The sequence below is a fragment of the Narcine bancroftii genome, chromosome 1 (genome assembly GCF_036971445.1).
Source record: "Narcine bancroftii isolate sNarBan1 chromosome 1, sNarBan1.hap1, whole genome shotgun sequence".
In the NCBI taxonomy this organism is placed as follows: domain Eukaryota; kingdom Metazoa; phylum Chordata; class Chondrichthyes; order Torpediniformes; family Narcinidae; genus Narcine; species Narcine bancroftii.
Genome location: NC_091469.1, coordinates 153088263 through 153371568, shown reverse-complemented (window position 1 = coordinate 153371568; position 283306 = coordinate 153088263). Strand labels below are relative to the sequence as shown.

Sequence of the window (283306 nt, the reverse complement as noted above, 5' to 3'; positions counted from 1 at the left end):
ATAAAATGTTTGTTCAAATTTTCTCATTGCATTTCAGAATTTGAAACTGTAAAATGTAAGTTTGTTACCTGGATCCCATTTATTTTCTCTATTCTCAATACTTTGACTTGTAAAATACTCCTTGCACGTTGCTCTTCATTCTGTTTAAGCATGCTTTCCTCTTTTGGTCATTCAAAGATGATCAATGGGCATATAATGCACCAAACTTTGTTTATGTGAATTGAGGTTATTAGTTGTCAGTTTGGGCTGCATGGATTGCGATTATGCAGAGTGATTGTTTCTTTACATCAGATACTAGATTCAAATAATCTTTGATTTTAGAGACTGAAATTCTCTGCTGGGCAAGTGAATCTTGCAGGTGCACACCAAATGCAGCATTTAAATTGGAACAGTAGATGACAAAGAAATAAACTGCAGGAAAAATTTTCATTCTCATGAGACTGTTATCACTTAATTTACCACAGGGATGTGTATAACCAGAAATTCTATTCAGTATGATGTGTATATGTGGTTGGTTATTTACAGTCGTTACTTCATGTTAATGGGGCAGATATGAATGATTAAATTCATGTGGGAATTGATTTTCTCCCTAAATTATGGATTCATTCAAATTTTTAAAGCTAACTTTCAAAGGTTAGTATCTGTAGTTTTGTGAAGTAAATTTGCATGGGTTGATGTATAAAAATTGTAATTTTCAGATAATTTTTCAAATATGTGTTTCCAAATTTTAAATGATACATATTGTGACCTATTTGCAAGGAAGAGGAGGTTTGAGAGATTGGAAGGTGCTCAAAAAGATGTCATTGGAATGTGTTACAATATATTTTGTGAATCACCACGGTTTTTTAAAAAAGCTCAACAATCTTGAATTTTATTATTGGCAACTTATTTTCAGACAGAAGCATTGTATTATCCCAACTCGGTTATTTTTTTTTTGGGAGAAGGCAATCGAACAATGTTTGTGTTTGACATGCATTGGTGCTAGTTGTGCATTTTGTTCCTTGTGGCACTTCAAATTTCTAATGTATCAGAAAGATGGCTCTATTTACCACAGTAGTGCCTGTGTCAGAATGCCATGCAGAACTGGAGCAGAAATCAATCAACTGGTGGAACTCATTTGGTCAAACAGCACCGGGGGGTTGGGGGGGGGGGGGGGGGGTGTTGAGAGGAACGATTTGTCGGGACTTGACCCGAAACATCGATTTCTTTCTGCAGTTACTTGCGTATTTGGGTTACCTCTGAACAGGTACCATGGTTAAAGATGCAACTTGATTCACCAGTGGGATATTAGAAAATACTGGAATGTATTCACTGAAGCTGAGGATATTAGGGTTAGTTAGTCAAAGCAGTGAAGCAAATACGTGCACTGAAAATGTAGAGAATTTGAGACCACAATAATTCAATAATGAGGACAAAACATTACAGATTACATGGATTGGGCCATGTGGGCCTGAATCTTCAGTAAGATCGTGGGTGATCTAATTCAGTTTCAACTAAATGCAGTTAACAACTGAACATTCTTCAATCAAAGATCCTCTGTGGTAGAATTCAGATTCAGAGCCCTCAGAAAGAGGACATTTCTCTTCATTACAGGATTGACCACGACACATCAAAATTAATTCATTGGTTAGAAAGTGCTTTGAGGTCATCAACAAAAGATGCAAGTCTGTTCCGTTATTGATCTTAGATGGATGGCTGACTGATCTAGCCATCCACATGAATGTATGTTAAGATGTGTAACCAAGAAGTAAACACATTGAATCTGGAGGAACGCAGCAGGCCAAGGAGCAGAAATGGTCAGTCAGTGTTTCAGTCAGTCAGTTTGTCTCGATAAAGGGACCCAATCCAAAATGTTGACTTATTTCTATCCATGGATACTGCCTGACCTGCTGAGTTCCTCCACGTTTTCATTTCTGCGGGCTGCTGGTGACGAGCAGTTGAAAGGATGCAGGCTTCTGGAGACAGGTGGCTGAAGGACTCGCACCAGGCTCATGCTATTAGAGACTGGTCCCCAAAAGACTTGTGGGAGCTCGAGAGGTGAATCCACGGACACTCAGTGTCTCTGAAAGAACTCTCCTTTGCTACTCTTTTTCTTATGGTTGCGGGCACTGGTCAATGCAAGTGGTGCCACTTTGTGTGTCTTTACAGCAAGCAAGAGTTGACAATTTTTTCAATTATATGACAACATTGGACTTTGAGTTGTGAACATCTTTAAGTGTCATGGAATCTTAATGGAGAAAACAAAATTTCCATTAGAGACACTGAATGTCTGTGGATTCACCCTTAGTGCTCCCTCAACCTCTGCAGCAGCACAGATCCTGTCTGATCCATTGGTGAACCCAAGCTCCCAGGTCCAAAACCCAAATACAATCTGGGTTTTCAGCACCCAAGACCCTTTGGATGCCCATCTTGCCATTGGCACCCTCACAAATCCTGGTCCCTAATCTTGTTCCCAAGAGCCAGTCTCCCACAGCCTCATAAAAATGTCTCCAGTAGCCTGCAGCCTGGTGCAAGTCCTTCAGCCGGCAGATGCTGGGAGTTTGGAGCAAGCAATGAGAAGCTGGAGGAGCTCAACAAGTCAGACAGGAAGAAATGGTCAGTTAAAATTTCAGTCTGTGTATCAGACAACAGTGAAAGTGTTCAGTTTGTAAAGGTAAAATTAGAAAATTTCCCTGCTTTGCAGGAAGCATCACAAGCAAGTCTTGGCTGAACCCAAAACTGGGCTCTTTATTAGAGTTGAAATCAGCTGGCAGCTCATTCCATACTCCTACCACTCTGAAGAAATTCCCCCCCAATGTTCTCCCTAAACTTATTCCCTAAACCTTGTCCTCTGGTTTGTTTCTCACCTCCCCTCAGTGGAAAAAGCCTATCTATATTTATTTTGTCTATCTCCCTCATTTTAAATACCTCTATCAAATCTCCCCTCATTCTTCTATGGTCCAGGGTATAAAGTCCTTACCTGCTTTACCTTTCCCTATAACTTATGAGATTCTTCAATTCTGCCATCTCTCATGCACTTGATTTTCTTAATTTTACAGTTATTAGTCTTCTGTCATTTGGATGCTAATTCCTCAAACTCCCTTGGTAAACCATTGGCTTTCTCAAAATTCTTAAACTTTCAGACCAAGTTTTGTCCACTTTTTACTGTTTCTAGAGTTCCAGTTTGTGGCTTCCACACTAAAACAAGATTTGGGAGTGAGGTCTGCTTATTGCTCCACATCTTAACAGAACAAAATAAATCCAATAAGAACAGCAGTTCTTTTCTTGAGAAGGTTGTATCGTTCTCAATTAATGATGCAATGGATCTTTTTGGAAGTCACTTATTTGTCTTGTACTTTTTCACCATTGTTGAAATGGAAGTATGGAGCAAGTCTAGGGATTAGTGATTTTGTGTGTTTTGGAAGAGTTTTGCTTTTAAATAAAAATTGGATGTGAATACCTGGTCCTATGATGTGATTAGTCTCAACATGAAAAAAAAAATTTGGTTAGGTAAATTGAAATATTAAAGTTGAACATGACCGCCTTGTACCTGACATAAGCCACGGTTTTTCGAGGTTTCCTTCGAGATTGTTCCCAGTAGTTCATAATCCAATGTGTTTAGAATTGAGGCTACAAGTGTGTTGATTGCTGACTGTGAGTGATCTTTTGGGCTAGTTGAATTCACTTAATTTCAGGGCTTTGTTTAAAAAAAAACCAGACTACCAAATGATTAGAAACTCATGGTGGTGAGAGATTAGAGGACTTAAAATTTGTGAATTAGAAGCAACCTACTTGGCCCGATTAACCTGGTCATTAAATAATAATTTCCTGGCTGATTTGCTTGTAATCTTCACACTGCCTTCCCATCTACCCAAGGTAGTCTTTAAACTCCCTTGCTCATCAAGTTTCTCTCCAATTCTGTCACAAGATATTCAAAGAATTTGTTTTCACCATATCTTGAGGAAAGAGTTCCAAATACTCATGATCTTCTGGCATAAGAAGTACTTTGTCTCCTGCCAAAATGGACATCCTCTTACTTTGTCGTGACCTCTGGGGAAGGTGAAGGTTGGGCCTGCAGGAAAGAGAATCTGATTGGGCAAAGCTATTGGACTGGCGCAGGACACCAGAAAATGGGGCGACCACCCCCAGTTTGAGGAGGAGAAGCAGAGGAGATGACCACGTGGCAGAAACAATGGTCGTGGACCAGTGAGAGGCTCTGCGACCAAAGCGTTAGCAAATCGAGACGAGGAACCCACAAAGGCTGTGGGCTGCTGTCGACTCTCACCAGGCTGCAGATTGCTGCAGACTGACCAGAGTCTGGCTGATGGGGTACAAGGTATTGGAACTGGGATTCAAGAGGGTGTAAAGTGTGCTGAAAGCTTCCTGATTGTGTCAGAGGTTTGAATCTGGAGCTCAGGTTGCCAATGGTTTGGATTGGAGTCTGTGTGGTTGCAGGAGCGCTGGAGGTGAATCCACACACCCTCAGTGATTCTGGGGAGGATTCTTTCTCTGACTGTTAGATGCGCTTGGCAATTTCTGCTTGTGGTGAATCTGACTGCTTTGTGGCAGACAAAAGCAAATTTTGTGTAATGTTAAATCTGTTTTTTGCATGGTAAAAGAATCTTGATCTCGGCTAAGGGTTGCTCACCCCAAACAGTGACTGTTTTCTCTTTCCATTGATGCTGCTTGATGGCTGAGTTCTTGCAGTATTTTGTTTCAGATTCTAACATTTGCAGATACATTTGTTCACTTGGTTCCAGACTTTTCCATCAAGAAGATACATCCTCTCCACATGCACTTTTTTAAAAGCCCAATGATCTTTTGAAGGAGGGAAAAGTGAGTGGTCCTCAACTGCCATTGGTCCTCTTTTCAGTACTAAGGCATCTGTATGGAGTTGGTCAGGAGGAACATTGATATCTGTAGATTCAAGTAGCAGAGGAGATGGAATGAAGGAACATCTATTTGTTTTCTTGGTATAGTTGGAATTGGACAGTTCAATGGAGGGTTGAGTACATCATCCTTTCATGTCAAGTGGCACAGCTAATTGAGCTATGGCCTTAGTTTGCTATGACCCTGGTTCAATTCCATTTTCAGGTGCTGTCTTATGTGGAGTTTGCTCATTTGTGGCTGTGGGTTTTTCTGGGTGTGTGCTTCCTTCCACTTCTAAGACATGGGTTGAATTGTCCAGTGTGAATTGCTCTTGGCATGGAGGTGAGTGGAAAAATGTTGGAGTAGTTGATGGGAATTACTGAGTGAATGGAGTTTTGTTGTGACCAGTGATAGACTCAAATGGCAAATCTTTGTGTTTATTAATGTATGTGTGTGTGTAACTGCTGGGTGTGAATGCAGTGCAGATTGAAATATTGGTTGTAAGAGTTGTAAATGAAGTAAATGTCTGATTTTCATTTAGATTGTGTCAGTTGCAATGGCTGGTAGCAGTATTGCTTCTGAAGATTATTGGTTCATGCTCTAATATATTGATCTGCGTGCACAACTGTCGAAGTTTTACCATGTTGGAGGTACTGTATTTCATTTGAGATGTTAAACCACATCTGCCCTCATGAATAAGCAATTTCCAAGCACTCCAAACATTTGGCATCACCGTTGATTTTTGTTCATTGAGACTTTTAAACAGACCACCACACAATGAGTTATATTGGACCTAACTAACCCATACTCTTTGCTTGTTGGCAGCTTTAGCTATGATATATTTATCAGGACTGTTTCATGTAGGCATGGTAATTGTGCTAATTAAGTGTGAAGTGATTAATTTTGGTATGCAGAATAAGGTGAGGTAATAGAAACTAAAAGGTCCAATTAAAAGGAGTGCAAGAATCCAGCTGCAAGAATATGTGCACACATCTTGGGAAGTGACCGTGTAAATTCAATAGGCTGTTGAACGGACACATGGTATTCATTGGTTTATAAATAGATCCTTGGATCATATAAATAGATACCCTGGCTGAAATATTGCATTAAATTCTGGACACACTTCACAAAGAATGTTGAGCTTTGTGGCGCAGAGGGTATACTCTAACACGGTAAGTGGGTATGTGGGTCTTGGGAGGGAGATTGGAGAAGCTGAAATTGTTCTTCCTGAAGATGAAAAGAGATTTGAGCTGAAGTAGTCAATCATGCAGGGTGTGTGAGGAGGAACCTATTACCAAAGTAGAAAGGACATTTATTTTGAGTGACAAGAGTTTGAGGTAACAGAAGAAAAAGTTACTGCACTTGCGCCCCAAGTTTGTCAAGTCTTTTATTCAGTGGACCAACTTCAGTGGACCAACTTCAGTGGACGTAATGATGCCACTTGCTGTTCTGAGTAAATATGCACAGTAAAGCAAACTTGATAGGCAAATGGAAGATGACAAATTACTGGAAAAATAATGACTAAACTCTTTCATTAATGATGTGTTAGTTACAATAATGGAACTTGATTGAATCATTGCTTCAGCACATTTCAGACAACACAGTAAGAAAGAAACCAATCTTGACTGTGCCACAATAAATAACTCATGTTTTGTATTCGTGGAATGTCTAAGTGTATTTTAGGGAGCCTAGAAGTCTATGTGTAACATTATTTCTCTCTCCTCGCTTTTGTGTCTTGTATAGCGGTTTCTTCGCCTTTTAACTTCTAATTAGGGCTTGTTCCTTCAAGCACCTGTGGTTAAACCAATGCTTTGCAAATATCTAAATGTACAAATATGCATGCCATGAAGCCCAAGAAATTTAAAAACTGTAGGATTGGCGTCTTGCCTTTAAGAATATGGGTGCCATCTGCCTTTGAGTCATTGGTTGAAAACGCTTGCTCTTAGGATTTTTAAGAATTGATCCACTTAGTTCTGCTAAACCATTTGAACAGTCACCATCAACTGACTGAAATTGTTAATTTAGGAACAAACTGGATGTGTGTGATAGTAAAGCTTCAGGTCAATTGCATCCAATTTACACAGTGTGGCAATAAATTTCATAGGATGGATGAAACATTTTATAACTAGACATACCAGCACAGTAGTAACAGGCTCTTTCAACCCATGAGCCCGTGCTGCACAATTACACCCAAATGACCTACAACTCTGGAACATTTTGAACAGTGAGAAAACTGGAGCACCCAGAGGAAACCCACACAGACATGGGGAGAACTTCCAGACAGGGCTGGATTTGATCTCCGGTCGCTGGCGCTGTAACAGTGTTGTGCTTAATCGCTCTGCTAACGATGATGTTTATGAAAAATTGCCAGGATTAATTGCTGAAAAGAAAATGAAGGGCATAAGTTGATTTATTCATTTGTAAATGATTTGAGTTTCAATGGGAAAGTGAACATTTATTATTTATTTGTTCTTGGCCTATGTAATATGCTGCCATCCCAAACTGCAGTGCCACTCTTGGATAGTGTTTCAGGATTTGTATCCAACAACATTGATGGATCAGTGATTCATTTCCCAGCTTGGATGGTGTGTGACTTGAAGGGGCACCAGCGGATCGTGTTCCCAAAAGCCTGGTGCTTTTCAGCATCTTGTAAATAGAGGTAGTTGGTTTGGTTGTTGCAATTTCACCATTTACAAAGATTAAAATATCAAAGAATAAGTGGCTACACAAGAGCGACTGATTTAAATCCTGAAGATCTTTGAATAAACTAGAGGTTGTAAAATTTCAGCTCTTGGATAAATCCCTGAGCTTTGGCTAGGTGTTTCATGGGATGTTAATTCCTAAGACGCCATGGGAAGCAAAGGAAGGAATTGCTGAGGCCCTGGCAGAGATTTTTGTGTCTTCCTTTGCCGCGTGTGAGGTACCAAAAGACTGGAGGGTTGATATGTTTTGCCTTTATTGTAAAAGGGGTGCAATGACAAGCCAGGAAACTACAGGCAATTAAACCCAACATCACTGGTTAGAAAGCTCAGGGTTTGGGGGGGGGAGGGGAGGAGGAGAAGAGAGCGATGGGTGGGAGGTATTCGGAGAAACAAGATCTATCTGCATCTGGAAAGGCAAGACAGATTAGTGATGGTCAGCCTAGCTTTGTCCTTGAGAAATAGTATTTCAAAGTTCCAATTTATTGTCAGAGTATGTACATGACAATTAACATTGTGTACAACCCTGTGGTATTTTTTTCTGCAGGTCAAACTTGTAGATATTTCTACTGGCTTTTGTAAAACATAAAGAACTGCAAATACTGACATAGGTTTAAATGTACAGTTATAAATAATGAGCCAATAGGTGCCCCTGTATGGCTCTATTGTCAAGAGTCTTGATAGTTGAGGGGTAGCAACTATTCCTGAACGTGGTGCCTGTACTTCTTTCCTGATGGCAGCAGCGAGAACAGAGAACGTGCTGGGTGGTGTGGATCCTTGATGATTGTTGCTGCTCTACGACGGTACCGTTCCATATAGATATTCTCGATAGTGGGGAAAGTTTTGCCTGTGATGTATTGGGCAGTGTCCAGTATATTTTTCAGGTTTTTTTTATTGGTGCCCCAGTACCAGGCCATGACGCAGCTGGCCAGCATACTCTCCAGTAAACATCTGTAGAAGTTTGGCAAGGTTTCTGATGACCTGCTCAGCCTCCACAGACACCTGAGGAAGTAGATGCACTGTCATGCTTTTTCTATGATGGCATTAATGCGATGGATCCAGATTCACAAATTCATTTGTTTTTTGATGAGGAATTCAGAAGGTCAGGTTCGTTGTTCCCCTCCAGAAATGCCCACAGACATTTGGAATAGATTTAGTGGGTTTATGATGCAATAATAAATGCTGCATTGTATTAAATGGCACATGGCTCTGTGAATTTTGAAAACTTTAAGTGGTGGGGATTATCTCATTATTGCAATTTGCTGACAAATAAGATGAGAGTAGTTCATAATTGTCTGGTTTTCCACATGTTATTTTCACAGCATTTTGCACTCTTTTGCTCTCCAGTTTTTCTTTTTGAGACTTGATTCCTGTTTTGACATTTGTAGAAAATCTGTTTTGCAGGATTGACATCAGTGAATGTAGAGGTGTCAGTGAACATTTTGGTGGTGTTCAGTGCCTCTGGTTTAGTGTTAGCCTGATAACGTATTTACACTTCAGTGGGTTCTGTGAGGTGCAGCCATTATTGAATATGAAATTGATTTGTCACAAGGCTACCATATCCTGTAATTTCTACACTTGGGTCAAGCCCCGCAACTTTGCAAAAAGGGTCTTGAAGAGTGATCATGCCATGATATTACGCAATGGGCAGTCAGTACAGGGCAGGCCGGGCAGGGCAGGCCGTGCAGGGCAGGGCAGGCCGTGCAGGGCAGGGCAGGCCGTGCAGGGCAGGGCAGGCCGTGCAGGGCAGGGCAGGCCGTGCAGGGCAGGGCAGGCCGTGCAGGGCAGGGCAGGCCGTGCAGGGCAGGGCAGGCCGTGCAGGGCAGGGCAGGCCGTGCAGGGCAGGGCAGGCCGTGCAGGGCAGGGCAGGCCGTGCAGGGCAGGGCAGGCCGTGCAGGGCAGGGCAGGCCGTGCAGGGCAGGGCAGGCCGTGCAGGGCAGGGCAGGCCGGGCAGGGCAGGGCAGGCCGGGCAGGGCAGGGCAGGCCGGGCAGGGCAGGGCAGGCCGGGCAGGGCAGGGCAGGCCGGGCAGGGCAGGGCAGGCCGGGCAGGCCGTGCAGGCCGGGCAGGCCGGGCAGGGCGGGCAGGCCGGGCAGGCCGGGCAGGCCGGGCAGGCCGGGCAGGCCGGGCAGGCCGGGCAGGCCGGGCAGGCCGGGCCGGAATAAGACTAGTGTTTTCTACTTGTTATTTCTCCAGAGAGCATATTTGCGCCAATGTGCAGTGTTAAAAATGACACATGCACCAAAACATTTTAATGTTGTAATAAATGTGTCTTTCTCTCAAGGCCACTGTATAATTGCAAACTCTTCTGTGATTCTGGTAGTTCATCACTTTAATTGATCCAGTTGTTACCACCAATGATAGTTCACCTGGGAGTGAACTGGGTCAAAGTATTCTCCATGTTAGTAAGGATTTGTAGTACAGAAACTTTACTGCAATGCTGAGATATTCATTTAAACTGGAAGAATAATGAGGAAATATTGAAGAATAACTTGTGAAATAATTGACACTAAATCAAAACCATGAAGCAAGCAGTTTGCAGGAATGATGTCTTTAAAAAAAACACAGAGCTTTAGTAGTTTGTTGAGACAGCTGAGTGATTTCCTGTTTGTCTGAATACATTTACTGACCAGCAAGACCAGTTATATCCTAGCAGCCACAGTTTCTGCTTGAATTAACCTTAGCCATTGCAGATTTTTGGCTTGAATTGGATTTGTCAAGTGCATTTCAGGCCTCATGTCAGGATCTTGAAGATGCATAAACTAATTAGTTTTGGTGTTGAGAAAATTGAATTTTGTACCTGTATAATGCATGTATGTTTTATTCCCCCACCAGTTGGATTGGTTGTTTATGCAGAAATTGCTTAAAAGCAATACGCCATATTTAGTAGGGTGGGTGACATTGTTTTTCAGTCTGATGCCCAACTCAGGTCTTTAAAGGATGTAAATAGGCTGCAGTTGCATGGTACTTCATTTGCATACAAAAAAAGATCACTTCCAGCACTGAATGTGTACTTGAAAGGAAGTTATTAGAAGGATGATGGGAGAAGCATTCTGACTACCAACTTCAGTTGACCAACTTCAGTTGACCAACTTCAGTTGACCAACTTCAGTGGACCAACTTCAGTGGACCAACTTCAGTGGACCAACTTCAGTGGACCAACTTCAGTGGACCAACTTCAGTGGACCAACTTCAGTGGACCAACTTCAGTGGACCAACTTCAGTGGACCAACTTCAGTGGACCAACTTCAGTGGACCAACTTCAGTGGACCAACTTCAGTGGACCAACTTCAGTGGACCAACTTCAGTGGACCAACTTCAGTGGACCAACTTCAGTGGACCAACTTCAGTGGACCAACTTCAGTGGACCAACTTCAGTGGACCAACTTCAGTGGACCAACTTCAGTGGACCAACTTCAGTGGACCAACTTCAGTGGACCAACTTCAGTGGACCAACTTCAGTGGACCAACTTCAGTGGACCAACTTCAGTGGACCAACTTCAGTGGACCAACTTCAGTGGACCAACTTCAGTGGACCAACTTCAGTGGACCAACTTCAGTGGACCAACTTCAGTGGACCAACTTCAGTGGACCAACTTCAGTGGACCAACTTCAGTGGACCAACTTCAGTGGACCAACTTCAGTGGACCAACTTCAGTGGACCAACTTCAGTGGACCAACTTCAGTGGACCAACTTCAGTGGACCAACTTCAGTGGACCAACTTCAGTGGACCAACTTCAGTGGACCAACTTCAGTGGACCAACTTCAGTGGACCAACTTCAGTGGACCAACTTCAGTGGACCAACTTCAGTGGACCAACTTCAGTGGACCAACTTCAGTGGACCAACTTCAGTGGACCAACTTCAGTGGACCAACTTCAGTGGACCAACTTCAGTGGACCAACTTCAGTGGACCAACTTCAGTGGACCAACTTCAGTGGACCAACTTCAGTGGACCAACTTCAGTGGACCAACTTCAGTGGACCAACTTCAGTGGACCAACTTCAGTGGACCAACTTCAGTGGACCAACTTCAGTGGACCAACTTCAGTGGACCAACTTCAGTGGACCAACTTCAGTGGACCAACTTCAGTGGACCAACTTCAGTGGACCAACTTCAGTGGACCAACTTCAGTGGACCAACTTCAGTGGACGAACTTCAGTGGACCAACTTCAGTGGACCAACTTCAGTGGACCAACTTCAGTGGACCAACTTCAGTGGACCAACTTCAGTGGACCAACTTCAGGTTTTTCATTAACCCTTGCTTGGAAAATTGGCTTCTCATCTCCTCAACAGACTGCCATATTCTAGATCAATCCATCAGAGGAGAGCTAGCTTACTTTTTTTGTCCCAGAAAAAGTATAGTGACTTTATATCGCTATTTCTAAGAGTTCATGACCAGTTTTTTGTGTGTGGGGTGATTGATGCTGATTGAAGAATGAAAATTGTCCACGTTATTGCAGGACCATGCTGATACCAATTTTTGTGTTCCAGTCTCTAAAATACAAATGAAGCAAAATATGGATAAAAATTAGAAAATGCTTTAAGCTCTCAGATCAGGCAGTCTCTACGGAAGGAGAAATGACCAGATTTCCTGCATTGCTCTACATCTGTAGATTTTGAGTTTTGTTGAACCGTGACCTTCTGCTTCATGAGCCAGAGCATGTTGTCTTTGTTAATTCTTCTGTGCATAAATATGCTACAGTTAAATAACCAGCAAATAAGGATTTTTGTGGAACAATTCACAGATGCTGGAGTAACTTAGCAGGTCATGCGACATCTATTTGAAATAAAAAGCAGTTGACATTTTGGGCCTGAATTCATCAGGTGTTTTGAAAATCAGGCAGATGCTTGAATTAAAAAGGTGGTGGGGGAGGGGCTAAGATGGTCGAGCACAGACTAATAGGTAAGAGGAAAGTGAGCACGTGGAATCTAGAAGAGAAAGAAGCAAAATGGAAAGGGGAGAGGGCGGAGGTCTGAGGGGAAGGGGAGAGGGCGGAGGTCTGAGGGGAAGGGGAGAGGGCGGAGGTCTGAGGGGAAGGGGAGAGGGCGGAGGTCTGAGGGGAAGGGGAGAGGGCGGAGGTCTGAGGGGAGGGGGAGAGGGCGGAGGTCTGAGGGGAGGGGGAGAGGGCGGAGGTCTGAGGGGAGGGGGAGAGGGCGGAGGTCTGAGGGGAGGGGGAGAGGGCGGAGGTCTGAGGGGAGGGGGAGAGGGCGGAGGTCTGAGGGGAGGGGGAGAGGGCGGAGGTCTGAGGGGAGGGGGAGAGGGCGGAGGTCTGAGGGGAGGGGGAGAGGGCGGAGGTCTGAGGGGAGGGGGAGAGGGCGGAGGTCTGAGGGGAGGGGGAGAGGGCGGAGGTCTGAGGGGAGGGGGAGAGGGCGGAGGTCTGAGGGGAGGGGGAGAGGGCGGAGGTCTGAGGGGAGGGGGAGAGGGCGGAGGTCTGAGGGGAGGGGGAGAGGGCGGAGGTCTGAGGGGAGGGGGAGAGGGCGGAGGTCTGAGGGGAGGGGGAGAGGGCGGAGGTCTGAGGGGAGGGGGAGAGGGCGGAGGTCTGAGGGGAGGGGGAGAGGGCGGAGGTCTGAGGGGAGGGGGAGAGGGCGGAGGTCTGAGGGGAGGGGGAGAGGGCGGAGGTCTGAGGGGAGGGGGAGAGGGCGGAGGTCTGAGGGGAGGGGGAGAGGGCGGAGGTCTGAGGGGAGGGGGAGAGGGCGGAGGTCTGAGGGGAGGGGGAGAGGGCGGAGGTCTGAGGGGAGGGGGAGAGGGAGGGGAATAAAGACTAGGGTAAGGAAATTAGAGGTCGATGTCCCATTGAAAGATGCCGAGATGGAATATAAGGTGATGTTTTTCCAATTTGTGGGTGGCCTCAATTTATCAGTACGTATCAGTGTGGAAATGGGGTGTAATTCATCCTTGCTATTGCAGCAGGTGCTCCACAAAATTATCTCCCAGTCTCACCGATGTAGATGAGGTTGTGTCAGGAATCCTTGCAAGTGAATGGACTCAATATAGAGCTTTGAATATGGGAGATTGTAAAACTCCAAACTTGAGAAAATAAGACTGCGTACATGAAATTGTAAAGGGGAATCTTAATATTGAGGTATAACCACACCAGGGATGTTGGATGAAGGGGTGGGGAAGAGAAGAAATCGTTACCATTGTTACTGTTCAGGCAATGGGTCAGTATGGACTTAATACAGAATAATGGTGAGTGGCTCTTTTTAATATAAGGAGAGGCTGAATACATGTAACCCCCCCCTGACATTTTTATTGAGTAACCAGATTTTTCCTCTGTACAGCAATTTTGATACGACCAAAGTGTGTCTAAAGCCACTTTCAGGTGGCCACAATACCCAACTGTAAAACCGCAAATTATACTCCTGTGTGGCTGTCGGGTGGCTACCTGAAACTGGAGTACCCGGCCAGGAAGTCTACTCACCTAATCCTTCTCCAGTTGTCTCCGCTCCATCCTCAACATCCATTGGAGCGCTTACATCCCTAACGTCGAAGTACTCGAGATGGCAGAGGTCGACAGCATCGAGTCCACGCTGCTGAAGATCCAGCTGCGCTGGATGGGTCACGTCTTCAGAATGGAGGACCATCGCCTTCCCAAGATCGTGTTATATGGCGAGCTCTCCACTGGCCACCGTGACAGAGGTGCACCAAAGAAAAGGTACAAGGACTGCCTAAAGAAATCTCTTGGTGCCTGCCACATTGACCACCGCCAGTGGGCTGATAACGCCTCAAACCGTGCATCTTGGCGCCTCACAGTTTGGCGGGCAGCAACCTCCTTTGAAGAAGACCGCAGAGCCCACCTCACTGACAAAAGGCAAAGGAGGAAAAACCCAACACCTAACCCCAACCAACCAATTTTCCCCTGCAACCGCTGCAATCGTGTCTGCCTGTCCCGCATCGGACTTGTCAGCCACAAACGAGCCTGCAGCTGACGTGGACTTTTTACCCCCTCCATAAATCTTCGTCCGCGAAGCCAAGCCAAAGAAAGAAGAGGTGTAATATCCTGCTCGGAGTATCCCCCGTTGCAACTGAAAGCAGCAGGGGCTGCCAGGAGGTGGGCTGATGACATCACAGTGACGTCGTCAGCTATCAACTCTGTCCTGTATACTGCAGTGATATTGCAAGACGAGAGAGCAGGGAATGAAGATTGCTCGTGTATAGTGGGAAATTCCACCATAAAGCATTGGGGTTAGGACTCAACGTACGTGCACTTCAGCTGTTCAAGTCATCACATCAACAGTTAATAGGATGGGAAAGTGCCCATGGTGCACCACATCTCCAACTGTTCCCCGACATAATACTCTTTATATTTTTGAGTGGTAGTATTTGGATTGCTGGTGGAAAAACAAATAGCAGTACTCCTCATTTCAGATGTTTGCAGAACAAACAAAATGCTGGAGAGATTCAGCAGGTCAGACAGCGCACTTCATACGGCAAAGATAAAGGTACATAACCAATGTGTTGGGCTTCAGCCCTTCATTTCAGAGTCTGTGATAAGCGTAGCATCAAGCGTTCAGATTCAACTTGTACGAATCACGGGGTCATCATGTTGAACTGTAAAGGGTCCAAGTGCAATGAGATCGGAAATCATTTGTCTTATAAAGCAGGTGCTTTGAACACACGAACATGCCACAGGGCGGCATATTCCTATCTGGAAGGAAAAAAAAGATTCTTAGTTTGGCCATTTGTTTATTCTATTTTCTCTGCCATCGACCTTGTTTACTAATTCATGCCATATAATGGTAGGCTTCCTCAATGGAGTTTGGCATCCAGCTGTGGGGCTCCTGCACCATCCTGTAATGAGGCACGATTCTGCCCCATTTTCTGTTCTCGACGGGTCATTTCAAAACACTTGTGCGCAAAAGTGCTGGAGAAACCCAGCAGGTCATGCAGCATCCATAGAAAGCGAAAGGCAACTGACGTTTCGAGCCTGAAAAGTCGATTTAAAAAAAAACTTTCGCTGAATTTTGTATTTCTCCAGTAATTTTGTGCACTGCTCAAGACCTCAACATCTGCAGGTTTTCTTGTTTTTGCTAATTCTAAACTGACCATTCCCAAAATTAAAACTTCAAAGCACTTTAGTTTTGAAAGTTAATACACACTTTTCCCCACACTTCCTTTCCCTGACCTTTAACTGAATGAGGTCGGGGGAGGATCCAAAGCGTGGGCGGTACGAGGCTACAGTCCCGAGGAGCCGGTGTTTGCTGGTAGACAGCTATCCATCAGCTGGCACGTTCAAGTGACAGAAAGGCGTCCTCTCCACGGCCACCTGAACGTGTCAGCTGTACTCCCCCCAACTGCGACTGCCGGCGCATGATCTCCGTTGGAACACCTGAAAGTACCTTAAATGTCAAGTCTGGCTTAATGCAACCATCCTTGTCTTCAACTCTTCTGGAATAACTAATCTTTTTAAAATTTGAATAAAAGTATGTGGACTTGCTTTACTTATCAATTTTTACCTCCAAATTTGAAATAAATGGGAAGTTTTGATAGTGCAATGTTACGAATTGCAAAATACTGGAGACATGTGAAAGTGGTTTCCTGTTCTGTCCATTGGCCTGCAGGTATTTTAACCATATATTCAACCAATTCATTTTGGAAAACTATAATTGAATCTCATCCCACCACCTTTTTGGGCATAATCATTCACTTGGATCAATTGGGCGTTTTTGGGAGGCATGGGGTCATAAGCCAGAAGGGCCTGTTACAGTGCGGTGTGTTGAAATTTATAAAGTACGCTTCAATTTAGTTCTGGGTTTGCCCGTTCGTGTTCTTGTTTGCTCTATTAAAACTCCATTTTTTTTTGCTTCTTGATAAATATCTGGCCTTAATTTGCAGTGTGTGGTACCTATGATTTCTGCCAGGAGGTGGTGCAGTAACAAAGTAAAAAAACTAACTTTTGTGGTCATGTTTAAGAACCTGGCAATACTCAGCTGAACTTGGAGTACTTCTTTAATCTATGCAGATATAACCAAGAGTAATTCGGCACTCTTCGATGGAATTAGGGGATATGGGTAGAAGGCAGGTAGTTCATAAATTAGATCAGCCATGATCGTATTGAATGGCGGAGCAGGCTCGATGGGCCATTTTTGGCCGACTCCTGTTCCTACTTCCTATGTTCCTATGTTCACTTTCAAAACAAAAGCTGAGTAACTATAAACCAGAAGATAAATGAGAGTAAAGCTATCAAAAAACAAAAGTAATGCAACATTACTGAGCCTATTCACTTTGTGCTATGAATGCAAAATTGGAGGACTGTTGTATTGATTCAATTTTTTTTTCATATATGTAATTTGCGAAAAATCTTAATTCTGCACATCAGTGCACATGATCATTAATATTTTGGTTAATGTTACTTCATCTTAAACTGTTGCCATGATGCATGCATCTTCTGGACAGTTGAGTGAGATACCGGACGGATGAGTTACTGAACTGCTAATTATTAGAGGTCGACAGCATCGAGTCCACGCTGCTGAAGATCCAGCTGCGCTGGGTGGGTCACGTCTCCAGAATGGAGGACCATCGCCTTCCCAAGATCGTGTTATATGGTGAGCTCTCCACTGGCCACTGTGACAGAGGTGCACCAAAGAAGAGGGACAAGGACTGCCTAAAGAAATCTCTTGGTGCCTGCCCCATTGACCACCACCAGTGGGCTGATATCGCCTCAAACCGTGCATCTTGGCGCCTCACAGTTTGGCGGGCAGCAACCTCCTTTGAAGAAGACCGCAGAGCCCACCTCACTGACAAAAGGCAAAGGAGGAAAAACCCAACACCCAACCCACCAATTTTCCCCTGCAACCATGTCTGCCTGTCCCGCATTGGACTTGTCAGCCACAAACGAGCCTGCAGCTGACGTGAACATTTACCCCCTCCATAAATCTTCGTCCGCGAAGCCAAGCCAAAGAAGAAAATGGAAGGATTTAAGTGTGCACCTATGATTGAAGAAAAATTGCTTTAATCCTCCATTTAAATGATCTTGTTGTAGCTTATTGTAGTTCTCTACATGCAAGGCACCCAATTTGCCCCAAAAAGGTTTTTACAATGCGACGCAGAACTCTGAATGAAAATTGTAGTTACTGTATATTGCCAGACCCTTTTTGAAGTGTGCCATAAATCAAAATTCATTGAAAATTGTAAGAGTACAGTGTTTACCTAAACATAATTCCTATCTAACTATACGGACAAAGTTCATTCCATATCCCTTTTCAGAAGATGGCCAAGAGTTTTATGAAGTACTTTTGAATTTTCGTTGTAATGTTGGACACTGCAATAGCCAATTTGCTATGGACAGCAAGGTGATAACGACCAGATTGTGATGTTGATAATATTATTGTCTTGGATACCAGGAATTACCACATTAGTTAAATCTCATGTTCACCTGAAATGAAGGTACCGCTCATTTTCAAGGCAAAACATCCATCGAATCCCTCATTTCTGCAGAGGAAGTGAACAAATTGTAGCAAGAACGGTGAAAAACTAGTGAAACTATAAAAAGTTAAAGAACAATGAGCTATTTTTTCCTGTGTGGGAGATTTTTGTCATGTGGGTGTATGATGTCAAATTTCTGGCAAACAAAGGTATTTGGAAGAGTTCCTTTTGATGCATGGTTGAGACAACATAAAAAATGTTATCACACCACTGATAAAAGGAACTGAATAAATATTTGGAAAAATAATATGAAAAAGTGTCAGATGTTCATCAGGATGATGCCTGGATTAGAGAATATCATTTTGGTAAGAAGAATCAGAATAGGACATACGTGGTAAATGGGAGAGCATTGAGGAATACAGAAGAGCAGAAAGATTTAGGAGTGACGGTACATCGTTCCCTGAAGGTAGAAACTCACGTGAATAGGGTGGTGAAGAAGGCTTTTAGTATGCTGGCCTTTATCAATCATTGCATGGAATATAGGAGTTGGGAGGTGATGTTGAGATTGTATAAGACGTTGGTGCGGCCTCATTTGGAGTTCTGTGTGCAGTTCTGGTCGCCTAATTATAGGAAGGATATAAACAGAGTGGAGAGAGTGCAGAGAAGATTGACCAGAATGTTACCTGGGTTTAAGCATCTAGAGTATAGGGAGAGATTGGACAGATTAGGTCTTTATTCTTTGGAGCGTAGAAGGTTGAGAGGGGATTTGATAGAAGTATTTAAGATTATGAAAGGGATAGACAGAGTGGATGTGGATAGACTATTTCCGTTAAGAGGAGGAAAGATTAAAACAAGAGGACATGAGTTAAGAATTAAGGGGCAGAGGTTTAGAGGTAACATGAGGGGGAACTTCTTTACTCAGAGAGTGGTAGCCGTGTGGAATGATCTTCTGGGAGAAATAGTGGCGGCGGAGTCAATTGTATTATTTAAGAAAAGGTTGTACAGGTATATGGATGAGAAGAAGATGCATTGTGCAGGGAGGTGGGACTAGAAAGGGGTGTTTGGTTCGGTGCGGACTAGAAGGGCCTAATGGCCTGTTTCCGTGCTGTAATTGTTATGTTATGTTAACTATAAAGGGAGGTTGGAAAAATTTGGATTGTTTTCTCTTGAGCAAGAAAGGTTGAGTTGAAACCTGGTGGAAGTGTATGAAAATATGAGAGGTCTTTTTCCCTGTCCCTTCTTCCTTCCTTCCCCTACCATTTTATTCAGGTGCCTGCCTGTTTTTTTTTTAGCTTCTACTAGACTTGACAAAGGGCTTGGTCCCCGAAACGTTGGTTATATATCTTTGCCTCCTCTGGATGCTGATGGGATTCTCCAGCACTTTTATATATTTAGTCTTTTTACCAGGTTTGAAATATCAAAAAATTGCAAGTTCAAAGTGAGAATGGGAAAGCTTAAAGGGAGTTTTTTTTTGAGTGGTAGGTGCCTGGAAGGAGCTGCCGGGGAAAGTGATGGAAGTGGATAGCAATGTTTGATGCAGATGGGATGTTTCCAAGGATGGGAAAATCCAGAACCCGGGGCCATGGTTTGAGGATAATAGGCAAACCATTTAGGACCGAGATGAGGAGGAATTTCTTTACCCAGAGGGTGGTGAATCTTTGGAATTCATTGCCACAGAGGGCAGTAGAGGCAGGTTCATTAAATCTATTTAAGAGGGAATTAGATCTATTTCTTCAGTATAAGGGTATTAAAGGTTACGGAGAGAAGGCGGGGACGGGGTACTGAACTTTAAAATCAGCCATGATCTCGTTGAATGGCGGAGCAGGCTCGAAGGATCGAATGATCTACTCCTGCTCCTATCTTCAATGTTTTGTAGAGGCACTTGGAAAAGAAATTAAGTAATGCTGGACTTGGTCCTGAAATGCTGACTGCCTTTTACTTCCTATGGGTGCTGTGTGACCTTCTGTTTCTCCAGTAATTTTGCGTACTGCACTAGCCCCAGCATTTGTAGAATTTCTTGTTTGCCTGCAGTCACAGGAAGCCGAAGTAGCGAGAGTTTTTTAAGTGAGGTTTGAATGTTGGTGCATACAAAGCAAAGTGATGACAAAAACTTGGAGTCGTGCTGAACTTTGGCGACAAGTATAGTAGGCTTTCAAGTGGGTGACAGATGGAATGACAGATAGGTGTCTGATTTAAAAAAAAATGCTGAGAAATGTGAACTTGTAGCGGGTCAGTGGAGGCTTAATCATACCGGCTTGGGAGGTTCTGTGTGACGTAATTTGGAACGCGAGGGGTTTTAAAAACAACATTTACTGAACTTAGACTTGACTATTTTTGATTATTTTCTCATTCCAATTGCCACATTGGTGAGGGGGATTTTGGACCCAACATGGACAATACAGCAGTTTCGCTCAGACTGTCTGTCTTTTGGATCACTTAACTTGAAGTTTGGTTCTGGCAGGCTGAGGTGCAGTTCCACGTTTGCAAGATGGAAGTGGACGCTATTACGTACTATCATGGCTGGTCGAGTAGTGGATTTCCTTTGAGACCCACCAGCTCTCAGCAAATACAAAGCCCTCCTCTGGATTTACGGTCTCTCATGACGCAAGTGAGCTGCACAGCTCCTCCATATCATTGGCCTGAGGTTAATGAACAAGATGTTGGCACTGGCAGATGGCGATAGGCCTTGCTTGTTCTTCGAGGAGTTTAGAGCATATGCCAGATTACATCCACCTCATGTTGGCTGACAAGGATTTTGATAACCCTGAACAGTGGCTGCCCACGCAGACATTCTGTGGCACGCAAAACAGCAAGGCCCACAGAAATTTGTGCTGCGTCACAACCAAAGGCCCAGGCTCCACGAGTATTGACGATGAGGGTGCATCATGCTCCCTCCCCCCCCCCCCCCCCCCCCCCGGACAAGCATGAGTCTGTGACAATGGCTACAGCAGCTGGCCACCATAAGAGTCTACACTACATCTGGGACGACCTTTCCCAGTGCGAATAGGGCAGGTTGAGCAGTTTTACATAAATGCATAAGATCCCGACTTGTAATTAGCAGAAAGGTTAAAAACTTAGGACAGAATGAAGGTGACTGTCCAAAAAGAAGTCAAAAGTGACATGAAAAACAGAGTTCAACAATAAGTGTCAATGGTCTGCCATAGTAGTGGAGTCATGTTCAGATCTTTAATTCAAAAGGATTGTGAGTAGTATGTGATCATTTTCTTGTATTATGTCATTAAACAGGTGTATTACACAAAATTAACTTTAGTCTGCTTAAGGCGGACAAAGACGCGCTATTAGCAAAAATGATCTAGTGCCCCTTACATTCATGGATTCACGTCCAGTGCTTCTGCAGCCATGCAGACTTTAGTCCAAACCATCCTAAAAGGCAATAGTGAGAGGGCAGGGAAATGTCGAGCTGAATTGCTGTTACTCGAGCTTGCACGCGCACGAGAGGGTGATTGGTTTCCTTCTGTGGTTGAGATGCTCTGTTCCTTTCCTCTCCAAATCTTGCTGCTCCTTGCAGTTGACCTGAAAACAGGTATCCTGACCCACACAAGTTAAATTGGAAGGAAAAAAAAGTAGGAGGGCAGCAAAGAAACAATTCTGCACAATATTTAGTGACTTCCTTTAACAATTCAAAATAGAACCAGTACAAAAAAATTTTGCAGCAGGTACATCTGACCAACATTGTTGAACTTTAAAAACAGGAAATCAAACTTTTTATTGGAATGTGAACATTAAACATTTGAGTGTCAAGTTCAGCATGTTTGGGGTTTTCCTTCCTCATCATACAAAAAGACAACTGCCTGAATGAGATTGAACTACAGCTTGTGATGAGATTTGCAGAATGAATGGAGTCGGTCCCAAATGGCCAAAGGCGAAATGTGTTATCAATTTCATCTGAGTCTTAATAGGCATGGACCAACCAGGATGCCAAAAGATGCATGAAATGTGGAACAACCAAGTTATATCCTTGAATTTTTTTTTTGAAAGCAAAAATTCATTATATGATTTGTTACTAGCAATGATTAATTAAGCACACCCTATTATGCAAGCTGTGGCCCAAGACTACAGTGGACCTTTTGTCTCGGGAGTTGTACGTGATATAGAAATGATGTAGACATGCTGATTATATTTTCAAATCATAATTGTCCGTGAACTACTCTTTGCAGATGATGCCGCTTTAGTTGCCCATTCAGAGCCAGCTCTTCAGCGCTTGACGTCCTGCTTTGCGGAAACTGCCAAAATGTTTGGCCTGGAAGTCAGCCTGAAGAAAACTGAGGTCCTCCATCAGCCAGCTCCCCACCATGACTACCAGCCCCCCCACATCTCCATCGGGCACACAAAACTCAAAACGGTCAACCAGTTTACCTATCTCGGCTGCACCATTTCATCAGATGCAAGGATCGACAATGAGATAGACAACAGACTCGCCAAGGCAAATAGCGCCTTTGGAAGACTACACAAAAGAGTCTGGAAAAACAACCAACTGAAAAACCTCACAAAGATAAGCGTATACAGAGCCGTTGTCATACCCACACTACTGTTCGGCTCCGAATCATGGGTCCTCTACCGGCACCACCTACGGCTCCTAGAACGCTTCCACCAGCGTTGTCTCCGCTCCATCCTCAACATCCATTGGAGCGCTCACACCCCTAACGTCGAGGTACTCGAGATGGCAGAGGTCGACAGCATCGAGTCCACGCTGCTGAAGATCCAGCTGCGCTGGATGGGTCACGTCTCCAGAATGGAGGACCATCGCCTTCCCAAGATCGTATTATATGGCGAATTCTCCACTGGCCACCGTGACAGAGGTGCACCAAAGAAAAGGTACAAGGACTGCCTAAAGAAATCTCTTGGTGCCTGCCACATTGACCACCGCCAGTGGGCTGATAACGCCTCAAACCGTGCATCTTGGCGCCTCACAGTTTGGCGGGCAGCAGCCTCCTTTGAAGAAGACCGCAGAGCCCACCTCACTGACAAAAGGCAAAGGAGGAAAAACCCAACACCCAACCCCAACCAACCAATTTTCCCTTGCAACCGCTGCAATCGTGTCTGCCTGTCCCGCATCGGACTGGTCAGCCACAAACGAGCCTGCAGCTGACGTGGACTTTTTACCCCCTCCATAAATCTTCGTCCGCGAAGCCAAGCCAAAGAAGAATTGTCTTATAATGTTGTTGATGGTAGAGGGTGCAGATTTAGGAAATGCCTGTCCATGTACTCCAGATGAATATGTGCAGTACATTTTGAAAACTGAGCCCACTGTGGTCCATCGGAAGTGGAAGGATTGTATGCTCACACTAGAAGCCAGGTGTTATTCGATGGACTGTGTTGTCTTGGTATCAATATTCTGTGTTATCCTAGACAAGTGGTAAATATTCTAAAGCTAGGCAGACTAGGGAATTGAGCTGTTTAGCTTGGTGTATTCAGCTTCTAATCCAATTCTGCAGCTGTGGTATCTATACCACAACTTGTATTTGATTAATTCAATATTTAACCGCCCCCCCCCCCCCCCACCTTAATTTCCTGAAAGTTGGTATATTTGTGCACTGAATATAAAGGGTAAGTGGTTTGCTGCCTCTGGTTGGATGCAACCACTTCCTGGCTTTGGTGGGTCAAGAATGCAGTGATGATCTTCCTGCTGACAGGTTCCCATGCCTTGCTGCCTGATGGCACTGGAGGGCAGGGATCACAGTTAACAGTGGACCATGAACTTTGTGCCAAATTTTTAACTACAGCTTTAAGAGGAGGGGCAAAGATAATATTTGCAGTTCTTTGGGGTCTTGCTATGGACATTTTGTTGTTTGGGATCAGTGTTGTGCAGTGGAGGCAGGTTAGTAGCGGCAGTTTTAATTTGATGTTATGCAGAAGGATAGCTCGCATATTTATTTGATTGAGTCAATGATCACTTGAAGCTTGGCTGCCAGATGTACACAAACACAACTGTTCACTGCATACTACAGCGAATGACTGAAGCAGGAGTAACCCAGGTTCTGGGGTGGAGCCAACTTTGGTTGAACAGTTTCCCATCTGTTATGGAGTTCGCTCTGCTCCAGCAGGAAGGTTGTTGGTGATTAAAACGCAATATTGCAGCAACAACGCTTGCGTGTTTGAGAAGTGACATCAGTCTGAACTGTAAATTTAAGAAAAAAACTACAGATGCTGGAAAAAGTCTTCTGCATTCTAACTCAATAACTGCCCCTCATTTCACATTCTTATCAACTGTCCCCACTAACTGGGTGACATCTGCAACGTATCCCAATGCATGTCTGGCCTCGCCCTATTAAAAATATTCCCTTACTCTGTGTCCCTCCACCCTTTCTGCAACTTGAAACTAACTTGTTTTTTTTTTGCTCTTTCTCAGTTCTGAGGAAGGATCTTTGACCTGAAAGCAACTCCATTTTGCTCTCCATTGAGGAAGTCTGACGTTGCTTTTAATTCGAGTGAATTGTTATGCAGCTTGCTGGAAGTTTGTAAAATTGAGAGGCATTGATAGGGGACACAAGATCACTCTTTTCCAAGGGAAAAATCTCAAGTACAAGAGGATGTGTATTTGATGCAAGAGTGGATAAAGTTTAGAGATGGGCTTGAAATGGGCCGCCAGGGTTAGTGGTGGAAGTAGATCCAATAGTAGCATTTAAGAGACATGAAGATAGACCCTTAAATATGCAGGGAATGGAGGGTATGGATCATGTACAGGCAGAAAAGAATTGGGTGTAATTTGGCATCTTGACCAGCACAGACATTGTGGACCTGTTCATCTACTGTACTATTCTGTAATTGAGCTTGTGAACCTGTTAGTCACAGGTTGGCTTCTGTCATAGCAGTTCAAGATTAACAAAATCAGAAATGCCTTGTATTATGGTTGATGCATTTTTTTGGCGAGTGTTATATCCATTGTGTGTCCCGATGGAATCCATCTGGTTAGTGTAGAGCTGCTGGGAGGAAATGGTTGAAGAGGACTCCAGTGATGACTTTTCCTGTGACCCCTCTCCATTTATTGCAGATGAATTACCCTCCTTATTTGGTACAAACAAATTAGGAACAGAAGCAACCGATTGGGTCTCTCAAGTCTGTTCACAATAAGATTGTGGTTGATCTAATTTGAAATCTCAACATCACATTCATGTTTACCTATAATAACTGGTGCATGATAGTAATAAAGTAATACTAACCATGTCAAAGGTAGTCATTATTTTCCCCTGCTTTAAAAACACTCCTTTACTACCACCACCTTTTATTTTGAACTGAACCAACAGAACTGTTTAATGCAATCTCTGCAGGAGTTTAAATAATTACAGTTGGTGCTATTATCACAATCACCCGACCTCTGAAGTCATGCGCCTCCGAGACTTCTTTGTGATCCCCAGCCCCCTGGGGGGGGGCCGCACCTCCAGACGCTGGTTTGATAATGGAGTGGCACAGTTCGCCACAATGCCATATTTTTTTAAATTTTTTTTTATTTTTCACACTATAAACCATATTGACCAAAATACATAGACATTTTTCTCTTGAATATATACAGTGTCATTTTCTCCCCCTTTTCCCCCCTCCCTTCACTCCCTCCTTCCCATTTATTCAAAGTTCAATCCTTTAAACAATGTCGTCTGTCAGAAATAAAACTTCTCACACATGAGTCTCTTTAAATCTGATGACACGACAAGCTTTATTTACAAGTCTGCAGAGTTGGACTCAACTGGCTTCTCACCAGTTAAGCCCCGATACATACAGTGCATTGATTTTTATACCCTTGTTGTTTGCCCTTCCCCTTCTTATTAATACTGTTTTAATTGGTTAGTATTGCAAAAGCATTCTAAGTACAACTGCATTTTTAATTATCACGTTCGTTACGTACGCTGCGAACTCTACATACACTAAATTTTGTTTCTCACCCTTCTTATCAATCTTTTGTCTCCTGCATGTCTCTCACTATGACCATGAAAAGATATGTTTAAAAAAAACATATCCAGCTGAACTTTTTGTCCTTGGCTGCTAGTAAGCTCCCTGTCCGTTCTGGCTTCCCTTTTTATGATTAATCATCACATTTTAACTTAAGCCATTTTAACCTAAATTCTCTATCTATAACAATCCACCCCTTTCTCTCTTTAAAATGTGTGTATTATATATATATGAATGGGGATTGGGTAACAGGTGTAACGGGATACACCTGTTTGGATAAAAAAAAACCTAACGTAATAGATCAGGTATAGAGCTTTTGTCGTGGCGTGAGGACCCTGTCGTGGGACTCTAGGATAGACCCCAGGGAAACCTCGGCGGTAACTGAAGGAGGGACAGCACCTCCGACGAAGTGCCGAGAAGAGAGGGGTCAACCCCAGGGAAACCTCAGCGGTAACCGAAGGAGGGACAGTACCTCCGACGAGGCGTCTGAGAAGAAGGGAGTAGGGTCCAGAATGAGAGGGTCCTCAGCAACGATAAACAGATCTAGGTGGGAAAATGGGAGGATCAAAATCTAAGGGCTCGTCTGAAAATTCAGGACAATTCCTGGGAGTTCCCCTTGACAGCCCTTTGGGGAGAATGTTTGAAAATTGGGATAGTAAAAGATATCGAGACAAAAACAAGAAAAAGATGGTCCAATATTGTCTCCTTTGGTCGAAACAACCTATTAAAGGTTCCTCGGTCTGGTGGCCGAAATTTGGATCTGATGAGGATTGGGTTAGACAAGCATTAAGCATATATGTAAATTCGAGACCAAAGGTGAATCAAGAAGAGTCAGCGTATGCATTTTGTTGGGTTCCCTGGCCAGGATCCTTAACAAAATGTTTTAAATTGAGGGTAGCGGGAGAAAAGAAGTGGGAACCTCTGGACAACCTTCCCCCTCCTTATATTCCCCCGGTGCCTACTGCGCCCGAGGAAAGCTCATTACCGGAGGGGAAAGGTGATGAATCTGATTGCCCCGAAAGAGGCCGGGAAAAAAAGAATGAATTAAGGGAGTCGGACCCTAAACTTCCACCGGTAAACCGACCCTGGACAAGATCCCAGACTGGTCCAGGACCATCAAAGTTTTCAATAAGCCTAAGTCCCCTGAGGGAAGTTCCTATGGGAGGACCGGGAGGGGGAACGGGATATGTGAATGTTCCCCTAACTAGTACAGAGGTGCGGGGATTTAAGAAAGAAATGAAAAAGTTATTGGAAGATCCTATAGGACTGGCTGAACAGCTCGACCAATTCCTGGGACCAAACACATATACGTGGGAAGAGATGCAGGCAATAATGGGAACATTATTCTCACCCCAGGAGAGGCAGATGATTCGACGGGCTGCCCTCCTCATGTGGGAATATGAACAACCTGGGGACCCCAGACCCCATGAACAAAAATATCCCTTAAATGAACCCAGGTGGGACAAACGAACACCCGAGGGATTGGCAAGTATGAGACAATATAGAGAGTGGACAATTAAAGGGATACGGGAGGCTGTGCCAAAGGGTCACAATTTCACCAAGGCATTTGGGAACCACCAAGGGAAAGACGAGTCCCCTACTGATTTTTTGGAGAGGGTGAGAAAGAATGTCCAACAGTATGCTGGCGTGGACCCTAGTACACCAATGGGTGAACAGCTTATTCGAATTGAATTTGTTTCCAAATCATGGCAGGACATTAGAAAGAAATTAGAAAAGGAGGAGGACTGGAGCGAAAAACCCCTAAGCGACCTGTTAAAAAAGACGCAAAAAGTATATGTGCAGAGAGAAGAAGAAGATCAAAAGAGGGCGACAAAGGTTATGGTACAGACTATCCGACAGATGAATGCCGAATCCAGAGGGGAAAGAAAACAAAACCTTCCTCTAAACAATCCAAGATATCCAAGAGAGGGAAGACCCCGGAGGTTCGTTAAGTGCTATTACTGCAATGAGGAAGGACACTTTAAGAGGGAATGCCCCCGATACAAGAGGGAATTGCGTGCCCTCGAACTTATGGAAGAAGATTAGGGGGGGTCAGGGGTTCCAAATGTTAGGGACCAAGTATAAGAGGGAACCCCTGGTAAAACTAAAAATTGGTCCCAAGGGAGAAGAGGTAGTGTTTATGGTGGACACAGGAGCGGAACGAAGTAGTGTAATAACTGTGCCAATTGGAACTGAGCCTGTAAAAAGTAATTTGACAATTTCTGGGATAGAAGGGGCTCCCAGAATGGTATCAATAATTCCCCAAGTAACAGTGAAACTGGAAGAAAGAGAAGGGGTACAAGACCTCTTGTTGTTACCGTCGGCTGGATTTAACCTCCTAGGAAGGGACTTACAGGCTCTCCTAGGTTTGGGTGCTCTCCCTGTGGACGGAGAAGTGCGAGTCCACCTCTGTGCTTTAAAGGAAGAGGATGAACGGCAGATTGACGAGAGAGTCTGGTATAAGGAGGGAAATCGAGGAGGTCTGGACATCCCACCTTTACATGTCACATTAATACCAGGTCATCAGCCGGTAAGGAAACGTCAGTATCCTATTTCTTTGGAAGGGAGAAAAGGGCTACAGCCGGTAATTGAAACTCTAATACGAGACGGACTATTAGAAGAATGCATGTCACCTTATAACACCCCTATACTCCCAGTGATAAAGTCAGATGGATCGTATCGCCTAGTTCAGGATCTAAGAAGTTTGAATGCTATTGTTCAGACCCGCCACCCAGTGGTGCCTAATCCCTATACTATTATGAGTCGGATTCCCCCAGACCATGAGTGGTTTAGTGTTATCGACTTGAAGGATGCCTTCTGGACGTGTCCATTAGAAGAGGAAAGTAGAGATATGTTTGCGTTTGAATGGGAAAATCCATGGACAGGTAGACGGAGACAGCTTCGGTGGACTGTATTGCCCCAAGGGTTCACTGAATCTCCGAACCTGTTTGGACGAATGCTAGAACAAATCCTGGCGGACTATCCACAATCTGATGATTCCCAACTAATACAGTATGTGGACGATTTACTATTATCAGGACCCAAGGAACAAGAAATCAGGGGAGATACAATTAGACTCTTGAATTATCTGGGGAAAAAGGGTCTACGGGTGTCCAGGAACAAGTTACAGTTCGTTGAGAGAACTGTGGTATATCTGGGACACCAGATAAGTAAAGGACAGAAACGGATTACCCCTGAACGGATTGCGGGAATCACTAGAATGCCGTTACCCCGTAATAAGAAGGAAATAAGACAATTCCTGGGACTCTTAGGTTACTGTAGGTTATGGATAGAGGACTACTCAGCGTTGGTGAAGTTTATGTATGAAAAGCTGACAAATGAAAATGAATATCCATTGAAATGGACCCAGGAGGAGGAGGGATGGTTTGAGGACTTGAAGCATCGCCTGACACGAGCCCCAGTACTCACTCTGCCCTCTTTAAAACAGCCCTTCCAGCTATTTGTCACTCATAACCAAGGAACAGCTGTGGGAGTTTTAACACAGGAAAAAGGCGGTCAGCGACACCCAGTGGCTTTCCTTTCCAAAATGATGGACCCAGTATCTCGCGGATGGCCGACGTGTATCCAGGGAGTAGCGGCTGCTGCTCTGTTGGTAGAGGAAGCACGTAAACTTACTTTTGGAGGAAAGATGACTGTGTACACCTCCCATTCTGTGAGTGTTTTATTAACACAAACTGCCCATCGATGGCTGACTGATTCTCGCATATTAAAGTATGAAACCATTTTAATGGTCGGAGAAGATCTACAGTTTGCAAAGATTAATAGCTGCAACCCAGCTCAGTTTTTATACGGCAGTGAAACAGAGAGAGAGGTGGAGCACGACTGTGTCGAGTTGACAGATCTTCAGACCAAGACCCGAGAAGACCTTTGCGATACTCCGCTGGGAGAAGGATATGAATTCTACATTGACGGCTCCGCCAGATGTGTTGACGGAATGAGAAGAAGTGGGTATGCTATAATAGAAGGAAATACTTGGAAAGTAGTAGAATCCCCGAGACTACCCGGAAGCTGGTCAGCACAGTCCTGTGAACTATATGCCTTGCAGAGAGCCCTCAGAATACTGGCAGAGAAAACTGGAACGATTTACACTGATTCCAAATACGCATACGGGGTAGTGCATACCTTTGGTAAGATCTGGAAGGAGCGTGGTCTAAATACATCAAGAGGAAAGGAATTGGTACACGAACAGATGATTACTCTGACTTTAGAAGCCTTGACATTACCCCAGGAAATAGCAGTGGTCTACATACCAGGCCATCAGACGGGAGATACCCCGACAGCAATTGGAAACAGACTGGCTGATGAAGAAGCCAAAAGGGCAGCCATGCAACAAGAAGTCCGTTTGCTGATCTTAATCCCAATAAGACAAGGCATAAAGAAGGCTCCCATTTTCACTGCTAAGGAAGAAAAGGACATGGCTCAGCTGGGCGCAAGCCAGCTGCCTGATGGAACATGGAAGACACCAGATGGAAGAATGGTTCTAAATAAAGAAATAACTCGCAATATTTTAAAACACCTGCATCATCAGAGCCACTGGGGCACCCAAGCCTTATGTGACACAGTGCTTCGAGAATATGTGTGTAAGGGAATCTACACCTTGGCCCAACAGGAGGTGCAGAACTGTCACCTATGCACAAAAATTAATAAGAAGATAATGAGGACAGGGACCATGGGAGGTCAACCATTAGCCATACGCCCTTTTCAAAGTATCCAGATCGACTTCACAGAGTTACCTCAAGTCCAAAGATGGAAGTATCTGTTGGTGGTAATAGATCACTTTACCCGATGGGTGGAAGCCTTCCCAACAGTAAATGCTACAGCCTCTACAGTAGCTCGCCTCCTCCTAGAGCAGATAATCCCCAGATATGGTATAATGGATTCTATAGATTCAGACAGGGGTCCACATTTTTGTTCAAAAATCCAGCAATTGATTTGTAATGCATTACAGGTCTCTTGGAAATTGCATACCCCTTGGCATCCACAAAGCTCAGGGAGGGTTGAACGTATGAATGGAACCCTAAAAATGCAATTGACAAAATTAATGGTGGAAACTAAAATGCCTTGGATAAAGTGCCTGCCCCTTTAAGACAGCCGGACTTAGTTCAAGTCCATCCAAATAACCATGAAAGTTTCGGTCACGCAGTTGGGGGAGATAACCTTTTTGTTGATCTTGCAACTAGAATTGCAGGAACTTTTAATGTAACCAATTGTTGGGTCTGCGGGGGTCCACGGATCTCAGAGCAATGGCCTTGGTGGGGGGAGTCCCTCAATTCATTGACCATGATTTCCCAAATTTGGACAACTAACCGAACAAGATCAAGAGAAACTTGGTCTCTCTCTAACGTCCCCTCTGGTTTTTATTGTCTCTCACGAACCGGCAAATACCCAGTAGGAAAAAGTCCCTGCAAGGCTGTATGGATTCGCATTTCGCCTGGTAATTTCACTTGGTTTCCTAAACCCCTGACTTGGTTCTTATCCACTGTTTTTAAAACTAATTGCCTACCCGTCTAATAGCAGTATTCAGCTTTGGAATTGTACCAGTTCCACCATCCCGGACGAGCCCCCATTTGTCAGAAATAAAACTTCTCACACATGAGTCTCTTTAAATCTGATGACACGACAAGCTTTATTTACAAGTCTGCAGAGTTGGACTCAACTGGCTTCTCACCAGTTAAGCCCCGATACATACAGTGCATTGATTTTTATACCCTTGTTGTTTGCCCTTCCCCTTCTTATTAATACTGTTTTAATTGGTTAGTATTGCAAAAGCATTCTAAGTACAACTGCATTTTTAATTATCACGTTCGTTACGTACGCTGCGAACTCTACATACACTAAATTTTGTTTCTCACCCTTCTTATCAATCTTTTGTCTCCTGCATGTCTCTCACTATGACCATGAAAAGATATGTTTAAAAAAAACATATCCAGCTGAACTTTTTGTCCTTGGCTGCTAGTAAGCTCCCTGTCCGTTCTGGCTTCCCTTTTTATGATTAATCATCACATTTTAACTTAAGCCATTTTAACCTAAATTCTCTATCTATAACATCGTCACTTAATAAAATAAACAAGACATTTTTGTCTTTTACTTTAACATACTGAGTCAGTTCATTTCGTTGTCTTCTCCTTCTGTCATTTTAGGTGGTGGAGGTCCATGGTAGGATTTCTCTATTGTATTTCATGTACGGTTCCAATATTTGTTCAAATATTGTAATGTTATTTCTTAAATTGTATGTTATTTTTTCTAATGGAATACATTTATTTATTTCTTTATACCATTATTGTATTCTCAAGTTGTCTTCTAATTTCCAGGTTGACATAATACATTTTTTTGCTACAGCTAAGGCTATCATAACAAATCTTTTTTGTGCTCCATCCAAATCGAGTCCAAATTCTTTGTTTCTTGTATTACTTAGGAGGAAGATCTCTGGTTTTTTTGGTATATTGCTTTTTGTGATTTTATTTAATACCTGATTTAGATCTTCCCAAAATTTTTCCACTTTCTCACATGTCCAAATTGCATGTACTGTTGTTCCCGTTTCCTTTTTACAGCGAAAACATCTGTCAGGTACTGTTGGGTCCCATTTATTTAACTTTTGGGGTTTGATGTGTAGCCTGTGTATCCAATTATATTGTATCATGCGTAACCTCGTGTTTATTGTATTTCTCATAGTTCCGGAGCATCGCTTTTCCCATGTTTCATTCTTTAACTTTATGTTTAGACCTTGTTCCCATTTTTGTTTAGGTTTACAGTTTGTTTCCTCATTCTCCTTTTCTTGCAGTTTGATATACATGTTTGTTACAAACTTTTTAATTATCATTGTGTCTAATCACATATTCAAAATTGCTTCCTTCTGGTAACCTCAGACTGTTTCCCAATTTGTCCTTCAGGTAGGTTTTCAGTTGGTGGTATGGAAACATTGTATCGTGAGTTATATTTGTCCTTCATTTGTTCAAAAGATAATAATTTATTTCCCAAAAAAACAATTTTCTATTCTTTTGATCCCTTTTCTTTCCCATTCTCTGAAGGAAAGGTTATTTATTGTGAAAGGGATTAGTTGATTTTGTGTCAATATTAATTTTGGTAGTTGATAATTTATTTTATTCCTTTCTACGTGAATCTTCTTCCAAATGTTGAGCAGATGGTGCAGTACTGGTGAATTCCTACGTTGCACCAATTTTTCATCCCACTTATAGAGTTTATGCTCAGGTATCTTCTCCCCTATTTTATCTTGCTCTAATCTGGTCCAGTCTGGTTTTTCCCTTTTTTGATAAAAATCTGATAGGTATCTTAATTGTGCAGCTCTATAATAATTCTTAAAGTTTGGTAGTTGTAAGCCTCCTTGTTTGTACAATTCTGTTAATTTATCTAGTGCTATCCTCGGTTTCCCCCCTTTCCATAAGAATTTCCTTATTATTTTCTTTAGCTCCTTGAAGAATTTCTCTGTTAGGTGAATTGATAATGATTGAAATAGGTATTGTATCCTTGGGAAGATGTTCATTTTAATACAGTTTATCCTTCCTATCAGTGTTAGTGGTAAGTCTTTCCAGTGCTCTAAGTCATCTTGTAATTTTTTCATTAATGGCTGATAATTTAGTTTATATAGATGGCTGAGATTATTATTTAGTTGTATACCTAGGTATCGAATTGCTTGTGTTTGCCACCTAAATGGTGATTCTTTCTTAAACTTTGTGAAATCCGCATTATTCATTGGCATTGCTTCACTTTTATTTGCTTTGATCTTGTACCCCGATACTTCTCCATATTCCTTCAATTTCTTATGTAATTCTTTTATTGATATTTCAGGTTCTGTTAAGTATAGGAACATTGGAACATAGGAAGTAGGAAAAGGAGCAGGCCAAAAATGGCCCATCAAGCCTGCTCCGCCATTCAATACGATCATGGCTGATCTAATTTATGACCTAACTCCACCTACCTGCCTTCTCCCCATATCCCCTATTTCCTCTATCATGTAAAAATTTATCTAACTAAATTTTAAATATGTTTAATGAGGCAGCCTCAACCACTTCCCTGGCTAGAGAATTCCAAACATTCACTTCTCTCTGGGAAAAACTATTTTTCCTCAACTCTGTCCTAAATCTACTCCCCCGAATCTTAAGACTGTGTCCTCTCGTTTTAGTTTCCCCGGCCAGCTCAAAAAACCTTCCTACATCTATCCTATCCATTCCCTTCATAATCCTATATGTTTCTATAAGATCTCCTCTCATTCTTCTGAACTTGAGCGAATACAATCCTAGATGATTTATTCTTTCATCATAAGTCAACCCCTTCATCCCAGGGATCAACCTAGTAAACCTCCTCTGGACCGTCTCCAAAGCCAGTATATCCTTCCTCAAATATGGAGACCAGAACTGGACACAGTACTCCAGGTGCGGTCTCACCAGTACCTTGTACAGTTGCAACATGACCTCCCTACTCCTGAATTCAATTCCTCTAGCGATGAAGGCCAACATTCCATTTGCCTTCTTAATAACCTGCTGCACCTGCAACCTAACTTTTTGCGATTCATGCACAAGCCCTCCCAAGTCCCTCTGCACAACAGCATGTTGTAGTTTTTCACCCTTTAAATCATATTCAGCTCTTTTATTTTTCTTGCCAAATTGTTTAACCTCACACTTACTAACATTGTACTCCATCTGCCAGACCTTTGCCCACTCATCCAGCTTAACTCTATCCCTCTGCAGACTCTCCGCATCCTCATTACAATTTGCTCTTCCACTCAATTTGGTGTCATCGGCAAACTTGGTGACACCACATTTCGTCCCCTCCTCCAAGTCATCAATGTAAATGATGAACAGTTGTGGGCCTAACACTGACCCCTGCGGCACCCCACTTACCACTCTCTGCCAACCTGAAAAACTCCCATTTATCCCGACTCTCTGCCTCCTGTCAGACAACCAATTTTCAATCCAGGCCAATAGACTTCCCCGGACTCCACTTTCCTGTAACTTACTGAGAAGTCTCTTGTGCGGCACCTTATCAAACGCTTTCTGGAAATCCAAATATACAACATCAACCTGTTCCCCTCTATCCACTGCACCCATTATATCCTCAAAGAATCCTAACAAGTTTGTCAAACAGATCTTCCCTTTCTAAAACCATGCTCCGTCTGCCTGATTGAACCCTTACGTTCCAAAAGTTTCACTATTTCATATTTAATGACAGCTTCAAGCATTTTTCCAACTACAGACGTCAAGCTAATTGGCCGATAATTTCCAGTCTTCTGCCTACATCCCTTCTTAAAAAATGGTGTGACATTTGCTGTCTTCCAGTGTGCCGGGACCTGCCCAGAATCCAAGGAATTTTGGTCTATGACCACCAATGCATCAACTCTAACTTGTGCTATTTCCTTCAGAACTCTTGGATGCATATCATCAGGACCAGTAGATTTGTCTGGCTTTAGTTCCATTAGTTTCTCCATCACTACTTCCTTTGTAACAACTATTTTATCAAGGCCCTCCCCAACATTCGCATCCTTAACTCCGCACTTGGGCGTGCTGGACGTGTCTTCCACCGTGAAGACTGACACAAAATATTTGTTTAATGCCTCGGCCATTTTCTCATTTTTTGCCACCAGTTTTCCTTTCTCATCCTCCAAGGGTCCTATGTTAACTCTGCCCACCCTCTTCCGTTTTATATATTTATAAAATTTTTTGCTTTCTGTTTTTATATTTTGTGCCAATTTACTTTCATAATCCTTTTTCCCATTTATTATTACCCACTTTGTAACCCCTTGTTGTCTCTTAAAGTTTTCCCAATCTTCCAGTTTCCCACTGCTCTTTGCAGCTTTGTACACCTGCGCCTTCAAATTTATGCTCTCCTTTATTTCCTTTGTTAACCACGGTTGATTTTTCCCTCTCTTGCTGCCCTTTTTCCTGACTGGAATATATTTTTGTTGAGCATTACAAAATATTTCTTTGAAAATCTTCCACTGTTCCTCAACTGTTTCATCAATGAGCCTGTGCTCCCAGTCCACTCTGCCCAATTCCTCCCTCATCCTATGGTAGTCACCCCTGTTGAAGCATAATATATGAGTTTTAGATCTAACTATTTCCCCTTCCATCTGAATGAGAAATTCAATCATACTATGATCGCTATTTCCCAGATGCTCTCTGACTATTACATCATTTACTCTACCTATCTCATTGCACAACTCTAGATCCAGGAGAGCATTTTCTCTTGTGGGTTTCTTAACACGCTGCTCAAGAAAGCTATCGCGGATGCATTCTATGAAGTCCTCTTCCAGACTCCCATGACCAACTTGATTTTTCCAATCTATGTGGAAGTTAAAGTCCCCCATGACGACTGCCGTATCATTATTACATGCCTCACTTATCTCTCTATTTATTTCCTGTGCCACTAAACTATTGTTATTTGGTGGGTGATAGATAACACCCACCAATAATTTTTTCCCTTTGTTATTCTTTATCTCTACCCAAATGGACTCAACATTATGCTCTTTAGATCTTAAATCATTCCTCACTACTGCCTGGAGCTCCTCTTTGATTAAGAGTGCAATTCCACCTCCCTTAACATCCTGTCTATCTCTTTGCACCACCTGATACCCTTGAAAGTTTAATTCCCATTTAGGGTCACCTTGCAGCCATGTTTCCGTGATGGCTACCCAATCATAGGCATGGGTACCGATTTGCACCTCAAGTTCACTAACCTTATTTCTAATACTGCGGGCATTCAGATAAAGTGCCCTTATGCTCTTTGTCCTTTTAATATCTAGTGACTTCTGTAACCTTTTCTTTTGATTTTTCTGCCCACTATTTTTCTTTGTAATTTTCTTAAGACTATCATTGACCCGAAAACTCACTGAACCATCTGATTTTTTTTAACTTTCTCCTCCCAACATTACTTTTCCTATTTTACTTTTCCTGGCCATTACTTTATCTTCCCTACCCTTTTCCCTATCACTCTGGTTCCCATACCCCTGCCAAATTAGTTTAAACCTTAGTTTAAATGTATCTTATAACGTCATCTGCAAATAGACTGATTTTATTTCCTTCTCTTTTATTTTTATCCCTCGTATTTTATTTTCTGTTCTTATCAGTTCTGCTAGTGGTTCTATAGCTAACGCGAACAGTGAGGGAGATAGTGGACATCCCTGCCTTGTTGATCTGCTTAATTTAAATTGTTTTGATATATATCTATTTACTGTCACTTTCGCCAATGGTCCCTTATATAATGCTTTAATCCAATTAATATATTTCTCTGGTAGGTTGAATTTTTGTAGTACTTTGAATAAATAATTCCATTCTACTCTGTCAAAAGCTTTCTCTGTGAATAAAGCAACTGCTATTGTTGGAGTTTTGTTTCCTTGTACTGCATGGATTAAGTTAATGAATTTACAGATATTGTCCATTGTTCGTCTTTTTTTAATAAATCCAGTTTGGTCTAGTTTTACTATTTTTGGTACACAGTCGGCCAATCTGTTTGCTAATAGTTTAGCTATTATCTTATAATCTGTGTTAAGTAGAGATATTGGTCTATACGATGCTGGTGTTAGTGGATCTTTCCCCGTCTTTGGTATTACTGTAATTATTGCTGTTTTGCATGAATCTGGTATGTTTTGTTTTTTCAATCTGGTTCATTACTTCCAGAAGAGGAGGAATTAATAAGTCTTTGACTGTTTTATAGAATTCTATTGGGAGTCCATCCTCTCCCGGTGTTTTATTATTTGGTAGTTTTTTTAATATCTCCTGTATTTCTTCTATTTCAAATGGTTTTATTAATTTATTTTGCTCCTCTGTTTGTAATTTCGGTAGTTCAATTTTAGTTAGAAATTCATCTCCCACCACCTTGACGAACAATGATCCAAAGAACCCTAGCTGAGCAGAAATTCTGCCTTGACTGTCTTCAGTGTATACTTTTTGACCTGCTTAGTTTCTCCAGCATTGATTTTATTTAAATAGAGGTGTCTGCAGAATTTTGTTTTTATTTCTAAAACGATGTGAAGGCTGCTTACCTGCCGATGAAATCTTGCTTGGTTCCAACCTGTGTTGCTGTCAACTGTCGTGTTGAGGTATTACATGCCATCACTTACATCTTGGCGCAAACTGTGATTAAATGTTGGTTGTGTCTTGTTCTTTATTGGAAGCCCATAAAACTGGTTTTTAAGAATACTCAAATGACTTGACAGCTACTGATCACAGCATTGCTATGAGGCTGGAACCACCAGCCTTTCAATTACAGTGTCAAAACAATGCTGGAAAAACTCAGCAGGTCAAACAGTGTACTTTCTCGAGCAAAGTTACTTAATCAACATTTCTGGCTTTAGCCCTTCATCAAGGTTGGACAAAATGTTGGCAGGTGCCCAAATTTTCTCATACCTCGATGAATGGCTCTAGTCTGAAATGCTGGTTGTGTACCTTTATCTTTGCTATACCTGTATAATGTACACAGTTCGACCTGGCTGTGTTTTTACCTCCAACGACATTGCTGCTAATTGAAAGTAAAAGGTCTTGCAGACATTGACTGATAGCACCACATAGACACTTCCATGCTCATAGTTGTGGTATTTAGGGTTCTGAGTATGTCAGTCTTTTCCCAGATGGAGAGGTGGTTGTTAATTGTAACAGAAGTTTCCCTCTGCCAATTTTGAGAACTTGAACAGGAACATGTCTGTTTTTGGCTTTTTTTGTTGCAGTATAGTTTTTACTCCTGTTCGGCTCCGAATCATGGGTCCTCTACCGGCATCACCTACGGCTCCTAGAACGCTTCCACCAGCGTTGTCTCCGCTCCATCCTCAACATTAATTGGAGCGACTTCATCCCTAACATCGAAGTACTCGAGATGGCAGAGACTGACAGCATCGAGTCCACGCTGCTGAAGATCCAGCTGCGCTGGGTGGGTCACGTCTCCAGAATGGAGGACCATCGCCTTCCCAAGATCGTGTTATATGGCGAGCTCTCCACTGGCCACCGTGACAGAGATGCACCAAAGAAGAGGTTCAAGGACTGCCTAAAGAAATCTCTTGGTGCCTGCCACATTGACCACCGCCAGTGGGCTGATCTCGCCTCAAACCGTGCATCTTGGCGCCTCACAGTTTGGCGGGCAGCAACCTCCTTTGAAGAAGACCGCAGAGCCCACCTCACTGACAAAAGGCAAAGGAGGAAAAACCCAACACTCATTTTTCCCCTGCAGCCGCTGCAACCGTGTCTGCCTGTCCAGCCACAATCGAGCCTACAGCTGACGTGGACTTTTACCCCCTCCATAAATCTTCGTCCGCGAAGCCAAGCCAAAGAAAATAGTTTTTAGAACTTGCAGGTCTGGAGTGGCCCTGAGGCTGAACTTGAAGTTTAGCTGTGGGATGAAGTCAGGACAAGTGTCAAGGACAAATCATGATTTTACTTCAGAAACTCTCCTTTCCAAAATTTACAATTTCAAATGCATTTTTTACCTATGATTTTATTCTCATTTAAATTTTTTAAAAATGTATTTAACTCAATTTTTTTTGCGCGTTGCTTGAGGCGGCTGGTTGCTTGAATTGCAGATACCTGGAGTTTCACTATATTTTGGTTTTTTTCTCACTTAATTCATGAGCAATGTATGATGTTTAAGAGCAGCTATACTTTGTGAGGAGTTTGAGGAGAATCAGTCCGTCACCAAAGACTCCCAAATTCTACTCGTGTACCATGAAGAGCATTCTTACTGGTGCATCGCTGGTATGGAGGTGCCAACATTCAGGACAAGAAAGAAGTCCATTACGTTGTTAACTTGTCATGTGACATCATTGACATTTGTCTTCACTTCATCGAGGATGTCTGCAAGAGAGAAAGCAGCCCACCACCCAGTCCATGCCCTCTTCACTCTGCTGCCATGGTGGGGGGGGGGGGGAGCAGGGAAGGTACAAGAGCCTGAAGATGAGCACTCAGTAGCACTAGGACAGCTTCTTTCCGTCTGCCGTCAGATGCTTGAATGAACAATTGACACTACGGTTGACTTTTTCTTGCACTATTTTTATTTATTTGTTTATAGAAATGTTTGTGCTGTGTGGTAACTGCTGCAAAACCATGAATTTTGTGATGTGTTCATGACAAATTCAGATTCTAATTCGTCATTACTTTGTTGTTTTGTTGCTCTGCAGCTCAAAACAAAATTTAACATTTTCCATAATTGTAATCCTTCCAAATGTACTTAAAAGCCAGTGAAGTACTTTAGTGTTCACGTGAAGGAAACTACAAAATCTCTCCACTGAATAACTCACCAAGTTATCTCTCTTGTTGGTGAAGGGATAAGTTTTGGTTTAAAATCTCTTGGTCTTCGATAAAATTCTCTCATGTAACCAAGTCATAGAAAATAGGCAAATGTGTGGGCTTTTAAGCATGCGTCACTATTCATGATTGTTCATGAGCTCAAATGATTGTAAACCACCTGAGAGGTTGGTTTAGTAGTGTTTTGTCTCCAAGTTAGCAACTTTTCCGTGGCCTTTGACATTCCTGCATGCTGTCTTGTGATGTTCTCAGAATGATAACCAGTGTTAAAATCACGAACTACCCTGCTATTCACCCTTGATGCATTTTGATGCCACTTGATGCAGTCTTTCAGAATTCTGTTCTTTCCCAAGCTACTATTCAATGGCTGGCAGAGAGGAGTTGGAATTACATTGAAATAACTTAGCTAAAATGAAGCTATGCATCTTGGATACTGTGCGTCAGTTCTGGAGGCTCGGGCAGAACCATATTATTTTATTCAGTTGAGCTGAATTTTCATCTTCACATTTGTTTCCATCACCATGAATTCCCTATAAAAAAACAACCCACTGAATTCCCAGTCTTGTCTAAGACGTTCTTTGTAAGATGCCATAGCATGTTTGACAATGAGGTAAGTTGATGAAACTTATTGGCATGCTAAAAAATAAAACTGATGACTGATGTAATTTTTTTCCCCCTCTCCCTCTAAATGCTCTATTCATTTTGGTTAATTTGCACTGAGTATTTTTAAGCCTCATTGATTTCTTTGATAGCTTTGAAGTTGGTTAGTTTTAAATAATGTGGAACATTTTTGGGCTTGCTGAATGTCTAATTCCTGTATAAGAAATGGTTGCTGGATTACCTCACTGTCAGGCAATTTCCACTTGAATGACTGGAAAAGCTTTGCCGTCAACTGCAATGGCATTCACTAAGATGATAACTGATGTGGAGTCTCATATCACATGTGGTCGCGGGAGAAGGCCATTTGGTACCTTGGGCTTGCTGTACATTCACTAAGATCATGGATAATCTTTCACCTTGGTGTTATGTCCTGGCACGAATGGCAAATCCCTCAATTCCTTCACAAAGCCAAAAAGGTGAAATTGTATTTGAATATAAGAAAATGGTAGAGAAATTATTATTTTGTCTACCTACACAGAACACTTTCTACAAGTAGTGGAGAGCCGTGGGTCTGGAGTGAATCAGATGCTAAAAGAGACAGAAATGAAAGTATTGGAATCGTTAGTTTAAAGTTGCATTTACTGTCACATGCTTGATGTACAGTGGAAAAAGCTTGCTATCTTGCAACTATGAGGATGGACTGCAACAATAAAATACAGTTCATAGAATAGTTAAATGAATGGAGTAAGTGCAATGCTATTTTAATTCTTAAAGCTCTTTTTAAACATTTAGACATACAGCAGTGAAACAGGCTCTTCTGGCTCACAAGTCCATGCCCAAATTCCCCAATTAACCTGCAACCACAAGATGTTTTGAAGTGTGGGAGGAAACCAGAGCACCTATAAGAAATCAATTCAGAATTGGAAAAATATATAAACTCCTTAGACAGCACTGGATTCGAACCCGCATCACTGGTTTTGTTATAGCATTGCGCTAACTGTGCCAAGTGTTGGGTGAGAGATGATGTATTCCAAGGACCTAATGACTTGCACAACATAGTTTTTAAAAAAGTGAAAGTGACCTGCTGTACATTCATGGAGTCTTCCAAAATTTGATAGGTTCTGAACAGTACACCCACCCCCAGTTCTCATATGGATAGTCTACCATGGTCCCATTGTCAAATTTCCTATCCAGCAATGATCTTTGTCCACATCCTCTTGTTAGCTGGGACCTTGTAATTCCTGAACCAAATATGTGGCCTGGGCTCCTGCATCCCTATCCCTATCCTAGTTTCCCAGACCAGCATGGATTTGCGTCTTCCCATCTGTGAGCTCTGTCCAAAATCAGGGTGTTACCCCACCTGGATAGCATGTTGGTTAAATTAATGAAAAGGTAGTTTGAATATATCATCAAGACACCTGGGGAATTTAAATTCAAATTCCAGATTTATTTATTATATTAGAAAACCAATCTGCAGAGCGATTTCACTAACAGACCATGAAGCCACAAGATTGTTGTAAATTGCACTTGTTTACCAATGTCCTTTAAGGATGGAAAATTTCCATTCTTGTCTGACCAATATGTAACTCCATATTTAATGGCCTCAATTTAGGAGTAAGTACTGCATTACTGATAACATCCCTTGAGCAAATAAATTAAATCTTTTTGTAACTTTTAGCCTCCCCACTGTATTATAACATTGACAGTTTGCGTTTCACCTGGAGAATTTGGCGCCTCCCTGGGCTTTCTGGGAGATGTAAACTTCTGGCAGGTATGGTTGAGGGGATGTGGATTATGTTCACAAACTCCCATGTATTCCACCTGCCATAATATCCCGATTTCATAATTATTATCATATGACTATACATATACAACCAGACAAAACAGCGTTTCTCCAGACCACAGTACACGTGCATAATGCGCATCACAAAAAAAATCGAGGTTCTATTTATTGTCATGTAATAAAAAGTGTTATATTACACAAAATTGCCTTTTGTCTGGTGTAAGACTGATTTTCCATCAGCAGAAATTGCCTGAAACGCCTTTTACAGTCAAAGAAACAAGAGAGTCGTTCCCCCACCACCCCCAACCACCACGTCACCAAGTGTCCGTGGATTCACCTCCAGCGCTGCTTCACAGAGCCTGGTTCAAACCATTGGCGACCCGAGCTCCAGATCCGAACCTCCGATACGATTTGGAATCCTTCAGCACCTTTGACACAGCAAAAGGATGCATATAAAATAAAATAATGATGTATATTCTTTGGAATAATTTCTTCTATTTATAAGAAATCCAAGGTAACAGGATGCCATTCCTCAATATAATAGGTGGCAGGAAGAAGCTGTTTCCCTGCCTGGCGGTTATGATTTTGATGCTCCTGTAGCTCCTTCCTGATGGTAGTAGGTCAAATAATCTGTGTATGCAAACATTGCTCATTACATTGAGGAAAATGTAAATCAGGCCGAATGGGAATGGTGAGGCAGAGGTTCCACACGGGATTGGAAAACCAAGCAGATGTAAAATATGACTGACAGTGGTAGATGTGAAATGTGATGGACAGTGGCTGAGGAGTAGCATTCCTGCCTCTGGCTGCTATATTTGGCCAATCCAGAGTTAAGAAAGGAAGGCAGCGTGACTTTGGATCTTTGTGGGGGGATGGGGGAGATGTGTAGTGCGACTGGTGGTGAAATTAGCAAGTGGCTGAATTTACACAGAATAATATGTTGGGTGTGGAAGGTGATGGGATGGTCAGCGAGGATGAGTTGACCCTGTCCTTGTTAAGTTTGGGATGGGGAAGCGGAGATGTGCAGGGAATAGAGATACAGATAATGGTTGGTTAATGACAGTGGATTGGAAGCTATGTTTTCTGAATGGGGACATTTCAGACCCAAAACGTTGACTTAACCATTTCTACCCATGGATCCTCTCTGATCTGCTGAGTTCCTTTACCAATTTGTTGTCTACATGGGTTCTAGCAAGGCATTTGAAAAGATCTTCCATGACTGTTCTGGAAGATCAGATCGCATAGCTTGATGGTAGGAGACAAAAGCTGCTAGTGGAGGGTTGTTATTCAGATTGGAGGCCTGTGACCAATGGTGTGCTGCCCTGACTGTTTTAGGGTCCACTGTTGTTTGTCATTCATTTTAATGACTTGGGTTTCAATGTACAGTAGTTAGCATGGTTAGTAAGTTTGTGGATGACACCAAAATTGGTGGTATTGTGGATAGTAAAGGTTGTCTGAAATTATAATAGGATCTAGATCAGTTGTTCTCAATGGGGGGGCCTGACAGTCTCCCCAGAAGGGGGGCAAGGGGGGGGGGACAGCACATTTAAGTAAAAGCCTTGTTTTCTTTTCACATCCTGAAACCATTTTTTAATGTATTCAGTGGAGAGAAGTACAGAAAAAAAAACTTCATAGCTTCAGTGGGGGGTGGGGGGGGTGCCTATAAACTTTGGCCAATGTCCAGGGGTGGGGCATTGCCAAATAAATTTGAGTGGCTGATCTAGATGAACCAGGAAAGAGAATGGCAAATGGAATGTAACTCAGGCAAGTGTGACATGCTGCACTTTGGAGGCGTAATCAGAAAGCAGGAACCAAGCAAGATTCAAGATTCCTTTATTGTCATGTAAAGTACAGAACATGTAATATTACATAAAATTGCCTTCTGCTTGTCATAAGGCAGAATTGCCATTAGTGTTGCCTGGAAAAGCTTAGTGAATTCACTGGTCGAGTCATGTTGGTTAGACATGAGAAACAGAAATGGGCAGAAGACGTGCAGGAGTGGTCTCTAAAACCCCAAATCCACCACGAATAGATTTAGTCTAATTACAAAAAATATTATTGATGTATGTATAAAGAATAAAACAATAATCCGAAGGGATTTTCCATAAAGACATAACTACAAAAATGAGTAATTGTATGGAAATTTAGTTCATTGTTTTAGAGAATGTTTTCTGGATCTTTTGTGCTCAGAGAAGAGTTGATTTTAGATCTGGTATTGTGCCATGAGAGAATAAATTGATCTGGTTGTTAAGTGGCATGAGAAAATGTAAAAATTGACAATGGTGTAAGACTGAAACTCTAGCAAATCTGTGATAGAAAGGATTTTTAAGGTGGCAACTGGGGAGATAGTATAGTCAACTGCCTAAATTCCAGGATCCTGGAATGGTTCTCACAGACTGGGAATCCCAACCTGTAATTCCAAAGTAGACCAGTTAACCTGACGCCAATATTGGGGAAAATGCTAGAATCTCTCAGCAAGGAAGTGGTAACAAGTAACGGATTTGCAAAAAAACAAAATAATGTTTGATAAATATTGAGAGATTTTGATTTTATAACTGGAGAGCAGATTATGGCAAGCCATTTAATATGTACCAGGCTTTTTTTAAAATATGAAGAATGGCTTAAAGTGCTGGACAAGAAATTATTAAAATTTGAATTCCTGGTATTGTGTCAAATTTTGCCTGGATTTGAAGATTTGTGATGAATTGGAATGAAGTGTTACTTTTTGGTTGAGAAGCTGCAAGGTGGATTGCCAGGGAGATTAGTACTTAGTCCATTGCTGTTCACAATTTTCTTCACTGATTTGAATTAGTGGGGGGGGATGAAGCATGATTTATTCGAGTGTGCTGAGTGAGAATGGAGTATATAACGTAGACTAGCAGGAACTCCACTGTGGAGAGGAAAGAAGTAAATATTTTTAAAAAAAATTAAGATATTGGAAGGTGCTATTCTTCAGAGGGATTTGAGTCCCTATTCACAAGAAGGAATGCAAACATTGTGTTGGATTTGCAAGTATCGCACTTCAGTTATGCAGATTTTAAATTTTACACATAAATTTAGACTTAACCATATAACCATTTACGGAGCGGAAACAGGCCACGTTGGCCTTTCGAATCTGCCTTGCAGCATCGTAACAGGCCCTTCTGGCCCATGAATCTGTGCCTCCCAAATAACCTACAACCCTGGTATGTTTTGAAGAGTGGGAGGAAACCAGAGGACCTGGGAGAAAGTACAAACTTTGGACAAACTGCGCTGGTTTCGAATAATTGGGTGGCACAGACTTGTGGGGCGTTTCCAACTTAAAGGATAACCCATTGCAACATAGGATGTGCAATGAAGGTTCATCAGATTTCTTGCTGCAATGTCCAGGATCACTCAATGGCCAGCTATTTGAATTAACACTTCCCATTCCCACACCAACCTGAGCTACTCACACCTTGGAGGAACAGCACTGTATATCTGTCTTGCAGTCAACATTGACTGTCAAATTTTAATAACCTCCCTTATTTTCTCAAGCCACCACTCCCTCAGATCCCCCTTCTCTGTGGTGCCATACTTTCTCACTTCCCCTCCTCTGCCCTATACCTATAGTGCTTTCTTCCTCCTTCCTTCCTTCCTTCCCTCCTACCAGAATGCATCTTCCTCAATCCTCTGCCTCTTCCTCCTGTCACTTCCTCACCTTTTTTCCTCCTCCCCCCCCCACCCCGTAATTACCCATTGCCAAAATACAAATGCTGGAGGAACTCAGCCAGTGTCACATTGTCCATAAGAGGTAAAGATAGATTATTGACATTTTGGGCCTGAGCCCTTCTTCAAGACTCTTATATTTCACTTCTCCTCTCACTGACCTACATGTATTCGAATCCCTCCCACCATTTTATTTGGATGGCGACCCATTTCTTACAATTTCTGAATAAAGGTTTCAGCCAGAAATGTTGACTCTTTTGCCTTTGAATGCTGCCTGATTTGCTGAGTTCCTTGAGCATTTTGTGAGATGCTTCTATCCCTAACTAGAACATAAAATATTGATGCGAATAGCATAAGAACATGATTACGATGCCAATTTAAGCTAATAACACCGGCGTACCCATGGTCCACATCCCTCTATTTTCTGCCTGTTCATGTACCTTCTAATTCCTTTTAAATGCTGCTATCATCTGCCTCCACTTCTCCTGGCTGCATGTTCTGGGCACCTTCTGCTCTCTGCTGTCTCTTATCTGTAATAAGCAATGAGTTTCTTAATTTATTTTCTCACCCATCCAGATTCTTTTGTTTTCACTGTTCCTATTCTTTATGTGCACACCCTCCCTCTTTAGATCATATGCAGATTTAGTTTAATCTTTATCTTCAGCTCCAAGCTATTCAGACAAGGTGGAAACAGCAATAAGCATTCTATAAGTGGTAATTTGCTAATGAACTGTCTGCTCCATTTGTAACTACCTCAAGCTATCTCTGGTCTAGCCTGTATGTATGACTTTTGAGGTTTGCTGCAGTCAAATGAATGTAAATTTTGTTGAAGCTCATTGTATTCTCCAACGGTATGTCTTTTTAAAAAAAATTTGTTTGCATTTCAAGTTGAAAATTTTCCAGAGGGAGGAAGGTGAGAATTTGTTCTTCAAATGCTCATTCTATCGAGGGAGATGCTTCTGTTCATTCTATTTATTGTTAAGAGGAAGATGGATTTAAAAAAAGTTATCCTGCTGACCCTCGAGTTGGGAGAAGGCTGCACCTAAACTAATTGGGAAGTTTCTGTGCTACCTTTGAATGCAGGTCTGTAATAGTGAATTTTTTTTAATGCTGAAGCTGGGGAATAACTGAATTGCAGGTTGAAAAGAGGAATGTTTTGCCTTAACTAGATGCTTGACCACAATTGTGCGGACAAATCCATTGAGGTACAATAGAGAAGGTTACCGCCAGAGGACTGATCTCGCCTCCAACCGTGCATCTTGGCGCCTCACAGTTCGGCGGGCAGCAACCTCCTTTGAAGAAGACCGCAGAGCCCACCTCACTGACAAAAGACAAAGGAGGAAAAACCCAACCCCCAACCCACCAATTTTCCCCTGCAACTGCTGCAACTGTGTCTGCCTGTCCCGCATCGGACTTGTCAGCCACAAACGAGCCTGCAGCTGACGTGGACATTTACCCCTCCATAAATCTTCGTCCGCGAAGCCAAGCCAAAGAAGAAGAAAAAGAATATCAACCACCATCATCGAGCAGCAGTCATCAAGGATCCACGTCACCAGCACACACTGTTCTCACCGCTGCCATCAGGGAAGAGGTCCAGATGCCCCAAGACTCGCCCCACCAGGTTCCGGAACAGCTGTTCCCCCTCCACCATCAAACTCCTCAACGACAAACTCGATCAGGGTCTCATTTGAGGATTCTTTGGCACTATTGATTTTCTCTCTATATTGCAGTTTGTTTATTGGACATCGAGGACAATTTTTGCACTACCAATAAGTGGTAATTCTGCCGTGCCTGCAGGAAAAAAATCTCCGGGTTGTATATAATGTCATGTATGTTTTCTGCAATATTGGTTAAAGAACTGATGCACAAGTTGCTCTTCCTAAATAAATACATGGACTATTGGTGTTGGGCTTTTCAAATCTTATTTTCAGGGTTTTAGTGAAATATTGGATAGTAATGGAAAGAAAATAAATACTTTTATAAATACAGAGCTTAAACCTGTTGCTGAGGTGTTCAGTCATCTTAGAAACAGAATATTACATTTGACTACTGTCGGTCTACTTGTTTGTTGATATGTAAATCAATATAGCAAATGCAGTTGGTGTTTGCTACCATGCAGGGAGAACTTCCAAGCTGACTGATTTCTGCATTAGCATGCTAAAGCAAAACTTTACATTGCCACTTTGTTCCTGGATATTTGCAGCTTTTTAACGTTATGCCTGCTGTTTAAAAAGCACCGACACGGAATGGTGGGGTCATTCCAGTCCCGGCTTTTTTCCGGCAGATGGTACAGTAACAGTGCCGGAACAACCATCTGTGTAAAGGGGTGATCTGGCATTCTGACACCATGGTGGGAATGGATGTGTTTGTGTACTGTATTTTTCTAGTGTATTTGCAGGAAAGCATTTCAAAACTTAAACAAAACATGCAAATTGGACAACTGGAAATTTCTTGTTAATAATAATCCTGCTGTCTTGCTCTCTCCCGGTGGCCTGCTCTCTGTTACTGTGAACTGCTTAGGGAGAAGGCAATCGCAAAGTGTGGCTGGGTTCGGCACCAACCCGGCAAGGTATCATTCCCAGTACATCACTAGGTCTGCCAGATTGAACTGCAATTATACAGCAAAAGTAAAAGGCAGGGTGAATCTGGCTGACAGTGAGTACTTCACTAGGGAATACCTGACCGGCAGGCAATTGGGGCTGAGCCCATCTCGGATGTCTATGCATGGTCCCATAAATGCAGAAGTCTGAAATGAGCTGTAGATGAAATGGCTGGAGCTGGTGGTGAAATAGTGATGCCTCCTCTACTAGACTCACCATTTCGTTAGGAGGGTATTGATGTGTTGCTGGGAGGAAAATGAAAGATGATTTAATTCATAAGTACTTAATTCATGGTTTTGACAGGACAGATGTGGGGTGGCTGTTGGCCTTTCACAATAGGGGCTTGATCATTCATGAATAAGATTAAAAAGTATGCACGAAAAGGTACTGAATCTGGAGGGTGTGAATGCTCAGTTACTGAATGTATTCAAGATGGTCACTGACAGACCTTCAGATATTAAGGTAGAGGAGATTAATGTTGGAGAGTGGCATTGTGATTAAAAGACCACCCCCCACACTGATCCCACCGCTCTCCTCTCCGCTTTCAGATGGCTCTAGTCACCTTGTGTTGTGAGCAAGTTGGTCTGTGGGGTTGTCCTCAGTTTGAACAGTCTGAAGCCCCTATCGTTATCTCTATCAGTCACCAACCCCCACTGATAAATAGTGGGGATTAGTAAGGGATTATTTAAGATGGTATGTGAGTGGAAAGAAAAAAATTGAAAACCACTATTTTAATTGTCCCTAATGGACTCGTTATGTGCACGGTTTCAGAACTCCAAAGGAAATGGGCCAATGACAATTTTTCTCAAGCAAAATATTTCTGTAACAATTGGGTCTACAGCAGGGATTCTCAACCTTCCCACTCACATACCACTTTAAGCAATCCCTGACTAATCAGCGAGCACCAATGGCAGAGGGATTACTTAAGGTGGTATGAGTGGAAAGAAAGTTTGAAAACCACCGGTATAAATCGATACTTGCAGTAGATTCTCCCACGCTTTATTATAAATTGTGCGCCTATGCTTTATTGAGTGCTTATTTTCCCACACTTAAGTTGTGTGTATGTTTTATTAATTTGTGCGTGTATTTTCTCACGCTTTTATAAATTGCATGTGTATATTTTAAGTTGTGCATGAGTTACCATGCTCTTATAAATTGTGCATGTTTTATTAAATTTAGTGTATTTTCCCATGCTCTTCTATTAATTGTTGTGTGTTAATAAAAGTAAAGTTTGATTGCAGACCCTTATGTCCAGATTCATCTCAAACCTGATACCTTCAACACAACAATGGGGACCACCTATAGTGTGGTGCCAGGAGTTTCCCGACAGCTTGCCACAAGCCATTTTTTGGCAAAATAATGGGTCTAACATGCCATCAAATACAGTATGTTGTATGTAACACTAGATGTCAACGCTATTGTGTGGCATGTCCTGCCTATTTGCTCTTGGAATGCTGGGTTGCTGTGTAAAAAGATATGCTGACCCAGCATTATGCCGGCTTTTTTCAGTTCTGTGTAAATGACCAAAGTCTACTTAATGTCGGCTTTTCCTTCTGGCAATATCGTGGGTTTTTGGTGTGTTTTTTTTTAAAACCCTCTTTTGTCAAACATGTTGAGCTTTATTCTTGGCTTGAGCTTTTCGAGTCGATATTTCTCAGCAATGATTGTCTTAATCTTTTCCAGTATTTGGGTTTTAGCAAAACTGTTGACTTATGGTAAAATTAGCCTTTTAATGGCTGCATTAATGGAATGGAAAACATAATTATACAATTGCGAATTCTGTTTTCTGGTTCTAAGTCTAGAATAATCCTGGTTTAGCAGTCATAGAATTGTCCAGCTTGCAAATAGGTATTTGGCCCAACTCATCCATGCTGACCAGTATTAATCACATATCCCAGCACTCAGTACTTAGTGGAAGTTTTTAACTGCACTTGAATCAACTATCTGGAATTCAAGCAGCTGGCAAAAAAGGGTTAAAAATATGGAAGTTAAATATGGTGCTCATCCAGCATCAACCAATCCTATAGGTGCTGGACACAAGGATTTTACTGTACTCAACTAGATACTTTTAAAACCTTTTTTCTCAGCAATCCAGTTTAAACTAATTCCTCAAGAAGCACATTCCAGTTACTTGCCTACTTTCCCAAAATTATGTCTCTAGTTTTGCTCATCTGTATGAGGAAAGGTTTCCAGCAGTCTACCTTGTCTATACTCATAATCTTATTTGGCTCAGTTACCTCCCTTTAGGAGAAAAGGCCTCTCATTCCAAATTACTCCAACCCAGGCAACATTCATGAACGTTGGTTGCACTGCCACAGGTGCAGACCTGGGAGAGTGCGGAGCAAAGGCACAACACTGCTCTGAAGAGTTCAACCGCCCAGTTGCAAAGTCAAAGGCTCCATGCTGGCTTTAAATGGCCTGCTAAAGGAGCCAACGGTGTTTTTATTAAAAATTCTGCAACTGCTGGGTCTTGCCTAAGATGGTAGAACCTGTGCTGGCAGCAGCCTTGAGGGATTGCAGACTCCAGGGGAGCAGCGGACCAATGCGGAGCACCAGAAATGGGGAGAGCATTCTCTGTTGAGCAGGAGAAGCAGATTTGACAGTCCTGTAGGATGGTGACCACGACAGTGACCAGTGAGGGACCCACAGAGGCTGTGGGTGACAGGTCGGGAGATCCGCGCACAGGCCGTGGGCTGCTGGAGACTGGGTCATGGGTACCATGTACTGGAGCCAGGATGTGAAAGGGTGCTGAGAACAAGAAGGGCTCCTGAAGGGATTTTAGATGCTGAAGGTTTTTTGATCATATCAGAGGTTTGGACCTGGAGATCGGGCTGCCGATGGATGCAGAGGCTGCAGGAGCACTGGAGGTGAATCAAGGGGCACTCATTGATTCTGAAGGGACTCTATTTTGCTTTTCTTTCTCTCATACAGTAAGGGATAAAGGACGACAATAATGGTGACTTTTTGTCTGCCTTGCAGCTGGCAGAAGGTAGTTTTGTGTAATATTACATATTCTGTACCCTTACCATCACTTAAAGGAATCTTAAATCCTGATGAATCTCTTCTGCATCCTTTCCAGTGCTGTCTCAACCTTGTACATTGGAGACCAAAAATGCACACGGTAATCCAGGTGAGGTCTGACCAGGATTTTAAAGTTGGAGTAGAACAGCCTTATTTTTGTATATTGTTCCTTGTGAAATGAGGGCCAGTATTCCACATTCCTTCCTATCCATGTTGTCTTCCTGTGTTGCCACCTTCAAAGACCTATGGACTTCGTCCCTCATTGCAGGTATATTCCTGAAGATTAAGCTACATGGACAATGAGTTGGTAGGTTAGCTTGGACATATAAGATGTGGGGGGGGTGGGGGGGGTGGAAGAAGTGGTATATGGGTTTTATTCTGACAGTAATCTTGGGGTGTAAGCCCATAACTCCCTAAAAATGGCAATACAAGCAGATAGAATGATGAAGACCGTATACAGCCTGCTTGGCTTTGTTGCTTAAGACATTGAGTATAAAAGTCAGAAAGGCATGTTGCAACTGTACAAAACTTTGGGTAGGCCACATTTGAAATATTGTCCAGGAAGGATGTGGAGGCTTTGGAGAAGGTGGAGAAAAGGTTCAGCTGGATATGGCCTGGATGAGAGTTAAGGTCAAAACTCTGGTATCTGGAACATATGGGGATTGGTAGATGCTGAATAAAAGATTTTTCTGTTTTCTTGAGAGTGCGTGATTGGCAAACTAAAGTTGAGACAGGCCAATTTTAAATTGGTATTTTTTAATTTATTTATTTTCTGTGATTTTTGCCAGTTGCTTGAATTCCAGCTAACGGGTGAAGGTTCCATTATTGTCACATAAATACTACGTTTAGAATGTTACATAGAATTCTTTAACTTTTGTCTACTGTAAGGCAGGCTGAGAGTCACCACTTTATCCACCACCCTTCACAGAAACCTACAGCACCTAGTGTTCCTAGGTGGTCTCCCCTCCAAGTACTGACCAATCCTGAGCTTGCTTAGTTTCTGAGATCAGACCATCTCGGGTGTATTCAGGCTATTAGAGTTTTGCTGGTTTTGTTTTGGACAAACCTGGATTGTGTTACTGGAGTGTTGGTGGCTGACAAGCAACCTGATAGAAATTAATAAAATTGTGAGAGGGTTAGATAGTCCTTTTCCCAAATGGAAATGCCAAATGCCAGAGGTTTGTATTTGCATCTGCCCTGCCTTCAAAACACTTTAAACCTTTTGAGAATTGATTCAAATTGGTCAACAGGATCTTTGCCTTTCCAAGTGATCATTGATCCTTTCCCTCATATTTTTCCAGTGTCCTCTCAATTGGTCTATAATTAACGGGCTTTTCCCTGCTGCCTTTCTTTTGCAGAGTTAAAATTGAGTGATGATATGGAGCAGTTTCATCTGTTATGTACATTATATTTCTATATGTTTAATCAGTCATAAGCAGGTTTAAGGCATGTAATTTATGTGAGTGGTATTTATATTGTATTATACATCTTTCAATACTTTATTGTAGGCCTTCTGTCCACACGATTGATTGTCCCCAACAGTTGCATGCATTCACTTTGCCAGCCAGGGTGCAGCCTGGAGCCCCATTTCTCACTGCAGAGCGGCCGTACTACTCACCGCAGCTTATCCAACACTTTAAAGCTGCCCATGTACCTTGCCTCAGTGATTCATACCAGACCAAGCTGTGCAGTGATGAAATTACCAGTATAATACTGTGGGAACCAAGATTTCTGGTGACCTAAGTAGATGTAACCTTGCATTTTTTTAAAAAAAGGACATGTCTGTGAATTATCAGGCTAGAGGACTAAGTGCTTTAATGAATCAGCATTCTGGCCAGAGCTGAATGGGGTATGTGTTTAAATTGTTTTTGTTCCAGTTCCTCAACCTTAAATGCAATCGTTGTAACATACTATAACCTGAATCCTTTAATAATTTCTATTTGGTATCTGTTTTGTATTCACATCTATTTCATGTGACTGGGCAACATCTTTTGAAGTTTAGTTTGAGTTGAATTTGACTTTGGTGTTGTCAAACATGTTTAAAAATGGGAAAAAGAACAACCTTTTGTGTGAAACATTAGCTTAAAACATGATTAAAGTGGAAAAGAGTGGCTAATGTGAATGTAGGTCCCTTGGAAGATGAGGGGAGAATAATGGGTAATGTGGAAATAGCCAAGGCTTTGAAAGATGAGATCATTGTACATTGTGAATATACACTGAAATTCTTGGTGCATCGAACACACTTTATTTAAAAAGAAAACTGCAGTGGTATACATACAAGAGAGACTATTAATATTTTGTTATCCTAGTGGAAAAAAAACTGCAAAAATGCAGACTTTTTTTGTAGTGTTGGAGCAGTCCATGATTCATGCAACAAGGGGAGTTTCAAGAGCCTGATATCTGGAGGTGCTGTTCGTCAGTTTCTGTACCTTCTGCCTGAAGGAAGCAATGAGAGAAGGGTGTGACCAGGGGCGATGGGGTTCTTTGTGATGCCTGCCTGTCTTGAGGCAGCTTCTCTTGTATGTATTCGATGGATGAGAGGTCAGAGACTAATGAACCTGGTTTTGTTCGCTAGATTCTGGAGCCTTCTGTGTTACTGGGCATTTGAATTTCCAAACCAGGCTGTGATGCAACCAGTTTTTCCACATTATTTTCCAGTGTACCTATAGAAGTTTTAGAGTACTCAATGACATGCCAAATCTCTTTAGACTCCTTTTAAAAAGTAGATGCTGTGCCTTTTTCACAGATGCCTCTGGGTGCTGGCTGCAGAAGAAGTCTTCTGAAATGGGGACTGTCAGGAACGTGAAGGTTCTGACCCTTGCCACCTCTACCTTATCAATGCACCCAGGTGTGTGGCTTCTGGATCTCTCCTTCCCAGTAAACTCTTTGCTCTTGGTGATGTTAATGTTAAGAACAAGATTGTTCTGGCACCGCACAACCAAATTCTACATTTCCATTTCGTATTCTGACTCATCATTTCCAGTTAGTTGACAAACAATGGTGTTGTCAGCAAATTTGTAGATTGAAGTTGGTGCTGAACTTGGCAACACAATCGTGAGTGTGTAGGGAATAGAGCAGGGGACTACTCATGCAGCCTTGGGGTGGAGGAAGTAACATTGTTGATTCGCACCACTTGGAGTCGACTCAACTGGAAGCCGATGGGATGAACAGAGTTTCCGATCCTTTGGCTTGGACATTGATTTTGCTGGTATGATTATTTTGTGTCAGTCTTTGCAGTAGCAGACACGTCTAACGTGCCCCACAAAGATGCTATGGATGCCATTGGACTTCCACAATTGCTATCTGTGAAGAAGTTCTACTGAGCAGATTCAAAGTCAGAAAATGTCTTGCCAGTGTTTTTTTTTTAAAATTGAAGATTTTGAAGAGGTCAGTTTGCTTAATGACTGTAGTTGAGAAAATGTTGAAAGGAAGAAATAGCGAGACATTTGGAAATGGATACCATTAGGAAGTCACAGCTTAGATTCCGGAAGGACAGGTCTAGTTTGAAAAATTTAGTCATCCAGCATCGAAACAGGTCCTTCGGCCCAACATGCTCAGACCAACCAAACTGCCACATCCACACTAATTCAGCCTGCGTTTGACCCATAAACCTATCCTAATCCTCTCCTCAGTGTAAAGAAAAGTTGCTCCTCTGCCTCCTGTTAAATCTGTTCTCCCTCACCTTAAACCTTTGTCCTCTGGTTACTGATTTCATCTACTCCTGGATAAAGGACTCTCTGAGGTATTTAGGGGGACATATAATAAGCTCAGAGGGGACAGGTGAATGTTGTATACTTGGATTTCCAGAAGGTCTTTGATAAGAACCTCAACATTGTAGCACAGTGCAGACTCTTAAGCCAACAATGTTGTGTCGTCTGAAATAAACCTACTCCACAACAATTTCCCTACCTCACACCCATAACCTATTTTTCTTACATGCATGTGCTTATTGAAGAATCTTTTGAAAGTCCCTATTATATCAGCCACCACCACACCAGCAATGCATTCCAGGCACCAAAGCACTCCGTTTTTAAAAAAAAACTTGCCTCTCACATTCAACATGAGGTGCTACATAAAAGGCATTCATAAGATGCGGGTGCATGAACTGGGGGGTAATATAAGCATGGCTGGAAGAATAGTTATCTAAGGGATAGAATTGGGATAAGCTGGTGTTTCTCTGGTTGACGATCATTGGTTTCTGGTCAGTGCTGGGCCTGCAACAGTTCTGTGTGTGTGTGTGTGTGTGTGTGTGTGTATTAACAATTTTAAAGAGGGTGGATTGTAGCTTGCCTAAGTTTGATGATGACTCCAAATTTAGTGGGGAAGCAAATTGTGCAGAGGACGTGTTGAGTCCTCTGTAAGACATAAAAAGGTGAACTGAGTGGTCAGATGGAGTACAATGTTGGTCAATATGAGGTCATCAACTATGGAAGAAAAAATAGAGCATGCTTTTAACCAGAAGGGAGTATTTGTGTAGAACAAACAAAAGTTTGGTTTGCAGGTGCAACAGGTTATAAAGAAGATGGAATGTTGGCCTTCATTGTGAGGGGCAAATTTTAGAGCGGCTAGATTCTGCCGCAACTGTACAGGGCAGTGGCGAAGTCGCACCTGGAGTACTGTGTATAGTTCTGGTTCCTTAAAGAAAAAAAAGTGATAATCTGCTAGTTCAGTGACTGTAGTGCAATACAGAAGCGCTGGATGGAGAAAAGCAGCAGGTCATGCAGCATCTATAGGAAGTAAAGTAAAAAAAAAATGCTTTGCACCTGAGGCCTTCGTCAGCTATGAGCAAAAATGTGGGGGAAGGAGTGGAAGGAAGAAGGGGCAAGGGGAAGAGAATTGGCTTTCAGATAGGTCATTGGTGGATGTAGGTGGGAAGGTAGAAAAAAAATCTAAGGTGATGGGGTGGGGATAGCTGAATAGAGGGAAGGAAAGGAGACAGGAAAGTGTTTAATGGAAACTGGAGAAGTCGATTTTAATGTCATCTGGTTGGAGAATATCTGGACAGAATATTAGGTGTTCCTCCGCCAAGGTTGGTTCAAGGTAGCAGTAGAGGCTGCCTCATTAAATGTATCTAAGATCCAGTTAGTTTTGTTGGTATTCCAGGCTCTGTGGTGGTGGGGGAGGGGGGGGTGTGTGGTACAAGTACCAGATGTCGGAGAACATTCATCCCAAGGTGAAGCTTGGAGATAGCCTACAGGGAAAGTGACCAAGGCAGCAGATCAGCAAGGGGCTCAGTGGCTGAAGGACATGAACGGCTGCGAGTGACTGGCAGCCTCAGGACTCCAACTAGGCTGCAGGAGACTGGCGTGTGGGAGCCAAGTATCTGGGCATGGATTCATGAGGGTGTTGTGGACAAGCTGGTCTCATGAAAGGTCTTGGGGCTGAAAGCTTCCTGATTGTATTGGAGGCTCAGAACTGGAAGCTTGGGTTTCACCAATGGATTGGACAGACAGCTGTGCTGTTGCAGAGTTTGGTGGGGGCATGTCTGTGAACACTTGGTGTCTCTGAAGGGGCTCTTTTGCTTCTCTTTCTCTTGTTGGTGGGGGCGCCTCTTTGCAGCAAGCACAATTAATGAATTTTGTACATCATAAATCCCTGTCATCTGGAATTCAAGCAACTGGCAAAAAAAAGGAAAATAAATGGGTAGAAAGTACAGAAGCTTAAAATTTGGCACGCCTTGCTGTTAGTTCTCCATTCATGTAACATAGTCTCAAGCAGTTGGGAAATTCACTTATCCGGCACCTACCAATCTGTGTCGGTGCTGAATACCAGGGGTTTTACTGTATTGTGATAATACAGGAATTTTTTTGGAATAATTTTTAGTTTTCACAGACTTACAAAATCCAATAAACAAAGCCATTCATGTACAAGTGCATGACCAAAGTCCGTATTTGTACCATCCTGCACCCACCACACCAAATACATTCCAAAAATGTATTCCACTCATCATGGGGCACATGACCCCTATCAAGACCTGTAATGAAAAAAAAATCACAGTGGCAACATCATTCAAAGAAAACTCTAAAAAGAAAGAAACTCAAAAGAAAACTAAGGACCTGAAAAGAATAGGGCAGGCGCATCACCGTGCCAAGTCTTATTTCCATAATCGCACCTCTGGCCGCACTGTGACAATTTAACCATATCCCTATTAAAAGGTGGGGGGGGGGGGGGCGTGAAGAAAATCAATCTATCTGAGAACCATTGTACTGCAAGTAAGGTTGCCATACTCTACCAAATGTCATGTTTCCTCCACAGGTTGTATGTAATTTTTCCTCCAGGGAAATGCAGCTCTGCATTTCCACATTCCATCGTGTAGTATTTAGCTGGGAGTCGGACTTCTATGAAACCACTATTCTCTTCCTGGCTACCCCCAAATGTGCCAATTGATGAAGTAGACAAAGACGATGCAGTCAAACCATATTCATGGCTTTTATTAGCAGAAACTCATGGTACAATAATGAAAGACAATAGATGCATCTACAGTTATATCCAAGGGGAGTGTCCCCAACAGCAGAGATAATGCACAGCCAATGTTAGTACAGCAAGGCTCGCCAGAGGAGAGACAGGCAACTTGGCAGAGATTCACAACAGAAAGTGACTCACAAACAAAATTTGAAATTTAGTCAATCTAAACTGCACTTCTCCAATATTCCCCCAAGAGGAACAGTTTTGGGTCCTATGGAAAATTCACTCATAATTTTTTTTGTAGAATATTCACAAAATGGTCTCACGTTTGAGCACAGTTGGGTAGAGTGGATGAAAGTTCCCATCTCCACACCACATCCAGAACACATTTCTGATATCTCAGACTTCGATCTGTGTAATTTTTGAGGTGTAAGGTACAACTGGTGCAGGACGTTATACTGCACCATCCTTTATCTGGTGTTGACAACCCTGTCACACTGTCCAGACATAGGTCCTGCCACCATTCTTCATTAATTATTGTACCCAAATCTGACTCCCATCTCTCCCTCTACCTTTGTAGGCCTGGTTTCACACCCTCACTTTGGAATATCTAATGCATCTTAGAAATAACTTTACACACATTCCCCTTTTGAATTAGAATCTCCATGTCACTACAGACATGGTTGTTGCTGGTCCCAATTTTTCCCTCAAAAAATATAATATTTGCAGATAGCAGAAGAAGATTCTGTTGGACATATTATATTTGTTTCTCAAATGACATAAGCTTCCCTCCTTTGTATCAATCCTCGATACACCTGATTCTCCCTCTGGCACCAGGTGTCCAGCATCTTATTACCCAAAGGCATTAAATTATTCTGAGTAGGACATTTTGGGGATAACCCCCACCTTCCATCCAATACATTGTTTTATCCTTTTCCATGTCTCAAGTACATGTTTTAAGATGGGGGTTATCCTTTTTCTTTAAGAGTAGTTTTACATCCCATTTATAAATTCTTCGGCTATCCCTTCGCCTAATGAATGCAGCCCAATCTGTATCCACACTGGGGCCCCTCCCGCAAATAGCGAGGCGATTAAAATCTCACTTGGGGTGCCCAATGATACTTTTTAAACCCCCCAATTTGTAATAACTTTTCCATGGAGATTCTAGCCACTTTCCCATTCCACAGAAACTTCCTGACACACTCATCAACCACCTTATTGAAAAAAAAACCTTGATGCAATCCATTGGATAAAGAAATGGATGTAATTAAGCTTGTACAAATTACACAAGTCCTTACTTTTTTGACTCCCCCCACCCCGGCCACTCAAATTCACTGTTACATTGATACTGATCATCATCCAAATTTGTCACAGGCATCACCTTGCTCTTATCCAAATTTACTCTGTAACCCAAAACCTTCCCACATTCTTCCAGTATGGTCCTCAGCCTGGCCATTGCCCCCCCCCCAAAACCCCCGATTCATCAAATATGTTAGCACATCAGCAAAAAGGCTGATTTTTTGTGTTCCACCTGGCCCACCCTGATCTATGTCCAGATCATGCCAAATGACCTCCAACAGCCGCTCCATTGCTAGTGTGAATAGCGCTGGGGACAAAGGGCAACCCTGACTTGTTTAAGGAAAACACCAGAGATATCTGCTCATTTGTAATAATTTTGGCTCGAGGTTTACAGTGAAGAGCCTTAACCCAATTGATAAATGTCTGTCCCAGTCCAAATTTCTCCAGCACCTTGAACAGAAAATCCCACTCCAGTCTGTTGAGGGCCTTTTCCACATCCAAAGCAATGGCCACTCCTGGGTCAACCCTTGACTGTGCTAGATTTACAACACTTAGCAGTCTAGCTATGTTATTCGCTGTTTGCCTCTTCTACGAAATCCACCTAATATGGGTTTGTTAACTTCAGCAGGTGTTTTGCCAGCCTATTTGCCAATGCTTTTGCAATAATTTTGTTATCTGCATTCAGCAACGTAATAGGCAGGTTTTAGGGGATTAAAAAAAAAAAATTACTGTAATGATCGCTGTTGAGAAAGATTCTAGGAGGGTATATGTCTCTATCGCCTGATCCACCTCCTTCATAAGAAGGGGCAATAAGAGGTCCTTGAATTCCTTGTACAATTTGGCAGGGAAGCCATCTTCCCCCAGGGATTTGCCTGTCTGTAAAAAGCCCAGAGCCCATTCCATTTCATCCTTCGTAAATGGGGCACTCAGCCCCTCTTGTTCCTCCTGTCCTAAATTTGGCAAGTCCAATAGGTACAAGAACTCGTCTATTTTGGTGGGGTCTCCTCTTGACTCTGATTTCGTAAAGTTCTTCATAGAATTCTTTAAATACATCATTTATTTCTTTTGGCTTGTACTAGATCTTGCCTTCCCATGTCTAAATCGTGTTGATCTGAAGCCTCCTCTGGCCTCACCTACCAGGACAAGACTTTTTGGGTCCTCTCCCCCAGCTCATAGTACTGCTGTCTAGATCTTAGAATCAACTTTTCCATCCTATTCATTTGCAGTGTGTTGTACTTGAGCTTCTTATTCAACAAGTTTCTATACTTCCATGCCCACCCTCTGATAGTCCTTTTCCATTTGTGCTATCTCCATTCCAGATCATTAACTTTTTACATCAATTCTTTTTTGATATTCTTGGAGTACGCAATTATCTGGCCCCTTAAATAAGCCTTCAATGTGTCCTATATCAGGAAGTTATCCTCAGTAGAGGGGCAGTTCATCTCACAGAATAAATCTATCTGAGCTCTCACAAAGCCACAAAATTCTGGTTTTCCCAACATCATCATGTTCAGGTGCCATCTATACACTGGGGCCTGCTTATCTGGCTTTAAAATCAATACCACCAAAGACAAGTGGTCCAACAGCAGCAGCGCCTTGTATTCGGCTTCCACTATCCTACCCTCCAGTTGGGCTGATGCCAAGAAAAAAAAAATCAGTCCGAGTGTTGGGAGCCTTGTTGCTGAGAATAAAAAGAGTAATCTCTCACTCTCAGATTCGGCCTCCTCCAGACCTCTATAAGATTCAGCTCCTTCATGAAGGCCAGGGTGGACTTAGCTGCCCTAGCCCTTGTGGCCTTCTTTGCCAATTTATCCAGATAATAAATGAATCTTGAAGGGTTATGTAGAAAAGGCGGTTAGATGGAACTGAGTCCATGGCTAGATCAACCATGATCTTACTGAATAGTGCAGCAGGCTCGATGGGCCTGATGGCTGATTCTTCCTCCTATTTCTTATGTTCTATCCTTTTGGAATTTTAATGCTGATACGAAGTTCCAGACCATATTGATATCAAAATATTGCAACAATTATATCATTAATGCATCTGTTGCAAACAAGCTACAGCTTTAAACTATTGTTGATGTTGTGCAATGTTTTATTTCTTTTTAAAATATTTTTGTTTTTTCCATAAAAACCTTTTTACAAAACAACCCCCTTTCCCCCACACTATAAATCCACACACCAAGGCTCATATTTATGTTGAACATCAAAAATTCTATCTACTTATATTTATACTTTAGGAGCATTTATTCTTCTCCTTTTTATTGTTATATTTGTAGTTACAATTGGACCCATGTGATCAAATATGGCTGCCATATCTTAATAAATGTCTTATTTGTTCTTTAGGATGTATGTAATATTCTATTGGTATGCAACTATTCATCTCAGCAGTCCATCGTGTTAAATGCAGAGGGGAGTCAGATTCCCAAGTAATCGCAATACATTTCTTAACTACTGCTAAGGCTATCTTAATAAATGAAATTTGGAAGTTAGCTTATTACTTGTGTCAATGAAGTTGCTCAAAGGGTAGGGCTCCAGGTTGCCCATGAAGGCCACCCCTGTTATTCTTGTTAATATTTCAGTGATATCCTGCCAGAAAGATCTCACTTTCACACGTGACCACGCAGCATGAAAGATTGTTCCTATTTCTATCCCACTCCTAAAACACATTTCTGCTTTTTCAGATTTTGATTTCAGATTTTGATTTCTGTAACTTCTGTGGTGTGAGATCAAATTGGTGTAATTAATTATATTGCACTAATCATATCTTGCATTTATAATTGATATCCGGTATCATGCTTTCCAAACACCAATCACACCAACATTTTTCCATTATTGCAACTCCTAAATCTGACTCCCATCTCTCTCGATCTCTGTAAACCTGGTTTCGCATTTTCATTTTGGAGAGCATAGTATAGTTACAAATCGTTTGTTCAATTTCACAAATTTCAGGTGGGGCTAAACTTTGCACCCATCTTTCTCTGAGGAACGATCTCAGCAGGAGAAAACAAAAAGTGCCATTAGCTACTCCATATTTATTAATTGCTCAAAAGACATGAGATTCCTCCATATAACAATCGTCAATATATCTTATTCCTTTGTCATGCCAGGAGTTCAATATTTTGTTACCCAGGTTCATAGCCAGCAGTATATTTTTACATAATGGTATTCTTAATTATATCGTTTTTTAATACACTCATTTATTTCTTGCCACATTCTATGTCTTAATATAGGGTTATGTCTTTTTTTGTTATTAACTTGGCATTCCACATATAAATAAAATCCTTCGCTGTTTCTTCTATTGAATTCAATCCTATTTGGGTCCAAGAAGGAGGGCACTTCATCAAATAAAAATCTTGCTTGTGCTGTTAAGAGTAAAAGTCCAGGAGTCTAAATCCTCCCAATTTCCAATGAAAGTCTCAGCCCTTTATTATTCCATAGAAATTGTCTTATGGAACTATTCAATAATTTAAAGAATTTTTTTTAGGCAATGATTCAAAGAGATACTGTAATCTTGGCATCTCCTTCATTTTAATATCATTTATTCTTCCCACTGGAGTAATTAGCAAGTCTTTCCATTTCTTGTAAATCTTTCTCTACTTTTTCTAAAAGAGGAGTGTAATTCAATTTGTTTTAGTTCCGTAAATTATTTTCTGTCATTGTTCCTAAATATTTGATTCCACCCATCTTCCATTTAAATATATTACCTTTTTGATATTTTTCATAATCAAATTTTTCAATGACATTATCTTGTTCTTGTCCATATTTATTTTATAATCTGATATTCTTCCTGATTTTTCTAATGTTTGTAATGTTATCAAGGATTCAGCCAGTTCAGACATAAACAATAGCACGTCATCAGCAAATGAATTAAATTTATGGTCTTCCTGTTCAACTTTGAAGCCCTTAATATCCAGTTCACTCCTTAATCTCTGCCAGTGGTTCATTCTGTATCTAAGGAAATTGTTATTCTTGGATTCAACTTTGATTTTGCCATTTGTATTATATTAAATAATCTTCTTAGACTATTTGACGAATGCCACCTGATCTGGATGGATTAATTTTGGTAGTGTGACAGAGTATATAGTGCATATAGATATGTTTTGGGGAGATAAATTGGGAAAGCTTTGTTAGACTCGGTCACATACAAACACTTTAAAGCAGATCTTAGTTAAAATACTGCAGCTCTGCCCCATGGTAAATGTATTGGCTCCAGAGCCTTTGCAAAAGCTTTGAAGAGTGTTCAAGGGACTTCACTAATGGATTGTTGTTTACAAAAGACAACAGATGAAAGAGCATGTCAGAGCTGCTGCTGTCTGGAAGAGAACTTGCTGTACTGAGAGGGTCATGTGGTTTTGAAAGCAGAGGAAATCAAACAGGCTTTCTCTCTGAGACACACACACACACACACACACACACATACACACACACACATTTATGGCTATTTTGGAAGACGGCCTGGTCAAAGCCCTTGGAATAAGAGAAACAAAAAGGAACTCTGTGATGACCTGAAAGAAAGAGGTTATCTTCTGGAGAACCCTGAAGGGGCAAGTTTCGACAGCAAGACATTGAAGTGGCTGATTGAAAAGGAAGGACAAATCTCTCTCTGAAAACTGACAAGAACCTTCCTGAGCTGTACCTTTGAAGCACCAAAGCCTTGTGAAGTTTCATAAATGTTAAATTCTGTGAACAGGATAAGAATTGCCGGCAACCAGTGAACTTGGAGGAGTGAGAAGTGAGATTGGACTGTGAATCAAAGAACTCTTCTGAATTTACACATATTATACACAATTGCGCTTAGAAATAAAAGGTTAGTTAAGTTAAAGTGTGATTCTGTTTTCATGTTTAAAGATAATTAAAAGCAACTTTTGTATCAGTAACCATTTGTTTGGTGAATATCTATTGCTGCTGGGTTTTGGGGTCCTCTGGGCTTGTAACAGTAGGTATTGTCGCAGACTGTTAGCTAATGCCTTTAACGATATTTTATAATCAGCATTAAGGAATGATAAAGGTCTATATGATGAAGTTTTTAATTGGTCTACCTTTCTTCGATAGTGTGATAATTATAGCAGTTGAGAAAGATTCCAGGAGGATCTGGGTCTCCACTGCCCGGACCTGTACATCCATCATAAAAGTATCAATAAATCTTTAAATGGTCTATAGAACTTGGGAGGAAACCCATCCTCCCTCTTCAGAGATTTGTTAGCTTGTAAAGTACCCAAGGCTTTCTCAATTTCTTCTCTTGTGCAAGAGGTATCTAGATCAATTTGTTGTCTATTCTCTAATTTTGGAAATTCAACATTTGTTAAAAATTCATTCATCTCTTTTTCATATCCTAAAAATTCTTATGTACATTGTTTCATTTAATATCTAAAAATATTATTTCTTTTTGATTGTTATATCAGCCTCTGTTTTTACTGCATTTATCATTCTACATGACTCCTCTGCTTTTACTGCCAAGATAAAACATTGTGCGCCCATTCTCCTAATTCATAATATTTTTGTTTGATTTTTAATATTTCCATTCTCTGTTTCTAATGTGTTCTATTTAAATATTTTTTATTCTCTAACAGTCTTAAAACCCTGTTCTCTGATTCTTTTTTCCAATTTCGCTATATCCTTCTCTAGATCATCTAGCTCTGTAGCACATTCTTAAGATTTTTTTGTCTAAGAAATAATTTGTCCTGTTAGATAAGCTTTAAGCGTATTCCAAGCTAAAAAGCTATTAGCAGTAGGTTAGTTTCACAGAATAGTTCTCTCTTAATAAGCTCACAAAAGTTCTTCCTTTTCAAGTGTTGTATTGAGACACCATCTATACACACTTTCTTGTTTTTCCATTATTGTAATAAAGTTAACGTCGAATGATTGGATAGAAATCTCACCAAATATTCCATTTTTAACCATTCTACTTTTTAGCTAGGCAGATATTAATAGCAAATCAATACTTGTATGTGAATCATGCACCCTTGAGTAGAATGAATAGTCTCTTTCTACGAGGTTAAGCTGTCTCCATATATCAATCAAATTAAAATCCTTTATAAATGATTGTGTCATTTTTGCCCTTTTCACTGTTCCGGCAGATTTATGCAGTTTTGAATCTAGACAGAAATTGAAATCTCCTCCAACCAGTATACTTCGTCTTCTCTCTGCTGTTTTTAAAGAGATATCTTTCAGAAAGCCTTCATCATCATAATTTGGTGTATAGATGTTCATAAACATCCATGATTCTGCATAAGTTTAACAATGTACCATTACAAATCTTCTGGCTTGGTCAGTCAGTGTCCCTTCTATTATTATTGGTATATTTTTGTTAATTAAATTGCTACTTTTGAGCCAAATGAAGACAATATTACTTGCCCCACACATCCTCTTTTTAATTTGGAATGTTCCATTTTTCTAAGTTGTGTTTCTTGTAGAAAGACTATATCTGCCTTTAATTTTTTTTTGATGCGCCAAGAACCTCTTCCTTTTCATCTCCCATTTAGCCCATTTTAGAATTCTATCCATATTGATTTTTAAACACATTTTTTCACAATAAAACATTTTTGATTATTTAATAATACATAGATCTTTCCCCTTTGGGGGAAAAAAAAAACACAATGTCCCTGCCCTGACGATGACATAAACAGGAAAACCCGAAAGCCTGCGAAATTTCTTGAGGAAGAAGAACCCCTCCCTTTAGCGCCATCTTTTATTAATACTCCTCTCTGGTCACCATTCTCCCCCTTGGAATGGAGTCTCCACCCTGCTGCTACGTTTCCCAAGTTTTCTCTTTTTTGAGCTCTCTGAACATCTCAGTAAAGTTAACTTTTCAACAATAAATGACTTTTTAAAATACTTTTTACTTAGTCCCATTGTAAACATTCTTCTGTCTTTCTCTTTAGCAACCTTAACTTTTTTATAAACCTTGCAGAAATTCTTCCACTTCGTTCTTAGTCAAAAAACTGTCAATTACCTTCTGTTACTTCGACCCTTAGAGTCATGGGGTATATCATTGAATACATCAAGTTTTTAGAACGCAGTTGTCTTTTTGCATCATTGAACTTCTTCCTTTGCTTAATCAAAGTCGGACGAAAATCTTGAAAAAATTGTTCTTTTTCATGATCAATTTCGGGCAGACCATTATTTTGCTTAAAGTATACATATACTGCTCCCAGAATTGTTTCCCAGTAACTCAAAAGTTTTATCAGGTCCAGTCATGGTTGTTGATCACCGGCTCTCTTGAGTCTGAGAGGCTGGTCGGCCCTTTCAATGTGCAATTTTTCTCTGAATTTGTCTTCTCCCAGCACCTGCAGGATCAATGTTTCAAAGAAGTTCACCAGATCTCATCCCTTGATTCCTTCTTTGTCCAATAATTTGGACACTATTTTGACTGCTAAAATTCTCTCTGAGGTCAATCTTGTCCTGCAGACCTTGTCTGTCCGACTCCCATTGCTTCCCATCTTTCTCCAAAGCTTTTTAGCTTGTCTTGTGTTTTTACCAAGTCTATTTCTGCTGCGGTCATTTCTTTAAGTCTTCAACAATTTCTTTAATTTCAGTCATCCTTTCAGTCATGCCTGTCATTATATTTTTGATGCCAGCAATTCGGTTGCTCAAGTTTTCCATTTTCTCTTTTTAAAAAAAAAAAATTGGTTCTTGTCTTGACTTCCCTACCTCTGCTGGGGTCCGCCGGTCCCGAGGCCACTCTTGCTTTGCTCCCTTTCGGGTTTTTTCTCTGTTCTTGGCTGAGAATAAACTTCATTTTTTGTTCTCGGCTGCTTTGGTTTCTTAGTACTTGTTTTGTCCTGTTTTCAGTTTAAAAAAAAGTTCTTAATTTTAAAATTTTAAGTCTTTTTTAATACTCTTCCTGAAGAGCTCAATCAAAACATGTCTACCTTGGTCCTTCGCATGGCCACTCCCCCCACACTGCTTCATTTCTGACATAGGAGTTCATGCAGACTTATCCTGAATCTTGTACAAATTGTACAATTAAAAGATGAGACCTTCACGGAGATTTTCTTGCCACATACATTGGAGTTGTTTTTACTACCTGGATTTGTTGTGTGAAATAGGAAAAGCAAATGATATGTTTTTAGGTGCAATGCCAGTTAATCTTTTCAATGTCTTAAGAGGCTAAAGCTTAGAACATAGATCCCCTGATTTTTATTACATCCATGTGGCCAAAAATCTTTTAATTGTCCCGATTGAACCAGCCTCCTCCACCATCCATGGCCATGACCTGCCATTCTGTGATTTTTGAAAAAATCTTCCCTGAGTTTTTCTTCAACCATCATAAACAGATATCTTCCAGGTTATGCTGTTGTATATTACTGGCTGTCCACCCTATCTTATACCTCTGTTAGATCTCTGATCCTTCATCGCTTCAAGGAGAAAAGCCCTAGCTTGATCAGCATTCAAAGGGGTTTCTTGCAAATATAAAAATACCTTGCAAGTTGACAAACTAGTAAAGCCAGTGTTTTTGAAGAGGAAGAAGAAAAAACATTTTTGCCTTGGTATTCTTTCATTAGAAGGGCCATTCGAACTCTGATTCCGAGTCCACAAATGCTGCCTGAACTGCTGAATACGTCCTGTCTGTTTTGGATTTTCAGCATCGTACCCAGGACTTAAACCATCCCAAAGCCATTAAAACAAAAGCTCAATCATCTTTGTTGGCAGAAAAAAGGATTTGTGCTTAGCAACCATAAAGCACGCTGTAAGAAAAGATGGTACATTTTTACAACCTTAAGACACATTGCTTGGTGCCTGCCCCATTGACCACCGCCAGTGGGCTGATCTCGCCTCAAACCGTGCATCTTGGCGCCTCACAGTTTGGCGGGCAGCAACCTCCTTTGAAGAAGACCGCAGAGCCCACCTCACTGACAAAAGGCAAAGGAGGAAAAACCCAACACCCAACCCCAACCAACCAATTTTCCCCTGCAACCGCTGCAACCGTGTCTGCCTGTCCCGCATCGGACTTGTCAGCCACAAACGAGCCTGCAGCTGACGTGGACTTTTTACCCCCTCCATAAATCTTCGTCCGCGAAGCCAAGCCAAAGAAGAAAGAAGACACATTGCTTATAGCAGTGCCTTGACCTATAGAAATCTAATGGGATCGTGGAAGGATTTTATTTTCAAACTTGTGCTTTTGTGCACCATTGCAGTTAAAGTTGGTAGGTGACCACTATTTAAGATTTAAGCCAACAATACTGCAACACAATGCTGGGTGAAAAATCTGAGAATTGCTCTCACTTTTACTTGTGATTCCAGCACATTTACTATTATCACTGGTTTGTTTTTAATTGTTTCTCAGTTTTGTGTCTGTTTGCTGTTGCATTTTAATTTTTTTTGCAATAAATAGGTCCTCAGACTAATTTCTGTTGGATACTGAGACAGCAGGCAGATTGTTGAAACTATCTAAAGCAGATTTGAAAAGCTCAGTTTTGAAGTTGCGTCATGACAACTAACCGTTTGCTTGTGTGACCTTCTGAGGCTGCCAGGTGCTTGATGCTGTCAGTTCACTCAGCCTTGCTGTTGTTCAGGCCTTCATTGCAATAAATCCTGAATATTTACACCATTTTTCCTCCTGATATTTGCAGTTCATTATAATGGTATGGCATTGTTCTCTGATCAGGAATGTATTCCTTGTACCATCCGCTCACCTTCTCTTCTGCCCTGTCTGATAAGTTGTAATGATTTTTCCTGAAGATCTGCAGTTTTACAGGACGTTTACAATATTGTGCAAAGTGAGGAATTTAAATTGTCCTGCTAAAACCTTGAGGTTTTTGACTGCAGATGTTGAATCTTCCTTGCAGTGGCATTTTATTTTATTTCACACTTGATTCTTCTTTTGTGCTGGAAACCTTTTGAGAGAGTAGTTTTACCAGACTGAACAGTTGTGATTTTTAAAGGAAGTGAGCAGTGAACCCATTGGGTTCGTCGAAAGCAGTCCTCAAAGTGGCAACCAAATATGAAGCTTCATTTGCTGTATTCTTTCATTTTGCAAAATTCTAAATTTCTGATACTGTCTCCCATGAGCATTAACAAAAAGCGTAGAATGAAATGAGTGAAGAAAGGACTTGACAGATCATGCAGACTTTTATTGAAACCTGATAATTGGTGGTGGGGGGGCAGGGGGGGGAAAGAGAGAAGTAAATTATCTGCTGGCTGAATTAGAGAAAATTGAACTGTTTAGTGACATGAAAATGGAATCATCCTTTCCTCATGCTTGTGAAAAGCTCTCAGGATATGGAATCTATAGGAAGACCAGAGGATGAAGATGATAAAAGTGAATATGGTGACTAGACCCTGGGGTGTGTTTTGAGGGTTCTTCCTGTCTTGCATCCATTTTAGGCATGAAGCCTAACATTTTTTTGTATGAGAATAATGGCCTCTTTACTAGACCCATCCCCCACTGTCAGCTGCACTTAATTATAAATGATCTGACTAGTATAGAGTCGCCATGAATGAAATCGTGGGTCTGTGAGTCGCTCCTCTGACTAATCGCCTCCTGTTGTAGCAAGCTAGCAGCATGTAGCCAGCCCCCATGTGTCTGCAGTCCTTTAATGCAAATGCAAATTGACTCTTTGTATTTCATATCTGTGACCAGCAGGTCTATGTAGACTAGAACCCAACTAATATAAATGGGTAAGCACAACGTGCAGAGGTCAGCATCGTAAAATCTGGAATAAAAGAAGCATACTAAAAGCTTGACTAGGGAGGCAAATAAGGTAACATAGATCATCAAGCAGCTTTATTTCCACTCCTTTAAAAATTCTTTTTTGAGGCAACTTGCTGTGTATCAGTGTCGGTGAATGTTGGATGGAGACGTAAAGCCACTGGTCTGTGCCATATGATAAGAGTTCAAATAAATTGCATGATTCAATAAAAAGTAAATTTTAAGCCTTGTCCTTTTTCTCAGATCTGTTAACGAATAAGCACTCTTGAATTTCTGCCATGGCTTGAAGGAAAATCTGTCTGATTTTGCACAAATTTGAGTAATGTTTTGCCTCAACCCATATCTGATTTGATATTTTCCCCCACTGAAGGACCCCTTTGTGTGGAATATGATTCAGGAGCTACACTGGTGTTTTCATCTATAAGCATGTTTAATTGGAACCAAGAATGGTAAAAGCAGCCTATTAATGGCATAAAATATTCTTCAGAATGTATAATGTATAAAAATGCTACTTGCCCTATTGTGCTATTTCATTACTCTCCAGTTAGTCTTGTCCTGCGGAGCACTGCCCATTTCCCCTTAAAAATATTTTTTGAATTGCCTTCATGCCATTTGAAGTAGAAAATGTCAGAAGTTGTTTTGTACAAAGTACAGATTCCTTCCACAATCTTTACAAAGAGAATGTTAGAACCATGTGCATTTTTAACTTCCAGAAGTCCTTTGAGAGGTGCTATTCACTTTTGGAACTCCTTTTTCAAAAAAAGATGTACAGCACGGTAACGGACCCTTCTGACCCATGAGCCCATGCCCGCCAAATACACCAATTAATCTATGTTTTTTGAAGGATGGGAGGAAGCCGATGCCGACATGGAGAGAATGTATAAACTTGCAGACAGCAGCTTTGAACTTGGTTCGCTGGTGTTGTAATAGCATTGCGCTAGCAGTACCATTTGCTTAAATCTTGGCCTTGATTGATATAATAAAGGCATAGCAGCCAAACTCGAAAGATCAACCGGCTTGCAAACACCATGACTAATGGAGATTACAGATGCTGGAATCTGGAGCAAAAAACAAACTGCTGGTGGAACTTAGCAGGTTAAGCAGGCATCTGAGGAGAAAGGAATTATTGACATGGGGGGTTGAGAGCCTGCATCAGGACTGGGTGTGGAATGGGATAATGGGCTGTATGAAGAGCAGAGAGGGGTGAGATGGGCCAGAAGGTGATAGGTTGACAGAAGGATTTGGAGGGGTGGAGTTGAGGGTTGGGGGCAGGTCGATGCAGACAAAAGGAGAGAAGAAAAAGAGCAGATGGAGCCAGGTTGGAAGTGGAGACAGTTGCTGGAGGATTATTTGCAGGAACACAGATTATCGGAGTTGGAATCTCATGAGGAAGGTGAAAATAGGAATTGTTGGAGAAGAGATTAAAATGGCAGATGGAGAGAGTTTCTGTCGGGTGATGTGAAATGAACCTGATGGGGTTGATGGGGGTAAGGAGTTGTGGAGGTGAGTATGGGAAATGGGGCATAATGGGAGCATTGGAGGTCGTTTGGAAGGGGAGAGAGAGTGGAGCACATCAGGTAAGGGTTTCTGGAAATCAGTAAACTCTCCCTCTTTGTACTGGCCATCATCCCTCTCCAGACTTGGTTCTGGTGCAGGATCTCGACCTAAACATCAATAATTCCTTTTCCCTCCAGATGCTGCTTGCTCTTCAGTGTTTGAATAGCTTAATATTCTACTCTGAAGTCATTTTAGCTGTAGGCTGCCCAAGGGGAACATAGCTGCTTTTTTTTTCTTGATATAAATTCTTATTTCTAATATTATTAAATGACCAATCCTGCCTTGGTCACACTCTTCCCCACCCCCCCCCCCTCGCCCCCCCAACCAAACACACGCAGTATTAGAACCTGGGATGCTGGTTGCTCTAACCACTGGAGTAAACTAACCGTGCCACGCTTGGAAATGGGAACCTCCAGATACAAAAGCATTTTCTCCTACTACCAGACTCTTGAATGGACTTTGTATCAGTAAAAGATGCTGCCACTGTACAAGTTTAATCATAATTTTCTCTATATCTTGCTCACTGACCTAGTAATGCTATACCCTGCACTTTTTGACTTGCTGTAACACTATCTCTAGTTTTGTTTTATTATTACACTAGTTGCGATATTTAAATATAGGTTGTCATGTTTGCATTATAAAGCTTTTCACTGCATCTTGGTTCACATGACAATAAACAATTCCATTGGAGTGAATTGTTACTTGGTATTGTAACTTTTTTTGGTAGTAATTTGTGAATTCTGCATGGGTTCTGTTACCTGAACTGCTGTAACACTGGTACACTGTACTTTGAAAGGTGATTAGACAAGTTGAGTAAGTGAACAAATACGTAGCCGTTGCAGTAAAATGTGAATGAAAGTTGAGGCATCTAATGCAAAAACAAGTGCTGGAAAAACTTGGCAGGTACAGTAGCAATTATGGGAGGATAAACTGTCAGGACTTCAGTCAAAACAAACCTGTAAGTGAAACAAGTGGTTAAGAAGGCAAATGGTGTGCCGGCCTTTATTAGAAGAAGCTTTGAGTACAGGTCTGCCAGCACCTGCATTTTGTTTCTAAGAAAAGCTGAGCTGTCAGAGCAGCGGTAATGACACCTGCTGCTGGTGTGGAGAGCAGAGAGACAACACTGCTTCGAAGGATGCAACTGCCCGTTTCTAATGCTGGCAGCTTCGAGGTTAAAGGAGCCGATGGTGTTTATATTAAACTAAAATCCTGCAACCACAGGTGTGTGCCCAAGATGGTGGCGCGGCACCTGTGCTTGGCAGTGGCCATGAGGGTTTGTAGACTCCGTGTGGCTGCTTCTCTGGCGCATCGGAGTGGCACGGCGCCAGAATCAGGGAGCGCACCCTCCGTTGAGAAGGATAAGCAGTGGAGATGACCCGACAGAATGGTGACCACAGTAGCTGAGGGAACCACACAGCTGCAGGCGATTTGCGGTTGGGGAACTTGCATGGGCTGCAGGCAACTGGAGACCAGCTATTGGAACTGGGATTCGAGAGGGTGCTGAGGGTAAGAAGGGCTCCTGAAGGGCCTCGGGTCCTGATTGTGTTGCAGGTTTTGATCTGGAGCTCGGGGTGTTGATGGATTTTAAACTGCAGGAGCACTGGAGGTGAATCCACAGACATGTAGTGAATCTGAAGGGACTCTGTTTTGCTTTTCCTTCTCTCTTGCTGTAACAGACACCAGGCAACACAATGGTGAACCTTTGCCTTGCAGCAGGTAGAAGGCAATTTGGTATAATATTTCATGTTCTGTACTATTAAGGGATCTTGAATCTTATTAGAGATTTGGTGAGGCTACCCTTTGGATTTGCATGCAGTTTTTGATCTTATTCAAGAAGAAATGTACTCTCCGTAGAGGGAATTCACTGGATCTATTCCTCTGGTAACAGAACTATCTGATGAAACAAATAAATTAGTCCTGCATTTTCTAGAGTTTCGGGAAGAATGAGAAAAACATCATATTGACATATAAAGGACTTTGACAGGGCCAAGTGATTGGGTCCAGGGAGTTTTTGTCCTGACTGGGGGATTGTCAAGAACCAAAGCTCAGTTTCTGAATGCAAAACAAGGACTGAATATTTCTTCTCTCATAAGGGGAACCTGTGGAATTCTCCACAAAAGGCCACAGAGCCCAAAGGGCATGGTGATGGGTTAATTGGTTCCTGTAAATTATTTAGTGATGATAAAAAGTAGCAAAAGGAAAGGAGCATATGGGAGAGAACAAGTTGTAGGGCTTGGAGGAAAATGGGGGGGGGGGGGGTGTTGCGAGCATGACTGATGGATGGGGTTTCTCTACTGGACAGGTTGAATGGCTGGCTCCTGTCTTGTCAAAGGTTACTGAATCCATTTAAGAGGAATAAATTTCTAATTATTATGGGGAGATTATGGATAGAAGATCAGTTTGAATTACGAAGCTGTCTTGAAGGGTCAAATGACCTATTCCTGCCGGTTTTTTAATTCATTGTGTATTGTCTGCATGGAAGTTGGAGGAATAAATGACCTTAACACAATGGAGATAATTTTCCATATTATGAGGAGCAGAGAGCATTTTGACCAAGAACATGTTTCCTATCCGTACGCAGTTATGTAATAGAAATAGATGAGCAGCAAGTTGCCAGCTTGATATTGGGTAGATGAGATAAGCAATCCATTTGTAGCAACGTCAGGCTGTATATGGAAGCACCAATACAGATTTATAAGATTGAAGTTATAGCTAATAAAATATTTGTAATTCTCTGAGAGTTGCATTTAGATGGTCACTTTATTTGCACCTGAGGTTAGTTGTTTTAAGTTAAATCTCTTGGAAGGAACAATTTTCTACAATTAATTTCCCAATGACTGGATAAAATAAATGGGAAAAGTGCTGCCTAGTCACTGTTTTCACATGAATAAATCTAAATAACAGTATTTGGTGCAAAATTGCATTTGTAATTTAAAGACATTGCAAAGAAAATTGAATGCGTAATTTGTATCAAGTCCAAACTTAAATTCAATGTGACCAGCATTTTGAGAATTTGTTTTTGTGAGGAAGATTTTGCAATGGCTTTATGATTTAAAAACTCAGGGGGGTTCTTAAACCAAAACAAGATTGTCAAAGTATTTTGCAGATCAACCGGTTTATAAATAGTTGTTCATATATGTTCAAGCTACATTTCAGTTCTGTCATTACCAGTTCATTTTTTCCTCCAGTGAGGTGCATTGTGTATCAGCCAGTACGATAGCAGTGAAGGAAGTTATTAATTAAGGAAGCTTTACCTCTGCATTGCTCATTAGTAATCACATCGGATGTTTTGAATTCATCCATATTTTAATAAAAACTAGCAGGTATGAAAGAAAAGCGTATCATGCTTTCGTAGTGACAGAACCTTGCTACCAATCATTTACCTCATTCCCCCCCCCCCCCACCCCGGCTTTATTTAATAAACTACTTGGATTCAATTCCTTTGTTTCATAAACCGAAGCTTGCAACTGGGGTTATTCAAGGCAATACTCAGTGCAGGGAGCCCTCTTGTGGATGTTTCGCTCTCTTGTCTCCTTTCTCCATGCCAACAAAGGTTTAATTCTTAACTGTGTGTCAAGATAAGTGCATATTCACTTACTAATATTAATTTTTAGGATATGGGCTTTGCCAGGAAGACGAGCATTTATTGCACTAGAGAAGGTCGACTGCTTCCGATCATTTGATGAACTCCCACAGCCCTGTGAGGCAGGTACTTCCAGGATTTGGACACTGATGAATAAATGGAAATAAATTTCTAAATCAAGATGCTGTGTAACTTGCAGGGGAATGTGCAGGTGGTGATGTTCCCTTTCTACTCACCTTGTCCTTAGTTGAAAGCATGTGTTTCGAAGGTGGTGTGCAAGCACCCTGGCTCAACAGCTAAAAGTGTAGGTTGTAAATGATATGTATATATCAATTGTGAATTGGTGTTAGAAGCAGTGAATATTTTGGTGCCTTAAACATGGTGGAAAGGCCTTGGTGACATGATGTGGATCACTTGACCTGCTCTTGTATAACTGAAATTCAACTTTGGACAGTGCCAAATAAGGTAGCTGACATCACAAAATCAAGGAGGACCCCTACCATCCTGCGCACAGCATCTTCAAGCTACCCCCATCAGGAAAGAGATACAGGAGTATTCAGGCAAGAACCACAAGGCTGAGGAACAGCTTCTTCCCATAAGCAGTGAGACTGCTGAATGACCACACAAAAACAACTCTTTGGGACTCTATTTATTAAGAATATTTATTTTAATATATGTACACGTGTACTTTGTATACATACAGACATAACACACAAACAATATGTATGCTTTACACTTCTGCACGGTGGACTGGAGGACACTGTTTCATCAGTTTGTGATGGTGCAATTGGATGACAAATAAATTACAGGCATTTATGAATAGCAAGGTCCTGAATGCCAGCTTTAATTTTTTTTTTAAAAAAGATTTTCATTTAAAGAATGAAAAATAGGAATGAATAAGTTCATAAAAATGAAAACTCCATGAACAGAAATACAGAGGCTATTCTGCAAGATGCAAACCATGGCTGAGGGGGTATGGTTTAGATCTTGGGCAGTTGCTTTACGCCTCCACACTTTGCTCTTGTCATCGTTCTGATGCAGGTTAATCTTGGTCTCATCTGTCCAGAATTCTGCAGGCTCTTTTAATACTTGGCAAACTGTAATCTGTCCATCCTTTCTGTGACTAACTAGTGGTTTGCATCTTGCAGTGCAGCTTCTGTATTTCTGTTCATGAAGTCTTCTGTAGACAGTAGTCATGGACATATCCACACCTGCCTCTGAAGAGAGTTTCTGATCTGTCAGACAGGCATTTGGGGATTTTCATTATGAGAATTCTTCTGTCCTCAGCAGTGGAGGTCTTCCTTGGAATACCAGTTCCGTTACAATTACTGAGCACTCTTTCTTAATGATGTTACAATCTATTGGTTTTGGTAATCTTCTTCTTTTATTCTTGATTCCAGTCTCATAATGGCCTCTGACTCATTGGCATAAGTCTGGCTCTTGTGTTGAAAAATGGCAACTGTATACTCCAAGGTTGATCAAAATCTTTGAAGCGAGTCTTGCTCTCTTATACCTGCACCAATGAAGCAATTAAACATACCCGAGTACTCACAAACATCCATGAACCCAAACACTGTGCTCTGAAATAAAGGGACGATGTATAAAAAGTACTATCATTTCTACATGGTCAAATCAAAATGTATACAAATAGCCTTGAATAAACTCTGGAATGTGCACTTCAATTACATGTGAATTGTTTGATAACAAATTTTAAACTGTGGGGCACAGGGGCAAATAAAGAAAAGGTTTCTTTGCCTCAGGATAAGTACAGGTATATCCCGTTTCACAAATACTCACTTTACGAAAATTCGCTTTTATGAAGAAATGTTGGCTTTTACAAAAGGATTTGAATAGGTTTTTGCTTTTATGGAAATAGCCTTCAATAGTAGTGAATGGCTCTTCGCTTTATGCCATTTTGGCTTATGAAAGGTTTCCTAGGAACGCTCCAGTTTTGTAAAGCGGGGTATACCTGTATTCATATGTACAAATAAATGTTGTTTCATGAATGTGAGAGTCTTGAATGGTTAGTATCAGCAGTTTTTTTGGTTGTTGAGCATTCTCACTGCCCATGGGAAGAACCTGTTCCTCAGCCTGGTGGAGCTGACTCTCATCCTCCCGTGTCTCTTTCTCAACGGGTAAAGATGAAAGATCCTGTGTGCGGGGTAGAAAGGACCCTCGTTGATTTTTCACACCCTTTTCAGACAACAATCCCAGTAGATCACGTCAATGGGGATGGAGGAGGACTCCAGTGATCCCCTCTGCCATTCTTGTGGTCCTGTGGATTGACCTCTGATCTAAGTTCAGTGAACTCCAAGGAGCTTGGTTTTTCCCACTACAGAGTTATTGATGTGTAAAGGAAGGTCCCTCCTTTGTCTTGTCCACGTTGAGACTCGGGTTGTTCCTCTATCGCACCATTTCACTAGATTTTCCACCTCTTCTCTGCTTTGTGATTCATCATTGTGTCATCTGCAAACTTGATGACACTGTTGGAGATAGATTTGGAGATATAGTTGTGGGCCAGTAGTGGGCTTAGCATGACCTGCTTGACATTCTGCCACTGACCCAGACAGACTGGTCTTTGTTAGGGAGTCCAGTCACAGAGAGGGTTGAGTCCCAGCGAGGAAAGGCTCTCCAGCAGCTCTGCACACTGAAAGGTCTTTTCAGATTAATTTTGTCACCTTTGTATGATCTTTTCTGCATTTGGTAACGATAATTGCTGCCATTGTGCCTCCCCACCCTCCAAAACCAGTCCCCAACGGTTTGTTTCCTAGAGTAGAAGAATTTAAGATGAGAGGGTAAACTGCAAGGTGAAGGGGTGGAATTTAGAAGGGATGAACGGGCACAAATCTTCACCCAGAGGCTGGTGGGCACATGGAATGAGTTTCCAGGCAAAGTGGTAGAGGCAGATACTTCAGCTTTTCAGAAACTCTTGCATGATGACGTATTGGAGGTGTATGAGCCTAGTATAGCTAAGTGGGACTAAAGCAGGTGTCCACATTGTTTGGCATGGCCCATTTCTGTGCTGTAAAACTCTGTTTCTATCAAAGTAGAAGCTTAATTGCTCGGTTATTGTTAGGTATATCAACATCTACTTCAGTTGTCATCTCCTAAATGTCTTGCCATCTCTTCCTAAAAGATGCTCTTCAAGACTAATTTCAGAACAAGAGATAAGTAAGCCATTTAATGCTCAGACCACAATTTAAGAAATGAGATACATGTCCCATTTTCGGCCTCGTAAGACTTATTTTCCAATCCAGGCAACATCTTGGTAAATCTCCTTTGTACTCTCTCCATAGCTTCCACATGCTTCCTCTAATGAGGTGACCAGAACTGAGTACAAGATTCTAAATGTGATCTCACCAGAGGTTTGTAGAACTACAACATGACCTCTCAATCTCTGAACTCAATCCCTCAACTAATGAAGTCTCGCAATCCATTGACCTTAACAATCCTATCAATCTGTGCGGTAACCATGAGAGATGTATGGATCTGGATCCCAAGGTCTCTCTGTTCTTCCACTGTTAAATATCTGACCGTTAACCCTGTGCTCAGCCTTTGTTTGACCTTCCAAAATGCATCACCTCACACTTAACCTGATTGAACTGCATCTGCAACTTTTCTGCCCAACTCTGCATCCTGTATATCCTTCAACAACCTTCAATACGATCCACAACTCCTCCAACCTTGTATCATCCACAAACTTACTGTCCCATCCTTCCACTTCTTCAACCAGGTCATTTATAAAAAAAAAAGTTAAAGCCTGTACAGAACCATTGGCAGTAGGACTGGGTGGCATGACCCTGTGGGGGAAGCACAGTGTCTCTGCTCCCTGCCCTCCCTGATCCACGGCAGCATTGCTGTTGCAGCAGCTCTGGCTGCGTTGCAATTTTTGTCCTTGTGCAAGTCCACTAATGCACACAACTGCTCTCAGGGTGTCTGAAGAAAATGTAGCCACACAGGCAGTCCCTGGATGATGTAAGGGTTTTTTCCTGAGACCTGTTCATAAGCCAGTTCTTGAAGTCGGGTCCAATTAAAAAAAATCTACTCCAGGTCATTTTCTATAATTGCACTATTGTATTACAGTACAACTCCAATTATCCGAAATGGTCAGGACCAGGCTTATTTCAAATAACCGTTTTTTCGGAGAAGTCATTTTTAAAAAAAACAGCCCAGTAGCAAGAGCAAATCACTTGTAACAGTGTTTAAGCAACAACAAGCAACAAGGGAAGGCTTTTTAAGTATTAAAATGTTTAATTCTCAACAAAAAAAATGCTGGCCACCCATGCTCATGCCAGCAGCCTGGGGTTGGGTGGGGGGGTGGGCGGCGTGCTCGTGCTGGCAGCCCGTGGGGGGGGGGGAGAGGGGGGACGACGCTCAGTTCAACTCCCAAAATTTTGGATAACTGAGGATTTCGGAGAATTCATTTTCAATAATCGGAGTCGTACTGTAATTTAATGCATTATGATATAAAAATAAATATTGAAAATATGAATAGAAATTGGCTTGAGCTGTACAATAAAAAAAAATTGGCCCTTTTTGACTATCTCGTCCTGAAAGATGCATTTGTGATGAATATTGGGGGATCAGAGGTGGAGAGGGGAGCATATTTAAAGTTTTTTGGGGGTCACTATCTGTGAGGATCTTTCCTGGCCCCATCACACCAATAGCGCCATGAAGAAAGCACGTAAGTTTGCGGAGGCTTGGTATGACACCATCAACCCTGGCAAATATCTACAGAGGTGTGGTGGAAAGTATATCACACTCTGATATAGGAACATCAATACCTCTGGGTATAAAGACTTCCAAAAGGATGTCAAAGGCAAACCCTCCCCAATATTGAGTACAATTACAAGGAATGCTGCCATTAGAGAACATCAATGTCCCACACCACCCAGCACACGCTCTGTTCTTGCTGATGCTCTCAGGAAAGAGGTACAAGTGCCACAAGACTTGGACCATCAGGTTCCAGGAACAGCTGCAACCCCTCCACCATCAGACTCCTCAACAACAAACTCAATCAGAGACTAGTTTAAGGATTCTTGAGCACTTTATTGACTTTCTTTGTTCTCTCTGTCTTGCACAGTCAGTTTGTTTATATTCATTACCTGTGAACACTTCTTTGTTTACATGTTTATGCTGTGTTCAGTTTATTTTTTGGAATTAGATGTAATTCTGCCGTGCCTGCAGGAAAAAGGAATCTTGGTTTTCTGTGATGTACCCTGACAATAAATCTGAAATCTATTGGCAGACATATGAATGCCATGGAATTGCAGATGCTATGATTGAAATATTTTGTATTGATTTCTCCTTAATTTTGATATATAATACTCACTTCACAATTAACATTGTACTCGTTGCAAAGAGTTTGAACCACTTTGGGTGTTTTATGGAGGGGTGCCATTTTGAGGCCGGCTCCATTGGCAGAGAAAAATGTGTACTTTTAAATAGAAGGCCTAAAAGACTGCTGCTGCGTTGTTTTTATGAAAAGCGGCACCTTGTGCATCCTTCAGAGCTGATGGAGGCAGGATGGCTCGTGCTGTAGCACCGCCCGTCAACACGATGGCATACATTCATGGGGAGCAATGGTCGTTTTCATTACCCATAAGGCCTCATGCCGCTGGAACTGCTCTGGAAAACGCAGAGCGGTTCCAGCTGTGTGGGGAATTATGGGTAACGAAGTTGGCCATTGATCCTTCTGTCTGGCTCTGGCACGTCAGGGACTCTGACCTCCAGCACTTGTGTTACTGCTACAATGACTGGGTCCTGGGTTGTGGACTGATGGTGTCATCGTGACATCATCAACCCACATCGAACCAGCCGCTTTAATTTATGGTGTGTGCTGGAGGGCTCCACCTGTGCGACCAGCCAAGAAAGGATCAGATTAGGCGTCTTGGAAGCGCGTGTGGTGGATTTATGGAGGTACGTTCAGCGATGTGAGGGTAGAGAAATCTGCCTTTACAGTTTCCTCTATAAAACAGCCTATAGATAAAGTGAAACAAGTGAATCTATAGGTGATGGGACAGAAGCAAAGACAGTGGGTCCAGCAGGATGTATAACCAACGTTTTGGGCCTGAGCCCTTCGTTGAAGATATCTAGATGATTACCTTGTATTGGTTTCTACAACATTTTGGTCTGATTTAAAGAGCAGGAGGTATGAGATTAGTCTACTATTGATTGAACTGAGAAGATGGATTAGGAGTTCCTTTGATCAATGCAGTGTCTTTTTTTTTTTTGAATATCCCTTAGACAATTTTATTGTGGATAAGTTAGTTAAGTTGCTTGCTGAAATATTTTTCAATAGTTGGCTTTCTCATAATCTTTCTCTCTTTGAGCATGGGGGAAAAACGTTGTCAATTTAAATAATGCAGGACCTACTCACAACAGTAAATTGGCTTTTTGTGTGTGATTGAGTTTTGAATCTGAGTCTGACCCCGTATAAACAAAAACAGAAATAACCTACACTAAAATAGATATTCAAATATGCTGGAGAAACTCAGCAGTCACACAGCATATCTCAGAAGTGAGGGATACCAACATTCCAGGCCTGAGCCCTTAGTCAAGGTTGGTCAAGCAGGCACCTGAATAAAATAGGGAGGGAGGGGGAAGAGCACAGGTCAGCAGGTCATGCATAGAAACATAGAAACATAGAAGATAGGAGCAGGAGTAGGTCATTCGACCCTTCGAGCCTGCTCCGCCATTCAATGAGATCATGGTTGATCTTAAAGTTCAGTACCCCGTCCCCGCCTTCTCTCCGTAACCCCTAATTCCCTTATACTGAAGAATATAATTCCCTCTTAAATATATTCAATGAACCTGCCTCTACTGCCCTCTGTGGCAATGAATTCCACAGATTCACCACCCTCTGGGTAAAGAAATTCCTCCTCATCTCGGTCCTAAATGGTTTGCCTATTATCCTCAAACCATGGCCCCGGGTTCTGGATTTTCCCATCCTTGGAAACATCCCATCTGCATCCATTCTGACCAGTCCTGCCAGAATTTTATAGGTCTCTATGAGATCCCCTCTCAATCTTCTAAACTCCAGCGAGTACAATCCCAATTTGCGCAATCTTTCCTCATAAGTCATTCCTGCCATTCCAGGTATCAGCCTGGTGAATCGCGTCTGCACTCCCTCCATTGCAAGAACATCCTTCCTTAGATAAGGTGACCAAAACTGGACACAATACTCCAGGTGGGGTCTCACCAAGGCCCTGTACAGCTGCAGTAAGGTATCCTTGTTCCTATACTCAAACCCTCTTGATATGAAGGCCAACATACCATTTGCCTTTTTACCTGCGCTGTACCTGCATGCTCGCCTTCAGAGACTGGTGTACAAGTACCCCTAGGTCTCTCTGCACTTCCCCATCTCTATTGCGATTCAAATAGTAATCTGCCCTCCGGTTTGTATGACCAAAGTGGATAACCTCACATTTATCCACATTGTAGTGCATTTGCCATGTATGGAGATAAGTGGGAGTGTAGAAAAGGAAAAAAAGCTGAGAAATGATGTGGGGATGATGGAGACGGAAGGGATTTGGGAAGTTGAGGAAAAGAGACAGAGGGATAGGGAAAGAGAGACCCAGGAGAGGGGTTTTAACAGAAACTGGGGCAGTTGATATTAATGCTATCTGGTGGGAAAGAGCCTCAAAATGTTTCAGTCAGTTGCAAATTGCCCGCAAGACCTTATCTACTTTGGAAAAGTTTTTCTGGACACTCAGCAACAAGTCAGTCAGAGATCAGCATGTCCTACAAGGGACAAGAACTCGATGGCTACTGTGGGGTGGTATCCTGAGCAGACTGACTAGTCATCTGGCAGAGTGCATCATCACCAGAACTCATGAAATAGCACCAGGACTTGGCTTGGCTGGTGGTGAGAGGAGACGTCTGGGTCAGATCCTTCCTGCACCATCGAAATATCACCCCGAGCAACACCTCAAGATGACTGCGATGGGGCGGAAAACATCACCAACCTCCTCTTTGCAGATTGTGGATTTGCTAAGAGTGTTTGGAGAAGAATGCAAAGTCCTTTTAATGGTTCATCCCTGGCAGCAGTGGAATAGAGGATTATTTGATTTGTGGGCTGTTCCCAAGGACACATATAGAGATGGACATTCAGAGCTGCTGGAAGATCGTCAATTCGGTTAAAGACCGTCTTTGGTCTGTCCTTCAGCACAGTGAGATGTCAGTGAAGGAATGCTGCTGACTGGCACAATTCAGGGCCAGGAGTTGCATGCTGAGCGATGTACTGAGGCTTGGTATGGCCATTGCAAGGGCTTTGTGGGGAAAGCCTACAATCTAGAGTCCTTCTGTAACCAGGCATTGAGAGGGCTGGGAAAGCCTATCAAGCAATGGGGGAGGGAGGGGTGGAGGAGAGTAACTGCATGGGGACCATATTAGTGGGGTGGTGCTGTGTAGCATATTAGAGGATTAATGTTACAATGTACAGAAATGGAATGTATATATGAATCTTCTTTGGCTTGGCTTCGCGGACGAAGATTTATGGAGAGGGTAAATGTCCACGTCAGCTGCAGGCTCGTTTGTGGCTGACAAGTCCGATGCGGGACAGGCAGACACGGTTGCAGTGGTTGCAGGGGAAAATTGGTTGGTTGGGTGTTGGGTTTTTCCTCCTTTGCCTTTTGTCAGTGAGGTGGGCTCTGCGGTCTTCTTCAAAGGAGGTTGCTGCCCGCCAAACTGAGGCGCCAAGATGCACGGTTTGAGGCGATATCAGCCCACTGGCGGTGGTCAATGTGACATATGACAGTATGAAAAGACTTTGCATGGTTTCCCTTTGTACATATTTTTATTGTTGCATAAAGTTTATTTTTGAGGAAAAACTATCTGCAATGTGTACATTTTGGATTATTATGGTTATCATTTCAATTGTTTTTACGCTGTATTGTAAATATTCAGAGCAGATAAATTGTGAGGATCTTAATTCTACAAAATGTGCTGAATGGTCTTCTCACTTTCACTTGGAGAAATTTTAATGAGAATTGAATTTGTCCAATGTCAAATGCTTAGACATTGGAACTAATGAAAGCAACAACTGATCTGAGAGAACATTTCCCCAGTTGTTTCTTTTGAGTTTTTTTTTCCTTGACATCAGATGCTTCACTTGTTTCTAAGTAATTTAAGGAGTAAATGCATAACTATGTTAAGTGTCAGAATAATTACACAGATTCAAAATGATTGTTCTTTCGTTGAATGGTTTCAATTTCCTAAATATCTGATACCTCATGGTCCCTATTTTAAAACCATCTGAATACCGTAACACTATTACATGTTTAAATGTTGAAGAATTATTTAAAGCTGTATATTTGTAAAATACACGGGAAACTTAATTTGTGTGTGAAATGTTGCATTGTTTCTTATTGGCCATGATTTTCCTGTCATCTTTCTCTAAGATTAATCTTTTACTGACACCTGAGCAGATTACACTTTAAGACCATAGTTGATATTCTTGTCTGCTTTGAGGTTGGAGTTTTAAAAAGCTGGCACATTTAAAACATAACAGGCTCTTCGGCAAATGACATTGTGCCGACCCATAGAAACCTGCTTAACAGAGTAAGCCTTCTCCACCACATACCCATAATCCTCTACTTTTCTTGCATCCACACGCCTAAGAGCGTTTTAATATCCCTATTGTTCCAGCCTCCAGCACCACTCCAGGCACCTATTACTCTCTATAGAAAACTTATCCCTGTCGTTTCCCCTAAACTTTTCGCCCCTCACTATTTACAGGCTAGTGAATAGATTTGGCTGGAACTTTTTGTAAGGTTATTTGAGCTTTTCCAAAATAGTTCTTTTAATTACATTAGAAATATTTATCAGCTTTCTTTCATTCATCTCTGTTCTGATTAATTTTGATGCTTTCTAAACAATGAAATACAAATATTTTGTCATATTGAATGCCTTTGAATGTAAATGCTGAGGGAGGGGGGGAGAAATAAAGTGTACGAATAAAAGTTTCTAATTTATTGGATGTGCTGAGAACAGAATAACACTTGGAATCCTATATTATCTTCTTAAGTAGGCAAATAAATCAAAGTGTCTCAGAGTAGGATGGCTTTTATTTATTGCCCCAGCCAATGTATATCCTGCCACAATCAGTAGTAAAAGAAATTATTGGGTTATTTTCAAATTCAAGTTCAAGTTTGTTTATCATCCAATTTGTACAAGTACAACCTGACGAAACAGTGTTCTTTGGTCCTCGGTGCAACACACTGCAAACCCGTATAGACATACCACACATGCAAACAAACGATAGAAGTGAGTAGACTATGCATTTAGTAAAATAAATATTATTTGTTAAATAAATTGTAGACTCCTGGAGGGTTTGTATGAGCATTTTACCTTGGTGTGCACAAGCTGACTTCTGTACTTTTATCAGAACTCAAACCAAATTCTGAAACATCTCAAAACCCTGAATGGCCTTTGCTTTCCCTCATAAGCTTAAAATATGCCATTTTCTGCTCGAGATTGGATGACCTTATCAGAACTTTATCCCTTGCAAAGAAATGTGCAAAGAACAGCCCTTTTGTGCCTTTGAGCCAGGAATGCTATTTAATATTTCACCTGATTTCTGGCCTAGGATCTAGTTTCCAAACTTATTCCATACCTTGCATCCAGGAGGGATTCTTTAATTTCAGTTCTGATAAGGTTAATGTAATTTTTAGTCAATTATTGCCCAAAAGTCTAAATAGTTTATTATAGCAACCAACGTTTTCAAATTACCACAGCTTTTCAGATTCCTAATGCAATTGTTAACTGGTCTTGGCTTGTGGATGATCATTTTGAGTTCCAGTATGATTCTGGGAATTAAGCAGAAGTCATAAATAATGTTTCCTTCCCAAGTTGAAGTCTAAGGTTTTCTGGCAGTGGGTCTATATAGTCTGGTCCTCTTGATTTAAATTCTCAATGATGTACTGAATTTTAATTATTTTTAATATTTTTGGATCCACCCAGTCTCTCCAGCCCTGGTGTCTACTGATTGGATTTGAGTTTAATAATGCAGAATGTCATCTCAGGCTAATTCAATTGCACTAATGATCTTCTAGTGGACCTTGTGCTAAATGGATAAATGAATTTGTTCAAAGAAATCAGACTTTGAAAGTATTTACTGCTCAGTTGCTTTGTGATTTTTAAAATTCATATACACTTAACAGTTAAGGTGCGTAAACTAAAATTCATGCTGAGGTCGCATGAACCGTTATTTGAAAGAAAAGAATGAAACGACACTGTTAACTGAGAAACAATTTTACTTGTATGATGAGTCTTAACAAAAATTCGACCCTTTTTTATGAGTGAAGATGATTATCACCAGGACCTGTTGATCAAGGACAAAGTTTAGCTGGATGAACCAGAAAGTCTGCAGATTGTCAGATTGCAGTGCTGGAGAAACTCAGCAGGTCTTGCAGCATTGATAGGAAGCATAGGGTAAGAAATGTTTCAGGGCTGAGTCCTTCATCATGAGCAAAAAGCAGGCCAGAGCATGTTTAAAAATGTGAGGGAGCAGGGGGAGAAGAGCAGGCTAACAGGTCTTGGGTGGATATGGGTGGGAGGGCAGAAGAGAGAAAAGTTGAGGTAACAAAGAAGGGACAGCTCTTTGATAGGAGAGGGAAGGTGGTGGATTACTTGGAGGAAAGGAGACAGAGGGATAGGGAAAGAGATGGTGGAGTCTAACAGAAACTGGAGAAATCGATGGTAGTGCCATCTGGTTGGAATGTGCTCATATTGAATATTACAACACCTAATATTCTGTCTGGGCACTCTCCAACCAGATGGCATTAGCATCGACCTCCAGTTTCCATTACCCCCCCACCCCATCTCTCTCTTTCCCTGTCTCCTTTTCTCCAGCTTCTCATCCCCTTCCCTCTCAATTCAGAGAGCTTTACTCCTCTCCCTATTGCCTCAGCTATCTTCTCTTCTGCCCTCTCACCTAGGACCTCTTGGCAGTTGGCATGTGCCTCTCCCCTGCCCCTTCTTCCTTACTCTCCTCTTCCTCCCCCCCCCCCCCCCCCCCGCCAACCATTTTATCTAGATGCTTACCTGCTTTTCCCTCAAACCTTGACCAAGGGCTCAGGTTGGAAAGGCTGGTTACCACTCGCTACCTATAGATGCTGCCTCTCCTACAAAGTTTCTCCAGTATGTTTGTGTATTGTGCAGATTTTAGCTGTCCCATTTCTTAGATATTAAACTATTGTTATTTGTGTATTTGGAAGAGTTGTGTTTTGCATAACAATCATCTTTCATCCCATCCAAAAATCCAGCAAAAATGATTCAGAAGTTCTGAGTTTTGCAGCCCCTATCTTAAGCCTTCATTAGCTGGTACTAGATCTCTAATACATTTCAACTCTTAAAACTTGTTCTTTAAGTTCCAGAGATTGAATTGTGGGTTTTTCTTAATTTGCCCAGCATTGCACAATTTCTCCCTTGTAGACAATAAATTCTATCATTTGGGAGGAATTTGGTGCCAACAGGATTTGTCAGCATAATGTCAAATCTGGCAACAGAGATAATGGTATTCTTGGTATTGTCATCCCATTCGCACGATCACAAATTGTGCTTTTTAAAATGCTGTCTATTTAAATCAGAAATCAACCTTGTAAAATGTGAACCAGGTGAGAAATCTTTAATGCCTGTTTCAGTTTACGTTGTGGCTATCGATGTAGTAAATGTCCCAAGCCACAATCTTATCAAAGAATAAGTGTCCATTTGCCCCACAGCCAGCACATTCTGGCTGCTTATTGGTCTACTCAGTATAAACCTGTACTTACCAAGAATCTACTTTTCCCTTTAAAAAAAAATTCAATTCACAAGTTCCTCAGACTGTTGTGACTAAAAATTACCTAATTTTCATTTGCGGTAATGCCTTAAATTTCAATGTATTAACATCTTTTCTTCAGTAAGAACACGTGCTGAGCCGAGTAATCCATATATAGCCAAGTACATCATATGCTCACCTGTGGGCTTGTCCATACTCTGCACCCCAGTTAAATTTGCAAAGATGTGGCAGCCAGAACTCTGTTAATTCAGTGATAACTCAAATATTTTTCAATGGCTCCTTATCTCTGAAAGAAAAGGGTAGTGTCCCGAATGCTGTTTAATTTTCTCATTATGCTCTGACACCAAGAAATTCTGCAGATAAGGGCCTGGGGTTTGCTGTCCTTGTACCCTTTTAGAATTAAGCACTCTATTTGTTTTCTTCCTTTTGACCCAAGTGAAGCACTATCTTTTGAAACCTGTCCCCCTTTCTGCTGGCCTACCATATTTTCTTGATCTTTTACCTTTGAGTTCACCAATTTTATGCCATCTGCAAGTTTCAAAATTATGCTCCACTGCACCCAAGTCATATAATGAACAATAAGAAAAGCAGTGGTCCTGTTACTGAACTCTGCAAGCACTGCAGTATTCCTTTAAGCTTGATAAATTATTAATTTTGATTATATATACCACAAAATTGTTTAAAATGACAATAAAATGAAAAGCTTTCTTTTTGCAGATTTTGACTGATTTCAGCTTTTTGTTTCATGTTCCCAAATGTATTCCTAACACCTTGGTGTTGCTGAGGAACTGAACAGATGGCAACGTCTATCACTTTTGTTCTTTTTTTGCTAATTTCTCTGCTCTCCTGAAAGTATTGAGTCCTTGTTAATTGAAGTAGGTGAAATTGATCAGTGTGCAATATCTCCATTGAACGTGGTGTTTTTTTCCCCTCTCCCAACATCTCTTGAAACATTTCCCCCCCTCCCCCTTTTCCCCGAGCAACTTGTGAGGATATGGCTTCAGTTAGCAGGATATTGAATCACTTGGGCAATATCAAAGCTGAGCCCTGTCCCTTTTCTCATCTGCCATCTGTTCCCCTCCCTCCGAACAGGGAGCCAAGCTGCTTTTTTTTGTTCCCCATATTTCATTCAAGCACAGAGGCCAAATAGAGCAGATCTCCCTCTTTTTGGCTTGAGAATAGCTAACTCAGCACAAAATGGAAAATCAGAACTAGGCCTGAAGCCATCAAGGGGTGCTTTGGAATTTCCTTTTTTTTCTCAAACCAATTTGTGCTAGAAATTTTGATCAATCTAATCATTCTGGTGGTTTTAAAAAAAAAACCCAGATGAAACCTTTCCAAATGAAAGTTGGTTTTGAAATACTCTGTAACCATGGCAGTGGTTAAACTGAGAAGTCCTCATCATTTGAATCGTTGGAATGGGAAGTGAGCTCACAACCTTTGGTTATGCATGTTAATAATTCTTATTGTTAAATAGCTGTTCGATAGCTAAATGCAATGAGGCATAATTATTTTTATAAACAATGTGGATGCGAGATATCTATTGGGAAATCGAACCCTTTCAGTAGCTGATACTTTAATTTGTGCAGATTAGTTCTCTCAGGCACCAAATCGTGTTACAAGTAGCGTGTGTAAGAAACAACTTTGCTTCTGTTTGAATTGATTAAGTTGGAGTTAAATATGGAACTAATTGATTGCTAAATGGGGCAGTTATCAAATGATTGCCCTGACTGATGATGCATTTGTATTGTGAGGTGTTTTTGAGATACGCTGCTTTCAACTGCTCAGGTTTTAACTTATGCAGGTTAGTCCACTCAGGGACATAGCTTATTGCAAGAGGCACGTGTAGAAATATTGGTACTTGAGTTGGAATTGATCAAATTGGAATTAAAAATGAAAAGAATTGATTGCTCGGTGTTATCAAATTATTGCCCTGTAATTCATCTGAATTGTGTTGTCTTAGAGATAATCACATCTCTGCATTTATTACATGAAATATCCTACCTTAGTTCACTTCAGAAAGCGCCACACTGAAGAGAACTGCTTGTATTGTCTATCATCCAATTGCAGGTGTATCACCAATAATCCATTGTTAATGAGGGTTAGCTGTTGAATCATTTCACACCATATGGCTAGGCAAAATGGAATGAATGACAAGTCATTCATGATAACAGACATGCTGAATATTATCAAAAGTAAGTATTGATGTCCAACTGGAATGAATTTTATTTTTGAAGGCTAAATTTTTAGGTCATGCTGGCACAAGGACAGCACAGATGCTGGAATCTGGAGCAAACACTGGAGGAACAGCAGGTCAAGCAGGCATCAGTTGGTGGGGGGGGGGGGGAGCAGGGGAATAGTTGATGTTTCAGGTCAGGAACCTTCATTAAGTTTTAAACATTCTTTTTCTCCTACTGATGCTGCTTGACCAGTTGAATTTCTTCTGTAGATGTTTTCTTTTGGAACACGTGTTCAATTAGAAATTGATTTTTAGATTTTTTTTAGATATAGACATACAGCACGGTGACAGGCTTTTCCAGACCAAGAGCCCAAATTCCCCAATTAACCGACAACCCCCATGCATTTTGAAAAGCTAGAGTCAAATGACCTTTATTTATCGTTCATACCAGGCTCGTGAGATTGCGTTTCTCCAGAACCATGGGGCACATTGACATAAATATAAGAATATTAGAATAGAAGTCGAGCACAATAAAATATTGAGATGTACACAGTAAAAAGTCCATGGTACATTATCCACATATATTCTGGGAGGAAACTGGATCACCTGGAAGGAAACCCATATAGACACGGAGAGAACGAACAAACTCCTTACAGACAGCGCTCGATTTGAACCCAGGTCACTCGTGCTGTAAAAGCGTTGTGCTAGAGAGTGCCTAATGTGCTTGCTAGTCTAATTTGCTTGCAATTGACAAAATATTATGCTATGTAGGAATGTTGAACTTGCATCAATTTCAACACTCCACACATGAAGTAAAAATGAACCATAGAACATTACAACAAAGAATATAGGCCATTCAGCCCTTCTAGTCAGTGCTGAAAGCACCATACCATTAGTCCCACTGTCCTGCACCCATTCCATAACCCTCCAGATCTCTCCCATCCATATATCTATCCAGTTTATTTTTAAAACTTGAGTGAGCCTGCATTTACCATGTCAGATGGCAACTTGTTCCACACTCCTATCACTCTCTGAGTGAAGTCCCCCCCCCCCCAACCTTTCCCCTTTCACCCTAAAGCCATGTCATCTTGTACTTGTCTCTTCTAATCTAAGTGGAAAGAGCCTATTCGCATTTACTCTAACTATACCCGTCATAATTATGTAAATCTCTATCAAATCTCCCTTCATTATTTCACACTTCAAGGAATAAAGTCATAACCTATTTAATCTTTCCCTGTAACTCAATTCCTGAAGATCCAGTAACATCCGAGTAAATCTTCTCTACACTCTCAATCTTACTGATATCCTTCCTGTAGTTTGGCGATTAGAATTGCTCACAATATTCCATATTTGGCCTCACCAATGTCTTGTACGACTTCACATTAAAATCCCAACTCCTGTATTCGATACTTGGATTTATGAAGGCCAAGGTGCCAAAAGCTTTCTTCGCATCTCTATCTACCTGTGATGTCACTTTCAGGGAATAATGTATTTGAATTTCCAGGTTCCTTTGTTCCTCCTCAGTGCCCTACCATTTACTGTACATGTCCTACCTTGGTTTGTTCTTCCAAAATGCAGCACCTCCCACTTTTCTGCATTAAATTCCATCTGTCACTTTCTCGCCCATTTTTCCAGTTGGTCCAGATTCCTCTACAAACTTTGAAAGCCTTCCTCTCTGTACACAACACCTCCAATCTTAGTGCCATTAGCAAAACTGCTAATCCATTTTGCTACATTAGCATCCAAATCATTGATAGAAACAACAAACAACAATGGTCCCAGCATCGATCCCTGAGGCACTCCACTAATCACAGGCCTCCAGAATGAGAAGCAATCATCCGCTACTACTCCCATTCAAGCAATTTCTAATCCATTTTTCAACCTCTCCATGGGTACCTTGTGTCTGAACCTTCTGAACTAGCCTCCCATGTTCTCTTTCTTTTGCTTGGCTTCGCGGACGAAGATTTATGGAGGGGTAAATGTCCACGTCAGCTGCAGGCTCGTTTGTGGCTGACAAGTCCGATGCGGGACAGGCAGACACGGTTGCAGCGGTTGCAGGGGAAAATTGGTTGGTTGGGGTTGGGTGTTGGGTTTTTCCACCTTTGTCTTTTGTCAGTGAGGTGGGCTCTGCGGTCTTCTTCAAAGGAGGTTGCTGCCCGCCGAACTGTGAGGCGCCGAGATGCACGGTTTGAGGCGATATCAGCCCACTGGCGGGGGTCAATGTGGCAGGCACCAAGAGATTTCTTTAGGCAGTCCTTGTACCTCTGACACGATGGCCAGTGGAGAGCTCGCCATATAACACGATCTTGGGAAGGCGATGGTCCTCCATTCTGGAGACGTGACCTACCCAGCGCAGTTGGATCTTCAACAGCGTGGATTCGATGCTGTCGGCCTCTGCCATCTCGAGTACTTCGATGTTAGGGATGAAGTCGCTCCAATTAATGTTGAGGATGGAGCGGAGACAACGCTGGTGGAAGTATTCTAGGAGCCGTAGGTGATGCCGGTAGAGGACCCATGATTCGGAGCCGAACAGGAGTGTGGGTATGACAACGTCTCTGTATACGCTTATCTTTGTGAGGTTTTTCATTTGGTTGTTTTTCCAGACTCTTTTGTGTAGTCTTCCAAAGGCGCTATTTGCCTTGGTGAGTCTGTTGTCTATCTCGTTGTTGATCCTTGCATCTGATGAAATGGTGCAGCCGAGATAGGTAAACTGGTTGACCGTTTTAAGTTTTGTGTGCCTGATGGAGTTGTGGGGGGGCTGGTAGTCATAGTGGGGAGCTGGCTGATGGAGGACCTCAGTTTTCTTCAGGCTGACTTCCAGGCCAAACACTTTGGTAGTTTCCGCAAAACAGGACGTCAAGTGCTGAAGAGCTGTCTCTGAATGGGCAACTAAAGCGGCATCATCTGCAAAGAGTAGTTCACGGACAAGTTGCTCTTGTGTCTTGGTGTGAGCTTGCAGGCGCCTCAGATTGAAGAGACTGCCATCCGTGCGGTACCGGATGTAAACAGCGTCTTCATTGTTGAGGTCTTTCATGGCTTGTTTCAGCATCATGATGAAGAAGATTGAAAAGAGGGTTGGTGCGAGAACACAGCCTTGCTTCATGCCATTGTTAATGGAGAAGGGTTCAGAGAGCTCATTGCTGTATCTGACCCGACCTTGTTGGTTTTCGTGCAGTTGGATAACCATGTTGAGGAACTTTGGGGGGCATCCGAGGCGCTCTAGTATTTGCCAAAGCCCTTTCCTGCTCACGGTGTCGAAGGCTTTGATGAGGTTAACAAAGGTGATGTAGAGTCCTTTGTTTTGTTCTCTGCACTTTTCTTGGAGCTGTCTGAGGGCAAAGACCATGTCAGTAGTTCCTCTGTTTGCGCGAAAGCGCGAGAACATTCTCGGCGACACTAGGTATTATTCTATTTAGGAGAATCCTAGTGAAGATTTTGCCTGCAATGGAGAGCAGCGTGATTCCCCTGTAGTTTGAGCAGTCTGATTTCTTGCCTTTGTTTTTGTACAGGGTGATGATGATGGCATTACGAAGGTCCTGAGGCAGTTTTCCTTGGTCCCAGCAAAGCTTGAAAAACTCATTGCAGTTTGGCATGCAGAGTTTTGCCGCCAGCTTTCCAGACCTCTGGGGGGAATTCCATCCATACCTGCTGCTTTGCCACTGTTCAGTTGTTCAATTGCCTTATATGTCTCTTCTCGGGTGAGGACCTCATCCAGCTCTAGCCTTAGGGGCTGTTGAGGGAGCTGGAGCAGGGCGGAATCTTGGACTCAGTGGTTGGCACTGAAAAGAGATTGAAAGTGTTCTGACCATCGGTTGAGGATGGAGATCTTGTCGCTGAGGAGGACTTTGCCATCTGAGCTGCGCAGCGGGCTTTGGACTTGGGGTGAGGGGCCGTACACAGCCTTTAGAGCCTCGTCCGCGCTGAGTTGGGTTCGTTTGGCGAGACTAGTCCACCACTCATTTTGGATCTCCCGGAGTTTGCGCTGAAGATGGCTGCATGCGCGACGGAAGGCTTGTTTCTTCTCTGGCCAGGATGGCTTTGTAAGGTGAGCCTGGTGGGCAGCTCGCTTCTTTGCCAGCAGCTCCTGGATTTCCTGGCTGTTTTCGTCGAACCAGTCCTTGTTTTTCCTGGACGAGAAGCCCAGTACCTCTTCAGTGGATTGCAGTATGGTAGTCTTCAGCTGATCCCAGAGGGTTTCAGGGGACGAGTCCGTGAGGTGGATTGCATCCTCGAGCTTTGCTTTGAGGTTTGCCTGGAAGTTTCCTCTCATTTCGTCTGACTGCAGGTTTCCAACATTGAACCTCTTTCTGGGGGCTTTACTGTTCCTGGGCTTTGGCTTGAAGTGAAGTTTGAGCTTGCAGCGAACCAGCCGGTGGTCAGTGTGGCATTCCGCGCTGGGCATGACCCTGGTGTGGAGCACATCTCGTTTGTCTCTTTCTCGCACCAGGACGTAGTCCAGGAGGTGCCAGTGTTTGGATCGGGGATTCATCCAGGTAGTCTTCAGGCTGTCCCTCTGCTGAAAAAGGGTGTTTGTAATGACAAGCCGCTGTTCTGCGCAGAGCTCCAACAGGAGCGCCCAAGCCTCCCATGTGGGACCTTGTTAAAGGCCTTTTTAAAGTCCATGTGGACAACATCCACAGCCTTTTTTTCATCTACTTTCTTGGCATTCTCCAAAAAAAAACTGAGATTCGTTAAACATGACCTACCACGCTGACCAAATACTTATATACCCAATCTCTCAGAATACCCACCAGTAATTTAGCTACTACTAACGTCAGGCTCATCAGCCTGTAATTTCCTGGTTTACTTTTGGAGCATTTTTAAACAATGGAACAACTTGGGCTACCCTCTAATCCTCCATCACCTCACCTGCGGATAAGGATGTTTTAAATATTTCTGAAATATTTGAAGGAATGATTAAATATTCTGTCAAATGGTGGACAAATTTGTTATTCTTCCTTAATGCTTTGAGCACAGTCTTCCATCTGCTTTCATCAGAGAGCCATGATGAGAACTTTTATTTCTAACTGTCACCGGACAAGATCTTTATAGGTCATTCTGTGGAACTTGTGTTGCAAGACTGAAAGTTAAGGCTTGTACAAGTTTTGAAAGTCCTTCAAATTCCTGGGGTCAGCTTCTCTGAAGAACAATCTTGGGGCCTCCATGTTGATGCGATCATGAAGAATTTGAGGAGATTTGGTAGATCACCGAAAAACTTGTATATTTAAGATGGAGAGCATTCTGACTGGTTACATCACTGTTTGGTATAGAAGTGCCAATGCATGGGACAAGAAAAGGCAATACAGAGTTGTAAACTTGGGCAATGACATCACGAGCACCTGTCCTCATTTCATTGAGGACCTCTATAAGAAGCAGTGTCTCAAGAAAGCAGCCTCGTCTTCAAGGCCCTTCACCACCCAGGCCATGTCCTCTTCTCACTGCTGCCATCAGGATGGAGGTACAGGAGCCTGGAGATGAACACCTAATGGTACAAAAACAGCTTCTTTCACGTTATCAGATTTCTGAATGGACAATTATCCACAGAACACTACTTCACTTTCTCTTCTTTTTGCACTAATTTATTAAAAAAAAATAAATTATAATAATATTTGCACCTGTGACGCTGCCGCAAAACAACAAATTTTGTGACATGTTCATGAGAATAAATTCTGGTTCTGAATTTCAAAATGCCATTTTCCAGTGCTAATTATAACTTTATTAGTTCCAAAGATTGAGTTAAATGTGTTGCTGACTGCCAATCGACCCAGTACAAGCACTGCTTTGAGCCATGGCACCACGATATTGGCTTGTTTAAAGTTGTAATATGTTATGAATAGTGCTTCCAGCAATTGCCATGAAGCTCAGATGACTTGATATTTTGACACAGTTTGCCAAATTAACCTAATTTAGCAATCAGGAACAGAAATGTGTAGAATTGTAGTTTGTGCTGCCTTGTTAATGGTATTGGTGCTGAATTGGTCTTTGTGTCCCTCGTTAAGGTTTTGTTCTGTGTTTTGAAGAAATGTTTTTCTGACTGAGCAGATGAGTTTTCTGATTGTAAAAATACAATCGTTGGCCTTCCTGGTGCTATTAAACAGATCAATCATGCAGTTATTCAAGGATTCATATTTAAAATCTCTACTTCTCCAGCCCATGTGTTGTCAGTACTGATTTCCTGTCATTCTGTGCTGGATCCCATCCTCCTTCCCCTATTGTGTTCCAACTCCCACTGCTTTTGTGTGTGTGTGTTTTTTCCAGCTGTTCCCCACCTCTGCTGCTCACTCCTTTCTCTGGTGGTGTGTTGCGTTTGCCCAGTGCTATCCTTTGGCTTTGAGTGAGGTTATACTGCAAATCACCCACAACCATGCTGATCAATGATGACCTAGTCCACTTTTTATTTCTCAAAGCCATTAATTAATTTTAAAGATGAAATAATCACGAACATGATGCGGTTCTGCTGTTGTGTGTGCAATTTTCTATTTTGGTTGGGCTGGAAAGATTATTTGATGCTATCTTAACCAAGCCCATCATGTCAATGAAGGCTCACTTTGCATGTAGGTGGTGCATTTAAATTGCAGTTGCCTCATTACTTAAACTATTAAGTTTGCATTTTGTAGCCGGGATGCTGCTCCGCGTGCCAATATATATTCTTGTTTTCCATCTGCACTGGAAAATTTAAATTAAAAAAAATTTCTTCAATGTAAACATTTTCAATTTAAATATACAGCACGGAAACAGGCCTTTTTGGCCCATGAGCCCGCGCCATCCAATTGCACCCAGTTGACCTACAACCCCCGTACATTTTTGAACAGCGGGAGGAAACCGTAGCCCCCTGGGAAAACCTACACAAACATGGGGAGAACATACAAACTCCTTATAGATAGTGCCGGATTCAAACTCCCATCCCGATCGCTGATGCAGCGAAAGCATTGTGCTAACCGCTATGTTAACCGTGCTGCCAGAAAGATGGAAATGATATTGCAGGAAATGTAATTAAAAGACCATTTCAGAAACAATTGCAGTACCGATGCCATGGTGGTCAAAATAGAATCTTAGAAGCAGCAGGATAAGTGAGAGTAATGGTGGAAATGTACATAATTGAATAATGTCCATTATCTTTACTAGCAGTTTTTTTAAAAATTGCTTATTTTTCGTAGATACTGAAGCTCAGAGAGCACAAGACATGTTCTGTTCTCAGTACATACATCTTCTGCCTGATGGAATTTTGTGGGGGGAGGGAAGTGTTTGTGACTGTGGTGGGTTGAGTCATTTAATATTTTAGCCTCTTTCCTGATGCAGTGAGAGTTGTTGATGGTGCCAATACATGGGGTCTTGGTAAAAGTAGGTAAGATACCATGGCAGAGGAGATGACCCTAGAGGGAAAGTGATCATGGCAGGAGACCAGTGAGGAGCTCAGTGGCTGAAGGACACCACGGGACTGTGACCACAGTGATGGATCAGCGAAGGACTCAGCGGCTGAGGGATGCATGCAGACTGTGGGTGACTTGTGTTTGTGGTGGGGGGGGCATGATCTGCGCGATGCTGGGACTGGCCCAGGGGAACCAGGTATCAGTCCCGGGATTTGAGAGGGTGCAAGAATGGCTCCTGAAGGGCGTTGGGTGCTGAAGATTTCCTGATTGTGTCAGAGGTTTGATCTTGGAGCTCAGGTTGCTGATAGATCGGACGGGAGTGTTGGAGGCGAATCCATGGACAATGTTTCTGAAGGGACTCTTTTCCTTCTCGTTGTCTTGTACTGTTAGGAGCTCTGGGTGACTCTAATGGCAACTCTGCCTTTCAGCAGGCAGAAGGCAATTTCGTATAATATTACATGTCATTACATGACAATAAAGGAATCTTGAATACCAATCAACTGTCTCATTCCTATATTCCATCTTGCTCTTTATCGACTACAGTTCAGCATTTAACAGCATCATATCCTCAAAACTGATCAGCAATCTCCAAGACCTGGGACTCCACCCCACTGTGTAATTGGATCGTGGATTTCCTCACCTCCAGATCACAATCAGTGAGGATGGCCAAGAAAATCTCCTCCACAATCTCCATCAGTACCGGAACACCACAGGACTGCGTTCTTTGCCCCCTGCTCTACTTACTGTTTGACAATGACACCATCTACAAATTTGCCGACGGTACCACGATAGTGGGTTGTATAAAAGAAGGGGATGAGTCGGCGTTAAGGAGAGAGATTCAAAACTTGGCTGAATGGTGCACCAACAACAACCTTGCACTCATTGTCACCAAAATTAAGGAGCTGGTTGTTGACTTTGGGAAGGGAAAGCCAGAGGTGTACGATCCAGTGATCACTGGGAGATCAGAGGTGGAGAGGGTGAGCAAGTGTAAGTTCCTAGGAGTCACTAATCTCAGAGGATTGGACCTGGACCCATCATACTAATGGCATTGTGAAGAAAGCATGCCAATGCCGCTACTTTCTCAGAAGTTTGGCATGACCCCAGAAACCTGGGAAATTTCTTCAGATGTGTGGTGAAAAATGTGCTGACCAATTGGATCACAGTCTGGTCTGGGGACACCAATACCGCTGAGTATAAAGCCCTGCAAAAGCTAGTGGACTCAGCCCAGGACATTACAGGCAAAACTCTCCCCAACATCGAGAACATCTACAGGGAACGCTGCAATCGGAGAGCAGCACCAATCATCAAGGATCCACACCACCCAGCACATGCTCTGTTCTTGCTGCTGCCATCAGGAAAGGGGTATAGGTGCCACAAGACTCGCACCATCAGGTTCCGGAACAACTGCTCCTCCTCCACCATCAGACATCTCAACGACAAACTCAATCAGGGACTCATTAAAGGACTTTTGTGCACTTTATTGATTTTTAAAAATTCTCCCTGTAATGCATAGTCAGTTTGTTTACATTTGTTATCTGTTTACAGTTCTTTATTTTACATGTGTACGCTAAGTACAGTTTTTTTTGCATGACCATTAAGTGGTAATACAGAAAAAAGAATCTCTGGGTTTTATGTGATGTCATGTATGTACTCTGACACTATATCTGAAATCTCGAGTGCAGGGCCAGGGAGAATTAATGAAAATAGAAGGGATCAATTTGTTTATAAATGGAATACTAAATTTCTACTCCCATATAAGTCGCCAATATTATCTCATTTGATAGAAATATGAGGTACTGTGGCGCTTGCAGGAGCTGAAGGAAATCACTGCTGCCACACCGAAAGTCGCTAATGACAGTTTTTATTCATATTCAGCTCTCCCCTTTAAGCACTGGCTGGCGAGCACACGTGTCTGCTGACGCCTCACGGACTAGGATGGCTTCCGGCCACCTGGTTGCTCTGTCCACCATGTTAAACAGGTACCGCGGCTCCCTGGACACCGGCAAGGGACCCACGACATCCACGTGGATATGCTGGAACCTTCACGTTGCCGAGTCGAAATGTTGAACGGGGCCTGCATGTGCCTGTGGACTTTAGACGTCTGGCACCTGATGCAGTTGCGGGTTAGCACTGCCACCCCCTTCTTGAGGCCATGCCAGATGAATCGCTGCGCCACCATTCACACGGTAGTTTTTACCGAGGGGTGGGCGAGATCGTGGATAGAGCTGACGACCCTGGCCCTCAACTCCTACCGGGCACGGTAGAGGTGTGGCAGAGCAGCGGCTGGGTGGAGTCAGGAAGCTGGATCTCCTTGAGCTGGAGACCTGAGATGGTGGTCTGGAGAGCTTGAGTTTCGGCGTCATGCTGCTGGGCCTGCACTAGTTGTGCGTAGTTGAGGCCGGGAGCTAGTGTGCTGATGGCCAGGCAGGAGAGCATATCTGTGACCACATTGTCCTTGCCCGCCCTGTGCCGGATGTCTGTCGTGAATTTTGACACGATGGACAGGTGGCGCTGTTGCCTGGCCGACCATGGGGTCCTTGGCCATAGCCAGTGCTTGGGTGAGGGGCTTGTAATCAGTAAAAGCGGTGAAAATTTTGCCATCCAAGAAGTATCGGAAGTGGCGAATGGCCAGGAACAGCACCAGGAGGTCCCAGTCGAACACATTGTATTTAAGCTCCGGTGGCCGCAACTGCTCACTGAAAAAGGCCAGCGGGCACCACTGCCCGTCCAGCCACTGTTCCAGTACTCCACTGACCGCTGTGGCGGAAGCGTCGACCGAGAGCGCCGTGTGCACTTCCGGGAGCGGGTGCACCAACAAAGTTGCCTCTGCGAGGGCCCATTTTGTTGCAGTGAAGGCCTCGTCTGCCGCCTCCGACCAGGCCAGGGTCTTCTCTTCTGTCGCGATCAGCGCGAAAAGAGGGCGCATGATGCGGGCGGTGCTGGGGATGAATCTATAGTAAAAATTTACCATTCCCACGAATTCCTGCAGGCCCTTGAGGGAGGAGGGTTTGGGAAAATGCTGGACGGGTGCCATTTTTTCCGGTGCCAGAGCTGACCCAGACACTGCGATGGTGTGCCCCAGGAACTGAAATGTCTGTTTCCCAAACTGGATTTGGCCTTGGTGACCATGAGGCCGAATTCTGCCAGCCGGGCAAACTGGGTGTGGAGATGAGCCTTGTCCTCTTCGTGGCAGTGGCTGGCTACCAGGATGTCACCTAGGTAGATAAAGACAAAGTCCAAATCTCTACCCACGCAACCATGAGGCGCTGGAACGTCTGGACTGCGTTCTTCAACCCAACGGCATCCGAAGGAATTCGAACAAGCCGAAAGGGATGATAATGGCGGTCTTTCCAACGTCATCAGGGTGTACCGGGATCTGGTGGTATCCGTGCACCAGATAGACTTTTGAAAAGAACCGTGTGCTGTCGAGGTTGGCCACGAAGTCCTGGATATGGGGGACCGGATACCTGTCTGGAGTCACGGCATCATTTAGCCATCTGTAGTCTCCACAGGGCCTCCAACCCCCTGATAACTTTGGGTCCATGTGCAGTGGTGCCACCCAAGCGCAGTCTGACTGCCGAATGATGCCCAGCTCCTGGCGCCTGGAGAATTCCTCCTTTGCCTGTTTTAGCTTCTCCGTTGACAGCTGCCTAGCTCTGGCATGCAGTGGGTGGCCTTTTGTGAAGATGTGATGGAAAACTTCATGATGGGGGGAGGCGTCTGTGACAGTGGCTGCTATGGCGATCTTGGGTCTTTCGTCGTCTGCCATGCCCAGGTGCACGGAGCAAAAGGTGCAGGCGTTGAGCAGCCTCATGTCCACCAGCAGACTGTGAGCCCTTAGGAAGTCATCCCCTAACATCGCATTGCCTACCAAGGCCAGGATGAACCTCCAAGTGAACGTTTTATCTCCGACCTGTATCTGCTCTACAGGTGCCATAGGTCTTGATTACAGAACCATTGGTAGCCCGCAGGCTTGGACCGGGGGTCTGGGTGTTGAGAACCACTGCTCTAGTCTCAATTGCGACTGAAATATTTTGCTTGACAAAAATGGTCATTGGGCCATTTCCCTTGGAGTTCTGAAATTGTGCACATAATGAGTTGATTAGGTCCACTCACATTCCACCTTACTAATCACAGAGCACTCATGGTATAGGGATTACTTAAGGTGGTATGTGAGAGGAAAGAAATAGTTTGAAAACCACTGCTCTAATCTTTCCTATTGATATTCCTGACTGAATACCTTTTCAATTTTGCAGTAGTTCCTCACTTCTACCACCTCCTCTAGCAGCTCATTCCATGTGTTCACCACCCCCTGTGTGAAGAAGGTGTCCCTCGGGACCCTTTTAAACCTTTCCCCTTTGCGATAAATATTAGATTCATCTGGGAAGAAAGGATTTGACCAAGTATAGGTATCTTCAAATTTATTGTCATGGGTATCAAGGTGGAGTAAGATTTTGTTTAGCGAGCAGTACAGCTACACATCCCATTCATAGTACAACAAGTAAAGCAGTAGAGAATTTCATAGTTGCAGGGAGAGATCAGTTAGTAGAGAGCAAAGGCAAAAAAAAACTAATGTGAGACTCATTCAGGGGTCTAATATTGGCAGGAAAGAAACTGCTCTTGAATCTGGTGGTGTGTGATATCACACTTTTTCCCTCTTTTTGCATTTTGGGTAGGGGAGTTCCTGTACTAAGCTGAGATGCATCTGGACAGGATACATCAGTAAAAGTTAACGATCTCAGGGGGTTGTGGGGGGTAAGTTTCCTTAAGCTTAGGACTTGCAACGTGTTGAAGCTAAATTAGTTGAGTCTTTTCACACAGAACTGCCTCTTCCACCTCAACCCCGTCTAATCTTCTCAATAGATGCATTTTAGCCCTTCCATTGTTGATGGATGTTTAAATCTTGGAGCCTCATCATCTAACCACTACTTGACTTGGCTCTAATTTTGAAAATCAAGCCATTTCAGATGCTGGAAATGCTCAACAGGTCACACAGATAATATTTCAGATTGGAGACCCTTTGGCAGATCTGGAAAAGAGGGAAACATTAGTTTTTTCAGAAGGAGAAAGTAGAAAGGATGAATTAAATAAGAACTTACTGTCATGAACAAGTCACAAAGTTTGTTGTTTTCCGGTAGCATCATAGTACAAATGTTCATATTATAATCATCTTACACCATTACTATAAATAATAGTTCTCGATAAGGAAGGCAGTATCTGTGGTTCATTGATCATTCAGGAATCTGATGGCAATGGGGAAGAAGCTGTCCATTTTCCTTTGAGTGCTTGTCTGTAGGCTCCTGTACCTCTTTCCTGATTTGTACCAGGGTGAAGAGGGTGTGGCTTGGGTGGTGAGGCTCTTTGAAGCTAGAGGTTGCTTTTTTAAGACACCGCCTCATGTAGATTCCTTGATGAAGTGAAGTCTGGTCCCTGTGATGTCACAGGCCAAGTTAGCAACCCCTCTGGAGTTTATTCTTGTCCTGAGAGTTGGCACCTCCACACCAGGCAGTGATGTAACCAGCTAGAATGCTCTCCACAGTATACCTGTAGGAGTTTGAGAGTCTTTGGTGACATACCGAATCTCTTCAGACACTTCGAAGTATAGCTGCTGGCGAGCCTTCTTTGTGATTGCATCAACATGGAGGCTCCAGAACAGATCCTTAGAGATGCAGACACCCAGGAATTTGATGTGCTTGACCCCCTGCACTACTGAGCCCTCGATGAGGACTGGGTCATTTTCTCCCAACTTCCTCCTGAAGTCCACAGTCATCTCCTTGGTTTTGCTGACGTTGATCGCAAGGTTGTTTTGTTACACCATTCAACGAGCTGATTTATCTCCCTCCTGGACACTTCCTCATTGTGGTTTGTGATTCTGTGACAACTGTGGCGTCATCAGCAAATTTGTAGATAGCATTGGAATTGTTCCTGGCCCCACAGTCATGGGTGTATAACGAGTAGAGCAATGGGCTAAGCACGCATCTTTGGGGTGCGCCTGTGTTGATAATCAGTGAAGAGAAGACATTGTTTCCAATTCGTGCTGGCTATGGTCTTCCGATGAGAAAATCAAGGATCCAGTTGCGGGTGTTGGGGCGGGGGGTTACAGAGCCTAGAGTTTGTTGCTTCTTGACCAGTACTGAAGGTATTGAAGTTGATGAAGAGCAGCAGAATGTATGAGTTGCTGTTTTCGAGGTGATCCAGAGCTGAGTGGAGAGCCAGCGATATTGTATCTGCTGTGGAGTGATTGTGACAATAGACCAATTGCAGTGAGTCCTGATCTTTGCATCGGTACATGTTAATTCTGGCTATAACCAGCCTCTCAAAACATTTAATCACAGTAGAAGTTGGGGCTACTGGGTGGTGCTTGTTGAGGCAGCTCACGCTGCTCTTGGGTATTGGGATGATTGATGCCCTTTTGAAGCAGGTGGAAAGCTCTGACTGCGGCAATGAGAAGTTGAAAATGTCCATGAATACTCCAGCTTGTTGGTTGGTGCAGACTTTCGGTACGCTGCCAGGGCCTGACGCCTTGCGAGGGTTCACCTCTTGAATGATGTTTGGATGCTGCCTTCAGAGACAGATATCACGGGGCCTCAGCCTTTTCAGGGATTCTAGTAGGACTATTTTGTTCTTCTCAAAGCGGGCATAGATGTAAAGCATCACAGCCATCTATCGTGTTCGCCCTTTGTAGGCTGGAATGGCCTGCATTTCCTGCCATAGCTGGCGTATCTCTGTCTCTAGCTTCATCTGGAATTGCCACTTTGCTTCAGAGATAGCCTTCCACAGGTCATACATGGTCTTGTAAAGATCCTGATCCCTGACCTTAAACACCCGCATTTTCAGCAGGTTGCGTATTATCTTATTCATCCAGGGCTTCTGGGTGGGGAACACCCAGTACTTGCATGAAGGGGACACATTCATCCATGCAGGTCTTCAAGTCTGCGACACCTGTTGCATATTCGTTGAAGTCTTTGGATGAGTTCTTGAATATGTTCTAGTCCGTTGATTCAAAGCAGTCCTGCAGACACTCCTCTGCCTCCCTCGACTATATTTTTGCCACCTTCACCACTGGTGCTGTGGTCTTCGGTCTCTGCTTGTATGCCAAGAGTAGAATTAGAGCCAGGTGATCAGACTTGCTAAAGTACGGTTATGGTATAGCTCAGTATGTGTTCTTCATGGTGGTTTAGCAGTGGGCGAGTGTGTTTGGTTCCCTGGTCTCGCATGTAGTTTGTCAGAGACTTCTGATTGAAGTTTTCCACAGTGATCGGGAAGGCATCAGGATGTGCTGTCTCGTGGCTGTTTATCAGAGTGCTCAGTCCCTCCAGTGCCAGCCTGATATTGGCCTGGGACGGAATGTATATTGATGGCGCTGAACTCCCTCAGCAGGTAGAATGGGCGACACTTGATCAGCAGCTGTTCCAGGTCTGGGGGAAGCAGGACTGGGACGTGACCATCACCTCTGTGCACAGCGATGAATCGATGATGACACAAACGCTGCCACCCCTGGTTTTCAAGATGCTGGTGTTCAATTATCGCGATGGAGGGTGTAGCCCTTGGGCTGCAGCACTGTGTCCGGAATGTCTATGTTTAGCCATCTTTCTGTAAAGCACATCACACAGCGTTCCCTGCCTGATGTCTTTCAAGAGACTGTTTGTTGGCCAGGAGGATGGTAGGGAGCAGAAGCCACAGGTCCCGGTCGGTGTCTCTGTAGGACACCCCCCCCCACCCCCACCGCCACTCTGTATCCTTGTGTTCAGGTCTTCTTTACTTGGCCTGCGGGTCTGCTGCTAGAAGTTCCCAAATTGCCCGTGCGCTGTCCTTTTAAATTCTCTAAGATATTTAAATATGCCGAGTGTTTGCTGTTTAAAACTCCCGTGGTGGTGTTTTTGACTTGCGTGAGCTGTTTCAAGGTCCCTCCCAATTGAGACTGCCGATTCCAGCGATCTTAGGGCATCTATGTTTTTGGGTAAGTTTGGCTTTTTTTTTATTTTTAGAAGTTCTGAACAAGAATGTTTGATTATTCCCATCAGAGATGCTTGCAATGAGTCGCCGCCGTACATCTCTGACAGGACGAGTTTAAGTTCCTGTGTTCAATGTGTTACTAATAAGTCCAAGTTTATTATATGCAACCAGATGAAACAGGATTAAAAATTTTAGAACATGCCCAGCCGGACCGAATCTAAGATCTGATGACCTTTCAACTTTTTATCCTGACTTTCACCTGTTTGAAAAGAACACATTTCTTTTCCCTCAATACCAGGATGCAGAGATTTCAATTGGGCTTTTTACAATCTCAAATTGCCACTATTGATGGTTCTCCTTCTTTGTCTAATTAAACACCCAGTGTTGGGAGACAAACCGCTCCAAATTTTATACCCTGCAAAATTCCAACAAGTGACTTTTGAGTTAGTTTGCTTGGGGCTGAGTTGCTCCGCTTCAAATTGATCAGACCCTGCAACTGACCTAAGAGGCGTCACTTGGATGTACACTACTTATAATAAAATATGATACCCATGGCATTGTGTAAACGAAGATGTTATAAATAATTTGAGGTCACTACAAAGCCACCGATAAGTTCAGTCCTCAGGCTGTGCCTGCTTATGGTTGATGTGCCCCTTTGTTGTTTCAAGAGTGTGAAATAGTGCCCTCAAGCTTCTTTTCTGGGTATTAGCATCTACATGTGTTCATTGTGTTCAATCTTTCATTGTCTGACAAGGCTATTATTATACAAGTTCATTAGATTGAAGCGGTCCATGTTCTAGGTGTAATTGATCTGAAAAGACATAGATGTGTAAGTGGCTATGCATTTGCTGTGTGAATGGAATCAAAAGATGGTATTGATGCTTTATACCAAGGCAAACTATAAAGTGTTGCAGTGAATTTGACTTTTCAAACTACATTTTCTTGTCGGTTTGTAAAATAACTAAGGATTTATTCCATGCAAATAAAAAAAAATGATCATGTAATGGCAATGATCAATAATAATTCATTTACTATTTACTTCACGATATTGAGCCTTTTGTATGTTTAAAAAAAAGTTGAATTTACCATATCTTTAGGTTACTAAATTTCAGCATTACTGATCTATTTTTAACATGATTTTTTTTTCCTTTGTCACCTTGGTGTTCAAAGTAATCCATGTCAAAACAATGTCACGTCTGTGCTGTCAGGTACTATGTTATTCAGAGAAAAGAGCATCGTGTCCTGGCCAGCAACCCTCGAACTGTACTGCCAAAATTAGTTCATTTTATAACAAAATCTGTTATAGTGCGGGCACATTTGGCCACCTATCATCTTGTACATGGGGAAGCAATTTACATTGTCAACGTGGTAAGCTTGAAAAATACCTGTCAACTGCCTTCTCTTTGCCTCTTTCCTATCATTATGCTCCTATTTCTGGAGATTAACAGATCAGGTGATGTGGGAAGAAGAAAATGTTGAGCGAGAAGTGGTATGGGAACACCAATACCCCTAAAAGTGTAAAGCCCTTCAAAAGGTAGTAGGGGCAGCCCAGGACGTCACAGGCAAAACCTCCCCACTATCGAGTATGCCTGCGGGGAACGCTGCCATCGGAGAGCAGCAGCAATCATCAAGGATCCTCACCACCCAGCGCACGCTCTCTTCTCGCTGCTGCCATCAGGAAAGAGGTCCAGGTGCCACAAGACTCGCCCCACTAGGTTCAGGAACAGCTGCTCCCCCCCCATCCACCATCAGACTCAACAACAAACTCAATCAGGGTCTTATTTAAGGACTCTTACTTGTTCATTTCATCTTATTTGTTTGTTCTCTCTGTGTTGCACAGTTTGTTCACATTTGTTAACTGTTTACAGTTTGTTTATTCATTTACGCTGTGCCAGTTTATTTTTTTTATAGAATTAGTGGTAATTCTGTGCCCACAGGGAAAAAAAATCTCAGGGTTGCGTGATGTCGTGTATGTACTCTGACAATAAATCTTAGATGGTGGAAAAACCTGAGGGGCTGAATATTGTGCTTGTTCAATACCTCTTCTGCTCTTAATTTTTGTTGTTGTTGAATGCAATAAATGCTATCTTTCTTTGGCTTGGCTTCGCGGACGAAGATTTATGGAGGGGGTAAATGTCCACGTCAGCTGCAGGCTCGTTTGTGGCTGACAAGTCCGATGCGGGACAGGCAGACACGGTTGCAGCGGTTGCAGGGGAAAATTGGTTGGTTGGGGTTGGGTGTTGGGTTTTTCCTCCTTTGCCTTTTGTCAGTGAGGTGGGCTCTGCGGTCTCTATACATGATTGAAAAATTGCATTCTCGCTCTACATTCAAACCGAAATGTTCTGGAAAAGTCAAGGCTTTGAAAACAGACAGGAACTCTCTTAACACCTGGTCTGCATTTTGATAATGGTATTTATATACAGCAAGTGCAACATGCTAAAATACAATCCAGAGCATCATACATCAGTTAACGGGGCCCTCTGCATGGGGAACTCGCACATCCTCCTGCCTAATTTAACTCAAGGCCAAAAGAGAAATGCTGCAGATTCTGGAACTTTTGGGTAGAAAAGGAACATTCCAGAAATGCTCAGCGAATAAGCTTGGTCAGTAATGTTATCAAGCTGAAACATTAATTCTCGTTTCTGTTTCATCACGATTGCAACCTAACTAACTGAGTGTTTCATGGATTTTGTTTTTTTAAATTTCCAAATGCCTCCCTCCCTCTGTCAGGGAGACTGTGCATCTCACACTTTGGCAGATTTTTCTTGTTTTTCCATTGCTTTCTCCATCCTTGCCTGTGCCTTCAAGTACTCCAATGTCTTCTCCCCACTCTCTGTGCCATTCTCTTCCTTGACACTCCCAATTTACTTCAAGTTCACTTGAAAGGCTATCCCATTGTGATCAAGTTGTGTGAAGATCAATCAATGAAAAATAAAACACTCTATCTGTGAAAACCATTCCACATTTCATGCAAAAGACTCATCGGTATAGAGAGGATGGATACGATAAAATATCTATAATGGATGCAACAAGATTGGTTTGGTCATGAGCTATTGATGAAGTTATGTGTTTGATAGTTTAGAGCTGCCATTCTTGACACAGCTTCCTTGGGGGCAATAACAGATTTGTTTGGGGCGGGGGCACGGACTGAAACCATTAAATGTCTTTTGTTTTTTATGTAGAGGGTAGGAGAGAAAGAAGCCATCTAAACTTGACTGCTTCACTGGGAAGGGGGCCCAGAAACCTAGAGCAGCGTCCTAAGGGGGTCATAGCCAAAGCTGGGCTAGGGGACAATTATGGACGGAAATTAGACTGGTGAAAGCAGTGAACTGTAGGAAATGCCCAACAGATCAGTTGAGAGAGGAAAAAATGGGAGCAAATATTACAGGTGGATGATTTGCAGCAAAACTGGCCTTAAAACAGAAAAAGTGAGTTAGGGAACATTCGATATTTTGTGCCTGACAGGACTGCAAATGTGCGCAGGAGGGAGATAAGCAGCTGATCCTTCAGCTCAACTTGGGCTTTGTTAGAACAGTGGAGATCGGTTAGAGTGGGAGTGGACAGAGAATTGAAGTGACAGGCAATTGGAAGCTCAGAATTGCTCTGGTGGAATAAACCGTTTTCAGAAGATCTGTTAATGACAATGTATTATTTAGCTCGTTATTTCTTTGCAAATTATTTGACTTGTGCTGCTAATTTTGTACGTTTGTTGCTCAGAATAAGGCGGTCTCTGAAACCAGGACTGATGATGTGATTTGTTGTGTGACCCGATGGGGAATATGTTGATGGTGCACCTGTCTCCTTTATCCTTGATATTAGACGCTGCGGGTTTGTGAAGTCTTGGAGTGGCCCAGGCAATTTTCTGCAGTTCCTTTTGTAGCTATTGTGTTGGGGGTGGAGGGAATGAATTGGGGTGGTTGCTGGATAGTGCTGAGCTTCTTGGGAGATGTTGAAGCTGCACTAAAGCAGGCAAGCGAAGTGCATTCCATCCCACACCAACCCTGTGCATTGTGGTGTTGGGGTGTCAAAAGCGTGTTGTTAATTGCAGGATATCCATTCGCTGACCTCTTGTATTTACTTTTCACTTATAACATAGGAGGAAGCCATTCTTGGAGCAATCCCATCATCCCAATTAGCACAACATCATGCCACCAGGCAACAGGCCCCATTAGTCTGCCATGTCTACACCTATTTTTCTTCCACATCTTCTGTCACATCTGCCTTTTAAGGTGCCTGAGACGGGGATAATTTAAAGCAATCGTGTTATCTAACTGACTCCGAGAATCCATGTGATCACATCGAGAATATGTAAGCAAACGCAATGCTCGGGGTCAGAGTGGAATATGGATGACTGGATTTGTGAGACCATGAAACCAATTGCAATGTTGCTTTGGCGCCCAGTGGGACTAATCTAGTTGAGTTTGCTGATGGTCATCTCATTGCTAGCATTATTATTGAATGCCACTCTTGTTGGAGATGGTCATCTCTGTGCCAAGCATATTAGTTGCCACTTATTCGGCCACGTGTGAAATGCTGGTTAGATCTTGATGCAATCCATTGCACTATGTAGAAAACAGAACAGTACAGCACAAGATCTGGCCATTTGGCCCACAATGTCTGTTTCAAACACTGTCGGTCAAACTAATGCCAGATGTCCAGAAATAAATGGCCTCATCTTGAGATCCAATCCAATGGAGACCAAGAAACTAGGAGAAAGGAAAGCCTTTGAAAAGGTGTGGAAAGAGATAGAGTGTGGGTAACTGGGTTTATAGTAAATATCAGAATGAATTTCTCTCCTGAGATGGGAGGGACAGATTCAGAAAAGGGAAAGAGGTGTCAAAAATGGTCCAGGTGCATGTGAAAGTGGGGTGGAAATTGGTAGCAAAGGCCAAGCAGGTGCAGGAGGCAGCACTGTTGCAGTCATTGATGTAATGGAGAAAGTTGGGTTAAGGTGCTAGGGAATGTTTAGAACAATGGCTTCTTTTCTCGTAGCTATTGAAAAGACAAATGTAGCTTTGACCCCACATGTCAGCCCTTGGCTACGTGTTTGATATGTAGGAAGGCAGAGAGGTTTATGGTAAGAGCAAGTTCTACCAGGTGGAGGGGAATTGGTTGGACCTTTGGTCAAAGAAGTGGAGGGGTTTAGGACCTTCCTGATGGGAGATGGAGTCTAAAGGCTGGCTATCAATAATGAGGATGAAACTTGGGGGGGGGGTGGTGGAGGAGCACGAGGAGTTTGAACTTGTCAAAGTGATGGATGGCATGCCAGCTGTCCTGGATGAAGGTGGGAAAGGATTAGATGAGGGGGAGACAGGATAGTCAAAGTTCACTGGGGCAAGAGCAGGTAGAAACGATGGGTCTGCCAAGACATTTTGTGGACAGTGGGTAAGAGATTGCAGGGATTGTGGGATTCAGTTACTATTAGGTTGGTGACTGTGGAGGGGAGATCTCCTGAAGTGATTAGATCTGTGATATCAGAGGCCAAGAATTAGTTGGTGGATCATGTTCAAGGATAGAAAAGTAGAGGTATCAGAGAGCTGCTTTCCGGCCCCTGCAAGGTAGAGGTCAGTCAATAATGAAGGTTTAATTTCATAAAATGAAGAAAAGTATTTAGTTGTGAGTGATTAAGACAGAGGCCATTGGGGAAAATGAGCAGTTTAAAGCAGAGCAGGGTTGGAATTAGAGCTAAGGGGAGCAGTTGGGTTGCCCAGAAGTTTAATGTAGGCACAAATAGCCAGGAAATTAATTTGCTCTTTAGCATCTCCACCTCTTGTGGAGATTTCTTGTGCTTTGTTTTTTAATGTATGTGATTTTTGTTTTGTTTTACAGGTTTCCATTAATGGCACTCAGCTGTCAGATGGGTCTGTGGGGTCAGAGTTCACAGGGGTTCCTCAGGTAAGCTAAATTGAGCATTGCACCTTCTGTTTTGGTGATTCATATAACAGTTCATTTATGATTTTCAATAAGAATTGCAGATTTTTGAACTACTTCTATTCAGGATTTCATGGCATTGTCACGCCAAGCACTCTTGCTGGTTCCAAAGTCCAACAGAACAGAAACCTGAAGACCTGAAATACTCAACAGGCGAGGCTGCATTTGTTTTTTTAGTTTGATGTTCTTTCATTTGTTCTTTGTTCTTTCATCTTGATTCTATTTCCACAGCTGCAGACAGACCAATCCAGTTTTTTTTGATTTCCGAATATCTGGGTCTGCTGTAACTGGACCCATTATGTGTCTGACCTCCCGAACCTTTTCTCAATCTATATAAAATTCCAAATTAGAGATATAGCTCCATGTGCACATTGTTTTTATTGTAGACAAAGGAATTGCTGGAGGAACTTGTGAAGCATACATGGGTAGAACCAAAGAAAATTACAGCACAAAAATAGGCTCTTCGGCCCTTCTAGCCTGTGCCAACCAATTATTCTGCCTAGTCCCATTACCTACACCCAGTTCACACCCCTCCATGTCACTCCCACATCCATTTACCTGTCCAAGTCCTTTGTGAATGTTGAAATTGAACCCGCATTCACCCCTTCATCTGGCAGCTCGATTTCACTACTCTCTGTGAAGAAGCTTCCCTGAATGTTCTCTTTAAACTCCCCTTTCACCCTATCTCTTGTCCTCCGGTTTGTATCTTACCTAACCTCAGTGGAAATGATTTCCTGGGTTATTTTTGGAGCCTTTGAAAAACCACAAAAGAACAAGAGCTACCCTCCAGCACCTCACCTGTGGCTAAGGACATTGCAAAATAAATCTTCAGGGCTTTATGCGAGGAGCCAGAGAGTGGTAGTGAACTGGAGGCCTGTGACAAGTGGTGTGGCTCATGGTTCAGCATGAGATCAGTGGTTGTTAGTCATCTATATCAATGATCACTCACTCCCATCAAGGGCCGAGGGTATATCATCAGGCTCTGGGGATTTATCAAGTCTTGCTTACTTTAGGTCACTTGCATTCACTCTATTAAAATCCCTTGAAGTTTTATATACTGCGATTAAAATCTCCCTTCTATGCTCCAAGCAATAAAGTCCTAATCTGTTTAACTTTTCCCTGAAGCTCAGATCCTTAAGTCCTGACAACTTTCAAGTATATCTTCTCTGCACTCTTTCAGTCATATTGATATCTTTCCTGTAGTTAAGTGACCAAAACTGCACACAATACTCAAAATTTGGCCTCACTGATGTCTTATATAATTTCACAACCTCCTATTCACAATACTTTGATTTATGAAGGCTAATGTGCCAAAAGCTCTTTTTCTGACCATATCTATCTGTGACCCCTCTTTCTGGGAATTATGTATCTGCATTCCCAGATCCCTCTGTTCTACCGGACTCCTTAGCACCCTTTTATTTAACATTTATGACACGGATGGACAAACTTGCCTACTCAAGGCATAACTGGTTGACAGCCATCTCATGTTGCTGTAGAAAGAGACATTACTGGGCATATCTTCAAGCTCCATTCCTTCAATAAATATTTTCAACTGTTGGTGGTTCTTCCCATTTAAGTGTATGAAGTTTACAATTTTGTTGGGAGGGTGGCTGGTGCCAAGATGAGGGACAGCGACCATGGTGTCGGGTGATCTGATGGGCGGCAGCCAATGCCCAGTCGATAGTCCATGATTGGGCAGTCAGGAGTTCCAGAGAGCAGGTGGCTGCAGCATCAGAAGCTTGGGCAGGTGGCCGGCTGGGGCCTAGGCAAGAGATGGGGGTTGGGGAGTTCAGATGGGTGGGAGGTTGGGCATCTGGAGCTTGGATGGGGGGGTGGGGTGCAGGGGAGGACTGGATCGCACTTAAACTTGACTAATTTCACTTACCACAACACTTACATGTGTCCAAATCATGTGATCACAAGCTATGTCCACTGGCACTATACAGCCAACAAGCACTACAGAGCCAACATACTTCCACGAACTGCACATTCATGTCAAGGAGCTGCATGTGGCTAGCAACCCCTTTATCTCTTTCCAAAATGCAACACCTCCCACTTGTCTGCATTAAATTCCATATGCCATTTTTCTGGCTGGTCCAGATCACTCTGCAATCTTTGGAAGCCTTCCTCGCTGTCCATAATATCGCCAATCTTTGTGTATTCTGCAAACTTGCTGATCCAATATACCACGTTATTATCCAGATAATTGATAGAGATGACAAACAGCAATTGATCCAGCAATGATTCCCTGAGCTACACCACTCGTCATTGGCCTCTCTGAGTTGCCACTACCACTCTCTGGTTTCTTCTGTAAAGCCAATGTTGAATCCAATTTACTACTTCACCATGAATACCAAGCGACTGAATCTTACTGACTAACCTCCCATGTGGGACTTTGTCAAAGCCTTACTGAAGTCCATATAGACCTTTCCCTTATCAACTTTCCTGGTAACCTCGAAAGAATCTGATTGGTTAAACACAACCTTTCATATCCAAAGTCATGTTGACAATCCTTCATCAGTCCCTGACAATTCAAATACTTGTATATCTGATTTCTTAGAACACCTTCCAATAACTTGCCCACTGCTGATGTTAGGCTCACTGGCCTATGATTTCCTGGGTTATTTTTGGAGCCTTTGTAAAACCACAGAAGAACAAGAGCTACCCTCCAGCATCTCACCTGTGGATAAGGACATTGTAAATAAATCTTCAAGGCTTTATGCGAGGAGCCAGAGAGTGGTAGTGAACTGGAGGCCTGTGACAAGTGGTGTGGCTCAGGGTTCAGTGTGAGATCAGTGGTTGTTAGTCATCTATATCAATGATCACTCACTCCTATCAAGGGCTGAGGGTATATCTTATCAGGCCCTGGGGATTTATCTACTCTTGCTTACTTTAGGTCACCAGGCACCACCTCCTCTTTAATTTGTACAGATTCTATGACCTCGCTGCTTGTTTGCCTTACTTCCAACAACTGTGCCAGTTTCCTGAGTGACTACAGATGCAAATAACCCATATAATTCTCCCTCATCTGGCTGCATGCATAGCTGACCACTTTGATCTTCAAGAAGACCAATTTTACTCCTTACAGAATTTAGCTCTTTATATACCTATAGCAACCCTTACAATTTTTCTTCACCGTGCCTGCCAAATCAACCTTGTATTCTTTTTATCCTCCCTGATTTCCCTCTTTAGTTTTTCCCTCCACTTTTTATGCTCCTCAAATTCCTTATTTGCCTAAAATCTTCCCTTATGCATACTTCTGTCAATTGTCCCATCTCATTCCCTAATAGGTGATCTGGTGTTGTACTTTCTGTAGTTGGAACCTCTAAATAATGATTTGGTAAACTTTCCTGAACACATCTGACAAACTTCAAGCCATCCAGCCCTTTTACAATATGGGAGTCACAGTCAATACGTGGAAAGTTAAAAATTTCCTACTATCACAACTTTGTTTTCTGTAGCTGTCTGCTATCTCATTGACTATTGGGAGGTCTAGGAGTGTGGTCATACCTTTCCCATATAGCCTCAGTCTGTCCTGCCTAAATACAGCTGTGATATTTTCCTTGATAAGCAATGCCATTCCTCCCCCCTTTCATCCCTCCTGCTCTAATGTGTCTGAAACAAGGGAACCCCTGAACATGGAGCTGCCAGTCCTATCCCTCCTGCAACCAAGTTTAATGAATGGCCACAATGTTATAATTTGAGGTGTCAATCCGCACTAAGCTCCTGCCTTACCTACAACCGGATGTAGACAGGATGCAGAGCTGGGTGGAAAAGTGGCAGATGGAGTTCAATCCAGAGAAGTGTGGTGATGAATTTTGGAAGATCAAACTTGATTTAAAAAAAAAACAAAAAAATGCCTTAAATACCTAATCTAATATGGGTTTCAACATCGTTATCATCGTTATTTGTTTTTCATGTGGATGAAGGAAATGTCTAGTTCCATCCTTTTTTTGTACTTGTATGTAGGAGATGATTTGTTAGGTGTTTTCCTAAATTTTGTATGTAAATTTGTGTTAAATTCAATAAAGTTATTTAAAAGAAAGATCAAACTTGAAGGCAGAGTACATGGCTAATGGCAAGCTTTTTTAACAGTGTGGAAGAACAGAGGGATCCAAATCCATAGATTTCTCAAGGTTGCTGCTCAGGCTGGTAGGGTAGTTAAGAAGGCTTATGGTATGCTGGCCTTCATTAAAAGTGGCAGAGAAGATCACTGGAGTCTCCCTCTCTCTCTTCTCCCCCCCCCCCCCCCCCCCCCCTTAACATGATCTACTGGGATCATTGTCTGAAGAGGACCCCTTCCACCCTGCACACCGCATCTTTCAGCTGCTCCTGTCAGGGAAGAGATACAGGAGGATCAGAGCGAGCACCACCAGGCTGAGAAACCGCTTCCTCCCACAGGCAGTGAGAATGCTGAACGACCAAAGGAACTGCTCACACTGACCATCCGAGATTCTCATATGTGCAACGCAATATTTATTATTTTTTTTGTATAGATAAAATACTTGTTCTACATATGTATTGTTTGTCTGTACGTGTGTTATATCTTGTTTGTGTGTCTGCATGTTTTGCACCAAGGACTGAGAATGCTGTTTCATTGGGTTGTACTACAGTTACCTATCCTTTAATCCGAGATCCTTGGACACTTGGTATTTGGATTATTCCGGATTAGGGAATTAGAATGGGAGTGGTGCAGATTCGTGTAAAACAAAAGCCCCTTTTCTGGGGCAACTCCACATTGAAGCTGGCTCAACGACCAATGGTTGTCTTTGTTACCCATAATTCCCCCAATCAGCTTGAACTGCTCTGGGCAGTGCAGAGCAGTTTCAGCTGCATGGGGGATTATGGGTAACAAAGATGGCTATTGATCTTGCATTAAAACAAAAAGAGGCTCACCCTGCCGGGCTCTGTTGTGCCCTTGTTTGCCTCCTTTCGGTCAACCCGCGCCGCCTAGAGTGTAATTGTAACCTACAATTCATTCCCTGTTAAAAATTTTCAAGGGAATTGGATGAAAACTTTGGGAAAATAATTTGCATTTTCCAGTTGTAAAAAATGAACTGCTGTGAACCAAATTCCCAAGATGTCTCATTGATTATTTTGCACTCCAGTACTGAAGTGTTCAGAACTTGAGTATATTACTTTATGTAGGCTTAGTTTTTGTTTAATTGAGCAATTTTTCCCTTATTTACTTTTCATTCGCAGGTGTAGGACTAGATTTACCTAATTAAGTATTGCAGATGACCATTTGGCATTGAAGTGGTAATCCTTTCTAAATTATCTTGACATAATAATCCCTCATTCCTGTCGGGCATTAGAGAATAATTAATTTACAATTTTAAACCCCACTCATTAAAAGCAGGCTGCAATTTGCCATCATGGTTGGAGTTGACAGAGTTACCTGTTCTTGTGTTGTTCTGTTCCATGCTGTATCATCTTCAATTTGAGAGCAAATGCTTAAGTATTCCACACTAAATTTGAGGCTCGACTGTGATGCAGATGCCTACAATTTCTTTCTCTTGAGTTAAGGGTGAAAGATGAAATGTTTAAAGAAAACATTCAGGGGAGCATTCACACAGAGAATGGTGGAAATGTGGAATGAGCTGCCAACTGAAGTGGTGAATAACGGCTCAATTTTAACATTTAAGAAGAATTTGGTCATGTATATCGATGGGATGGGTATGAAGGACTGTGCAGGTCGGTGGGACTGGGCAAAATAATAGATCAGGACAAATGGAAGGGCCAAAGGTCCTGCTTTTATGCTGTAATGTTCTATGGTTCTCTGGAAAATACGGAAACACTAAATATCAAGACATAGAGGAGAAGTGAGCTAGATAATGAATACAAATTTCACTTTGCTTCCTGATGAATTTATTTGCTATTTTGTTCCACTACAGACGCCCTTCACATTTGGTCTGGGTCAGAGGGCACCATACTCAACTGGAGAACGATGTCTTCTTTGTCGAAGTGAACGCAAAGACTCTTCACTCTCTGAGAGTGGAATTACAAACCCAAACAAAATGGCACTTTCTACATCTCCAAAAACGAACAGCATATTGCACCTTCCACTATGGGTGTGTCCGGACTGCAGGCGTACTGTTGAAAAGGATGATCGGCAAGTTTCTCTGGAGCAATCGCTAGTGGTAAGAATGAAAAGGCTTTTCTGTTATTTGATCAGTTTTTTTTCCCCCCGCTGAACTGCTATGTGTATCATACTTGAGAACATCAAATTGTCTTGTTTCTCATGGTTTTTGTTTTAGTAAATTGGTTCGCTCTCCAAGACCTTGCAGAAGTGCAGGTTTTCTAATTTTGTTGTGACCCAGTCTCCTACAATGGAAATGTTATTCCATCCCTTTTTAAATCAGCCTTGCTTAGAGCTGACGATTATCATTGCAGACTTGCTCTTTGTACCCGTATTCAAGTTTCCTCACATGACATCTAAATTCCTTTCCTTTTACATGTTTCCTCATATACCACTGAAAAAGTCTTTGTTTCAAGTAGAGGCACAGGTAGAACAAGCATTCATACTGTTTCTCTTTGATCCATGGTACTTGACCAAGTGCTGCCATCCTGTCCCCGGAGATGGATTTCAAGACCAGTTTATTGCCATCTGATTTGTACAAGTACAACCTGACAAAACAGCGTTCTCCAGTCCTTGGCGCAAAATATGCAGACACACAACCAGACATAACACACATAGAGACAAACAATGTATATGCAGGACAAGTATTTATCAATAAAAATAAATAAATATTGTTTTATATATAAGAAAGTTTTGGATGGTGAATGTGAGCAGTTCCTTTGGTTGTTCAGCATTCTCGCTGCCTGTGGGAAGAAGCTGTTCCTCAGCCTAGTGGTGCTAGCTCTGATACTCCTATCTCTTCCCCGATGGGAGTAGCTGGAAAATTCTGTGTGCAGGGTGGAACAATTTCTCAAATTTTGCGCGCCCTCTTCAGACAGTGATCCCGGTAGAACACGTCCATTGGTTGGGGGGGGCTGGTGGGGACGGATACTCCCATGATCCTCTCTGCTACTCTTACGGTCCTGTAGATTGACCTCTGATCCATTTCTCTGCAGCAGCCATATCCACACTGTGATGCAGCCGTCAGGTCACTCTTGATAGAGCTCCTGTAGAAGGTTAACATGATGGTGGCCAATAGCCCTATCCACTTCAGTCTTCTCAGGAAGTGCTGTTACGTCTTCCTGACAAATTAGGAGACGTTGGGTGTCCAGGATAGGTTACTATTAAGTGGACTCCAAGGAGCATGATACTCTATTCTCTCCACTACAGAGTTATTGATGTTCAATGGTCATTCCTTGTCCTCCTGAAGTCCACAATCATCTCCTTTGTCTTGTCCACATTGAGATCTCGAGTTGTTACTTTTGTACCATATCATGAGATTTTCCACCTCTTCTCTGGGGTGAGACTCGTCGTTGTTGCTGATGAGGCCGACGACTATCGTGTCATCTGCAAACTTGATGACATTGTTGGAGCTGGATCTGGCCATGCAGTCGTGGGTCAGTAGCGTGAATAGGAGTGAGTCGAAAACACAGCCCTGAGGTGTGACAGTGCTAGACTTTCTGCTACTGACTCAGGCTGTGGTCTTTCTATTAGGAAGTCCAGAATCCAGTTACAGAGCTCCATTGTAGTTGGATGAAGTGTGGTTTCATTATATTCTCTCAAAGTAGAACTTAGACAGGTACAGGGAAAACTAAGGCTAAGAGGCACGTGGGAAAAATGCAGCGAAATGGAATTAGCTCAGGTTGACAACTTGTTCAGCTTGAACCTGTTGGTCTTTATCTGTGGTGCAAAAAACTCAAGTCTCATTGTCAAGACTACAATTAGTACATGAAAATAAATGAGCATTTGAGAGACTATGCAGTGTACAACATCTCAGCTTGAACTAAACTGATTAATATTTTTCAGGACAAATAAAATGGATGGAGGGGTCCACGAGGTATCTTTGCAAATGCGTGCTGATTTTCTACATGATAACTGGATTGATAAAATTGGAGTCCTAAGGCATGGGAGAGTTGGAACACATTGATAGCTGAAAGATGAGACTGTAATGGGTGGTGATAATCTTGTACATATGAACTGGTAGCCTGTAGCCAGTGACACAAAGTCTGTTTGAACTGCTTTTCACCACACTTATTTAAATTACACAGAATTAAATGGAAACAGAGAGACAGAATTAGCAAATGGATCAGAGCATGCAGTGTGTTCTTGAATTTTATCCAGGTTATATATTCAAAGATATAAAGGCCTATGAAATAATCAAAGGGAAACTGGCAAGTGGAATTGAAAAAGTAGTTCTGTGGCAGGGATCCAAGGATAATGGAGAACAAGCATGTTTGTGAGTGAATGTTGCATTGGAATTTTACCTGAATACAGTAAAATCCTTGGTATCCAGCATCTACAGGGATTGAACATTTTCCATTTGACTGAGACACTCTTCCAATCATTAACTAATAAACTTGCATTAAGAATACACAGTTTAAAAGACAAAACTTATCAAATTTAAATTTAAATTCAAACCCCGGCAGCTGGTGCTGTAACAACATTGTACTAACCATGTCACCATAATTAACCCCTCTTCCAAGTTTACAGATAAAGTCGTACTAATATATTTAATACTAATAAAGATAGACTCTTACTTGGCAGGGATAGGGAGACACTTTGGGAGAGTCGCCCCAGCAGTGAGTGGCATCGGCCAGCTTTTCATCCTGGGTGCCTCTATTTGATTCGTACACAACTTTATCCAAACAGCTGCTGCGGGCGGAACACAACCGGGGTTTCCATCTTCAAGGGGTTGTTTGTTACTACAGAGACCATTGTAAACTTGTATTTATTTTTTATTCATCTTGATCTATTCATCTATTTATTTATCTATCTATTTCCTATTTGCCAGTTGGTTGGGTTGCTTGAATTCTAGATATTGAGGATTTTACTGCATAGGGGGGTTGGGCAAGAGAAAAAGTTTGAAGATAATATATGAATTTGCCACTGATTCACATGAGTATGAAAACTTTAGACTGCAGATAGTCTGGTTCGTAGAACAGGACCATGGGGAATGGAGTTTAATTCAGAGAGTTGGGGAAAAGGTAAGAAAATGTGCAATGTAGGTGTAGAGGAAAGAAGAGACCTTGGAGCTCAGGTCCACAGATCTAAAAAAAGTAACGAACAGGTCAATAATAATGATTTAAAGGCAAATTGGATTTTTTGCTTATGTAGTCAAAATACAGTCATAATATTTTGGATTTTTTGCTTATGTAGTCAAAATACAGTCATTGTAGAGTCGTACAGTGTGGAAACAGGTCCTCTGGCCCATCTTACCCTGCAAACCAAAAACAAAAACCCACACTAGTGACATCTCCCTTCATTTGGCTCATATCCTTCTAAACCTATCCTTTCCATCTTTCTGTCTAAATCTTTCTTACCCATTGCAGTAGTACCTATCTTAACCACCCCTCCACTGGCAGCTGGAAGGGAGCATGTGAAGGTCTTGGCAAGAAAAATTAAGGAAAACCACAAGGCATCTAGCTTATATGAAGTCAGAAGGATGACAAGACTGAGGGTTGGACTGCTCAAGATAAAGCGGAGGAAATACTGTATGTGTCTGCAGGTTGGAGAAGTCCTTCATGAATACTTCATTCCACTGCTCACCAGATCCAGTGGAGAAAAGGTGAGGTTAAGAAAGAGGTAGCATTGGAGGTTCTAAAAAAAATCATGATTAATAAGTCCCCTGGACCAGATGGGATGCACTCCAGATACTGCAGAAGAGAGTTTTGGGATATTAACAATGATCTTTGCATCATCCTTGGCCATGGTTTAGAGAATGGCAAATGTTCTACTGTTCAAGAAAAATAAGAGGTAGAATCCTGGGAATTATTGATCAGTTAGTCTTGTATCACTATAGATGTATAAGATCCTGGGCAAAAATGGCCAACACCAGAGGAATCTATTTGTGACTGGAAGTCGGATATTTTTTGTTTGCGTGGAGAGTGGTGGAAGAAGCTGGTACAATAAAAATATTTAAAAGACCCTTAGATTGGCATATTTTGCTTTTAATGTCATCTTGAATGTGTAGTCACATCATGCACTGAAAAAACAGCGATGGGCTGAGTTTTAGGATGTGTTGTGGAAGATTTCCTTCAAGTGATAAAATGCAGAGAGGAGTCACATGATGGAGTAGTGGCAGGTAGGGGAACTCCAGCCCTCTCCAGAAAAGTTAAAAAAAAGATAGAGAAAAAACAAAGGCATAAACTTAAAAACCAAAACAAAGTGAAAGTAAAAGTGTGAAGAAAATGGCAGCGAAGAAAGAAAAACCGAAAACAACGGGAAGAAAAGAAGAAGGAAAGACGTCGGAAGAAGAAGGTGAAGGCCTTACCTGTCCGAAGAGGCCCGCCGTGGAGAGAGAGGCCCGCTCCCACAGGTCAGTGGAGGTCCCGGGCTCGGGACTACAAAAATGGCCCACAGAGCCGAGTAAAAGTGCGCAACCGCGCATGCGCGACTCCTCGCACATGCGCGATGCGCATGAAAAAAAACACACTGACGGGAGGGGGGAACAGCTGCGGAGTTGATCTCCACAGCTGAGAGAGACACCTGCAGCACAGCAGCAGGTGCAGAACACAGACAATAACGACAACAAGAAAGAAGAGGGCAAAAAGAAAACAAGGAAACAACAGATGGTCAATCCAGAGGAAGAAGAAGAAGAAGAACAGAAAGAAGTGGAAGAAGAAGAGAAAAGCAAGACAATGGATGTATCTTTTTTTAAAGAATATATGGAATCAGTGAAAGAATGGCAATTACAAGAATTTGATGAGATAAAAAGAAGAATTAAGAATGCAGAAGAAAGAATGAATAAAATGGAAGTGGCCATATCAGAATTGGCAAAAAGAGTGGAAAATATGGAAAAACGAGAAACATTTGTAGATATGAAAGTAGAGGAATTAAAAGAGAAATTAGAAGAATCTAATAATAAAGCTAAAGAGGCACAGGAGCTGTTAGCTCAGAAGATAGATATGATAGATAGATATGATAGAAAACTATAATAGAAGAAATAATATAAAGATAGTGGGCCTTAAGGAAGATGAAGAAGGCAAGAATATGAGAGAATTTATAAAAGATGGATCCCCAGGGTCCTGGGAAGACCAGAATTACAGGAAGAAATGGAAATAGAGAGGGCACTTAGAACTTTAGCCCCGAAACCACACCCGCAGCAAAAACCAAGATCCATTTTAGTAAAATTCTTAAGATATACAACAGGAGAAAATATATTGGAGAAAGCAATGAAGAAAGTAAGAGAGGACAAAAAGCCACTGGAATATAAAGGACAAAATTTTTTTTTCTATCCAGACAAGTTTTGAACTCCTGAAGAAGAGGAAGGAGTTCAATACAGCGAAAACGATCTTATGGAAAAAAGGATATAAATTTATGTGAAGGTACCCAGCGGTACTTAAAATAATTATTCAAATTGGGTAAATATGGGGAATATAGAGATTACAAAGGTGTAGTTTTAAGGCTTTTGAAGAATATAAAGGTGGATAAGTCTCCAGGACCAGACGGGATCTTCCCCAGGACATTGAGAGAAGTGAAGGAGGAAATAGCAGAGGCTCTGGCGGTAATTTTCCAAATGTCATTAGATATGGGGATAGTGCCAGAGGATTGGCGCATTGCGCATGTGGTTCCGTTATTTAAAAAGGGTTCAAGGAGGAAGCCTGGCAACTATCGGCCTGTAAGTTTGACGTCTGTGGTAGGTAAATTAATGGAGAAAATTCTTAGAGATAGTACTTATAAACATCTGGATAGACAGGGTCTGATCAGGAGCACTCAACATGGATTTGTGGGAGGAAGGTCATGTTTGACCAATCTGATTGAATTTTTTGAAGAGGTGACGAGGAATGTGGATGAGGGTAGCGCAGTGGATGTTGTCTATATGGACTTCAGTAAGGCCTTCGATAAGGTACCACATCGAAGGTTAGTTAGGAAGATGTAGTCTTTAGGTATAAATTTTGAGATAGTCAAATGGATTGAACATTGGCTGAAAGGGGGAGGCCAGAGAGTGGTAGTGGATAATTGTCTGTCAGGTTGGAGGCCGGTGACCAGTGGTGTGCCTCAAGGATCTGTATTGGGCCCATTGTTGTTCGTTATTTACATTAATGATCTAGATGATGGGGTGGTGAATTGGATTAGTAAATATGTAGACGATACTAAGATAGGTGGAATAGTGGATAATGAAGAAGGTTTTCAAGGATTGCAGAGGGATTTGGGCTGCTTAGAAGAGTGGGCTTAAAAATGGCAGATGGAATTTAATGCTGATAAGTGTGAGGTGCTTCATTTTGGTAAGAAGAATCAGAATAGGACATACGTGGTAAATGGGAGAGCATTGATGAATACAGAAGAGCAGAAAGATTTAGGAGTAACGGTACATCGTTCCCTGAAGGTAGAAACTCACGTGAATAGGGTGGTGAAGAAGGCTTTTAGTATGCTGGCCTTTATCAATCATTGCATGGAATATAGGAGTTGGGAGGTGATGTTGAGATTGTATAAGACGTTGGTGCGGCCTAATTTGGAGTTCTGTGTGCAGTTCTGGTCGCCTAATTATAGGAAGGATATAAACAGTGGAGAGAGTGCAGAGAAGGTTTACCAGAATGTTACCTGGGTTTAAGCATCTAGAGTATAGGGAGAGATTGGACAGATTAGGTCTTTATTCTTTGGAGCGTAGAAGGTTGAGAGGGGATTTGATAGAAGTATTTAAGATTATGAAAGGGATAGACAGAGTGGATGTGGATAGACTATTTCCGTTAAGAGGAGGAAAGATTAAAACAAGAGGACATGAGTTAAGAATTAAGGGGCGGAGGATTAGAGGTAACATGAGGGGGAACTTCTTTACTCAGAGAGTGGTAGCCGTGTGGAATGAGCTTCCGGGAGAAATAGTGGCGGCGGAGTCAATTGTATTATTTAAGAAAAGGTTGGACAGGTATATGGATGAGAAGAAGATGGAAGGTTATGGGCATTGTGCAGGGAGGTGGGACTAGAAAGGGGTGTTTGGTTTGGTGCGGACTAGAAGGGCCTAATGGCCTGTTTCCGTGCTGTAATTGTTATGTTATGTTAGGGCAACAAAACAGACTATTCTCGGATCCAGAGGAAGCAAGGAAATTAGCAGAACAACTACAAAACAAGCAGAGAGATGAAGACATGTAATAAGAGTAAAAATGACCACGATCTATATGTATGTGTGTAAAGGGGTATATAGTGTGCATACATGAATGTATCCGTATTTAGAGGAAAATATATATAGACAAGAATTAATAAGGGAGGGAAATGGAATAGAGGGAATAAGGAGGGAATTAAAAGAGTGACCTTTGTTACATATGAAAATTGAAATCTTTTCAGGGGGGGACTGGGTGGGGAGGAGTTACAGTCACTGCAAAATCAGCTGACGTTTGCGAGTGAATTCGCAAATCCAAATGGAGAGGGGAGATGTGGTTGTCTGACAAGGGATAAAGGACAACTCAGGAGGGGGAGGGGAGATTGGGGTTAAAGAAGTTTTAAATAGGAGAATAGGGAAAATGTTTGATGTTTTAGAAATGTTGTCTTATAAAGTGTTCAAAACAAGAAAACAGAAATGGATAAGAAGGAAAGGTAATGATGGAGAAACGGAAAGTATAAAATGGCTACGCTGAACTATATGACTTTAAATATTAACGGAATACATAACCAAATTAAAAGGAAGAAACTGCTAAATTTACTGAAAAAAGAAAAAATTGATATAGCATTTGTGCAAGAAACACATTTAACTGAATTGGAGCACAAGAAATTAAAGAGAGATTGGGTAGGACATGTAACAGCAGCGTCGTATAATTCAAAAGCAAGAGGAGTAGCTATATTAATTAGTAAAAATGTGCCAATTAAAATAGAAGAGGAAATAATAGATCCAGCAGGGAGATATGTAATGATAAAATGTCAGATATATTCAGAGTTTTGGAATCTACTCAATGTATATTCACCTAACGAAGAAGATCAAAAGTTTATGCAAGATATTTTTTTGAAGATAGCAGATACGCAAGGGAACATATTAATAGGAGGGGATTTCAACCTGAATTTGGATTCAAATATGGACAAAACTGGGAAAAAAATTAACAGAAAGAACAAAGTAACCAAATTTATAATTAAATCGATGCAAGAAATGCAACTTTTGGATATATGGAGGAAACAACACCCAAAGGAAAAGGAATATTCATATTACTCGGCTAGACATAAAACATACTCAAGAATAGACCTATTTTTGTTATCAGCTCGTATGCAAGATAGAGTAAGAAAAACAGAATATAAAGCTAGAATATTATCGGACCATTCACCCTTAATATTGACAATAAAGTTAGAGGACATCCCTCCAAGAATGTATAGATGGAGATTAAACTCCATGTTACTCAAAAGGCAGGATTTTAGAGAATTAATTGAAAGACAAATTAAAATGTATTTTGAAATGAACACGGAATCAGTGAAAGATAAGTTTATACTATGGGACGCAATGAAAGCGTTCATTAGAGGGCAAATAATAAGTTATGTAACCAAGATGAAGAAGGACTATAATCAGGAAACAGAGCAGTTGGAAAGGGAAATAGTAAATATAGAAAAAGAATTAGCAATGAAGGAAGATACAACTAAAAGAAGAGAATTGGCAGATAAAAAAATAAAGTATGAAACACTACAAACATATAAGGTGGAGAAGAATATAATGAAGACAAAACAGAAAAATTATGAACTAGGGGAAAAAACACACAAAGTTCTAGCATGGCAGCTTAAGACAGAACAAGCTAAGAAAATGGTATTGGCATCAAGGAAAAAAGACAAACAAATCACATGTAATCCAAAGGAGATCAAGGAAAACTTTAGAGAATTCTATGAACAATTATACCAAATTGAAAACGAAGGGAAAGAAGGGAAAATAGATGAATTTCTAACTAAAATTGAACTACCAAAACTACAAATAGAGGAACAAAATAAATTAACAGAACCATTTGGAATAGTAGAAATACAAGAGATGATAAAAAAATTATCAAATAATAAGACACCAGGAGAGGATGGATTCCCAATAGAATTCTATAAAACATTTAAAGATTTATTAATTCCTCCCCTCCTGGAAGTAATCAACCAGATTGATAAAAACACAAAGCTTACCAGATTCATGTAAAACAGCAATAATTACAGTAATACTAAAGCAAGGGAAAGATCCACTCGCACCAGCGTCATATAGACCAATATCTTTACTTAACACAGATTATAAGATAATAGCTAAACTATTAGCAAACAGATTAGCAGAGTATGTACCGAAAATGGTAAATCTAGACCAAACTGGATTTATTTAAAAAAGACGCACAACAGACAATATTTGTAAATTTATTAACTTAATTCATGCAGTAGAAGGGAGTAAAGCGCCAACAGTAGCAGTTGCTTTAGACGCAGAGAAGGCCTTTGACAGAGTAGAATGGAATTATTTATTCAAAGTATTGCAAAAATTCAGTTTACCAGAGAAGTATATTAATTGGATTAAAGCATTATATAAGGGGCCATTGGCGAAAGTGACAGTAAATGGATATGTATCAAAGCAATTTAACTTAAGCAGGTCAACACGGCACGGATGCCCACTATCACCTTTATTGTTCACGTTAGCTATAGAACCACTAGCAGAATTGATAAGAACAGAAAATAATATAAAAGGGATAAAAATAAAAGACATGGAATATAAAATCAGTTTATTTGCGGATGATGTTATAGTATACTTAACAGAACCAGAACTATCAATAAAAGAATTATATAAGAAATTGAAGGAATATGGAGAAGTGTCGGGTTACAAGATTAACGTAAATAAAAGTGAAGCAATGCCTATGAATAATGCGGATTTATCAAAATTTAAGAAGGAATCACCATTCAGATGGCAAATGCAAGCAATAAGATACCTAAGTATACAAATAAATAAAAATCTCGGCCAACTATATAAACTCAATTATTATCCACTTAATGAAAAAATTACAGGATGATTTAGAGCATTGGAAAGATTTACTACTAACACTAATAGGAAGGATAAACTGTATTAAAATGAACATTTTTCCAAGGATATTATACCTATTTCAGGCATTGCCAATACAACTGACAGAGAAATTCTTCAAGGAGTTAAAGAAAATAATAAGGAAATTTTTATGGAAAGGGGGGAAACCGAGGATAGCACTAGATAAATTAACAGAATGGTATAAACAAGGAGGCTTACAACTGCCAAACTTTAAAAATTATTATAGAGCCGCACAATTAAGATACCTATCAGATTTTTATCAAACAAGGGAAAAGCCAGATTGGACTAGATTAGAATTAGATAAAATAGGGGAAAAGATACCTGAACACATATTATATAAATGGGATGAAAAATTGATACAACATAGAAGTTCTCCAGTATTACATCATCTACTCAATATTTGGAAGAAGGTTCATGTAGAAAGAAATAAAACAAATTATCAATTACCAAAACTAATATTGACGCAAAACAAGTTACTCCCTTTTACAATAGATAACCTTTCCTTTAGAGAATGGGAGAAAAAAGGGATCAAAAGAATAGAAAATTGTTTTTCAGGAAATAGATTATTATCCTTTGAACAAATGAAAGATAAATACATTATATCTCAAGATACAGTGCTGGCATATTACCAATTGAGATCCTACTTGAAGGACAAATTAGGAAGCAGTCTGAGGTTACCAGAGGGAAGTAACTTTGAATATGTGATTACAGAAACAATGATAATCAAAAGATTTATAGCAAATATGTATATTAAACTGCAAGAAAAGGAGAAAGAGGAAACAAATGGTAAAACTAAACAAAAATGGGAACAAGATTTAAATATAAAGATAAAAAAGGAAACATGGGAGAAGTTATGTTCTGGAACGATGAGAAATACAATAAATACGAGGTTACGTATGATACAATATAACTGGATACACAGGCTATACATTACACCTCAAAAGTTAAATAAATGGGACCCAACAGTATCTGATAGATGTTTTCGATGTGTAAAAAAAAAAGAAATGGGAACAACAATTCATGCAATCTGGACATGTGAGAAAGTAGAAAAATTTTGGGAAGATCTAAACCAAATATTAAATAAAATTACAGAAAACAATATACCAAAGAATCCAGAGATCTTCCTCCTAAGTAACATAAAAAACAAAGAATTTGGAATTGATTTGGAGGATGCACAAAAAAAGATTTGTTAAGATAGCTCTAGCCATAGCAAAAAAATGTATTATGTCAACCTGGAAATCGGAAGATAATTTGAAAATACAACAATGGTGTATAGAAATGAATAAATGTATTCCATTAGAAAAAATAACATATAGTTTAAGAAATAATATTGAAATATTTGAACAAATATGGGAGCCTTACATGAAACACAATAGAGAAAACCTACCGGGGACATTCACTACCTAAATTAACGAAAGGAGAAGGAAATGAAAAGAATTGACTCAGTGGAATTTCTTGTTTATTTTTATTGAATGACAACATTGTTTGACTGGTTTAATGTATCCTAGATTTTGAACTTTAAATGGACGGGAGGGGGGAGGTAGGGAGGGTGGGATGGGAGGAGGGGGTGGGGGGGAGAAAATGGCACTGTATATATTTGAAAAGGAAAAAGTATGTATGATGGTTAATGTGGTTTATGGTGTGAAAAATAAAAAATTTAAAAAAAAAACAAAAAAGAAGTGATAAAATGCACTGATTTGGTCAGCTGCTTGTCCTCCAAAATGAAGCAGTCAGGAGAAGATTAATGTTTTTTTTTCACCTCTACTACTTAGGGGTGGTGGGGGGAGGGTCGGGGAAACAATTAAACTTGATATTCAGTAGCATTCAATGTGAAAGGATTTTTAAACTGACATTAAAAACTTCAGGCTGAGAGATGTTGGCAGCACTGGATTGCATTTGTGCTCCATCTGTAGATTTTTTGAGTTCTTCATGCGTGGAAAACCAGCACTTCAATGATGTTAAATAAATAAATTGGTAAGGTTGTTCCAAAATATGTTTCAAATAATTAGTCTTCCCAAACAATGATGAAAACAATCTGATGCAAAAGGAGGAGGATACCTTTTTCCATCACAGTGGGATATTTTTATGGAAGCTATTTTCTCGTCTGCATATGGAAAATGGCATCTTCTGGTAGCGCCTTCAAACACTGGATTGTTGGATGATTTAGTGAGGCATAATGTCAAATGCAAGGTACCATTTTTGGGCACAATGTGAATTACATTGAAATATCAGCCAATGACATTGTCCACCCAAACGTAAAAATAAATGTCATTTCCAAAAAAAAAATCCTTTTTACACTATACAGTACAACTCTGAAGTAGGATTCTCCAAAATCCTCATTTATCTGAATTTTTTAAAAAATTGGATAAATGACGATATTGAAAACAAATCAGAAATCCTCATTTATCCAAAACTTTTTTGGAGCTGAGCTGACCTCACAGGTTGAAGTAAAAAATTCACCCAAAATGAAATTAGAACGACAATTGTCCTCATTTCAGGTAACTCCCTCTTCTCTCTCTTTCCATTTCTTCTTTACCTATTCCTATTGACTTTTCTCTCCAACTTTCCCTCTCAAACTGCAAGCCACTATCTCCCAGCTACAAGCGGTCGGAGAATCCCTTGTCCTAGTGTCATCAAGGAGAGCAGCCTCCAGGGCAGGAGTGGGACCTCTGGCTCAGTGGCATTCCCTCCCCTCCCCTTCCTTCCCTCCTCAGCCCAGCCGAACTTTCCGATGCTGACTCTGAACTCTCCCCTCGGCCGACTTCCGCACACACACTCCGGACTTCCTGGTGTGCATGTGCGGTGGTCCTAGCAGGGGAGGATTGGGACTTGGGCTTTGGGAGTCGGGAGCTCCCGTGACCAGGGAGGCAAGAGCCCACTGACTTGCCACTGAGTGTTCCACTGCCCCGGGAAGCCTTGCCAGGGATCAGTGGCACATAAATGTTGGGGGTTGGCTGAGATTGGGAGGTCTCTGTGATCAGTGGCAGCCAGCAATTTTTGGTGAGAATTAAACATTATTTTAATGCTTAAAAATTCTTCCTTTATTTGTTGTTGTTTAAACATTGATCCAAATGATTTGCTGATGCTACTGGGCTGTTTTTAAAAAATGACTAATTCTTTGGAAAAAATGTTTATCCGACATACACCCAGTCTGACCACTTTGTATAATTGGAGTTGGTACTGTACTTGAAAGACGGCAAAAATCTACTCATGATGCTTGGCTGAGAGGTTTCTGAGTGTGGCAGTGACAGCTCTGGGATGATGTGCTGTTGATGCTTCCAATGCTGTTTTGTTTGGTTATCTGGAGATCGAACCTTTGGATGTTTTCACATTTCTCAGTGGATTTGCATCCTGTCGCTGGTTTCAGTCATTAGGATTCTTGGGTCATGCATTGTTGATTTCTAATGAGTTTCCTTGTTTGTTGCAAATGTAAAGCGGGTTGTGAGACTCTCATCTTTTCTTAGCAGATTTTTCATCTTGTTGCATGCTTCGGCTATTTTGATTCTTTCCGGAAGGAGAAGGATGCCCCTCCTTTCAGCCCTCATAATTCCCACCCAGTCTGGACACATCTGCCTGTGCCTTGGTCTGGACACATCTGCCTGTGCCTTGGTCTGGACACATCTGCCTGTGCCTTGGTCTGGACACATCTGCCTGTGCCTTGGTCTGGACACGCTTCACCCCATTCCCTTTGCCAGCCATGCTTCAGCTTCCTCATGTGCCTGTGCTCCAACCACTGCACATCCTTATTTTACGTGCATGGACACACATGCGCACAAACTTGAAGCATATTTCAACCATCTAGCACAAAGCAGCCTGTTCAATTAACATCTCACCCATCAACCTAAATATTCCTTCCTTCCTTCCACTTGAATGCACAACGGCACACTTGCTCACCTGGGCCACTCTGACTGCACCTCCCAAACTTTCTGACTTCAGCACTGCAAGTTCTCCCCTAAGTCAGATCCTTGGAAATGCATCACATTCCTTCATCTTTGCTGAATTTAGATCCTGGGAATCCTCACCCTTAGCATTGCAGGATTTTTTTCACGTTTTTCCTTTCCATCTCATTTTATTGCATTTGTATGCTCTGCAAAAATCATTTTAAAAAAGCCAATATTTTGCCCACCAAGCTGAGGAAATGGTTTCCATTCTGAGAATCCATTGTTAATGTCAAATTCTTAATGCCACAAGTCGTAAGGTTATATGGCAAAGTGCCAGTCGCTGTGGATGTTAGTGATGCGACGCACAGGGGTAATAGTACGCAAGCGCGGGTGTGTTGAGCATCAGCAAACGGGTGATGAATCTCAGTCACAGGAGGAGGAGAGTGCGCATCAGTGTGAGCCAATGAGAAGGTCAGAGGAGTTTAGTTGGGTGGGGTTTGGGGAGTTGAGGAATGCAAGATTGTGTCTAGTCAATAAAAAAGAAAGTTAACTTCATGGTGTGCTGGAAGAAATAAGTGAGTGTATTCTTGTTTGTAAAATGAACTTCCATTCCAATTTTAAAAAAAATTAAATTATACATACAGTATGGTAACAGGCCCTACAAGTCCATGCCACTCATTTTACACCCAATTTACCTACACCCCTGTATGTTTTTGAAAGCTGGAAGGAAACTGGAGTCCCCAGGAAAAAAAAAACCCACACAGACAGAGGTAGAATGTACAAACTCCTTACAGACAGCGCAAGATTCAAACACAGGTCCAGTCCCAATCGCTAGCTCTAAAGGCGTTGTCTGCCACACCAACCATGTTTAGGGTGGATCACTCCCAACTCCCAACTAGTTGGGAGTTAATCTAAATTAACATTGTTAATCTAAATTAACAATGCAGCAGAAATTCTGTCATTTAGCCCCTTTAAAGTGCTTATCAGAAGTGTCAACATGGTTCAGGCATGAAATACTGACCATGCTTTCTCTCCCACTGATGTTTTCTGACCTCCAACAGATTATTAATCCAATTTTCAGCATCTGCAGTCTTGTGTGCTCGTTCACTTCATTTTAAAAATTGAAGCATGATGCTGGAAATATTCAGCAAGTATGGAATCGTCCGTTAGTGTTTCAGGTGAAAAACTACATCAGAAGGCTTCCACTTTATCCCGTTATATCCCTACCTGACGTGAAGATGAACCCTTTTTCAACTCCATTCTCAATTTTTAAAGCAGAAATCTTCACCCAGACTGCACAGCATTTTTCCTCACTTCAGAATTCCTAATCCTCCTTGACCCATCCCTCCCCAGATCATCTGGCCTCTTTGTACTTTTAATTATTAACTGCCATTTTAATTTTCTTATGCTGTTACATTACAGTGATGGTTCATTGTCAATGGATTGCTTTCAGACTTGTGAGTGGCCCAGATTTTTTCTTCTAGATGCAATTTGCATGCATTCTGTTTACTGAAGATCTCGGACAAACCCTGAGATAATGATACCTGTGACTCTTGAGAAAAAAATGTATAAATAAATGACAGTTGAGATTATTGGTGGTCTTATTGGTAAGTTTCCTGATGCAAAATTTGATGGAGTTGTTGATACCTTCAAAGGTTGCGAAAGGATACAGAAGGATCTGCATCCTTTGTAAGGTGTTTGAGGAGATTCGATTTGAAACCAAAGACTCAAACTTCAGGTGTTCTGTGGAGAGCATTTTGTCTGGTATGGATGTGCCAGCGCTAAGGACAAGAAAAAGCTGCAGAGGGTTGTTAACTTGGCCTGTAACATCACAGGCACCATCGAGGACACCTACAAGAGGCGGGGAACTTAAGAAAGCAGCCTCTACCCTCAAGACCACACTCTCTTCACTCTGCTACCATCAGGAAAAAGGTGCATGAGCCTGAAGATGAGCTCTCAGCGGCACAAAGACATCATCTTCTCCACTGCCAATCGAATTCCTGAATGAACAATGAACCAGGACACAGCCTTATTTTGACGTTTTGTGCACTATTTTTATTTATTTCTGTCAGGTGGTTTATATAAATGTTTGCACTGTGACACTGCCTTTTATTGAATTTTGTGACTTGTTCGTGACAATAAATTCTGATTCAGAAAAATGGACTGGGAGTTACAGATAGAATTTAATCTAGGCAAGTGCAGGAGCAGAGATAAATTATAACTGTACAAAACATTGCTCAGACCTCATTTGGAGGATTGTGTATAATTCTGGTGATCCAGCTATTAGAAAAATATTTAGCTGGAAAGGAACAGAACTTGTTCACAAGAATGTTATTGGAGCTGGTGGGCTGAAATATATGGAGAAGCTGTATAGGCTGAGGTTGAAGGATGAGGGTGGACCTTAGTGACATAAAATCATGAAGGGCATTGATTGAGGGTGCGAGGAGAAAGATTTAAAAGGGATGAGGGATACCTTTTTCTTTCTTTTTCTTTTTGAATTGTAATGGATAAATATGGGAGAATTTGGTAAGATTAGTGGGTTACATACATACATACACACATTTTAAAACAGATCTTATTTGAAAGACTGAAGAATTCATATTTAGTAACATTGCAGGATCTTTGGAGACTTTTATGCACATTTCACAAGTAAGTGCTAATTGAAATGATGTCATGAAATGAATAGACCATTGTTTGTAGAAGACAAACTGGCTGTTTAAAAAGTACTTCCAGTGTGCTCACAGAAAGGTCACTTCTGGGTTTTGTTCATCTAAAACAGCATTTTGACCAAGAAGATCTCTTGTTGTTTGCTGAAGAAGGTGGGGGTTTTGCAAGTGAGAGAGTCACATAGGCTTTCTGGCAGTCTCAGTTGGAGAGAGAGCGAGAGAGAGGGAGAGAAGACAAGGCCTCTCAGATAGTGTGGGTGACACTGAAAAGAGACTGAACAGTGCAAGCCAGGAAGAACTGGTTGGAAACAGAAAGTTCCAGAGCGGCAGATGGCTGGAAGTGCTGTCTGTCGGATGTTTCTCTTGGAATAAGCAGAACAGAAAAGAACTCTGTGGTAGCCTAAAGAAAGAGGTTACCATCTGGAAAACCCTGATGGGGCAAGTTTCATCAGCGAGACCTTGAGGTGACTAATGGTGGTACCTCAGTTGTGGAAATCCTGGAACAACACATCTCCCTCTGCAAACATCCAAAGAACCTTCCTGAGCGCTAAACATTTACCTTTCGAGCACCAAAGCCTGGTGAACTTTATACTTATTAAATTCTGTGCACAGTATAAGAATTGCCTGCATCCAGAGAACTTGGAAGAAGGAGAGGTGAGATTGAACTGTGAACCAAAGAACTTTTCTTAAATTTACACACACATCATACACATGCGCTTAGAATTAGAAGGGGGTTAATTTGGGTTAGTGAAGTATAGAGATAAGTTAAAGTTTGATTCTAATTTCATGTTTAAAGTTGATTAAAGACAACTTTTGTTTTAAAAACCACTTGTCTTGGTGAATGTCTTTTGCTGCTGGGTTTTGGGGTCCTTGGGCTCGTAACAGAATATTTTTTGATTTTCCAAGAATCGTGCAAATCCAGAACAACACAACCGTTCTCAACAATGATGTATTACATTGAGTACCTTCTCCCCCCCCCACCCCACCCACCCATTTCCCTTCTTTTCCACACCCTAATATCACAAGAAAATGATTTAAATAAAACAAACTTTTTTTAAAAATCTACCTTTTCAATCTTTTTATTGATTTTAATAGAAAATGTACAATTGACAATGCATGGAGAGAATAAAGATAATGATGGAAAAAATTACAATATACAACAATCAATTAATAATAATAGTGTCTTCATCTCCCCATTCTCAAAGAGAAAAAAGAATAAATTTTATAGTAAAACCCCTGGACTAATCTTTAAAAATAGCTGGAAGAGCCTTGGATCAGTGTTCATCAAACATAAGAAGCGTGCTCCTCCCCCAAAAGAGAAACTTAATGGTATTGGGAAGAGACAAAAAAATGAGAAAAAACGGTAAAAATTATATCATACGAAAATATTGTATGAATGGGCACCAAGTTTCTTCAAATTTAACAGAGGAATCCAATGTAGCACTTTTAATTTTCTCTAAATCTAAACAGGCTGTGGTTTGAGAAAACCATTGAACTATAGTGGGCAGAGTGGGGTCCTTCCATCGAAGAAGAATTGCTCTCCTTGCCATTAGGATGGTAAAAGCTATCGTCTGATGAGCAGATGCCGGACAATGACCTACAACTCCAAAAAGAGCAGTTAAGGGATTTGGTTGTAATTGCGAGAATTACTGAAAGAGTACACCATTTTCGTAGAGGTTTGTGTCTATGTGGAATGAGCTGCAAGAGAAGGTGGTCGAGGCTGGTACAATTGTAATATTTAAATATACAATAAATGACAGGGACCTTGAGAGTGTTGATGTACTGAGGGACATTGAGATGTATGTTTATAATGCTCTGAAAATAACACCACAGAAGTCGAGAAGGCATTTAGCATGCTTCTCAACAGAGCCATTGAGAATGAGAGTTGGCATGCCTCGCCATTGAGAATGAGTGTTGGTATGCCTCGCCATTGAGAATGTGAGTTGGCATGCCACGCCATTGAGAATGAGAGTTGGCATGCCTCGCCCACCATTGAGAATGAGAGTTGGCGTGCCTCGCCCGCCATTGAGAATGAGAGTTGGCGTGCCTCGTCCGCCATTGAGAATGAGAGTTGGCATGCCTCACCATTGAGAATGAGAGTTGGCATGCCTCGCCATTGAGAATGAGTGTTGGCATGCCTCGCCATTGAGAATGTGAGTTGGCATGCCACGCCATTGAGAATGAGGGTTGGCATGCCTCGCCCGCCATTGAGAATGAGAGTTGGCGTGCCTCGCCCGCCATTGAGAATGAGAGTTGGCGTGCCTCGCCATTGAGAATGAGAGTTGGCGTGCCTCGCCCGCCATTGAGAATGAGAGTTGGCGTGCCTCGCCCGCCATTGAGAATGAGAGTTGGCGTGCCTCGCCCGCCATTGAGAATGAGAGTTGGCGTGCCTCGCCCGTCATTGAGAATGAGAGTTGGCGTGCCTCGCCCGCCATTGAGAATGAGAGTTGGCGTGCCTCGCCCGCCATTGAGAATGAGAGTTGGCGTGCCTCGCCCGCCATTGAGAATGAGAGTTGGCGTGCCTCGCCCGCCATTGAGAATGAGAGTTGGCGTGCCTCGCCCGCCATTGAGAATGAGAGTTGGCGTGCCTCGCCCGCCATTGAGAATGAGAGTTGGCGTGCCTCGCCCGCCATTGAGAATGAGAGTTGGCGTGCCTCGCCCGCCATTGAGAATGAGAGTTGGCGTGCCTCGCCCGCCATTGAGAATGAGAGTTGGCGTGCCTCGCCCGCCATTGAGAATGAGAGTTGGCGTGCCTCGCCCGCCATTGAGAATGAGAGTTGGCGTGCCTCGCCCGCCATTGAGAATGAGAGTTGGCGTGCCTCGCCCGCCATTGAGAATGAGAGTTGGCGTGCCTCGCCCGCCATTGAGAATGAGAGTTGGCGTGCCTCGCCATTGAAACGTATAAAATGTTGGCAGGCTGAACTCCGAGTATTGTGCACAGTTCTGGTTACTGCACTATAGGAAGGAGAAGGTAATATAGGGAAGTATGCAGAAGAGATCTACCATGATGTTGCCTGAAGTGGAGGGCTTTGGAAAGAGATATTGGATGGGCTGGGTTTATTCTGAGGCGAATGTTGAAGGCTGAGGGTTGACCATGGAGGTGTAGTGCATTCAGAAGAATGTGGATAACAAGTCTATTTACTTAGGTACAGGAGTCCAAGCAAGAGGCCACGGGAGGAGAAATGCAAGAGATCTGAGGAGCAAGTGTTTCCAAAGACAGAATGTTTTTTTAAAATATGGAATAAGTTGCTTGAGAAACTGTAGAGGCCGATTAATGTTAAGTTATGAACATTGGGCAGAAAGCCTGTTTCTGTACTGTACAGCTCTGACTCTATGATTATTGCACCATTTTCCAACATCTCAAGTTAGATTTTCTAGCCTGGATCTACCATTAGTACGGGTTGCTTTAATTCAAGTTATTTAATGAAAATTTTTATTCATGGGCTGTGGAGATCACTGGCAATCTTGGAATCTATTGTCCACTCTGGTGTCCCCTGAATGGAAGAAATTGGATTCTAGAGTTTGTCTATAGGCCAGACCAGGTGAGGGTGGCAGATTTCTTCCCTTGAAAGACATCAGCAAGCCTGATGATTTCGCAACACCTAGTAATTACATGTTATTTTTATTAGTCATAACATTTTAAATTACAGGTTATTGTTCATACCGAGTTCCCACGGTAGGATATAAACTCATATTTTTGAATCATTGGTTCAGAATTTTGCCTTCTAATGAGACACCGTGAACCCGGCTGCAACTTGAATTGTTAGGATTTGAATAATGCAGTGAAATTGACAATTTTCCAGTTTTAATTCTAACTTAACATGTGGCTGGGTCTCATTGCCACTTTTATGCTTGAGGTTTTTGCAGTAATGGCTTAAATATCAAAACTCTGTCCCAAACTCTGCCTTTTTCACACTGAGTATCTCTTTCCCCCAAATTCTAAAGACCCTTGGTTTGCTTTCCAAACTTATTTTGTGACATCGTAACTCCATTGTCAGACTACTTCCAGCTTAAGGTAACTGTCACTCAACTAATTTCAAAACAAATATGCCTTTACATGTCAGTAATGTAAAACACAAGAATTGGGTATGCCAGGCTTTAAATCTACTTTTGCAATTCACAAAGGTGAAGGTTGTTCATCTTTCAACTCTGTTTTCTTGCCTGATTCTTGAAGTTTCTCCCACCCTGAGTGGCCAAAAATATTATGATCTCATTCCTTGCAATACATTGTTAACATCTCTTGGAGGCTAGAGCCTTTTGAAGACTGTCAGCACTCTGTTGGAAGTAATTTTTCAACAGTTTTAGTTTGTCGACTTTTATCCTGGATAATGGATTCTATTTTTGGATCTATCAGCTATGGGAACCTGCCACTGCGTTTCACCTGCTAAGTTTATCAAAGTGTTTATCTCTATTTCTTATAAACTCCAGGGTATTTCCTCTTGATCACTTTTTATCTGCCAGTCCTTCTCCCAGGAATCAAAGGTTCCATTTATTGTCATGTAATAATACATTAAAAATGTAATAGACATGATATACTTCAACTATATTCCACTGAAAGTCAAAAAATTGCCATGACCATTGCCTGATGCCCCTAACAATTGGGGAAAGAGGAAAAAAATCATTGCTGAGTGACTGTGAATTTCCCTTCCAGGGCTCCCACGGCCTCTGCAACAGCACATCCTCCGGTTCAAACAATCGTCAACCCAAGCTCCATATCTTAACCTCCGATACGATCAGGAAGCTTTCTGTTCCCGAGGCCCTTCAGGAACCCTTCTTGCCCTCAGCATTCCCTCAAATCCTAGTTCCAATACCTGGTTCCCACGAGCCAGTTCCAGCAGTCTGCATGGGTCCTTCGACCTCAAGTTATCGATCCATCTATTGTCTTTTTTCAATCCCTTTACAAGGCGTTGTTCTTTCTAAATGTAACAAAGCCAAAACATGAAGTACACAGTACTTGAGGGATGGTCTTGTCATATTGCTCAGTTCTTCATAATCCCCAAATTATCTGCCATTTTGAATCCTCACTCAACATTTCTCCATCATTTTTTTGTATTCTTTGATTCCACCTCATCCCTTAGTTTATCACTTAACTTGCCCCAGGTAGTTGGTAGGAACATTGGCCTGAAAGGCCTGTTTCTGTGCTGTACTGACACAATTCTATTTTGCATGAATTCTATTTTGTCTTGTCATCTGAGTGATTGCTAGTGTTAAAGCTGAGAATCAAATGTCATCCTTGTACCAATCCAATGATTGTAACGTACCAATCCAAAAGGAATAATCCGACCATTTTTTGTCCGTTAGACAAATCTCAATATAGTCTGATCCAAGAAACTACTTCAGGAATATTTATTTGAATTCTTTTGGAAAGTCCAAATATACTCAATCCTCATTATTTAGTAATGGGACAACGAGATAGACAACAAACTCGCCAAGGCAAATAGCGCCTTTGGAAGACTACACAAAAGAGTCTGGAAAAACAACCAACTGAAAAACCTCACAAAGATAAACGTATACAGAGCTGTTGTCATACCCACACTCCTGTTCGGCTCCGAATCATGGGTCGTCTACCGGCATCACCTACGGCTCCTAGAACGCTTCCACCAGCGTTGTCTCTGCTCCATCCTCAACATTCATTGGTGCGACTTCATCCCTAACATCAAAGTACTCAAGATGGCAGAGGCCGACAGCATCGAATCCACGCTGTTGAAGATCCAACTGAGCTGGGTAGGTCACGTCTCCAGAATGGAGGACCATCGCCTTCCCAAAATAGTGTTATATGGCGAGCTCTCTACTGGCCATCATATCAGAGGTGCACCAAAGAAGAGGTACAAGGACTGCCTAAAGAAATCTCTTGGTGCCTGCCACATTGACCACCGCCAATGGGCTGATATCACCTCAAACCGGGCACCTTGGCGCCTCACAGTTCGGCGGGCAGCAACCTCCTTTGAAGAAGACCGCAGAGCCCACCTCACTGACAAAAGACAAAGGAGGAAAAACCCAACACCCAATCCCAACCCACCAATTTTCCCCTGCAACCGCTGCAACCGTGTCTGCCTGTCCTGCATCGGACTTGTCAGCCACAAATGAGCCTGCAGCTGACGTGGACATTTACTCCTCCATAAATCTTCGTCCGCGAAGCCAAGCCAAAGAAAGAATGGGCACAAAACAAATCCTCCAAGTTGGGTTTAACCTGGAATTTTTTGACATTATTGAGAAGTATGTTTTAATGTTTTCCAGTTAATAAAGGACTGACTATATTTTGTATTTCTATGCTTGTCCCCTATAGAATCAAGACTTCCTATTGCATATGCCAATAGCCAATAATGGAGCACCCCAGGACTCAATAGGTGGAAGACTGGCTGTAGGAACTCAGCCTGTACCTGGTACAGATGTAAATGCCCCCGCAACGTCAGAAATAGCTTGTAACTGTGAGGCATGCAATGAGCGCAGGTAAGTGTGGTCATATTATCCAGGAAACTCTTCCTGACAAATAACCTGCATTCATTCTGTCATGACACATTTTTTAAAAAACCGTTTCAAGGCAGCTACACCACATTTTACCAATTAGTGCATCAGTTTTCCCGTTCATTAACTTCAACACATTTTACCAATTATTGCATCAGTTTTCCCGTTCATTAACTTCAACACATTTTACCAATTAGTGCATCAGTTTTCCCGTTCATTAACTTCAACACATTTTACCAATTATTGCATCAGTTTTCCCGTTTATTAACTTCAACACATTTTACCAATTATTGCATCAGTTTTCCCGTTTATTAACTTCAACACATTTTACCAATTATTGCATCAGTTTTCCCGTTCATTAACTTCAACACATTTTACCAATTATTGCATCAGTTTTCCCGTTCATTAACTTCAACACATTTTACCAATTAGTGCATCAGTTTTCCCGTTTATTAACTTCAACACATTTTACCAATTATTGCATCAGTTTTCCCGTTTATTAACTTCAACACATTTTACCAATTATTGCATCAGTTTTCCCGTTTATTAACTTCAACACATTTTACCAATTAGTGCATCAGTTTTCCCGTTTATTAACTTCAACACATTTTACCAATTATTGCATCAGTTTTCCCGTTTATTAACTTCAACACATTTTACCAATTATTGCATCAGTTTTCCCGTTTATTAACTTCAACACATTTTACCAATTATTGCATCAGTTTTCCCGTTCATTAACTTCACCACATTTTACCAATTATTGCATCAGTTTTCCCGTTTATTAACTTCAACACATTTTACCAATTATTGCATCAGTTTTCCCGTTCATTAACTTCAACACATTTTGCCAATTATTGCATCAGTTTTCCCGTTCATTGACTTCACCACATTTTACCAATTATTGCATCAGTTTTCCCATTCATTGACTTCACCACATTTTACCAATTATTGCATCAGTTTTCCCATTCATTGACTTCACCACATTTTACCAATTATTGCATCAGTTTTCCCATTCATAGACTTCACCACATTTTACCAATTATTGCATCAGTTTTCCCATTCATTGACTTCACCACATTTTACCAATTATTGCATCAGTTTTCCTGTTCATTGACTTCACCACATTTTACCAATTAGTGCATCAGTTTTCCCGTTCATTGACTTCACCACATTTTGCCAATTATTGCATCAGTTTTCCCGTTCATTGACTTCACCACATTTTGCCAATTATTGCATCAGTTTTCCCGTTCATTGACTTCAACACATTTTACCAATTAGTGCATCAGTTTTCCCGTTCATTGACTTCACCACATTTTACCAATTATTGCATCAGTTTTCCCGTTCATTGACTTCACCACATTTTGCCAATTATTGCATCAGTTTTCCCGTTCATTGACTTCAACACATTTTACCAATTAGTGCATCAGTTTTCCCGTTCATTGACTTCAACACATTTTACCAATTATTGCATCAGTTTTCCCGTTCATTGACTTCAACACATTTTACCAATTATTGCATCAGTTTTCCCGTTCATTAACTTCACCACATTTTACCAATTATTGCATCAGTTTTCCCGTTCATTAACTTCACCACATTTTACCAATTATTGCATCAGTTTTCCCGTTCATTAACTTCACCACATTTTACCAATTAGTGCATCAGTTTTCCCGTTCATTGACTTCACCACATTTTGCCAATTATTGCATCAGTTTTCCCGTTCATTGACTTCACCACATTTTACCAATTAGTGCATCGGTTTTCCCGTTCATTGACTTCACCACATTTTGCCAATTATTGCATCAGTTTTCCCGTTCATTGACTTCACCACATTTTACCAATTAGTGCATCAGTTTTCCCGTTTATTAACTTCACCACATTTTACCAATTATTGCATCAGTTTTCCCGTTCATTAACTTCACCACATTTTACCAATTATTGCATCAGTTTTCCCATTCATTAACTTCACCATATTTTACCAATTATTGCATCAGTTTTCCCGTTCATTGACTTCACCACATTTTGCCAATTATTGCATCAGTTTTCCCGTTCATTGACTTCACCACATTTTACCAATTAGTGCATCAGTTTTCCCGTTCATTAACTTCACCACATTTTACCAATTATTGCATCAGTTTTCCCATTCATTGACTTCACCATATTTTACCAATTATTGCATCAGTTTTCCCATTCATTGACTTCACCACATTTTGCCAATTATTGCATCAGTTTTCCCGTTCATTGACTTCACCACATTTTGCCAATTATTGCATCAGTTTTCCCGTTCATTGACTTCACCACATTTTGCCAATTATTGCATCAGTTTTCCCGTTCATTGACTTCACCACATTTTGCCAATTATTGTATCAGTTTTCCCGTTCATTGACTTCACCATATTTTACCAATTATTGCATCAGTTTTCCCATTCATTGACTTCACCACATTTTGCCAATTATTGCATCAGTTTTCCCGTTCATTGACTTCACCACATTTTGCCAATTATTGCATCAGTTTTCCCGTTCATTGACTTCACCACATTTTGCCAATTATTGCATCAGTTTTCCCGTTCATTGACTTCACCACATTTTGCCAATTATTGCATCAGTTTTCCCGTTCATTGACTTCACCACATTTTACCAATTAGTGCATCAGTTTTCCCGTTCATTGACTTCACCACATTTTACCAATTAGTGCATCAGTTTTCCCGTTCATTAGGGTAACAATACAGTTACACGTGGCAGGTGATATGAAGATAAGTTTTGGGGCTGGTAGTGCCGATGAAACCAGGAAGTTCAAGTCAAGTTCCAAGTTTATTATCATCCAATTGCATATTTACAACCCCTTAATACAGCGTTCACCAGTCCTCAGTGCAAAACATGCAGGCATATAACACACATACAGACAAACAATACACATGCAGGACAAGTATACATAGATAAAAATAAATATTGTTTCATATATATGAGTGTCTCCGATGGTTAGTGTGAGCAGTTCCTTTGGCTCTGACACTTCAGTATCTCTTCCCCGACGGGAGCAGCTGAAAATTGCTGTGTGTGTGCGGGGTGGAAGGGGTCCTCAACAATTCTGCGCGCCCTCTTCAGACGACGATCCTGGTCGATCACGTTGATGGAGGGAAGTAGACCTAGTGATTTTCCCTGCCACTCTTATGGTCCAATGGATTGAGGTCCATTTTTCTACAACAACTGTACCCCACTGTGATGCAGCTGGCCAGGATGCTCTTTGCAGAGGTCCTGTAGTAGTGGGTTGATCTGATGGTGGCCGGAGGCCTTCCCCCCTGCAGTCTTAAGGAGTGCGGTTCATTGTTGCACCTTTCTGATGAGTTGCAGAAAGATTAGCAGAATTGACAGAAGTGGCAAATTATATAAAGTATTGGGAAGTGTAAGGTCATGCACTTTGGCAGAGACAACAAAGGGGGAGAAAATCGAAAATTCCCAGATGCGAAGAAACCTGGGATTCCTCCTGCAGGATACCCTTAAGGTAAACTTGCATGCTGGTGAAGAAGGCAAATGCAATGCTGCCGTTCATTTCAAGAGGAATAGAATCTAAAAGTCTGGATGTGATTTTCAGGCTTTTTAACGCACTGGTGAGACCTCACTTGGAGTATTGTGAGCAGTTTTGAGCTAATTTTAAGGATGTGCTGACATTAAAGAGAGCTCAAAGGAAGTTCATAAGGGTGATTCCGGGAATGAAACGGTTCTCAAATGAAGAAAGATTGACAGCTCTCGGCCTGTACTCATTGGGATTTAGGAGAATGAGGGGGTATCTCATTGAAACAATTTTGAATGTTGAAAGAAAGGTGTAGACAGAGTAGATGTTTCCCATGGTGGGAGAGTCTCTGACAGGATTGAAGGGTGCCTGCTTAGAATAGTGATGTGAAGAAATTTTTTTAGCCAGAGAGTTGTGAATCTTTGGAATTTGTTGCCACAAGCAGTTGTGGAGGCCAAGTCATTGGGTGTTTTTGAGGCAGATATTGATAGGTTCTTGATTAGCCAGGGTATCTTTCTTTATGGGGAGGCCTGCTAGTGGTCTGAATGGGGAAATGAATCAGCTTGTGATTGAATGACAGGGCAGACTTGAATAGCCAATTTCTGCTCCAATATCTTATGGTTATAATAAAATTTGCTTCAGTGGGTGAATTGGAGAGATCTTTAGATTCCTTGGGGTGAACATCTCCAGTGAATTGTCCTTGTGCACCATATTGATGCCATAGAAATTTGACATGTCACCTGTATTCCCTGAAAAACTTCCCCAAGTTCACCCAGAAAGGGTGCATCACTGCACTGTGTAAGGAAAGCCTTATTGATCTGCTCGCAAAACCACCTCTATTACTGCATCTTGGTTCGTGACAATAAACTTGAACTGGTAGATGAAGTAACTATTTCATATATCGAACACAGGAAAGTCTGCAGTAGTGCAATACCCAAAGGTACTGGAGAAACCCAGCAGGTCATGCAGCATAAATGGAAGTAAAGAGTAACTAATGTTTTGGCCTGAGCCCTTTGTCAAAGTATGAGCAAAAACAGGTAGACACCTGAATAAAAAGGTGAGGGACAGAAGGAGAGGTCAGAGGAAAGGGGAAGGGAAGAGCTAACATTTAAGAGGTTATAGGTGGGAGGGTGGAAGAGGAAAAAAAGACAAGTGATTAGGGGAGAAATTAGCTCTGTGAATGGGAAAGGAAGAGGATGGGGAACTGTAGGACAAAGACACAGGGAAAGAGAAACTCTAGGAAGGGGTTTTATGGAAACTGGAGGTCGATGATGATACCAACTATTGGAGAGTGCCCAGACAGAATATTAGGTTTTGTTCCTCCCATGAGGACGACCGGTGCCAACCTGCAATTTCTGCCACCTTCAACTTGATCCCACCACTAGGCACATCTTCCCCTCTCGTTTTCTGCAGAGACCATGCCCTTTGGGACTCCCTCATTCACTCATCCCTTTTGTACTAAACCCCCCTCAGTACTAAATACTGTGACTGCAAGAAATGCTACACATGGCCACATTATTGTTTCCTCACAATAATTCCAGGCCTCAAACAGTCCTTTCAAGTGAAGCAGCTCCTCACTGGTGAATCTGCAGGGGTCATCGACTGCATCCGGTGCTTCCGTTATGACATTGGAGAAACTGGACGCAGAATGGAAGATCATTTTGATGATCTGTCTGTTCAGTAACCAGGATTGCCCAGTGGCCACACACCATTCCCACAGAGACATAAGGCAGGAGCAGAAATAGGCTATTCAGCCCATTAAGTCTGCCCCGCCATTTAATCATGAGGTAATCCATTGTTTATAGTCTCGTGCAGTGCCAAACTGAGGTTACTTGCAAATTGGAGGAACAACACCTAATACTTCCATTGATTTGATGTTTGATTATAGGGTATAATATTTCTGGCTTGATTTTCAGTCCTCCTTTATCATTTTTATGTTGGTACTTGGCTGAAATGTGATGATGGGCTTGGTGATAAATTGTCAGAATCAAATCTGGAGTAAATCAGTAATGCAACTTCATAACTCATGATTTTCCCCAACTGCCCTGAGAACAGGCTCTTTTGCAGAATTGTAGAAAGATCCTATTTATTCCATGTGAAGATTGTAGTGCCAAATGAAATGCAGTGTTGGAAAGTGAACAGTCATGCACTTTGGTGGAAGGATATTATTTGGATGGGGAGAAAATTCAGAGGTGCAAAGGGACTTGGGAGATCTCATGTTGGATACTCTGAAGGTTACCCTCTGGGTTGAGTCGGTGGTGAAGAAGGCGAATGCAATGTTAACATTCACATCTCAAGGAATAGGATACAAGAGGAGGAATTTGATGTGAAGCTTTATAAGATACTGGTGAGGCCTCACTTGGAGAACGGGGTACAGTTTTGGGCTCCTTGTTTAAGAAAGAATGTGCTGGCATTAGAGAAGGTTCAGAGAAGATTCACAAGAATAATTCCTGGAATGAAGGGATTAGCAGATGAGGGACGTTTGTTGGCTATTGGGCTGTTTCCAAATATTAATCTGCCCTTTTAGTTTTTCTACCAAAATGTATAACCATACACTTTCTTGGAGTCCAGAAGAATGAAGGGGCACCTCGTAGAAGCGTTTCAAATGTTGAAAGACCTGGACAGAGTCATTGTGGCAAATTGCTTCCCATGGAAGGGGACTTGAGGACAAGAGGGCACCTATTGGGTTAAAGGGCACCATCAGGATTGAAGGGCGCCTATTAAAACAGATGCGGAGGAATTTCTTTAGCCAGAGAGTGGTAGGGGACTCGAGGACAAGAGGGTACCTATTGGATTAAAGGGCACCATCAGGATTGAAGGGCGCCTATTAAAACAGATGCGGAGGAATTTCTTTAGCCAGAGAGTGGTGAACCTCTGGAAAATTGCTTCCACAGGCAGTCGTGGAGGTCAGGTCATTGGGTGTATTTAAGGCAGAGAATGATGGGTATCTGAATAGTCAGGATATCAAAGGTTATGGAGAGAAGCAAGGGGATGGAGCTGAATGGGAGAATGGATCAGTTCATGATGAAATGATGGAGTGTACTCCATGGGCCGAATAGCCTACTTCCGTTCCTATATCTTAGACTAATGAAGTGAGTTATTTAATGTGGTCCCTCTTTATAGAGAAATATCAGCAGAGAATGAACGAGAATCTCAGCAACTTCAGCATTATTGGTCAGAGGTACGTTACATGGTTCGATGTATTTATCGCCAAGCTGGGACGCCGTTGGCTGACGATCAGGACCAGTCACTCGTTCCAGATAAGGAGGGAATGAAAGAATTGGTAGACAGGTAAGTGTTTTTGTATTTAATAAGTTTTGTGACAATAGTCACAGGGAATATGGTAAACTAAGGGTCATCAAACTGCATATGGATTGGATTGTGTTGTACAAATTAATGTTTAATGCATCTTCCTGATCAGTACTTAGAGTCTGGAGCCTTTAAAATTTCATATGCAGAGTTGGTAATGTTAATTTGCTTCTGTGTTTGGATAGTACTGTTGAATCGCAAAACAAGGAGGCCATTTGTTTTTTGCCATTCTGCCTCTGCTATCCCTTTGATAGAGTTGTCTCATATGTCCATCTATCTTCAGACTCCAAATTTTACTTTCCCCATTCCCCATTTTCTCTCTCTCTCTCTCTCTCTCTCTCTCTCTCTCTCATTACTCTTTTTCTCTTATTTTAGGATTCTTCTTTATCTTGTCTGTCAAAGCTATCTCATCCTTGTTTTTCCTCCTGGTTTCCCTTTTAGCATACTGCATTGCTTGTACTCAAGGGATTCTCACGATCCAACTGTTTACATCCAACAAGCCCATCCTCCTTTTTCCAACTAGAGCCTCAATATCCCAAGCCAACTAGGTTTCCTTAATCCAACTGGCCGTGCCCTTCACTTTGACAGGAACATAGTGATCCTGAATAAACTCTATCTTGCTTTTAATGCCCCCTCACCCTACCACTGACACCCCTCTACCTGCTAACAGCCTCTGTCAATCAGTCATTGCAAGTTCCTGTTTAATGCCATCGAAGCTCATTCAAGGGCCAGCAATCAACTTTTGGTCTCTGGCTGGGAGTTATTTCATGTTCCCTGTGTTTTCTAGATCTCATACAAAGGTACAAATGTATTTTTTTAATTTTAAAAAATGTTGACTCGTAATGTCTGTAGTTGTCCGTCTGCTCGTAGAAATATACAAGTCATTCTTTTTAACAAACTTAAACTTGTCTGTATTTGTTTCCCTGGTCTTAGGTTATGTGAACGGGACCCCTACCAGTTGTACCAACGTTTGGAGCAGCAGGCTAGGGAATATGTTCTAGAAATGAAGGTACGCTTGCTTCGACATCTGTCCATGGGATCCAAAGTAACAACTGTGGTGCAGGGCCCACCACAGGCTCATCAATTCATCTCACTCCTATTGGAGGAATACAGTGCACTCTGTCAAGCTGCTCGCACAATCAGTACCTTCCTCATCACGCTGGTAAGTTGAAAAATCAAGGCATTGCCATCAGTATAATTCCATTCAGTGATTCACGGGGAAAGGTTAGTTGACCCATGAATCTGGCAGACATGCACGTGATGGGAGCATGTCATGATTAACCACACTGCACTCTAGTTACCAAGGAGCAGTTTTCACCCTCAGAATCAAACCTATTTTGAACCTATCGAATATTATCGAGAACAAAAGAATAGGATCAAGAGTAGGCCATCCGGCCCGTCGAGCCTGCTCCGCCATTCAATGAGATCATGGCTAATCTGCTGATAGACTCATCTCCACCTACCTGCCTTTTCCCATATCCTTTAATTCCCCTACTTTGTTTATAAAAAAAACTATCCATCTTTGTCTTAAATATATTCACTGAGATAGCCTCCAACTGCTTCAATGGACAGCAAATTCCACAGATTCACCACCCTCTGGGGAAAAGCAGTTCTTCCTCATCTTCGTCTTAAATCTACTGCCCTGGATCTTGAGGCTATGTCACTCAGTTCTAGTTATAGCACAGTACAGGTCCTTCAGTGTACGATGTGGTGCTGACCTCTAAACCTATTCCACAGCAATCTAATCCTTCTTACATCCATGTACCTATTGTACCATCCTCCAATACCCCACCCAGCAAAGCATTCTAGCCTCCTGCATATTTCTCTTGTCAAAGGGACTGCATTTGAACCTTGTTTACTGCACAATAGATCCCATGCTCTTTGCATACACATTTCTTTCGTACTGATTGTGGTTTGCTTGCTTTGACAGGAAAGTGAACATTTGAAGAAATTCCAAGTGACATGGGAACTTCATAACAAGCATCTATTTGAAAACTTGGTGTTCTCTGAGTCACTTCTGCAAAGTAGTCTACCATCACTAGTTGCACAACTTAGGTAAGTCTCTAGGTCTCAGCCAGTTTTGAATGCAGTTGTTTGTTAAATGTTTTTGATCTTAGAGTTTATATCATCTTATTCGGTAAATGATCAACTCCTTGCATTGCACACATCTGTGTCCAGCGTTGTTTTTTTATAATGAATTATAAACTTCCCTTTGTTCTCTAAATTTGAAGGTTTCCTGCAATGGTGTAAATTTTACCTGCTACCTCATGCAACTGCACTTGTGACTTCTTGAACAAAGCTCATTCTGTGCTAATTGATGGAGGTGTTTAAAAGTGATTAGGGAATGTTACATAGGGAGTTGAAAATCAAAACAAAATGCAGGAAATGTTCTGCAGTTCAGAGTCTATTTGTAGAGAAACAGTCTGATGAAGGATCTCTGACCTGAAACGTTAACGACAAACATTTAATAACTCATTCAAGATACAAGATTCTTTTATTGTCATGTCACGAAACAGGTGTAGTATTACACCCAATTTGCTTTCATCTGTAAGGCAGACAAATTTGCCATCAGCAGAAATTGCCTGGTCCTCTTACAGTCAGAGAAATAGAAGCAAAAGAGAGTCACTGAGTGTCTGTGGATTTACCTCCAGCACCCCCACAGCCGCACAGACTCCAGTCCAGGCCGTCGGCAACCTGAGCTCCAGATCCGAACTTTTGACATGATCAGGAAGCCTTCAGTGCCCTTGGCACCCTTTCGCATCCCTATTCCTATCCCTGGTTCCCCTTCAGCCAGCAGTCCACATCAGACAGTCCTGTCTTTACGAAATCTAAACAGCAAAAGTGGCCAAGGGAAATTAATGATCACATTGGATCCAAGCAGGAGACATCTAAAGCCCTGTTAAGCAGCTAACCTCAGGTCTGAATAATTTTGAACTTAACACAAGTGGACCAAGGAATTTATTACGGGGAGGGAGGATATAATATGAGGGTAAAAACAGCAAATATAAAATCTGACAAAAAAACACTTTTAATATGTTCCCTACAATCAAAAGCATGGAAAATCATAAATGGAATGCAGAAATGCCATATCAATTGAACAAGTACTTTGGATCTGCCTTCACAAAGGGGAACACATAACCTCCCAGGCATGTTTGAGAATCTTGGGTCTATTGAAAGGGAGGAATTGAATAAAATCAATGGGATGAGAGAAATCAATGAGATTGAAGACTGATAAATCCATCGGGCTGATAGTCTTCCTTAGAGTGCTTCAGAAAGTGACCCTCGATATAATCCATGTATTTGGCATTGACCAGTTTTCTTTGGATTCTGAATCAGTTCAGCTGGATTGGGTGATTGCTAATGCAACCCCACCAGTTAGCCTGACATCAACTGGCAAAAAAAAAATGTTAGATTTCATTGTTAAAGATATAATAGCAGAGCATTTGGTAAAACAGTGACAGATTGATGCAAAGTTGCCAAGAAATCATGCTTCATAAATGTGCTGGAATTTTTGGAAGATGTAACTAATAGAATGGATGAGGAGAACCAATGGATTTCATGTGGCTCTGGAGGTCTTCACAATGTCTTCTGAACCAAAGAGATTAGTGTGGGAAAATCCGAGCACATGGGATCAGTGTTAAAGTGCTGTCATGGAGCCGAATTTGGCAGGAAACAGAGCAAGAAAAGTGAGAAAGGAAGGTCCTTTTTCTGAGTGGTGGGCAGTAACTAGGGTCACTGCCTGGACAAGCAGATCCTGATTTTGTGAAAAGATATACATAATGAAATTAAATGTAATATTTCCTACATTGTATTAGTACAAAGCTGGTTGGGAGTGTGTGAAGTCTGACGAGGATGCAGAGAGGCTCCTATGCGATTTGGGTCAGTTGAGTGATTTTTACTTTAATTTAGACATACAGCACAGTAATTAGGCCCTTGCAGCCCAAAAGCTTGTGCCACCCAAATACCCTTATCAACCTCCAACCCCCATACGCTTTGAAAGGTGGGAAGAAACCGGAGCATCCAGAGGAAACCCATGCAGACACGGGCAAAATGTATAAACTGCTTACAGTCAGTGAAGGATTCAAACCCAGGTCGCTGGAGCTGTGATAGCGTGGCACTAACTGCTGCTTCACTAATCATGGCGCCTCTAAGTGATTGGATAAATACAGGGCAGAACTAGTATGATGTGTATGGCCATCCACTTTGTCAAAAGCAAGAAGGCAGATTATTATCTGATCAGCAATGGGCAAGGAAATTATTTACTGTGCTGCGACCTATGCATGCTTGTACACCACTTGATGAGAATGTGCATACAGGTCTAACAGGGTAGTCAAGAAGGCAAATGGTGTGAGAAGATTTGCATACAGAAGCAGAGATGTCTTAATGAAAGGATTCTGGGGAGAAGATACTTTAATGTTGTGTACATTTCTGGTTGTTTTCTTGCTGTGGAGGGCATACAGCAAAGGTTCTCCAAATTAATTTCTGGGTTGATAGGACTGGTGTGAAGATTGTGATCATTGGTGAAGTTTAGAATTGTGATGGGGACCTCAAAATCCTCCTAAATGGGCAGACAAATTTGTAATGGTGCATGCCCAGAGCCAGAGGTTGCAAACTGGATCGGCTCCTTGGGAGGATGAAAGTATAAATTTCTTCATCCAAAGAGTGAACCTGTGGAACTCTCTTCAACTGGAGGTGAGAGTAAATCATATATATTCAAGAAGAGGTGATGGGTTGTATGAAGGAAGTAAGATTGAAGTCCTGAATTGGGATGATCAGTTACGATCATATTAAAGTGCAAAACAAACGGAAAGGGTGGAGTGAGCACTACACATAATGGAGGGTCCATGGAATTGATCTTTGTCTTTGCCGCACCAGTCATCCAGCCAGCAAGGGGGTGCAGTGGAGCCACGTGTACATTCATTGTGGCTAATAGAATATGGTCCATTATGCCAGGTGCACCTTTGCCTTAATCTTGGACAGTTTTGCATTGTTGGAATTGTGGTCTTTGAAATGAGACATTAATCTGAAATCTTGCCAGTGTCCTTGTGTGGCTGTTTGATCCTTTACTACTTTAAAATGTAAAGTTTTCCCTCTCGTCTGTCCAAGATTTAACCTTGAACCAATACTTGATGGGTTATTGTCCCATTGCTATACATAGAATATGAAATAATGTCCACAAAGTGTCGACCTATATAAACTGACTCCACATCAATCTAATTCTTCCCAACCCCTCAGCCCTTCATTTTTCTTGCATCCATTGGCCAGTCTCACAGTCTTTTAAATGTCCCTAATGTACCAGCCTCCACCATCAACCTTGGCAGGTATCCATCTCTCTGTAAGGAAAAAAATGACTGTTAGAATAATGTGACTAAACTTATAAATGTAAGATATAGGTTAGTTCAATATAATTTTTTTACATCAATTATATTTGACTCCACAAAAATTAAATAGTTTAAATCCTGCTATATCAGATTTATGTTTTAGGTGTCGATCTGAGATTGGAACTTTTTTATATTCAACTTGGCAATGTCCTAAAGTTAGACAATTTTGGTTAGGGGTAGGCAATTTTTTGGAACGAATCACAGGGGTAAAATTCCCACATGATCTAGTTATTTTTATTGAGTAATATTAAGGCTATAAGGCCAAAATTAAATATATATCAAATTGAATTTGTGTTTCTAGCTTTAGCAGTTTCTAGGAAATGTATTGCAATATCATGGAAATCAGAAATAGATGTAGGCATGAAAAGATGGCATGCAGAACTTTGTAGTTGTATACCATTAGAGAAATTACATAATCTATGAGATAATTATCATGTTTTTTGGATAATATGGAGCCCATATTTACAAAATTTTGGTTTGCATGTATAATTGGCTCCCTGAAGACCTCGCTTGGTAACCCCCAAAATACTTTATTGTATAAATGTTTTATTTATTGGCATTCTCTGGACTTTCTTTCTTTCATCTTTTTTCTTTTTTTAGGGGTGGGGGGCTGGGAAGTGGGGGGGGGGTGGGTTGATATATGCCACATGTATAATTTCTTTTGAAATAATTTAGAACTGAATGTAATGTAACTATTATTGTGGTTTTAAAAATTTATAAATAAAGTATTTTTAAAAATGACTCAACTTGAACAGATGTCCTCTGGTATTTGCTGTTGTTGGCCTGGGAAAAAAAGGTGTTGATTGTCCAGTCTATCTATGCATCTCTTAATCGTGTATACCTCTAAGTCACCCTCATCCTCCGTCGATCTGAAGAGAAAAGCCCCAGCTCAGACAACCTTCCTTCATAAGACATGTTCTCCCATCCAGGCAACATCCAGATTTTTTTTTAAACCCTCTGAACCCTCCATAAAGCTTGCACGTCCTTCCTATAATAACTGAACACAAAACTCCCAAGTGTAGTCTAACCAGATTTTTAGAGAGCTGCAACATTACCTCACTGCTTTTGAATTCAATTCCCCTCAATAGCACCATTGAAATTTTCCTGCTCAAGTGTTGTCTACACAAAAAGTGACGTTTTTAAGTAGAATGATGTATTTTAAACACCTCTGGATGTCCTGCAAGTCGTACTCTTTTGAACTCCTGATGCATGAAGCTATGGAGCTGAGGTCAGGAACAACACAAATAAGATAAAATGCTGGATTGCAAGTATTGTACCCCTCTTGAGCACATCTGATTAGTTTACAGTTAGGGGTATAATTTTTTTACATTTTGGATTTGGCTAATAATACCTTCTTTGGCTTGGCTTCACGAACGAAGATTTATGGAGGGGTATGTCCACGTCTGCTGCAGGCTCGTTGGTGACTGACAAGTCCGATGTGGGACAGGCAGGCACGGTTGCAGCGGTTGCAAGAGAATAATATCTACCTGAGAAAGAATCCACTAACATTATTTCATTAAGGCCTTTGCAACCTTTTATGTCAATGTTAGTCTGTTGAAAAATCCAGTGCAGATGTTTTTCTACTTTTTAGCAAGTTATTTGGAAGTTTTAATTAAATAGTGGATATTGCGAGTCAACAAAAAAATTTAAAAATATTTAAATAATCATATTTGTTAATATGGGTGAGATTTTAAGAACCAACACTGAATTCAACTCTCCCACGTTTCTCCTGCTAGCCTTGATCTTTGGCAGTGCAGTTGAAAGGTCATGTTGAATGTGAATAAGCAGGCTGAGATGCCTTATTTTGTCAGGAAACTGATAATGGCTGAATATTTTAAGTACTAAAGAGAAAATATTGCCCTATCTTGAAGGGCTCAAGTCCAAAACATCAATAATATATCTTTACCTCCCATGGACGCTGCAAGACCTGCTGAGCTCCTCCAGCATTTCTGTGTTTGTACTACATTCACAGCATCTGCAGACTTCCATGTTTCTCCCCCTAAATTTGTAGCCAAGCAAAGAATCAGACCCTTCAGAAGAAGGCGGGGTAGGTGATTTTTTTTTAAAGGTGATTATTAAATGGACATAAATCTGCAATTTGTTAGGTCAATGGCTAAATTTGTTTTTTAAATTTAAATTTTAAATTTAGACGTGCAGCTTTTGGCTCATGCTGCTCAATTGTACCCAATTGACCTCAATCCCTGGTACATTTTGAACAGTGGTAGGAAACCAGAGTACCTGGGGAAATCCATGTAGACATGGGGAGAACAAACAAGGTCCTTACTGCGCAGGATTCAAACGCCGGTCCCGGTAGCTGACACTGTAACAGCATTGCACTAATTGCTGCTCTGAGTTAGAATTACATTGATTATAAAGCCTTGGTCCTGAGACTCCATAAAATGTGGGACAAAGTGGTTCCTGTGAAACCATGGGAATTTTTAATTGGATCGTCTTAGAAATTTGCACTGCATCAAAATGAAGTGCATACTCGTTTTGTTCCTCTCCCGAGATCACATGCCTGGGAAGTGAATGTTAGGATGGACTGTGCAAAATTTAATTAATCGGGGTTTGAGATGCTTCTATTTTTGCTTTTGAATCTTCTAGTGGATTTGTACTTTGACAAGTGAGCACTTATGGGCATTTGAAGTCCAGAGCCTCCCTCTCTGCAATTTAAAAAAAAATTCCACATCCTATCATTTCTGGGATTTCTGTGAAGCAAGCAAGGTATAATAATTCTCCAATTCAACCAGCAGTCCAAGTACTTTCACTTTTCAGCATATTTGCACATAAAATTACCAGGCCCTGATACTCCATAACTCTTCTGACTTGTTAGAAAGAGGCCACTCAGCTTATTGTGGTCTCTTTAGCTCTGTGAAAGAGCAATCCATTTTTTCCCTTTTTCCCTGCACTTGTCTATTGCCTCATTTATCTTCTATGTGACCCACAATGATCTCAAGTACCAATTTGACTTTTCAGTCTGTATTAATTAACTTGTAGTTGGTGTTACAGTTAGATGAAAAAGCTTGATGCAATGAAATGTACATGTTGGTTGATTTCCCTTCAGGCTGGGTACGGCATCTCACGACACGTACAGTGAGGACATGTACAGTACATTACTACAACGATACCTCCAGATGGACCAGGAGATGAGACGAGTCGCAGCAGAGTGGCTAGAGTGCCAGAAGCGAATAGATGACTATGTGGACGAACAGGTGGGAACTTCTCCTCTGAAATCCCCTTTGCTATTGCGTTTGCTCTCCATCTGAAATGCCAATCAGCCTCTATAATTGCTGTTTGATCCGCTGAATTCCTCGCGCAGTTTGATTGTTGCGCATCCCCAGTGTCACTTCCCATTTGGCTTAATTAGCTGATGTTCTAATGCATCATTCATATCCCTGATCTGTGTGAGCAGAACACAGGTCATGAATTAGCTCCACTATCCCTCCGACACTGGAACTTTATTAACGGGATGGTATAAAACGAGGGGGTAATTTTAATGGCTAGGATTATTTATGGGAAGGCAGTTTTGAGAGGGTATTGTGGTAGTAGCTTGTGCTTCCACCAGCAGCTTTCTTATTGGAAGTCTCCTTGGCCCACTACGTCTGCACCAACAAGGATGCTAATCTAAACTAATCTCATCTGCTTGCATGGTCCATATCCCTCTATTTAGGTCTGCCTAAAGGCCTCTTAAACATTGATATTAAATGTACTTCTACTATTTTCCTGCCACTCTCCATTTAAAATAACTTGCCTCTAAATCTCCTTTAAACTTTTCAACCGCTCAACTTAAAGTATGTCTTCTGGTATTTGACTTTTCCACTCTGGGCAGGAAGAAGAGTCCCTGTCTCTGCTCACTGTGTAGGCTTCTCTTTGGTTGCCCCTCGGTCTCTGAATTTCCAGAGAAAACTACCTGAGTTTGTCCAATTTCTCCTGATAGCTAAAACGCTCCAATCCAGATCACATTCTTGTGAAGCTCTTCTGCATCCTCTCCAAAGCCGCCACATCTTTTCCACAAGAACTGCAATACTGCAAATGTACCCGAACCAAAATTTGTTATAGCTGCCACACATATAATGAGCTGGAACAGAGCAGCATGGATGTGGCAGATGTACGAAGGCTAGTCGGTTTGTGTTCTGTAAACATGCTTGCCTCAGATATGCAGTTGAAGGGATGAAACATGAAAATCTGCAGATGCTGTGATTGTAGTGAAAACACACCAAAATGCTGGAGGAACCCAACTGGTCTTTTTAGCGTCTATAGAAGAGAAAGAAATACCCTGTATTTGTCTCCTATGGACATTGAAAAGATCGGCTGAGTTCCTCCAGCATTTTGGTGTGTTATTACTCCAAGTTGAAGACGATGATTTTTCAGCTTTTGTTTTGTTCTAATTGGTCAGTTCAAGAGCTGTGAGGGGATGTTGCAGCTCTACAAAACTGGTTCGACCACACTTGGAAAATTGTGTTCAATTCTGGTTGCTTCGTAATAGGAAGGATGTGGAAGCTTTAGAGAGGGTGCAGAGGAGCTTTACTAGGGTGTTGCCTCTCCTGAAGAAAAGTTGAGTAAGCTAGGGCTTTCCTCTTCGGAGCATCAAACAATGAGAGTCTACTTAATAGAAGAATGTAAGAAGAGGGTGATGTTGTAATTGAGGAAACCGATTCAGTAGGTCTCAAAGGCAAGAACTCTGGGCACACAATTTTGGTAGTAAAGGATTTTATTTACAGAAGGCAAACATGGGAAAATGGCAATGAGTCAACACCCATGCACAGTTCACAGCGGCCATGTGAAAAGTCAGATCAGAAATAAAACACCTCGGATAATTAATAACGAATGTGGGGAAAATAGTAGCGGCAATGAAATGGCACACAATTTATAGCGAGCGTGGGGTAAAGTTGTATCAGCCAACATTGCGCACAGTTTATAGTGAGTGTGGGAAAAGTCGGATTGGCAATAAACGTCGCACACAGTTTCTAGCGAGGGTGGAAAAAGTCGGATTGGCAATTTACGTCACGCACATTTTATAGCGAGGGTGGGAAAAGTCGGGTTGGCAATAAATGTCGTGCATAGTTTCTAGACAGGGTGGGAAAAGTCGGATTGGCAATATATGACGCGCACAGTTTCTAGCAAGGGTGGGAAAAGTCGGACTGACAATTTGCGTCACACACAGTTTCTAGCAAGGGTGGGAAAAGTCGGATTGGCAATTTACGTCACACACAGTTTCTAGCAAGGGTGGGAAAAGTCGGGTCGGCAATTTACGTCGCGCACAGTTTATAGCGAGGGTGGAAAAAGTCGGGTCGGCAATAAACGTCGCGCATAGTTTCTAGACAGGGTGGGAAAAGTCGGATTGGCAATATATGTCGCGCACAGTTTCTAGCAAGGGTGGGAAAAGTCGGACTGACAATTTGCGTCACACACAGTTTCTAGCAAGGGTGGGAAAAGTTGGGTCGGCAATTTACGTCACACACAGTTTCTAGCAAGGGTGGGAAAAGTCGGATCGGCAATTTACGTCGCGCACAGTTTATAGCGAGGGTGGAAAAAGTCGGGTCGGCAATAAACGTCGCGCATAGTTTCTAGACAGGGTGGGAAAAATCGAATCGGCAATAAACGTCGCGCACAGTTTCTAGCGAGGGTGGGAAAAGTTGGATCGGCAATAAACGTTGTGCACAGTTTCTAGCGAGGGTGGGAAAAGTCAGATTGGCAATAAACATCACGCACAGTTTCTAACGATGGTGGGAAAAGTTGGATCGGCAATAAATGTCGCGCACAGTTTCTAGCGAGGGTGGGAAAAGTCGGATTGGCAATAAACGTTGCGCACAGCTTCTAGCGAGGGTGGGAAAAGTCGGATCGGCAATAAACACTCATGGACAATTAATAATGAACGTGGGAAAATTGTATGGGAATAAAGACCTATTCTCTTGATCACTCTCTCCCTTGCCCATCAATTCCACTCTGATTCTTTGGTTACTCATTGATCATAGGGGGAATTTACAGTGATCAATTAAACTTACGGCCAGCAGTCCTTGGGAAGAAACTGGAGTACCTAGGTGAAATCCATACTGTGACGGATTATATCATATTTTATATTGTTTATATGTTTTTGAAGGAGATAGATTGTGGAGGTAGTGTAGGTCACAAACAAACACAAACACTTCACAAAACAGATCTCATTTAAAATGCAAGAGCTTTGCTCAAACCAGTGCCGAGTATCCGGGCCCAGTATCTTTGTAAAGACGATAAAAACTGCTTTGCTAAAGGTTTTCATAAGGAGGTACAAATAGAAGAACTGGAGCTCCAGAAACTTCACAAGAAACTGTTAATTGGATGTGTTGTGGAATAATGGATTATTGTTTTGAAGGCAACAGATGAACGGGCTCAAACGTTTGGGTCCAGTGCTGCAATCTGTCTGGTTGCAGTTTGCTGTTCTAAGAAGGTCGTGGTTTTTCAAGCAGAGAGAGAGAGAGAGAGAGAACTGGTTTCTGCAGTCATGGGTGAAAACCCTTGTGTCCATACAAGAGGAAGTGGCTGGCTTGAGTGTTTCACCTGAAACAAATGGAACTCTGTGGTGACCTGCAGAAGAAGAGGTTATCATTTGGAAAATCCTTCGGCAAAACACTGAAGTGGTTGATCGGAGGGAATCAGATTGTGTGTCTAACGAGCAACAAATCTCTCTCTGAAACCAACAAGAACCTTCCTGAGTGGTAACCAAATTACCTTTAAGCACCAGAGCCTAGTGAAATTCATAAAAGTTGAATTCTGTGCCCAGTATAAGAATTGCTTGATACCAGTGAACTTGGAGGAGTGAGAAGTGAGAAATTAAACAACGTACTCTCCTGTCTGGGCACTCTCCAACCAGATGGCATTAACATTGACTTCTCCAGTTTTCATTAAACCCTCTCCTGTGTGTCTCCCTTTCCCTATCCCTCGGTCTCCTTTCCTCCAGCACCCAGCATCCTCCAGCATCCCAGCACTTTCCCTCTCTGTTCAGAGAGATTTACCAGGATGTTACCTGGATTGGAGAAAGGTTAGCAGAACTGGGGCTTTTCTCTTGTGAGTGAAGAAGGATGAGAGGTGACTTAATAGAGGTCTAGAAGATTGAGAGGCATAGCTAGGGTGTATGTATGATGTGGGTGGGTGGGTGGATGGATGGATAGATAGATGCAGAGAGCAGTGGGTTCCTGAAATGCATTGCCAGGGTGATGGTGGAAGCTGCTACAATAGGGACATTCAGAAGACTCTGAGACTAGCACACGGATGGAAGAAAAATGACAAAAATCTTTTCAGCTGTTTTCTCTTCCACTTTTCCACCTATATACCTCTTACCTGTTGGCCTGTACTCCTCCCTTAGTCCTTTGCTCTCTCTCCCTGTCCCCTCCTTTCTATTTTGGCACCTTCCTGGCCATTTGCTTGTACCTGGACGAAATGCTCAGGCCTGAAAAGTTGGTTTGCTTCCCATGCATGCTGTGTGACCTGCTGAGTTTCTTCAGCACTTTTGTGCATTGCTCAGTCTTTTTTTTTACCAGAGCTACTGTATGTTTTATTGACTTGAAACATTATTTATCTCTCTCAGTAAAGGTGCTGCCTGATCTGAAGAGCATTTTCCCTTTTTACCTCTGAGCACTTTAGTGCTCTGAGGCTAAACAATATATTTTATCTTTTGTTTTTTTGTGAACATCAAAGGAGAGAAAGAAAAAAAAGTATCGTACCTTTCATCTTATCTGACCAACCAGAACACTTCATATCCAATGAAGTACTTTTGAAGTGGAGTTGCCATTAAAATCTAGGCGAACATGCTACTTAAATTGTGCACACCAAGTCAATTGAAATAAGTGACCATGTAATCTGTTTGAAGAAAGGTGCTTAAGTGGAGTTGCTCTACATTTCATCAAGTGGTGCAGTGAAATAATTTAGTTCAGAAGCTCCCGCAAAAGGCAGCGTTGGAGGAAAATGGAGCGCTGCAAACTCCAGTCTAGAATATGTCCTCCACTCTCTAAAGTGTGCTTTTAATCTGAATTTCCTTGATGCAGAGGGGAAAATGGAGTTGGTGAACCAAGGCTAATATCAAATTTCTTCATATGCATGATTTTAAAAAGATCATTTTGACAAGCAATACTACAGTCTGTAATGTCTTGTTTTATTTATTTCTTAGATGGCAATGAAAACCAAACAGCGCATGCTAAAGGACGATTGGGAGTTCTTCAAACAGCGTCGGTTATTAGAAGAGCAGGTAAAATAACTGCCCTTGCCTTTGATTCAAGATTATTTTATTGCCATGGAATAAAACAAATGTAACATTGAATGAAATTGCATTTAGCCAACATAAACAGACAAAGATTCAGCAGAAATTGACCAGCATCCCTTTCAATCAGAGAAAGAGAAGCAAAAGAGACAGTCAGAGTCGCAGAGTGTCTGTGGATTCACCTCCAGAGTTTCTACAGCCCCACAGACTTCAGCCCAAACCGTCAGCATCCCGCACTCCAGATACAAACCTCTGACGCGGTCAGGACGCCTTCAGCATCGAGGCCCCTCAGGAACCAATAATGTGTCATTAATATGCTAAATTACACAGAACTGGGGAAGGGGATAAAGTGATAGCATGGTCAATTGGTGGTGAAATTAGAGTACACTACACAAAGGAGAGGGTTATGTCTTGACCTCTTCCTAGCCCTGACCACGTTGTTCTTCTTTCCAAAACACTATTGAGTTTAAGGTTGCTATTTTGTTCACTAAAAACATAATAACACAGTACAAGCCCATCTGCCCACAATGTTATGCCAATCTATATAAACTCACTCAATAAACTCAATCTTCCTTACCTCACATCCATAACCCTCTATTTTTCTTGCATCCGTGTGCCAGTCTCAGAGTCTTCTGAATATCCCTATAGTAGCAGCTTCCACCAGCACCCTGGCAATGCATTCCAGGAACCCACTGCTCTCTGCATCTATCTATCTATTCATCCACCCACCCACATACATACATACATACATATATACAGGTGCTGGCTATCCACCCTATCTATGCCTCTCATAATCTTCTAGACCTCTATTAAGTCACCTCTCATCCTTCTTCACTCACAAGACAAAAGCCTCAGTTCTGCTAACCTATGTTCTCCAATCCAGGTAACATCTTGGTAAATCTCCTCTGCACCTTTTCCATATCCTTCCTGTAAGAATGTTGAAGATATTAACCCAGACAGAAAATGGGCTATGGATGCAATTCAGTCTTTTCCTATTTATTGGTGGTCAAGCTGAGGAACTAAGTAGCTGACTCTATTGCCTGTATTGCTTTGTATCACCGATTAGGTTCAGCTGATTGTTTAAAAAAATACCAATGTTAAATTAATAATTTGAACATGCACTTCTTGAGAAAACTGAAGTGGCTAAGGCTACCTGCCACCTTTATGTCAACCTACTACAGGAGCTCCATTGAGAGCATCCTGGTGGGCTGCATCGCCGTGTGGTATGGATACTGAAGAGAAATGGATCAAAAGTCAATCTAAAGGACCATAAGTGTAGTAGAGAGGATCACTGAGGTCTCTCACATCCCCTCCCCCAAAGTGACATCATCTACTGGGAATGTTGTCTGAAAAGGTCTTGCAAAATCATTGAGGACCCCTTCGACCCTGGATCAAAGATTGCTGCTTCATTGGGTTGTACTTTTGCAATCAGATGGCAATAAATTTGACTTGAAGATTTCTTACATGGAGAACAAATGTGGCTGATCATATTCAAAGCAAATAAAAATTTGAATCGACACTATTGATTTGCTTATTAGCATGGTTTTTGGCTGTTTTTAAATTGTGGTTTTGTGGCGGCACACCACTCGGCAGCTTGTAATCCACACGGCAGGGCAGCTGGCCAAAATGGCGCCCTCGGGGGTTTTACCTTCTTCTCAGCACAGGGCTCAGCAGCCCGTGCTGGGGGACCACATGATGCCCAGGTGACGTCAGCACCCCCCCCCCCCCCAGCGCGGTTCTCAGCCAGATCCGGGCTGGGAGTATAAGTCCAGCCCAGCAGCCTGCAATAAATCAGTTCTGCTCACTGAGCTCAACCCGTCTGGTTGTGTGTTCTTTCAGTAGCAGTGTAACTGCCTCTACAATTGGTGACCCCAACTGGTTCAAATATCTTTGAACCCATCATGAGCGAACCTGGGATCAGTGCTATAGCCGTCAAGCTGCCTGAATTCTGGGTTCAGGAACCGGAGACCTGGTTCGGCTACGCAGAGGCTCAGTTTCACCTCCACCAGATTTCATCCAACACGACCAAATTCTACTATGTGGTCGCCGCCCTGGACCAGGCCACCGCCAAACGCGTGCTGCACCTCATTCAGCACCCACCCGCCGAAGACAAATACGAGACCATCAAGTGAGTGCTCACCGGATCCCTTGGACTATCCGGGCGCTAGCGTGCCGGTCGGATGCTGCACCTCGACGCACTGGGGGACAGGTTCCAGATAGAGCTGATGGACGAGATGCTTGTGCTCATGGGTGATCACACCAACTGCCCACTCTTCGAGCGCATTTTCCTCGATCATCTGCCCGTTACTGGCCCAAGAGAGCTTTATCGACCCGAGAAAGGTCGCTCAGACGTCCCAAGGGCTATGTCTCGAGCAATTCTCAGAGGGCTTGGTGGTCCAGCAGGTCATGAGACATGGGCATGACCACGCCAAGCCCGCCCCTAGCGCTGCGGTAGAGAATCCAGCCCCTGCAGGGGCCACCAAGAGCATAATCAGGGACAAGGCATCCACTCCAGGCCTCTGCTTCTACCACCAGCGCTGGGGAGCCAAGGCTCGGAAGTGTCATCAGCCCTGCTCGTTCCAGGGAAACGAGAAGGCTGGCCGCTGTTGATGGCTGTGGCGGCTGGCCAAGGACACAGCCTCCTCTACCTGCGGGACTCAGTCAGCGGCTGGTGGTTCCTCGTCGACACTGGGACTCAGATCAGCATCATCCCGGCCACGGCCATCAAGTCCAGGAACCAACCTCAAGGACCCGCTCCGTGCATCCAACGCAACAGAGATCCGAACGTATGGAGACAAGACAGTCCACTTCCAGATCAGCCGACGAAAGTTCTCGTGGAGGTTCACCGTCTCGTCCCTTCTGACTGCCATCCTGGGTGCCGACTTCCTCCTCGCTCACAGGCTTCTGGTGGACATTCAGAGTAGGCGCCTGGTGGATGTCCATACTTTCCAGGCCATTCGCCTCGACGCCTGCCGCACAGAGCAGCTGCAGATGACCACGATCAGCACGCCCAGAGACGAGTTCCAGTGAATCCTGGATGAGTTTCCGACCTTCCTCAAGCCACAGTTCTCCGCTGCTTCGCCGCACCACGGGGTGTTCCACCACATCCCGACCCAGGGCCCACTGGTTCATGCCAAGGCACGCCGGCTTCTGCCTGACAAGTTCCAGGATGTGAAGGAGGAGTTTTCGCATCTGTTGGAGCTGGGGATGATTCAGTGGTCTGAAAGCCCGTGGGCCTCGCTGCTCCACCTGGTCCCGAAAGCCTCCGGCAGCTGGTGCCTCTGTGGAGGCTATCGACGGCTCAACGAGGCAACAGTTCCTAACTGTTACCCCATCCCTTACATACAGGACTTTACAGCCAACCTGCATGGTGCGAGGGTTTTCTCCAAGGTTGACCTGGTGTGCGGGTATCACCAAATCCTGGTGCTCCCTGAGGACATTCCCAAGACGGCCATCATCATCCCCTTCGGCTTCTTCGAATTCTTTCGCATGCCATTCAGGCTCAAGAACGCCACTCAGACCTTCCAGTGCCTCATGGACTCAGTGGGCAGGGACCTGGATTTCGTCTTCATTTGCTTAGACGACATCCTCGTTGCCAGCAGGGACCGGGCACAACACAAGGCCCACCTACGCACCCTCTTCTCCCGGCTGGCCTACTTCGGCCTCACCATCAACCCAGCCAAGTGCCAGTTTGGGAAATAGTCCATGCAGTTCCTGGGCCATAACATCACGGCCGAGGTAGCCACGCCCGCCGCTACGAAGGTCAACTCTATCAAGGAATTCCCACGTCTGGACAATCTCAAGGGGCTGCAGGCGTTCGTGGGTATGGTCAACTTCTACAACCGATTCATCCTGGGAGCTGCGCACATCATGCAGCCGCTATTTGCCCTCATCACAGCCAAGCACAAATCGCTCACCTGAACCCCAGAGGCCACCAAGGACACTCTCACCAAGGCTACCATGCTCACCCACCCGCACAGCAACCTGCATATGGCGCACTCTATAGATGCCTCTGCCACAGCCATCAGCGCCTTCCTGGAGCAGCAGGCCAATGGACAATGAAAGCCGATGGCATTCTTCAGCCGGCTTCTCCGCCCACCAGAGCGCAAGTATAGCACTTTTGACTGCAAGTTACTGGGCATGTACTTGGCGGTGCGGCATTTTGTCTATTTCTTGGAGTGGAGGACTTTTACCATCATCACTGACCACAAACCCCTCACCCAGGCACTCATGATGGCGAAGGGGCCCTGATCGACCCGCCAGCAGCGTCACCTCCCCTTTGTGTCAGAGTTTACCACCAACATTCGCCACAAGGCGGGGAAGGACAACATGGTCGCCAATGCACTCGCAACCGGCCGTCTGCGCGCTGACGCCCGTCCTCGACTTCGACCAGTTTGCCCAGGACCAGAAGTCCGACGAGGAGACGCGAGCATTTAAGACTGCCATCACGGGCCTGCGGTTCTGAGACCTCCTGACTCTGAGCGGCGGAAGCACCATCATGTGCAATGTCTCCATGAGCTCCCCGCAGCCAGTGGTTCCCCAGCAGGCAATTCTTCCATCACATCCACGACCTTTTGCACCCGTCCATCAGGTCCATGGTCTGGATGGTGGCAGAGCGGTTCGTCTGGCACAGGCTGCGGAAACAGATTGCGGGCTTGGCCAGAACATGGACCCATTGCCAAATGTCCAAGGTACACAGGCACACCAGGGCGCCTGTGCAAGAGTTCGAGCACATCCGGGAACTGTTCAGCCATATTTACGTGGACATAGTTGGGCCCTTACCCGTTTCCCGGGGCAACCGTTACCTGTTCACGGTGGTGGACCGCACCACTCGTTGGCCCGAGGTGATCCCGATGCCAGACGCCTCCACGGACTCCTGCTCCCGAGCGCTGTTGCAAAGTTGGGTTGCCCGGTTCGACGTTCAGAATCACCTCACCAGCGATTGGGGTACCCAGTTCGCCTCTGCTCTCTGGGCACAGCTCGCCAACAGGATGGGGATCGAGCACAATGCACTACAGCCTATCACCCACAGGCCAATGGGCTGGTCGAGTGTCTGCACCGCCACCTTAAGTCAGCTCTTATGGCCTGCCTCACTGGTCCCGATTGGGTGGATGAACTGCCTTGGGTGCTCCTGGGCATCTGCTCCACGCCCAAGCAGGATCTGCAGGCATCATCAGCTGAGCTGGTCTACGACACACCGCTGGAACTTCCTGGTGAGTTCACCAACGTGCCTCACAACCCCCAGTGGTCGCTGCATGAGCTGCTTCCCTACCTCCAGGCCCACTTGGACTCCTTCGCACCCCCACCACCGCCCAGACATAGCACACGACCATCTCACGTCCCCAGCGAGCTGCTTTCCGCAGAGTACTTTTTTATTCGGCAGGGCCCACCCGCAGCACCTCTGCAGAGACCTTACAAGGTTGTCCAACGTTCAGGGTCTAAGTTCACACTGGACATCAGCGGCAGCCGGGAGCTGTTTACTGTGGACAGGCTGAAGCCAGCACACCTCGACCCCACCGAACCAATGATTGTGGCCCAGCCCAAGAAGCAAGGCCGCCAAGCTAAAAAGGATTTGGATTGCAACAGTCTGCTCTGCTGCCCCTTGTCCTTCCCTAACTCACTGGTTAGTTCTTAAGTTCTGGGTGGGTGGGGGGGGGTGCTGTGTGGTGCCACACCACTAGGCAGACGAACTGGCCCCGCTTGTAATCCACGCGGCGGGGCAGCTGGCCAAAAGGATGCTGTCGGAGGTTTCCCCTTCTTCTCAGCACAGGGCTCAGAAGCCCACGCTGGGGGAGCCACGTGATGCCCGGGTGACGTCAGCGCCCCCCAGTGCGGGTTTCAGTATAAGTGCAGCCCAGCAGCCTGCAATAAATTAGTTCTGCTCACTGAGCTCAACCCATATGGTTGTGTGTTCTTTCAGTAGCAGTGGAGCTGCCGCTACAGTTTTACATTTCTCCCCAGGACTACTTGATCAATAATTCAATTAGCTAACGAATAGATAGTTTGGTTTAAAAAAAAATTGTACTCAAAGGTGTCTATAGAACTATAAGTGTCAAAGGTCAAAGTTTAGATTTATTTTCAAGGGTGCATACCTGACATCACATATAATCCTGAGATTCTTTTTCTTCCGGGGCAGGCAGAATTTCTACTTCGCAGTAGTGCAAACAAAAAATCTGTATTCGAAAAGATATGTAAACAAAAGAGAGAAATGCAATCGAGAAGGTAGTGCAAACAAACTGCAATATAGAAAATAAATATTCAATAATAAATAATGTTCAAAGCAATTGCATGTAAAATTGAGACGCTTAAGTAGAACAGTGCACTGTGGTGGAGTAGTAGCACCTATTTCCCAGCTGCGATTTGTGGATCGAAACCCATCATTTTGAGTGTAGTTTTTATATTGCTATCTTTTTTCCAGCATCTTATTCCACACAACAGGCTCCAAACTTTCTTAATTTCTCATCAAAATCTTCTGTTCCTGGTGCTTCTTAATGATTCTCTTTTCCCTTCTGTCCTTCCATAAACAAACTGGCCAGATTTGACAGTTTAACCAATGCAAAAAAAAATATTCTCTACTATTAACTTTATTTCTGATGAATTGTCATTTTGAAGTTTTGTTCATCCCCGTAGTGTCGCAACGAAACTCAGTGACACTATCTGAAGACCAGGAGATTAAGCTTATGGCCAAAGCTAATCTTTCAGACAGCACTATTGAGAGGAAGATTAGCCCGTTGCTTGTTTAATTTGTTATTTGTGAAGCTTACCAAGTATTAAGAGTTGTTTGCCAATTATATCACTCTTTTCCTCTCATTACTTCTCTTTGGCACCATTCATTTACTTATGAGCCTACATAATGAGCACAGCCAGGCTGTTCAAAGACCATAGTACTTGGGTTTGAGCAGTGAGTCAGGGAAGGACAAGGGGCAGCAGAGCAGACTGTTGCAATCCAAATCCAAAGTCAGTTGTGCCCTGGAACCTCTGCCGCCTGTGTGGGTCCTTCTGCTGCTGAGCCCCTCACTGGTCTGCTGCCATAGTCATGTCCCCTGTAGTGTCCTCTGCCCAAATTCTCAGCAAGGTATGGTCATGAGGGTGGGCGAGAGGTTGGGGTGTTCTGCTCAGGTGCCCTGTGCCATTCTGCAGATCCCTGGAATTGACAACACCCCGTTGTCTGCTCGCCATAAAGCCCCGTGGTGCCACATTGGACACCGACATCCGTGGTTCAAAAATTAAAAAAAACACACCAACCCCTTTAACAGGTAAATGAGATCATCTTATTCAATATACCTCTTTGTTTAGATTTTTCTTGCTCACCCCACCCTGCCCTTTCTCCCCCCCCCCCCACCGCTCCACCTCCCCTCAGTCCATGCGACACTATTTACCAACACCCACAAAACATTACTTTGAACGGTGGGAGGAACCAGGAGCCCCCAGGAAAAACCCACACAGACACTGGAAAGAATGTACAAACTCCTTTCAGACAGTGCAGGATTTGAACCATGTTCCTGATGGCTGGCGCTAACCGCTACGCCACCCGTGATGCCCCAAGCAAGATAATTTTTTTTATTGCCTTTTTTAAGTTTAGGAATGCTGGTGTCTGTGAATCAAATTAAGTGTTTGATTCCCATTTCTTGGCCCATGCACTTGTGGATAAAAATTTCATATTAACTCTTGAGCCCAGTTGAGAAAACTAGTTCTGTGTCCAAATTTTGCATATTTTTAAATCTTTATATTCTCACTAATTGTTGAATCTGTCAAGTTTTGTCCAATCAGATGAGGAGTGCAGAATGAGGACCAATTTCCCCGCCTCTCCTGACCAGGAATCTGTCTCGTGCCCCTGCCCCACCCTCTACTAGGAATCTGGCTCGAGTCCCTGCCCCACCCCTGACTTGGAATCTAGCTCGAGTCCCTTCCTGCCCCACTCCTGACCATGCCCTGCCATTTCCCCAAGAATCTGGGCAGTCTCTCAAATCCATGCTTGTGCTGCCCATGCCCAGTAGTGTCTGGCACCCTGAAGGGCCCCAGTCATCACCTGAACACACCAAAACCAGTCTCTACAGGCAGCTTCTCCATGCCATGGCCTGAGTGATTCTTTGCTCTGACAGTTTCTCCAGAGGACAAAGATTTGTACCGTTCCCTGCATAGCAGGATATATATTGTGTGTGTGTGTGTGTGTGTGTGTGTGTGTGTGTGTGTGTGTGTGTGTGTGTGTGTGTGTGTGTGTGTGTGTGTGTGTATGCAAGCACCGAATCCATGCTGCTGAAGATCCAACTGCGCTGGGTGGGTCACGTCTCCAGAATGGAGGACCATGGCCTTCCCAAAATCGTGTTCTATGGCGAGCTCTCCACTGGCCATCGAGACACAGGTGCACCAAAGAAGAGGTACAAGGACTGCTTAAAGAAATCTCTCGGTGCCTGCCACATTGACCACCGCCAGTGGGCTGATATCACCTCCAACCGTGCATCTTGGCGCCTCACAGTTCAGCGGGCAGCAACCTCCTTTGAAGAAGACCGCAGAGCCCACCTCACTGACAAAAGACAAAGGAGGAAAAACCCAACATCCAACCCCAACCCACCAATTTTCCCTTGCAACCGCTGAACCGTGCCTGCCTGTCCCGCATCGGACTTGTCAGTCACCAACGAGCCTGCAGCAGACGTGGACATACCCCTCCATAAATCTTCGTCCGCGAAACCAAGCCAAAGAAGATATATATGTATATTTAAAATAAATATATATATGAGCTCTTTTAACACTCTTACTCCTGGGAAACTATCTTGAGCAGCAGGCAATATCCCTGTGTAATAGATTTTGTTCTGTTTGTGTTTGGATTGTTAAAATTCACCATTTTTCCACTTCTTCCCAAACCCCCAGCTTACAAACAGCAAGAAAGCACTAAGTGGAGAAAACAATTTCACAGACACAATGAGGCATATGCTGTCGTCACGACTGAGCATGCCCGACTGTCCCAACTGCAACTACAGGCGCAGGTAAGTGTCCTAAGAGCACTTGGCAAGTGGGTTTAGAGGCAGTTAGGTCAAATATCCAACTAGGTTTAAATCTCCATGTAATTATGTATCTCATTCATCTCACTGTCGAGAGCGGGATGGTTCTCCAAAGAATTAAAACTGCATATCAGGTGAAATCTTTTATTAGGCTGATTTTTATCCCTGACTTCTCCTTTTGATATTTTTTTCCTCCTCCATTTTGCTTCCTGGCAGATCTTCTCTCATTTTTAATTTTTAAAATTTAGAAATGCCGCATCATTGATGCAGTAAAAAGGCCCTTCTGGTCCATGAGCCCAAATACACCCAATGTGACGAATTAACCGTACATCTTTGGAATGTGGAAGGAAATCACAGCACCTGGAGGAAACCCATGCAGGCACGAGGCACACGTACAAACTCCTTACAAACCATGCCATAGTAAACCCCATGCTATCTCTGCCACCCTCTTATTCCCAGGGAGAAGATGTATTTAGGTTCTGTCCTGCCTGTTCATATGGGTACATGCTGGCCTGTTTTTCAGTCCACTAGTGTTTAGGTTTTTAACCAGTGCTTCCCCCTTCTAACAGGCATTGGCTTCCTGCTGGGTACATTAACACAGCTGGGAAAAACACAGAAGTAATGTGGAGGATGTTTAGGGACCACTTGCGCAGGGTGCTGCATGGGTTTGTCCCATTGAGACAGGGAAAAGAAGGTAGGAAAAACTCCATAAATCTCTGGTGAGACCGCACTTAGGATATTGTGTTCTGTTTTGGTCACCTCGTTATAGGAAGGATGTGGAAATTATGGAGAGGGTGCAGAGGAGATTTATCAGGATGTTGCCTAGATTGGAAAATAAGTCTTATGAGGCAAGGTTAGTAGAGCAAGGACATTTCTCTTTGGAATAAAGAAGAAAAGATGACTTGATAGAGGTCTATAAGATTATGAGAGGCATATGAGAGGACAGCCAGCACATTTTTCTTAGGGCAAGAGTAGCAAACACCAGAGGACAAAATGAAGGGAGGAAAGTTTAGGGGAGACATCAGAGATGCATTTTTTTTTTAACACTGAGAGTTGTGGGTGCATGGAGTACATTGCCAGTGGTGGTGGTGGAGGTTGGCATTTAGGAGACTTTTATGAGGTAGGGAGGGTTTTGTTTATTTTTTGTAGGTATTTCTAGGTCAGCACAATTTCATGGGCCGAAGGCTGTGACGTTTTATGTTCTTAATGCCCACTACCTTCCCCAAGGTATTCTGTACACATTCACATTCATGGTGGCCTGCTCTTAGCTCATAACAGGCACAAGATACTTGGCTGATCAAGTCTTTAGGTCACGTCCAGTTGCCTGCACTTAAGGGTGGCACAGTTTACGCAGTGGTTAGTACGCCATTACAGCACTAGTGACCCTGAATTGAATCGTGCACTGTCTGTAAGGAGTTTGTGCATTTTCTTGTGTCTGCGTATGTTTCCTCAGGGTGCCTCGCTTTCCTCCAACCCTTCAAAAAAAGGTCTGGAGGTTGCCAGTTAATTGGGGTATTTGGGTGGCACAGGCTCATGAGGTAAAAGGGCCTGTAACTGTGCTGTATTTTTAAATTTATCACATTTAAAATGTAAAATTTTGCACTTCGAATTGGGGAAATGCAGCCAGGTTTCCCCACTTTAAACTGAGATCCATCCCATACTGATTGAAGTTAATTCAGGATTGAATGCTTTTTATTTGGTCGCCAGTATTACTCTTTGGTTCCAGTGGAGATTAAACGAGCCTGTTATGTGAAATGAGCTTTTCAGAAAATAATTGTGCTTTCAAATAGGTGTTTAGATTAATTATCTAAATTTGGGATTTTCATTATTTATACAGATCATTATTTTAGCAAGCTGAGGATTTTGGGAGCCTGCAGAAAATTTGTTTTCTTTCCATAAGAAGTGTGGTTTGACAAGTGCAAACATCTCTTGCCTTCCCCTCCGAGGGGGATTGTTAAAAAAGAATACAATTGGCATTACCCCTTTGTCCATCGGAGGAGGCTTCATTAAACAGACCAGATACCAGAAGTTAAAAGGCAACACAATTTATCTCTTTACTGCTCTGTTCCCTATGTAATGTTCCTTGTTCAAAGTACTGTTTTCTTTAATGTTTTTTGCAGGTGTACGTGTGATGACTGCAGCCTCTCTCATATACTCACCTGTGGCATCATGGATTCACCGATCCCTGATGACCTTTCCATTAACACGTTACCATTACAAGTGGAAGCAGCTCCAGATTACCTCACTGAAATATGTCCACCCAGCATGTCGTCTGCAAGCTCGGGATCTGGTTCAAGTTCACCAATCACAATTCAACAACATCCACGGCTCATTCTAGCTGATAGCAACTCAGCCCCCACCTTGTAAGTGCTCAAGTCCTTGACATGGAATTATGGTGGCTTTAGTATCAAGGTCCGATGAAGCTGTGGCCTTTTCTGCAATGGAGAGACTGGGTGCAGACTGGGAAATTGCTTCACTCAGCACCTTCACTCTGTCATGTCAGTGGCGGGGAACTTGCAGTGGCCAACTACTTTAATTCTGTGCCCCACTCCCGCACTGATGTCTGTCCATGGCTTTGTTCAAGACCACCCATAAATTGGAGGAGCAATACTTGATTTTCTGTCTGGGCACTCTCCCAAATGGATGGCATTAACATTTACCTCCATTTTCTGCTAGCCTACTCTTTGTTTTCCCTTTTTTCCCCCCTTTGTCTTCTTTTCTCCAGCTCTCCACCCCCTTCCCTCCATTCACAGAGCCATCCTTCCTTCCTCGCTGGTGTGCCCTTCCTCCCTTACCTCCTGCCTTTGGGACTGTGCTCTTCCCCACTGACACTTTGTTTGGGTGCCTGCCAATATTTGTTCAAACCTTCATGGACTCAATCCCTCATCTTTGCTACATAAAGTACACAGTTTGACCAATTACGTTTCTCAGGCATCGTGTTTTTAAAGCAATTCTTTCAATTGTTTTTATATGAATACCTTGGAGTTCAGACATGAATGTCTAAATCAAATGGCTAACTCTGTACAATATTTGATTATGTATTTGATTATCTCCATGAAAATTTGTCTCTGGTTTGGAAGAACATGGAACATTGATCAGAAAGGCATACAACCACAAGGTTATGCCAGCCTATATAAATCTACTCCATGATCATTCTAACCCCTCTCTCACTCCATTTTGTATCAGCCTCAACCACTACTCCCATCATATTCTGTAAAACAAAAACAAATCTACCTCTGACATCTTCCCTAAACTTTCCTGCACCCACCTGAAACAGATGTCCTCTGGAATTGGCCATTGCTACCCAAGGTTAAAGTTGGTGGGTGACCACCCTATCAGTGCCCTTCATAATCTTATATACCTCTTTTAAGTTGCCTCTCATTTTCTGTTGCAATAAAGAGGGAAGCCCGTGCTCACTCAACATTTCCTTATTAGATACATTCTCTAATTATAGATCAATACAGCACAGTGCAGGCCCTTTGGCTCTCGATGTTGTGTCATCCCATATGTTCCCAAAAAGTTCTAAACCCTCCCTACCCCATATCCTTCGTTTTCCTTTCATCCATGTGCCTATCTAAGAGTCTTTTAAATGCCCCCAATGTTTCGGCCTCCTCCATCATCCCTGGAAAGGCATTCCAGGCACTCATGATACTCTGTGTGCAGGGTGGGTTGGGGGGGTGGGGGAAGGGATATTCCCACTAAACATCCCTCCCTTAACTTTGTACACATGTCCTCTGGTGTTTGCTGATCCTACCCTGAGACACAGGTGCTGGCTGTCCACCCTATCTATGCCTTATAGACCTCATATCAAGTCTCCTCTCATCTTTCTACACTACAAAGTGAAATGTCCCAGCTCTGCTAACCTTGCCTCATAAGACCTATCTTCCAAATCCAGGTAACATCTGGTAAATCTCCTCTGCACCCTCTCCATATTTTCCATATCCTTCCTATAATTAGGTAAACAGAACTGAACACAATACTCCAAGTGTGATCTTGCCAATAATTTGTAGAGTTGTAAGATGACCACTCTTCAATTCAATTCTCCGCCCCCACCCCATGAATGAATCCCAGTATCCCATAGGCCTTCTTAACTATCCTATCAACCTGTGTGGCAACCTTGAGGGATGTCTGGATTTGAACACTCTGTTCATCCACACTCTTAAGAAACCGACCATTAACCCTGTACTTAGCCTTCTGGTTAGTTCTTCCAAAATGCATCACCTCACACTTATCTGGATTGAAATCCATCTGCCACTTTTCTGCCCAACTCTGCATCCTGTCTAAATCCTCTTGTAACCTTCAACAATCCTCACGTCCATCCACAACTCCTCCAACCTTTGTTTCATCTGCAAACATACTGACCCATCCTTCCACCTCTTCATCCAGGTCAAATTTATAAAAATTACAAAGAGCAGGGGCCGCTGATCAGATCCCTGTGGCATTCCACTAGTTCAGGCAGAATACTTTCATTCCACTACTACTCTCTGCTTTCTTCCTACAAGCCAATTTGCCATTCTCCAATTGTCTAGCACCTCCCCCACGGCCAAAGAGGATTCAAAGATCTTAGCTGCTGCCCTGGCTATCTCTTCCCTCACTTCCCACAGCAGCCTGGATGGGGTATATTGCATCCTGCCCCAGGGACTTATCAATCTTGATTTTTTTTTAAAGAAAATCCAACCCTTCCACTTCCTTAATCTCGATATTGTGCTGCACACGGGCCTGTTCAATTTTGACCTCATTGTGATCAAGGTCCTTTTCTCTTGTGAATACTGACACAAAAGTATTCATTTAGGACCTCCCAAATCTTCTCTGCCTCCAGGCACATTGCTTCCCTTATCATTTAGCGCCCCCACCTTCATTCTCGTCATCCTTCTGTGGTTCACATATGCATAGAACGCCTTGGGGTTCTTTTTAATTCCATATGCCAAGGCCTTCTCATCTCCCCTTTGAGCTCTTTCTTAAGCTCCTTCCTGGTTACCATATACTTCTCATGAACCCATCCTGTTTCCTGCTTCCTATATCTAATGTATGCTTCTTTCTTCCTCTTGACTAGTTACCTGACCTGTTTCATCAGCCATGATTCCCTTTTCCTACCTTTTTTTCCCATTGTCCTGCTGGGACAATCCTATCTTGAACCCTGCACAAGTGGTCTCTAAACTTCATCCACATTACTTCTGGGCTTTCACTCTTAAATATCTGTTTATAATGTAGTTTCGCTCGTTCCTGCCTCATCCCTTCATAATTAGCCTTTCCCAATTTGAGCACTTACCCAGTTTGACTGTTTATATTATTTTCCATAAATTATGTACTAAACCAGCAGCATTAGGAATTTACCACAGACAATGGAATTTTTAAAACAATAATTGTAATAATATAAAATATTACTTAATTCTAAACTTTACTCTAACTTAGCCCCACTATACGCAACTGTACATATATGTGTGTGTTAAAACCCAAACCATTACAGTTTAAGATTGATTCTGAAGAATTAATTCTAAAATTCAGTCTCAAAAAGGTTTTGTATTGAAACTCAGTCTTTACTGCTGTTCAAAAGCAATTATGCAGTAAGTGTGAGGCATCAGATTTCTTTAATTTGTAGCTCAAAAGCAATTATGAAGTATTTTGAAGCATCAAGCCATCAGACCTCTTTAAATCTCACAAATTTCATGTTGAGTTGTTCAGAGCAATGTTTCTTCAGATGAGTGATTTTGCACCCCCCTCCCCCCCCCCTGCGTGGAGGTTGTGGAATCTGTATATCACATGATGAATCTGTTGTCTTTTCCAAGAGTCAGTGGAGTGGCTATTTTCTCCAAAACCACTTTTCCAGTGTTCCTCCTCCATTTCATAAGGAGAACATAAGCAGCCTTTTGTCACTGCATTTCAATCCTACGTGCCTTACTGGATGATCAAGCCCCTTCTTCACTCCTGTGTTACTTAGAGGATGGCCAGGTATCTAATTGTCTTAAATGTCTTTGGTTCCAGTAATATGTTTCTCTAAAATGTCTCATCACATGACATCATTTCTGTCTTTGAAGTTCATAATGCCTTCTTCATAAGTATGAATCATGAGCCAATGGACTCCGGCCTGTCTGCTCAGGTCATTGCTGTTCTAGTGAAGTTGCTTTCTAAGTTACTTTACATCTATATGCTAAGAGCATCTCTTCCAGAATTTTGAGTGGATCAGATTCTGAACTATCTGTTAATCAGCCAGCAGAATGGCTGTGCGTGTAAACAGGTGTTTCTGAGCAAACACCTATTGTTTTGAGTTCTCAGTTTTGAATTAGTATCTTTAAGCAAACAAGACTTCCAGAAGAACAATTTCAAAGCAGAGTTTTGACTTTCTAAGTGATTTCTGTGTATAAAGGTCTGTGGTATCTGTAAATGTGCCCCTGTCCACCCAAAAACTTTTACTAAAATATATATAAGATTTTAACTTCAAAGATTAATATTAAACAAATCCGTCACATAGTCACTCTCACCAAAATGCTCTCCCACCAGAGGTCCGCCCCCTGATCAGGTTCATACCTCAGAACAAGATCCAATGTGGCCTCTCCTCTATTCGGCCAGTCCACATACTGTTTCAAGAATCCTTCTTGTACACATCTGACAAATTCAGCCCCATTTATCCCTCTTGCAGTCAATAGGTGCCAGTCAATATTGGGAAAGTTGAACTTGCTCATAATTACAACCCTGTATTTCCAAAATCTGCCTATTTATCTACTCCTCGGTGTCCTGAGGGCTATTTGGGGGCCAAAAGACTACTCCCAGCACAGTGATAGCTCCCCTATTTCTGACTTCCACCCACACCAACTGCTATGTCCTCCCTTCCAATAGCCATGATACTATCCTTGACCAGTAACGCTACTCTTTCTTTCCCCCCCACCCTTCCAACTACCTTTTCTACCTCCATCCTATTTTTAAAACACCTAAACCCAGGTACCTGCATGAGCCAATCTTGCCCTTCCTCTAGCCAAGTTTCCTACCCCCCTGCCAAAGTAGTTTAAACCCTTCCCAACAACTCTAACAAACCTGCCCGCCAGGATATTGGTTTCTCTCCAGTTCAGGTGCAACCTGTCCTTTATGTACAGGTCAGACCTTCCTCAGAAGAGATCCCAGTGATCCAAAAATCTGAAACCCTGCCCTTGGCATCAACGCTTCAGTCACACATTCATCTGCCAGCATCTCCTCTGCACCCTTTTTAAATCTTCCACATCCTTCTGATAATGAGGTGACCAGAACTGAATACGATATTCAGGTGTGATCTAACGTGTCTCTTGAACCTAATCCCCCGACTAATCAAAACCGACAGGATGCCTTAAGCCTTCTCAACCACCCTATTTAGTTGCACAGCAAGGTTGAGGAACCTAAAGACTTGGACACCAAGATCCCTCTGTTCCTCCAAGAATTCTGCCATAAACTTTGTACTTAACCTTCGGGTTTGACCTTCCAAAGTTTATCATTTCACAGTTTTTCGGATTGAACACTATCTGCCATTGCTCAACCAACATCTGAAAGGTTGTGGGTTTGAAGCCTGCAACAGGATATGAACTTGGTCGATAAGAAATTCCATCCTTAACTCAGTCATGCTGCCTATTGTAAGCTACTGAAATAAAGACAGGCAATGCTGAAAATACTCGGGTCAGGCAGTATCTGCAGAAAGTGGAATGGTGTCCGTGCTTCCAGTTCATGAGACATGGAAAATCTAGAAAAGAGATGTGTTTAACTTCAGAAGTAGGAAAGGTTAGAAGAGCATCTGTAATAGGGTGAAGACCATGATCAGATAGATGGCACCATTTGTTGTTGTTGGTGAATTCTAGTTAACAGTTAATCCATGTGCAGGAGGTACAAGTAGAAAGGAGGGATTATAAATAAGCAAGATACTGATTTTAAATTTAAACTTGGGCCTACAGCACGATAACTGGCCCTTCTGGCTCACAAGCCTGTGCGCCAATTACCCCTGATTAGTGACACCATTCCTTTTCCTGCTCAGACCCGTTTGTGCAGGACCTTTCATGACGAGGGTCGTTGGAAAACTCTTCCCAGAAAATAAATCATTATGAAGTGGTGTCATTGTTGTAATAATAAATGCAGCAGCCAATTTGCAACGCTACAAAGGTAACACCGAGCTGGTCTGATTTATTGACTTGGTCGAACAGGCCTTGAGGACAATCTCAGTTTTCTTTTGTGATACCGGACATTTTCTTGTTGTGTACCAATATCCTGTGGATGTTTTGCTTTCTTCCTCAGTGGCAGTGACGATGAAGATGTGACCCCTTTATCGGCGAAATTTGCTGACATATACCCACTTAACATCTATGATGATGCAGAAGTTGTTGCCAACATGAACGGTATTCACGGAGAACTCAATGGTGGGGGCGAAAACATGGCATTAAAGGATGAGGTATGTCAACAGGCGTTAGAGAAGCCATTTATTGGTACCCTTAGGACTCTGCTGCATCTATGGGGCCCCTTCCCTGTGAAGCAGTCGAGTTTAGTTTGTTTTGTCCATACTTTTCTACTACCAACTACATAAAAATGGAAAGAAAATGCTTTGATTTCAGTCCATGGCCCCCTTTAAATGTCCTGTGGTCTTCAGGGATGGGGGAGGTGCGTTCTGCCCCTGTTGAGAATGGCTGGCTCTGAGGAATATGGGCCAAGTACAGGCAGGAGGGACATGTTTAGGTGGACATTTTGGTTGCCATGTGCAGGTTGGGCCAAAGGGCCTGTTTCTCATTGTCACATTTCCCTCCAATGACACCTGTACCTCAGGTTGGTCACGTTGAACCGCAGGGTGCTTTGGCAGCCTTGAGATGACCACTCCTCATAGCCCCAGTACCTGCTGTTCTAGCATCTGCATCCGCTCTCTGGTGGCCCCGTTGGATGCCTTCAGTTCCCTCAGTTGCTCACGGAGTTGATGGCAAGCATCCTTCCCCTTTTTCAGCCCATCCCTGCAGCATGCCAGCTGCTCGCACTGTTTCCCCTCCTGCAACTGGTTGAGGCTATGCCACCCTTGACGTCAACTTCTTAGCTTAGCATGTATTTCTCCTCAGCGTGTACAGACATACAGCACGGTAACAGGCCCTTCTGGCCCACGAGCCCTTACCCCTTAAATACACCAATTAACCTACACTCCCCATGCATTTTTGAAGGGTGGGAGGAAACTGGAGCACCCGGAAGAAACCAACGCAAGCACGGCGAGAACGTACAAACTCCTTACAGACAACGCTGGATTCAAACCCAGGTCACTGGTGCCGTAATAGCATTGCGCTAACCGCTATGCTAACCATGTCGCCTTTTGATGGGTGGTTGTGAAAGCTTAAGGCGTATTTGCTTTGATTAGATGGGGGATTAAGTTCAAGAGTTGCGAGGTAATGTTGCAGCTCTAAATTCTTGTTAGACCACAGAGTATTGTATTCAATTCTGCTTTTTATACAGTCCTGGGTGTAAATTTGCAACATGAAATAACTCTGTTCTTTATTGTGTGAGTCCCTTTATTCTAAAATGGTCTACTTATTTCTAATTTTATCTGTTTTCCTGCTTCCTCCCACTTCTATTTATACCAACCAATGAAAAAAGAATATTTCATTTTTGTTCTTTTTAAAATCTGTTTAAAAATCAGGATGGTAATTGTGCCAAATAATCCTGTCCTTCTATGAACCAAGGCTACCTCATTTCCTCTCCATCCCTTCTCTTCCCTGGATATGAGAATAAGGATGGAAACTGGGGAAGAGGTCAAATGATGCATGAAGGTTGAAAGAACAGAGAAGGGAAGCCAAGCATCTTGGTGTCAGCAAGCTTGATCTTTAATTGCCATTTTCAAGAGAGAGACTGCAAAACTACTGACAAGGCATCGTCTGTAATGCTGCTGCTTGCTTCCAGTGCTTGGCTGTGAAAATGTATCTAGTTGAGCTTTTAGTCCTGTTCCATTGTGTATGATTCTGACTCTAGTCTTTGTGCATTTCCACTTTTTAAAAAATTTATAGCATGGTAGAAGCCGACTCTGAGCATTTAAAATGGCACCACCCAAATTAACCTACAGCCCTGCACATTTTGGAGGGTGGGAGAAAATCTGAGACGCTTACGCAGACACTGGGAGAACATGCAAACTCCTTATAGGCAGTGTCCGATTTGAACCTGGGTCACTTCTGCCGCGCTGACGGAATCTCCCAGATATGGGGTGTCCTCCATTATGGGGGTGATCTTGTCATTTGGCAATAAGTAGTGCTTGTCATAGCACAAGTTGGCATGTAGTGGCATTGAGAATCAAATCAAGATGAAAGAACAAGGTATCCCAGAGGGCTACACCAGCTGGAGTGCCAGCATATTTCTTACCCGAACTATGAAAATCTGTCAGTATTGACTTTGCTGTTCTAAATCCATCAAGCACAATTCTTAGCAATTATACAGTGGCATTGAGAAACTGGAAGGCAATCGGTGGCTTCATTACACAGCCAAAGAATGGCTACCATAACTTCACATTCAGAGCAGAGAGCATGAAGAGGAGCCAGAAAACCTGTTCAAAAGATAGCACAGTGGACGCTGCAAAGAATGGCAGAGATTCCTTAAAGCCCACTTGGTGATTGTGGCCTCAGCGTTAAACACCATTTTCACGGAATAGCTGCTTATTCCAGCACCTAATAGCCTGAATACGCCTGAGATTGTCTGATCTCGGAGACTGCCTGGGAACACCAGGTGCTGTAGATTTCTGTGAGGGGTGCTGGACAAAGTGACAACTCTCTGTCTGCCTTACAGTTGACAAAAGTTAAAGAAATTTATGTATATTGCGTGACAATAATGGAACCTTTACCTTCCTCAACATGCAGACCAGTACCTGACCAGGTTGATTTTCTCATCACGCCAGTACTTTCTTTGGGGAGGCCAGATCACAATCTTCACTTGCATCCCCATACAAATTGCTGGCAAAGGATGTTGAAGTCAGTGTACCAACCCGATGCAGCCTAAATTACCAGGCATGTTTTTCAGTTTCCTGCAGACAACATGGGATTAGACTCTGTCATTATTCAGCCTGCTCCCACAATCCTGGACTTCTGTTTTGTGTCCCTGGAGTCCGGATTGTGCCACAAAGTTTTTGTTAGTGTATCTCATTGCTGTTTGTGTGAGATGGCTGTAAAAAATTTAGATGCGTTTCCTTCATTTGACAGGTCGTAGACCAGCACCAACAAAAATTCACCAAGACAATGGTATCTTAAAACAATAATTTTTTTTGTTAACTATTAATAATAGAATATCTTATTTAAATCAAAACTTAACCCCAACTATGCGCAAATATATGTGTGTGTGTGTGTGAATCACACAAATCATTACAGCTTAGACACAATTATGAAGGTCATTCTTGGAAATATTATGTTGAAACTCAGAACCTTTAAACTGATGTTCAGAAGTAATTATGAAATAGGTGAGACACTGAGACATAAGACTCCTCAAAACTCGTGAATTCTTGTCGATTTGCTTTCAGGGAAATGTTTCTTCATACGAATGATTTGTCACAAGTCCCCTCTTCCTTACGTAAAGTTTGTGAAACTTGTGACTTTCACAATGTTTCCACGAACCCAGGTAAGGGTTAAATGAAATGACCATCAGAATGGTCATGATCCAAATACAGGAATGATCCTGTTTCTTTTACCCAGACATAGATCAATCAAAAATGACCATTACAATGGCCACAGTAGACTACTCTCCTCTGACAGGAAGACACAGCAGAAGTGACCATTTTCCCTAAAAGTCACTTCAATTCTGTCCCTCCAGATGACTTTCTGATGAACTAAAATGCTGTTTGTTTTCAAGTGTTTGATCGCATGACTTGTTTGAGCAATACTGCTTCAGTTTCAATTTCCCAAAACCCTGAGTCATATGACATATCTGTTTGAACAGATATCTTCCTGAGTAAACATCCATTATTATCATCTTTCAATTGAGAACAATTAACTCTTGTTTTATAGCTTTTGAATTAGGTGCTAAGCTGTCTCACAAAATGTTGTTATCTGTTGGTGTCTTTCTCTGTTCCAACCCTCAAAGTAACTTTAAAAAAAAGCCTTCAATACCTTCTTCCAACAGAAAAAAACCGAGCTTTTAAGAACAAATGTTAAATACAGCCTACAATTTTTAAAAATTTGAATACTACATTCTGATGTTGCATTTGTCTGTGTTATGTTATGTAACATTTTGTAGCAACATTGAAAATCTAACATCTTGAAAGGCAATTACATTTTTCTTGCCTTTAATGAGGTATCATTAAATCATATTCTTGCAAAATTAAACTCCATTTTAACAATCATCTATTTTTATTTTTTAATTTACTCAAAAACACTGAAGGATTATGGTCAGTATAGATGACAACAACTGATTCCCAAGCAGTGCAAATGTAAACCACTAAATGCTGCAAAGTCAATACAAGGGACAATAATTATTTCTCTCCAGTAGAATAATTCTTGATGTTCATTGAATTTCTTAGATAAGTAAGCCACTGGATCGTCAGTATCATACAATTATTCTTTTGTAATCGCACTGTTCACGAAGCTTCATCTCTACCATCCACTGCTAAAGAAAATGGCTTTTGGGGGATGTCACATGAGGGAATGAGGTGGGATTTCACCTCTCCTGAGAGAATAAAATTAAAGACCAAATTTAAAAGTTTTTTTCAATAAAGTTCAACAATAAGTTTAGGAACTTACCTGCATTGATTTCAAAATGGCATCGAAGAAAGAAAAAACTGCCAGAAGGAAGAAAACCACGTAAAAGGAATGAAACAGATCGAAAAAACACTGCCTCCCTTGTTGGGGGTGTGATAGTACAGACCTATCACCAATGTATATAGTTACAGTATCTAGAGTATGTAATGACTGTGCTTACAGCGATTGGCTGAGAGCTTAGCCACACCTACTGTCTGGGCCTTAAAGGGTTGTGTCCCTAGCCAGGTCGGATCATTCCGGACTGGTCGGCCACCTGTGAAGAGCTCCTGTCTTTTGCTAATAAAAGCCTTGGTTTGGATCAACAAGTCTTTGGTTCTTTCGATGAGCTCTACAGGGGGATCCTGGATCTGGAGATCCATCAGTGGCCAGGACAAGGAGAGCCATATTGGGGCTCTTGAAGACTGCAACAGCGCCATCTCTTCGAGAAGATGGTGCTGAAGGAATGGAGAAACAACTGCACGTGTGCAAAGGAGAAAACCTAGACTGGATCACAGGTCGTGGTGCTGTCAGCAGCACTGGTAGATCTCAAAAGTTGACCCAGATGGGTGAAATTGAATCTGAACTGCCCCGATTGCTTTCAGAGAGTGAAGATAATGGATAGGTTGAGGAAGCGGATGAAGATGATGATGGAACAAGTGTTTCAAGCAAAGCAGGTACAAGTTCCTAAAGAGCAACTTACTATGTTGATCAAAGAATTTAGCTGATGAGAAATGATGTCAATACACAGTTTCAGTCTGAGAGAAGATATAATAAGTATCAGAAGTGACATGGATCAAGTTGAATTGAGGATGAATGTTGTTCGTGATGACTTGGAAGTATTTAATGACATAGTTGTGGATGTGGAACATTCAATTTCAGCTTGGGAGGTGCAAAGGAAGCAACCTTTTGAGAAAATTGATATATTAGAGAACCACAGCACGAGAAATAATGTGAAAATAATTGGACGTATGAAAGATGTAATTTGGTTGAATTTTTTTTTAAAGATTTGGATTCCTAAAACTGAGCATTGCTTACTTTCCACATGAAATTGAGTTAGGTAGGGTACACAGGGCCTTCAGGAAAAGACCTTTGCCAGGTCAGGTGCCATTTTCTGTTCTGACCAGATGTCTACATTACCAAGATAAAAAGAAAATATTGAGAGCTGCAGCTCCGAATGTAAAAGAACATAATGGATCGATGATCGTGGAAGGAAATAAGGTTTTTTATTCCGATTTAAATGTGGAGTTTGTGAAGAAAATAAAATAATTTCATCTGGCTAAAACAATTCTTTGGAATAAGGGCTATAAATTTTTGAGGAGGAGACTAGGAAGGTTGGTGAGGGTAGAGCAGTAGATGTAGTCTATATGGATTTCAGTAAGGCCTTCGATAAGGTTCCACATGCAAGGTTGGTAAGGAAGGTTCAGGTGCTAGATATTAATGTTGAGATAGTCAGATGGGTTCAACGGTGGCTAGAAGGTAAATGCCAGAAAGTCATGGTGGATAACCATCCGTCAGGATGGAAGCCGGTGACGAGCGGTGTGCCTCAGAAATCAGTGTTGTTGTTTGTCATTTACATTAATGATTTGGATGATGAAGTGGTAAATTGGGTTAGTAAATATGTGGATGATACAAAAATAGGGGGAATTGTGGATAGTGAAGATGGTTTTCAGAGACTGCAGAAGGATTTGGACGTTTAGAAGAGTGGGCTGAGAGATGGCAGATGGAGTTTAATGCAGTTAAGTGTGAAGTTCTTCATTTGGAAAGAATAATCAAAACAGGACATATGCAGTGAAGGGGAGGGCATTGGGGAATGCAGAGGAGCAGAGAGATCTTGGAATAACGTTTCATCATTCTTTGGAAGTGCAATCTCATGTGGATAGAGTGGTATGCTGGCCTTTATAAAGCATAGAATATAGGAGCTGAGAGGTGATGTTGAGACTATTTAAGGCATTGGTGAGGCCGAATTTAGAATACTGTGTGTAGTTCTGAACCCCAAATTATAGGAAAGGATATCAATAAGGTAGAGAGGGTTCAGAGAAGATTGACTAAAATGTTGCCAGGATTGCAGTATCTCGAATACAAAGAAAGATTGATTAGACTGGGTCTTTTTTCATTGGAGCATAGAAGGTGGAGGGGGAATTTAATAGAGGTATTTAAAATTATAAGACAGATAGATAAGAGTAGATGTGAATAGGCTCTTCCCCTTGAGGGTAGGTGAGATTGGAATGAGGGTGTCATAAGTTAAGGATTAGGGCACAAAAGTTTAGTAACATAAGAGGGAGCTTCTTCACTCAGAGTGGTGGCTGAGTGGAATGACCTTCCGGAAGAGGTGGTTGTAGCAAGGCCAATTTTGTCATTTAGAAAAGGTTGGATAAGTGCATGAATGTGAGAGTTATGGACAAGGAGAAGGTAGGTGGGACTGGAAGAAATCACTTAAATCGGTACAGACTAGAGGGGCCGAGATGGCTTGTTTCCGTTCTGTAAATTGTTAAATGGTTATAAAAATGTTTTTGGAAGGTAATCAGGCACAGTTATTTTTTAGATGAGAAGCAAGCTTTGAAATTTGCACAGTCACTTCTAAAAAAATTTGTCCAGATCAACAAATTGAAATGGAAGACCTGAGATTTCAACGGTCAACAATGTACTTGACAAGCCACTCAAGTGGAACAGGGTAAACGGGAAGATTTGGACGTTCAATGTGAACTGGGTGCTCAGTTCAATTCTCAAATGGATGTTGATAAAGTTGAAGCAGTAAAACCTTATTAATTCATTTGATATGTTTAATAATCTTTTTATGAATGTTCTCTTGGGGGAGGTGGGGGGATACATGATCTATTCCTTTAGCTAACATGTGCCAAGGCCCACACAATAGAAGGGGGTAGTGCTGTCTTTATTTTGCAGAGCATTTCTTTGGGGGGGGGGAAACGGGTATTTTAATTTTGTCTATGATATATATAACTTATAGGTTTGTTAATCTTTCTAATTTTTCTTTCACTGGTTGGAGATGTCGAAGATGAGTCATTCTGATTGAGGTTAGGTGGTCTGGGAGAAGAGGTGCAGAGAAGTGCAAGTTCATTGAAATTCAATAAAATGATGTTGGATAATGTATTAAATTTTTTAAATTTTAATGTTAACGGGCTTAATAATCCGACTTTAAAAAATAATAGCACATGAAGAAAATGAAAGTGGATATTGCTTTTTTGCAAAAGACTCACTTAATTAAAAAGTGATTGGGTTGAACAACCGATAGTTTCATCTTTTAACTCTAAGACGAGAGGAGTAGCGATTTTGATAGGAAAATTTTACCTGTTAAAATTCAGGATGTAGTTATGGATCCTGTGGGGAGATTTGTTTTGATTCACTGTCATATTTATTCTGAAATGTGGACACTTCTACATATTTATGCACCAAAAGTAGATGATGAATAGTTTATTTAGGACACTTTTTATATTTAGTAGAAACACACGAGAAAATATTAATAGGGGGGGGGGGAGGGATTTTAATTGTTGTCTTGACCCTGCTTTGAATAAATCTGGAAGGTCAGTAACTTGATCTAAGGTAGCAAAAGTGGCATTGAGTTTGATGAAGGAGTTAAATTTAATGGATATTTGGGAAAGGTTGTATCCAAAAGAGAAAGATTATTCATTTTATTCCCATAGCCATGACTCTTATTCGAGAATAGATGTATTTTTGATATTGACACAATTACAAGGTAGAATTAATCAAGCTGATTATAAAGCTAGAATATTATCAGATCATTCTCCACTTATAATAGCTTGTTTGATTCCTGAGAAGGAAGATTTGATTTATAGGTGGTGGTTTTACTCTTGTTAAAGAGAATTGATCTTTCTGACTTTATTAGAGAACAAATTCAATTTTTCTTGGAGATTAATTCAAATTCAGTGAATAATAAGTCTATTTTGTGTGATGTATTAAAAGAATATTTGAGAGGTCAGATATACCGTAAATATGCGCGTATAATGCAAAAATTCTTGTAGCAAAATTCGAGCTCAAAGTGGGGGGGGGGGGGAGGGTTGCATTATACACACATATTTATGGCAGCGCGAATCGGGTGGGTGAGGGGGAAGAGAGACGCCAGCGCAAATCAGGCAGGCGAGGGGGAAGAGAGATGGCAGTGCAAATGTATAAACTATCTGCTGAAACAGTGCTGACTATAAAATTACTTCCCTGGTCTGATTGTATCTCTTTAGGCAAGCCAATCAAAGTGAAACATTTTACAAGAGCTCTCGACACAGTTTTTGCTTTAATATTACTCAATGACATTGCTTCTGGAAACCTAGAAGCTGTACACATGACAGTTAACAAATACTGATTCCCAACCTTTGTCTTGGGCAATGGTCCAACACACTCCACAATAACTTTTGAAAAGGGTTCTCCAAAAACAGGAATGGGTTTTAAAGGAGCCACTGTCCCAATATATTTTCTTAATGTAGCTAATAGAATTGTTTTATAATCTTAACCATAGTTTTCTTTACACCAAGATGACCACCGAAGAATATACTATGGGCCAACATTAAAATTTCATCCCTATAGGCTGTAGGAACTATAACTTGATGAACAGCTGCCCATTCTTCATTGGCGGGGGTATCAAATGGTCTCCACTTCCTCATCAACCTTCCTTCCTTGAAATAATATCCAATAATAATTTCATCAGTAGACAGGGCCTTATCTCTCTCTTCAGTAAGATCAGGATCTCTGTCCTGCCTCTCTATAAACTCCTTATGAGATAAGGACAAATCTTTACTCTCAGGTTTAACACCAGACTTCTGGTCCAATAAATAAAAATGTAAAGGATTTGGCAAGTCATTCCAACCCGAGTACTGTTCACTATCATAAACTCCTGTCCTTGCTAAATCAGTCTGTACAGCACCATCTTCACTGGCAAGCTTTTTAGCCATAGCTCGCATTACTGCACAAACCATAGATATCTATAGATATATCTATTCTTCTTCTTCTTTGGCTTGGCTTCGCAGACGAAGATTTATGGAGGGGTAATGTCCACGTCAGCTGCAGGCTCGTTTGTGGCTGACAAGTCCGATGCGGGACAGGCAGACACGGTTGCAGTGGTTGCAAGGAAAAATTGGTTGGTTGGGGTTGGGTGTTGGGTTTTTTCTCCTTTGTCTTTTGTCAGTGAGGTGGGCTCTGCGGTCTTCTTCAAAGGAGGTTGCTGCCCGCCGAACTGTGAGGCGCCAAGATACACGGTTTGAGGCGATATCAGCCCACTGGCGGTGGTCAATGTGGCAGGCACCAAGAGATTTCTTTAGGCAGTCCTTGTACCTCTTCTTTGGTGCACCTCTGTCTCGGTGGCCAGTGAAGAGCTCGCATAGAACACGATCTCCATTCTGGAGACGTGACCTACCCAGCGCAGTTGGATCTTCAGCAACGTGGATTCGATGCTGTCGGCCTCTGCCATCTCGAGTACTTCGATGTTGGTGATGTCGATGTTGGTGATCTATAATCTATAGATATATCTATAATCTATAGATATCTATAATCTATAGATATCTATAATCTATAGATATCTATAATCTATAGATATCTATAATCTATAGATATCTATAATCTATAGATTAGGTCTTTATTCCTTGGAACATAGAAGGCTGAGAGGGGATTTGATCGAGGTGTTTAAGATAATGAGAGGGATAGATAGAGTTGACGTGGAAAGGCTTTCCTATTGAGAGTAGGAGAGATGGATACAAGAGGTCATGGGTTGAGAGTTGACGGGCAAAAGTTCAGGAGTAACATGAGGGGGAACATCTTCACTCAGAGAGTGGTTACTGTGTGGAACGGACTTCCGGGAAAGGTGGTGGAGGCAGGGTCAATTTTGTCATTTAAGAAAGAGTTGGATAAGTATATGGATGGGAGGGGGATGGAGGGATATGGGCAGAGTGCTAGTAAGTGGGGTTAGAGGAGGGCACTTGGATCAGTGCAGACTAGAAGAGCCAAATTGGCCTGTTTCCGTGCTGTAATTGTTATATGGTTGTATGATTTTTATATATATATATATATATATTATATATATATATAAAGACTGAGAGTCTTTGTCTCTCAGTGACTGGCTTATCTGTTAACCTCACTGCAGGGACAACTTTACCCTCTGCAAGATCATTTCCTAATAACAACGAAACCTTGTCCACTGGTAAACTTGATCTGATCCCTATCGTAACAGTTCCATTAACTAATTCTGATTTAAACATTATCTGGTTCAGAGGTGTCAGAGGTTGGCCATGCCAAAAACTTATTGATATCCATCGCTGCTGCTTTTCTACACACACAAACCTTTTAATAGGCTTTCAAAAAGGAATTTAACCAAACAAATCAAAAATCAATTGATCAATAAGCTCCAATTTTGGTTAGATCCAGAACGAGCCCTCAATTTGTTACGTCATACACCAGCAGCAATATAAATTCACCAAGACAATGGTATCTTAAAACAATAATATAACTTTTTACTTAAATCTAAACTTAACCCCAACTATGTGCAAGTGTGTGTGTATCACTCAAACCATTACAGCTTGGGCATAATTCTGAAAAGTTGATTCAAAGTTCAGTCTTAGAAATCTTGTGTTGAAACTCAGAACCTTTAGAAGTAATAACGAAGTAGGTGAGACACGAGACATCAGACTCCTCAAAACTCACAAATTCTTGTTGTGTTGCTTTCAGAGAAATGTTTCTTCATATGAATGATTTGTCACAATTCCCCTCTTCCTTGCATAAAGGTTACAGAACTTGTGACTTCCATGATGTTTACACAAACCCAGGCAAGGGTTAAATGAAATGACCATTCTAATGGTCATGATCCAAATACAGGATTGATCCTGCTTCTTTTACCCAGACATGTCAATCAAAAATGACCATTACAATGGCCACAGTCGACTGCTCTCCTCTGTCAGGGAGACTCAGGAGAAGTGACCATCTTCCCCAAAAGTCACTTCAATTCTGTCTCTCCAGATGACTTTCTGATGAACTAAAATGCTGTTTGTTTTCAAGTGTTTGATCACGACTTGTTTGAGCAATACTGGTTCCTTTTCAATTTCCCAAAAGCCTGAGTCATATGACTGATGGCCTTCTGTTTGAAAAAATGTCTTCCTGGCTAAACATCCATTGTTATCATCTTTCAATTGAGAACAATTAACTCTTGTTTTGAATGAGGTGCTAAGCTGTCTCACAAAATGTTATCTGTGAGTGTCTTTCTCTGTTCCAACGCCCAAAGTAACGTTACTAAAATATGAGCACACAACAAACAGCACTTTTCAGAGGTACTTCATTTACCGTGAAGCACTTTAAGATGGCCTGAGGAATGCAGGGTGCTGTGTTAAATGCAGGTTCTTCTGTTCTTGTCCTTGATGGCCTTATTTTTTCTCCTCCCCGATTTGCATTCCAGTCTCCCCAGGTAAGCAGCACTAGCAGTAGCTCTTCAGAAGTGGATGATGAAGATGGCGATGATGGAGAGAGCAGCAGCGAGCCCCCTGTGTCACACACGGAGGAAATGCCTGGCAAGAGAGCAGCTCGAAAGGAAGACGTGAGGGACAGTCCCCCACCATCGTATCCCAGTCAGCAGGTGCCTGAAAAGTGGAATAAGAAATTCTTAGCAATGCACAAACACAAACCATTTGGCCTCGATTTGAAGTTATTGATGTTTCCTTTCCAGTCAGTTCAAGGAATAAGAAACTCATTATTAAGACAGAAGAGTGTTAGAGCTTATTGTCACATTCATAAGTAAAGACCCCATTATCCGGCACCTATGGGGATTGTGGATGCTGGAAATGCAAATTTTCTGGTTGACTGAAACTTACTCTTCCAATGTCTAACTAATACACCTGCATTAAGAATATACAGTTTAAAAGACAGTGCAAATTTAAAGTAATTTGAAAAAGAATGATAATTGTTGTCTTCAGTTATGTAAAGTGCACTTTAATCGAGTAATTCCTGTAACTTATAAATTTAAATTTGAAACCTGGTTACTGGTGCTATGTTAATTTATGCTGCTGCCATAATTAAACACCCCACCCTCCCCTTCCTAAGTTTACAGATAAAGCCTTACTAATATGCCTAATACTAATAAAGTTAAAGATTCTTACTAGGCAGGGGTAGGGAGATACTTTGGGAGAGTTGCCCCAGCGCCAAGCAGCTCTTCATCCTGGGCACGGCCATTTTATTCAAACACAACTTTATTGAAACTTTGTTCAAACAGCTGCTGCGGGCAGGGCACGGCTGGTGTGCTCTGCTGGCTGAATGCTTACTCCCAAGGCGTTGAGTGTTATTTTGGAGAACATTTACTTTTACAATTTTAAACTTTTATTTAAAATCTTAATTATTCTTATTTTTAAATTTTTTTTTATTTTTTGCTGGTTGTTTTAGGTTCCAGTTGATTGAATGCCGGATAATGGGGATTTTTACTGTGCAATGCACAGATGCACTGAAATTCTTGCTGCAGCCACACAAGCATGCAAGATACATCAGCCATAATATAAATTGCGATTATATACCCTGACAGAAAACAAGATAATAAATATATAAACATTCACAGTTGCAGACAGTGTAAGAAAACTGTATGTTTTAATAGTGCAGACAGATCTTTTGACGATCTTGGAGTTGTTTATTCTTGGGGTAGAACTAAGAGGTTCAAGAACACCATAGCTCTCAATGCAAGGATGAACAACAGGAAGCACCGGACCAGTCCCTTCTGCCTGAAGGTAGCAGTGACAAGAGGACAGCCAGCATCATTTCCTGATGCTGGCTGCCTTCTTGAGGCAGTGCCTCATCTAGACACCTTCTGTGAGAGATTAATGTCATTGTGAAGGATTCTGATGGACTAAACCATCTAAGTGTTTTTTTTCCCCTTCAGTGATGGGTCCACTGACTAGTTCATTTAAAACTATGCCAAAGAGGTTTGATTGGAGATTCTTGCTATTTGGGATGGTTCATGATGCGTTTGTCTTTGGTGGCTTGAATATTTTTGATCGAGAGTGGTCGGTGGGGATGAGGAACAAACACAATGAGCTGGATGATTTCCCTTGTTCTGCAACCTTCCATTCTGGTTTGACTGAATAAAACTTGGGTAAAGGACTTGAACGATAAGATTAAAACAAGGAAGCTGGTCTTTTGTGACAATTAGGTCAGAGCATCTGTGGAAAAAGATTTCATACCGCGTTACAGCCGAGTCGCAGAACAGACTTCCAGCACCAGGGCTTTATATAGTGATTTATGATCATACTTGCAGTTAAATTTTCACAAGTTGAACTAAACAAAAGAGCATAATTAATGCGCTTGATCAAGCGCAGTGTTAAATAGGTGAGAATGGAAGTAATTTATGCAGATTAACACCTTCAAAGAAACTAAAGTTGTAAATATACAAATTGTCAGTCAAACACATCTATTAAAAATAAGTATTTAATTTATAATTTCAATTGGTTCCCTTTGTCATCTTGATCAAAGAAACGGATTTTGAGGGCAAAACGCATATCAATAATCCATCAAACCCATCCTTTTTTCCATCCATCTATCGAAATTTGCAAAGTTTGGGGTCTACATACACCCGCACTCCAAACGATTCCACAGATTAACGAATCACATTCTAAGCAGGTTTGAGTGTTAACATTTCAGGCCAAAGCATGAACTCTATTCCTCTATCTACAGAGCCTGTCTGACAAAGAAACTTAGAAAATAAGAGCAGGAGGTAGTCATTAAAAGGCCGGCTGCACCAAACAACACAATTATCACTTCTTATTCACTGCAGCAGAGAGAGGAACAGATTTTTTTTGTCATAACCTCTGATCAGTTGTGACCATAAGGTATAGGAACAGAAATTGGCTATCCAGCCCATTGAGTCTGAGCCGCTATTTAATCATGAGCTGATCTACTTTCCCACTCAGCCCCACTGCTCAGCCTTCTCCCCAGAACCTTTGATGCCCTGGCTGATCAAGAACATATCAATCTCTGCCTTAAATACACCCAATGACCTGGTGTCCACCTCTGCCTGTGGCAACAAATTCCATAGATTCACTCACTACCCTCTGCTGAAGAAATTCCTCCTCATTGAAGATTGTCGACTTGTAAAATTAGGTCTGTTCCTCACTCTGCAGATGCAGCAGGTGCTGAATCTTTCCTGCTTTTTTCTGTTAATGTTTTGGATTTTCACCATCTGTAGTTTTTTGTTAATTTTTCTCTTGCTTTTAAGTTTTAGTTAATAGCTTTAAGGACCTGTAAATAGATATCTGTGAAGAAGCTGTTTACCTCTCAGACACGATACTTGACCTTGCATCAGTTTTTCAAGCCAGATTTTTGCTGGTCAGTTAACAAAATAGTTTTCTTTCTGGGCTTCCTCTTTCCAAAAGCAAACAAAGCTGCAGATGTTATAAAAGCAGAAAATTGTGAACAGCATTGCCGTTGCTTGCCCAAGAATCATTTGCAACTTCTTAACTCGGGGAAGTTGGATGGCCGACAAATTAATTGCCCATTTACAGAAATTTGCTCTTCTGGACAAGGTGAATAAGAAGGGAAAAGACAGGAGAAGGGACAGGATCTTTATTAGATTTGAGTTCCAGATGAACAGGACAAGCAATCTGGTTAGGTGGCAGGAGCATAGAGGGAAGTGACAGATGAAAATGAACACTTGGCCTCTTTCTTATGACAGCTATTCTCCAAGCTCCTCAGATGTTGGTGAGGTTCAAGGTTGCAAAAAAAGTTGTTCAATAAATGAACAAGAAAGTTTTCAGACACTGTGATTGTCGGGCATAATATTGTCCGTTATGTAATCCAGAGCACACTTTAAAAATGTTTCTGCCATTAACAATATCTGCATTCTCCCATAGGCTGACCAGGTTCAAAATGTTTGTGAATGCCACGTCTGCAAGCAAGAGGCTTCTGGCCTAAATACGTCCGCTCTTGCACCCGGCCGCGTACCCACTGGCCATCAGTTTTTGCCCACAGAGAAGCCTTCACATCCTGCTCTTCACCTCTATCCTCATATCCATGGGCACTTACCACTGCACACCATCCCCCACCTTCCTCGACCTCTTCTCCATCCGACCCTGTATGCAACAACTCCTCCGTTCACGCACCACAAGGTAAGGCAATGAAAAAGTAAGGCTCATGACTTTGCTTGCGTGACTTTTGGAATGATTTTTTAAAATGCTTTCTACCTTGGGGCACAGGACAGTGGGTTTGGAAATGTTTTCTGCTCGATGTCCTGCATATGTTTTTAACCAGTGCCAATGCCGATTCAGCAAGCAACTGAAATTCCCTGTAGAGCTGGAACTAAACATTAGCAGTCTGATCAACTGGTTTCTTAAGAGGCCTGAAACTCTTTCTTAAGAGTTTCTTAATCAACTAGTTTCTTTGATAATTGTCTGTCTGCTTTTTTAACTTTTCGTCTTCACGTTTCCCTTTATTTTCCATTTAGATGCCTGGTTGATTAGGTTGAGGGAAGTATAATTTTGGATGTATTTATTTCAATAATGTGAATCTCAATTGGAATGACATTTATTTATCGTCCTTTTCTAATTGCCCCTGAATTTTGTTTGCAAAAAGCAGAAAATGCCAGTCTTTAAGGAAGGAAGATTTTCTTTGCCATTAATAAGTTCAGTTGGACCCTTTCTGACATCTGGTGTTGGTTGCTTTTTAGAGGCTATTTTATTTAAAAATCAGATTTTTATTTAATTATTTGAATTTAAATTCCCCAAAATTAGATTCTGAAGGGAGATTACATAAACTGTCCTTATTTGATTTTGGAAGGTTAAAGTTGATGGTTTTTAAATATGATTGGGAATTGAGAATTCTTGAAATAGAGAGCATATTCTTGTGTGAGAACCAAGCTGTTATGGAGTTAGAAAATGATTATTTCACAAAAAAAAGCACTGAACCGTGCCCTTCAAATCGGTGCTCGCTCAATTAATAATTTTTAATGTGTGTTCCAGGATGAACAGAAGTAGGCCATTTGGTCCATCGAGTCTTCTCTGCAACTCCACCCTGAGTTAAACTGTTCTGACACTTAGTTCCAAATTCTGGCTTTTTCCCCATATCTCTTGATACTCTGACTAGATACCTATCAATTTCCTCCTTAAACTCCCCCAGTGATCGGGCCTCCAAGGTGTATGTGTCAACGAATTCCACAAATCCGTGATCTGCAGCAATAGGAATTCATCAGGACAATGGTATCTTAAAACAATAATTTTTATTAATAACTATTAATAATATAATATTTTACTTAAATCTAAACAATCCCAACTATATTTGTGGATTACCCAAACCATTACAGTTTAGGCACATTCTGAAAAGTCGATTCAAAGTTCAGTCTTAGAAATCTTGTGTTGAAACTCAGAACCTTTAAATTGATGTTCAGAAGTAATTTGAAGTTGTTGATTACGCCAAGTCATCAGACTTCTCAAAACTCACGAATTCTTGTCGAGTTGCTTTCAGAGAAATGTTGCTTCATTCGAATGATTTGTCACAACTCCCCTCTTGTGTAGAGGTTACAAAACTTATGATTTCCACAATGTGATGCTTCCACAAACCCAGACAAGAGTTAAACGAAATGACCATTAGAATGCTCACAATCCAAATACAGGAATCATCCTGTTTCCTTTACCCAGATGTGGGTCAATCAAAAATGACCATTACAATGACCATGCTAGATCACTGCTCTCCTCTGACAAGAAGAAATAGCAGGTGACCATCTCACCCAAAGCCACTCCAATTCTGTCTTTCCCAATGACTTTCTGATGAACTAAATGCTGCTTTTTCATGTGTCTTAATCAGACAACTTGCTTGATCAATACTACTTTTCAGTTTAAATTTTCCAAAACCAAAAGTCATAATCAGATGGCCTTCTCTCTCTGAACAGATGTCTTCTTGAGTAAACATCTATTGTTATATTCTTTCCATTGAGAATAATAATGCTGTTCGCAGCTTTGAAATAGGTGCCAAGATGGCTGTTCAAAACGGTGTTGATCTGTGAATGTCTTTCCTTGTTCCTTGTTCCAACCCCCAAAGTAACTACTTAAAATAACAGAAGGCTGCAACATATGTGATATTTTGACTTTTTCAGCCTGTTTAGATTTGTGGAGAGATGCAGCACAGAAACAGGACATCGGTCCACTGAATCTACACTTGCAATCTAGCATCCATTTTTACACTGATCCTGTTTATAAATCTTCCAACGTTCCCATTAATTCCTCCTAGACTTTATCACTAATCTTCAGACTGGAGGCAGCTTTGTGCCTATTTACCACACATTTTTAGAATGTGAGAAGGACCAAGAGCACTTGGAAGAAACCCAGGTGCCCGTAAGGAAAACATAAAAGCCTCCACCCAGAAGTTCCTGGGATCAGGATCAGACAGGTGGATGTACTTGTAATACAGATCAGTTTTTTTTTAATGACATAACAAGCTTGAGGGTTTACAAGAGCAAATTCTCTCTTGAATAACTTGGAATTAGCCAATGGATACAGCCCTATCAAAAATGTCTGTTTTCTGAGTGGGGAGAAAAATAATGATTTTACAATTATATTTGGAGATTTTGGCTTAGTCTTACACAAATCCTGAATTGTTAGAGAGGAGATAGGTTTGCAGGGTCATGACGCAGAGTTTTAATGAAGAATTCCGACCTGAAATGTTGATCATTCTTTTTCTTTCATTGATACTGCTGAATCTGTTAAGTTACTCTAGCAGTTTATTTGCTGCTCCAGATTTGATGCCTTCAAGCTCCTGTGTCATCTAGGAATGTTGTCTTATAAAGAGTTGAAAATAAGAAAACAGAAATGGAAAAGGAGGAAAGGTAATGATGGAAAAACGGAAAGAGAAGATAAACAAAATATGAAAGGGCTACGCTGAACTATATGTCTTTAAATATTAATGGAATACATAACCAAATTAAAAGGAATAAACTACCAAATTTAAATGAATAAATGTATTCCATTAGAAAAAATAACATATTGGTTAAGAAATAATATTGAAATATTCGAACAAGTATAGGAGCCTTACATTAAATACAATAGCGAAAACCTACCGGGGACAAACATTACCTAAGTTGATGGAAGGAGAAGGAAAGAAAAGAATGGACTCAGTAGAATTTCTGGTGTAATTTTGTTGAATGACAACATTGTCTGACTGGATTAATGCAACCTAGATTGTATACCTAAAATGGATGAGAGGGGGGGTGGGGGGGTGGTTTGGGAGGAAAGGGGGGGGGGGGGAGAAAAAGTCACTGTATATGTGTGAAAAAGAAATTGTGTATATCATGGCTAATGTGATTTATGGTGTGAAAAATAAAAAAATTTAAAAAAAAAAAAAAACAAGCTCAGCATGGATAAGTTAGTCCAAAGGCTGTAACTCTTTGACTTTACCCTCTGCCCAGCACTGTCTATGATGAAATAGTTTCATCTTTTACCTAATAGTGGTCACTCCTACAATGCAGCCATTAGCAGGTCTAATTCTGCTTCTATCTCTTAGGTTTTATTAAAGCAGGAGATATTGAAAGTTTTGATGAGATCCCCAACCTGGTAATTAGTAGGGCAGTGAGGAATGCAGTAGAACAGAGGGAATCTGGGAATACAGACAACAATTCCCTGAAAATGGCGTCACGGGTAAATAGGATTGAAGTGCAGGAGTTGGGATGTTTTGATGAATTTGCATGAGACATTGGTTTGGCCACATTTAGAGTATTTGAGCATTCTCAGTCTCTTGCCTTCAGAAAACTGGAGCAATTCTGAGACTCATGGAATGAAGACGTGACCTTTATTAATTTTTTTGACCATACAAGTAAATGGAAATTTGTGGATGAAATATTTGTCATATACTGTACTTGAATACAGATGCATCAAATTCTTACAGTCAAACAGATGTGTACACCAGCTACAATAGGCTGAGACACAATAAAAATATGGTAAAATGAAAGGATAGATAACTATTCACAGTTGCAATTGGTGCAAGAAAGAAAAATGAAATTTACCAGGATGTTGCCTGGATTGGAGAATGTGTCTTATGAGGCAAGGATAACAGAGCTTGGGCTTTTCTCTTTGGGACTAATGAGGATGAGAGCTGGCTTAATGGAGGTCTACGAGAGCTAGGATGGGTACCCAGTACCTTTTTCTCGGGCAATGGAAGCAAACATCAGAGGACATCTGCACAGGGTAAAGGAGGAAGGTTCAGGGGAAACATCAGGGGTAACGTTTTTTTTAAAACACCAAGTGGTGGATGCTTGGAATATGTTTCCAGGGGTGGTGGTGGTGGTACATTTAAAAGACTGTTGGATAGGCATGTGGATGCAAGTAAAATAGAGGGTTATGGGTGCGAGGTAGGGAAGATTTAGATTGTTGACGAATGCTTTGTACTGTAATGTTCTATGTTCTATCAATCCTGGTCCTTCTGAAGGCTTGAAGGTGCAAGCATGTCATAAGGAATTCTAACCAACTAACTTTGCTTTGCAGACTCTTCAGGCAGCCCCACCTCCCAATCACACCAGCAAGCATCAGGTTTTCAGTGCATCCCTCCAGGACCACATCTACCAGAGCTGCTTTGGCAGTACTGACTGGAACAACCCACTCCTCACCTCCCATAAATTGGCAAGTCTTTGGGGATCAGAGCTAATAAATGGGGAAAAACCATGGAATCCTGCTGCTTTCCTTCCAGAAACATTATCTGGTAAGTTCCTGTTCTTTTTTTTTGATAAAAAAGGCAAGAGACTATTCAATGCCTATCTAAATGTTTCCTTTTTTATAAATGTTACACAAATGTTTTATTGTTTATGATTTATTGGCAGTGGATTTTTATTTTGAAGGAACCTTTATAAATGCTATAATTGGGAACTGGATTTTGAGAGGCAGTGGGTTGCGTCCTGGGCTGACAGAATCATTAATCTTTCTTTCCTCCTCCCACTCCTGCTCCCCCTCAACTCAAAAATGTAAGGATCCTGCTCTGCATCCATTGCTACAGCTCAAACCTTGTTTCGATCGAGAACAGGAGTCACAACCTTACTGAATGAGCTCTGCAGGATTTTGGGATTCTTGGGGCTAGAGTGGATGGGAATTGCACAACATCTGGCGCTGCTTTTCTCAGCCTCTTGGAGGGCTTGTTATTGACTGTCAATCTGAAATGGAAATTGTTTCAGCAGGCAGCAGAAAGATCTGACTATTCAATCCATGCACTCTTCATATCTCAGGATAGCAGGCCAGGTTTCCTCCCATAGTGACGTCCAACTCCTTCCCCAAATTGACCTCAAAAATGAGCCCAGACTCCAGAGTGCTGATTATACTTTGTTCGGTATGTTGTCTCGCCATAGAAATTGAACCGTTTCATTGCCCCTACTCCCTCCAGGTGTGAGGGAATAAAATATAAGTGGTAAAAGAGCATATTCTGTGGGTGCAGCAGATGGCAAGGCAATATCACAGAAGTGTGGATAGAATCAATGCAAAACTATATGGGGGGGTATCTACATGAGAAATGCTCACTACTTGCACGTTGGCTTGGCCTACTGTTCAAGACTGCTACTTGCTACCTGCAGTTGACGGGTGTAATAAAATGGTGTACCACCTTTAATGCATTAACATCACTCTTGCAACCACTTCAAGGCTTCCTAAATGACTTGCTGTTCACCAGTGAAACATAAACTTGATACTAACTGGAAAGTAAATTTGGCATTTTAAACGCATGATCTCGCAAACGTGTGGGAAGGATTTCCAATGTTCACCATCTATATTTGCCTTTGCTCTACAGGTGACATGTTGCGGTCATCGCTCCCAGAGATTAGGCCAGAAGCACTTCCCCCCACAACCAGCACAGAAACAGTTGTCACAGATACCAAGGAGAAAAAACCTGCAGCAAGGAAAAAATGTCTCTACAATCCCCCTGCCTCCATGGAAACCAACAAAGTCATCATGGCAACCTCCTCAGCCACGTCCTCTGTCTCATCTACTGCCACTACTGTACAATCTAGCTCCAATCAGTTTAAGGTTTCATCAAAAAGGCCTACATCATTAGGTAAAAGCAACCCACTGGCTCTGATCTTTAAACTCTGTTCAACTCTGATAGTTGTGTGCACGTTTCCTTTCAGTCCTCTTCCATACACTGTATATTGCAGTGTATTCAATTCAGACAAGTATAGGGCTTAATTTTTAATAATGGGTCTTTTGTGTTATAAAGATTGTGTTAAAATTGTTTTCCCGTTATTTTGTTTCCCTTTCTTTCCATTTTCTGAAACGTTTGATTGCTTGCTGTGATTTTATTGCTAGACATGTTTTCAAATTCATTTTTATCATACGGTTGTACAAGTACAACCTGGCGAAACAGCATTCTCTGGTCCTCGGTGCACAAATGCACAAATAGATAGCGCACACACGTAGGCAAACGATACACAGACACATATATAAATAAATAAATAGATGCCGTTAAATTAACAGCGATTTGTGTAAAGCAGTTCATCAGTCATTCAGTAGTCTCACTGCCCAAGGGAAGATGCTGTTTCTCAGCCTAGTGGTTCTGGCTCTACTGCTCCTGTATCTCTGTCCCGACAGGTGTATCTGGAAGATGCTGCATGTGGGCTGATAGGGGTCCTCAATGACCTTGCAAGCCCTCTTCAGAATATCAATCCTGGTAGACCATGATGATGGAGGGGAGGGGACCCCAGTGATCTTCTGGAGTGACCTTTGATCCAATAATTGACAGCAAAATCATACGAGAATGTGATACAGCTGGCAAGGACGCTCTCAATCGAGCTTCTGAAGAAAGCTGACAGGATTGTGGTCTTTGAAGAGTTTCAAAGCTCCTCTTCCCCATTTGTCACAAGATTACAGCCTGACACTGTAATGAGAGTGGTGAAATTATTGGATTAGCATGCTGTGTCCCCAACTTTTGGTAAGAAGATGGGAGTTCAAATCCCACTATTGCAGCAGCTGAATTAAATTCAACCAATCAGACAAGTCTAGAATAAAATGCTAACAGTAATGGGAGATCACGAGCGAGGACTGGAGATAGAAGCAGATGTTGGATAGGCCGGAACTATTTCTTGAGAGCAAAAGCGTCTGAGGGGCGATCTTGGAGATTTATGAAATCATAACTGGCATGTTCAAAGTGAATGCTCTTAGTTTATTTACATGGGAACGAGAGAGCACAGTTTAAGATGAGAAGAGAAAGATTTAAAAAGTATCTGAAAGGAAAGTTTATACTCGGAGGATGATAGGTCCATTGAACGAGCTGTCGGGTGAAGTGAAAAAGGAGGATATAGTTCCAACAATTAAAAGGTAATTGGACAGGTATGTGGATAGGAATGGTAGAGCAGCCATTCTCAACATTATTTTGGCATTGGCCCCCTTAGGACTCTGCTCAAAGTTTATGTACTGCCTTCTCTGTGAGGCAGTCAAGTTTAGTTGGTTTCTTCCTTCTCTCCTACCGACTACCTTTTTTAAAAAAAAAGTTTTGAAATTATTTTATTTCACCCCTGAAATGTGCTGTGGCCTCCAGCAAAGCCGTATGAGCCCTGTTGAGAATGGCTGGTAGAGAGGTTTATGGACCAAATGGGATTTGACGTCGTTGGGCTGGCGGGCCTGTTTTAAAGCTATATGGACTCTGAATGTGAATTTAGTAACATTGAAACCAGTGGCTTCTCATGTCTTTCAGGAAAGAATATCTACCATTCTTCCCCATTCTGGGTCTGTATGTGGACCCCCAACCCCACACCATCCATAAGCTCATAGATGCCCACTGAAATGGATAGGAAATCACTCAGTTCAGGGCCACTTGGGGAAGGTGATCCAATCAACAACACTAGATCACAGGCAGATAAAGAATACTTACTATCACAACTGTAAAATGACGGGATTTATTTTCATTTGGAACGTTAGATCTGGGCTCCTTCTGCCCTTTGTAAAATATGCAGGCTTGGGCGAATGATAATCAGCTTGGTATCTTTTTTCCTCAACTGATGTCACTTTTCCAAGAGAAACAAATACTTTCATTCATTATTTCCGGTTGGTGCTTTGATGAATCCTTGTGCATGATCAGAACGTTTGCTTTTCCAGCTACAGTGCTTTTCCAATATGCCCAGTTAATGCAGTACATTGTCCTGGGTTCACAGAAGATCCTCTGTGGATGCAAGTCCTTTTTGGTTGTGTGTATTGGGGAAACTGTTTGGGAAAGTTGCCATTGGTGCTGAGGGAATGGAATTTTTATCTTGGTGATAAGGCAACGCTGATCGTGGTAATGAATGGATGGCGCGGTTAGAGCAGCGCTATCGTCAGCCTGAGTTCAAGTCTGACGCTGTCTAAGAGGAGTTGGTATGTTCTCTCATGTCTGCTTGGGTTTACCCCAGGTCCTCAAGTTTCCTCCCACCCTCCCAAACTGGGTTGCGGGTTAATCTGGGTGTAATTGGACAGGACGGGCTGAAATCGGGTTCTTCTGAGCTGTAAATCAAATTTTAAATATTTGATTTTTTTAAATCCCCATTTTGCACATGAAAGCCAATTTATGTACATTGTAAATTGCACTGTAGGTCTGGGATCTCCTGATTACTATGCTGCCATGATTTAGGCTGGTTTCTTCTGAATTTGTTGCTGAGATACATTTGTAGCGCCTATTATATGGTGGCGCTGCGAAGAGAAAAGGAACACGTCTGCACTGAGCTGAGTGAGCCAGTAACCGACTGTTTATTCAAACAGACCACGCTACAAAAGCAATGCTGCAAAACCCCCCACCCACTGCGCTGACTCAAGGGAGTGACATCAGCGCACAGTCTCAGGAGCGGCGCTCGCTCCCCGCAGTCCGCACTTGAACCTTAGCGCTCCTCAGTGAGGAGGCAGTCCCTGCACTGTGTGCTGGCTGCGTGCTGTGGCTTCAGATAGCGCTGTTATGGTTGCGTCGAAAGCTTGGAGTGCTTCAGCGGCCCAGGTGAGAGTCTTCTCGCCCCTTTTGGTGAGGTCGAATAGTCGTTGCGTGATGGCTGCTGCCCCTGGGAGGAAATTATGGTAAAAATTCACCATCCCTACATATTCCTACAGTCCCTTGAGAGAGGTTGGTTTGGGAAAACTGCAGATGGACTCTACCTTGTCGGGCAGTAGCACGGCTCCTGTGCTGGTGATGTGATGTCCCAGGAAATCGGTCGTGTCCAAGCCAAACTGGCATTTAGCTGGGTTGACTGTTAACCCCATGCGCCTGAAGCTTGGCGAAGAGCTGCCAAAGGTGTTCCCAGTGTGTTCCTGCGTTGGGGCTGGCGATGAGAATATCGTCCATATAGACGAATATTCCCTCCAGGACCCGAGTCACCACGTCCATAAGGCGCATTGGCCCTAGGGGAGGGCCTGACCCACGGAGGCGACTGCGCACTCCCATTGGAAAACGGTGTCCTTGGTGTGGATAGTCACGAGTTGAGTTCCGTAGCTGGGGATCGTAGAACCATTGGCTGCCGGTAAGGTGAAACCTTGGGGGTTGTTTCTTCTCTTGAAGAATTTAGGCGGTATGGGACTGATCTCGGCACCAGTGTCTCCAAGGAAATATCGCCCAATCTTCAGGTTCCATAGGTAAAGGAGGCCCTTTCTGGTGCCAACTGCTGAGGCCACTAATTGAGTCTGGCTGAGGGATTCAGAAAAGCTTCCTTGGCCACAAGGTGCGGGTGAGCAAAGTCCATATCGGAGATGGCTGAGGCAAGGTAGACTGGCAACTTTGAGAAGAATAGGACTTCAAACAGAAAATACTTGGTGTGTCCGACTGCTAACACCACTTGCTCCTGTATAAGGTCAGAGGGGTTTCGGTTCCCTGGGCCCTGTGAGTTAAGTACGCAAATGGCCCGTTCGTGCCGGCTGAGTTCGAAAGAATCAAGTAAGAATCGACGAAAGAGGGTATACTTGCATTCTTTGGGCAGTTGGCTCACAAAAGAGCAGACTGTTGCTGCGGTGACTGGATCCAGGGTGTTGACAACGTGCCAAAATTTGGTGTCTTCAGGTATTATGCCTCTTAACACAAACTGTGCCTCAGCTAGTTGCAGGCAACTGCACAGCTGGTTGGCCCAAAATGGCGGCAAGTGGATGCCATTGGCATTCACCATAGCCGGGGTGGGAACAGAAATGGACATGACTGCGGCAGGCTTGTTTCCAGCAGCTTCAGGAGCCGGTGGGGTCCATGCCGCTGTGTGCTCAAACCATTGAAACTGTTGCGCCTATTATACGGTGGCGCTACAAAGAGAAAAGGAACACGTCTGCACCAAGCTGAGTGAACCGGTAACCGACTGTTTATTCAAACAGACTGTGCTACAAATGCAATGCTGCAAATCCCCCACCTGCTGCGCTGGCTCAAGGGAGTGACGTCAGCGCACAGTCTCAGGAGCGGCTCTCGCTCCCCACAGTCCGCTCTTTAACCCTGGCGCTGAGGAGGCAGTCCCTGCGCCATTTTGTGTAGGCTGTGTGCTGTGGCGATTTGACCCCTTGTGTATAAGGCCAGACCAGACCGCTACACATCAGAATATTGTTCAATATAAATGTGCTGTTCAGAGATAACTGCTGGTCAGAATAAGAGCAGATTTCATTTCTATATAGCAGATCAGTTAGAGTTCTTTGTCTACCCTTCTGGTACAGCTTTCAGCTGACTTCACTCTACTCTTTGGAATTCATTTGCTAAACCTCCACATCTCTGTTTAGCTTCAACTTCTCTTGTTCACAGATCCATTTTTTTCTTGGCCCAACGCCTTCAGTTCTGAGCTCCTTGTTGAAGCAAAGATGTGCTAGCATTGGAGATGGTTCAGAGAATTATTCTTGAAATTAAAGGATGAGCGTGTGAGGAACTTTTCATGGCTCTAGGGCTGTATTCCTTGGAGTTCATAAGAAAGAGGGGGAACCTCATAGAAGCATTTAGAATATTGAAAGGCCTGGATGGAGTAGATCTTACAAAGTTGTTTCCCATGGGTGGGGAGTCTAGGTCAACTTGAGGATTGAACAGCACCCATTTAAAACAGAGATGCAGAGGAATTTGTTTAGCCAGAGAGTGGTGAACCTCTGGAAGTTGCGAACATTATATGGAATTATATGGAAGTTGTGGGGGCCAGGTTTAGGGTATATTTAAAGTAAAGAATGATAGGTATCCAAATAGTCAGGATACTAAAGAAAATAGGTAGAAGGCATGGGATTGAGACTGAGTGGGAGAATGGATCAGCTCATCTTGGAATGGTGGAGCAGACTTGATGTGCCAAATAGCCTACTTCTGCTTCAGTATGGAATTCACTTGCTTAACTTCCACATCTCTGTCAGCTTCAACCTCTCGTGTTCACAGACCCATTTTTTCCTGGCACAGTGTGCTCCTTCCCCGCATCTTATTTGCACAGCACCATGGGCCATTTATCTGCAAAAGTGAGTTTTTAAATGCAGGTTATGACTGATGTGGATTCAAACTTTAATTAACTAGCTGGTGGGTGCCCCCTTTGGGCCACATAAATTATTACAATTGTTTAATTCAATGTTATTATTGGGATCAAATAAGTAGTGGTGATATTAATAGAATGCAGTATCAGGAACAGTGAGTTTGTGAATGGTTGGTCAACGAGGAGAAGATTCCAGATTTCCATCACCCCATCTGTAGAACAAGATTTTATGGACTTCGTTCCTGAATAGGCTCGCATTCATCTTGAGACAACATGTCTTTAATCTGGGCAACTCCAATCACAGCAAATAATTTCTTGGTATCTACCATAATAAATAATTTTAATGTTTTAAATATGGCAAATGAGCCTGAGTACCAAACCAATTTTTTGAAATTGCAAGGCACAAGGCACCATCAAGGAATTTGGCCCAACAAAGTCAACAGATGACGGAGCACGTGCAATACGCAAAATGTGCTGGAGAAATTCAGCAGGTCACGTGACATCTATGAGCAGTAGAAGGTGAAATGTTAGTTACCTTTGATTTCCTTTGAATGCTTTGTGACCTGCACCTTTGTGCATTCTAACTGAGTTTTAATTTCCCAGATTTGTTCTAAAATTTTAAAACAGGCCATTTCGGCCCACGTATCCGTGCTGCCCCAGTACATTTCGAATGGTGGGAATAAGTCAGAGCCCCTGCAGAAAACCCAAGCAGACATGGGGCGAATGTACCAACTCCTTACGGACAACGTGGGATTCGAACCCGGTCCCAATCGCTGGTGCTTTAAAGGTGTGGTACTAACCCCTACCCCAACTGTGCCACCCAGCACTTGAAGAATTTCATTGATTTAAAGCTGTAAAACGTCAGTGTTCTGCAATTCCAGCTGCCATGTTCCAAGTTGTTAATTTCCTTTTGTCCTTTGCTTTTGGTCCAGGTGAGGTGTTCCACAATTTAGGTAAAGAAGACCACAGACATCCCACACCAGTGGCACCTAGGAACAGCCCCACAGGTTTAACATCTCTTCCATCTCTCACACCCACGCCGCTGTCCCCTGCCTCTGCACCTCACATGCCTAACCTTGTGACTTCACCTTTTCCAAAGACAGCTTCAACTGCCCCAGGTTTTATCGATCCCCATTCAGGGCTATGTCCAACCTCATCTGCCCCCCCTGCAGCTACTGCAGAAAGCTCAGTGAGTGCATCAGCCAGCGTGTGCAGGTTAGTATGCGGCATATATCTGAGATTTCAGTAAAATGTTTCATGAATATGGCAAATAAAGTAAGTCTAGTATCCCATACTCGAACATCTTTAAAGTGTTCATTCAGTAATGCTTGCAGCTCAGTTATTGTGGTATATAATAGTATTAATCTGACTCCATTTTGCTTTTTCTTAGTCTGCTATTATTAACAAGAAAATAGATAATCAGTTTTGCTTATAGAGTAAACAATTAGTCCATCAACCAACTAAGGACATTAGTTGCTGTTGCTTTGCAGACTTGGGGGGGGGTGTTCTGGGGCGGATAGTCCTATCTTTTGTATGGGATATAAATTTGAGGTCACTGCTGCCTTTTGCTGTGATTGAAGTGGGTGTTAAATAATCCACTGAGTCCTTTTGCATTATTCCTCCTTCGCCAATTTCCATCCATTGTGTGAGACTGTGGTTAGGCCGCAATCAGATTTGGTGCATAATTCACCGAGGCATTTGGAAAAAGTTCCTGTAATAAATGCAAGCTGACCAGAATGAATAACAACAACCGTATTCACGGACAGATCTCCAAGTGCAGGGCAGAAAGGAGAGATGGTCCTGAGCATCATCAGTGGAAAGGATTTGGTGAACTGGAAAAGGTTCAGGTCTGCAAATGGCGGTTCACAAAAGTGCTGGAGAAGCTCAGCAAGTTGGGCAATATTAAGGTTCAGCAGCGGAAAAATTGAAGACAAGTGGCACTGCGGAAAAGTTATTGACTGCTTAGAAATATTAGGCCCTTTTTCTCAGTGACAGTGAGAATTCGTAAAGCTGGAACCAGCACAATTGTCTTTTTTTTCCCACCACTGGGCATTGAACAAGTGCATTTAACTGTTGTTTTGATGCCTCTGCAGTGACCCTGATTGCGAAGGGCATCCATGTGCGAGTGGCAATGTGTACGATCATCAACAGTTTGACGTTGAAGAAAGTCAAGACGAAGACAGCTGCTCAGAACATAGCTCTAGTACCTCAACATCAACCAATCAGAAAGAAGGAAAATACTGTGACTGCTGCTACTGTGAATTCTTTGGCCACGGCGGGGTGAGTGATCCTTTTTTAATTAGGAGCTGTTTTGGCTGTTGTTAATAAATATTGTCTGTAACCCTGCTTTACATTGGATAAAAAGTCTTAACATGCCCAATCAATATAGACAGAAAGCTACTCTTTTGGAACACTGGCTCCGATATTCAGGTGCTCTGAGAAGAAACTGAGAATTAAAACTTGCTCTTTGAAACGGCATGTGTGGTATAAATCCTACATTTAAATGTCGTCATGCAGCACAGTAACAGGCTATTTCGGCCACGCAATTAACCTGCAACTCCCGGGGTATGTTTTGAAAGTTAGGAGGAAACTGCAGCCCACGGGGGAAGCCCACGCATACACGGGGAAAACGTACAAACTCCTTATAGTGCGGAATTCTAACCCCAGTCCTGCCTACTGGCACTGTAACAGCATTGCACTAACTGCTACAGTAAACTGTGCTGCCCTATTCAATCTTTCCCAATAACTCAGCTCCTCAAGTCCCAGCAACATTGTTGTAAAGTTTCTCTCCACTCTTTCAATCTCATTGCTATCTTTCCTTTTGGGAGGTGACCAAAACTGCACAAAATACTCCAAATGTGGCCTCAAATGTCTTGGACAACAACATAAAATCCTAACTCCTGTATTCAATACTTGAAGGCCAATGTGGGAAAAACTCTCTTTATGACTCTTATCTGCTTGTGACACCACTTTCAAGGCATCCCCATATCCCTTTGTTCTACTGTGCTCCTCAGTGCCATATCATTTACTGTGTATTTTCCTACCTTCTCAGTGCAACACCTCACACCGTTTACATCAAATTCTACCTTCCATTTTTCTAGTTGGTCAAGATCCTGATGCAAGCCTTCGTTGCTGTTACTACACCCAAATCTTATTGTCTGGCAAATTTGCTGATCTAATTCACCATATTATCATCCAGATCATTGATACAGATGATACACACCAATGGACCACCACCGATTCCCGAAGCACACCACTAGGCATTTTCAGTCCGAGGTTGTCATCCACTACCACTCTGGCCTTTCCCGCAAAGTCAGTGCCAAATCCAATTAGCATCTTGTCCTGAATACCGGGCGACTGAACCTTCTTGACCAATCTCCCATGTGGGACCTTGTCAGAGGCCTGCTAATGTGCATGTGAATCACATCCACAGCCTTCATTAACTTTCCTTGTAGCCTCCTCGAAAAACTCTTAAAATTGGCTTGACGTGACCTACCACGTACAAAGCCATGTTGACTATCTCTGATCTATTCCTGCCTATCTAAGTACTTGAATATTCAGTCCCTTAGATCGTCGTCCTGTAACTTGCCCAAGACTGATGTCAAACTCTCTGACCTATAATTTCCCAGATTATTCTTAAGAGCCTTGCTTAATCAACATAACAATATTAGCTATCCTCCGTCATGTCACCCTTGGCTAAGAATGTTTTAAATACCCCCTGCTGGGGCTCCTGCAATTTCTGTACTAACCTTTCTCAATGTTCAGGGAATATCTTGTCAAGCCCTGGGGATTTATCCTGCCTTATTTGCCACAAGATAACACTTACCTCCTCAATATTTTTTTCTCTGTCAGAATGCTGTTACTGCCAACACCTGCACCACTTCCTCAGATTCTGCTCCCTAGAGCCAAATCTGGACCCATATCTTCTTAAGCCCATTTGTGCGCTGGGCACTCCCTCTTTCTTTTCCCCTTTTATGTGGTCTCTTTCCAATCTGAGATCATTCAATGCTCTCCATAATGTTTGGGTGAAAGAAACCATTTTCTTTTATTTGCCCCTGTGCTCTGCAGTTTTAAATTTGTAATCAAACAATTCATATGCAATTAAAGTCGACGTTCCAGAGTTTATTCAAGGTCATTTGATAACATTTTGGTTTGACCATGTAGAAATTGCAGCACTTTTTATACATTCTCCCCTCATTTCAGGGCAGCATAATGTTTGGGCATTTGGCTTCACAGGTTTTCGTGAGTACTCGGCTATGTTTAATTGCTTCATTGGTACAGATAGAAGAGAGCTGGGCTTGCTTCTAAGCTTTTGATCACCATTGGAGTCTGTAGTTGCCATTTTTCAACACAAGGACCAGAGTTGTATCAATGAAAGTCAAAGAAGCCACTATGAGGCTAAAAAAACAAGAAGACAGCACCCAAATCTTAGGATTACCAAAATCAACAGATTGTATCGTCATTAAGAAGAAAGAGTGTACAGTAATTGCAAAGAGCCTGGTCTTCCAAGGAAAACCTCCACTGCTGATTACGGAAGAGCTCTTAGCGTAATGAAGATAAAATCCCAAATGTATGTGCCACAGATCAAACCCTCTTCAGGAGGTAGATGTGTCAAATGACTTCTGTCTGCAGAAGACTTCATGAACAGAAGTGAAGGGGCTACGCTGCAAGATACAAGCCATGGCAACAGAGATATGCTTTGGATCTTTGGCAGTTCCTTTTCACCTTCACACTTTGGTGGTGCTCTTGCCATCACTGATACAGGTTAATCTTGTTCTCATCCGTCCACAGACCTACTTCCAGAATCTGTAGGCTCTTTGAAATACTTCTTGGGAAACTGTAATGCATCTATCCTTTCTGTGGCTAACTCATGGTTTGTTTGCATGTGGCAGTGTAGCCCCTGCATTTCTGTTAATGAGGTCTTCCGCAGACAGTTGTCGTTGACATATCCACACCTGCCTCCTTAAGTATTTCTGATCTATTGGGCATACATTTGGGAGTTTTTCTTCATTGTGTTGAGAATTCTTCTGATATCAGCAGTGGAGATTTTCCTTGGAATACCAATCCCTTTGTGATTACTGAGCTCACCAGTTCACTCTTTCTGATTAATGATGTTCCAAACAGTTGATTTTGTAATCCTCAAGTTTGGGTGATGTCCCTTACTGTTTTATTCTTGCTTTTCAGTCTCATAATGCCTTCTTTGAGTTCCATTGGCACAACTTTGGTCCTCATGTTGAAAAATAGCAACTACTGTCTCCAAAGATGATCGAAAGCTTAGCCCTTTTTTTTTTTAACCTGCACCAATGAAGCAATTAAATATAGCTGAGTACTCAAACATCTGTGAAGCCAAATATCCCAAACATGCTGCCCTGAAATGAGGGGGCTGTGTATAAAAAGTGCTGTGATTTCGACATGGTCAAACCAAAATGTATCCGAATAACCTTGAATAAACTCTAGAATGTGGACTTCAATTATATGTGAATTGTTCGACTACCAATTTCAAACTGGAGCACTGTATACCAATGCAGTTTTTATTCAAAACAATAAGTACCTGCTTGGTTGCAGCAAGTAAGAATATTGGCAATATTATCATTAATGGAATTATCACAGCAATTTGTGCAAAACTTTGTACCCCTCCTCTTCAGCTTCCAGTCCTTCACATCACTGCATGTAAAATAAAGATAATGTTACAGCTTAATTCAATAGAGCTGACCAGCTGCATCACGGTCTGGTATGGGGAACACCAATCCCCCTGAGCGTAAAGCCCTCCAAAATGTTCTGGACACATCACAGGCAAAACCCTCCCCACGACAAGGTACCCTGCCGTCGGAGAGCAGCAGCAATCATCAAAGACCCTCACCCCACGCACATGCTCTGTTCTATCACTGCCATCAGGAAAGAGGTCTAAGGTGCCACAAGGCTCTCACCACCAGGTTCAGAAACAGCTGCTCCCCCTCCACCCTCAGACTCCTCAACAACAAACTCAATCAGGGACTCATTTAAGGACTCGTACTTGTGCACTTTATTGATTTTCTGTGCTCTCTCTGTATTGCACCGTCAGTTGGTTTACATTTGTTATCAATTTACAGTTCTTTTGATTACATGTTCACGCTGTGTACAGTTTACTTTTTGCACTACCAGGAGAAGGAATCTCAGTTGTATGTGATGTCATGTATGTTCTCTGACAGTAAATTTGAAATGCCATGTAGTATTTTAAATAGGATTGGCTATATCCAGTGTGACCGTGACAACAGGCAGCAGCAAAGTGCTGAGTCTGAGATTTTGAGTTCAAGCATAATGATGTAGGCACTGGTGCCAAAATTCGATCATGTTAGATCAAACCACTGTCCTTGTGCTACAGTACCTGCATTGATTCCCTGGGTTTTTACAGATATAAAAGAAATATTCATAATCTGTGTTGAAGTTACTATTTTTAGCGGTTTTGAAGAAGCTGTTTCGTGTTGTTAATTAGATCAAAGCAGCTCATTGTAAAGCAGCAGTTGACGAATATTGAAACATTGCTTTTGCACAGAATCAACTTGGAAGGAAATGGACAGTTTCCTGACAAATAAGAATGTTCACCATCTCAGTGGTTAAAATATTCAAATCGTATCTTTTTCTGTGTGTTGATCTTGTGGATTCTGAAGAATTTTGCTGAGACCCTGGAGAAGTTGACAGCGGGTAATTAATTCACAGTTTGTCAGTCAAATTGGCCCAAATGTGGTCTAGATGACAAAGCTACTCGTGTTCACTTGGTTATTTCATGAATGTGGCAGCAGCTTTGCGATTTCCGTGCATTCACAACCTAGCATGGAAATTAGCGTTGCTGTCAGAAATTCAGTACATCCCCACAGGCTAGCGTCCCTGCTACAATCCAAACAAATTGAATTTCAAGAATTAATGGACTTCCAATTCCACTTTAAAAGATCCTGGAAATTTTGTGCTATGCTCTGACATCTAAACAAGCCTGAACCATTGTACAAGGATTTTTAAAAAAATATCAAGCATACCTTGTTCATAAAAATGTAACCAGAAAATATAAAAATGTCTTCTTTACATTAATTCCATTTGCAAGGCATGAAAATCATTGTTTCATCTTTAAACAATACACTGCTGGTACAATAAAATATATATGCAAGAAATACAGTACAGTTCATGGCTTTGCTTGCATTCATAGTGGTATCTGGTTGATACAGTTTAAGCGTTATCAAGTCTTGCAGTGTTACTTATAATGAAGTGTGTACATTGAGAATAGGAAGTCTGAACTCTAATATTAATGGTTAGCTGGGGACAGCACCAGCACCAGATAAAGTACATGCTGGCTGATTTCAACTGACCCATCAGAGAGTTTAGAGTAAATTTTAATGATGGAGGATGGCATCACCCCACTTAAATACGGGTTTTCCAGCTGGCCTTGCATGTCTTCTCTACTTTAACTTTTTCCTATATTCAGCCGCAGTGCATGTAAATGAACAGGTGGATGGGAGCAATTTGCGTAATATGGACTAAGGTTGTTCATACCGTTTTGTAAGATTGTTTACTCTGAATCCAAGTGCAAAATAAACAAAGCAATGTAAATCCATTGAGATGTCATGGTATGCGATTTGTAGCTCCATGGTGGCTTAAGCTTACAGCCACTTTGCTGATAATTTAATTGGGAAACAGCGGAGATCTGCAATTAAACACTGCTGCCTGTGTCTTTCAGCCACCTGCTGCACCAACGAGTCGAAACTATGCAGAAATGCGGGAGAAACTGCGGTTACGGCTCACAAAGCGCAAAGAGGAGCAGCCAAAGAAAACAGACCCGATTCTCGAGAAAGAACAGATAGTAGACCATAGAAAAGTAGAGGATCTATTACAGTTTATAAATAGCACAGAATCGAAGCCAGTCAGCAGCTCAAGGGCAGCTAAACGAGCACGGCACAAGCAACGAAAGGTAAGCAGTTTCTCTGTGTTCTGGTTGGAGAGCACAGGCAGTTTGGTCCTCAGGATATGAATGTTGACACATGCTTCTGGTATCCATACTCCTAACAATAAACAGTTACTCTGTTCATCTCTTGTTCATGATCACGCAAGTTGAACCTTTGTTACTCTTGATGCCAGTGCTTTGGCTCTTGAGTGGAAATAAGATTGAAAGAGTGCAGAGAAGATTTACGAGGGTTAGGGTTGGGTTTCTGGGATTTGAGGAATTGAGTGTTAGGCAAAGGGTAAATAAGTGAGGTCTTCATTCCCTGAATTGTTGAAGAATGAGAGGAGATTTGACAGGAATATGAAATGATGAAGGGTCAGTATTCTCAACCTTTTTCGGTCGAAGGCCCACCTGGCTTATGGCCTAGCACACCATGGCCCACTCGTGGCAATGACTGAGAAATATTTTCAAGTCAAAGGCAGCTCTGTAAGAAACACATCTTTATCTAATTTAAAGTATTTTATTTCACATTTTTAAAGACTTCTGTGGAAACGAGCTGTGTTGCACCAGTGGAGAAGCACTGACGTAGGTAGAGAAAATGCCAGCTAAAGTGAGCTTGATTTTGACATTTAATAAAAATTTGGATAGGAACGTGGATGGAGGGGCTATGATCCAGTTGCAGGTCAATGGAATGAGACAGAATAATAGTTCAACATGGACTAGATGGGCTGAAGAGGTGATTTCTGTATTGTAGTCCTGTAAAGATATGAAATTGACTGTTCAACTCCAGCTGGGTTTTGAAGATCTCCCTGAAAACTACTGTAATTTACTAAGTACTGTAATTTATTTACTAAAATTTCACCAAGAAAATGAACATAGAAAAAAAACATGAAACATTAAGCAAAGAACAGGCCTTTCAGCCCACAATGTTGTGCTGACCTCATCAGCCGACTCCACCACAAATCTAATCCTTTCCTCCATCACACCCATAACCCTCTAATTCTTATATCCATGTGGCCATCTACCGTGAATATTCGTATATAATGCATTCTGTGTATAAGGCGACACGCCCCCCCCCCCCCCCCCATTTTTGAGGGGAAAAGGGGGGAAAAATTTTACTCCCATGTAAAATATGACCCCCCCCCCACCTGAGTCGTGCTGCCATCTCTCCGGCCGCTCGCCTGCCCGCCTGAGTCACGCTCCCATCTCCTTGTTTCTAGAATTCCTTAAGCTGTGTAACTACCTGACATATCAGCACTTCTCAAATTCTGCTCCTTTGCATATTTAATGATCCCAACATCAGGAGCCAAGCAGCCAAGATCTTAAGCTCCAGAAATTCCTCCATAAACTCCTCCAACTCTTTATTTTTTTTTTCCTTCCTTTGAGATGCTCCTTAGCTGACCCGCCCAAGTCGCACTGCCACTCGGCCACCTAAGTCACGCTCTGCCGCTCACCACCCGCCTGCAGAAAAAAAATTCATTTTTCTCTCGAGTATAATGTGACCTCTCTATTTTTGAGGGGAAAAAGGGGAAAAATTTTTCACATTATACTCAAATATCTACGGTATGTCTGACCGAACTAAAACATGCAAAGCGTAAACTTGGCATGAAGTCTGGAACAATTGGTCACAGGAACAATTGGTCACAGGTGCAACAGCATGGGTCCCATTTTGCCACTCAGAGTTGTGGACCCCGATTCATCATTAGTGTTGCCTTGGGGAAAAATTTAAATTTTAAATTGAGCCATGCTGCGCGATAACTTGCCCTTTCGGCCTGCAAGTCTGTGCCTGCCAATTACAGCTAATTGTCTACAAACCCCGGTACATTTTGAAGGGTGGGAGGAAACTGAAGCACCCAGAGGAAACCCACACAGGTCATGGGGTGAACATGCAAACTCCTTATAGACAGCGTGAGATTTGAACCCCGGTCCTGAACGCTGGTGCTGTAACAGCGTTGCGCTAACCACACAAATTGAACTATCTAAAGGGACCAGCAGGCTACCAGGTAAGTAACACCTCCTGTCACCACCAAAGTTTTGGCTCAATAAACTCACTGCTGTTTTCCTCCAGCAGGAAGAGAAGGCTCGACTCGAGGCCGAGGCCCGTGAGAGAGAACAGTTGCAACTTTTGGAAGAGCAGAGGCAGCGGGAGGAAGAAGAGCGACTAAAACAGGAGTTGCAGCGCCTTCAGGAGCTCCAGCAAATTCGTTCGGCCAAGAAAAAGAAAAAAGAAAGGACTAAGGAGTCCCAAAAAGCTGTGTGTCTTCTGCAAAATGCACAGCTAAAGGAAGCCGCTGTGGGTCTGGTGAACGATGACAATAAATCCCAGCAGCCAGACATTCTAACAAAACCTGATAACTCTCCGACCGAGCAGGCCAACAGCAAGGAAGAGCAGCAAGCAGAGCTGGAACCTAGTGCACCAGCAAGTGGAAAAGACCCTCGAGTCCCCCAAGCCCCACCACAACGGGAGGCAAAGACCAAGCAGCCAGAAACCAACGTTAGCCCAGATGCCGCAGCAGGACAAAATGAAGTAACGAGCAAGCAGAAGTTAAAATTGCAGGCTATCAGGCCAAGTACTGAGCGGCAACCGAGGCCGGTGGACGGCTTCAGACCCTGCGATGTGCATCAGAAATCCTCCGCCAAGTGTCAGCAGGAGGTGGGGGCACCCAAACCAAAGCTGTCCGAGTGCCAAATGTTGATGGAGCAGAGAAAGGAGGAGAAGAGGGGAGTAAATGGCAATGGGAGGAAGCTCAACCATGTGAAGGAAGACCGTGTGGCAGCAATGAGTGAACCTGCAGCCACCACTGATCAGCAAGCACTGAACAAAAACACCGCCGAATCACCCCAGCCCAGAGGAAAGGCCAAGAAAAACAAGAAGAAGAAAACTGACAAGCTGAACAACTCCATCGGTAAGGTTCACCATTTTCCCACCAATTGGAACTTGCACATTGTTTAAACTTATCTAAATTAATTATTCTGAAAGCAACAGTCATAACAGCAAAACTCTGCTAATCCAACACACATAGGACTAGTGCCAAGCGAGAGCCTGTAAGTTTAAAGGGAGCCAGGAAACCTTCATGTGTGTTCGATGGAGTGAGGGAGATGGCACTGTGTGTTTAAGGGAGTGGGGGAGGGGCCCCACGTGCTCGGGGGAAGGGGAGAGGGACATTGTCCAGTGAAATGACTATCAAACCACTGGGCTTTCTGAACAATTGGAAAATTTATTATCAGCGTTTTGCTGTCTGGTTGAAACACGATGTCCATCACCCTTTCCAACTCCTCTCATCACTCTGTAATTGAATGGTCTGATACCAAGTTATAAATATGTGGGGTATGAAAGACCCACTCCTCCATTAAGGCAGCTCTGTATTTGGCCTTGACATTTTGGCATCTGAAATGTCACCCGTTTCATTTCCCGACTCCCATGCACTGCCAGACTGAGACCACCTGCAAATTGGAGGAACACCTCATACCCTTGTAGGGCATCCTCCTACAAAATGGCATTAACATCGGCCTGTCCCGTTTCCATTAACTACCCCCCCCAATATTTCCCTATGTCTCAGCTCAGTTTCTCTTTCCCTCTATCTCCTTTCCTCCAGCTCTCCTTTCACGGAGCCAAAAACATTGCGCCCCCCCCCCCCCCCACCACCCCTTGTTAGTAGCCACTTCATGATTGGAGGAATGCCCATTTTTTTTATTCATGTGTTTGATTGTCACTAAAATGCCAGCTTTTTATCATCTATCCCTAACTGCTGCAATACCGACAAGAAATTTGGGATGCAGCAGTGTTGGTGACCCTTGGGCAGGCTTTCTCAACGGGGGCCTGATGACCCCCCAACCCCCAGGAGCACATTTAAGTAAAAGCCTTGTTTTCTTTTCACCTTATGTAACATATCGGTAATTTTTTTTTCTAGTCAATAGGAGAGAAGTTAGGAAGAAACCAAAACTTGACTGCTTCACAGGGAAAGAGGCCCATAAATTTTAGACAAAGTCCTAAGGGAGCCATTGCCCAAAAAAGGTTGAGAATAGCTGCTGTCTAGTCCTGTACGTTAAACTGGAGTAAGGGCATTAGAATTCAGTAGTTTAACATTGAATTTGTTTTTTTAATTACATTTTTCATCTGTCATATCAGACTTAAATTAGTGCCTTAGATTATTGGTCCAGGGCAATGCAAGTCATTTAAGAGAAGGTTGGACGTGTACATGGAGGTGAGGGGGTTGGAGGGTAATTGGTGGTGAGCGGGAGGTTTAAGCTAGTGGAGTTGTTCTAGTGAACCGGTACGGACTCGAAAGGCCGACATGGCCTGTTTCTGCTCCGTATATGGTTATATGGTTAAGTCAAGTAATGACCACTGAGCAGACTGTTCCTTTCGATACATTTTCCCATTGTCTGTCATTGAAACTGAAGTGTAAAAATGGGAGTTTTAACACCCCACCAATCTTCCCTGTAAAGAATTGTTATGTGCCATTTCTTCATTGCATTACAGTTGGATCTGAATTCATTTGGAAATAACTCTTGCGGGAGTACTAAATTCCATGCATTTCTCTTGTTCCCTTTCCTTGTACGTCAGTGTCTCTTTTTCTAATCTTTGCATTAATTGATGACTCAAAGCCACAGCCGAATGATTGCCAGTCATAAACTTTTGGCCCACGTCAAGTTACAGTCAGATTCTACCACAAGAGGAGGCACTGAGATTAGTTTTTGAATTGAGTGGAACCATTTTGCAGCAAAGTTGGTTGATAGACTGATTTGAGGAGAAGTATACTAAGTTTTTGCACAAACTTTCAAGCAAGAAACCACTTCCTAACGCCTGTCCACTGTTTTAATTAAAATGAAGGCAAGTGAGAGAGACTGCAGACAGTGGAAAACTTAAGCAACACACAAAATGCCGGGGCAACTCAGTAGGTCAGGCAGCATCCAGGGAAGGCAATAGACAGTCGACCCATTGGGCTGAAAACCTTTATCAGGATTGTGTAGCTCCATTTTAATTAAAATTATTGGTTTTACAAAAGCCATGTTTCAATTTATATGTTCAAGATTGAGTTTAATGATTATGTTATTCAGATTAGCAAGGATGAGGAGATGCAGATAAACTATAGTGGAAAAAGTGTTCCAGTTTTTGCTCGCCTTTCTCAGTTTCTTTCCTGTTGTTTTCAGAACACTCATGAATAAAATTAATCTGCCCTTCTATATTTTTAACTGAACTATCTCTCCCTAATACGATCCTCTCTACATATTTTGTACTGCTGTTCTAAATGCTTGCTGGGCAGCATGCAAAATAAAGCTTTTCACTGCATCTCAGTTCACACATAACAAACAAAACAGTTCAGTGCAGTTGGAAATAGCAATAAAATGTAAATGGATGATTTTAAGAAAATAGAAGTTTACATTAATTCTTAACCATGGCAATTCATCACTGATTTTAATGCATTGGCTAAATTGGTGTGCTCAACTATTCCAAGACCTGAATAACTTTTTCTACAATAATCATCCCAGGTGAGGGGTAAAAAATGTTGTCCTTCCAGTTCTGTGGATGTATTGTCAGTTTGCTAGTCAAATATTGAGACCAACTTTCAGAGCAGTGTGGGAATTGGTTGATGAGAAACGACTGAGGTGCAACAAGCTGTTCTTGTTACATGGTCTTGTTGGTTTCTTATTGGGAAAAAAAAAAGATTTTTTATAAATGACCTGGATGAGGAAGACGCGTAAGTGGCTGGTGTTGTGGATAGACTGGAGGGATACAAAGGGACATTGATAGGATGCAGAGCTGGGCTGAGAAGTGGCAGATGGCATTTAACCTAGAAAAGTATGGTGGTCACTTTTTGTAGGTCAAATTTAAAGGCAGAATGTAATGTTACTGGAAGAGCTCTGAGCAGTGCGGATGAACTGAGAGATCTTGGTGTCTCTGTCCACAGGATACTCAAAGCTGCTCCACAGGTTGATAGTGTTGTTAAGAAGCTGCACAGTGTGTTGGCTTCATTAACTGTGGGATTGAGTTCAAGATCTGTGAGGAAATGTTGCAGTTTGATAAGCTCCCACTTGGAATATTGTGTTCAGTTCTGGTCACCTCATTACAGAAAGCTTGTGTATGCTGTAGAGAGAGTGCAGAGTGACTTATAAGGATTTTGTTTGAATTGGAGAGCATACCTTACGAGAATAAATCGAGTGAAAGTCTCTCCTTGGAGCCACAGATAATGGGTGAGCTGATGGAGGTGTATAAGATGATGAGAGGCATTAATTGTGTTGATATAACCATATATACCATATAACAATTATAGCACGGAAACAGGCCATCTCAGCCCTTCAAGTCCGCGCCAAACCAAGTACTCTCCTCTTGTCCCACCTAACTGCACCCTGCCCATAACCCTCCATTCCCCTCCCATCCATATCCCTATCCAATTTTTCCTTAAATGGCAAAATGGGCCCTGCCATCACTACTTCTCCCGGAAGCTCATTCCATATGGCCACCACTCTCCGGGTGAAGAAGTTCCCCCTCATGTTACTTCTAAACTTTTGCCCCTTAAGTCTTAACTCATGACCTCTTGTTTCAATCTCTCCTACCCTCAAGGGAAAAAGCCAATCGACATCAACTCTTATCTACCCCCCTCATAATCTTAAATACCTCTAGAGACTTTTTTCCCCCCAGGGCTGAAATGGTTTGCACAAAGGGGCACAGTTTTGGGAGTAAGTACAGGGGGGATGTAAGAAGTAAGTTTTTGACACAGTGGTGAGTGGAGTGCTGGCAACATTGGTAGAGGCAGGTACAATAGGATCTAATAAGAGAAAAATGGAGGGTTATGTATGAGGGAAATTCTCGGCAGTTTATTAGAGTAAGTAAGTTATAGTAAAAGCCCTGTTATCCAGAATTCAAGCAACCAGCAGCCTCAAGCAACCTGTTTAAAAAAAATATATGGAAAATGAACAGGTAAAAAAATAAGGAAGTTTAAAAATGGAGAGCCTCGCCGTTATTCACCAATCACACAACACACAATCTCAAGCAAACAGAAAATTCTCTTACCCGGCATCTGCTAATCCCCATAGATTCCAGATACTGGGGTTTTAGTGTGTTAGGTTTGCGTAATATTGTGGGGTGAAGGGCCTGTACTGTGCTTTGGATTTTTATATTCTATGTCTACCAGTTTCCACACATCATCACAGGTAATAATAAAATTTTGTGTGATAATATCTGCCTCAAATTTATTAGTTTGTCAAGGTGTTTTTTTTTTTTTGAAATTCCAATAGATGATGTGTTCCTCCCAAAAGACATTGATTTGGACAGTGTGGAAATGGATGAAACCGAGAGAGAAGTCGAATACTTCAAGAGGTAATACAAAATGTGGTGGTTTAAAATGTGCCACTAATAGTCTTGTGTCTGTGGCTGAGGGAGCTGTAATTTTTAACTATTTTCATAAAGAGGAACTTTATTCCTGTAAGTGATACAAAGGGACAAGTTTATTTTTGTGCCAGTGGCATAGGTACTGACTGACTTGTACATATTGTGTTCTCCCTAAATTCAGCTTTCAGTACACGAATGCACCGCTTAACGTCCCCAATATGTTTTGTGAAATTGGGCGTTAGTGATGTGGATGTTGTGCGAACACCATATATACTTAGCAAAGCTATATGGGACACTGGAGTTAAATATTCCAGGATTCCATTGTTTTAGGCATTTTAGATTTAGAACAGGGGGGGATAAAAGGTGGAAGAGTTGAATTGCTTGTTAACACATGACAGCAGTGCTGTGGTATCGTCCAGTGAGGCTATTTGGGTGGAATTGAGAAATGGCAGTGGCATGAATACATTAATGAGAGTATATTATAGACCACCAAATGGACTAAGGGAATTAGAGGAGCAAATTTGTAAGGAGATTGCGTATATATATGTAATAAACATAAGGTGATAGTTATGGGAGATTTCAACTTTCCAAACATTAACTGAGGGACCCTTACAGTAAGAGGGCTGGATAGGGTAGAGTGTGTTCAAGAAAGTTTTCTGAATCAATACAGAGAAGAACCGAATCGAGAAGGGGCAGTATTGAATCTCCTATTAGGTATCAAGGTAGGTCAGGTGATAGAGGTTTGTGTTGGGGAACACTTTAGGTCTAATGATCACAATACTATTAAACATATAACATATAACAATTACAGCACGGAAACAGGCCATTAGGCACTTCTAGTCCGCTCCGAACCAAACACCTCTTTCTAGTCCCACCTCCCTGCACAATGCCCATAACCCTCCATCTTCTTCTCATCCATATACCTGTCCAACCTTTTCTTAAATAATACAATTGACTCCACCGCCACTATTTCTCCCGGAAGATCATTCCACACGGCTACCACTCTCTGAGTAAAGAAGTTCCCCCTCATGTTACCTCTAAACCTCTGCCCCTTAATTCTTAACTCATGTCCTCTTGTTTTAATCTTTCCTCCTCTTAACGGAAATAGTCTATCCACATCCATTCTGTCTATCCCTTTCATAATCTTAAATACTTCTATCAAATCCCCTCTCAACCTTCTACGCTCCAAAGAATAAAGACCCAATCTGTCCAATCTCTCCCCATACTCCAGATGCTTAAACCCAGGTAACATTCTGGTAAACCTTCTCTGCACTCTCTCCACTCTGTTTATATCCTTCCTATAATTAGGCGACCAGAACTGCACACAGAACTCCAAATTAGGCCGCACCAACGTCTTCTACAATCTCAACATCACCTCCCAACTCCTATATTCCATGCAATGATTGATAAAGGCCAGCATACTAAAAGCCTTCTTCACCACCCTATTCACGTGAGTTTATACCTTCAGGGAACGATGTACCGTTACTCCTAAATCTTTCTTCTCTTTTGTATTCCTCAATGCTCTCCCATTTACCACGTATGTCCTATTCTGATTCTTCTTACCAAAATGAAGCACCTCACACTTATCAGCATTAAATTCCATCTGCCATTTTTCAGCCCACTTTTCTAAGCAGCCCAAATCCCTCTGCAATCCTTGAAAACCTTCTTCATTATCCACTATTCCACCTATCTTAGTATCGTCTGCATATTTACTAATCCAATTCACCACCCCATCATCTAGATCATTAATGTATATAACGAACAACAATGAGCCCAATACAGATCCTTGAGGCACACCACTGGTCACCGGCCTCCAACCTGACAGACAATTATCCACTACCACTCTCTGGCCTCTCCCTTTCAGCCAATGTTCAATCCATTTGACTATCTCAAAATTTATACCTAAAGACTGCACCTTCCGAACTTACCTTCCATGTGGTACCTTATCGAAGGCCTTACTGAAGTCCATATAGACAACATCCACTGCGCTACCCTCATCCACATTCCTAGTCACCTCTTCAAAAAATTCAATCAGATTGGTCAAACATGACCTTCCTCCCACAAATCCATGTTGAGTGCTCCTGATCAGACCCTCTCTATCCAGATGTTTATAAGTACTATCTCTAAGAATTTTCTCCATTAATTTACCTACCACAGACGTCAAACTTACAGGCCGATGGTTGCCAGGCTTCCTCCTTGAACCCTTTTTAAATAACGGAACCACATGCGCAATGCGCCAATCCTCCGGCACTATCCCCATATCTAATGACATTTGGAAAATTACTGCCAGAGCCTCTGCTATTTCCTCCTTCACTTCTCTCAATGTCCTGGGGAAGATCCCGTCCGGTCCCGGAGACTTATCCACCTTTATATTCTTCAAAAGCCTTAAAACTACACCTTTTGTAATCTCTATTAGTTTTAGGCTAGTGATAGAAAAGAATAGAGATGGACCAAAGGTTGAGATTCTTGATTGGAAGAAAGCAAATTTCGAAGGGACGAGAAAAGATTTGGAGAGTGTGGATTGGGTGAAGATATTTTCAGGGAAAAATGTAGCAGATAAATGGAGGATATTCAAAGGAGAAGTTCTGAGAGTTGGTCTGTCCTGGTGAGGATTAAAGGAAAGGTTAGAAACTGTAGGGAGCCTTGGTTTTCAAAGGATATTGAGAACTTCGTGTAAACAGCAGGGAATGGATGAACTGATTGAGAAATATAAGGAGTGTAAAAATAAAACTTAAGAAGGAAATTAGAATGGCTAAAAGGAGATATGAAGCAGCTTTGGCATGAAAAGTAAAAATATATCTAAAGGGTTTCTATAGGTACATTGAAAGTAAAAGAATGGGGAGGGATAAAATTGGACCCCTTGAAGATGAGGGGGGTCGGCTTCACTAAGAAAAAGAATATTGAGCCAGATGAAGTGAAGAAATATGGTAGAGAGCTCATGGATAATATAAGGATTAATAAGGAGGTAGTGTTGGCTATATTGAAAAAGATCAAGGTGTATAAATCTCCAGGTCCTGACAAAATATTCCCTAGGACCCTGAGGGAGGTTAGTGAACAAATAGTGGGGGCATTGACAGAAATACTTAAAATGTCACTGGCCACAGGGGAAGTGCCAGAGAACTGGAGGGTGGCTCATGTTGTTTCACTGTTCAAAAAAGGATCCAAAAGTAGACCTGATAAGTGGTGGGTAAATTAATGGAAAGTGTTCTTAAAGATGGTATACACAACTATTTGGAAAGACAGGGATTGATTCGTAGTAGTCAATTGATTGATAGATCACGTCTAACAAATCTTAGAGTTTTTCGAGGTTACTAAAAATGTTGATGAGGAGAAGGTGGTGGATGTTGTCTGTTTGGACTTTAGTAAGGCTTTTGATAAGGTTCCCCACAAGAGGTTAGTAAGGAAGGTGAAAGCATTAGGTGTTAATGATGAAGTAGCGAAATGGATTCAACAATGGTTGGATACATAGCTCTACCATTTCAGGGCATCATAACGTTTGGGACATCTGGCTTCACAGGTATTTGCTTGTTTAATTGCTTCATCGATGCAGGTGTAAGAGAGCTAGTCTTCGAAGTTTTTGATCACCTTTGGAGTCTAGTTGCCATTTTTCAACTTGAAGACCAGAGTTGTGCCAAAGAAAGTCAAAGAAGCCATTATGAGGCTGAAAAATAAGAATAAAACAGTAAGAGATATTGCTCAAACCTTAGGATTACAAAATCAACTGTTTGGAACAGTATAAAGAAGAAAGAGAGTAGTGATGGAAAATTGTTTGTCGATTTGGAGGCCGGTGTCCACTGCTGTTTGTCATATATATTAATGATCTAGATGATAGGTAGGGTGGCAAATTGGATTAGTAAATTTGCAGATCATACAAAGGTTGGTGGTGTTGTGGACAGTGAAGAAGATTATCAAAGCTTACAGGGTAATATAGGACAGTTAGAAGAGTGGGCTGATAGATGGCAGATGGAGTTTAATACTGATAAATGTGAGGTGCTACATTTTGGTAGGACTAAGTAAAACAGATCATACAAGTTAAATGGTAGACAACTGAGGAGTGTAGTGGATGTAGGAGTCATGGTACATAATTCCTTGAAAGTTGAATCACATGTTGATTAAGGTGGTGAAGAAGGCATTTGGTATGTTGGCTTTCATAAATCAGCGTATAGAACACAGCAGTTGGGATGTTATATTGAAATTGCAGAAGGCATTGGTGAGGCCAAATTTGGAATATTGTGTGCAGTTTTAGTTGCCGAATTACAGGAAGGATATAAACAGTATAGAGACAGTGCAGAGGAGGTTTACGAGAATGTTGCCGGGGGTTTCAGGGTTTGAGTTACAGAGAAAGGTTGAACTGGCTGGGACTTTATTCCCTGGAACATAGAAGGTTGAGGGGTGATTTGATAGAGGTATTCAAAATTATAAGGGGGGCGGATAGAGTCAATGTGGATAGGCTTTTTCTACTGAGAGTGGGGGAGATTCAAACAAAGGGGATGGATTGAGAGTAAAAGGGGAAAAGGAGAAATTTTTTCACGCAGAGGGTGGTGGGGATATGGAATGAACTTCTGGCAATACTGGTAGAGGTGAGATTAATATTCAAGGATTGGTTAGTTAGGTATATGGACAGGAGAGGTGTGGAGGGTTATGGGCCAAGTGAGTCAGTAGACTAGGTGGGAGATGATGTTTGGCATGGACTAGTAGGGCCGAACTGGCCTGTTTCTGTGCTGTAAATAGTTAAGTGGGATCAGTGTGGGGACTGACATGGGGCTGTGGGCAGGGAGCAGAGCAGTGGCATCAGTGTGGGGATCGATAAAGGGCTGTGGAGAAAGAGCGGGACAGATAGATCAGTTTGGGTATACAGTAGGGGTCTCCAAACCTTTTAGACCATTGACCACTTCATGGAATACTTGATCCCTCATGAAACCCCAAACATGGAATCCCAGGAGTGAGGTGTGGCAGCGGTGCTAGTTGATGGAGAGAGGGTGGTGGTGACACTGGATGGGTGTTGGGGGAGGGGGCTAGCAAAGATACAAAGACATGTACATCTTCTCTGCTCCGTCCGTCCTACCATTTATTCTCAACTTATTCAAAGGCTGAAGCCAAATACAACATGACGGCCACCAAGGTCCACTCTCACAAGAGGTTGGCCACCACTGCCATAGGCGCTATTTTCCATTGATAAGCCCCTGCCTTCCACCACGGAAGTTCAATCGACTCCACACACACACACACACACACCCATCCCCCCCCCGGTGTTTATCGCTCGCCCCCCCCCCTCCTTCCCCTTGACCCTCTGGCATTTATCGGCCCCTTGGATAATCCCATGTCTTCCCAGAATCACAGTGTGGCTTTTGCGCAAACAGAGGATAATCCCATAGATTTCTCCCCCCCCCACCAGGAGTTGATATTAACCACATTGGGGACCCCTGGTCGACAGTATACAATTTCCTATAGGTAACGATTGCTTTTTCTAAATTGCTACAAACTTGGTTGTGGTAACTAAATAATCATGGGACCACGGATGTATATGTGGTCGGATGTTGCCCGAACGGACATTAAGTGGCACATACCTGTATATACTACATAGGTTATTTGGTAATAAACAAGCATTCGAAGGGGGCCCTCAAGCCCACCAAATCACCGCCAAGTATCTGGCATTGATTCTCAATTCCCATCAGTTTATCTCAAATTCTATTCCCATCTATATGGAGCAATTTACTGTGACCCCTGAACTGACCAATCAGAACATGTAGAAACCAGAGCAACCAGAGATCAAACTCCCCAAAGCCTAACCAGGGGTTAGGATATGAAGCCGCCACTAGATTTGTTGCTCCACTGTGCCCCCCATGGGACATTGGTTGCTTTATGTGTCTTCATTTGGCAGATATCTCTCCAAGTCTTTCCTATCCATATCCTTTATATCTTTTAAACATTACAATTGAATCCACCTCTACCACCTCCTTTTGCACCTCATTCCATGTACTCACCACCCTCTGTGATTAACTAGCCCCTGCCTCATCTGTCACTCTTACCTCTTTATATTGGCTACCTCCCCTTTACACCTCGTCTTGATGTAACTCGAAACATCAACTCTCCCTCTGCCTCTCCACTGATGGTGCCTGATGTTCTTCCAGCAATTTAGTTTTACTTCACAATGTTGTGATCTCACTCCCCAACCTCCTGCAACTTCAGTGTTGTATTATCCTTGCCAGTAATTAAAATTAAAGATGTTACTTCTTTCTGACTGAGGGTAACAAATAAAAGTTGAGGGGAAAATTTGGTGTTTGCATGAACACTTGTTTACGAACTGATCAAAATGTGTTTTAAATACAGAATACTTACTCCATCTGCTTATAACTCAACCATTTGCTAAATCTGGAAATAAAGGCCACAGATGCTGGGACTGCTGGAGGAACTGGGCAAGTCCAACAGCATCCAGGGGTAGAAATGGTCAGTCAATGTTTTGGGTGTGAGACTTGGTCTCGATAATAGCCTTTTTTACCCATGGATGATGTCCATCCTGCTCAGTCCCACCTGCAATGTGCTCAAGCTCTGCAATAGCAGGGATCTCCCATTGCAAATCCATTTCAATTCTCTCTCTCCTTCCTCCCCCCACATTCCCATGCCCACATCCACTGCCAGACAGACCACCCACAAATTGGAGGAACAATACCTTGTATTGTGACTGAGCACACCCCCCCCCCCAACCAGATGGCATTAACATCAACTTCTTTGGCTTCATTGGCCCCCTCCCGACACTCCAGAAATCTCCTCTACCCAAATCATTATTTCTCCTGTCCTCTATTTCTCTCTCTTTCCCTTTCCCTCTGTCTCCTTTTTTCCAGCTCTGCATTCACAGACTACCTCCGCTCCTCCCCCAATCAATCCTCTCCTGTCCATATCCAATGTTGGCCTCTGCTCCTATCCCTGCCCTTCCTTTCCTTCTCCCCCAACCTTTTCATTCAGGTGCCTGGCTGCTTTTTGCTCATACCTTGACAGAAGACTCGGGCCTGAAACATAGGTTACACATCTTTACCTCCTGTGGACGCTGTGAGACCTGCTGAGTTCCCAAGTATTTTTGTTTTTACAACAATCACAGCATCTGCAAACTTTCATGTTTCACTCTGTTTCAGGCAATATTTTGCAATGATATTAATTCACTACTGATATACAGTACCCTCCATAATGTTTGGGACAAAGACATTTTTTCATTTATTTGCCCCTGTGCTCCACACTTTAAATTTGTAATCAAACAATTAATACATGACTCTAGATTTACTTCAAGGTTATTTGTATACATTTTGATCTGAGCATATAGAAATTACAGCACTTTTTATACATAGCTCTACCATTTCAGGGCATCATAACGTTTGGGACATCTGGCTTCACAGGTATTTGCTTGTTTAATTGCTTCATCGATGCAGGTGTAAGAGAGCTAGTCTTCGAAGTTTTTGATCACCTTTGGAGTCTAGTTGCCATTTTTCAACTTGAAGACCAGAGTTGTGCCAAAGAAAGTCAAAGAAGCCATTATGAGGCTGAAAAATAAGAATAAAACAGTAAGAGATATTGCTCAAACCTTAGGATTACAAAATCAACTGTTTGGAACAGTATAAAGAAGAAAGAGCATACTGGTGAGCTCAGTAATTGCAAAGGGCCTGGTCGGCCAAGGAAGAACTACACTACTGATGAAGAAAAATCCCCAAACACCTGTCTGACAGATCAGAAACCCTCTTCAAGAAGCTAATGTGGACGTCAATGACTACTGTCCACTAAGGATAGTCTCAGTCTGGCAGTGCATGAGACCGTAGGAATGGGATAGGGAATTGAAAAGGGTGGCCACCATGAGACTATGGAATGACATTGTGCATAATTCTTTGATATTGCACCAAAGTGCCACAAAAAGATTCTTCCTACACTAGTGAGTGTAATTCCTCTCCCTCGCTCACCCACGCTCTCGCTCACTCTCACATTCTCGCAAACAGTATGGCCACATTGCGGTTTGCCGAGAAGACCGTGCAGAATTCTGGAATAAGGCCTAGTGGGCAGACAATACCAAAATTAACCTGTATCAGAGTGATGGCAAGAGTAAAATGTGGATGTGTAAAGGAACCGCCCAAGTTCCAAAGCATACCACCTCATCTGGGTGTTATGGTCTGGTATGTATGGCTGGTACTGGTGCACTTATCTTCATTGATGACGCAACTGCACATGGCAGTAGCAAAGTGAATTCTGAGGTGTATAGAAAACATCTTGTTTGAGCAAATGCCTCCAAATTTGTTGGATGGTGCTTCATCCTACCACAAGGCAATGATCCCAAACATACTGCTAAAGCAACAAAGGAGTTTTTCAAAGCTTAAAAACTGAAAAATTCTTTAATGGCCAACTGAGTCACCTGATCGAAATTCGATTACCTTCGATGTGCTGAAGAAAAAACTTGAGGGAATCAGGAGCTGAAAATGACTGCCATAAAGGTCTGCCAAAGCATCACCAGAGAAGGTACCCAGTACCTAGTGATATCTATGATTTCAAGCAGTCATTCCAAGCAAAGTACAATGGCTAAAAGAGATACCTTTGGTATGACCCAAATGTTATTGGGCCCTGAAATGCGGGGAACCATGTATTAAAAATACTGTGATTTTTTTATATGGTCAAACCAAAATGTATTCAAGCAACCTTGAATAAAATCTCGAATCGCATGTGAATTGTTTATATAACCATATAACCACTTACAGCACAGAACAGGCCAGTTCGGCCCTACTAGTCTATGCCGTAGCAAATCCCCACCCTCCTAGTCCCACTAGGACTAGGATTACAAATTTGATTACAAATTTACAGTGTGGATCACAGGGTCAAATAAAGGATTAAAAAATGTCTTTGTTCCAAATATTTGAAGGGCATTGTAAATCCATTTAAATGGCAGGGTAGATTTAAAAGTCACCTCTGCTAAATTGCCACGGTTCAGGTGCCTCAAATGACAACGAGTTTATTGTCGTGCATGTTGTATGATGTGGATTTACATTGAAACTTTTGCTGGCTGCCGTCAAACAGGTATTTTATTAAGAAAAGAATTATGTCCACGAAAGATAATAAATATTCACACTTACCATCTTGCAAGAAAAAAGTAATTTTAAATTATGCAGACTGTCCTTTTGTGGTGTTGGAGCAGTCATTAGCCTCTTTCAGGTGGCCAGAATACTTGACTGTAAAGCCGCCTGTTCTGCCTCAATGTGGCAGTGGGTGGCCACCTGAGAGTGGAGAACCTGGCCAGGAGGAGCACTTACCTAACCCTCCTCCTGTAGGTATATTCTCCGGCTCGGAGAATCCCCCGTTGCACCTGAAAGCAGCAGTGGGACTACGGCCACAGTTCACAGGAGCCGGCGGTCGCTCAGACACGGCTCTCCTTCAGCTGGCACGTTCAGGTGACAGAAAGGCGTCTTCTCCGTGGACACCTGAACATCCCAGCTGCACTCCCCTAGCCTCATCTGCCGGCACATGATCTGCACCTGAAAGTGGCTATTGATTAGTGTAACAAGGGGAGGTTCAAGAGCCTGATTTTTGCATCTCGAGGTGATGGACTGCAGGTTTATGTACCTTCTACCCAAAAGTAGTACCGAGAAAGGTACTACTTTATGATGATGGCTGTATCTTTAAAGGGCAATTGTATCTTTAAAATCAATATATGCTTCATCAGTCAAAATTCACCTGCTGAGTTTCTCCAGCATTTGTGTGTTTTTTCTCTTAACCACCGGTGTCAACAGAATCCTGTGCTTAACCCATGGTGTTGTTTTAGGTGGCTTTACTTCAGGCAAGAGCAAAATAAGCAGTGCCTCTGCTTCTGGTCAAGCACTCTGATGAACCAAGTGATGTTTGCTGGTTTGACTCAAAAATTAAAATATTAGCTGATCAGGTAGCCCAAAGCTGTTGAGGCTGAACATGGGCATTCTTCCAAATGACTGATTCTCAGTAAGCATTTAATTAACTCTATCTGAGTTTGTCTCACCCTTGGCACGTTCTCCTTTCCATTTCTAGGTTCTGCTTAGATTCAGCCCGACAAAACCGACAGAGGCTCTCCATCAACTGGTCCAACTTCAGCTTGAAGAAAACCACGTTTGCTGCTCACTGATCGTTTCCCCGAAGGAACCGACACGCAAACCCTCCCCTCCCCCCTCCCTCCCAGATTCTCTCACTCGGATACACAGTACTACATTGCTCTGAGAGCTAACCAGGTTGTTGGTCCTGGAACTGCCTTGCCTTTTAAACCCTCTTCCCCCTTCCCTCACCATTGCCATTCAACCCCCCCCCCCCCCCCCCCACTGCTGTGTAAGATTCTGCACTGGGACAGGGTGCAGAGCGCCTTGGACCTGCTGACTTTGTTGCAGTGTACGGAGAGAGAGTTGGCCAGCCGTTGATCCACTTTCTCCTTACCTGAATTTTTTTTTGTTTGCTTGTGTGTTTGTAGTCTGTGAGTGGAACTTGCTCAACAATAGCCTTGACCTGTTCAGGTTGGAGCTCGTACAGCCTTCTAGCTCTGGCACTTCCGCTTTCCACGGCCCCAGGTGGAAGGTCAATCAACTGTTCTCTCCTTTGCATCAATCCGCTGCGACGTTTTATTTGCATCTTGCATTCAACACTGTACATACAGTCCGACTACTGACAAGGGAATGGACAGCATCAGTTTTTGCTCTTCCAAGCTCCAGCGTTCCTCCGACTCGAAGGTTTGAAGGAAAGAAACACTCAAACCAAACTGGATGGTGAAAGCCCAGTCTCCTTCACAGACTCACCGTTTGAAGTGTACAAGGTTGCGCTATATTGTGTTTGATTTCTGACTTGTAGCCAGCTTGTGTAAGAATACTTGCAGAATGAATTCAAAGGAACAATGCTCACACTATCGACCTGTTATAGAGTGTATAATTGTATTAACACTGAAGCCGGAACTGGCTACTTTTTTAACATATTGTTAAGTAATATTAAAAAAAATCATGTCTTTCTTTTTGAAAGATGGAATACAGTAGTATGGCAGAAATGTGAACGTCTGTCTTGCCTTTTTCTCAAATGTCCTGTTTGGAATTGTATTTCTGACCAGACAGGAGGAAGATTGAGGGGATGTGGATATAATATGTGGTAAAATTCAGGAAGAGTGGAGCAACAGAGAGATTTCAGCATTTTGAGTTTACATAAACCTTAATGTGAAACACCGAGGTGATCAAAGATGAACATATTTATACAGACTCTTTTCAACTTCAGAAGGCCTGAAGTGTGAAGGAGCCAATGAATTGTTTTATAACTGAAATGTGGAAAATGCTGTTTTACATACATAAAGTTTCCACCAAAACGCAGTATGTTTTTAAGTTAATTTGGGGGATAAAAATTGGTCCAACCATGAGACAACTCCTCTGCTCCTATTCCAAGCTCTGTGGTGAATCTTCTACAACCCGAGGACGTGAGTTAAGGGTGAAAGGGGAAAAATTTAGGGGGAACATTAGGGGGATTTTCTTCACACAGAGAGTGGTTGGAGTGTGGAACGAGGTGCCACCTGAGGGGTCAATTTTAAAAATTTGGACAGGTACATGGATGGGAAGGATATGGACTGGGTGTAGGTCAGTGGAACTACGTGGAATAATAGTTTGGCACAGGACTGAAGGGCCTGTTTTCTGTCCTGTAATGCTCTATGATTCTAACCTTCTATGGTCTTACCAGTACCTCATGCGACATTTCAAAGGAATTTGCCTTGGACAGTGCAATCGTTTCTCAGCAGTGTTACCGTCTAGATTTTGTGCTCTGGTCCCCAGAATAGGACTGAAAATCACAATATTGTGCAGGAAAGCACATTAGTAATTCAACATTTGGTCCGCATTGATTCTGTGCCGTGCAAAGGAAGGATGTGCTGGGAAACAAGGTAAGCATAAAAATAATTTGGTTGACTACTCCAGAATAGAGTGCCGTTTTAGATATCCTCGCAAAAGGTGTCTAAACCATTGAATATCTGATGAGAGGATCATTTGAATGGATGGGGATTTTGTACCTTTTGAGTTGTTCAAACAGTTGCTGAATATCAATGGGCAGAAAAGAGGAAGTTTGGGAACAGGAAAAAGCAGAACCATTAATAATTATCTGTTTCCCTATTTGAAAAGCTATTTGGCAGAAGTTTTTTTTTGAAAAAAGGTGGTTCAAGAATCTACATCGAAGTGGCTCTGGCTGAATGTGCTCCTCCACTGGAGTGTTGGGGTCGTAGGACACCCTTCTGATATAACTGCCTCATCCAAAATCTAGCACATTCTCTTGTTCCATGAAACACTACAGAGCAGAAGCAGACCTTGCTGGTGCCGAACTAGCATATGTACCCATTTCAAGTTGGCCATTTCCTTTTGCCGACCACTTTGTTTCTGCCATTTCATCACGTTGCCTGTGACCTTGGAGTCACAACTTGATGGCACTTTTCAATGACTTGGCCACATGACATCTCATTAACGGAGATTGTGAAAAGCTCGGACCCCAGTGGCATCCCTCCAGTCCAACTTGCCAACCTCAGAGTTGCCCATGGGTTGCTTTTGTGCCTTCTATTTAAGTAATCTAGTTTAAGTTTATTGTCACCTCACTGGGCAAATACACCCTGTTGAATCCCTCAATCCATGCATTATATTGCTGTCAAATCTATGTGCATAATAACTCTTTGTTCATCACCTTCTGAAGACCACCAGTAGCTCAAAAATACCACGTCCATTGGCTCTTCCATATTTAGTTTGCAACCTCAAAACTTTTGATTTTGTGGAAGGTTATTTCCTAGCCTGAGTCTGACCAATCATATTATTTTACTACTTCCTCAAGAATTACCCCAGCTTTTTTCCAGTCCAAAGTTAGAGCTGAAATTGCTCAGCCCCGAAATCTGGTGAATGTTTTCTGCAGGAGACACCATGACTGCAAATGCTGGAATCTGGAACACAAAAAAACAGCTTGCTCTGGAGGAGCTCAGTGTTTTGAGCAGAAGCGAAGACTTCTAATCCTGATTCGTCCACCAAGTGTTTGCAGCATCTTTCGATAAGTGCTGATAAGTGTGAGGTGCTTCATTTTGGTAAGAAGAATCAGAATAGGACATACGTGGTAAATGGGAGAGCATTGATGAATACAGAAGGGCAGAAAGATTTAGGAGTAACGGTACATCGTTCCCTGAAGGTAGAAACTCACGTGAATAGGGTGGTGAAGAAGGCTTTTAGTATGCTGGCCTTTATCAATCATTGCATGGAATATAGGAGTTGGGAGGTGATGTTGAGATTGTATAAGACGTTGGTGCGGCCTAATTTGGAGTTCTGTGTGCAGTTCTGGTCGCCTAATTATAGGAAGGATATAAACAGAGTGGAGAGAGTGCAGAGAAGGTTTACCAGAATGTTGCCTGGGTTTAAGCATCTGGAGTATAGGGAGAGATTGGACAGATTGGGTCTTTATTCTTTGGAGCGTAGAAGGTTGAGAGGGGATTTGATAGGAGTATTTAAGATTATGAAAGGGATAGACAGAATGGATGTGGATAGACTATTTCCGTTAAGAGGAGGAAAGATTAAAACAAGAGGACATGAGTTAAGAATTAAGGGGCAGAGGTTTAGAGGTAACATGAGGGGGAACTTCTTTACTCAGAGAGTGGTAGCCGTGTGGAATGATCTTCCGGGAGAAATAGTGGCGGCGGAGTCAATTGTATTATTTAAGAAAAGGTTGGACAGGTATATGGATGAGAAGAAGATGGAGGGTTATGGGCATTGTGCAGGGAGGTGGGACTAGAAAGGGGTGTTTGGTTCGGTGCGGACTAGAAGGGCCTAATGGCCTGTTTCCGTGCTGTAATTGTTTTGTTATGTTATGTTAACCTTCACGACTTTCTTAAATTTAGGACCCCATAATTGAATGCTTGTACGGTTGCAACTTAATATCAATGCAGCCTAACTAGCTTTTGTACTAGTTTGTTTCTGTTTATAATCCCAGGATCCCACATGTTATATGTTTGCTATTTCGAGGATTGGTACCCAGGTCTCTCAGGTCCCATATACAGTGTGAAACACAAAAGTCTGCAGATGCTGTAATTGTGGTAAAAATACAAACACTGGAGAAACTCAGCAGGTCTAGCTGCATTCATTCGAGGTAAAGATAGATTACTGATATTTCTGGCCTGAGCCCTTCTTCAAGGTAGACGTAGACCTGTCATTGCCTATTGAATACTGAAAGCTCTGGATAGAGTGGATGTGGAGAGGATGTTTCCTGTGGTGGAGTTTGGGACGGGCACGGCCTCAGAATACAAAAGCACCCCTTGAGAACAGAGGTGAGGAGGAATTTCTTTAATTATCTGTTTCCCTATTTGAATCGGTGAATCTGGAATTCGTTGCAGTTGTTTATGGAGGCCAAGTCATTGGGGATATTTAAGCCAAAGGCAGATACGTTCTTGATCCAGGAAGGGAATCAAGGGTTATGGGGAGGAGGCAGGAGAATGGGTCCGAAGAGGATTATAAATCAGCCATGGGAAAATAGCAGAGCAGGCTCAATGGGCCAAATGCCTAATTCTGCTTCTATGCCTTGTGTCCTTCAGTGAAAGTATATCATTCCCCCACCATCCCTGTTCCATGGTTAAAGTCAACAACCATTTTGCAATGCCTAAAATTGACAAAAATCTACAGGTAACCTAGTGTCCATTTTGCACAGGCAGCCCTTCTACCACCTTTTAAATTGTTTTTAAAAATTTAGAGAGACAACGCAGTCATAAGCCTACGCTGCCCAAATACACCTGTGGCCAATTAATCTCCCAACCCCAGGGTGTCTCTTTTTTAAAAAAAGGACCTTTGTTCTGATGACCTGGTTTGGTTCAAGTTCTGATTATCTCAATATTTCCTCCTTTGTTTTTCACCTTGGATCTTCATTCAGAGTGATGGACTGCTTCCATCATTCATGCTTGTGAAGGTGGTAGTGTGTTACTGCCTGGACAAATGAATGACTCATTAGACCATGTGTTTTGCTCTGGTTATTACAAGGGCAGATGTGTTAAAAGTGGCTGATCTCCATTCTATCAGTGGGCCAGGCATGACAGTTTCATGGATTTCATCACTGATGCCAAATGTTCATTCAAGATCTGAATTTTTAAAATCCTGGTATGACAGACCTTGGGGTTCAAATCCATACATCCCTCAAGGTTGCCACACGGGTTGATAGGATAGTTAAGGAGGTCCATGAGATGGGGGGATTGAATTCAGGAGTAGAGAAGATCTGTTGCAACTCTACAAATTTCTGGTTAAGACCACACTTGGTCACCTCATTCCAGGAAGAATGTGGAAGCTATGGAGAGGGAGCAGAGATTGACCAGGATGTTACCTGGATTGGGAAACAAGTCTTATGAGGCAAGGTGAGCATAGCTGGGACTTTCTCTTTGGAGTGTAGAAGGATGAGAAGAGATTTGATAGAGGTCCACAAGATTATGAGAGGCAGAGAGATAGGGTGGACAGCCAGCACCTGTTTCCCAGGGGAGGATCAGCAAACACCAGAGGACACAACTCAAGTCACCTTTATTTATCGTTCATACTATCCTCACTCAGTAGGACGAGATGGCGTTTCTCCAGGACCACAGCATATTTACATAGATATAAATTAGGAAACCAGTTAACACCTTAAAATATTAAGGTATTAAGATGTATACACTGAAAGTCCACAGGACACTATCCATGTCTGTACTGGGAGTTTAGGAACCTGATGGCTTGGGGCAAAAAATGCTGTTTCCTATTCTGGGTGTAAGGGCCTGGGTACTTCCGTACCAGATGGCAGAAGGGAGAACAGTTTGCACATGGGATGTGTGAAGTCTTTCACAATTTTTATGTACAAAGTTCATGGAGGGGAGCCATCAGGGGTAAGTTTTTTAGAAAGTTGTGGGAGTCTGGAATGCCTTGCTGGGGATGGTGGGGGAAGCTGAAACATTTGGGGGCATTTAAGAGACTCTTGGACACGCGGATGAAAAAAAATAGAGGGTAATGGGGTAGGAAGGGTTCAGTTTTTTTAAGGAAGGAATATATGGGTCAGCATAACATTGAGGGCTGAAGGGCCTGTACTGTGCTGTTCTATGTAGCTTGCTGTGTTGGGTGGTGTGATCTGTTTGTGTTATTGACCATGGCTTATGGACAGGCTTAACAACCCTTTCCATGCCTTGGGTTAAAACACAATGCTGGAGAAACTCAGCAGGTCAAACAGTGCTTTATAGAGCAGCGATAAAGATACAGAACCAAGCGTTTCAGGCTTCAGCCCTTCGCTGAGGTGTGAACAAAATGTAGACAGGCACCTAAACACAATCTTTGCTGCATTAAGGACACTGACCTGCTAGGTTTCTCCAGGGTTGCGTTTTTACTTCAATCATGATGTCTGCAGACTTCCGTGTTGTACTCCGTACCTTGGATCTTCACTGAGGTCTTTTGTTTTGGCTGGCCCTACCTTTGTCATTGGCTGGATTTGCAGATCCTTGGAGGTGCCCTCTATTTCATCCTGCGTCGGATTCTGTGACCACTGCTGCTTTTTGCCCAAATTCGCCACTGGATTTCCTACATCATTTCAATGTCAGCTGCAAAATCGTGAAGACGCTTTGGAAATATGAAAGGTTTTGCATCAATGTGAGCTGTTCTTGGCTCTCTATCAAGCACTGCTTATCGGCTACGATTTGTATAGGGTCTGGTTGATCGCCAAAGAGACCAGGGCAATGAGCAAGAAATACGTATCTGCACAGAGCAAACATTGGGATGAACTCTAAAGTTTAATTCCTTGGAAACTGTCTCAGGATGAGCCTGTATCAGGATACATTGCCCTAGACCAGATATCTATCTTGTAGCATGACATTCTTGACAGATTCGCAGAATGTCAAGAATTATTCCCACACAGTGGAAATGGCCTGGTGGCTTTGGCTCTGTTGCCAATATCTTCTTGTGGGCCTACATGGAAAGTTGTTTGCTCTCGACTTGGTTTGTCAATTCTGGACTGAGTTTCCATTTCAGGTGAGACTTGGAAGAAAGTAACAAGTCTGCATACTTTGCACCCAAGATGAGGAATTTCTTCCAGTCGCAAATCCTTAAAATTCATTGTCCCAAAGTATTGTGGAAGCTGAATCTGTTAAAGACTTTTTTAAGATTACATGGCAGTAGAGGTGGTGTGTAAATGAGTGGGTAGGCAGAGCTGAGACGAAGGTCAGATCAGCCATAGCCTTGTTGAATGGGCTAGATGGATAGGACAGTATTGACAAGGTATCAGTAAAAAGCAGGTGAGTGCCTGAATTAAAAGGCGGGAGAAGAAATGCAGGTGGGGAACAATGAGAGAGAGACTCTCACAGAACTCTCTCCTCTCAGAGAGGAGGAGAACTTCTTCAGGGTCATAATCCCTCAGAGAAATTTCACAGTGGAGCTGCTGAATGGAGTTAAACTTCTGTCTTTTTGTTCAGGTTTCTGCCTGCTGTTGGCTCATACCTTGAGAAAGGGTTCAGGCCCAAAACATTGATTGCCTCTCTTTTCCTCTTGTGGACGTTGCAAGAGCTGCTGAGTTTCTCCAGCAATTAATTGTATTAAATGTAAAAAAAAAATAAATCGAGGGTTGGGGTGTGAAGTAGGGGAGGGTTAGATTGTTTTCTATAGGTAGGCATAACATCATGGGTTGAAGGGCCTGTGCTGTAATGTTCTCTGTGCTATGGCCATTATGAATTTCCACCTGGGCTCAGAAAATTGAGGTACTGCACCAAGAACTGAATTCTTGGCTCTGTGCATTCGTCCAGATTCCTTGGAGCCTAGACATCATGTCCTTGCCTTTAATTTCTACCCTGTAAGGTTCAGCTTGGCATTCTATTTGCTTCAATCAAATTGTGTGAAAGTGGACCAGGTTTCAGTATTCTTATGTACCAGGAAGACCAAATCACCCTACCTTTCCACAGCTCTTGGTCTCCCACTGTATAGAAAATAATCAGATCCAAGTAGATGACTTCATTCTTCACACTGAGCCCTGCCGACACTGACTTTCACTCCCGATCCCACTTGCTTGCACACCGGGAGAAGGGAGTACAGCCAGGTGATCAGACTTGCTGAAGGTATGGCTTGATGTGCGTTCTTTGAGATGATGTTGCAATGGTTGTGTGTGTTGGTTCCCCTGGTCTCAAGTGTCGTGTTCATGGTAGTTTGTCAGAGACTTCAGCTTGGCCTGATTGAAGTTTCCCACAGTGATCGGGAAGGCATCAGGATGTGCTGCCTCATGGCTGTTTATCAGAGTGCTTGGGTCCCCCTCAGTGCCCACCTGATGTTAGCATGGGGTGGTATGTACACTCCGACCAGGATGATGGTGGTGAACTCCCTTGGCAGGTAGAATGAGAGCGCCCATTGATCGCTAGGGGATCCAGGTCAGGGGAGCAGGACTTGGACGTGACTGTCACATCTGTGCACCTTAATGACACAAACACCGCCTACCCTGGTTTTGCCAAACGCCACTGTTCAATCAGCGTGATGGACTGCAGCGTTGTGTCCGGAATGTTTGAGTTTAGCCAAGTCTCCAGGCACCCACCACTCTTAATGTGTTTAAAAAAACATACACCCTCTTCTTGTGCAGATCTCCTCTGGTGTTTGCCACTCTCACCCCTAGGAAAAGGTGCTAGCTATCCACCCCATCTATACCTTGCATCATCTTGTCGACCTCCTTTAAGTCATCTTATCCTTAGTCACTCCAAAGAGAAAAGCCCCAGCTCTGCTAACCTCGCTTCATAAGAGTTATTTTCCAATCCAGGCAACATCCTGATAAATCTCCTCTCTATAGATTCCACACCCGTCCTGCATTGCAGTGATTAGAACACAATATTCCAAATGTGGTCAAGTTCCTGGTTCCTTTTACTTGTTGTTTTCTGTGCAGTGCATTGTAATATTTCGCTAGATGTTTAGGAATGGTTAGAGGACCATTTGGATTGAATTCAACTATGCCTCTATTTCCATGGAGCATCTTGGTAGATTTGGAATAGCGGGCACCTGATTTAATGGTATCTACTAATTTAAAGGTGGCACAGTTGGTTGTAGCGGTTAGCATTACACCGTTGCAGCTTCAGCTGTCTGTAATGAGTTTGTATATTCTCCCTGTGTCTGCGTGGGTTTTCCCCGGGGGCTCCGGTTTTCTCTCCCCATTCAAAATGTATGGGTGTGTAGGTCAATCAGGTGTAAATAGGGCGGCACAGACTCATGGGCCGTAATGTCCTGCTACCGTGCTGTGTGTCCAAATTTATTTAGTGTAGGGGGGGACTGAATCTTGTCGACTGCTGTCACATCTTTGGCTCAGGAAGTAGTGAACTGTGAAGGTGTAAAAACTGGGTGCTGGGGAGCAAGCCAAGCTACCCAAACTGCACTCAGAGTCAAACTGACCATAGGAACATCTGCGACCAGGGTAGGGTGAGGATTGTGACACAAAGCTGAAGTCTCTGACAAACTACCATGAACACGACACTTGAGACCAGGGGAACCAACACACAACCATTGCAACATCATCTCCAAGTATACAATAAATTCAAAACAGTGCCTTTGGAACAGAGATGAGGAAGCATTTCTTTATCCAGAGGGTGGTGAAGCTAGAATTAATTCCCTTGGATGTCTGCGAAGACCCAGTCGATGGGTAGATTTCAGAGAGAGGTAGATGGGTGCTTTATGAGGAAGGGAATCAAGGGTTACGAGAAGATAGAAGGATGGGCTTGAAAAAGATAGTAAATCGACCATGATGGAATGGTCAAATTCTGCTCCCATGACCTATGGTCTTACTGTTTCCCCCATTGGATTAACTTCCTCCTCCTAATTGTAATGGTTCAAGGTATCAGTCAACATTAAGACATTAATATTTGGCCTAGACTAGATGGGCTGAAGGGCCTGTCTCTGTGCTGTACTGTTCTAATACTGGCTTACACTTGCAGAATTTAAGTTCTGCAAATTCTGGAACTCCACTTGACCACTCCGTTGGCCAGGCAATATCTGTTTTGGGGTGGGGGGGGAGGAGTAGAGAGGAGAGCTGATGTGCAGAATTAATATTTCAGGTCTGAGCATTTGCAAACCCTTCAACAGCCCAACTCTTCCAATTTCATCTTGTTTATTCCCATTGCTGCTGGTCAGGGCATGTGCAACATTGGGAGCTTGGACGGAATTTAAGGTCAGGAGTTCAAGGATGTTCCTAGAACTAATCCAGTGTTCCTTTGTCATTACCAATGACTGCCATGTGCGCCGACTTAATGTGGCAGTTCAGACATTCGACCAGTCCATCAGCCTGTGGGTGGTAGGTCGTGGGGCAGTGTAGCTGTATCCCTAACCTGTTGGTGAGCTATGCCCAGAGCACAGATGTGAACTGGGTGCCCCGATCACTGGTGAGGCGAGACGCCGAACCAGACGACCCAACCATGCAACAGGGCTTGGGAGCAGGAGTCGGCGGAGGCGTCTGGCATCGGGATCGCCTCGGGCCAGCGAGTAGTGCGGTCCACCACCGTAAACAGGTAACAGTTGCCACGGGAAATGGGTAAGGGCCCAACGGTGTCCACGTGAATGTGGCTGAACCGCTCCCGGACGTGCTCGAACTCCTGTACGGGCGCTCTGGTGTGCCTGTGCACCTTGGACATCTGGCACTGGCTGCATGTCCTGGCCCAGCCCACGATCTGCTTCCACAGCCAATGCCATCCAATCCATTCTGACACCATCCAGACCGCGGACCTGATGGATGGATATGAAAGGTCGTGGATATGATGGAAGACCTGCCTGCGCCACTGCTGGGGATCCACTGGCCGTGGGGTGCCCAAGGAGATACCGCACAGGATGGTGACTTCACCACTCGGAGTTGGGAGGTCTCGGAACCGCAGGCCGGTGATGGCAGTCTTGAAGGCCCTCGTCTCATAATCAGCTTCCTGGTCCCAGGCGAGCTGGTCGAAGTTGAGGCTGGGCATCACGAGAGTGCATCGGCAACCATATTGTCTTTACCTGCTTTGTGCCGAATGTTGGTGGTAAACTCCAACACGAAGGAGAGGTTACGGTGGTGGCAGGCCGACCAGGGGTCCTTTGCCATCGCGAGCGCCTGGGTGAGGGGTTTGTGGTCTGTGAAAATGGTAAAAGTCCTCCCCTCCAAAAAATAGTGGAAATGTGGCACCCGCCAGGTACATGCCCAGTAACTCGCGGTCGAAGGCTCTATACTTGTGTTCCGGCGGGCAGAGCAGGCAGCTGAAGAATGCCAGTGGCTTCCAATGTCCATTCACCTGCTGCTCCAGGATGGCACCGACGGCTGTGGCAGAGGCATCGACAGAGAGTGCCATATGCAGGTCGGTGTGCAGGTGTGTGAGTATGGCGGCCTTCGCCAGGGTGTCCTTGGTGGCCTCGAATGCAGTGCAGGCTTCTGGGTTCCAAGCGAGCATCTTGTGCTTGGCTGCGATGAGGGTGAACAGTAGCTGCATGATACGCGCAGCTCTCAGGATGAAGAGGTTGTAAAAGTTGACCATACCTGCGAACTCCTGCAGCCCCTTGAGGCTGTTTGGGCGTGGGAACTCCCTGATGGCGGCAACCTTCACAGCGACGGGCGTGGCTCCTTCGGCCGTGATGTTATGGTCAGGAAATGAATGGACTCTTTCCCGAACTAGCACTTGGCCAGGTTGATGGTAAGGCCGAAGTCGGTCAGCCGGGAGAAAATGGCACGTAGGTGGGCCTTGTGTTGTGCCGGTCCTTGCTGGCGACAAGGATGTTGTCCAAATAAATAAAGATGAAATCCAAGTCCCTGCCCACTGAATCCATGAGGCACTGGAAGGTCTGAGCGGCATTCTTGAGCCCGAATGGCATGCGCAGGAATGCGAACAGGCCAAAGGGGGTGATGATGGCTGTCTTGGGTATGTCCTCAGGGTGCACCGGGATCTGGTGATATCCGCGCACCAGGTCAACTTTTACAACCACTTCATCCTGGGAGCTGTGCGCATCATGCAGCCGCTGTTTTCCCTCGTCGCAGCCAAACACAAGATGCTCACATGGAACCCAGAAGCCTGCACCACATTCAAGGCCACCAAGGACGCCCTGACGAAGGCCACCATGCTCGCCCACCCGCACACCGACCTGCATATGGCACTCTCTGTCGATGCCTCTGCCACACCTGTCAGTGCCATCCTGGAGCAGCAGGTGAATGGGCACTGGAAGCCACTGGCACTCTTCAGCTGCCTGCTCCACCCGCTGGAACGCAAGTATAGTGCCTTCGACCGCGAGTTACTGGGCATGTACCTGGCGGTTGCGGCATTTCCGCTATTTATTTGGAGGGGAGGACTTTTACCATCTTCACAGACCACAAACCCCTCACCCAGGCGCTCGTGATGGCAAAGGATCCCTGGTCAGCCCACCAGCAAAGTCACCTCTCCTTCGTGTCGGAGTTTACCACCGACATTCGGCACAAGGCAGGGAAAGACAATGTGGTCGCTGATGCACTCTCGCGACCAGCCATCTGCGCGCTGACGCCCGGCCTCAACTTCGACCAGCTCGCCTGGGATCAGGATGCTGATGAGGAGACGAGGGCCTTCAAGACCACCATCACCGGCCTGCGGTTCCGAGACCTCTCGACTCCGAGTGGCGAAGGCACCATCCTGTGCGATATCTCCTTGGGCACTCCACAGCCAGTGGTTCCACAGCAGTGGCGTAGGCAGGTCTTCCATCACATCCATGACCTTTCACATCTGTCCATCAGGTCCACGGTCTGGATGGTGGCAGAACGGTTCGTATGGCATGGGCTGCGGAAGCAGATCGCGGGCTGGGCCAGAACATACGCTCATTGCCAGATGTCCAAGGTGCACAAGCACACCAGGGCGCCTGTACTGGAGTTCGAGCACGTCCGGGAATGGTTCAGCCACATTCATGTGGACATTGTCGGGCCCTTACCCGTTTCCCGTGGCAACCGTTACCTGTTTAAGGTGGTGGACCGCACTACTCGCTGGCCCAAGGCGATCCCGATGCCAGACGCCTCCACCGACTCCTTGCATGGTTGGGTCGCCCGGTTCAGCGTCCCGCCTCACCTCACCAGCAATCGAGGCGCCCAGTTCACATCTGCGCTCTGGGCATAGCTCGCCAACAGGTTGGGGTTACACCTACACCGCACCACAGCCTACCACCTGCAAGCCAATGGACTGGTCGAACGTCTGCACCGCCACTTTAAGTTAGCACTCATGTCCCGCCTCACCAGTCCCATCTGGACAGATGAACTGTCTTAGGTGCTCCTGGACATCCGCTCCACTCCCAAGGAAGATCTGCAGGCATCATCAGCTGAGCTGGTCTACAGTGCGTCGCTAGCACTACCTGGTGAGTTCGTCAACGCACCTCAATCCCCAGCGGTCACCGCATGAACTACTCCCTCACCTCAGGGCACGCTTGGACTCCTTCGAAACCCCACCATCACCCAGACATGGCACCCACCCGACTCACGTTCCTGGCGAACTGCTTTCCGCGGAATTTGTTTTCATTCGGCGGGGCCCGACTGTGGCACCTCTACAGTGACCATATGAGGGACTGTACAGGGTTATACAGCGTTCCGGCTCCAAGTTCACGCTGGACTTGGACGGCAGGCATGAACTGTTTACCATGGACAGGCTGAAGCCAGTGCACCTCGATCCCACCGAGCCCGTGGTCGTTGCCCAGCCCAAGAAGCGAGGCCACTCGGCAAAAAAGCACATTGGTGCAGGTTCGGGGGGGGGGGGAGGCTGTGTGACGGCTCACCAGAAGGCAGGCGAACTGGCCCCGCTTGTAAGCCACGAGGTGGGGCAGCCAGCCAAAATGGCGCCGTCGGGAGTTTCCCTTCCTTTCAGCTCGGGGCTCAGAAACCCATGCTTGGGGACCACATGATGCCCGGATGACGTCAGCGCCCTCCAGCGCGGTTCTCAGTCAGGTCCGGGCTGGGAGTATAAGTGCAGCCCAGCAGCCTGCAATAAACTAGTCTGCTCACTGAGCTCAACCCGTCTGGTTGCGTGAGTTATTGCAGGAGCAGGGTAGCCGCCGCTACAGACTTGCATTTATGAGCCTCGTCAAAGTTTCTCTTTGGTCTTCTAGATGTAAAAATGAGCCTGTTCAATCTTTCATGCTATATATAATCATCTGAAATGGGTTAAAATGAGTGCAAATGGGCAAAAAGTGAGATATGGAGAGTAAATTACCTCTGTCTATGCTGTACAAGTAGAATTATTTGGCAGAAATTTGTTCTGCAATAAACAGAATTCTGCCCAAGGGACCCACTGATCAGGAGAAGCAGTGTCCAAAAGGGCAGCATGGTTAACGTAGCAGATAGTGCAACGATCTTGCAGCGTCAGTGACTCAGGATCGAATCCAGCACTGACTATAAGGAGTTTGTAAGTTCTCACCATGTCCATGTGGGTTCCCCCCACTGTTCCCCCCACTGGTCAAAGCACTGAAATGCTAGAGGAACTCCGCTGCTCTATTCAGCATCTAGAGGAGACAGATATATCGCCAATGCTTCGGGCCTGAGCCCTTCTTCAAGGAAAATTCAGGAAAGGCTGAAGCAGGATACATCAGAAAGTCCCACTTCAATTCTCCATCCCATTTCCCTTGCCAACGTGTCTGTCCATGGGGTCTCGTGCTCTGCCAGATTGAGTCCACCCGTAACTTGGAGGAACAACACCTCATCTTCTGACTGTGCACCCTCCAACCAGATGGCATTAACATCGACTTCTCTGGCTTTTGTTAAAGTTCACCCCCACCACCACCGTCGTCCCTTCATTCACTGTCTCTTCTAAATTCTACCTGTTAACTTCTACCTCATCCCTTATCATTTGTTGGTCTGGATTCCTCCCCCATTGTTTGAATTCTGGGACTTTCTGATATAATCCCGCTTCTGCCTTTTTCGATTTTTTTTTCCTTGAAGGGCTCAGGCCCGAAACGTCGGCAACGTTTCTTTTTCTCCTTTAGACACTGAATAGGCCGGCTGAGTTCCTCCAGCAATTTGGAGTTTTCAAACTACAATCTCAGCGTCTTCAACCTATTGTGTTTCTCTTAGGGTTGAAGGTCAATTGGGCGGCATGAGCTTATGGGCTGAAACGGCCTGTTTCCATGATGTGCCCAAATTAAATTAAAACTTTTTTTGGTTGGTATATAATGGTCGGCACAACAAATGGACCAAAGGGCCTGTACTGTGCTATAATGATCTATGATCGCGCTTTGGACTAAGTTTGTCACTCATTTTCTCAAAGCAGTTCCACCGTTTAATTATGTCATGACCGAACTGCCATTTTGTTATCATTCCAAACGAATATTTTAATTTGGCTGCCACTTTGTGCATTAACTGCTACTGGTCAAATCGTCATTAGTTGAGGAGGTGCAATGTTTTCCATCTGTGCCTCCTTGACTTCACCATTTCATGGGCCGCAAAGCACTTGATGACTTTTGGAAATCCTGCTGTAAATTTCATGTTCCTCCTTTTCTGCTTTTAATTATTCAAGGTTATCTTTGGACACCGATGGCCAATCGAGTGACTCCATGGGGCAGTAGATCAGAGTCGAAAGGCTTTTATTAGCTCAGACGTTAGCTGGGGCTCAGCGACCATCTGGCCTGAATCCGAGCAGGAGGTGATCTGGGGTCAAGGACCTTTATTAGGGAATCTCCTGGGAGGGAAGAAGGGGGGGTCCAGGCCAGTATATAGAGTTATTACAGTGACGTAATACCTCATACCACTACAGACGGATGTTACATCATGACGGCTCTGTCTTGAGAATGATGGGATAGTTTTAACACACACATGTTGGATATGATTCCTGGCTGGTGGAGCAAGTTTGTGTTATTTGCAAGGATTTCATGTCATGCTGCACAGTTTGATTTTTTTAAATTTAAATTTAGACATACAGCATGATAACAGGCTGTTCTGCCCCATAGGTCCATGCTACCCCATTGACCTTCCAGTGTACGCTTTGAACAGTGAGAGGAAACCCACGCAGACACGGGGAGAATACACAAACTCCTTACAAAACCCTGGTCGCTGGTGTTCGAACAGTGTGGCACTGACAAGTTTCAGTTTCTTCAGAAATTGAGACCAATCTGACCATCATTCGTCAAATCTTCAGAAGAATTTTAATGAGAGTTTATTGCCATATCCACAAGTGCAATGTAGAGATGCACAAAATCCTTGGTAACTGCAGCCCTAGAGGTATGTACCGTATATTTCAGCGGATGTCGAGTCGAAAAACCCTCAAAAATCACTCAAAAAATGGGGAGTCACGTGATGGAGTAATGGCCGGAAGGGTAAAACCAGCCCTCTCCAGAAAAAAGAAAAAAGTCAAGGAAATTAAAAGTTCAACAAATATAAAATATAAGAAATAAAAGCTAAAGTTGCAGAGAAGAGAAAGACGATGGCACCCAAAAAGGAAAAAGGAAAAACAACGGAAAAAAAAAGTCACCGGAAAAGAAAGAAGGCGGCCTTACCTGCACAAAGGAACAGGGAGCCATGGTGGTGAAGAACGCCCATTCTCCAAGGTTGGTGCCAGCCCTGCGGAGTCGTGACCCCCCTGTAGAGCTAGTGCTGTTGTGGCTGCGTCGGCGGATGAAAGGTAAGTAGTGGGGTTTGCAGTTGCTCGCGATTGGCGGTGGGTAGGTCGTCGGTCGCAGCGGTCGGGCCCCGGCGGTCGTCAGTGATGGACGCTAGGGTGAGTACCTGGTTGGCCCCGGGGGTGGCTGTGGCGGCGGCAGTAGCAGCGGTTGCCACAGTCGGGAGCAAGGCTGGGTCGAGTGTTCCGCACGGGGGCGAGAGGCGGGCCAACACCATGGTTGCAAGGGTGGGCTGCCCCTTCCGGGTTCGGCGCCTCCGTGACGTCAGGCATTGCCGTGAAGGGGAGCCCTCACTCTCATTGGACGAGAGCTCTGGGGAAGAAGAGTTTGAATGGGATAGGGGCGATTGGGCTTCACACGAGGCACTGTGTTTGCCGGCGGCCATTTTAGACCTACAGACTGCAGCAAAGTGGCCGTTTTTAAGGCACTTCTGGCACCTGGCTTTTCTTGCTGGGCACTGGGACCTGCTGTGCTTGTCCCTCCCGCAGTAATAACATTTTGGGTTCGCACGGGGCAGTGAAGCAGCAGCTGACAGGCCGTCAGTGTCTCGGGGGGTGGTAGGGTAGAAGAGCACTCTACTCACATCAGAACGAGGGGTCCAGTCCCTAGAGAACTCAGTGGACTTTGTGATTGCAATCCGGGCCACGTCCTCTAGTTTTTCTACCCCTTGCTCGAGCAAGCGCAGCCTCACTTCGTTCGATCGGAGCCCGGCCACATAGGCATCCCGGACGAGATCGTTTGTGATCTCGGCAGCAGTTTTGTCCACACAGTTTACAGTCCTTGCCCAACACCTTTAATACTTGTAAATATGCCCTGCTGGACTCGCCGGGCTGTTGCTTCCTCGAAGCAAGCACGAGCCGGGCATGAACTCTGTTCACCAGTTGATTATACAGTTCTTTCAGTACCTTTATGGCTGCGGTGTAAGTGGTCTCATCCTGGATGTTCTCGTAGACTCTCAAGGACACCATAGACAGCAATGCTGTTAGACACTGGTTATCCTCCTCCACCTGAATGAATCTCAGGAAGTTTTCAAAGTTCAGCACCCAGAAGTTAAAGGCTTTGAAGGCTGTAGCTGACTGTGGGTCGATATCAAGTTTTTCTGGCCGAGTTAAAAGCTCCATCCCTTTAAAAAAAAATTCTTTTTGCTAATAAAATTGTAGAGCTCGTCAAAAGAATCAAAGACTTGTTGATCCAAACCAAGGCTTTTATTAGCAAAAGACAGGAGCTCTTCACAGGTGGCCGACCAGTCCGGAATGATCCGACCTGGCTAGGGACACAACCCTTTAAGGCCCAGACAATAGGTGTGGCTTAGCTCTCAGCCAATCGCCGTAAGCACAGTCTAGATACAGTAACTATATACACTATGTACATTGGTGATAGATCTGTACTATCACATCCCCCCGACCGGTGGACTGCAAGAAATGGTTCTCTGAGCCAAACAAACGTGCACAACTGAGCATGCGCGAGGAGTTGCGCATGAGTAGTGCACAATCAAAGATAAAAGAAAACGCTGACGGGAGGGGGGCTCAGCTGAGGAGCGGGCAACCATGGCACAACCAGCTGAGGGACGCCCGACACCAGGACTCTCAGCTGGAAGATGAGGAAAGCGCCAGGAGAGAGAGTGAAGTACCAGGCAAGAAAGAAAGTCAACGGGGTGAACGGCATAAGGAACAGCAGGAGGAGGCCTGACAGATAAGCAGCCCAGAAGGGGAGGATCAACAGCAAGAGGCCCAGCAAGAAAAGGCCCGACAAAGTGATACTAGCAACTCATCAGGAAAATCAGAAGAGACACAGATACAAAGAAGAGAAGAAGACGACACAGGTACAGACACAGAAGAAGAGGAAGAAGAAGACCGAGATCTTCACAGAGAAATAGAAGGTAAAACAGGTGGACAGAATATAGATAAAGCTTTTTTTGAAGAACAAATGAGAACTTTAAAAGAATGGTTGTCATTAGAATTTAGTGCAATTAAAAGAAAAATGAAAAGAACAGAAGATAAAATGCAAAGATCAGAACTGGTCATGGCAGAAATAGGGAAAAGAGTAGAGATTGTGGAAGAGAGGGAAACGGCTGTAGAAATGGAAGTAAACGACTTAAGAGGAAAATTGGAAGAAAGTGACAAAAAGTTAAAAAGACACAAGAGTTGTTAGCATATGTTGGAAAATTATAGTAGGTGAAACAACGTAAAAATAGTGGGCCTGAAGGAGGGTGAAGAAGGCACAGATATGAAGAAATTTATAAAAGGATGGATCCCAAAGGTCCTGGGAATGACAGAAATGCAGGAAGAAATGGAAATAGAAAGGGCACACAGAACATTAGCTCCGAAACCACAAGCACATCAAAAACCAAGATCCATCTTAGTAACATTTTTGAGATCTCTGGCTTGGCTTTGCGGATGAAGATTTATGGAGGGGTAATGTCCATGTCAGCTGCAGGCTCGTTTGTGGCTGACAAGTCCGATGCGGGACAGGCAGACACGGTTGCAGCAGTTGCAGGGGAAAATTGGTTGGTTGGGGTTGGGTGTTGGGTTTTTCCTCCTTTGCCTTTTGTCAGTGAGGTGGGCTCTGCGGTCTTTTTCAAAGGAGGTTGCTGCCCGCCAAACTGTGAGGCGCCAAGATGCACGGTTTGAGGCGTTATCAGCCCACTGGCGGTGGTCAATGTGGCAGGCACCAAGAGATTTCTTTAGCCAGTCCTTGTACCTCTTCTTTGGTGCACCTCTGTCACGGTGGCCAGTGGAGAGCTCGCCATAACACGATCTTGGGAAGGCGATGGTCCTCCATTCTGGAGACGTGATCTACCCAGAGCAGTTGGATCTTCAGCAGCGTGGATTCGATGCTGTCGGCCTCTGCCATCTCGAGTACTTCGATGTTGGTGATGAAGTTGCTCCAATAAATGTTGAGGATGGAGCGGAGACAACGCTGGTGGAAGCGTTCTAGGAGCCGTAGGTGATGCCGGTAGAGGACCCATGATTTGGAGCCAAACAGGGGTGTGGGTATGAGATATACGACAAGAGAAAATATACTGGAGCGGGCAAGGAATAAAATTAGAGAAGATAATAAACCATTGGAATACAAGGGTAAAAAAATATTTTTTTTACCCAGATATAAGTTTTGAACTCTTAAAGAAGAGGAAGCAGTTTAATACAGCAAAATCGATCCTATGGAAAAAAGATTATAAATTCATGTTAAGACATCCAGCTGTACTTAAAATATTTATCCCTGGGGAGCAAAACAGACTGTTCTCGGATCTGGAGGAAGCACAAAAATTTTGCAGAATGCCTGCAGGACAGAAGGAGAGATGAAGAGATGTAACAAGAATGAAGAACGGCGATAAAGTACATATAAAGATGTAAAAACAATATATATAAAGAACTAAAGAAGGGAAAGAGATGGGAAGGAAAGAAGGGGAAAAAAGGGAGAGCTTTGTTATATGTGTGTTTTTTTTTTTAAAAAGTGTTTTCTGGGGGGTTGGGAGGAGGAGAATAACCGTCACTGTGAAATCAGTTGACGCTTGCAAACAGGATCGCAATCCAAATGGAAAGGGGAGTTGTGGTTGCCTGGCAAGGGATAAGGGACAACTCAGAGAGGGGGGGCATTTGGGGTGAAGGTAATATTGGATGTGGGAATTGTTGGAATATTTTATGCTTTAAATGTGTTGTCGTACATGGAGTTTAAAAAGGGAAAACTGAAAGATGAAAATGGGGAAAAGGGGGATGGAGGTGGTGAGGAAGCGGAAATGAGGTGTAAACAGAGTATGAAATGGCCATGTTGAACTTTATGACTATAAACATTAATGGAATACATAACCAAATCAAAAGGAAGAGGCTATTAAATTTACTGAAAAAAGAAAAAAATAGATATAGCATTTGTGCAGGAAACACATCTAACTGAAGTGGAACATAACATATTAAAGAGAGACTGGGTAGGGCACGTAACGGCAGCATCATATAATTCAAAAGCCAGAGGTGTAGCTATATTAATCAATAAAAATGTACCAATCAAAATAGAGGAGGAAATAATAGATCCACCAGGGAGGTATGTAATGATAAAGTGTCAGATATACTCAGAATTTTGGAATTTGCTCAATACATATGCCCCTAACGAGGAGGATCAAAAGTTTATGCATGATATTTTTTTGAACATTGTAGATACACAAGAAAATATATTGATAGGAGGGGATTTTAACCTTAATTTGGATCCAATAACCATATAACCATTTACGGAGCGGAAACAGGCCATGTTGGCCTTTCAAATGTTGAATAAAACTGGACAAAAGACGAGCAAAAAGAGTAAAGTAGCCAAATTTATGGTTAAATCAATGCAGGAAATGAAACTTATGGATATATGGAGGAGACCACACCCAAGAGAGAAGGAATTTTCATGTTATTCGAGTAGACATAAAACCTACTCAAGGATTGATATGTTTTTGTTGTCGGCCCATAATCAAGGGAGAGTTAGGAAAACTGAGTATAAAACTAGATTGCTATTTGATCATTCATCCCTGATATTAGCAATAGAACTGGAGGACATCCCATCAAGAACATATAGATGGAGGTTAAACTCCATGCTACTTAAAAGACAGGAATTTAGAGCGTTTATTGAATGCCAAATTAAAACATATTTTGAAATAGACACGGAATCAGTGAAAGACAAATTTATATTATGCGACGCAATGAAAGCCTTCATTAGAGGGCAGGTAATGTGTAACTAAGATGAAAAAAGATTACAATCGGGAAATAGAGTAGTTAGAAAGGGAGATAGTAAGTACAGAAAAGGAACTAGCAACAAGGGATGATATGAAAGGGTGAGAATTGCCGGACAAAAAAATACAAAAAATTACAAACATACAAGGTGGATAACATAATGAAAATAAAGCAAAAGTATTACAAAATGGGAGAAAAAACACATAAAATATTAGCCTGGCAACTTAAAACAGAACAAGCTAAAAGAACTGTATTGGCATCAAGGAAAAAGGACAAACAAATTACATATAACCCAACAGAGATTAATGAGAACGTTAAGGAATTTTATGAACAATTTTACCGAACTGAGAACGAGGGGAAAGATGATAAAATAGAAGAGTTTTTAGCTAAAATTGAACTGTCGAAATTGCAAGAAGAGGAGCAAAACAAACTGATAAAACCATTTGAAATAGAGGAAGTACGGGATATATTAAAAAAGCTGTCAAACAATAAAACACCAGGAGAGGATGGATTCCCAATAAAATTCTATAAAACATTCAAAGAGTTATTTATTCCTCCTCTCCTGGAAGTAATGAACCAGATAGAAGAAACACAAAACTTGCCAGATTCATGTAAGACAGCAATAATTACAGTAATACCAAAGACGGAGAAAGATCCACCAACACCAGCATTGTATAGACCAATATCTCTACTTAACTCAGATTATAAGATAATAGCAAAACTATTAGCAAACAGATTGGCCGACTGTGTACCAAAAATAGTAAAACTAGACCAAACTGGATTTATTAAGAAAAGACAAACAACGGACAATGTTTGTAAGTTCATTAACTTAATCCACACAGTACAAGGAAATAAGACGCCTACAGTGGCTGTTGCTTTGACAGGGTAGAATGGAACTATTTATTTAAAGTATTACAGAGGTTCAAACTACCAGAAAAATGTATTAATTGGATTAAAGCATTGTATAATGGACCACTGGTGAAGATAACAGTAAATGGATATGTATTGAGTAATTTACATTAAGTAGGTCAACTAGACAGGGATGTCCATTATCCCCCTCATTGTTCGCCTTAGCAATAGAACCATTGGCAGAACTGATAAGAACAGAAAATAAAAGGAATAAAAATAAAGGAGGAGTATAAAATCAGCTTATTTGCAGATGACATCATAGTATTCCTAACAGAACCAGAAATATCAATAAAAAAATTACATAAGCAACTGAAGGAGTATGGAGAAATATCAGGGTACAAGATCAACACAAATAAAAGTGAAGTGATCCCAATGGGTAGCGCAGATTATACAGAATTTAAAAAAGAATCACCATTTAAATGGCAAACACAAGCAATCTGATTCCTAGGTATCAGGTTAGATAATAACTTAAGCCACCTGTACAAGCTAAATTATCACCCACTAATAAATTGCAGGAAGACTTAGAACATTGGAAAGAATTACCGCTAACATTGATAGGGAGGGTAAATGGCATTAAAATGAATATGTTCCCAAGGATACAATACTTCTTCCAATTCCTTTAACAGAAAAATTCTTTAATGAACTAAAGGGAATAATAAGGAAATTCTTGTGGAAAGGTGGGAAACTGAGGGTAGCGTTAGATAAATTATTTCCCAAAAAACAATTTTATATTCTTTTAATTCCTTTTCTCTCTCATTCTCTAAAGGAAAGATTATAGTAATTTTGGTATGAAAAGTGGGATGAAAAGTTGGTGCAATATAAAAACTCACCAGTATTGCATCATTTACTCAATATATGGAAGAAGATCCACTTAGAAAGGAAAAAAATGAATTACAAAATACCAAAATTACTATTGACGCAAAATCCGCTAATCCCTTTTACAGTAGATAACCTTTAGAGAATGGGAGAGAAAAGGAATTAAAAGAAAGAATAGAAAATTGTTTTTTGGGAAATAATTTATTAACATTTGAACATTTGAAGTACAAATATGGAATAACTCATGGTACAATGTTTGCATATCATCAACTGAAAGCTTATTTAAAGGATAAACTGGGAAACAGATTGAGATTACCAGAAGGAAGCATCTTTGAATATGTGATTACACACAATGACAATTAAAAGATTTATAACGAACATGTACTTTAAGCTGCAAGTTAAAGAAAATGATGAAATAAGCTATAAACCCAAACAAAAGTGGGAAAAGGATCTAAACATAAAGATAAAAAATGAAACATGGGAAAAGTTATGTTCTGGAACTATGAAGAATACAATAAACACAAGGTTACGCATGATACAGTATAATTGGTTACACAGGGTATATAATCACTCCTCAAAAGTCAAAAGAATGGGATTCAACATTATCAGACAGATGTTTTCACTGAAAGAAGGAGATGGGAACAACAAGACATGCAATTTGGGCATGTACGAAAGTGAATACGTTTTGGGAAGAACTAAATCAGATATTAAATAAAATGACATACCAAAAAATCCAGAGATCTTTCTTTTAAGTAACATAAGAAGTAAAGAATTAGGCCTCAAATTGGATAAAGCGCAAAAAAGATTTATTATGATAGCCTTAGCTGTAGCAAAAAAATGTATAATGTCAACCTGGAAATCAGAAGAGAGCCTGAGAATACAGCAATGGTATATAGAAATGAATAAATGTATTCCATTGGAAAAAATAACATATAATTAAAAAAATAAAGTCACATTATTTGAACACATTTGGGAACTATACATGGAACACAATAGAGAGGGCCTACCACTGACCTCTACCCCCTAAAATGATAAGAAGATGAAATGACTTGATCCAGTGTGTAAAAGTAGATGGCACATTTTTCTTGTTTGTTTTTCATTGTGTGAAGACATTGTTTCATGGTTTTATTCTATTGTATATGTTGAATATTTATTGGTTTTGGAGGGGGGTGGTAAGGGGGGAAGGGAGGGTAGGGGGGAAAAAAGGGGAGAAAATGCCACTGTGTATATTTAAAGAGAAGCGTTTGTATATATTTTGGTTGATGTGGTTCACAGTGTGAAAAATAAAAAATAATTTAAAAATCACTCAAAAAATGGTGGTTGAATTATATGCCAGATATGCTTTTGAGGCCTGAAATTCAAGACAAAACTGTTTGATGCTGATTCGGCATAGAAGTCAACCCTGGAAACATCTCCCTATCATCGGTGTAGCTGCCTCCCTAACACCTCCCCACTGTCGGGCACTGCCATAATCCACACAGACGTTCTACAATTTATCGAGGCCAAGGTCGCCAGTCCTGCCTGGTAAGCTGAGGTTGCCGGTCTTGCCACGTAGGCCAAGGTGGCTGGTCCTGCCACGTAGGCCAAGGTGGCTGGTCCTGCCACGTAGGCCGTGGTCGCCGGTCCTGCTCAGGAGAATGAAGTTGCCGCTAGGCCATGTGGCAGAAGCAATGACCTTGTTCTCTGGAGCAGGAGCAGTGACCTGGTTCGATTTGCTCCCGCCGGAAAAACGAGGTCACCGCTCCTGTCTGGTAGGCCGAGTTTTTTTTACTTGCTTACAGTAATTTACGGCTTTGATACTTGGTGATTGGGGTGTTTTTTAAAAAAAGTTGGATTGTTGCTGGGAGGCCCAGACAGCCAGAAAATGAGGGTTGACTTGTATGCTGGATATAACTTAAATTACCATTAAAATGAGGCTAAAGAAGTGGGGTTGACCTATCTGCCAGTTCACATACACCAAAATATACGGTAATATACTCTAATTGCAATAGTATACATAATATTTGTGCAACCAATCAACCACATTAGACAAGGATCTGTGATTAATAGGCTTTATTCACCTTAAAGTGTCAGCACAGCTTGCATGTTGCTGGCCTGGTTCCAAGGCAGGTGCTAATGGAGGGGTTTGGGCGTAACAGCCTTTATGAGGATATCCAGGAGGGAGTAGTCACAGTTTCAGGGGGGCGGGCCAGCCCCTACACAGAGGTAGCACTACATTTACTCCTCCTTTTAAAACCAAGTCCGGTGGGGGTGATGTGGTTCATCACAGATTTACCCTGTCCGGTGGTCTCGTACATTGCTGTGACAGTCGCAGGGTCTGCTGTGGCACAGCTGCTAGCTCCTGGGCGGTACCTTGTGCAGCAGGTGGTGCCTCAGGTGGCTGAGGTGGGGTTGGTGACCCTGTTTGGGTCGCAGGGTCAGACGTCAATGGCAGGGCTGGTTGGTCAGGGTTACAGAGGGGTGGTGTGGGCTGGTTGGTCACAGGTTCCCCTACACGTACCAGGTCCCGGATGGAGATGGTGTCCTATCGCCTATCCTGATACTCCAAGTAGACGTATTGAGGGTTGGTGTGGAGGAGGTGGACCTTCTCGACCAGGGGATCAGTCTCATGTGCCTGACTTGCCTTCAGAGCAGGGCTCGTCAGCCAGGATGGCAATGTTGTTCCGGATGCTGACTTCCTGGGGAAGGAAAAGAGACTTTCGTGTGCTGTGGCATTCATGTGCAGAGGAGGGACCTGGTAGAGTGGAGCACCTCAGGTAGGACGTCTTGCCACCAGGAGGTGGGCAGGCTCTTGGATTTTAGGGCTAGGAGGACAGCCCTCCAGACAGGTGCTTTCTCCCTTTCTACCTGTCCGTTCTCCCAGGGGTTATAGCCCGTGGTCCTGCTCGTGGCTGTGACCTTGGCCAGCAGGTACTGGCACGGCTCCTCCCTCATAGGTGAGGATCCCCGGTCGCTATGAATGTAGCAGGACTATCCGAACAGGACGAAGATGCCACACAGTTCCTTTATGACTGTGGTCATGTCCTTGCAGGGGATGGCAAAGGGGAAACAGGATACTCGTCTATGATGTTGAGGAAATACTCACTGCTGTTTGTGGATGGAGGGGTCCCTTAAAGTCGATACTCAGCCACTTGAAGGGGCAGGTGGCTTTGATGAGGTGAGTTTTGTCCAGCCGGCAGAACTGGGGTTTACACTTGGCACAGAGCAGGCAGTTCCGTGTCAACTTCCTGACATCTTCATCCGAGTAGGGGAGGTTACAGTCTCTGACAAAGTGGTAGAGCCTGGTAACTCCGGGACAGGGCACCGGGGGGTGGGGGCTCGTTGATCTTGCCGGGCTGGTACAAGATCTTGTAGTTGTAGGTGGGCAGCTTGATTCTCCACCCTAGAATCTTGTCATTCTTAATTTTTCCCCGCTGTTTGTTATTAAACCTAAAGGCACTTGCTCGTTAGTCAGTCAGCAGGGTGAATGGTTTTCCAGCCAGGTAGAGCCTCCAGTAGTGCACAGCTTCCACTATGGCCTGGGGCCTCTTTTTCGATGACTGAGTGCTGGGGTTCGGGAAAAGAAAGCCACGGGCCTACCTGCCTGGTTGAGCTTGGCAGCCAGGATGAAGTCAGACGCATCACTCTCCACCTGGAAGGGAATGGATTCATCTACAGCATGCATCACCGCCTTGGTGACGTCACTTTTTTAAAAATAATTTTTTATTTTTCACACTATGAAACGTATCAACTAAAATATGTACAAACGTTTCTCATTAAATTTAAGTGGTCTTTTCTCCCCTTTTTTCCCCCTTTCCCTCCCTCTCCTCTACCCACCCCCTTTAAAACCCATAAATATTAAACATATACAATAAAATCATAAAACAATATTTTCACATAAAGGAAAATAAACAAGAAAAATGCGTCATCTATTTATTACACACTGAATCTAGTCATTTTGTCTTATCATTTTCATTCTCATTTTAGGGGATGGAGGTTGTAGACAAACCCTCTCTGATATGTTCCATGTATGGTTTCCAAATTTGTTCAAACATTGTGACTTTATTCTTTAAATTTTATGTTATTTTTTCCAATGGAATACATTTATTCATTTTCAATTCCTGCATTGATTTAACCATAAATTTGGCTATATTCTTTTTACTTGTCTTTTGTCCAGATTAAGGTTAAAATCCCCTCCTATCAAAATATTTCCTTGTGTGTCTGTAATCTTCAAAAAAAATCCTGCATAAACTTTTGATCCTCCTCGTTAGGGGCATATGTATTGAGCAAATTCCATAATTCTGAGTATATCTGACACGTTATCATTACATACCTCCCTGCTGGATCTATTATTTCCTCTTCTATTTTGATTGGTACATTTTTGTTAACTAATATGGCTACACCTCTAGCTTTTGAATTATATGATGCTGCCATTACGTGTCCTACCCAGTCTCTCTTTAATTTGTTATGTTCCACTTCAGTTAGATGTGTTACCTGCACAAATGCAATATCTATTTTTTCCTTCTTCAATAAATTTAGTAGCCACTTCCTTTTAATTTTAAGCCCAAAAGCTCCCCACCCCCCTCTCTGAGTTGCCTCATACCCCTTGCCGGGCAACCACAACTCCCCTTTTCATTTGGGTTGCAATCTTGTTTGCAGCGTCAACTGATTTTGCTGTGATGGTTTTTCCCCCTCTACCCAGCCCTCTCCAGAAAACTTTTTTTTTAACACATATAACAAAGCACTCTCTCTCCTTTCCCCCCCCCCTTATTCCCTTTCTTCCCTTCTCTTTTCCCTCTTTAGTTCTTTACATGTACATTGTTTTTACATCTTTATATATACTTTATCGCCATTCTTCATTCTTGTTACATCTCTTCATCTCCTGACCTGCAAACGTTCTGTGAATTCTTGTACTTCCTCCAGATCCGAGAACAGTCTGTTTTGCTCCTCAGGGATAAATGTTAAGACATCCAGCTGTACTTAAAATATGAATTTATAACCTTTTTTCCATAGGATCGATTTCGCTGTATTAAACTCCTTCCTCTTCTTGAAAAGTTCAAAACTTAAGTCTGGGTAAAAAAATATTTTTTGACCCATGTATTCCAATGGTTTCTTATCTTCTCTAATTTTATTCCTTGCCCGCTCCAGTATATTTTCTCTTGTCGTGTATCTCAAAAATGTTACTAAGATGGATCTTGGTTTTTGATGTGTCTGTGGTTTCGGAGCTAGTGTTCTGTGTGCCCTTTCTATTTCCATTTCTTCCTGCATTTCTGTCGTTCCCAGGACCTTCAGGATCCATCCTTATATAAATTCCTTCATGTCTGTGCCTTCTTCACCCTCCTTCAGTCCCACTATTTTTATGTTGTTTCACCTACTATAATTTTCCAACATATCAATTTTCTGAACTAACAACTCTTGTGTCTCTATAATTTTTTTGTCATTTTCTTCCAATTTTTCTCTTAAGTCGTTCACTTCCATTTCTACAGCCATTTCCCGCTCTTCCACAATCTCTACTCTTTTCCCTATTTCTGTCATGACCAGTTCTAACCTTTGCATTTTATCTTCTGTTCTTTTCATTTTCCTTTTAATTGCACTAAATTCTAATGACAACCATTCTTTCACTGATCTCATTTGTTCTCAAAAAGTACTTTATCTATATTCTGTTTATCGTTTACCTTTTGTTTCTCTTTGTCCATCAGTTTTACCTTCTATTTCTCTGTAAAGATCTTGCTCTTCTTCTGTGTCTGTATCTATGTTTGTGTCTTCTTTTTCTCTTTTTTGTGTCTGTGTCTCTTCTGTTTTTCCTGATGAGCTGCTTTTATCTCTTTGTCGGGCCTCTTCTTGCTGGTCCTCTTGTTGCTGGTCCTCTCCTCTTGGGCTGCTCATCTGTTGTGCTTCCTGACCTTGGTCTTCTTGTCGGTCATCCCTCCGTCTGTCTTCCACGTCTGTTTCGTCGAACCCTCTTCTGCTATCTTCCTTGTCCTCCAACTGAGAGCCCTGGTGTCAGGCGTCCCTCAGCTGCTCGCTCTGTGACCCCTCTTGTGGGCCACCTTGATGGTGACAGGCTTGCAATCGGGGTGAGGTTCACAAACAGGGGTGGCGGTGGGACCCAGAAGGTAAAGAGACCACAGGTCGTATTCGGAGGGGATACGCGTTGCAGGTGTAGGCTGTCGAACTGCATCTGTACGTTCTGTAGCTGGCACTAGAAGTCCAGTCCCAGTATGACTGGTGGACAGAGGTGGGGCATGATCAGGAGTTTAAAGTTCTTGTACTCCGAGCCCTTGATAGTCAGCATCACGCTGCAGCAGCCACAGATCTCGGCCGGAGACCTCGCATTATGCTGGGGTTACAGCGAGAGAGTAGCGTCCTACGGAACCCAAGTGGATGAAGCTCTCAGTGCTTCCTGTGTCGAATCAGCAGTTTATGGCATGGCCATTTACCTTGGTAGTCATCAGAGCTTTGGCCAATTGATGTGGGCTGTCTTGATCGAGGATGACCGAGGCCAGCATCTGATTGCTGTCCGAGTTACTGCTGTATTGGTTCGGGGGCGCCCGCCGAGATGGTGGCCCCCATGTCATGCACATGGTGCTGTCCTTTGCCTGCCGAAAGTGGTGCCGCCCTGGCTTGACAGGGCCCCATTGAGCCATTTCCCGTGAATGGCAGTGATGCTGAAGGTGGAGCCAGAAGTGGAGATGGCGGGGGCTGGCAGCCGCACGCGGTGCTGCTGGCAGAAGGTTGGGACCAACAGGCCTTTGCAGTATGTCCCTTCTTCCTGCAGATAGAGCACGCCGTGTTTCGGGCCAGACAGCTCTTCCGGAGATGTTTTCTGTGTCTGCAGAAGTAGCACTTTGGGTGCTCGATGGCGGCAGTGGTGATGTGGGACCCTGAGCCCCAAGATGGCGGCACCAGCATTCCCCAAGTGGCTGCTGCATTCTCCGAGGAGAACGCTTTGGCATTCTGTTGCTGTCTCGAGCGATTTCATCTCCTGCAGGCTCTGATCTCCCTTTTCAAGCAGTCTCTGTCTGATATAATCAGACCCGAGTCCAGCCACACACGCATCGTGTATCAGGGCTTCGAGGTGAGCAGCGGCAGGCTCGCCCCAGCTCCTATAGCGCCCACATGCATTCGTCAATGGACTTACTGGGTACGTGTTTACGACTGCCCAGGAGATATCGGGTGTGGATGACATTCGTTAGGACCTGGTACTGTTTCTGCAGGAAGCCCATCACAGGAGTGTAAGTAGGACAGCCTCTTATTGTTTGAAAGACCTGGTGACTGACTTAAGCAAAGAGTCGATCCTATTTGTCTTCTTCGCTTTGCAGGTCGTTATATCACATAAACGCGTTGAGGTAGTGTACCCACTGGTCGAACGACCAAGGCCTCCGTATCCTTGGGATCGATGTCACGTCTATCCGCCCTGATTACCTTTTCCATAGCCCAAAACTTAAAGGTGATAAAATTGTGCTACTGATCAACCACGTTCGACAAGGACCTGTGATTAAAAGGCTTTAATCACCTTTAGATTTTACATGTTGCTGCTCCAGTTCCAAGGCAGGAACTGAGGGAGGGGTTTGGGCGTAACAGCCTTTGTGGGGATTTCCAAGAGGGAGGAGTCACAGGTTCAGGGGGCAGGCCAGCCCAAAAGCTCATAGATACAATATACACAGTGGTGGCACCACAATATTACAATGTGCCAAGGCAAAAAGAGGTCATAATTGTAAAAGGGTAATTCAGTTAGTACAAGAAGAGTCTCCAGTTCAGGCCCTGTGGTGAATGTCTGCCAAGCTGCCTGTCTCCCCTCTGGCAAGCTTTGCTGTACTAACAATGGCTGTGCATTATCTCCACTGTTAAGGACACTCCCCTTGGATATAACTGTAGATGCACCTATTGTCTTTCATTATTGTACCATGAGTTTCTGCTAATAAAAGCCATGATTATCGTTTGACCACATCGTCTTTGTCTACTTCATCAACTGGCACTTCAGGCCCCAGAAACACACTACCTCCTTCCTCACGCTGACAGCACGCCTCACCTCCACACTAATGTCCCAGTCAGGCCCTCGGTGCACTTTTTCAACATTAAGACTACTGACCGATTTCTTGGTGTAGGTTCGGGGAACATGGGGAAGATCTTGAACCTAGAGATGCTGGTCTTCAGGGCTTCTGCCTGAAAGTAGCAGTGAGGTTGATGGGGGCCCATCATTGCCTTCTTGAGATAATGTGTCACATCAATAGCTTCAATGGATGGAAGATAAGAGGCAGATGTCTGGGATGCAATTCTGGTGGTGGGGGCATTTAAAAACTCTCTTGGATAGGTAAAGGGGTGGAAGAAAAATGGGCTGTGATGATAGAATTCTTTGCACCAGACAACTGGGGAGGCTGTCATTGGGTCTATTTAAAATGGAGGTGATATGTTCTTGATTAGAACCTAACACAGTACAGGCCCTTTGGCCCACAAAGTTGTGCTGACATGTATATATATATATATATATATATATATATATATATATCAACCAAAAAACTACTAACCCCTTCCTACCCCATAACCCTCTATTTTTCTTCCATCCATATGCCTGTCTGAGTCTCTTAAATGCCCCTCATGTTTCAGCCTCCACCACCACCCCAGGCACCCACAACTCTGTGTTTTGTTAAAAAATTCACCTTTGGCGTCACCCCTAAACTTTCCTCCCTTCACTTTGTGCAGATGTCCTTGGGTATTTGCTGCTCCAGCCCTGGGATAAAGGTGCTGGCCATCCACCCTATCATGATTGTCCATCAAGTCATCTCTCATCCTTCATCCTAGGATTTATGGTTGCAGGGAGAATGGGATTGAGAGGATTCGAATGGCGGAATAGACTCCCCTGAGGGAAATTATGCAGACCTCGGCCTCGTCTACCTTGTGCCGTCAGGTTCCCAAAACCTCACCCTTAATAATGGACTGGAGAATCTTGTCAACGGCTGAAGTTGGGCTGACTGGTCTTCGGCCCGAGGGTGGTGAATCTGTGGAGTTGTTGCCACAGGTGGTCATGGTGGGTTAGGGGGTAGTTAGCCAGAGATTGAAAAGTGGCAAAGCAGCAGGTATGGATGGAATCCCCCCAGAAGTCTGGAAGGCTGGCGGCAAAACTCTGCATGCCAAACTGCATGAGTTTTTCAAGCTTTGTTGGGACCAAGGTAAACTGCCTCAGGATCTTCGTGATGCCACCATCATCACCCTGTACAAAAACAAAGGCGAGAAATCAGACTGCTCAAACTACAGGGGAATCACGTTGCTCTCCATTGCAGGCAAAATCTTCGCTAGGATTCTACTAAATAGAATAATACCTAGTGTCGCTGAGAATATTCTCCCAGAATCACAGTGCGGCTTTCGCGCAAACAGAGGAACCACTGACATGGTCTTTGCCCTCAGACAGCTCCAAGAAAAGTGTAGAGAACAAAACAAAGGACTCTACATCACCTTTGTTGACCTCACCAAAGCCTTCGACACCGTGAGCAGGAAAGGGCTTTGGCAAATACTAGAGCGCATCGGATGTCCCCCAAAGTTCCTCAACATGATTATCCAACTGCACGAAAACCAACAAGGTCGGGTCAGATACAGCAATGAACTCTCTGAACCCTTCTCCATTAACAATGGTGTGAAGCAAGGCTGTGTTCTCGCACCAACCCTCTTTTCAATCTTCTTCAGCATGATGCTGAACCAAGCCATGAAAGACCCCAACAATGAAGACGCTGTTTACATCCGGTACCGCACGGATGGCAGTCTCTTCAATCTGAGGCGCCTGCACGCTCACACCAAGACACAAGAGAAACTTGTCCGTGAACTACTCTTTGCAGATGATGCCGCTTTAGTTGCCCATTCAGAGCCAGCTCTTCAGCGCTTGACGTCCTGCTTTGCGGAAACTGCCAAAATGTTTGGCCTGGAAGTCAGCCTGAAGAAAACTGAGGTCCTCCATCAGCCAGCTCCCCACCATGACTACCAGCCCCCCCACATCTCCATCGGGCACACAAAACTCAAAACGGTCAACCAGTTTACCTATCTCGGCTGCACCATTTCATCAGATGCAAGGATCGACAATGAGATAGACAACAGACTCGCCAAGGCAAATAGCGCCTTTGGAAGACTACACAAAAGAGTCTGGAAAAACAACCAACTGAAAAACCTCACAAAGATAAGCGTATACAGAGCCGTTGTCATACCCACACTCCTGTTCGGCTCCGAATCATGGGTCCTCTACCGGCACCACCTACGGCTCCTAGAACGCTTCCACCAGCGTTGTCTCCGCTCCATCCTCAACATCCATTGGAGCGCTCACACCCCTAACGTCGAGGTACTCGAGATGGCAGAGGTCGACAGCATCGAGTCCACGCTGCTGAAGATCCAGCTGCGCTGGATGGGTCACGTCTCCAGAATGGAGGACCATCGCCTTCCCAAGATCGTATTATATGGCGAGCTCTCCACTGGCCACCGTGACAGAGGTGCACCAAAGAAAAGGTACAAGGACTGCCTAAAGAAATCTCTTGGTGCCTGCCACATTGACCACCGCCAGTGGGCTGATAACGCCTCAAACCGTGCATCTTGGCGCCTCACAGTTTGGCGGGCAGCAGCCTCCTTTGAAGAAGACCGCAGAGCCCACCTCACTGACAAAAGGCAAAGGAGGAAAAACCCAACACCCAACCCCAACCAACCAATTTTCCCTTGCAACCGCTGCAATCGTGTCTGCCTGTCCCGCATCGGACTGGTCAGCCACAAACGAGCCTGCAGCTGACGTGGACTTTTTACCCCCTCCATAAATCTTCGTCCGCGAAGCCAAGCCAAAGAAGAAAGAAAGAAAGAAGATAGGTTATTGACCAGTCAGGGTATCGAAGTTTCCGAGGAGAAGGCCAGGCAGTGGGTCTGTGTAAATGGATTAGCTTGTTGGGCTGATGAGCTTTTTTGCCTCTCTCTATTCTTAAAGAGAGATATTTGCAATATTCCCAGTCCTTTGGAACCATTCCAATCATTACCAATGTGTTCTCAATTTCTTCAGTTGCCTCTTTCAGAAGCCTGGGGTGATGTCTGTCCGATCCAGGTGACTTGCCCTCCTTCCCAAACACCACCTCCTTAGCCATAGCGACTTCCCGACACTCGAACCTCGGTCTGTCGCTGGTGTCTTTCACAGTGAAGACCGAATACCCATCGGGTTAATTCGCTGTTTCTTTGTTCCCCATTACCATTTCTCGATCATCATTTTCCAGCAGTCCAATGACCACTCTTGCCTCTTCTATTCTTCCTTTATCTGAAAATGTTTTTGTTTTAATTTGCGAGCTTCCCTTTGTGTTTCAGGCCTGGCCCCTTCTGTACGAATGGCCCCTGCTTTTATGGGATGAAGCAATCCTGCGTCTTCTGAATTATTCCCAGAATCTCCTGCCATCTTCCCTCCTTGGATTCCCCTTCCAGTCAGATCACATCTCGCTGGTTACCATGACTCAACTCTAATGCCGAAACATCCAATTTTAGCTTCCCCCGCTCAAAACTGCAGTGACGATGTCAGTAAAAGTGACTCAGCCCAAGTGCAATTATAGAACAGTTAATTGAACTACTGCCCATAAATCTAAGCTCAGCTGAGATCAGATCAATGATTTCGAAGTCGTCTGTGTCATTAACAGATATTAGTTACAGAATTGCCTTCACTAAAGACGGAAAGTGATCACTGATTTATAGTGGGAACCAGTTCTCTCCCATCCATGTTAATAATTTGATTCTGATATCCAGGTAAACCATCATGTATCAGGTAGTGTAATAATAACAAATAAGACAACAGCGTAGGTATTAACGTCGACTTCTCCGGGTTTCTGCCCACCCACCCTCTGTTCTCTCTCCCTTCCCTCTGTCTTCCTTCACCCAGCTCTTCACCCCCTTCCCTCTCTATTCACCGAGTCATCTGTCCTCCCCCTGTTTGCTGCGTTGCCCTCCCTCCCTTCTCGCCTTGTACCTCCTGCCTTGGGACCGTGCTTCTTCCACCCCTTACCTTTCTGTTCAGATGCCTGTCAACATTTTTCCATACCTCGATGGGCTCAGGCCTTCAAAACCAGTTGGTCACGTTTCTCCAGCGTGGAGTTTTTACAACAGTATGGTAAGTGGTGTAACAGCAGTCAAAGAGAGAAAGTACAGGGAATAGAGAACAGTATTGTTACAAAAGGCAAGTGAGAGGCCCATTCAGGAGCATGATAACTGTCAGAAACCGCTGTCCTTGAATTTGGCAGTTTCTGCTCTCAAGCGCATGTCCCCCATCTGTGTGACAGAAGGGGAAGGAAGAGACTGTGTCCATTAATGGAGCTACCCCTCCCACACATGCTCAAGGCCCTCCGCAGGTGCCTTGGTCTTTTCTCCTACTACTCACGGTGGGTTCCTCGCTTCTCGGACAAGGTCCGCCCACTGGCCCAGGCCACAACCTTTCCCCTCCCACCCGAGGCACAGGCAGCCTTCACTCGCATCAAGCAGGACATCGCGGGCGCCACAATGCATGCTGTGGATGAAGGTTCCCCCTTCGATAGGGAGAGTGATGCCTCAGATGTGGCCCTCACCGCTACCCTCAACTAGGAGGGGGCCCAGTCGCCTTTTTCTCAAGGACCCTCCAAGGTTCCGAGCTAGGCCCAGGCGATCATATAAATGGTCCACCACTGGTGCCACTACCTGGCAGGCAAGATATTCACCCTCCTCACCGACCAGCGGGCCGTGGCATTCATGTTTAGCATCACCCATGGGGCAAGATCTTCACCAAGTTCGGCTACCCCGCATTCATCCACAGCGACCAGGGTTCCAACTTCATGAGCGAGGAGCTGCGCCAGTACCTGACAGCAAGGGGCATCACAACTAGTCATACGACTAATTACAACCCGAGGGGTAATGGGCAGATGGAGCGCGAGAACAGGGTGATCTGGAAGGCAGTCCTCCTGTCCATTAAGTGCAAAGGCTGGTCCATGGACTACTGGCAGGACGCCCTCCCCGAGGTGCTCCATGCCATCAGGTCGCTCCTGTGCAGAGCTATCAACAAGACCCCTCACGAATGCCTGTTTTCATTCCCGAGGAAATCGGCGACTGGAATCTTCCTCCCAGCATGGCTTACATCCCTGGGTCCAGTGCTTCTGCGTAAACATGCACGGGCTCACAAGGCTGACCCCCTGGTCAGACAGGTGTTCCTCCTACACGCAAACCACAACTACGTCTACATCAGGTACCCCAGCGGCAGGGAGAACACTGTCTCGACCAGGGACCTGGCACCAGCAGGAGCATCCACTGCTACTCAACAGCTTCCACCACCCCAGGACCACGCCGGCCCGATGCATCTCCCCTGCCCTGGACATCCGTGGGACACCCAGGACTACGTCGGCCTGCCACGTTTTCCCCACCTTGGGCATCCCGGACACACTCAAACCGTGAAAGATGACCTCTCTCCCCCGCCCCTCCAATGCCTCAAACACGTTCCAACTCAGGCCACCCCACCATGCTGTGCCCCACCACCCACTCCGGCACCCACCCCAGCCTCCCCAACTAGCCCCCACTTACCCTCGCCAACCCTTGACCAGGAGCCAACCCTGCGACGATCACAGAGACTCCGACGGCCACTGGACCGTCTAAACTTGTAAATATGTAGGGTCCTGTGGAAGATTGTTATGTAACCTCCCCCCACCCCCGGGACAATTTTAAAGAAGGGTTGAATGTGGTGATACACCACTAGCCGACTGCAGGGTGGGGGGGGTGACCTGTGTACCTGCAGGAAGAGCATTGGAGGACAAGGCAACACCTGGCCGGCTGTCAATCAGCTGACCTGAATGGACAAGCCCCACCCAGTCGGCTGCCAATCATCAGCCAGGATATAAACCACATCCGCCCCTCTCGAGGTCAGTCACTCAGGAGCAGAGCACAGCTCTTTAAGTCTCTATTGAGACTTTAAGCTGAATAAAGCCTGTAGTTCAGTCTTTGAATCTTGCGTCTGCTTATTGTACGACAATGCATCGCAGCAGTAAAGTCTGCAGATGCTGGGGATGAGGGCAAGACACTGAACTTAGACTGACAGCATGGGAACAGTCCCTTCTGGCCCACCAATTGCACCCCTGTGACCATTTAACCTGACCTCGTTTGTCTTTGGAATGTCGGAGGAAACCCATACAGACATGGGGAGAACATGCAAACTTCTTCCAGGTAGTGGCATATTTGGACCCGTGCCTTTGGCATCGCGCTAACCGCTACACTAACCGTGCCATCCCTAGCTCTAACTATCCGGGGATAAATTTAGAAGTACAGCATGTTAACGGGTCCTTCCGGCCCATGGCACCCAAATTCCCCAGTCAACCTCCGATCTTTTGAAAGGGGGGAGGAAACCCATGCAGGTCGCGGAGAGAGTGTACAAACTCCTTACAGACAGCGCTGGATTTGAACCCAGGTCGCTGGCCCTGTGACCATGGTAACCGTGTTAGCACTCAGCAGGAAGTTGAACCACTGAACGATTCGATGCTAGTCGTCTTGAACCAGGCCGCTTCTATTTGGCAACTTTATAGTTCAATTGGGCTCAATAGATGTTCACAATGGCACCTCAGATGCATCAGGGCAGGCCATCCGTAGCAGAGCCACGGTAAGGAAGTGGGTGTGTGCGGGTGTTCCTAAATTACCTTCAAGTGGCATCACAAGCTTCCTAAAAATTCCAGTATGGGTTATTTCATTCACGACAAAAAGAAAAGTCGGCTGCCTGTCATTCACAGATCATTGTGTTGGTGGGGAAACTAAGTCGTGCTGTCGGTTTCTGGGGTCTGTGTTCTTCCTGTTTCAGGGGATTAGCTTTCTCATTTCCTGCACTTGCCTGCAGTGACCTTTAAGATCAGTAAATGTCGTCTCGGAGCCTTGTGCTTGTGGTGGGGGGGGGGGGGGGGGGGGTGGGGGAGATGGTTGGTGCAGGGGAGAGAGATGAAGTGCGAGAGCAAAAATGACATAATCATCATACTCTGGGCCACAAGGGATAGGAGGTGCTGCCCACCAAGATCTGTGTCATGTCACGGTTTCAATGTTATGGGGGGAGGGCCTTCAAAGCCTGGAGGAGGTGAACTTTTGTTGATTAACATTTTTTTTAGTTTGAGTAAAGACCAGGAAAGTACAGAGGGACTGTTTGGAAAAATTGATGCATTTAATAGAGGTCTACAAGATTCTGAGAGGTAGGGATAAGGTGGACAGCCAGCGCTTCTTCCCCCAGGGCAGGATCAGCAAACACTAGAGGGCGTCTGTACAAAGTGAACGGAGGGAAGTTGAGGGGAAAGTTTTTATCACACAGAGTTGTGGGGGCCTGGAATGGCCTTGCCAGAGATGGTGGTGGAGGCTGAAACATTAGGGGCATTTAAGAGACTTTCAGGCACATGGAAGAAAAATAGAGGATTATGAAATAAAGGAGGGTTCGGTATTATATCTGGTAGGAATATACAAGTCAGCACAACATCAAGGGGTCTGTACTGTGCTGTACTGTTCTTTATTTTTTTTTAAATGGCAGTAATTTTCACCACATAAATTGTAAAAATCTGGACGGCAAAGTCTGAGGGTTCAATAGTAACGTTCCAATTTGGATTTCAAGCCCAAAACCTTGCAAAAGAGTAGAGGACTGAGTCTATTTGGATGACTTTTTCAAAGAATGAACCAACACAATTGTTGGCCCATGGATCTTGGAATAATGATTCAGCATTCCTTGAAGGTAGATTCCCATGTAGATAGGGTGGTGAAGAAGACGTTTGATATGCTGGCCTTTATAAATCATAGCATAGAATATAGGAGCTGGAGGGTGATGTTGAGACTGTTTAAGGCATTGGTGAGGCCAAGTTTGGAGTATTGTGTGCAGTTCTGGTCTCCAAATTATAAGAAGGATATCAATAAGGTTGAGAGGGTGCAAAGAAGGTTTACGAAAATGTTGCCTGGATTGCAGTATCTTGAATACGGAGAAAAATTGAGTAGACTGGGACTTTATTCATTGGAACGTAGAAGGTTGAGAGGGGATTTGATGGAGGTGTTTAAAATTATGAAAGGAATAGAGTAGATGTGAATAGGCTCTTTCCCTTGAGGGTAGGGGAGATTGGAACAAGGGGTCATAAGTTAAGGGTTAGGGGCCAAAACTTTAGGAGTAATATAAGAGGAGGCTTCTTCACTCAGAGAGTGGTGGCTGAGTGGAATGATCTTCCTGAAGAGGTAGTGTGGCAGGGTCTACTCTGTCATTTAAGAGGAGGTTAGATGAGTACCTGGATGCAAGGGGGTTGGAGGGTTATGGGTATGGGAGTGGATAGGTGGAACTAGTGGAGTTTCACGTAAATCGGTGCGGACTAGAAGGGCCGATATTGCCTGTTTCTGTACTGTAAATTATTATATGGTTATATATGGAATAGTAAAGGATCCCGACCAATCCTGGGGTTGCATCATTGACGGGATTGGAATCATTGGGTGGGACGGTAGCCGAAAAGCATCAGACCAGAAGCCAATACCGAGTGCCATCAAAATGGCTGAGAAGATCACTGAGGTCTCTTTCAATTATGACATTTAACAGGATCGTTGCTTAAATAGGTCACAATGAATTATAGAGGAACCTTTCACCCACAGCCATCGAGGAGCAGGAGATGTAGGAGCATCAAAATCTGGGCTGTCGGCTGGGAAAATTGTCCCACTGGCTGTGAGATTGATGAACAGTGTCCTGTAACTGAGTTCAAGGACCAATGCAACCTGTCGAAACGGAGTTCTCCAGTTCTCAGTGCAAACACATATACAGACAAATATAGGACATGTAGACATAAATTTAAAATAAATATTATTAATAAATTGTGGAGTTTCGGAGAGTTGTTTTAGGATTTTATCAGTCGTTCAGCATTCTCACTGCCCATGGGAAGAAGCTGTTCCTCAGCCGGGTAGTGCTGGCTCTGATCCTACACCTTCCCTGACAGGAGCAGCTGAAAGATCATCCCAAAATATTTCTATATATTTATTTTAATTTTCACCTTCATGTATATATGTGATTATTATGTGCTGTGTTTGTGTGTACACCGTGGTCTGGAGAAACACTGAGTCATCTGAACAAAAATGCCCACTCTGACAATAATAAAGTTGCAAGTTGAGTCCTCAGGAATACGGGCAGACGCAGGAAGCGGCGGACACAGCCAAGTCCATCGCAGGCACCCACCTCCTGTCCTCAAGACGGCAACGTCAGAGGTGACCTCATCACCCTGGCTGTTCCCTCTTCTCGTGGATCCCCCTTCGGGCCAAGTGTATAGTATTCCCGAAGCCCAGCACCTCCAGGTTCAAGACCAGCAGTATCGTGCTCTTGAACTTTGCAGTGTCACCCGATCCAGAAGACTATCTTCAAGGCCACAAAAGATCTGTCATTCCTCCTGACACGATACATTCTTTTCCGCTACTGGCCAACTGTGAATGTATTTTTACTTATTGTTTGACATGGCCTCAAGATTTAGGGGAGTAGATTTAAGACAGATGGGGAGGATCTGCTCCCAGACAGTCATGAATCTGTGGAATTGTCCGCCCAAGGACATTTCTGTCTTTATTAAAATATTTCAAGTTTATTATTACAGTACAACTCCAACTATCCAAAATCGAATTCTCCATAAATCTGTTATCTGAATTTTAAAAAACTTTGGATAAACAAGGATATCTTAAATCCTAATTTTCGGAGCTGAACTGACTGGGGACACCGGGCTCCAGTCAGTGGCTCCAGTCAGTGGCAGTAGCAGAACTCAGGCCCCCGGCAGCAGTGGACTCTGGGCCCCCAGCACCGGCAGCAGTGGATGTCGGGTTCCTGGCAGCAGCGGACACCAACCCTACAAATTGGTCCACAAATTTTATTATTACACACGTATGAGTACTTTTTGATCATTGAAACTAATACAAATTATCAGTTTAAAAATTACATGATTAAATATTATTATGTACATTTATTTCTTAATATTTATATAAAATCTTTGGAACAAAATGAGCATGTAATTTTTTTCATGTCTTGCGGCTCTTGAACAACTGAAGTTTATCGTTTGTGGCTCTTAAATTTAGCAAGTTTGGCCATTCCTTCAAAAGCCTTGTCCTTCCATTCCATCCAGACCCATGTGAAGGATGATGCCTCATACACCAGGCTGCTGTTCATCGACTTCAGTTTGACATTTAATATGATAAATCCCCAGAGATGGTGAAGAAGCTGTCGTTGCTGGGACTAAGCACTCCTCACTGTAAATGGATTCTGGACTTCTGAATGGAAAGACCGCAGTCTGACCAGGTTGGGAGCAGAATGTCAAGCACTGGCGCACCTCAGGGCTGTGTTCTCAGCCCAGTCCTGTTCACGCTACTAACCCATGACTGCATCACCAGATCCAGATCCTACAGCAACAACGATGAATCGCACTGCAAAGAAGAAGTGGAAAGTCTCATGAAATGGTGCGAGAATAACAACCTGAGTCTCAACGTGGACAAGACAAAGGAGATGATCATGAACTTCAGGAGGATGAAGAATGACCACCCTCCACTATACATCAACAACTCTGTAGTGGAGAGAGTTCCTTAGAGTTCACTTAATGAGTGACCCATCATGGACAAATAACGTCTCACTTGTCACAACAGTGACTTAATTTCTTGAGAAGACTGGCAGGCAGTACTACCGGCCACCATCATGTCAATTTTCTACAAGAACCCCATTGAGAGCATCCTGGCCGGCTGCATCACAGTGGGGGACAGTTGCTGCAGAGAAATGGATCAGAGGTCAATCCACAGGACCATAAGAGGAGCAGAGAGGATCACGGGAGTCTTCCTCCCCTGCTCTCAGCCATTGATGTGATCTACAAGGATCGTTGTCTGAAGAGGGCATGCAGAATCATTGAGGACCCCTTCTATCCCGCACACAGCATCTTTCAGCTGCTCCCACTGGGGAAAAGATAAGATACAGGAGGATCAGGACCACCAGGCTGAGGAACAGTTACTTCCCACGGGCAGTGAGATCGCTGAACAACCAAAGAAACTTTTCACACCAATCATCCAAGACTCTCCTATTTACTAATTTCATATTTACTAATATTTATTTTACCAGAATGGGGAAAACTTGAAAGTGAAGTGAGTCTTTGAGATCATGTTCATTATCATCTCACTGTACATACACAACCAGACAAAGCAACATTTTCCGGACCACGGTGCACACGCATAAAACACAGCGCGTAACAATTACAAATAATTACAACACTGTAGCGACTGCTGCGGCAGTGCTACCTAGTAACGAAACGTCCACACAACGTGAAGGTGAATCAAAGAAAGAATTTATCGGTTTGAATTCACCGCGTCTCAGCTCTGGCCCCACCCACTTCTAGTGATGTACCCGCCGGCTTCTGGAAGTGACATTATCACGTCAAGGTGTACTCTCCGGCCGGTGGACTGACCATGTGGCGCTAGGCACGGACTCCTTCTCAGCAGTGAAGGGGAGCCTGCACCATCTTGGATCGGCCACGTGTTGCGGTGATTCAGCCTGTTTACTTGTGCGGTCGCTCGGCCCACTACACCACCCCCCCTCCCCCCAGAATTGCTGCCGCTCTCTGAGCAGTCTGACTTAATAGTCTTCGGGTGGTCTACCTCTGTGTTTGACCCAGGGGTCCGGGGCCAGCAGGTCAGAGTCCAGGTGCGCTTCTTTGAGGCAGTCAACTGTGAATCTGTCCTGTCGGCCGCCAATGTCCAATGTAAACACCACGCCATCTCTCCGCCGTACTTTGAAGAGGCCTGCATACGGGCACTGTAGGGGGGTACCTTGGTGTCCTCTGTGGACGAAAACGTAGTGGGTGGACTGCAGATCCTCTGGAACATGGCTGTGTGGCAAGCCATGTCTGGATGGTGGTGGGGGGGGTGGTTGTCCACCCACTTACTCTCTCAGCCTGTCCAGGACTCTAACACACTGGTCTGTAGGCTGGGGGAGTTGAAATGTAGGTCCCCTAGGATGGAGAGCGGTGCACCATATACCATCTCCACGGACAACACTAGTAGGTCCTCCTTCATTGCCATGTGGATCCCGAGCAGTACCCACGGAAGTTCATCCAGTCAGTTGGGCTTTCAGTGTTGCCTTCAGGTGGCGGTGGAACCGTTCGACCAATCCGTTTGACTGGGATGTTGGGCTGTAGTATGGTGGACCTGGCTGTCTCAGAATTTTGCCAGGTTGGACCAGAGGGGGAATGTGAACTGTGCCCCTCGGTCCGACGTGACATGTGTTGGGACTCGAATCTCACAACCCAGGTGGCAAGGAAATCCCGAGCGGATATCTCTGTGTCACACGCAGCCAGCAGGTGAATCTATCGATGATCGTGAAAAGGTACCTCATACTTTGGGTCACTGGGAGGAGGCCAATGATGTCCACGTGGACATGTTTGAACCTGCGTGGCACTGGCATGAATGTCTGTAGGGGTGCTTTGGTATGTCGCTGCATCTTGGCCTGTTGGCACTGTATGCAGGTTGGAGACCACAGGGTGGTGTCTCAACGGAATCCATGCCACATGAACTGGTCTGAGAGCAGGTGGACTGTGGATCTTATGGAGGGATGAGACAAACCGTGGATCTGGTTGAAAACCCGCCGTCGCCAGGTCGCAGGCAGGTTCGGCCTTGTGCGGGACAGAAATCTCTGACCTTCAGGCTGGTGATGGCTGTCCGGTATGCCTGGACATCTGGTGTGCTGGGCAACGTCGGGCCAGGACTGCGCATCGGATATTATGTTGGCCTTGCCAGCGACTTGCCGGATAACCGTGGTGAATTCCAGTACGTAGGAGAAGTGCTGCTGTTGTCTGGCCGACCACGGGTCCGAGTCATTACTCAGCACGTAGGTCAACAGTTTGTGGTCTGTGTTGGCAGTGAACACTCTCCCCAATAGCATGTAGCAGAAGTGCCTTATCATCAGGTACAAGGCTAGCAGTTCGCAGTCTAATGTGCTGTATTTGAGCTCTGGTGTTCAGAAGTGCTTTCTGAAGAAGATGAGGGGTTGCCATTGCTCGAGCACTGCATCCATCGCTCTATCTGAAGTGTCTGTTGTGATCGACGAGGGGGAGATGAGGTCTGGGTGGGCCAGTACAGTGACTTTGTCAATGCTGACTTGGTGGCGTGGCCTCCGGCGTCCATGGCAGCCTTTTGTTGCCGAGTTTGACGAGGGCAAACGGGTGGCTATTCCCAGGAGGAAACGATGGTAGAAGATGACCATCCCCAGGAACTCCTGTTGCCCCTTGGTCATGCTTAGCTTTGGGAAATGCTGGATGGGTTCCACCTTATCGGGCAGTAGTGTGGTGCCCTCTGGGGTGATGCGGTGCCCCAGGAGGCCTCTCATCTGCAAGTCAAACTGGCCCTTGGCCGGGATCACTGTGAGCCTGAACTGCTGCAGCCTGTTGAACAGGCAGGTGAGGTGCGTCCTGTGAGAGCTAGCGTTGGGGCTAGCGATAAGGATATCATCTAAATAAATGGTTGAAGTCCCTGCCAACCATTAGCCACTGGAATGTCTGGGCTGCAATTCTTAGTCCAAAAGGCATTCTTAGGAATTCGAAGAGGCCAAAGGGTGTGATGATGGTCGTCTTCCGGATATCATTGGGGTGTACTGGGATTTGATGGTACCCTTTTACGAGGTCCACCTTAGAGAATACCTTGTAGACTCATGGCAAAATCTTTGATGTGCAGGTTAGGGTACCTGTCCGGGACTGTTGCTTCATTTCGACGTCGGTTTTCGCCGCACGGATGCCAACCGTCGGAGTTTTTCTGCATCATGTGGAGCAGGGAGGCCCATGGGCTGTTGGAATGGCGGGTGATTCCCTACCTCTTCCATGGCGGTGAACTTGGCCTTGGCCTGTTGGAGATTTTCTGGCTGTAGGCGCCGGGCTCATGCATGTATGGGGTGGAAGGGGCAAGATGTCTCTATGTGGTGCTCCATGCCTCGTGGCCGGTTGGAGTCATGGAAATTTGGTGTTAGTAAAGCTGGTTATTTGGCCAGTAAAAAGGTGTATTTGTCTTGGTCCAAAGCATGGATTCACAAAGGCAGGAAAGTGTGCCTCTGCAGGGTAAGGGGAAACGACTGGAAAGTTGTGGTGTTTACCAACTGGCATTTTGTCAAGTCTACCAGCAGTTCGTGAGCCCAGAGAAAGTCCGCTCCGAGTCGTGCCTGTCCCACAGCCACGATGGTGCATTTCCACTGGAAAACGGCATTTTCAATGTAGATGGTGACCAGGTGGGTCCTGTACTTGCGAATGGAGGACCTGTTGACTGCTGGTAGGGGAAGGTCTTCGGTGTTGTGTCTCGCCTCAAAGTACGTGGGTGGGATAAGGCTAATTTCCGCACCTGTGTCGATGAGGAAATCACTCTTTATTCTCTTGTCTCTGAGGTAGAGTAGGCCTTTCTGTGTGCCAACCGTCGAGGCCACTATCAGCGGCTTGCCTGCCCATTTCCCGCTGCCGTGTTGGCTTTGACAGTGGGGTACGAGCATGGGGGTGGGGTGCACTACTGGGTGTTGTTGCCCCATCAGCAGTGGTAGAAACAGTACTCGCTGTTCTACGCGTGCCTTTCATGTTGTTGCTGGGCTGTGGCTACTGCTGGTGCTTCTGGTGGGCTGGGCAGGGTCACAGCGCCAATTGCGTAGACTGGCTGCACGTGAAGGGAGCTCTGTTGTGGCATGTGGAACAGCCTGTCTGCCTCCTTGGCTATGGGTGTGGGGTGCTGAACTCCATGACTGAGACGGTCAAGGCTACGTGCACTGGTAGCTTCGAGAGGAAAAGGCCTCGAACAGGGAACAGTCTGTAGCTGTTTGCCAGGACCACCATCTCATGCACAAGTTCGGAAGGATTTCTGTGGATGGCGCGCTCGTGCTGGCTGAGCTCAAGGGTGTTGAGGAGGAAGTGTTGAAACTGCTTGTACTTGCGCTTCCTTGGTGAGTTTTGCAGCTGTGGCGGAGTCCAGAATGCTGACGATGTGCCAGAACTTGGTATCCTCTAAAACAATTCCCCTGATGTCAGCTGCAGCCAGTTCCTGGGCTGGTTTGCCCAGAAGGGTGGTAGATGCATCCTCATTGCATTGGTCGCTTGTTCTGCGACTGTGGATGTAGCTGGTTGCTTCATCCTGCTGCGTTCGATGCTAGTTCCAAAAACTTTGGAACTTTTGGGGTCACCACTGTAGCGGCTGCTGCGGCAGCGCTACGGAGTTAGACACATCCGCACAGTGTAAGGGTGAACTAAAAAGTGAGTTTACTGGTTTGAATCTGCCGCATCTCTGCACTGGCCCGCCTACTTCCAGTGTCGTACACGTCGGTTTCCAGAAGCGATTTCACCGCATCGTGGTGTCACTCTCCACCTGGCGGGGTGCTACGTGGAAGTGGAGGGCGGCTTAGCCCACGTTTCTCTAGACACAGGCTCCTCGGCAGTGAAGGTCCATCTTGGACTGGCCACGTGTTGCAGCGATTCAGCCCATTTACTCGTGCAGTCGCTCGGCCTGCTGCAATATACACAAATATTGTGGGATGATTTATTTGGTTACAGGACACCGTTCATCAATCTAACAGCCTGCGGGAAGAAGCTGTTTCCCAGGGTGAAACACGAAAGTCGACGGAAGCTGCGACTGTGGATGAAAACGTGGAAGTGCTGGATCTCGGCTGGTCTAGCAGAGTCCGTAGGAGGAAGAGCTCCTTATAAACGTCGGTAATATATCTTTACCTTCTATGGATGCTATAAGACTGGCTGAGTCCCTCCAACATTTCTGTGTTTTGACTGAGAAGCTATTTTCCAGGCTGGCAGTCCTGATTCCTGAATGATCAATGAACCAAAGACACTGCTTTACTTTAACTTTTCGAGCACTATTTTTATTTATTTTTGGGAGGTGGTTTTTGTAAATGTGACTTTGTGACTTGTTCATGACGATAAATTCTGATTCCGAATGTGAGGGGATAGTTCCTCACCCGGGGCACATGATGGGCACATGCGATGAGCTGCCAGATACAGTGGTGGAGGCAGGGGTGACTCCGCAGATGGGAGGGGATTGGAGGGGTACGGGCCTGATACAGGCAAGGGGAAGAAGGCAGGAGGACTCGTTGTTCAGCACGGGTGAGCTGGGCCTGTGGGATGAGGGCTCTGAGCAGTTTGCTCAAAGGTCGTATGCAAATGCAGTAGCTCATGCAAATTAAGTGATGGTACTAGGATGACTGATGAAAAATGTTGCCTTGAACATTCTTTGTCATACACTTTAGTATGTGATGAAGAATGTCCTTTGTTGTATGAATCAGAAGTGAGGGGTTCACCCACTCAATCATGGCTGAGCAAAACTTGGCTCCCGAATTTAAACCAAAAGATTACCCAGATTTTTCCGAATCATGTGAGTGACCTGAAACTTGGTGATTAAATGTAAGTTTCACTGATTAGTTTCTGTAGCCGGCTATCTTTCATCCTCCGCTGGGACGTGCATAACAGGCTTGTACAGTGTGGAAATCGCTTCACTGAACACCTCCGCTCTGCCTGCACCAGTGACTGGGATCCCCCAGCGGCCAGCTACTTCAATTCTGCATCCCAGTCCCATACTCGCGTGTCTGTCCGTGGCCTTGTGTGCCATCCCACCCGTAAACTGGAGGAGCAACACTTGATTTTCCGTCTGGGCCCTCTCCAGCCAGATGGCATCAACACCAACTTCTCTGGTTTCTGCTAACCTGCTCTCCTTCTCCCTACTTTTCCTTCCCCTTTATCTTCTTCACCCCCCAGCTCTCTGCCCCCTTCCCTCTCCAACCACAGAGCCACCCTCCCCCTCCCCCCCTGCTTGCTGGTGTGCCCTCCCTCCCTTATCCATCTATGACCTCCTGCTTGTGGGACCATGCTCCTTCCCCACCCCCCCACCTTGCCTTTTTGTTCAGACGCCTGCTGATATTTTTCCACACCTTGATGAAGGGCTCAGGGCCAAAGTGTCGGTCATGTATCTTTACCTTTGCTACATATAGGACACTGACCTGCCGAGTTTCCCCAGTGTTGTGCTTTTACTTCATCCACGGTGTCTGCAGACTTTCGTGTTTTACTGCAGCAGAGATTATGAGATGCAGTTTTAACCTGTCGTTAGAACCACAGGGATGATTCTGGGAATGAAAGGATTAGATGAGAAGTGTTTGATGGGTCTTGGCCTGTACTGACTGGAGTTTAGGAGAACGAGGGGGGGGGATCTCACTGAAATATTTAGAGTGTTGCAAGGCATGGGAAGAGCAGATATAGAAAGTTTTTTTTCAGATTTAATGTCAGAGTGCATTATATAACATTATGTACAACCCTGAGATTCCTTTCTCCAGCAGGCCCACAAGAATGACCACTAGTGCAAAAAAAAAACTGTACATAGTGTTAACATGTAAACAAACAGATAACGAATGTAAACAAACTGTGAAATACAGACCGATCAAAAAGAAAATCAATAAAGTGCAAAAGTATGAGTCTCTGACTGAGTTTGATCTTGAGGAGTCTGATGGAGGGGGAGCAGCTGTTCCTGAACCTGGTGGGGCGAGTCTTGTGGCACTGAGACCTCTTTCCTGATGGCAGCAGCAAGAGCAGAGCGTGTGCTGGGTGGTGTGGATCCTTGATGATTGCTGCTACTCTCCGACGACAGCATTTCCCTGTAGATGTTCTCAATGGTGGGGAGGGTTTTGCCTATGGTGTCCTGGCTGTCTCCACTACTTTTTGGAGAACTTTACGCTCAGGGGTATTGGTGTTCCCATACCAGACCAGGATGCAGCCGGTCAGCACACTTTCCACCACACATCTGTAGAAATTTGCCTGGGTTTCCAGTGTCATACCAAACTTCCACAAACTCCTGAGGAAGTAGAGGCGTTGAGATGCTTTCTTCACGATCCCATTAGTGTATTGGGTCCAGGAAAGATCCTCTGAGATAGTGACTCCCAAGAAATTAAGTTTTCTTCCCCTCTCCACCTTTGATCCCCCAATGACCACTGGATTGTAAACCCCTGGCTTTCCTTTCTTGAAGTGAACAGTCAGCTCCTTTGTTTTGATGACATTGAGTGCAAGGTTGTTGTTGGTGCACCATTCAGCCAAGTTTTCAATCTCCCTCCTGTATGCCGACTCATCGCCTTCCTTTATACAACCCATGGTGGGAGAATCTCAGACAAGAGGGCACAACTCCAAGATTGAAGGGTGCCCGCTTAGAATAGAGATGCAGAGAAATTTCTTTAGCCAGAGGTTGGCAAATCTGTGGATTGTCGTCACAGGCATTTGTGGAGGATGGGTCATTGTGTATATTTAAGGCAGAGATTAGCCAGAGCATCGAAGGTTATGGGGAGAAGGCCGGGCAGTGAGGTTGAGTGGGGGATTGGATCAGCTCATGATTAAATGATGGTGCAGATTTGATGGGCTGAATAGCCTTTTTCTCATCCTATGTCTTATGGTCTTGTGATCTTATGGCCACAGAACCATAGAACGTCACATTGCAGAATCAGGCCCTTTTGTCTTTCTAGTCTGTGCCAAACTATTATTTTGCCTAGTCCCACTGATCTGCACCTAGTATATATCCCCTCGCACCCCCCCCCCACCCCCACTCCACTCCAATCCATGTACCTGTCCAAATTTTTCTTAACATTGCATTCACCACTTTAGCTGGCAGATCATTCCACATCCCACCACCCTCTGTGTGAAGAAATTCCCTCTTGCATTCCCTCTGAACTTCTCCCTTTCACCTTTGACCCATGTCCTCTGGTTTGTATCTCACCCACCCTCAGTGGAAAAAGCCGACCGACATTTACTCTGTCTTTACCCATCAGAATTTTGTACACCTGTATTAAGTATCCCCTCATTCTTCTACACTCCAGGGAATAAAGACCTAACCTGTTTAACCTTTCTCATGATGCGTATTGAACCCAACTGCACAACAATAAATATTGCACCAAATTATGTTATTACAGGGACCCGAGGGGCACCCTCTGCAATGGGTAGTGAGTGTGTGGAACAAGCTGCCAGAGGAAGTGGTGGGGGCAGGAACAATTGTAATGCTTGGAAGACATTTGGACAGGGTTTAGAGCAGTGGTTCCCAACCATTTTCATTCCACTTTAAGTAATCCCTCTGCCATCAGTGCTCTGTGATTAGTAAGGGATTGCTTAAGGTGGGATGTGAGTGGGAAATGAAGGTTGAGAATCACTGCTCTAGACCCAATTGTTACTGAAATATTTTGCTTGAGAAAAATGGCCATTGGCCCATTTCCTTTGGAGTTCTGAAACCGTGCACATAATGAGTCAATGAGGGACGATTAAAACAGTTGTCTTCAAACTTTTTCTTTCCACCCACATCCCACCTTAAGCAATACCTTACTTATAGCATAGGAAATACTTAAAATGGTATGAGTGGAAAGAAAAAGGTTGAAAACCACTGAATTAGAGAGATATGGGCTGAACATAGGCACATGGGATGGGCTTAGTCAGCATGAACAGGTTGGACCAAATGGCCTATTTCTCTGTTGTGGGTCTTATGACTGTCTCTGTAACAACAGTTGGTCTCAGACAATCACGTGTTAGTGGTTTGTTATTGCTGTTATCAACTTCCTCCACACTGTCCAATTTTTCCTTATTGCACTTGATACTGTTCCCCTTTCCCACCTTTATCTATTTATTTACTTTTTTAAATTAATCGTGCACTAAGGTAAAGCTTTGTTGCCAAGGTCGGTTTCTTTTGCTTCATCAGATGGAATGAGTCACCTTCCCTCGCTCCATCTCTTCCCCCATCCGCCACCCTGTCCGATATAACAGGAACAGGGTTCACCTCGTCCTCACCTATAACCCCCGTTGGTCTCTGCATCCACTGTATTAATCTCTGCACTACCCATCACCTCCGATGGGATCCCACCACCAGACAAGTCTTCCCATCCTGGTTTCTGCTAGCCTGTTCCCCGTTCTCCCTCTCTTCCCCATCTCTCTGACGTTCCTCCAGATCTCCACCTCCCTCTTCCCTCTCCATTTACAGAGCCATTTTCCACACCCCCCTCCTGTTTGCTCCTGTACCCTCTCTCCCTTATCCACCTATTACCTCCTGCCTTTGGCACAATGCTCTTCCCCACCACCATTTTGTTCGGGTGCCTGCTGACATTTTTCCTTACCTTGATGAAGGGCGGAAGCCTGAAACGTTGGTTTTGTATCTTTGCTACATAAAGACCTGTTCGACCTGCTGAGTTTCTCCAGCTTTGTGTGTTTACTTTAATCACAGCATCAGCAGATGTTTGTGTTTTACCCATGTCTTCCCCTCTCTTTTCCATAGGGATTGTTCCCTCCAGGACTCTCTTCTCCTCTCCTTCTTTCCCACTCATGGCCCCTCCACCCCCCAACCACCCCCCATATTTGTTCCTATGACCACACCATGCTCCCCCCTGCATCGCCACCTCCTCCCTCGCCACCGTCCAGGGCCCAAGCAGTCTTCCCAGAGCGAGGTAACACTTCACCCACGAATCTTTAGGAGTCGATAACTACTTCCAGTGTGGCCACCTCCACATCGGAGAAACTGGACACAAGCTGAGGGAACCCGATCGTTGAGCACCTTTGTTCTGTCCACTGCAGTGACAAGTGGCAAACTACTTTAATCCCACTTCTCATTCCCACACCAACCTGTAAGCCCATGGCCTACTGCACTGTTGGGCTGAGGGCACCCGTATGTTGGAGGAACAACGTTGTATATTCTGTCTTGGAAATCTCCAATGAGGTGGCATCAACATTGACCTCTAATTTCTGGTAACCTCCTCCCTTGCTTTCTAAACATTCCTCTCCCCCTTTCACTTTCCCTCATATCTCATTCCCATTCCTCCACCTCTCCCTTCCCCCATCTTCTCCCCAACCTTCCTCTATTCCCCGCCTCCTTTTCCTTCTTCCTAATAGAGTGCATCTTTCTCAGCCCTCTGCCTCTTCTATCACCTCCCTCCTTGTTCTCACTTGTATGCACCCATCACCTGCCAGCCCTTGTTCCTCCCCACCACCCCCTCGCCCATCGCCCTTTTATCTGTTCCTCACAAAGCATTTTTGGCCTGAAACCTTGTCTCCCCGTTCCCTTCCATGGATACTGCCTGACCCACTGAGCTCCTCCAGTCCTTTGTGTGTTGCTCCAGTTTCCCAGCGTCTGCCATCTCTCTTGTTCACCTGGCTCATTACTGTCCTCTGGTGAAGGTGACAGTAGTTGGGAACCAGAGTTCCAGCATTTAGACTTAACGTTAACCAGATCAGGTTCATGGTCAAGGGCAGAGGTGCAGTGAGAAAGTTTGTTTTGGTTGCAATCCAGCTTGTGAGCCCAAGCAAAGAGAAGTTACAGAAGGTGTTTTTCTGGTCCAGTGCCACCTTGAAGGTGGTTCAACAAAAAGAAAATAAAACCAAACGCACCTTTTTATGGAGAAGGTGGATGCAGAGTTGCTTTCTTACTGAGCAGTGTTGGGAGCCGCCTTCCGGAGCAAGTGGTGCAGTCACGTCGTCGTGACGTCAAACATATGCGCTGAGAAGGGAAAGCGGCCTATACCCGAAATGGCAACCGAAGAGCAGGTGGAGATCTGTTCAAACAGTCTTGGGACTCAGGCAGATCTCCTGTGCAACGTAATTAGCTATACTAACTGTATGATGGCCCAAACGTCTGAAGTTTTTGCTTGATCAGGAAAAGGTTCCCGCTGAAGTTGCAGAGAAGTAGGCTGCGTTTTGAGGCAGAAAGGCACGCCGGCCTGAGCTGCCGCAGACGTATTAAGCTTCTTAGTCAAATCGCTCTGGTATCCAATAGGATCACAGGGGTGGGGGTTTATGTTTTGGACTAGTGTCCTCACCAAATTTGATGACGATCTGTGGTGGAAACACTTTCGTATGTCACGCAGTACCTTTGACATTGAGCTTCACCTGAGGTGGCGGCCTATGGAGCCTGGACTTAGACTCACCATTGTTTTGTGGTGGTGTGTCACCCCATGTGAATATCTATCTGTCAGCTCTATTTTTGCTGTGTGTGTGTGTGTGTGTGTGTGTGTGTGTGTGTGTGTGTGTGTGTGTGTGTGTGTGTGTGTGTGTGTGTGTGTGTGTGTGTGTGAGGTTA

At 43.1% G+C, this 283306-nt stretch overlaps 1 protein-coding gene across 2 annotated transcripts; it reads left to right on the top strand.

Annotated features, from left to right (window-relative positions):
* Positions 1-111373: 111373 nt before the first annotated feature.
* fam193a (family with sequence similarity 193 member A) lies at positions 111374-231620 on the top strand. 2 transcript variants are annotated; one of them, XM_069942166.1, is made up of 21 exons: positions 111374-111452; positions 117383-117628; positions 140395-140558; positions 147201-147368; positions 148320-148548; positions 149317-149441; positions 155832-155979; positions 160911-160988; positions 169869-169984; positions 172120-172362; positions 178247-178400; positions 190094-190270; positions 193524-193778; positions 198138-198351; positions 199423-199686; positions 205978-206260; positions 207139-207325; positions 212751-212981; positions 215023-215860; positions 220194-220275; positions 230314-231620. In XM_069942166.1, exons 2-21 carry the CDS (start codon positions 117506-117508, stop codon positions 230405-230407), a joined length of 4173 nt encoding a protein of 1390 aa, XP_069798267.1. In that variant the 5' UTR covers positions 111374-111452; positions 117383-117505; the 3' UTR covers positions 230408-231620. The 2 variants fall into 2 exon arrangements, with proteins under 2 accessions (XP_069798267.1, XP_069798256.1); XM_069942155.1 differs by lacking the exon at positions 111374-111452 and having other exon boundaries at positions 117409-117628; positions 215026-215860.
* Positions 231621-283306: the final 51686 nt, after the last annotated feature.

What these genes read in the sequence shown, in the direction of transcription:
- fam193a (XM_069942166.1), top strand. Translation starts at nt 117,506, where the DNA reads ATGGCACTTTCTACATCTCCAAAAACGAACAGCATATTGCACCTTCCA. An exon ending in GAGGCATGCAATGAGCGCAG is followed by an intron (nt 140,559 to 147,200) that starts GTAAGTGTGGTC and finishes CCCTCTTTATAG; the next exon opens with AGAAATATCAGCAGAGAATG. An exon ending in CATCGTATCCCAGTCAGCAG is followed by an intron (nt 190,271 to 193,523) that starts GTGCCTGAAAAG and finishes ATTCTCCCATAG; the next exon opens with GCTGACCAGGTTCAAAATGT.